We start from the raw sequence: 263,641 nt of genomic DNA, 5'->3' as shown, positions 1-263,641 counted from the left end.
ATCTAAACTCTTCTTCTTCTTGGGTGCTGTGTGGTTTCCAGGCTGTATGGCCGTGTTCTAGCAGCATTCTCTCCTGACGTTTCACCTGCATCTGTGGCTGGCATCTTCAGAGGATCTTCTTCTTCTTCTAAACTGAGGACCTCAGATTCTCCCTTTAAATCCATGCCGAAAGGGGTGGATTTAAAAGGAGAATCTGGGGAAATTTGGGGGGGTGCCTGCCGTCAGGGGTGCAATTGTTAAGCTAGAAGCACCAAACTTTCAGAGTATCTTTAGGAGACTCTCCTAATGATACCATCCAGTTTTGGTGAAGTTTGGTTCAGGGGGTCCAAAGTTATGGACCCTCAAAGGTGTGGCCCCATCTCCTATTAACTCCCATTGGAAACAATGGGGGATGGGAGAACCCCCTATGGGAGTCCATAGCTTTGGACTCCCTGGACCACACTTCACAAAACCTGGGTGGTATCAATAAGAGACTCTCCTGATAGTACATCCCAGGTTTGGTGAAGTTTGGTTCAGGATGTCCAAAGTTATGGACCCTCAAAGATGTAGCCTTCATCTTCTATTTGCTCCCATTGAAAACAATGGAGGATGGGGCACTCCCTTTGGGAGTCCATAGCTTTGGACCCCCTGGACCAAACTTCACAAAACTTCGGTGGTATCAATAAGAGACTCTCCTAATAATACATCCCAGGTTTGGTGAAGTTTGGTTCAGGGGGTCCAAAGTTATGGACCCTCAAATGTGTAGCTCCCATCTTCTATTAGCTCCCATTGGAAACAATGGAGGATTGGGGCACCCCCTTTGGGAGTCCATAACTTTGGACCCCCTGAACCAAACCTCACCAAACCCAGGTAGTATCATCAGGAGAGTCCCCCAAACAATCCCTGAAAGTTTGGTGCTGCTATCCCAAATAATGTGCCCTCTGCAGGCCAAAAACCAAAAAAACACTAAAATGTTTTTAAAACCCACAAACGGGTGGGCGGAGCTTCGGACATGAATGGGGGGGTTCAAACCCGAGTACCCACCCTTACCTACGTCCATGATCCATCCCCATATTACGCCTTTGCTCCTATGACCTACAGTAACCATTAAACAATCTGTGGCCAATTTACCATGATCAGATGCATGTGAATGTACAATTTACCATCAGATGGATGTGTCATCTTTGCCAGCATGCACTCCCTACCTGCCCACCTTGAGCGGCAACTAAGATGCTGAGGAATAGTCAATGGATGAGGAATGTTGACTTCCGGTCCCACTTATGGTATATGTAGCTGGCTGCAACCAGATGAACCACTGATCTGATCCAGAATAGCTACACTAATATACTTTTTAATGCATTGCTTTACTCAATCCTTCCACACTGAGTAAAAAGCCAAATAAATGTGAGCTCTCTTATATTTAAGAAGTTGTTGTGTCTTTTTAACTACTTGGGAAATGTATGCCAATAAAGAGCTCTTCAGATCCTACCAGCACTGGAAGAAAAATGTTGTTACTTTTTTCACCCAGGACTATCGCTACTTGCCACAACTGGTGCACAAAAACTGTGATAGAGCAGCTGGGCTAGCCACTCCTTTACTACCTGCTGAGTCATTTCTCTGTGTTTTCTTACATGAGTGTACTTTGCCAAGAAAGGAGTTGAGAGCTACTGAACCTGCAAATTATACAGTTGCAAGTGTGTTTCCAGTTACAAGCACAGCAAGTACCAAGAAATTTCCAGATGCTTCTTTGTTCTATTATCTCTATAAAGGATGGAGGGAAAAGGCAGGGTATTCACCAGTCATTCAGAGTGTTCCAGTTTACATAAGAATATTATAGATAAAATATGGCAGTTGTCTTCAGTGAACTACTTACAATATAAACTGATTTGGTTAATATTAATATAATGCTGAATGATTTCTATGGTGGACTTCCTATATATTTTGTCATTGTAATACATGTCACTGTCAGCAGGTACAATCCCAAATCTGTTTTCTAGGTGATGTTTACATTAACTTTTGCATTTTCCATGACTTGCAATTTGAAAATTGATCTATCCAAACTAGAATGCATGTACAATTTAAAAGTTTATTTTCCAAACACTATACCCAGGTGTTGTTTTCACATGCTGCATTGCCAATGCAAAGTTTTTGGATACTGCTTTAAAATTATGTATATCTTACTACAGTGAGAATGTGTGTGTGAGAGAGAGAATGTTTCCAATCTGAAAAACATTGCCCATGTGTCAGTTCTGAGCTGATGACTTTAATTCCTCCTGGCCAGAAGTGAGACCAGTGTGACATCAAAAGAAAAACAACTTCAGATAAAAATTCATGGCAGAAAATTTAGCTGCAAAATCCTCTTGTTAGTATCAGTGGCTGAATTGTGGAACATGCCACGTATCAAATATTATTTCTGCACATGCTGGAGGTAGAAGTGCCACTTTCTCTGATAGCGCTCCTGTGCCTTGAAGGAACACATGGCAAGCAGAAGCGTCAACTTCCCCCATTGTTGCACACGTCGGAAAGCCTCACTTGTTGAATGGTTTGTAGCTACATTACTGTAGCGTTTGGTTACATCTCGGTACTTATCTGCTGCTCCTGCTATCAGTTGTAGTGGTGGGTGTGCCCTGCAAAGAAACAGAGTTAACTTTATAACTTCAGATGCATGCACTCACTAATATGTAAGCAATGGCTATCTCACTGACCAAGATCAGGTCATAAACCGTGAAGTCAGCAACTTGTTTACATACAAACAGTTAACCCTTTTATGACCGAGTTGTAACACACTTGCAAAATCCCAACACTAGCACACTGGTTGGAGCCCTGATTGACTTATTCTGGCCTTTCAGCTCAAGTGACGGTCCTGGGGGCTGTGTTCCGAGGAGCCACGAGAGGGCGGCAGCTTGCTTAGTTTCGCCTTTCCTGGTTGTTACCAAGCAGGCGCTTCTAGAGGAGGTTGGGCCTCCCCGTGGGCCCCGGTGTGTAGCATGTGGAGGCCCGGCATTGCCTGCGTTTTCTCCGCTGCCTCCCGCATTGCAAACCGCAGGCTAGGCCAGGGTCCTGGGTGGCGGAAGGAGGCAGCGCGGCCCCGGAGAGGAACAGCCGCCGCTTCTTCCTTCCTTTACAGTCGATCGGTGAGTGCTCAAGTTTTGCATGATTTCTGGGATAGAGAGGAAGGAGATCCCCCGCTTCCCAGGAACGCGCCTTTGCAAAAGCAACATCCCCCGCCCCCGCCGGAAAGGCAACTGCAGGTTGTCGTTAGATGACGCCAGTGAGGAGGGGGTGCCCGTTTGCAAAGGTTTGTGTTTCTGATGTCGGGGAGGCGCCGCAGAATTCGCGACAGCAGTTTCCCTTGCGCGCTTATATCACCGCTTTATGGTTATGTGACTGGCAGGCTGACAGGATTTTAAAAGGCAAAGTAGTTAGTTCCGTATGGTGGTGGAGGAAGTTGTGCGATATTGTGGGACGAAGAGTGCCTGGAAGTCCTGGTTTCCTCACCTGCTGCTATACAGTATCTGAGATGGGGAACGAGAGAGCAGGGAAACATTCTCCAAACATTTTACGCCCTGCAAGGGAGGCCACCTGGAGTTGGCACAATGACGTTTCGTGCACAGTGATTGCTGAGGGAAGGATCATACAGAAATAATAATCATTCTAGAAATGTTTTTGGGAAAGCTGGGGTTCTGCTGACTCCCTGGCAGCACAACCACAGCTTTCCAAAAAATATTTCTGGAATGACACTTATTTCTGTAGTTAAGCAAAATTCAATCAAATACATGTTGATCAAAATTCTGCATTTGATACCTGTGTTAAGTATGTAAAATATTCTGCTCCTAGGTTGCCATCATGAAGGTGGCATGAAGGAAGCTCTGAAACTTCCCTTGTCTAGCACTGAAGACCTGGACAAAATGGGGGTGGGGGGGGTGGGAGGATGAATATACTGGCTATGTAGAAGTTTTACAATCCATTCCACTCCCGGCAACAGACACCTTGCAAGTTAGGTAGAGCTGGGAGAGTTCTGAGAGAACTGTGACTAGCCCATGGTCACCCAGCAAGCTTCATATGGAGGACTGGGAAAACAAATCTCATTCGCCAAATTAGAGTCTGTCATTCAGGCTTCATATGGAGGAAAGTAGATCTGGTTCTCCATTGCTCTTAACCACTACACCTGAAATACATCAGGCAACAGAAATACATCAGGCAAAAATACTTCCCATTATTATGGCTGTTTTATAATTTACTGTCACACAGATATCTCTATGGGCATCGCTCTACATTTCAGCTTATGATGTGAATGTAATGCATTGGGTGAAAATTGTCCAGTAAGCTTCACAGTTGAGTGTGTATTTGAACCCAGGTTACTTTACCATATCTCCATGTGGATGACTGGGCAAAGTCAGTGCAACGATCTATATAAGTAGAAAGTTTCTGCTTCAAGGAATAAACTGTTATGTACTTGTTATGTACAATGCTGCAATGAGCTCCTGGCACTCAAGGAACGTGTGCGTTCTCTTGAAGCCAAGGTGGCAGACCTGGAGAAGCTGAAAGAGGCAGAGGGGGTGACAGAAGAGGCTTTCAGGGACCTAACAGCCGGGTCCCACTCCCAAGGTGACATCTCTTCAGATGTCATGGAGAATGAAGGTCTTGGGGACGGAGGATGCCAGTCTGAGGTGGGGGAAGATGCTCCCTTAGATGGGATCCCTTCCTTAACTGGTGATCAGCTATCCTCTCGCACTGAGGATACCCCTCGGGGAGGTGGGGGGCTCCTTGTAGTGGGTGATTCGATCATTAGAAATGTAGAGAGTTGGGTTTGTGAGAGGCGTGATGACCGCATGGTGACTTGCCTGCCTGGTGCGAAGGTTGCGGATGTCACGCTTCGTCTAGATAGGGTTTTAGACAGTGCTGGGGTGGAGTCAGCAGTTGTGGTCCACATTGGCACCAACGACATTGGGAAATGTAGCCGGGAGGTTCTGGAAGCTAAATTTAGGCTGCTAGGGAAAAGGTTGAAGTCCAGGACCTCCAAGGTAGCATTCTCAGAAATGCTACCCGTTCCACTTGAAGAGGGGCCGAGGAAGCTAGGCAAGCGGAGATACAGGGTCTCAATGTCGTGGATGAGAAGGTGGTGTAAGGCAGCAGAGGGTTTCAGATTTGTCAGGAACAGGGAACCTTTTGGGACAAGGCAGGCCTGTACAAAGCGGGACAGGCTTCATCTTAACCAAAGAGAAACCAGGCTGCTGGCGCTCAACATTAAAAAGGTGGCAGAACAGCTTTTAATCTGATCACTGGGGGAAAGCCGACAGGAGCTGAGGTGACTTCGGTTCGGAATACAGTATCTATGGGGATGCAGACAGAGAGGGAGGTTTTTCTAAATCAACCACATACAAGCGAGGAACATAGCAATGTGCATGTGACAAGGGATAGTGTCTACAAAAGACTTGAGGGTAAAGCACATAAATCCCAGGTTAAGGACAGAGACAGGGTACACAGGTGTCTCTCTGCTAATAGTAGAAGCATTCGACCTAAAATGGGGGAGCTAGAGTACAGAGTTTTGAAGGAGGACTTTGATATAGTGGGCATTACAGAGACATGGTGGAATGAGGAGAACCAGTGGGATGCTGTTATACCAGGCTACAGGCTCTATAGGAAGGATAGGACAGGGCGTATTGGGGGTGGAGTTGCCCTTTACATCAAAGAGAGCATAGTATCACATAAAATAGACAATGCAAGGGTAGCTGGTTCCCCTACAGAATTACTGTGGATATCAATACCAGGTGTGAAGGACAGTTTAATATTAGGAATATATTATCGTCCCCCTGACCAAAGTGCACAAGAGGATTCTGAGATGGAAAAAGAAATTAGAGAGGCCAACAAAAAAAACAAAATGTAGTGGTAATGGGTGATTTAACTATCCCCATATAAACTGGAAAAATACATGTTCAGGTCATAGTAAGGAGAGAGCATTCCTGGATATGCTAAATGACTGTGGCTTAGAGCAGATGGTTGTGGAACCAACCAGGGGAGAGGTGATCCTAGATCTAATTCTATGTGGGACCCAGGACCTGGTGCAGGAAGTCAGTGTTGTTGAGCCAATAGGGAACAGCGACCACAATGCTGTCAGATTCAGTATCTCAGCATGCGAACAAGTGGCAACTACTAGTGTAGTTACATTCACCTTCAGAAAGGGAAATTTCTCAAAGATGAGGGGGATAGTGCGCAGGAAGCTGAAAGGGAAAATCAAGAGAGTCAAAACTGTCCAGGATGCTTGGAGGTTATTTAAAAACACAGTAATAAAAGCTCAGCTGGAATGTGTTCCACAGGTTAGAAAAGGCAGCACCCAGTCCAAAAGAAAGCCACCATGGTTAACAAGAGAGGTTGAGGAAATTATCAGAAAAAAGAAAATGTCTTTTAGAAAATGGAAGTCCAGTTTGGCTGATGAAGAATATGAGAGGGAACACAAATGGTGGCAAAAGAGAAGCAAGTTAGCTGTAAGGGAGGCAAAAAAGGATTATGAGGAACGCATGGCTGCAACATCAAGACCAGCAACAAACAGTTCTTCAAGTACATCAAAAGCAGGAAGCCAGCAAGGGAAGCGGTAGGCCCGTTAGATGACACGGCAACCAAGGCTGTGCTAAAAGATGGCAGGGCCATTGCAGAGAAGCTGAATGAACTCTTTGCATCTGTCTTCACCCAAGAGGAGGTGAGGAACATTCCTGCACCTGAACCAAGCTTCTTAGGAGGCAAATCCAAGGAACTAGCAAAGATAGTGGTAGACAAGGAAGAAGTTCTGGCAGCCATTGATAAACTAAATGTTACCAAATCCCCTGGCCCAGATTGCACTCACCCAAGAGTTCTTAAAGAGCTCAAGCATGAAATTGCTGATCTTCTCACTTTAATATGCAACTTATCCCTGAAATCAGGCTCCATCCCTGAAGACTGGAAGATGGCCAATGTCACACCAATCTTTAAGAAAGGATCTAGGGACTCCAGGAAATTACAGAGCCAGTCAGTTTGACATCTGTTCCTGGTAAATTAGTAGAATCTATCATTAAAGATAAAATTATAAAACATGTAGAAAAGCAAGACCTGCTGAGAAAAGAGTCAGCATGGCTTTTGCAGAGAGCAAATCCTGTCTTACAAACTTACTAGAGTTCTTTGAGGGTGTAAACAGGCATGTGGACAAGGGTGAACCGGTGGACATTGATTTCCAAAAGGCTTTTGACAAAGTTCCTCACCAGAGACTGTTGAGAAAACTCAGCAATGAAGGAATAAGAGGGGAAGTCCTCCTATGGATTAAAAACTGGTTGAGAAACAGGAAACAAAGAGTGGGTGTAAATGGGAAGTTCTCACAATGGAGAGAGATGTCGGGAGTGGTGTCCCCCAAGGATCCGTTTTGGGACCAGTGCTCTTTAACCTATTCATAAATGACCTGGAAGTAGGGGTGGGTAGCGTGGTGGCCAAGTTTGCAGATGATACCAAATTATGTAGGGTGGTGAGAACCACAAAGGATTGCGAAGAGCTCCAAGCGGACCTTGATCAATTAGGTGAGTGGGCTCAGAAATGGCAAATGCAGTTCAATGTAGCAAAATGTAAAGTGATGCACATAGGGGCAAAAAATCCAAACTTCACATACACGCTACAGGGGTCAGTGCTATCAGTCACAGACCAGGAAAGGGATTTAGGCGTCTTAGTTGATAGTTCCATGGGAATGTCAACTCAATGCATGGCAGCTGTAAAAAAGGCAAACTCTATGCTGGGGATCATTAGAAAAAGAATTGATAATAAAACTGCAAAGATTGTCATGCCCTTATATAAAGCAGTGGTGCGACCGCACTTGGAGTACTGTGTCCAGTTCTGGTCGCCGCATTTCAAAAAGGATATTGAGGAGATAGAAAAAGTGCAGAGAAGGGCAACAAGGATGATTGAGGGACTGGAGCACCTTCCCTATGAGGAGAGGCTGCAGCGTTTGGGACTCTTTAGTTTGGAGAGGAGGCAGCTGAGGGGGGATATGATTGAAGTCTACAAAATTATGCATGGGGTAGAAAATGTTGACAGAGAGAAATTTTTCTCTCTTTCTCACAATACTAGAACCAGGGGGCATTCATTGAAAATGCTGGGGGGAAGAATTAGGACTAATAAAAGGAAACACTTCTTCACGCAACGTGTGATTGGTGTTTGGAATATGCTGCCACAGGAGGTGGTGATGGCCACTAACCTGGATAGCTTTAAAAGGGGCTTGGACAGATTTATGGAGGAGAAGTCGATTTATGGCTACCAATCTTGATCCTCCTTGATCTGAGATTGCAAATGCCTTAACAGACCAGGTGATTGGGAGCAACAGCCGCAGAAGGCCATTGCGTTCACATCCTGCATGTGAGCTCCCAAAGGCACCTGGTGGGCCACTGCGAGTAGCAGAGAGCTGGACTAGATGGACTTTGGTCTGATCCAGCTGGCTTGTTCTTATGTTCTTATGTTCTTACTTCAGCAGTTCAGTAATGCAGCTTTTTTTACATTAATGTGAGACACAAGTTTGGAAACAGTTTTAAGGAAAAGGAGAGATTTTTTTAAAAAAATTGTTTGTACTGTATTTTGTTTAGGCATTTTAAAGTAATAATAATAGTGGGCAGAGGGCTTACTGCTTTCCTCTAGAACAAAGTCATATTTCTGAATCTTGTGAGGGCTTAGATATTTATTTATTCAGTATAGCTAGTTACACCCTGCTCGTTTGACCAATAGTAGCCCAGCAAGACTTATAGCATTCGTCCCCTCTTCTTTTTATTCTCAGTCATTAACAACCCTGTGAGACATATTAGGCTGTGTAGTACTGGCCCAAGGTCACCACCCAACAAGTTTCTAGGGCAAGTGTCTATGGGAATTCAAACCTAGGTATTTCAGATCAGAGTCTGGCACTCTTAACCACCAAACTGCACTGGCTCTCTTGATAGCCCTTTAATCTGATCTTCTACTGAATATGACCTTTCTACAAAGCCGTATGTTGTGTGACCACTACATGTATTGTGGCATAACCTTGCACAAGCTAGAACCTATTTCAGTGATGGCGAACCTTTTTGAGACTGAGTGCCCAAATTGCAACCCAAAACCCACAATTATCACAAAGTGCCAACACGGCAATTTAATCTGAATACTGAGGTTTTAGTTTAGAAACGTATTACTCGGGAATAAGCTTGGTGAAGCAACCATGCAACGCTTCAAATGGGTGAATCACAACCCTAGGAGGGTTTACTCAGAAGCAAGCCCCATTGCCAGCAATCGAACTTACTCCCAGGTAAACGATTGCGCCCAGGCCACATGACGCCCCTCCACATGGCAGACTCTGCACGCGTGCCCACAGAAAGGGCTCTGCCCCTCCACATGACACCCCTCCACATGACGGACTCTGCATGCCCCTCCACATGACAGACTCTGCAAGCATGCTCACAGAAAGGGCTCCGAGTGCCACCTCTGGCACCCGCGCCATAGGTTCGCCACTGCTGGCCTATTTCATCAGCTCATTTATTTACCTGTTTATAGGATTCTCACCATCATTCTGTAGACCATGTTGTGATGGTCAAAACAAAGATTGTTCAGCTGGTATGCTTAAGAAGTGTAGAGACATTCATTGACAAGAGGTAAGTTGTATATAAAATTGTCATTAATATTTCTGGTCACTGGGGATTTCTAAAAACATGAATGTTTGCAGGAGGCAGTCTGAGGCAGCCAGCCATTGCAGAATGTTAGAAGTGGCCTGAGTAGGGCTGTGTTTATAAGCAGATGGAAAGGACGTAGCTGTGTGGAAGTAATGTGTTTAATTGCTACCAGCCTTGTGGCACCTGCTCTGAAACATCTGCTCCGTCTTGACCTTGGCTTGAATCTCTAGATTTATGCTTTCAGATTACCTTGAGATTATGCGATTGGGGACTTTTTGTGCTTGACCTTTGGAACTGGACTTTGACAATTGAAATTGGACTGTGTGTTTGTGTGTACTGGAGATACGTGACAATTCCTTGGCTCCATCATCAACCCAAAGAGAGACTGCAGTCAATAAATCAGAAGGAAACTGACAACCCCATTCCTAAAGGGAGGGGGTAGATGGGCTGCAGTTGGGCGTAGCGTAGCCCTTGGGAAAAAGATGACATAGAAATCCTGTTAATGGCTTTTATTTTAAGTACTTATAAAAACCATGACATTATAGAAAAAGAATTTCACCCACAGTGCAGGATGCGTCTTCTATGACATGTTCAAGTATTATTTAAAAACAGAGGTTTATCCCAAAGTATATTATCCATATGCAAATAAAATCTACATAAATAATATAATCTATTAATAACCAGATCTTACAAGATTATTTTAAAATGTTATAAGCAGATAACCAGCCTAGCAAAGATCTGAATGGAAGTTGCTTTGTTGAATGGGCTGGGATGCACAGCTGAATTCACTACCTGAGCGGAATGGCTTATACACTGAAACATAAAAAATATTTCCCACGTTTCATTATAACTAACATCTTCAGTTCACGCTGGGCTATCTATACCTAGAAAGCTATCCTAAGCAATTCTACTCAGAATCCTACTCAAGTCTACTTAAATGGGGTTTACTCCCAAGAAAGTGTCCTTAAGATTGCATTGACTGTTTTGCACTGGTCTTATAGCTTTCCTATAGGAGAATCTCTGACTGGATCTTAATTAATTGTATGTGTATTACACTTACAGCTCATTAGATGAAACTACCTATGAAAAACTTGCTGAAGAAACACTGGAGTCATTAGTAGATTTCTTTGAGGATTTGGCAGACAAGCATTTAATCCCTGAAGATTATGATGTCTCCTTTGGGGTAAATTTTGCTTCGTTTTTATAGATGGTCTGACAGATATTTATCTTTTCTTTGATCAGAGTGAAATTGGGGTCAGAAGATTCACCCCTAACAGTGAGCATAATTCCTTCTTGTTGTTGTTATGCCTCAAGATTGTTTAGTATTAGAAAGCCTGCCCCCTTCACAGATTAAACAGTTCTTTGGTATTCAATTAATTAAGACCTGAGAAAGTTCTTTACAAAGGAACATTGTTAGAGGCCAAGCTGCATACTGTCTGAAGAAGAATCCTGGTGAATGGTAGAATTTGGGGTTGGAGAATTCATTCCTGGTAGCGCATGTCCCCTGCCTCTGATTCCTTCCCCCCACTTCAAATTAGGCTGGAGGCTCAAGAAACTTCCCTTCTGCCTAACTGGGCAAAGTGAAGGTTTATGCCTTATGTTTTTCTCTTCTGTTGCTGGGGGGAAAGTGAAAGGGAGACCAGTGCCTTTCTGCATATTTGGGGGTCCCCATGGATGTGCAGAAAGATCCCTGTTGTCTGTATGTGGCCTGGTTTTGCTACTTTCATTATTCCGCACACTTCAATATGAGTAATAGCAATAACTTCTTCTAGGGTCCTGTAGGATCTCAGTGGATAGAATAGACTAATCCCTTCCCTCATCATTTGTTAAAGCAATTGAAAGCTACTGATCTTAAAACTATGCTTACTCTACCTTGTATCTATAAATTGGTAGCATTCGACATCTACTATATACATAAACCAGGTGAGATGGTTGTAAGAAATTCCTGTTGATCAGAGAAGAACTGTTTTTTTCCCATTAATGTTTTGAAATTTCATATAGGAAGGAAGGGTGGGCATGGCCCTGCTTTCAGCCTTCATTCCTTAAGCCCTTAAGCCCATCATGAATAACATACAATTTGAGTACACTGCTCCAAGCAAACAATTAGTTAGGGCAAGGCCACAAGGTGGCAAAATCACAAAAGAGCAGAGACAGCCAAGAAAGTATTATTTGATTTCCTTCTCTCTGATGAGCTTCATTTTTTTGTACTGGAAATGAAATCTCCATTAATAATACAGTCAGTAGAAACTGTTCATATCTATGCAGCCCTAAATAGCATTATGTTGTACTGAAAATATGGGTGCGCGACAACTCTGCAGTCGCAGGGCAGGGGGGCGCACCCAGGCCTGGACAACGCACTGGAAGGTCGGAGGGAAGGTAAGGCGTTCGGGAAGGGGGTGATGGTGCCTTCCAGCCGCTGCCATTCGTACGGCAGTGGTTGGAAGCCACTGTTTCCCAAATACCTTGCCCAGGGAGTGAGGTTTGGAAACAGCGGCTTTGCGCCGCTGGGGGGTTGCGAGGCCGCCACTGCTGTGATGCGGACCCCCCCCCCCCGGACACTGTTTTTAGCGTCTCTGGGTCGCTGTATTCTGCCCATGTGGAAACAGCCATAGTCTGCACAATTCGAGGTCATTAAACTATACCTTTGGATCAGTGTTGTGGAGAGAGGGCTCATGTAGTCCAGTGAATAATGGGAATTAGCTTTCATATAATTGGGTTGAGTCTGAGTAGTGTGGGGTTCTTGGAAGCCTTGCTCTGAATTATCTGTTCTATTCCAAAGCGAATAAGTATAGTAATTGACTGTTGAACTCTTCATGGTATAAAAGAATTAGACAACCCTCACAGATGATTCCTAAGTTATAAGTGGAAACAAATAACATAATTTAAGTTAATTTTCAGAGAATCCACTGTAGGAACATGTTGCCTTTCAGATACGCACATTACTTAATTGCTGATTAACTCTTGCTGAGTGACTCTTCAGTGTCTTTTTCTAATTTTTGTAGTCCAGTGTTTGCATTGTTTATGACATGGCATGTCTTACACTGTTTTTAATTGCATTGATTTCTGGTTCTGTAATACCATTTTCTATCATATATTACACTGTGTTTATTGCCCTGTTTTAAAATGATGTCAATTTCCTTTAGTCTCAGTGAGAAAAGGAGAACATAAAGTTACAGAGGGTATATACAAATAATCAGAATTCAGTATGAAAACAAAAGGTTAATGTGTTTTTACTTTACAATAGTCAATCAGTGGCACATATATGAAAGAAAATGTCCTAATTGTACTACAATCCTACTATTGAAACTTCATTTTTGCAGCAAATATAATTTAATATACTGGACACTAGCAGACTTGACTTCAAAGGAACTTTTGTACTTGATAAAGCATATAGTTTATTTCACTGGAAACCCTAGACATGTAAATTCATTACTACAGATTAAATTATTGAAATTATGTTTCAAGTCAGAAATGTTGTTTTCTTATTTTTTCTTCTTCTTATTTTTAGACTGGAGTTCTAACTGTTCAATTAGGTGGGAACATGGGAACTTATGTGATCAACAAACAGACCCCAAACAAACAGATATGGCTGTCCTCACCAACCAGGTAAGCATAGATTTCTTAGCAAATATAATATGAAAATTCAGACTTGAGCTGAGCTGCATTCTAGCTTAATTTTACGTTTTTCATTTATCTGAACACCTTGGGAAGCTTAGAGTGGCTTTCAGATAGTCTCCTACCCACTCAACATTTGCTTTAACTGTGTAACAACATCATACATTGAATTAAGATAGTAAACTCTTTTAATCCTTTGTTTTTCTCCATGTGCTCCTCTAAACTACCAGTATGACTTCCCTGTTATCTCATAAGATATTATTCCTAGAAAAGCACTGACCTTGTGGAAAATAGAAGTATTTTAATCTCTAATCTCTGCAGAGGCCAATTTGCTGGTGATCCCTGGCCCCTCCATGATGCGGCTAGCCTCTACCCGGGCCAGAGCCTTTACAGCTCTGGCCCCCGCCTGGTGGAACGCTCTCCCTCCAGCTGTGTGGGCCCTGCGGGATCTCAACGAGTTCCGCAGGGCCTGCAAGACTGAGCTGTTCCGTCAGGCCTTTGGGGAGGCTGGCCGCTGATGCCCCCCAGTTAACATCTGTGGCTCCTGCCGTCCCTCCCCTCTTTTAGGGGATTGGTTAGTAGGTCGCCTCTTACCGTATTATTTATTGTATTTGATATTAATACACTGCTTTTAATGGGGTTTTAATGATTCAAAGACTATAGAGCCATTTACTATGATTTATTTAATGATCTGAGATTTATTGATTTTGTTTTGTGCTCTATTTGTATATTCATGTTCACCGCCCTGAGCCCTTCGGGGGAGAGCGGGATATAAATGTAATAAACAAACAAACAAACAAACAAATAAATAATGTTACAGGAATTGACACCCCAGTGGTGAGAATATTTTAGTCACAAAATTCCAAGACAAGCATAAAGACTAGTCCTGCAGTTGTTTTCTCTGCCAGCAGGGGGAGCATTGCAACCATAGTATGGCTACATGCTCGTCTTTCTAATACTATAGAAGAAACAATGCACAGAAATTCCATGTGTAGTAGATATAAACTTCCTTCCATCAAGCTGTTTGCTTTCCATAAGTCATATTTCTGCTATTATGTGGAAAAGTAGGATATCAGGAGATTCATGCTCTTATCTCCACATGTCCTCTCCCCAAAGCAGAAATGCAAAATTCAATCCATTTCATACATTACTGGAGAAGCGCTCACTTATTTTCTCTTCCTTGTCAATGATGTACAAAGGGCACAATCTTAACAAGGCCAGGTGGAAGTCCTGTTTGTGTTCATGAGAATTAAGAAACTCTTACACCCTTGACGTCTGACCTCAGAATCAAGATTTCTCCAAGTTTCCTGACCTCAATATTGTCAATGCCTGCCCTAATCATATTTCAGAATTTTTGTGGTAGTACATCCAAGCACCATCACTTTTATAACTTTTCAGCTTATACATTTTGTCATCCTAGTTTCAATTGTAAGCTTATTCTGTTCTTGTTTATTATTCACAGTGGTCCCAAGCGTTATGACTGGACTGGGGAAAACTGGGTATATTCTCATGATGGAGTGTCCCTTCATGAACTATTGGCAAAGGAACTTACAGCTGCATTAAAGATTAAACTGGACTTATCAACTTTAGCATATGCTGGAAGAAAACATACTTGATGACTCAGACTTTCACCCACAAGATCTTCCTTCTCTTCCTCCCTTTTCCCTCAATTTTTTGGTGTGTTCATTTGAGCTGAAATTCTAAAAATTATTGTGCAACAACAGAAAATAATATTTTTTCTTAGATTGATATGTTTGGCTATTTATTCATCCCTTTTATCTTGGTCATTACAGATTGACATTGGAAGTTGCTATCATATTATGGTATCCTTTTGATAGCACAGTTAGAGAGTTTTTCTCCAACAAAATCCACTATTCTCCCAATTATGATGGGCTGCAAAAGTGTTACCAAGACTACGACTGCATCAAGGAGGTCAAAATGTTTCGTAGCTCAGTTGCCCATTAAAAAGTATGCCCTCCAGAAGGTATACTCTGCTGTAGTATGTTGTTTGCATTAGGTTTGTCATGTGAGTCAGGCCAATAGACTGAATGCCACCTGGTGGCTGTAGCAGCAGCCATAAGAGTGAAAGCATTTCATATTATTGATAAGCCCAGACAGTAAGCCTGCTATATCACATTCCCAAAGGTGTGGGGCAGTACTACATGCAACATAACATCTATGGATTGTATCTCACCTACCCTATTGTGCACTACAATAGGCAACATTTTTTCCAGTCATTTGGGGTCCTCACCTTTTGAATGCATTTGGCTGAAAGCTGCACAGATCTGTTTGAATAAGAAGTTGACATGCTGAAACACGGTGTTCAGAACTGAAATGAGCCCTTGTTGTTCTGTTGTAAAACTAAGATGAATCTCTATACACTGAACTGCTTGAAAGAATCATAGGATTAGCAACCAGTTAATAATTAAAATGTTACTTTCTCAGTTGCAGATAAATTTTTAAAATGTTGAAAGAGCTCTGGATAGCAAACAGTAATTGTTGGGAAACTCATTTTAAAAATGTTACCTAACACACAGATTCTGTGTTGTTAAAGAATGAAACTAAACCGAGAACTCACTGAAATGGTTATGGTTGACATGCCCAGTAACCTTTCTGTAGAGATTTGTGCCCTTGACAACATCTGGCTTTTCCTAATTAGTCTCTTAGCCTTGGGGTTCTTCTGTATCAATCTCTTTTCTGAGGCTGTCCCAAACTATGGCAGTAATGGCTTATTTTCCTATCTATCTATGAAGCCTATATGACCTCAGAAATTCTGATGGGGCAACTCCAGTTCTCTTTCTTTGTAATCAAAATGCTAAAATACCTAGGGCTATAACAACAGCAGGACATAGCAGCTAAGTCAAATGCTCAAAAAAGAATTTTACCCTGTATTTGTATCAGCTGGATTCATTGCAGATTTCTCTTTCATGAAGAAATTTAAATATATTGCTATTTTAAAAACACAGTTAAAAGTGTCCACTGTCAAACTCTTCCCTTCCATAACTTACTTTCTCCCCTTGTCTTAAACAAGGAGAAAGGAATGGACAGACGAATGTTCAAAAAGGGAGAATGGAAGATGAAAAAGGGGGGGAAGGAAACCAAAAATAAAAATAGACTGGGAGAGTTGAGTGAAGGTGAACCATAAGCCAGTGGAGCCTGTTGGGCCTGTCCCGCCCCCTCCCAGGCTTTGGCAGCCCTGGGTGGGTCTGGTGCCTGTGGCCAGTTCCTGCACAGCCAAGCTGGGTGTGGAGGCAATGCCAGGCTCCAGCAAGCCCCCCCCCCCCCCCAGCTGGCTCCTGCATGGTTAGGTGGGGTGTGGAGGCACCATCCAAGAAACATTTACTGGAAATAATCTGGGGTCTCCTGCCCCCAGATTTTGAACCGGGTTAATCGGGTTGTTTGGTCGTAGTGAGGGAGAGTGGCCACTCATGGCCCCCCCCCAAAACTCAGGTTTTACCCCGAGCTCCATTTCCCTAGATACGCCTCTGTCTATAGCTTAGTAGAACAGTGTTTTGCTAACACATGGAATGATATGTAAGACTTGGTCATAGCAAGTTTTGTTTATAATTTTTCACCAACTCATGAGGAACTTGAATGGGGAACGATGTAAGAAGGATGAACATATCAGCACTCCACTAAGATTGGTCCATCTAGCTCACTGCTGGTGTCTTTGACTTAACATCTTCCTGTTCTATATTATCTGCAATATATTCTAGCAAGATGGAAGCCACTGATCTCCTGCAGAGTGAATGTTCCACCACTGAATAATGGGCCTTTCCCCTTCTATCACATTCCAATCCCTTCTAAACTGGGGGGGGGGGGTGTTTGAATTACTAAACCAACACTGTAGAACTCCCAGTGGTGGAGGAAAAGAAAAAGGTAGCAAGGTAAGGAGTAATAACACAACTAACATCAAAAGATTAAGGAGTTCCTATAGATTTGGGCTGCAGTGCAAAATGCCCAAGTCAGTCATTCTGGATCAAGTCTTTCCTGTGTGGAACAAAATCATTAACGCTGGTTCTGTCCACTTTAATAAGGTAACATTTTAATTAAATATCTGTTTTGAATTGATCTTTTCAACTGCTGTTTACATTCCAGTGGCTGGTAGATCATTTAAAACGTTTCTTCTTTGGCAAAACATTGAATCTGATCTTTGCAAGAACTGTAACAGCAGATGACCCTGCTTGTTTGACATTCAAACCTCTCTTCCTACGGGGCAAAGTTCTCTGGGTGAGAGTCTCTTCCCACCCACCCCCACTGCTGTTGTAAAACACACTATTCATCAGTAACTAGCTGTGAATTATGAACAGACACACATGTGGGAACTTGGAAGGACTTGCAGGAGGCATCTCATTTCCAGTGTTTCCTCTTTCCATTAGTTGCTCTCCTTTTCTCTGACTTCATTCTCTCCTGGAGTTGCCTGGAGATCTTCAGAAATCACTACAGAACTTAAGGCTCATTCCGCACACGCAGAATAATGCAGTTTCAAGCTGCTTTCAGGGCTCTTTGAAGCTGTGCGGAATGGCAAAAACAGTTGTGAAAGCAGCTTGAAAGTGCATTATTTTGCGTGTGCGGAATGAGCCTAAGAGATCAATTCCCCTTAGGGTTGCTAACTTCAGATTATGAAGTTCCTGGAGATTTGGGGGGTGAAGCTTTGGAAGAGTAGGGTTTGGGGAGCAAAACAGGCTCTGCAGGATATGCCATAGATTTCACTCACTTCAGCCAGCCAATTCTAGATCTCCATGTGATTCCCAAGAATGCTCAACACAACAGATTCTACACCAAAAACTTCCATCCCCAGGTGGAGGACACGGGTGCTCTTTCTACTCCCTGGCTACAGGGACTGCTATACACCTTTCCTCCAACCCCGGTAATCCTAAAGCTTTTGAGAAGAATAAGTCTGATGAAAGCAGTAGTAATTTTAGTGGCACCATATTGGTCTCACTTGCCTTGGTTCTCATCCATTCAGGTGATAGCTCAGCCTCTCATGCTACCTATAGATCTGGACATGCTGCAACAGGGACCAGTGTTCCATCCCTATCCACAAAGGCTCAACTTGACCACATGGCTGTTGAATAGCAGAAGTTACTGAAGCTGAAATACTCTTCAGACATCATGGATACCATTCTACCATACCACCGACCTTCCACCACCCATGTATACTACACAACGTGGAAAGCCTTCCTTTGATGGTGCCAGTGGAAGAAGGTTAATCTGCTAAAACCAGGCATTCTATCTATCCTGGATTTTCGACATGATTGCCAAACCTTGGGATTAAAAGGGAAACCCCAAAATGTCAAATAGCAGCCCTAGCCACAGTTCTGCCCACTTTTAAACAGGATAACATATCAAAACATCCACACATCTACAGGTTCCTCAAGGGGGTGATGCAACGCAACCCACCTCAAGTGCATAGGTTCCCTACGTGGAGCTTATACATAGTCCTGACAGCACTTACTAAGGCCTCTTTCAAACCAATACAGTAAATCTCTATGAAATGGCTTTGCATGAAAACCCTATTCCTGGTGACTGTGACATTGATCCGAAGAGTTGGAGATTGGAGTGCTATTTGTAAAATCTGGACTGTGTATCTTTCAGAAAGATAAGGTCATTCTCAGAAAAGACCCCAGGTTTAAACACAAAGTGGCCTTGAGATTCCACATGTTACAGGAATTCTACCTGCCATTCTTCTGCCTGAATCCATCACACAATAAGGAAAATATATGGCATACACTCAATGTACGTCAGGTACTCAAACCCTTCATTGACAGAGCAAGAGACTTAAAGAAGTCTGACAACCTATTTATTTCAATTAGTCCTCCCAGTTCAGGGAAATCCATGTTTAGGGCAGCCATTCACTCTACCCTAAAGGCATATATCACCGAGGCATATAAGATCCAAAGACTAACCATCCCAGCAGGAATCACCACACGCTCCATCAGTAGCACAGCCACAAATGCCAATTAACCAAAAATGTATCCTTAGATAAAATATGCAGGGCTGCCATATGGTCCACTAGATCTACCTTTCTAAGACATTACAAATTCAACACATACAGTTCTGCAGCACATTCTTGAACAATAAATGATGACCCACCCTGTATTCACTGCTCTGGGAGGTCCCACTCAAAATGTCTTTCTGGCAGAGGGAGAACATTCCATTGGATACTCACATCTTGATCCCTCCCAAAGTCACAATCACATTGTTCTCTCATTGTTTGCAAGGGTTACCTATTCTCCTTATTATCTCTTTTGCTTCTTATCTGGTTTGTCATACATTGCTTTTTTTTACAAGTTTAAGTTCTAGTTGTATATAGAGTTGATTAGTAGAATTGCTACAGGAAGTACTCAAACTAGAGAAGGCAACTCCCACTAGAGGAAACAGGAAGTAGAAGAAAAAGTTTCCTGCCTCCCTGTTCCGAGGGGTAGGCATCACCCAGTCAAGATGTCCTCCTGATCTCAAAGGAAGATGAAGTGCTGTCAAAACATGTTTAATAAAATGACAATAAAATGTCTCCTGTCATTATCACTTCCATTTTGTATGAACTGAGTTTATTTGCTTTGTCTAGACTCTTATCCAATGTACCAGTTCATGCACATTACTCTACCTGGAGAAGATATAAAATAAGTTCACTGTAATTTGCATACTGATGGCATTGCACCCTGTAAGTGTGGATCATCTCTCCTAAAACTTTAATGTAGATGTTTTAAGTGTTGATAATAAAGGGATCCCAATGAAAGCCTAAGGATAATCCCCATAGGATAGGACAACAGTCTCATACAATCACCTTCTGGATTCTTCTCTCCAGAAAAAGGAGCAGAACAACTTCAAAGCTGACATACCAAGTCCTCATCCTTTGAATTGTTCCAGAAGAATATAGAGATGGATAGTATTTAAAATCTCTTAAACATCTAGGAGAACCTAGATAACAAGCTGTTTCTGTCACAAAATATAGCCTACAACCAGACAAAAGGCGCCTGATAATGGCAGTCCTTTTCCTGAACAGCATCCATCCACTGGGTGTTAACCATGATTGTAGTTTCTAGTTGTAGCAAGTAGGTCAGAAGGATTCATATATCTCTTATCACTTAGACTTTGCAATTTGACTAGAAATAGCAACCAGAAATAATTTGGGAGGGAGGGAAGACAGTACCCATGCTATAAATCTGTGTAATAATCATGAAATATAACACCCTATTCTCAGGAAGGAAAATTTGTTCAAGATGATTAGCATGCATTTATGTTAAAAGTATCCTTTGCATTTATTGTTGTATGAAACTGAGCAAAGACAATAAGGGAAAGTCCTTCACTAGAGAATGAAATCATATCAGAACAGGTAGGCAGAGGAAAGGAATCATAAAGCACAACGATTAAATGATTTCACCCAGCTCACCATAAAGTACGTAGCAAAGGAAAACATTTATTTTTTGCTACCTTGATGCCTGTTCCCCAAACAGTTTTTCATGAACAACAGAAACCTGAACAAAATGATAAAAAGAAACATCAAAGGCTGTCATTTTAGCACAGTTAGGTACTCAGTGAGGGAGGTGAACTAAGACCTGGGTCAGTCTTTTCACTTTGCCCACCTTTGCATTTCAACCTTTTCAGATTTCAAAGGCAAACCTGCTAGTGTCACAGTGGAAAGAGCAACATTTGGTATGGCAACAGCAGATGCCCCAGTTCACTCCATTGAGGGCAGCCGGTTTAGAACAAATCAGTTCCTCTTTTCATCCTCTATAGTGGCTGGTTAGCATAAACCACTGGTGAAATACATGTCCTTTAATCAGCGTCTAAGGGCCCTATGTTCCTCTCAAGGTTGCCAAGCTCAGATTCTGACAAGGTCAGAGCTCCTCAAGGTGTGGGCCTGATGACCTTATGTCTCCTAGGCTTCTTGACCCACATACAGTTTCCTTTCTCTAGTTGTGTTATCTTGCAACCATGGCTTTAACAACTTTTAGCCATCCTGTGAGAATTTGCCTAAGCCTTACCTGGTCATTTCCTTATTTGAAGTCCAAGCCTCCATTGCATCTTGTTTCTCCTGGCCTTTGAATATGCCCTTGTTTCTGTCTGTTCTCTCACTTCCTTTAACTGGCTCTTATCACATTCCTTGCCTGTTCTTTCTCTTAGCCTTCTATACACTACTGACTTTAGGTCCAGTGAGTTTTTTCACATTCACATCTTCTTCCATTAGTGGTTTGTTTGATCAGCTTTGAGATTTTTCCGTCATCTTAGTGCTACACACCTATCTATTTTGTTTCAAAATACTTTGACTGCTGTGGACCACTCTGTTTCTCACCCCCTCTTTGCCCTAGCATCAGTAAATATTGTTCATTGAGTTTTCTAGCATGCTGTCTCTAAATAGTCTGTTAGAAGGAAGGGGGATTAGCAATTTACCTTTCTCTTAATTTACAAAGGTGGAATGCCACAACCACGTTTCCCTAGTACAGTGATGGCGAACCTTTTTGAGACCGAGTGCCCAAACTGCAACCCAAAACCCACTTATTTATCGCAAAGTGCCAACATGGCAATTTAACCTGAATACTGAGGTTTTAGTATAGAGAAAATGGTTGGCTCCAAGGCTCGCGTTACTCGGGAGTAAGCTTGGTGGTAGTCGGTGGCTTTGCTTTGAAGCAACTGTGCAACACTTCAAACGAGTGAATCATGACCCTAGGAGGGTTTACTGAGAAGCAAACCCCATTGCCATCAACCAAGCTTACTCACAGGTAAAGGATCACGCTTTCTTCCCATTAAAATTAGTAGGATTTAACAGCGCTTAACAGAGTTGCCTACACTGTTTCCCCAAAACTAGGTCTCAGGTTTAATTCTAATAATCTCCCTGAAATAATTACACTATTATCACATGACAAACTCTGTGCATGTGTGCCCACAGAGAGGGCTCTGAGTGCCACCTCTGGAACCCATGCCATAGGTTCACCATCACTGCCCTAGTAGATAGAATGTTTGTGACTGTTCCATGCTTTCACAACACTTGCCAATTAGGCAAGAGGCTTTTGCCATTTCACAAGAAATAAAGCTGCCTGTTCCTTTAGCATATTGTAACACAGGCTGCTTTGAATTCATCTCATCCCTGAAAGCTTAGGCTAAAGCTAAATTGTGATATTATGTGCTTCATACAATATTAACTAGCAATAACAGGGAGCAAAATAATTTACTGTTATCACAAAACCTAGATCCATATAAGAAACTTAAAGGTGGTGATTTTAATTTGCCTCACAGTGTGCAAAGAAGCTGATGTATGAACATGTGCTTCTTCCAAAGATTTCCTGAAAATTAATATGATCAGGAGTGATTAAAGCAGTGGCATTCTAGCTATGTTTAAAAATCCATGTGTTTCATTGTCATTATACTGAATAATGAAAGAACAAGGGCGGGGATGGGGTGGGGATGGACACCATTGTTTAAAGGATTTGCAGGACATTTCCAGTTGCAAATGCGCTCTGACCTACCTGACTCTGGATAATCATTGGATAGGCTAAATTAGCAGAAAAAGGACTCCTGTCCTCAAGGGGAGATAATGGCATCTTCACTTGGATTTACAAGGTATCTCCTATAAATCACTTATATGTGAAATGACAAATGAAGTGATCTGAATGACAAATGGTTTTTTACAGTCTGTTGTGACAGACTGCAAGGCATATGATTTTAAAAGTGCATTTCTGTCTAAAACAACTTACTGTTTACCAGTGGCGTAGCTACCATAGGGAAGGGTGGGGACAAATGACCAGGGCGGGCCCCTGTTCAGTCCCTCCCGCTTCCCTCCTCAGCCAGCCTTGGCCCCACCAGGCTCTACTTTCAGCCAGTGGAGGCTCCGCTGGCTGAAGGTGCGGCTTAGTGGGGTCGCTGCAGGGTGCCCTTCAGCCTGGCCCGGTGGAGGACACAGCTGAGCACCAAGGCTGCAGCCGGGCACCCCTCGGCCCCACCAGGGGCAGCGGGTGCGGGGGGCAGGGGGCGCGGGGGGCTGTGCGGGAAGGTGCCATTTTGCCCTGCTACACCTATGCTATTTACAGTCAGAGTGAGGTAGAAGGGCCTAGGAACAGGGGAGCCACCTGATTGGCTCTGGTCTCCTGCAGTCAGATTGGCCAAGTAGCTACCTGATGTAGAAGGAAAAGGAGGTTAACTCCTTTTCAGAAGAATCTATGCTGCTTTTTGGTCTTGAGCGTTCCTGCTGCTAAGTGCGGTCTGCCTTAACTCTGTGTGAAAAACGAAACATCGCTAAGGGAAGTAGTCAATGAAAGTGTGGGACTGTTACTGATATCAGCCTGAGTGCTGGGTGAAAGCAAATATACTCAGACAAAGTATACTAATGGAAGGGTTCATTGGAAAGTCAAGCTGTAGAGCCATAATAATCCAGGATAGGAATATTTGCTAGTGAGAGAAGGATTCCTATATATCAGTGATGGCGAACCTATGGCATGGGTGCTAGAGGTGCCACTCAGAGCCCTCTCTGTGGGCACGCACAAACAGAGTTCGTCATGTGGGGGGGAATTGCCCCCCACACACAAACATTTAGGCTGGCCTGGGTTGCTGGACTTGATGTGCGTGCACCTCAGTGAGCAGGGAGGACTCAGTTGGCAGGCCTGGTGCCTGTGCTCCAGGTGGCTGCTGCCCAGGGGTGGGGAGGGCAGAGGCGGCAAAGATGCTAGAGAGGCACAGAGTGGCGCATGTGGGACTTGCTGGAGGCTACAGCTGGCTGGCCCCTGCTTGAGGGGGGTAAACAGGTTAAATTGCCACATTGGCATTTTACGATAAATAAGTGGGTTTGGGGATGCAATTTGGGAAATCGCCCCCCCCCCCCCATCTAGGCTAGCCTGGGCCGCTGGGCTCGATTATTAGCATTAAACCTAAGACCTAGTTTTGGGGAAGAAGTGTAGGTAACCCTGTTAAGAGCTGTTAAACCCCACTGATTTTCATGTGAATAACTAAAGTGCGATCCTTTACCTGGGAGTAAGCTTGGTTGCTGGCAATGGGGCTTGCTTCTGAGTAAACCCTGCTAGGGTCATGATTCACCCATTCGAAGAGTTGCACAGTTGCTTCAAAGCAAAGCCACTGACTACCACCAAGCTTACTCCTGAGTAACACATGCCTCAGAACCAACCATTTTTTCCCTAAACTAAAACCTCAGGTTAAATTGTGGTGTTGCCACTTTGTGATAAATAAGTGGATTTTGGGTTGCAATTTGGGCACTCAGTCTCGAAAAGGTTTGCTATATACCAATGGATCTGGGGTCCTGGGATTTACTTTGGTTTATGTTTTATTTTGAGGATTTTTTGAACTCTGTGGGCTGTGTGAGGGTACTGTGTGTATGTACCAAGACAGTGTTAGGAGCCTGTAGGGAAAAAGAAAGCAAAAGTCATTACCATCTGTAAAGTTAAAAGAACTGTACAAGCCTCCTGGCTTATATGCCTCATCAAAATCCATCTCCAAGTTATTATTTCTCCCTTTATTTTATTTTAGAGCGCCTTAATTTATTTATTTATTTATTTATTTTATGAGGCTTTTATACCGCCCCATCCCCGAAGGGCTCTGGGCGGTGTACAGCAGGTAAAAGCAACAACACAGAATTAAAACGTTAAAAGCAGCGAACAATATTTAACAAAGAAATAGGAATACAAGTGGCGTCCAGCAGCTTAATTTTAAAATTCCCTCCCCACCCCCACCCCACCCCACCCCCCAGAGGGAGGCATAGTGGTCTCATTGGTTGGCAAACGACCCAGATGTCAGGGTCGGACGAGGGCCAGGAGGGCCAGGAGGGACCCACAGGATATTAATGAAGACTGTGCTTGAAAAATAATAAAGTCAATGGGCATCCTTCACCTTCTGGGCTGAGGGGGAAGTGCTTTCAACCAACGCTAGCATTTTCTGAAACACCTCAGTCCCTTTGGGAAAAGACAGAAAAAAACCTGACAGGATAAGTCAGTGAGTGAGTTTCCTGCCTGAAAAAGATAAGAAGGTGTGTGTGTGAGAGTGTGCCTGGGTGGAACTCTTGTAGAATCTAGGAGACCCAAATTTGAATCTCTATTCTGCCACAGAAACTTGCTGAGTGACTTTGGGCTAGTCACTCTCTCTCAGCCTAATTTACCTCATAGGTTGTTGTTGTGCAGATAACATGAAGGAGGGAAGAATGATATAAGCTCATTTTCCCCATTGCAGAAAAAGTGAGGCATAGATACAGAAAGCATAACTAATAGCATTTGATTAGACTCTATTAGATATAACAGCTCAAAGTTCTATTCTCCTAATTTAAAGCATTTGAGGACCAGTAACTCGGTTCAATTCACAACCATCTGGCCTGTCTTTGCAGCACACTTGTGAACTGCTTATATTCCTCATACGGCTTGAATATGTGTCCGGCAAACCTGCAATACTGCTAGCAACAGGAATCATCATGCAGCATGAAGCAGATCTCTTAACATTCCTTGGCCCACAGGCTGGACACAGGTATTTGAAAAAGCAGCTCAGCCCAAATCCACAAAGTCAACATGAGCTATTTCACATTCAGTAACTGGGCGAGCTATTCTTTTTGTATTTACATCTTAAGTACATTTAATTTTAAACTCCATTTGATAGTGAGTATCTGTTCACACATATGTATTAAAAAAGAAAAAGAAAAAAGAAAGCTCTTCCGCGCTTGCCTAAAACAAGGAGTTTCAACTCATAACAGTGACTCGTTGAGAAGCTTAACAATAGACACTGAGCTGTGACGAAGCCCTGAGTATTGCGCCTGCCTTCCCTCCTCGTACCTATTGTACCCAAGCTTTGAACCGGTATTTCCTGTTGCAGTCGCCAATCAGTCAGGAAGGAGGATAAACGGAGAAAAGGGCGGAAAAGTTCCTGGTTGCTGGTGCATAACACTGGAAGCTCCGCCTCGGACGATGGCCGTGAGCAATGGCCAGGCTGTGTTTGAACATGATTCAACGCGACGACGATTCGAAATCTTTGCGGGGGGGGAGGGCGACGACACACACACACCCCCCCTGATAAATTATTAAATTGGCGCCCAGTGCTTCAACTCCCTCCTATCCAACAGATCGGATAGCATGCCCCCTCCCTTCAGAAGCAGCCCTTTCCCAGGTTCCTCGATGCATATGTTGTGAACATCCTCTGGAAAAAGAAAGTCTCGCCGCTGCTGTCAATATGCACGCTCGGAGGTGGTTCTGCAAGCAGGTGCCCCCAGGGCTCCGATGGTTTTCCTGCGTCTATGGCCTTTGCTTTCTGTTGAGGCCCCACAAGGGGTGCAAGTGACTACGCTCACCTGCTTGCTGCAACTTGAGAGCATTGCCCTGAATAGAAAACATCTCCAACTTTTTTTCCCCTTCAGAAACAGGAAATAGTCTGACTCAGGAAAAAAAAAGTACTCAACAGCAATAACACACCCTTCCCAAGATATCCCAGGCTACTTCCTTATCTGGCAGCCAGGAGACCGGGCAGAGGTAGGAAAGGAAAAGAGGCGAGGCCACTACCAAAAAGCCCTCCAGGTCGGCTCTGTAGGAGCGCTGCACGTCTGGAGTTTCGCCCTCCAGCCGTCAGGCGAGTTTCCAGTCCGGATTGTTTTCCACTCCAGGTAAGTATACCTCTTGGGAGTGTGGGTGTGTGCTCGTTCTGAGTTGCTGTCCTTTCACAAAGGTTTTGTCACGCATGACACCTTTATATAAAAGGAGGAATAGGGCGCATGTGAGGAGAGGTTTGTGTGAGATTCAGCTCTCCATTCGAGTATTCTGGTAATCTGCTCTCCACTCGCCCACTCCAAGGGAAAGGTCTTGCTTTGAAAAGTTATGCTTTACAAATTCGGAAGTGTGTGAGGGGTTTTGTTTGTTTTTTACAATATAAATCTCTGTTTGAAAGAAAAGTCCGATTTGTCACCCAACTCTGGGAGGTAGAGGAGGGTGTGGGAAACAAATCGGATATGTTTGGGGAAATCATCCTCTAGATCTAAATATCTGCTCCTGTAACTCCATAATGGGTCTGCCTAGAGTTCATTTAAGGAGGGAGTGTAAATCTAGATTCAGGTAGTGAGGCTTACACCCAACTGTGGTTTACTGCCTCCACCCCTTCTTTAATTTGTATTAGCCATTGTTTGACCTTTTCTTTCCTGTTGGAAGCATATTTGAGTGTGTTGGCTGGTGCTGGTGGTGTCAAAGGAGGCAGTCTTTCTTTCCTCCTGTGATGCTTGTTACTTGAGTAGGGAGACATGAGTGTGATTGGGTTTCTTTAGTAGGATTAAGGGCATGTATGTTTCTGTTTTATTTGGACACCAACCATGCTTTAGGCATTCAATAAGAAGAGAAACTACTATAGGTTCCACTTCTAAAATGTGGAATTCAGCCACATTTTAAAATATTTTTGCCCGTGGTTATAAAACATTCAAAGTGGCTTAAAAATACTCTCTGTTCAAAGATACCCTAACATAAAATAGTGTTCTGTCATACTCAAAATAAAGATATTGATGGGATGAATTTTCATTTTGTAAAATGATGGAGTATTACAAAGCTGTAACTTGAAGGGGAAGCTTTACAGAATATAATTGAAATGTCCATGGTTTTGTACCAATAGATGTTGCTGTGCACTTTGAGTTCCATAAAGGTTTAGTATTAAGACAAAAACAAACAAAAACACTTGTTCTAGGTAGACAATGCCATTTTGCTTCTGTGTGAGTAGGTTGAGTGCTGTCTTGTCACTTCTGAATTATAGTGACCCTGTAGATTAATGTTTTCCAAGACATCCTATCACTAACAACCATGTCCTTATGGAGTCAATCCATCTAATGTTGGATCTTCCTCTTTTCTTGCTGCCTTCAATTTTTCCTAGTATTATTATCTTTTCCAGTGAGTCTTGTCTTCTCACAATGTGATCCTAGTACAGTGATGGCAAACCTTTTCGAGACGGAGTGCCCAAATTGCAACCCAAAACCCACTTATTTATTGCAAAGTGCCAATATGGCAATGTACCCTGAATACTGAGGTTTTAGTTTAGAAAAACGATTGGCTCCAAGGTGCGCATTACTCAGGAGTAAGCTTGGTGGTAGTCGGTGGCTTTGCTTTGAAGTAACCGTGCAACTCTTCCAATGGGTGAATCATGACCCTAGGAGGGTTTACTCAGAAGCAAGCCCCATTGCCAGCAACCGAGCTTACTTCCAGGTAAAGGATCGCGCTTTAGTTCTTCCCATGAAAATCAGTAGGGTTTAACAGCGCTTTACAGGGTTACCTACACTGTTTCCCCAAAACTAGGTCTTAGGTTTAAAGCTAATAATCGAGACCAGCGGCCCAGGCCAGCCTAGATGGGGGTGGGGGGACTCTGTTTGCGCGTGCCCACAGATAGGGCTCTGAGTGCCACCTCTGGCACCCGTGCCATAGGTTCACCAACACTGTCCTAGTATAATAGCCTCAGTTTACCTAATTTAGCTTCTAGGGAGCAAGTTCAGGGTTCATTTGATCTAGAATCCACTGGTTTGTCAATTTGGTGGCTCACAATACTTGTGAAACTCTCCTCCAACACTATATTTCAGATTTCTTCTTATCAGCTTTCTTCACTGTCCAACTTTTGCACTAATACATAGTAGTAATGAGAATACTATGACATGCATTACCTTGAACTTGGTCACCACAACACATGCTTGCACTTAAGAATCTTTTCTCGCTTTTTCATGGCTGCCTTATCCCAATCTCCACCTCTTTCTGATTTCTGGGTTGCAGTCTCCCTTTTGGTTGTTGATGGAATCAACATTAAAGCTGTGTAATTCTCCAAGGTCATTACTTTAGTTTTCTTGATGTTTAACTGTAGTTCTGCTTTACTACTTTCTGCTTAAAACTCCATCGTTAAATGGAGTCTTTCAAGCCTTCACTCTTTTCTGCCAGAAATGCAGTGTCATTTGTATCTACAGTATGGTTATATGTACTCAAACAGAATCCAGAAAATAAGAATATGGTTGCTACAACTGACATCCTCCCAGAAGACTTGCTAGTTGTGCATAAGTGTATATATTATGTAGATATGTTTGGGAAAAGGAAATTTCACATTGAAATAACTCGTAATCAGTAAGGTTTCTGCTAGCAAAGTGATTAAATTAATGGGCTTTAGAAGGAGTAACTGCACAAGGTTGAATTTTCAGTTGTGTGTGTGGGAGGGGGCCGGCACCTGGACATGGCCCACCCACCCTTGCGGAGGGAGGGGGAGGGGTGCTATGGAAGGGGAGGGAAGGAGGGTAGAGTGTGAGGGGTGGCATGCAAGGGAGGGGAGGGGGCCTGGCATCTGGACATGGGGCTTCTTGTAAAGTAGGAAAGAGAAAATGAATTTTGAAACAGATGCTAAAAAACAAAATCCATCCAATTCCTATTGGTAATAGAATTAAATCTTGGATTGTTACAGGTCTGTACATTTGGTTTTAAAATAATGTAAACATCTATGTATTATTTGCTAATGATCTAGTTTTCTGGTGCTACAAAGCAGCAACAAAGAGGGCAGCCAATGTGGAAAACCAGTAATGGGAGAGACTGATGAGATTCAAAACAGCAGCTACAGTGTATATTCAAGCACTATGGCTAAGCTCCTATTTAAGGTCTTTTCCCCCTTCTTTCCTTTCGCTGACTCTTTCATCTTGTTCTTTTCTAACAGGAAGCTTCTAGATTAGTTAAGGCACAGTAGATGTAGTGACTCTTGACATGCCTATCCTACATGTTGGGTAATGGTGCACAGTCTGTGCTTTTTAATCCCCAGATCTGTGCTGGATTTTGCTGAACTTTTGGCTTTTTAAAGGACAGCCTGAATAAATAAAGTGGGACAAAAGTATTCTGATGAAAGCCTTCCTTTCTACAATCTAAAGGGAAATTAAAGAAAAATTGTACCAAAATAAAGAACTGAGTTATATACTTCATAAAACTGCATTGTTCAACTCATTTTACCATGGATCAAATAAAACCATACAAAACAGCTAGACAAGCACTGCTACTGCTACATGCTGCTGCAGACCATCTATTTTAAGTTCGTTTTTCTAATTTTAATCCTTGCAGGTTCCCTTCCATAATCTTACACGATACCATCTGATAGATCAAGGACAGCAGAAATAAATTGGAGGTGCAATTAATAATTTGCACTTGTCTTACTTTTAATTAGATGTACATTTGAATAAGCATCTTCATTTCATTTCTAGCCTAACTAATTACATATGTGACCAGAGCTGGACAAGGGTAACTGTGTATGGATTGGTACAGGTATTATTCCACACTGTAACTCCTGAGTAGTCATTGAAATGGTCTTCTATGTTTAGCAATATGAAGAAGAAGAGTTTGGATTTATATCCCACCTTTCTCTCCTGTAAGGAGACTCAAAGTGGTTTACAAGCTCCTTTCCCTTTTTTGTGAGGCAGGTGGAGCTGAGAGAGTTCCAAAGAACTGTGACTTGCCCAAGGTCACCCAGCAGGAATGTAGGGGTGCGGAAACACATCTGGCTCATCAGATAAGCCTCTGCTACTCAGGTTGAGGAGTGGGGAATCAAACCTGGTTCTCCAGATTATAATCCACCTGCTCTTAATCACTACACCATGCTAACAATTTACCCATTCAGGGTGTCCCACTTCAGTGTCGTGGTAGACAATTTATTCCATTTTTATGCAGTGGACTGTTAAGCTGGATTTCAAAGGTATATTTTATGTATATCATGCTTTTACCTGGGCCTTCCAGTGGTTTTCCATCCTGACTGATACACATGCGTAGTATTTATTTATTTACAGTATTTATAATCTGCCTTTCTCACTGAGACTCAAGGCAAATTATTCAGTGTCAGTCAGTACAATCAACAGGATTGGAGAAAAAATAAGATATAATAGGTCGAGGACTGCAGAAATCTTAAACTGAGTAAAAGTCTGAAACTGAGGCCCCTTCCGCACATGCAAAATAATGCGTTTTCAAACCACTTTCACAACTGTTTGCAAGTGGATTTCGCCATTCCACACAGCTTCAAAGAGCATTGAAAGCAGTTTGAAAGTGCATTATTCTGCATGTGCGGAATGAGCCTGAGATAAAGCATAAGTATTGACAGCTTAAATGATGAAGAAATTATGTAGGAGGATAATAAATACAGCAACAGATACGTGTACTGTACGTAGTAATATAGTCCACATCCCTTTCCCTGAATCAAACGTCTTTATGTAGTGGTTGTGAAAAGTAGTGTCGAGTCACAACTGACTTAATGGTAGTCCTATAGGATTTTCAAGCTAAGTGGCATTCAGGGATAGTTTGCCTGCCTCTATGTAACAAACCTGGATTTGCTTGCTGGTCTTCATATTATATTCTATCATAGTATAGCCCTATTACCGGTATAAAACTATGCTCCTGAATAATTCTGTTTCACATAGTTTGTGGAATGCCTCAAGAATGGTAGTCTTCCTGACATCAGCAGGCAGGCTGTTCCACAAGGTGAAGGCCTCAACCGACAATGAATGTGTATGGGAAGTTGCTGATCTTGCCCATTTGCAGGGTGGTATCTGCAGAAGACACTGTTCAGATGAATGAACCTGTCAGGATGGAACATAGGAGGGGAGACAGTCTGTAGATATGAGTGTCCAAAGGCCATAAAGGGCTTTGTATGTGACGATAGGCACTACCTTGATTTGAACTTGGTAACTGATAGACAGCCAATGGAGACACTGAAGAATGGGATAATATGCATGTTCTTTCTACATTCAGATAGTAATCAAGCTGAGGTATTCTGCACCAATTGAGTATCCAAGTTGACTTTGAAGGGAGACCTATGTAGAATGTATTGCTGTAGCCTAGACTTGATGTGACTATGGTGTGAATCCAGGTGGCCAGATCAGCTGTGTCAAGGTGGGGCATCACCTTCTGGTCTAAACAGATTAGAATAAAATGTTTTCTGCAGCTTCTTCTCAAGTAGTAATGTTGGATACCTTAGTGCTGCACTTTCTTGAACATAACCATGACCCTAGTGACGTCATCTTCTGGGGTATTAAAAAAGTGGTGCATTACCATTTACAAGATGTTACTCAGAAAGGAAACATAATAGATCCTCAGAGTTTAGCTCCGCAAGAGTTAAATGAGAGCTTAGATTTTTATGTTTCTATCTGCTCTGAAAATAAATCTTGTTGCACACTGGCCATCATGTTTCATTATCTTATTATGGGAACATGTAAAGAGATGCTAATTTACAGGTTTGTTAATCTCCTTAATTTTGAGTATGTTAAGAGACTTTTTGTATCATGTTTTGTATAATTTTGTATAATTATTGTATAATTTAGATACTTTTTGTATATTAAACTGTACATTTTTTGCTGTCAAATTACATCTGACTTATAGAGACATTCAGAGGGGTTTGCCATTTCCTTTTTCCACATCACAGCCCTGGGATTCCTTGGAGGTCTCTTATCCAAATACCTGCAAGGGTCGACCCTACGTAGCTTCTGAGATCTGATGGGACCAGGCTAGTCTGGGCTATCCAGGTCAGGGCTTTGTACATCTAGTGACTCTTGAAATATGTATAAACAGTTTTGTTCCAGGTCCAGGATGTGATGTAAGCTTTTAAAGACTGTGGGAAGTGTATTGGAGTAGGAAAAATTGCTTCAAATTATTCTGTCCTGTTAGCACTCTTCTGCTTTCACAGCTAAGACTATGCTAGAAAACGAGGAATCTGACTGTTAAGCAACCCCCACCCCTCCAATTCGCCCTTACAGCACAAGAAGGTACAAATAGTCCTTCCCTGCAGAATGTCATAACCCCTCTGATGGAGGAGTCTTCGAGGTTGGTGGCTGAAGAGGGCCAGAGGGACCATGGAGGGATCCGCACTGCAGAGGCCTCCACTGGGAATAAACTACCAGTGGCCACTCTGCCAGAACCTGCATGACAAATCTTGTCACCAGACTCCAAGCCTAGGCCATGCAGGACTTGATCCTTGCCTGTAGCTCCCTAGGATCCTCTCTCACTCTGCAGGAATGGTAGAGGAAAATGACCCAGGCTGAGGAAGCACAAAGGAGGTAAAGTGCCATACTAGCAGCACACAACCCCACTGTAGAACTGGAGCAGTGCACTGGCACTTCCTTGCAGGATCCTGGTCAGAGCACAGTGCAGCCTCAGGAGCTCCAACGCCTGTTGCAGTGCAGCTGTATCCAATTACCTGTCAGCCTTCTTAGGCTGAGGACTGGGAAGAAAGCCTTGTTGAATCAAGCAACTACAGACCTTTTTGGTTCCTGCACTCCAGACCCTGGCAAGTACTCAGTCATCTACAGAGTTGAACTCTGACTCTCAAGGAGACCAGCAGACTAGGAAGCCAGACCACAGAATGCCACTGAAGTTTGTGGTTAAGGGAACAGCTTTCTGTGTACCAGCCCTGGATCTTATCATTTGATGCTACAGGGCAGTTTCACTGATTGACTGCTGAAATTCAGTGCTATGTTGCCCCAACAATATTGGTTCATTTAGTCTGGTAGTCTTGATCAACTGTGCTGTATGGGGTATTTCTTATTTGTCCTCTTCCTCCTCATGATTCCTTACAAGCCAGTGTGACAAACCCCCAGAGGGGAGGTGGTTCCAAGTGAGCGACAGCATGGAAATGGTTAATTCTTGCCTGGTCCTGATTGGCTGGGGGAAATTGCCTGGGGGTAGAAAAAGGAACAGCAAGAGTCCTGAAGGATTTTGTTTTCTGGAAGGGAGACTCCTAGAAAGGAGTGTGAGCCTGAAAACCTGAAAGGGCTACCAAAGAAGTAAAAATTAGGGTGACCCTAGGCGTGTGTCATTGGGGCTTATTTACTCTCCATAAAGGGGAGGTATCCTAGATATGGCTGCAGGGAAGTTCCTGGGGGAGACTGGTCAGTTTTGAAGTGGAATACCAGCTTCCTGAGGGGATAGCTGGGACCCTTGTTGGTGTAAGCCAGTGGATACGGGTATTCTAGGCAGGGACCCAACCAACTCACCTTTGGGCTTAGGACCATATGAGAGCCTAAATACTAGCTTGACAATGAATGACAATACATACTGGTACTTCTGTTTTTCGTTATATTTTTTATGAGTTCCTCAATCCTACTAAGGGAAGTTTAGCTTTACCGTTTGTTTAAATAAAATATTTTGTTGTTGTGCTGTATGGCGATTCGGGCTCTGGTGCTGATTATTCCAGAGGTACTCAGAGGAAAATGGAGAATAATTCCTGAGGAGATAGCTCCTCCATTTTGGGGCTTATGAAAGGGGAATTACCGTTCCCCCCTTTTCGGCATACTTCAGCCCACACCACTTAGTTTTTGTTTCCTATTTTTTGAGTCATAACTGTAAGAGTAGCCCACTGTGGTATATGAAGGAATCTTGGGTTGGCTGGAAAAAAATGTAAAAGATGACCCAAAGAAAGATGATTCCTGGAGTGGCTGAAAAGATTTGCTTTCATCTAAGAAAATAAGTGGTAGAACTTCAGTTTGGATTGTATCAGTTCATAGCTTGTGCAGCTTCAATGAAAACCATTATAATTGGAGATGAGAAAGGACCTGTCATAAAAATATCTGTGATATGTTTGAGAAAATTTAGATTGGAGAACTCTCTGTGATGGCAGCTGTATTGTTTGAAACAACATTAGAGATTCTTAAACAACTTCAGATCGTGCTTTTCTAAAAAGAGAAAATGATACAACATAGATTCTCCCCTTCCCATCTATTCTTTAATATTGTTAAAGTCAAATATTGGGGACTGTAGTATGTAGGTCCTACATGGGGTAGATAAAAATCAATGACTTTTTTTTGAAAAATTGAAAAAAGGATTTTTATTTAAATCAGATTTTTTCCTTTAAAAACATTTTAGTAAAAATCTGATTTAAATAAAAAATCTTTCTACAGATAGTTTAAATTAGTTTTCTGTTTAAAATATATTACAGTCCAAAGATTATTCATCATGAAATTATTAAAATATATTACAGTCCAAAGATTATTCATCATTTAGTCTTACTGACAAGGGTCTTAAGTCAAATCTACCCTTTTAGATTTGACATGATGGGTTCAGGCATAAGCCTTGGACTTGAATGTGGCCTCAGTATTGATATTGCCACCTTAAGGGCCAACATGATTTCTGGGGTATAAGCCTTAAAGAGTCAAAACTCTCTTCATCAGTTATCTGGTGAATGTAGGTTTGATGCCCAAAAACTTATATCCTGGAAATTTTGTTGGTCTTTAAAGTGCCATTGGACTTAAATTTTTCTCTTCTGCAGCAGACCAACATGGCTACTCTCCTGAAGCTAAATATCTGTGACTTCTTAAAAAAAGAAAAGTAGACCTTGTCCTTTGGTTGTGATGGATAGATTGTATGAACAGGGCTTATTCCATGAAGTTACACATGCATAATTCTCAGTTCACATCAAACATTAAGTGCAGAAGAAAAAGTGTAAATCCAAAGTTTACCCAAACATATATAGAATCTGTATATTAGTTCCCGGTATAAACTGACTTGTTTTTAAAATAAATATTTCTTTCTTTCCCCTGTATCTTTATTCAACACAAGTTGTTTTCCTTTCCCCATTTCATGTCTCACTGTCAGTATAGCCCCCACCAAGTAAAAGATGGGAAAGGGTTGTGACTCAGTGGCAGGGCAGTTGCTTAGTATGCAGAAGGTCAAAGGTTCAATCCCTGGCATTTTCAGGTAAAAGATTCTGGAAAGCAGCTGCTGGTCAATGTAGACTGTTACAGACTGTGAAAGACCAATGGTCTGACTTTACTTAAGGCAACATGTAGTCAAAAGTTTTTTGTTAGGAATGTCCTGTTTCCTTAACAACCCAAAGTGGTGTACTCTCTACCTAGGAAGATGAAAGCATTGCCTAGGTTGATCTTGTCACAAGCATTGCCTATGTCACAAGATCTTGTAGTTTGCACTTCTGTTGTCATATTGCTTGTTTTTGTTTGGAATGCTGTCTCCTTTAGTTATGTGAATCGGTGACTGTTATAACACATTGTTTTTAACTAGTAAGTATTCAACACTGACTCTGTGCTATTGAAATTAGATTTAAGTGCTCTTTGCAGTTGCAACTGAAAGAAGCTTCCAGTGAAACTAGCCACACCCCAGTGCACACAATGAGAAAACAATGAAGCAGTTCTTTGCTTGTGAGCATGAAATGTGGATGCCAAATAATACATGTACCAGTTGGCTGTTACCCCTCCTCATTCAAACATCTTCTTCAGCAGCACTTTCTGTCTAACAGCCAACAGCTTTGACTTGGTACTCTAGTGCAATTTTTTATAAGTTGGTTCTCAAAATCTCTGGGAACTTTTGGGCTGCTTTAGCTAGGGAGGTTTGTTATGTAGCAGTTGAAAGGCTTTCTATAAATGAAGCAGTTGGGAAAGAGGACACTAGTCTTTATCTCTTGTTTGGGGAAATAAATCCCTCTTAACCTAGGTGACACCTTGCCTTCCTTTGTGCAGAAAAGGGAATGTATGCTATACTTTTTTCTTCTTCACAGAGACACAACTTCCTACTGAAATATTTTTATGCAGTCTGTCCAACTACTAACTCTGCTTAATGTGGAGACAGATGGTATAGTGTTGTCAGAGCAGAGAACATGGGTGTTCCTGTGGTGTGCTGAGGGTCACAAGCCAATAAAACTAATGTCTCACAATTAAACAATATTTGGACCTTCACTGTAGGCACTTGGAGCCACAAGTCCCTATTGTATTTAGGGTTGCCAACCTCCAGTTGAGAGCTGGAGTTTTCCTGGAATAAAAAACAATATCCAGACAACAGAGATCCGTTTCCTGGAGAACACGGCTGCTTTGGAGGGTAGACTCTATGGCAGTGGTGGCAAACCTTTGGCATTCCAGATGTTATGGACTACAATTCCCATCAGCCCCTGCCAGCATGGCCAATTGGGAATTGTAGTCCATAACATCTGGAATGCCAAAGGTTCGCCACCACGGCTCTATGGCATTGTATCCTGCTGAGGTCTTCCCTCTTCCCAAACCCTGGCCTCTCCAGGGTCCATCCCCAAATCTCCTGGAATTTTTAAAGCCAGAGTGGCAGGCCTTTATTCTTCCAAGTTCTGCACTAGCGGAGCATGTTGGCATAGCTCGCCTTAATCCCCTGGCTGTTAGAAGATCAGGCCTTTTAGGATACCAGTCTTTCTTTCAAGACAGATACCCAAAAAGCAAGGTCTGAGGATTTTTCTTAAGCCTGATCAACTGAGGAATAGACAGCTTTTGTGCTGGACTTTGCCCCTTGGATCTATCAGAAACTGCAGTGCTCTGTCACTAAATCTGTAGAAGTAACAGGATTTTAAAAAATATTCTTGGAGTTGGCTATCCTCAGCCTTGCATGAAGAACTGAATTAATATGTTGGCAGTCCTAGGAAGATACAAATACCCTGAGAAGTTTGGAATAGTGTCCTGCTGTGACTGTGCTCATTAGCTAGAGCTGCATTTGCTGAAAGTATATGTTTCTGGAGGTTTAAGAGAGCATTGCGGCACATAGTTCAGCTTGCAAAAATCCCATCAAAATCAGTGTGATTTAAACATTAGCTGTGTCCTGGATTGTTCCCTAGAATTAGAGTTACATAACTATTTGTGAGAAATAGCCTAAGGTTTCTTTTTTTGGTAATCTAGCCCAAAGTAGGATTACATGCCAGCCATCCATAGATGTGGGTGAAACATTAGGAACAAAAACTATGGTCACATAGCCCAGAAAACTCACAACAGCCAGTTGATTCAGGCCTTTGACAGTACATAACATGGTATGTTGGAAAGAAATGGATCAGCACAATGGTGGGATTCAGCAGGCTCACACCACTTCGGCAGAACCAGTTGTTAACATGGTGCTTGTAAACAACCAGTTGTTAAATTATTTTAATCCCACCACTGGAACCGGTTGTTAAATTGTTTTAATCCCACCTCTGGATCAGTGGTATGTACTATGCCTGAATTGACCATGTTAACACTTGTCAGTTGCCAGGCAGGGAGAAATGGGAGTCAGATTTCCCAGTTGAGGCATTTTCCAGCTTCAGACCATGTTCCCCTGAACTCTAGGATAGGGCAGAGTCAGACAACTGTGCCTGTATGGTTGGAAACAAAAATCTCCAGACAAATGATTGGTCTAATGAAGTCAAACTTTTATATTTGCAAACAGAAAGTTGGGGGAAGCATACACACACTGAAAATTTATGTACATATGCCCCCAGAGTAAAACGGTATGAAAGTATCGTTTTTATTAGTCCTACGTTGTGCAATATGTTTTTTTAAAAAAAGCATGTGCTAGCTAAAAGGATTTCACAAAACCAGAATGATAATTTTATTCTCCCCTCCCACATTTAAAAATCTGGTAAAGCTGGTCAAGACAGACCAAAGCAAAATAAAAATGCCTTCACAGAATTGTTTTTAAGTGATTTTGATTTACCTCCAGTCTTACTCATCAGGTAGAGCTCTGCCTTACTTCAGTTAAAAATTTCTACCTATCTACATACTAAAATGCACAGATCAATTTTTATCTGTCCAGTTTATGAGATATTTCTGTTGTTTATCACTAAAGGGAAATCTGTCTGCGGTCTGTATAACAAACCACAATCTCTTTTTGTGTCAGGGTATAGTGTGCAATAAAGAGAGAGCAAGAAGACCAAGCAGCACTGGTCCTAGGGGCACCTGTAGGACAAGGAGTAAATTTAGTAAGATAAATGGGATTACTTGCTAGTTCATGGGATTATATTGAAGTAAGCCATCGTTGATCAAATGCTGACTGGTTCAGGTGTTTTCACAGGCAGAGGACTGAAAAATTAAACGGCAATTTCAAATCTCATTTTTAAGAATAAAGATCAAATTATTCTCTGATTTGAAAGAGGCTTTCTTCGAATTTAAATACACAGCGAAACCTTCACAGACTACGTGAGCATTCACATCCATTGTAGTTCTAATGGTTTAAGTTTCACAATTTGAAATGCTGTCTCTTATTTTCCTTTGTGTAAGCACTTAGTGATTTATAGGGTTGCCAACTTCCATTGCTGCTCCTGGAGATCTCCTGGAATTACAACTGATCTCCAGACCATAGAGATCAGTTCCCCTAGGGGGGAAAGTGGCTGCTTTGGAGGGAGGGTTCTGTGGCATTATAATGGGCCAAAGTCCCCTCCCTTCCCCAGCCCCTGCTGTCCCAAGACTCCACTCCCAAATCTCCAGTAATATCCCAAGTTGGCAACTGATACATTAGAACCTTTTTGTTGTAAGAAAAATACGCTAACCATTCCCTTAAATACAATTATATAATGTAATGGCTGCATGTGGTCCAGGCACATGTAGTCTAAAATCTGCTAGCCCAGGGGTCTGCAACCTTTGGCTCTCCAGTTGTTCATGGACTACAATTCCCATCAGCCCCTGCCAGCATGGCCAATTGTAGTCCATGAACATCCGGAGAGCCACAGGTTGCAGACCCCTGGGCTAGCCCTCTGCACTGGAATTTTTGCTGAACAAGGGATTGCATACAAGCAGTGGCCATTTGTTTCATACAAAAGAATGGTTAGATCATGAATGGTGCTTCATTGTGTACTTACAACTTTGTTTTTTAATTACTCTGCCCTTCAGCTGTAAAACTGAAGCAGTATCAAAATTAAAACAATTTTAACAAACAATAACAAAAACATACTCTTCAACCAGCGGTGCTGGTTTGGGAAAAGTGGCAGACAGTGCTTGTTCTTTCTTTGTAAATTTATATTTCCTCAGGGCATCAGGCAACATTTCTTTTGCATTCTCTTTAAAAACCACCTGAAAGCTGTCTGAACAGAGCAGTCAGAGAAACCTTTGATGGAAACAGACCATTTTATTTTCCTTTTGTTGGCAGATGGTAGTATAGATTTTGTTGTGCACTGCTTGTAGGTGGTAATCTTGCTCCCAAGCCTGAGGCTCAACATTAAGTAAATGGATTCACCGGACTGACAACCATGAAGCATGTGGTAATTCTGTCCTCTGAAGGAATAAGAAAGAGACCAGTCATTCACTGTTGCTGAGCACTTTTTTTTTGAGGGGAGGGCAATTAGGCGAAGATGAAGATCATGTGCCTTTAATACTACTCTTACCTCTTAACTTCATAAAATATTTTATGTAAGTATTTAATGCTGTTTGAGGTCCAAGGAGGCACAAGAGAAGACAGAGACAAGAACACCATTCTTATTTTGGGAGAAAATTGAATATAGGCTATTATTATTATTTATTATTATTTATTTAATTTGTATACCGCCCGATCCCCGAAGGGCTAGGGAGCAGAGGTACAGCATTGGGATCAATCCTGGTTCCTAGCATTGGGTGACCCATCTGCTGCCTGCCAGCTGGGGGGGAAAAGTGGAATTGCAAGTAACTGGGAACCAAGTGGGCATTAGCATGGGTATTGACTCAGATGGTCCTGCCCTTTGTAAACCGGGGACCAGGGGTAGGGCCCGGCCTTGCGCAGCCAAGCCAGGAGCCGCCTTACTGGCTTCCTGGGGCTTGCCGTTTCCTGCCCTGTCACAGAGGCTGAGGAAACGGCAAGCCCCAAAAGGCCGTTACTCCCTAGAGACCCAGCAAGATAGCCTTGCTGGAGGCCTACCGTGACTGCCTTGCACCCCAGAAGGCAGTGCGGCAGCCTTCCAAAAATGGGACAATTTAAATAACCTGCGGGACGCGGGACAAATTGTTTGAAGGCGGGACTGTCCCGCCAAAAGCGGGACGTCTGGTCAGCCTGCATTAGCACCCTCATAGTCACCTTGTCATCTTGGAGGTAGAGGCCAGCTGGCTGCCCCCGTCTCGGCCTTTGACTTAGTGATCCACCACACTTGTGAGGCAACATATGGGAGCCCCCAATAATGGCACACTGGCACAGTCTTCCCCCAAAAGGATCCATCCCAATGCCTACCCCCCAAGCTGTGACAGAAAGCAAAGAAACTCAAAGAATATAGCACAAACATATAGTCAAAAAGATAGAAAATAGGGAGGGCGGGTGGATAAGCTGTTAATTATTCAAGGAAAGTGAGGCTAGAGTTGTACGTAGGCCCACCTTGAATAGCCCTACAGCTTCTGGTGTGCTCGCTTCCAGCCTGACATGGCCAGGGAATGCCAGTCCATTCTGCCCTGATGAGCCTAAGGGCAGCATGTGACAGCAGCCAGCCATGCCCTCTTCCCCTGCCTCACTGCCTCCTGTACTGCAAACTGCAGCACTGGGTGAGTCAGGGCCACACATGTGTGCGTGTTGATGTGGTTTGCAGTTTTGAAAAGGTTGTCAGACTCTAGGTAGGAACTAGAGATCTCCCAGAATTACAAACCATCTCCACAGTTCCCCTGAAGAAAATAACTGTTTTTAAAGTTAGACTTTACTAGCAGGCCTGGCCACGTGTTGCTGTGGCAATTGTCCTTCTCATCACAGTCTGCAACCCACACAGATGTCCATGCAGGTCCAATGATCCCCAGCATAGCCTTTGGGGGTGGTCAAATGGAATCCCTCTTTCCCTTTTCAATGCACAGCATTATATGGTGCTGTCTTGTTTTTTTAGTATAAGGTAACCCTTTCCATTCCACAGTGGAACTGTCCAGAGTGCGAATCCCACTGTCCATGAGGCTGGTTGACACGCACAGTCCTGGCTCGGGTAAGGCAGAACTGGGGCAAGCAGGCTGTCCCAGTCAGGCAGCAGAGGCGGGGTGGTGAGGCGCTCAGATCGAGGCCAGCTTCCTGGGTTCTTAAAGGGCCATGTGCAAAAGAAGCGGAGCTGGTGGTTCGCCCCCACCATGCAGATTTTCTTCTTAGAAGAAAAAGAAGAAACTCCAGCTGCAGCTTTTAGGTAAAGAGAGAGCTGTGGGCAAAATAAGTGGGTGAGGAAGTGGGGTAGAAGTGGTGTGGTTGGATGTGGAGGGGAGAGGCCGAAAGTGAGACCAGTGTGTGGAGGATGAGCTGGATGTGTATGAGAGCATATGCTGTTTATTGTGGTATTTAATGCCAGTGGGTGAGGCACAGAGAGAGTTAAAAGAGTTACCTTCGTGTGAGGGGGGGGGAACCCCACCTGACGTCTCACATGGCAAAGTGTGTATGTGTTTCACTTCCACTTGTATTACCTAACAGTATTACCTATTTACTGTTTTCACTGCTCATCTCTGGCCATCTGCACGAACATTCTAAGGGCATACCAACCCCTCAGGCCACAGACAGACATCCTGCACAAACATTCTAAGGGTGACAGGCTTTAAAAAAATTTTTTTTTATTTATTGCTCCTCTTTCGGGGATAGCAATGGCAAAAATCCTGCCTCTTCCTTGTGACAAGTGCAGAGGCCAATCACAGATGTTCAGGGTGGTTTTGCAGGCATTTGATGAAATCAGAGACAGGTTTGCCTTCATAGCAAATCTGGTAGACAGCAGTGAAGAGTGAAAACTTCTCCACCAGATTCTTGTTCTTGAGGATGTGTTGAAGCTCTGCTGATGTCTGAGGGCCCTGCAGCTTCTGCCCATTGAGCATCTCCTTCTCCAACTGCTCAATAGACTTGCCAGTCTTGGCAAAAGCCTCTGCTACTTTGTGATTCTGGCCCCCGTAGCAAGTCGTGATGAGGTCAGCAACCCCACAGCTCTCTAGGAAGGTGGCAGAAGTAACAGGGCCCTTGGGGTGTCAGTTAAACACAGCCAGCTTCATGGCCTGGTGCCCCAGGAAAAAGACGTTTTAGCTGGCTCAGGTATGGACTTTTGGCGATTTGAAGGTCCGATTACCTGCCCGCAACAGGGAAGAACGTCATGTGAAAATTTGGGGGCTTCTGAGGGAGACCATCAGGAACAAACACACGTTTAGATTTTTATATATATAGATAGCAGTAAACCCCACTCAGGACTCTGCTGTCCTCAGGCTCTACCCACATATTTCCAGGAATTTCCCAATCCAGAGTTGGCAGCCTAGTTTGATGGTGCTATGAATAAAGTGACAGAATGTATTATCGAAGGCTTTCATGGCTGGATTCAACTGGTTGTGGTGGGTTTTCCGGGCTGTAGCCGTGGTCTGGTGGTTCTTGTTCCTAACATTTTGCCTGCATCTGTGCTTGGCATCTTCATAGGTATATCACAGAAGGAAATCTGTTACACTCTGGCCCTTTCCGCACCGCAACGGTGCAGGGGTGCGTTGGCGTAAAAGACACCGACACCGCCCCCCCCCGGGACCATTCGCACGGACGGTCCCGGGAGGGCGGCAGGCAGCGGCGCAGCCTTCGCACAGGCTGCGCCATCACTGAAAGCCTACCTCGTCCCCAGCTTGTCGCAGAGGCCAGGGGACACGCCCCCACAGGCTGGAGCAACGGCTCTAGAGTCGCAGGCCAGGGGGGCGTGTCCCCTGGCCTCTGCGATGAGCCGGAAGCCAGGCGACGAGGTAAGCTTTTAGGGATGGTGCGGGGGACATGGCTCTTTCCAGCTGCTGCCGTTCACACGGCAGCGTTTGGAAGCCACTGTTTCCAGAAAACCTTGCTCGGGGAGCGAGGTTGGGAAACAGCGGCTTTGCGCCATTGGGGGGGAGCGAGCGCCCCATGCAAACAGCTCCCTAGGAACGGCGTTTTTGCCATCCCTAGGGTGCTGTTTTTGGCCCGTGTGGAAAGGGCCACTGTGTCCAGTGAGAAGGGAAAAACCCCACTCGCAATACAATACTATCAACCACATCTTTGCATAGCAAGTTCCACACAAATACTGATTGGTCCCCACCCTGGGACATGGACAATATATACCCCACTAAACATTCCCTTCTCACTGGACACAGTGTGTAACAGACTTCCTTCTGTGATACACCTCTGAAGATGCCAGCCACAGATGCAGGCGAAACATTAGGAACAAGATCCACCAGACCACAGCCACACAGCCCAGAAAACCCACCAAAACAAAGTGACAGAAGTTAAACAGAATCTCAAGACATCACAACTAGTAGGACATGCCTTTTCAGATGTCTGCTGAAATATGTCAACTAAGGCAGGAGGGAATGAATGTTGACCACTGTACCTTCATCCTAACTTCAGCTATCTTTCAATTCCCAATTAACTCCACACCTTCATATTTAAACTACAATTTTCTACAAATAGTAAGGGCACTTAATAATAAGCATAATATTTTTGAGAGCACACCTTTCAAAACAAGTTTTATAAATTAGGAGGGGAAGAACCTTCAGGAATGCATGTGGTATGGATGCTGCTATGTGAGTCCCACAAGCTAGGCAAAAAGTCAGCTTTGCAGAAAAAGGATAGTTGAATGTTGTTAGCCTTCATTACTTTTAGTGGCCACCCAGCACATACCTGTGCTAGTAATTTATGGAGCACTGGCTGGGAAGTGGGTAATGGAAGGGAGAGAACCAAATCCCTCCCCCTCCCCCACATTTTATTAACACTTTCCTTTTAGGCCAACTGAAGGTAAATTTTTGCTACATCCAGCTTTGCAAGTATTTAGAAACCCGCTCTAAATGAATGGAGTTATTTTTAAAAATTCTGTCCAGATTTCCCCCCAGCATCTGCTAACGTTGCATTTTTGCTTTCGTTTAAATAAAAGTCCTATATGCCCCTTCCCTCCTTGATCAGTCCTTTTGGATGACATTAGTTTTGCATGAAAGAGTAGGGAGGCAGAGTGCTTTGTATCCAGCAGTACTTAATGCCCTATAAAGTTGAGTGAACAAAATCTTCAACAGCCGTTGACTCAATCTGAGAGACGCGTCACCTGCTACTCCATTAGTGCTTGGAAGATTATAAGCCTTGGAGATTTAGCTGAGGATTAGTAAATTGGAGAGTGTACATTATCGGGCCAGGCTTAGACCCATGATTGTCTCTTGATTCATTTTCATTAGTGCTTTATTCAAAGATTGCTGGAATTATGTAACAATGACGTTTCTGTGGGATCTGTCAGGAATTTTTTTTTTGCTCTTCTCCAAAAGTTATTTTTATAACTCTAGCTTGCAATGTGCGCAACCCATTCTGAAAAAACAGCACTGTGGCTCATTCAGATTTCTGGAGCAAGATGATCTCGGATGCTGCCTCCGAACGCAGGTTGTCATTTTGTTCAGCAGTGTATTGAAAGAGGCAGGATGAAGTACAAGAAATATATAACCATCCTTGAGGCTGCAATTGGGATCACTCCCCTTAATAAGAGGGAACTATTGCCTGTGGTCCGACATGCAAACCTTTGGCAACATCCAGGGTAAGTTACATGTTGGATAAATGAATAATTGCAGAAGACAAATATTTACTCAGTAAGAATGCATGTTACTGTGCAAGCAGCTATCTGCAAGTGTAAAAAATGTACATTTAGGAAATTGCAGAGACAGAATCTAATTTTCTTAGTGAAATGTGCATGTTGTTCTTGGCTGGCATATGGGTTGCCTGGATAATTTGACACTAGTGTCAGTAATAGTGTAAGCCTCGATATAAACTGTTGATGCAAAAACTTAGCAGATAAGTCCTGGCAGACTTAAAGCAGTGACAAATCAAATGGGAATTTTGTGGATTAATCCTTTATTACATTTCCTGCCTCCCCATATTTCAAATGTAATTTTAATTGTTAATTTAAAAATAGAACATTTTGATGCTAGGAAGTAAGAGAAATTGCATACATTTAGGTTTCCCCTTAGTCTCCTTAATATTGTTTATGTTTATTGAAGGCATTTGTATTCACCCTTTTCTACTCTGGCATTTCCAGGGTAGATATTGAATTTGAAGACCATTTAAAATTAAAATGATCTTGTTCTTACCGAACAAGATCAAACTCCAGAATGTTGGGAGTCTTTCAACCAAAAATGTGTTTTGTACTCTGGTATGATACTTGCAAGGCTATTAGTGATAGGATGTTTTGGAGGACATTGGATCGCTAGGAGTCAGAAACGACTTGATGGCACTTAACACACATCTGTGATATTGCATGTGAAAGATATACACATGTGTTTCTCAGTAGTTGTCTATAATGCAGTAAACTAGAATTCCACTCCTTTCCCAGTTGCCACTTGCATGCATCTTAAAAAGATAGGAGCTGAAAAATAGTCAGGTTGACTTCACATCTAATATACAGTCATGCATTTTGTGGTCAGTGATTTGAAAGTCATTGCACCATGGCAATGAACTAGGAGTCTGCCAGATGCCTGCATAATTGGGCAGTGCATGTGTGTTTGTGGGTGGGAGAGGGAGAGATCCATCAGACAGAGTATTAATTTTGCACTTGAAGAACGTGTTTTATAGCTCGTAGTTTCATTTTGATATTGTTGCTGTGGCCAGGCCACCTGGGCTGACTGAACTGCTAACTTCCTCTTTTTTTCTTTTTTCAAGAGTATCATTTTTCTGGGTTCTTTATACACCTAGACAGGAACTGAGAATGAAATACATGCTTTTAGTTTATTTCAATTTTTACCCTGCCCTACCCCACCCTAAGTCCAGGCTTAGGACAGCTTACCATACAACCCCTAATATACAGATATAGTTAATATGATACAGCAAAATGATTAAAATACTCAGCCTAAGTAATAAACAGTTAAATTTATATATATACACAATTTTGGCATCCTACCAATTCTCTGCTTTACTTTCCAACAGGGTATCCTCCAAAAGATCCAGCTATGTCAATACAGTTCTTCACCCCTAAAAGAAAGGGGAAGGGTACAGAAAGGGGGAAGGAGAAAAAAAGGTGAAGGGAAAGGAAAAGAAATAGGAAGAAGAAAGGAATGGGAAAGGAGATAGGGGAGGGGGAGGGAAAGGGTGGCCAGGCAGTTGAGAAAATCATTCTGCCTCAACCATAAACCTGGTAGAACATCTCTGCCTAGCAGGCGCTGTGGAATTGTACCACATCCATTAGGGCCCTGATCTGAAGTCACTTTTGTCACTTATGCTGCCCTTTGTTTTAGTACAACCAATCTTCAGCAGTTGAATCCATTCATTAAACAATTTTAATTCAGGTGCTTAATCAAGACAAGAACTTGACAAAATATGTCCAACATAAGTCATGCTGATATCTGGAATCTGGAGGGGTTCTGTGAATGCGCAAAAAGCACTTGTATGTATATACACAATGGCAGTGACTTATTTTTGCTTTTGGGAAGCAGCCTGTCTTGCATCACGAGAAACTGCTTTGGACAGACACAGACTTTTTGGAGGAGGCATGGTGGGTAACTGCTGTAAGGGGAATGCAAGGGACCTAGCCATTGTTAATGTATTATGCTCTGTACAATTTTAAAAGTCTCTTACACAGCTTATATTTACAATGTCACAATATGGTCCTGTTTTGTTCCATAGTTGAGATGTCAGCTGCAGGCATACTGCAAATGCTCTTGCAATATGTGACTAGGAAACATCCTCTTGGAAATTGCTTTGCTAAACAGATTGCAGAATAAGATTTGGAGGAGCCGTGACTAAGAGAATAGCTGTGAAAAAGTCTGTGTGTAACAAATCTGAATGAGTTTATATGGCAAAACACACCTGTTCTGCACTGGATTCATGTGAACAGATGTCTGACTTGCCACTCAATAAATGAGGTCCCTTTTTATGGCTGAGAGTGTCAGAGTTGAAGCAGAGAGGTTGGTATCCTTTATGATGTACACTGTGAGTTTCTGAATATTTCTCAGACAAAGAATGTCTACACCCATCATGGTGTTTTTTGTTTATATACCTGTGGCATTTTTATTCACACCCAGGATGCAATATGAGAAACATCATAAGTAACCATCCTGCCATCCTCTGTGAGAATGTGTGTGACGGCTGCTGCATTTCTCTAAAGACTGCTTTTGGCTGCATGTTCTCTTTGCCACCTACAGACCCATTTGGTGTACAAAGTGTTTGATTATAGATTTGTTTACCACAAGCATCCAGCACATGGCTTGGGTTTATGATCTCATTTTATTCACAGCAATTTTGTTTACACAAACAGTGACTACAGAGAATTTGCGGGGCACAGGATGGAGAAATTGTGTGTCCTCCAGGTTAGCCTTCAGTGGCTTTCCATCATAGTGCTTGGGGGCAGGTCATTCTCTTTCATGCCATACAGCCTCTGTACCTTTAACAGCTGCGTGACAAATTCCAGGAACTTGATCAGGATTCTAATAGGTGCAGCTTTCCCACAGTAGAGAGATGCCAGGGTGACAAAATTGGGTTGAATTCTGACTGGCATGCACATATTACAGAAACACAGAGCTTCTACTATTGGGCAGGGTCAGCACAAGCCATTTGATCCAACACTGGCTCCAGAGGCAGCTTAGGCCATTATCCAGCCCTGCACTGGGATGGGGGAAGTGAACAACGACAGTCCCAGTTCTACTCCTTTATTGTCCCCTCCTTTTCAAACAGAATCTGAATGGAATGCAGACAGAGCAGGAAGGTTCAGGTTAACCAGCGCTGATCAGGCTGCATGATACATAGTCTCATTGGTACCGGATGTTTGGGGTGGAGTATGAGTGCAGTGTGTTGAGTCACACTTTATGAAAATGTAGCTCCACAGGGCTAGTAGACAGTAGTTAATTTTGCAAATATATGATATAGAGATTGTCTTGACAAAATAATATTGAACAGCCTTACTTCTAATTTAATTTCCCGTCGTCTATGGTTATCTAGTGATTGAGAACCAAGATGGATCAATAGCAGGGATGTATGAATGTAAGGTTTGCGTGCAGGGATGGCAGATGACATTTCCATGGAAGTAAGGTTTAGCCCAGGGCTGCTAGGGTGCAGCAGGGTAAATCAGATCCCTTAAGTATGGCCGAGCCTGTCATTTCAGCGTACTGTATTACAAATGAGTTCATCAGGAGGTGAATTCACCATAATGGTGAGGGTTGCCAACTCTGGGTTGGGAAATTCCTGGAGATTTGGGGGACGAGCCTGAGGAAGGCAGGGTTTGGGGAGGGGAAGAACCTCAGTAAGGCACAATGCTGTAGAGTTTACGCTCCAAAACTGCCATGTTCATCAGGGGAGTCTGGAGGTCAGTTGTAATTCTGAGTGATCTCCAAACCTCAGTGGAGGTTGGCAGTCCTATTTGCGGTGCTATGTGCAGTGGATGGGTGAAAGAAAACACTGACACTCCGGAGGCAAGGGGAAGCATCGCTAGGAGAGTTGGAGTCAGTGAATTGAATTAAATGGCATCTGTCCAGAGGAAGTGCTAAGTAATCGTGGTGATTGAACTGTCTGGGACTGGAGTCCCCAACCTATTTGAGCCCACAAGCACATTTGGAATTCTGACATGGCCGGGTTGGTGTGGCTGCTGCCAAAGCAACATTTTAGAAATATTTCACAGCCAGTCAGAAGCCTTGCTAGGCAAAAGCCCTACCTGCTATATCCAGAAAAGGTGTCAGTGGGTGCTATGGTGCCCATGGACACTGCACTGGGGACCCCTGAGCCAGAGGTTTGGCATTACCTTGTAGGTAATTTAAAATGACCTGTTATTTAGTTAGATTTAAAAAGTCCCAGCCAAATCTAATGTCCATGGCTATTTTTCAGGGCTATTGGTGGAATAAATGTTGATTTCCAGAATGTTTTTAGGCCAAACTTTGGTGCATCAGCATCTAAAGGAGTAGTATTTTCTCTGAAAATGTACAAGATGCCTTTCTTTCACCATTAACTATTGTTTGGGACAGTTACTCTTGATATTCTGCCCTTTGCTTATTTCCAAGTAAAATGTATACATTTCTCTCTTATGAGATAGCATGTAGATTCAGCCAGTACAAGCACTTATTTGACCCTTTGTCATTCCCTGTACTTTGGTCCGAAGAGATCCACTACTATCACCCACCCCCAACTTGGCACCTTTGGCAGCACCTAGCCTTCATACATGCTTGTTTTTGCCACAAAGGGGGGGAAAAGGAATTCAGTGCTTTACAGGTGTCTGTTGCCATGGCAACACTGTACCTGTAGCTCTAAAATGTGCTCTTCTCATGAGCTGTATCAAACCAACTGCGGCAATGACAGACACAGACTTTCCACATTCCGCCCTCTGAAAAGATTATCCCTCCTGTCATAAGACCAAATGTAGGTACAATTTTGAAGGTTTCTCCATTCACATTTGGTACAATGGGCAACTGCCTGCTCACATACATTCTCTGTGGTGGTTCCTACCTTATAGATCGGCCTGACTGAGAAGATCAGGAATGCTCCCATAGTAGTCTCATTCTGCAAAATGTGCAAATCAAAAATGTTCAGGAGGGCATTGTTGCAATGAAATTGATCTGTAGTGGGACAGAAGGGTTCAGAAGGATGTCTTCATATGGGAGTGGTTATTGCATAGCATTGTACTTTTGTAATCCCATATTCAGCATTACTTGTGCTATGCTGGCCTGGCCGGTTTGCTGTGCACATGGTTATTCAACTTGGTATTCCTAATCGTAGTGCATTGTTCACTGTATAGCGCTGCTTACCTGACCTTCAGTCCATTTCAAGAAATGCACATGAAAACACCCTTATCTTCCATCTCTTCTGTAATATTGTGCAATACCAGATTGGTGGAGAAAAAAAATGTACTCCTGTCTGGGTTGTTATTGAAGGAAAATATTTATTTGGCTTGTTGTCTGAGGCGTGGCTGGGTGAAAATGACCCGGTGTGTCTTTCCGCTAATTCTGCCTGAATGTACAACCCTTCCCCTTCCCCAACCTCAAAGTGAAGGGTTGTGGTGACTGTAATTCTTTGTGAGTCTTTCCCCTTTCACAGACTCCTGATGCAAACTATTACTGACATTGATTGTGTGTTCCTTTTACTGGTTTCCAGGGATAAAGTTGGCCTGCTATTTATTATTGGCCGTGTGGTTCCCTGAAGGATAGCCACCTGGAGTTGGCAAAAGTACTGTCAGGTTTAATGCTAGAGACACCTTCTTTGATTGTCATGGGGGACCTCAGCATCCATACAGAGGGCCAGCCCAGGATTTTGTAGCCTCATTGGCTACTTTGGGCTACTCACAAGTTGTGACAGGCTCAATACATAAAAAAGGTCATACCTTGGACTTAGTATGTTGCACTGAGCCTTAGATTTTGGAGGTGGAGATTCAGTAGTGGGACAGATCACTGTCTGGTATGACTGGTATCTGGTATCAGACTATGGTCTGATCACTGTCTGGTAAAACTGAATGTGGCTCCAAACCTCCACAGAGGAAGGGGGTTAATTAAAATGACCCATCCCCAGAGATGCCTGGATCCTACTGGGTCTCCATCTGAATATGGACAAAGGCCATGCCTCTTTGCTGCTTCTCAAGGACGTAGGTAAGGGGGGGTCTCAGGTTCAACCCCCCCTAAATTGCATGTCCGAAGCTCCGCCCCGTTTTTGGTTTTTTTTGTATTTTAAAGTGTTTTTGGTTTTGGACTGCAGGGGGCGCATTTTTAGGCTAGCAGCACCAAAATTTCACGCTATCATCAGGTGACACTTCTGATGATACCAGCCAAGTTTGGTGAAGTTTGGTTCAGGGGGTCCAAAGTTATGGACCTCCAAAGGGGGTGCCCCCATCCCCCATTGTTTCCAATGGGAGCTAATAGTAGATGGGGCTACCCATTTGAGGGTCCATATCTTTGGACCCCCTCAGCCAAACTTCACCAAACCTGGGTGGTATCATGAGGAGGGTCTCCTAAAGATACCCTGAAAGAGTGGTGCTGCTAGCTTAACAATTGCACCCCTGACAGTAGGCACCCCCCAAATTTTCCCAGATTCTCCTTTTGAATCCCACCCCTTCGGCATGGATTTAAAAGGAGAATCTGAAGTCCCCAGATTAAACCTTGAAAGTGATGCCATTTCAGGGTGGGGGTTTGCGCTGAGGTTTGCGCCCCCCCTCATGGTTGGATGCTGTGATGCTGAAATCCACCCCAAAACAGCATCACTTTCAATGTTTTAACTGGGGACCCCAGATTCTCCCTTTAAGATGGATTTAAAAGGAGAATCTGGCCTCCCTAATTTAAACACCATTGAAAATGATGCTGTTTGGGGGTGGATTTCAGCATCACAGCATCCGCCCATGAGGGGGGGCGCAAACCTCAGGTTTTGCACCAGGCTGCATTTTCCCTAGCTACCCCTCTGCCTGGAGGGGAGGGAGAAGGGACTGCCGGCTACCAGCTGGGAGCCCAGCCAGTGGGGGGGGGGCGGGGCGGGCAGGGCAGGGGAGTCTGCCATCTCTGGCCTTGGAGAGCTGCTTTTATAAGCACTGAGGCCAGGGGCGGGGCTTGGGGAGGTGTGGTCACACTCCCAGGGGAGGGTGGGGGTGGGGCCTTGCCCCCGAAAATCCCCCATAAAAAATCTATACCTATATCACTGCTGCTTCTTCTGGGTTTATCAGTAGCCTTTGATACAGTGGACCTTGCTATCTTGACCCCTTCCAGTCCGGCTTCCGTGCTGGGCATGGGACGGAGACTGTTCTTGTCGCCGTCACAGATACACTCCGTATTCAGCTTGACCAAGGCGGATCGGCGCTGTTGGTGTTGCTAGATCTCACCGCAGCGTTTGATGTGGTCGACCACGACCTTTTGGCCCACCGCCTGGCCGCCTCCGGAGTGCGGGGTACTGTCCTTCAGTGGATAACCTCGTTTCTCCGGGGCCGGAATCAGCAAGTGAGGTGCGGGGACCAGGCCTCCCGGGAAGTGCCCGCTTCAATCTGGGCGTGTACCCCAGGGGGGGCATTATTGTCCCCGCTGTTATTTAACATCTACATGTGACCCCTTGCTCAGCTGGTACGGAGTTTTGGGCTGATTTGCCATCAGTACGCTGATGACACACAGCTCATTCTGTTGATGGAGGGGGGAGCAGCCTGCAGCTCTCCTGCGCTCTACAGCACTGCTTGGAGGCGGTTGCTGGTTGGTTGGCGACAGAGCAGCGGAGGTTAAAATCTCGAATCCATCGAAGACGGAGATCCTTCTGGCTTGGCCACGATGGGAGGGCCTTTCCAGCCGCCAGTGTGGGAGGGGGGGCTCACATTGGCGCCGACCACCCTCCGCTTCGCAGCCTGGGGGGTCTCACCCTGGATTTGTCTCTCTCAATGGAGGACCCAGGTGGCCTCCATACAACCCGGCTGCCTTTTTTCCACCTTCGCCAGGAGCCCGGCGACTGGCCCCCTTCCGCTCCAGAACGGATCTAGCTCTCTGTGATCCCGTATGCGGAACGGTCATCTCCAGACTCAGACTGGCATTGTAACTTCGCTTCTATCGCCGTGGGGCCTTCCCTTGCGTTTGATCCCCGCGACAAAACTGGTCCATCATGCAGCAGCATCGCCTGCCTTTACAGGCAGCGCCTTTCGAACATATCCAGCCTGTGCTGCGGCAGCTGCATTGGCTCCCAGTAGAGTTCCGGATCATCTTTCAAGGTGTTGAGTGTTGACCTTTAAAGGCCATTCGCGGCCTGGGACCATCGTGATTTTCGGAGACCGCGATCACCCCCCCCATACGTCAGCCTACGCTGCCTCTCCGATCGACCGCAGAGGCCAATTTACTGGTGGTCCCCTGGCCCCTCGGGCGATGCGTGACTGGCCTCCAGCAGCCTCCCGCAGGGCCAGGACGCTTTACGGCCTTGGCCCCGGCCTGGTGGAACGCCTCTTCCATATCCAGCTGTCCGGGCCCTGCGGGCCCTTGGAAAGTTCCGCGAGGGCCTGTAAGATCGGAGCTGTTCCGCCCGGGCCTTTGGAGGGAACCAGTCCGCCAATATGAGTGCGCCCCTTCCTTGGCCCTTAACATCTGGGCCACCAAACATCTAATGAGACTCGCCATGCCTCCCTCTACTGTGGGGAGGGAGGGATTTTATATTATTGGAACGCTGGACGCCACCTATATCTTGATTTTAGTTTTAAATTTCAATCTGGAGTTTTATATTTTGTAAATGCATTGAGAAGTTTATTGCTGCTTTTAAATGCTTATTTACTTATATTGTGTTTTAACTGTTGTACACCGCCCAGAGCCCTTTGGGGATGGGGCGGTATAAAAATCAAATAAAATAAAAAAATAAATAAATTATTGAGACATCTGGAAGCAGAAGTAGGTATCAAGGCTTGTGCGATGGATTGCTTTAGTTCCATACAGACTAGTCTCAAAGTATTGCCATTGGAGATCATTTATCAGCACAGTAGGGATTGTCCTGTTGGTTCTACAGGATGTCTTCTTCCCCATGCTATTTAATCTCTATACAAAGGAGAAATAATTCATAGATTTGAAACTGGATGCCATCAAAATGCTGATGACACCCAGCTCTATATTTCTCTATTTAAATCTTCTTATGATGTGGTTGAGTTATTGAGTCACTGCCTGTTTGTGATGGTTAAATGGCACAAAACTGTATCCTGACAAGATGGAGGTTGGCAAGACTGGCGTTGAATGACACTGTACTTCGTATGTATGTTGACTTAGAGAAGAACCTAGGAATTACCCTAAACCCCGCATTATCCCCAGAGATTAAAGTTATTGCAGCTGCAAAAAATACTTTCTTCTAACTCCATTTAGCCCAGAACATGGTCCCCTACTGGACTGGTGGATCTGGCTACCTGAAACCATGACATGGTAATATGAAGACTGGACTACTGTAATGCATTCTATGTAGGTCTGTCCTTGAAGTCAACTTAGAGACTCCAGTTGGTACATAAGGTGGCAACTTGGCTATTATTGTGAGCTGGGTACAACTTGTATATTGTACCTGCTCTGCAGTCACTCCACTGGCTGCCCATCAATTACTGGGCTCAGTTAAAAGCACTGATTGTCACATATCAAACCTTTCATAGCTTTGGGCCCTTCACAGAAAAGACTGCCTCTCTGCCTATTCATGGCAGCTTCATTCAACTGAGCAGGGCCTTCTGCAGGTTCTGCCCTGCAAATGGGTGAGATCAACAACTGCCTGTACATGTTCATTCTCTGTTACATTCCCCACCTTGTGAAATTGCCTCCTGAGATGGGAGGCCACCACACTTCTGACATTCTGCAAACCGTGTAATGCAGAATTTTTCAGGATGTCATTTTTGTAAAGATAATATGACTGTTTTGTGATGCAGTGGTTCAAGCTGACTTAATAAAGGGAATGGGGCTGTAAGCATATATTATCTGTTTGCTGTATATATTTTTCTCTCATGACATTGCTATCTAGCCATGCGATCCCACCTTTTGCTAATGATAACATATCATGTCTGATATTTATGTTTTGTTTTCAGATTTCTATAATCCTAACTCCTTGACTAGCAGAATAATTTCTTGCATATTCCAGTTATCATTTACAAGTAACTAAACAGTCTCTAATTTCTGTCTTCTGGCTTGATTGAAAAATAAGTTAGTAGTGCTGGACATAACTTTTGATTTCTCTCCTGCTTTTTGTTATTTAGGGAACAGGCAACTATACCACCATCTCCTTGTGAGTGGGACTGGGAAGACAGCTGTACTTCAAGAACCAGGCGCATCTCAGGAAATAGATTGAGAGTACTGAAACGACGCTTTCATCACCAGGTACTTAAGTACCCATAGAATTAGTTTTGGTGACTGATCACAACCCTTTAAATGTTGTGATAAGCTTTCTACAATTATTAGTACAATTTACAGGAAAAAAACATAGCTCACAACTGTATGAATTTCAGAATCCAAAATAGTACATAAAATCATAGCATCAGAACATACTAGAAAGTAGATGGCAAGCCATAATATCACTTAATGCTTTTTAAAAATATTATCATGAGCAGGTTAACCCTTCAGAGGCCTTACAAAACAGAATGGTCACTTGCTAAAAGACTGAAGTGTGTTCTCTTGAAAACACATTTCAGAGAGTTAAGGGCATTACCAAAATAGACTGTATTCAACAGGATCCGCTGTTCTAGTTGGAATTCAAAGCAGTGCTCCCTGATCCTTAGATGGACAGGCTATAGAAGCTTATAAGGCTGCAGCATAGTCTTGTTGCTATGTAGCAGGTTTGCAAATTGGGAGTGCTTGCCCCTGGTTGTCTGCCCTGTTGCCACTACCATGTTAATATGCAATAGCTATGATTCCTTCTTGTAGGCACCAAGGTTAAGAGAACCCATGCCATAATGCAGCCCTGAAGTGACTTGTGCTTCTTAAAATATTAAAGTGTTAGTAACCCTTCAGGCTAGAAGATAAAACTATATATGCAACTATATGACTTGATTTACTACTGGGCTGCATGCCTAGTGGTACTGTTACATACTCAGAGGCCTACTTATCTTAAGTGGTGAGTAATAACTGGTTCTGCATGTTAATAGATTAATCCAGCTATATTCACTGCGGGAAATATGATGACCTTGTCTGGACTCTTCTAAGTAGATTTTCAGCACTGTTCTCTGGAAAGAGTGTAATTGAGGTGAGAACTGGAGGCAAAAGTTGAGAAATAGAGAGAGATGGATATAAGACACAGCAGTATTGGGAAAAGGAAACTCATGCATTGTACTTATGTAAACCTAAGTATGGAAAGTGTGAGTCTTAAACTGTTCTTAATTTGGAACACACATTGTCAGGGAGATGCTACCAAAAGAAAAAGTTTCTGGTTTACTGATGCTTTCTCTTGCTAAGTGGCCACTGCATTTTAAGTCTTTTTTCTCACATATCCTGGTTGCTAAAAATATGGGTTTGACAGTACTGAGACCTTTTGTGTCATGGTCTTAATACAGAAGGTGAGTGCTGCCAAATATTCCAGGGGAGAAGGGATAGGTTGCTCTTGGGAAACTACTTACAACACTATTCTTCTAGTGACTGTAAAGCATGGTTCAGTCCTCTGCTGAAGAACAGTTAATGTGAAATAGAATCTTCCCCACCTCAAGTTTCTTCTTTATTTACAGCAATTTTGCTCATATTCTGGCTCTTTTTAAAATTGCTTTGGCATTATCTGAGATCAAGACTTTGCTTTTCTCAAAAGTATCCATTTGTGACCTTTAAAAAGCAGGTAGCTGTGGAAGAAACTGGGATATCTTGAGAGCTGTCTGAACTGCAAGTGACAGGGTGGTAAAAGGGGTTTATAAAACTCAAAAAAACTTACTTTCACATAAATATAATTCAGTGAAGGGCCATGACAAAGAAATGTCATGTAGGACCTTTTTATCCTTCAAAAAACCCTTCCCAAAGTAGCTCAAGAAATTTCCAAAATTTAAAGAAATTTAATGAATTTGAGGAAATGAAACAAAAACATTCCCTTCCTGAGAAGGTTCTGATTTACTGGGTAGACTGATGCAAGGTCCAGGCCAGGAGCCATAATCTATAAGCATAATCCATGAGTCCTCTGGGGCCTTTCATTGTGTCTTGGGCTTGGGTACCTGCCTGGAGAGGGAAAGAACCACATTCAGCTCTGATGATAATCAAGTGCTGCTAGCTAGACTACAAGGGTCCTCCCTGCTTCATTCCCTGCCGGCATTGAGCAATATAAGAAATAACTTAGCAAAAAAATAATTTGAATTTTGTTAGTACATTATCCTTGGCTTACACCATGATCTGTTTGTTAATGCCATACTGGTTCAGTGCAAACTGTAGTTTGCAAATTGGGAGCCAACACTGGGATATATATTTTCTGCTTCCATCTTTCACTCTGTGGAACAAATTGTCTCTTCCTTCCACTTGCTGGCCTTAACCAGAGTTTAGCATCTCTGCACTGATGCAAATTAGCTTTTGTCAGTGCTGATTAATATAATATGAGAAACCTGAAATAAATGTCTGAAATGTTCTTTGCATTATATGACTCTTATGAAAAGAATGTCTTCTGGCCACTTTGGAAGAATAACTTTGCAGCATGCATTTTAAGACTCTGCACACGCATTCCTGAATATTTCACCACAATAACCTGCAGGTAAAAGTGGCCAGCAAGAGACTTTTAAAAATATTTCCTGATGGGTGTTCTTTTTGTAGTCAGCGGTTATGCATGGAAGCATAAGGGAAATCATCACTATTGATTTTATGCAGTACAAAATAACTAGAATAACTAGAAGGCTGCCTTCTCACTAGACACAGTGTGAAACAGACTTTTCTCTGTGATACACCTCTGAAGATGCCAGCCACAGATGCAGGCGAAACGTTAGGAACAAGATCTACCAGACCACAGCCACACAGCCCGGAAAACCCACCACAACCAACTATTTTGTACTGAATTTCTCTTTGTTTATAAAACATAAGTCCTTTAATATGTAAGTTTCGCTGTGCCTATGAGTTGAACTTCTTAAAAGGGGTGGAAGGATGTCCATAAATGAAGAGATGGCAGTTGGTATGGTGACCGTATGATCTGGAGAAAATGCTTCCCCACACATATCAGTTCAGTTAAACAGCTTGTTTAAAAGCCATGGTTGAAATCTGTATGGATCTGTAGTTAAGTCCGCTTCCTATTTATTTGTCAAAGTGCTTTTGAATGCTATCTTAAATGTTACACTCTCCTAAACATAACTTTGAATGATGTAATTCTACTTAGGTTGGCAACATGTATCCTTTCAAATGAATTTCATGAACTTCAAAAAATGATACAACATCCATATGTTGAATAACTTGGTACATTCAATATGTATACTTAGATTAAATGAAATATTTGGGCACTCAAAAAAATGGAGCAGCAGCAGCACGTATAACTTTGACTTTAAACAAGATGTGTCATAAGATCATTATGCTGAAATGTGTACTATTGCCTTTTTGGAAATTGATAGAATAATTTGTTTTTAAAGCTGGCAAATTCTTATAATAAAGAATTTGCTGGCTTGGAATAATTATTATGCTGATTTCAAGTACAAATTTTAGACTAGACTACTGGGCCCAGCCACGCGTTGCTATGGCAATTGTCCTTCTCATCACAGTCCGCAACCCACACAGATGTCCATGCAGGTCCAATGATCCCCAGCATAGCCTTTTGGGGTGTTCAAATGGAATCCCTCTTTCCCTTTTCAATGCACATCGTTATATGGTGCTGTCTTGTTTTTTTAGTATAAGGTAACCCTTCCCATTCCACAACGGAACTGTCCAGAGTGTGAATCCCGCTGTCCATGAGGCTGGTTGACACACACAGTCCTGGTTTGGGTAAGGCAGAACTGGGGCAAGCAGGCTGTCCCAGTCAGGCAGCAGAGGCGGGGTGGTGAGGCGCTCAGATCGAGGCCAGCTCCCTGGGTTCGTAAAGGGCCATGTGCAAAAGAAGCGGAGCAGGTAGTGTAGGTTCGCCCCCACCCTGCAGATTTTCTTAGAAGAAAAAGGCAAACTCCAACTCGCTTTTAGTAAAAGAGAGCTGTGGCGAATATGGGTGAGGAAGTGGGTAAGTGGTGGTTGGATGTGAGGGAGGGCAGAGTGAGGTGTGTGAGGATGAGCTGGATGTGTGTTGTGTGGTAGCAGTGGGTGAGGCACAGAGAGTGAAAGTTACCTGCGTGTGAGGGGGGGAACCCCACCTGACGTCTCACACGGCAAAGTGTGTATGTGTTTCACTTCCACTCGTATTACCTACCAGTATTACCTATTTACTGTTTTCACTGCTCATCTCTGCCCATCTGCGTGAACATTCTAAGCCCTCAGGCCACAGACAGGCTGCACGAACATTCTAAGGGTGACAGTTAAACAGAGGCAGCTTCATGGCCTGGTGCGCCAGGAAAAAGACGTTTTACCTGGCTCAGGTATGGACTTTCAGCGGTTTGAAGGTCCGAGTACCTGCCAGCAACAGGGAGGGACGTCATGTGAAAATTTGGGGGCGATCCGTCCAGCAGCTTCTGAGGGAGACCTTCAGGGACAAACACACTCTTAGATTTTTATATATATAGATTAGTGGCACAAAGGTCTGCCCTGAAGTCTGTCTGGGAAACTGAGGGTTGTAGAATGTTGCTGCTTGGCTCTTTATTGGTTCTCCTATATCAGCTGTTTGGAGGTGAAACAGATGTACTGAATGCCAAAAGATCTCTGCATCTACTTGTTAGGTTGTTGGTATTGATTGACTGCATTGGAGGCTAAAAAAAGGCTGCCTTTGAGATGTCACTATGAAAACTAGAAGTGTTGCTTTCAGTGCACACACTTAGGAATGGGATCATAATGGATGAAAAAAACTGTCTAAAAGATGCATTGTGAACTCTGACCTAGTGGGATTTGGGAGCATCTATGTAAAAGATTATGCATCCATCTGGAATAATCATATTCTAAATTTGAATCAGCTTGTCACTCTACTGGAGAGATCTACCTAGCTCACAGCCTGCCTTTTTACATCCCAGCCATGACTTGATCTTGACCTTAGGTCTCTCTCCTACTAGCTTTCCTTTCAGATATACATAATTTGACTGGAAAAGAGAGCAGAGGGCTCATGGCATGGCATGCAACATGGACCTCTCTATATCCTCCATCCTGTGGAGTGGGAGAAATCAGAGCTACCTTTTCCCCAGAAGTCCAATAGCACTGCATGAGATAACTGAAAGTGACAGCAGCAACTGGACATAAGAGCTTGAATTTGTTAGGGTGTGTTGGGTGGCCCCCTTGCCCAAGATGGATCCAACCAGTGTTCTGCTCCACCACCGCTCCCGATCAGCACAGCCTCTGTCAGCCAGGTGTGGGATTGGCAATGGCTTCTGCTCTTTAGAGGAAACAGTACCATGACGGACTGCAGAAGAATGTGTATTTTAAAGGTGCAGGTCTGTCAGGATCCATTATTGTTTATATCCAGAGTGAGGCATTAAGGCTTAGGAACAGGGAAGTTGCCTGATTGGCTGAGGCAACCCCGCACTCTGATTGGGTGAAGTATTATGTTGTCATGAGAAGGGAGGAGGATATCTCCATGTGGAACACAATTGAGAGGCTTTTGGAGCTTGAAGTTCCTGAAGTAAAGAGCTAAGTGCCTTTGCTGTGTTAAACACGTAATAACTCTGAGGAAAGTAGTGGCAGTCAATGTGTGATTCTGGATTGCCCTACTGTGTGACAGCCCTGTGTGCTGTGGTTGGAAGAAAATATACACAAAAGAAAATGTACCAAGCCTAATAGAGCCCAGTGTGGTTATCCATTAGCCAGAGTACCATCTGATGTATAAGGAACTGTACCATCTAAGAAACATCTGACATTAACATCTAAGCTATCTGAAACTGACCCATCCTATTAAAGCCTATGCCTGCTTATTCTTTGTATATTATTTGATATAATGTATGAAAAGTCAAAAAGTGAATTTTTGATATGGAAAGTGTGCTGAGGTTGAAAGTTCTTTTTTGGATGGTAAAGAAATATTAAGCTTTGGATCAATTGAGCATTCTAATTCCAGCTTGGAAGTAGAGGAAGAAATGCTTGTCAAACAAGACGTGGCGTCCCTGTTTGGATGTTATGATGTAAGTCAGGCATAAGGTATACTGGTGTTGCCACATGGTTTCTCTTCTTATGTGGAGTGACCTGGCAAGAGCAGACCAGCACAGTGGTAACTTCCCAGTGTGTTCCTTGCTTGGGCTTAGAGTACGTTGTAAAAAGTGCAGTCTTTTTCTTTTAAAATTTTGTGTGGGCATATCCTTATGTAGCAAACCAGATTTCATTTGGAGCATAAGACAAGAATGTTCACGTGTGGAAGAAAGCTAATGTACTTCCATACCTTATAGAGTGACGAAGCCTCACTCTATATTTAATATTAGCACATATGCTCATAATTGACACTCAGTAATCAATTTTCTTTCCAAGAAGAAATTCCACACTGTTGTTTTGGAAGGAAAGATATGGGATGGCTCCTAAAAATGCTACTTTATTACTTTCACAGACTACATGTCCTTCAGAAGTTCCAGACTTGTAGGAATATAGAACTATCTGTCTAGTACATTTTGTCTCTTTCCTTTCTTCTAGGAGTTCAATGTGAAACACACAGTTCTTTCTTCCCATTCTGTCTTCATAACTGCGCTGAGATGACAGATAAAGCTATACAAGGCCAACTTACACTATAGAGCCGTGGTGGCAAACCTTTGGCACTCCAGATGTTATGGACTACAATTCCCATCAGCCCCTGTCAGCATGGCCAATTGGCAGGGGCTGATGGGAATTGCAGTCCATAACATCTGGAGTGCCAAATGTTTGCCACCACTGCTATAGAGTATGTAAGCTGGGTCCAGGGCACACGTCCTTCATAGTAATTGTGAGTTTTCCTCAATTCCTGCAAACAGTGCCCTATTCTGATCATGGCTGTAGTGTATGTATAAAAGGGGAGTTAGCCTGTTCCATCTGCACCGTTTTCCTGACATCCTGTATACCGGGGGCTGTGCTATTTGGCTTGTTGGGCAAACTCACATATCTACTTTTGGTTAAACTTCAGGTCAGGAAAATAGCACAGGGGGGAAGGTGATGTCCTTTCTCTGCATCCACTATGGTTCTGATCCAAATTGGGCACTGAATACGTAGGAACTGAGAATTCTGTCTGACACATGGTAGCAACCTCAGATCCAACCTCTTTGGTTTATAACATGTCGATTTGACTGAGTGAGAATGATTGGCCAAGAGCACCAAGCAAGTTTTATAGTAAAGGGCAGATTTCAACATGGACTGTTTTTCTCCTCAAAGGAACTTGAGAATTTCCAAAATAACCAGTTTAAATTTAAAACCCCCATCCTCATTGATGGGCAATGAGTGGTGGGCCCCAATTTATGAGCTTGTGCCTGTAGTCACACCCAGGAATAAGTACCTGCAGACAAGGGAAAAACTAACCTAAATAATACTCTACTGCTGCTTGAAGTCTCTTCCCATCTTCCTTCCCTGGTATATAGCTCAAGTTCATGAAAAATGTGTGTAGTTTCTTTACAGTTTTCAATTTTGAAATTTAGGACAAATGCCCTGTCACCTTTTTGTCCCAAGGTTGGTTTTATCAAATTTCTATAGATTGCTGAAGCAGCAGCTTGTGCTTCTGCAACCCTGGAAACCAGTTGCTAGGCTACTGAGGACTTTCTGCCCTTATTTGGTATAATGATAGGTCCAAATGTGGAATACTAGAATCTATCCTTACCAAAAAAAATTGATGGGGGAAGGAAGAAGGGGGACACCAATACAAGTGTGTTAGCAAATTTAAATTCTCTACTTCATACTTTTTAATTAAAAAAAATGCTTATCAATCATCCCAGTATCCTGATACATGTGCCACAATGCTAGAAGCAAAGTAAATTTCTTTATAACTAGACAGAATATTATCCGCATGATTTCCCTTTCAACTCTGTAAATAAAAACTTTCTAAAATTAACACTTAAATAAGAGGTCTGGAATATTTTTTGTATGGTTTGACTCCTTCTCTCTGACCCCTCTAGTTCCAATGGGAGAAAATTTCCTATAGCAATCATCTGTGACCCATTTTGGGCAGCTCTTCAGAAACTCCTGCTGCCAGTCTACATGCATAGGACATCATGCCTCTTTTATCTCTTATTTTCACACACTGAAAAAAGCAGCATGTCTTCAAGATGAGGTCATGCAGCAGTGGAGAGCATTGCTCTTTAGCACAGGTAGATTCAGAGATCACACAAGCACCCAAAGCCTGGACTCTGGCAAACACAGCCTGGTCCAGTGGCATAATGCCTGGGGGGTGGAGGGTGGGGGGCGTGATGCACCAAGCACGTGCGAGTGTGGGGGTGTTCCAGAAGAGGCAGGGGTGTGGCAGGGGCACAAGGTTTCTACTCGCTCCGGCCTTGGCCTAGTCCTACCAATAGGTTCTCCCGCGTGCAACATACCCTTTTAGCCCAGGCTCATTCTTTGCTATTTGTTAGATGTTAATGCTGGCTCCTCCTTGTCCTGTCACACGCTCACAGCTCAGTGGGTTCCATGCTGCCACCTGTAAGTTAACAGTAAATCTATAGTCTAATATTGAAGCATAGTTTGAATGGGCAATATTCCATGCCCACTCTTTGTAGTAACTTTTGTAGATTTTTTTTCATAGCTGTACAAAGTAGTGAAGCACATACAGATGACATATGGTTGTATCAGTGCTAAGGATGCAGGTAAGTCCTTCTGTGAGCTGGAGTTGGGATTTTAACTGCTGCTCCTAAGAGTTGCTGTGCCCACACACAATTGTGGAATCTGGCTCCTAAATATGTAATTAGTAGACTGACGTTGAAACATGATAGTAGTTTTGAAGGCTGGCAGTATTATATTTAAAAAAAGCATTACAACTAATCCTCAAGCTTCATGTTTATAGTTCAGACCCTTGAAAACTGAGGGACTTGAAGGTAGTAGTTTGGAGGAAAGTATGTAATGACTTCTGTACAGCAATTTAGTATTAATAGGAAAAATGACTGAATAGAATAGTTATGGGAGAAAAGAGCATTTCTGGATTTAAGACAAAATTAATACATTTTGAAGGGTATCCTAATCAAGGCTGAATTCTACTGTGATGCCTCAACTATGGCCTGGCAGTTCTGAAAGGGTCTGAATTGGATTACTTGTGCCTTTCAACTGGTATTCTTTGACTTCAACTGAAGTCAAGTGTAAAGTATGAATAATGAGAATGAGATAACTTAGTTGGCACCAGCTAGGTAGTCCAGACTAGGCCTTCTCATAGGTCTAGAGAGGGCTAGCACATTTCTAGCTTTTAAGGCCCCAACTCATAATAAAATTGAGGACACATGATGTGTCTAAACAAGTTGTGGAACTAATTAAACATAAAATATTAACGTGACTACACCTGAGGTCTCCTTTCATCTGGAAGCCAAATGGCCCTGCCCCGCACCTCTAATTGGCCCTAGTCCAGTGGTATCCTTCAAATGGGTTTACTATTTATTTGTTTAGAATATTTATAGGCTGCCTCTTCAGAATTCCCTTTGAGGTAACTTAAAATTAATATAATAGTATACAACAAGCTCTGGTCATAATCATAAAAAACGATCCTTAAAACAGACCTTAGAGAAGCAGGCCATTTTAAAAAGCCAAGAAAAAAAAAGCTTTATTAAATAAAAGCCTGGATAAAACATGTTTTGACTTAGCACCTAAAAGGCAGGTAGGTACCAATCAAGCCTCAAAGGAGATAGTGTTCGAGAATGAAATTGCTACCAAAGGCAGTGCCTTTGCCTTTGTTATCATCTGCCTCATCTCAGAAGGTGAGTGTACATAGAGCAGAACTTCAGAGACAGTTCTTAACTGTTGAGTTAAATAGTATGGAAAGAGATGGTCCTTCAGGTTTCTTGGCCCCAGGACCTTTAGGGTCTTAGGAACCAGCTGTAAGAACCAGATGTAAGAACTAGCTTTGAATTGTGACTTGAAGCAGATGGGTAACCAGGACATATCTTTTAGCACAGGAATGCTATGATCCCTATAACCAACCCCCGATATTAGCCTGGCCACTGTATTTTGGACCATTTTCAAAGAAAGCCCCACACATAGTGCATTATAGTAATTTAATGTAGATGTGATGAGAGCATGGATCACCTTAGCTAGATCATGTTTTTTTGAGGGACAGTCATGGCCATGGAGGATACCTGAGCTTCCAAACATAGGTCAGTACTATCCCCAAGTTACAAACTTGCTTCTTTAGGGGGAGAGCCCCCCCCCCCCCCCCGGCAGACAGGCTCTCCAGTCCCTTATAGCTTTTCTATTGACCTTCAGCGCCATAATCTTGTCTGGACTGAACTTCAGTTTATTGGCTCTCATCTACGGCATTATCTTCTCTAGGCGCCTCCAGGACTTCCACAGACCCACCTGAAAACTGTTAAGCAGAAATAGAGCTGGGTCAAACATATATTGGTGACACATCAATCCAAATCCCCTACCAACCTCTTCCAGTGGTTTTACTTTTACTAGACATCTACTGTTCCGTGGCATTTGTGCCTCTTCCTCTCAGGAACTTTAACTAAATCTGCCAATTTGGATTGACAGCATGTTTCTTCCTCAAGGGGTTTGACCTGTTTACTCAGGAAAGAATATTCAAGACTTTGCTAAGGCCTGCAAGGGGATGTTCTAAACTTGGCACAAAATCTGCACTCTATACCCCTGCCTTCCTAGATTTTCCACAAAGATTGACCATCTTTCCTAGAAATTTAAGAAACAAAAACAGCGCTATTTCTCTCTTTAAAGAGGGCTGTCCAGAGGATTCTTGACGGCTGACTTATTGCTTGACTTTACAGCAAGGGAGGGTTTTCAAGGAAAGTGGGAGGCAGAGAGCAGTGGTTTGCTGTTACCTTCCACTTAAAATATAAGCAGTATTTGCTTGTCTACATGGTATTATCACCCATATATGTAAAATGCCATTACTTGCAGCAGTCTGTTTGCTTGGTGTCCCCTGCCCTCTAAATTCTAACTAGGTCTGACCTTGTTTAGCTTCCAAAATCTGAGGTGTGTTATAAATTGCCTATTCCTCCCTTTCCAGTTCTTCTGGGAAGATAATTCTTCTCCCACTAGAGCTTGGCAGGTGACTATGGTAAGAATGCTTGACAGTCAGACAAGTGACACTTCCAGAATAACTTTTATTTTCTTATTGATAGCAAACTTATTGCTGAGGGCCATTCAGAACTGCTTCCTCATTTACCTCTCCCAACGCACATACACCTTTAAAATGTTTTGAAATGAATAAATCGGATGGAAAAACTACGTTTGTTAGCATGTGTATTCCTTAATGAGTTCCTTTGCCTCTGGCCCAATTATTCTTCCTGCTCTGAAATTCCAGGCAGTATTTTTGTTGAGGATTAGACAGACGGGATGCGCGTTGCGCTGCATGCTTAGTTTCTTTACTAAACTGCCTTCGCTTCTTCTCTGGTTCTCCCTGTGTGCAAAGGAGGCGATAGCGTTGCTCGAACTGAGGCAGTGAGTGGCTAATGCAATTCCTCCCGCGCATCATGTGAGGCGTAAAGCGAACAATTAACGCCCTGCTGGCTGCCTCTTCTCAACTTCCAAGAAGGGAAGAAGCAATGTTGCAATGGGAGCTGCGCAGGGTTCCACTGGGAACGAACCAAATGGAGCTGAAGGGGGGAGGGAACAGGTCTGTACTATAAGCCTTCTTCCTTTTCGCTCTTTTCCACTTCCCTACTTTCCTGCATTGATTTAATTCTAGCTCCGTTTTCATCCGGTTCTCCGGGCAGCGAAGCTGTTGAAATGCATGCGCAGGAGGTGTTTATGGTAACTTAAACCCTCCCCAACCCTTTGCATCAAATGGTAGCGTCGCATTGGAATGTTCCCCAGAGTAGGTAGTTGCGCTTGGTTAAGGAAAGGGCTGGGTATGGTGGCTGTGGGGGAAGCAAGCTGAAACAAGGGATGTAAGACTCGGGAAGAGGAGGGAAAAGGTCAATTTCGAGGAACTTAAAACTAGTTAGGAAGTTTGTTCCCAAGTTTAAGGCTGTAATGAGCCCTTTTAGATTAGTGAGTACCAAGTGTGTGTAAGAAGCGGGACGGGGGTGGGGTTACTTTTTGGAGTTTCCTGAAACTCTTCTTTCCCAGAGATGCCGGTGAGAGGAGGCGATCGCTTGCTGCATTCTGGCCCATTGATTTCCTCTTGGGTTGTGGTAAGTAATGTATTTTTAAAAGCACCCTCTTTCTTGGGATCCCTTTGTCTCTTCTCACTCGTACACTTGTTCACAGTAGTCGTAAACTAAGATCTGGGGGGACCCCCCCCCCCCCAGGGAGAAAATGGATGGTAACTTAAGTACTTGGATGGCCATCTCTGGCCATTTTATGGAGTTGTCACAGTTGTATCTAGCCTTTAAGGTGGCACACACATGAGGCTATCACCTTTCTCACTGTTCCCGCTCATAATCAGGTAAATTAGGCTGACAGATAGTGACCTAGTGATCTCTTCTAAAGCAGGTGCTTGGATTCAGTTCTTTTCTGTCTCTGACATTCTTTCCAATGACCAAATTATACTGAAATGTTTAAATGTTATGTATTTGCAGGTGCTTGATGTGTGTAATGAATGCCAGGGTGGTTAGGATGTTGGGCTAAAATCTGGGAGACCTGTGTTTGAATCCTGCTTTGCCAGGGAAGCTTTCCGGGTGAATTTGGGCCAGTCCCTTTCCCTCAGTCTGACCTACTTAACAGAATTGTGAGGATGACATGGAAGAGAGTGATGGAAGCCACTGGGAAGGAAGGTGGGGTGTACAAAAAATATAAATAGTAATGTGTATATTAGCACTGCGTTGTTTTTAAATAGTGTGAAGCCATTCAAAGTCTGATTGAATTGGGATGGCATGGGGTCTTTATTGTACAGGCACAGGTTTGTTTGACTTTCTTTTCCATGTATATTACGTGTCAGACTTTCATGCATGACAGAGAATCTCCTGAATACTGAATGGAGGATTGTTCTTTAGGCACTATAATTTTTTCAGTTCATAGAGGGCTTTATAATTCTGCCCATTCGTAATATAAACAGTTTGGGTAAGTGGCAATTATTCTGATTGCACAGAACTGGAAAGTCTAGATGGAGAGCTAGTGACATTTATAAAGTCATCTCACAAGTCTCATTATTCAAAGCCAGTTTTATTGGCCTTCGTTAACATCTTGGAGATCACTTGGCAAGGAGTCACTTTCAGTTGACGAGGAAAGTGTTCTAAGCACCTGTTGAACCATCTTTATGGAAAGGGATCTCTGACTATAATATGCCAATGGTCTGCTTATTGCAATATGTTCTTCCTTTTGTCCCTGAACACATAAACCACACACATACATATATATACAAATCTGTACAGTTGAAGTCAGCTTTTCATATGGTAGCTTTTGAGAAAGTCCAGAAATACGTCTGTTGTCTCCTAAGTAATAGCAGAGAGGCTATATATATATCTATATGTGTAATTGTTGTTCATTTTTAATTCAATGCTGGCTGTTTTTTTTTTGTATTAACCTTTTTGTATTAACTTTCCCCCAGTAAGAAAGTTGACTGTCACAGCTTGTGAAAAATTGGAAACAGATATTTGAACTTTCCATGTGACTGTCTTGGTTGCAACACAGGTCATCTGACTCTGATGTTTTTCTAGGCATTACAAAGAAAGCTGTGAAAAACTCATTATTTTGTGACCATTTGTAAGCAGCCTTAGTCCTGTGCTGAAATTATGCATTCTTTTTTGTGTGTTTTTCCTTTTTTGATGCTGACATCATAGCAATTATTTGGCTTGTTGAGCATTCAAGATTATTTTTTTGTTGAATAGAATGGTTAGACTCTGTCAAGAGATATACTACAAGTGTGGGGTTCTCCAAGAATAACCTTTATGGGTGGTAACTTCTGTAGACTGCTGGCTGTATAGCTGCTACTACCTTGTGCTTCTGTGCTGTGGAAATAGTGGACCAAATAGTGGACCAAATTATTTGAGAACTAATTTAAGTAGCTGGTGTAATCCATACCTCAATTTGAAACTTGTTTCTGATTCCACCTTTACTAAGAACTCTAATTTTTCCAGGGTTAATCTAATCCAGTAGCCAAAAATATTAATCATTGCAGATGGACTCTTCTCTGGCTCTCTCTCAATTTGGTATTTGTTCTAAAAGTTCAAAGTCTTGCTAAGTACTTTCTGTACACTGACTAGTGCCATACATCTTGCCGAGACCAAAACCTTTTAGCAGTTCCTTAGTGTATGCATCTTGTTGGTAGTTCAGATGCACATTCTAGTAATGGCTGCTTCCTTATCTCTTCTATGATCATTTGAGTGGCAAGCAAATAGTGAGAACTGTTAAAGTTTGAGACCTTGTATGCTGTCCAAAGGTACCGTATATACTCGTGTATAAGTCGACCCGCATATAAGTCGAGGCACCTAATTTTACCACAAAAAACTGGGAAAACTTGTTGACTCATGTATAAGTCGAGGGTGGGAAATGCAGCAGCTACTGGTACATTTCAAAAATAAAAATAGATACCAATAAAATTACATTAATTGAGGCATCAGCAGGTTAAATGTTTTTGAATACTTATTTCAAAAAAAACCCACAGTAAACTAGCTCTGTAAGTGGAAAAGAGGGTCAACAAAAACAATATGGTCTCAACAATAACTTTAAAAGTACAAAAACCTTAGCTCAACCAGCAACCAAGCTAAAACACAAGAGTTAAAATCCTTCAAAACTGGATTTTTGGTCAGGAGAGGAATGTTTATGTTAGCAGTACCAACATTTTGGATTATCTTTAGGAGACCCTCTTGATGATACCACCCAGGTTTGGTGAAGTTTGGTTCAGGGGGTCCAAAGTTATGGACCCTCAAAATGTAGCCCCATCTATGATTAGCTCCCATTGGAAACAATGGGGAATGGGGCACCCACTTTGTGGATCCATAACTTTGGACCCCCTGAACCAAACTTCACCAAACTTGGGTGGTATCAGAAGAGTCTCTTGAAAAATCCCTGAAATTTTGGTGCTGCTAGCCTAAAAAACTGCACCCCCTGGTGGCCAACAAAGTAAAAACCCTAAAATATTTTTAAAAATACATCTGACTCGCGTATAAGTCGAAGGGGGCTTTTTGAGCACAAAAATGTGCTGAAAAATTCGACTTATATGCGAGTATATACGGTAAACTATTTCTGAGATGGACTTGTTAGTCTTTCTACATTTGAATCCCAATAGAAGGTTTACGCACAGTTTCTCAGCATTTTCTAGTAAAGATGAATGAATTTTTGTTTGTAGCTTTCTTACAAAGGCAGAATATTGGGCACTGCTTCTCTGACCTGGCCCATTGGAGAGCTAAGCGTAATCCATTTGGATTTACGTGTGCATTTTGGAAGATGAAACCATTGTGAACTGTGCTGCTCTTCTTTGGATGGACTCTCTGTCCCCAAGAATGAACTAGACCCAGGGCAGAACATCATCTAGTTATCACCGACTTTTATTTTTGAGGGGATGGGTTATACAAACAGATGCTTTACTCAGGACAAGCTGGCCCTCAGACTTCCCCCTTCCGCATTACTGTAAGGTACCTGAGTCATAGTATTGGCGCCCCAAACCATAAATCTTGGTGCTGGCAGCATTATTTGCCATGTACAAGTGACACTCGAAACGTATGAAGCATATCTGTGACACAGTGCATCTATGTGCATATTCAGCACTGTGATGATTTATGCTTATTTATTAAAATATTTTACTCCACCTTTTCTCATAGCTCATTTTTATTATGTATAGGAGGATACTTCAAAGAACTGGTGTACTGGTTTGCAGGGTCTGTTCCCAGGTTTGTGATGTCTCTAACTTTTTTAACACTGAAAAGATGTTCAAATTGCTAAGTCAGTTTCATTGGTATGGAGTCTGTAGAGGTGGTATTACTGCATTCTTGAGTTTAATAAAGGATTGGCAAATATTCTTGTGGAGCAATATCTCCTTCCACCCTTTTTTCCTTTCTTTGTTCAGTCCAATTTGGATTTTGGGATTCTTTCCCAAGTTACCCATATTAAACAGCTATTTCTTGTGCCAGCAGCCCCTCTGGTTCCAAGCAACAGTAGCAGCTCCCCCAGTGCGAATTGCTGAACTGAACTCTTTGGAAAGAGTGACAAGAGTCTGAAAGATGTTTAGTGTAATAATAACGTGCTATATCTGAAGAGTGGTTGATGAGATATTAATTTGACAGCAGAAGTTAATGCTTAGTTACCCTTTTTCTTTTCTTTGCTTTCCAAAACTCTATCTGTGTTTTGTGCTCTAAGGACCAAAACATTTTTGCTAACACTTGAGGTCTTGGCTTTCACTCTGTTGAAAGGGACATGTTTGCTGTTTGTTTTCTGTCTCTTTATCTCTTTGTGGGGAATGGAAAATGTTCTGTGTGGTTTTTGGTCACTCCTTACATGGTACGATATTACTTGAAAGTGAATGGACAACTTAAACTATAATCAGGATTTCAAATACTGCTCCTATGACTGATAAGAAATTGTACATTAATGATGTCATGTATGGTGAGGTCTTGTAAAATAAAATCAGAAAAGGTTTGATCATATCAAAGATTGTGTGACCTAAGGATTGTAGCAAGAAAAAGAGTAATAGATGCACTCTGGAGAAAGCATTAGAAACATAATATAGAGGTGAATAATTCAGATAGTGTATTTTTATTCATAGTGCAGGTTTCCACGAAATAGCTTGGTAAAAATGGTAAAGCATCTTCCTAACAATAAATAATGGCTTTTAAGAACCCTACAGTGTTAGCAGTTAACCAGTGATACCCTGGGGATCTGATCCGTGCCAGTTACTGCTCAGGAAAGGAAGTTGTGTCATTCACTTTACAACAGGCAGCTTACACCGAATGTATTGGAGTGCATTGCCAAAGGGTTAACAATTCCTGCAGGAACAGGTTTTTCAGAAGTTGTGGGAAAAAGTAGGACAAAGTCTGATTCATCTGGACAGTTTGCTTTCCCTGCACTGTTATCAGAATAAGGCCAAGGAAAATAAGTATTTCTGAAGAAAGAAAACAGACAGGGCCTAGAGGAGATAAATAGCTGCTTTGTTTACTGACTAATGAAATCTAGCAGTTACAAGTAAAAGGCTTTTGCAAATGTATCAAGCAAATTACGCCTATGTCAATGGGCATCTCTCACTGTCTTCTGTGGGGATCTCACATTCTCATGCCCAGACCTAACAATTGCAGTGCTAACAGTTTACAATGGATTGCAGAACAAAGAGGTCAGTGTCTGCAAAATCTTCAAAACTAGGCATAGAGGGTTTCTTGGGGGCAATCGTCCCAATACACCTACCCAATTAACTGTTTCAGTATTGTTTCAAACATAATTTTAATTGGTCATCTTAGAGTTCATGTATAGGCTTATACTGTTTGCATTCTTCTTTAACATAAGTTCAGGTTAAAGATTTCTATTAACACTATAGTTAGTTTCCCCCCCCCCCCCATACTGTTCTTAAAGTCTCGAAGCATATTTCTTTTAAAGAATTCCTTTAGCAATGTGAATTTTGATGGTTTGGGACATTTTGTGTGTGAATATTGAAAAACACTTCTCAAACAAATCGAAGTGTTGCTAGTTTTTTTTTTACTAACTCTAAGAGGTGGCGGGGGGGGGGGGGATCCCGTTCTAATTGGTTTCTTATTACCCCAAGAAAATATTCATGACTGTAATGTAATATTTGGAGCAGCATGAACAATTCTTCTGTTAATAGAGCTAGTACACAGAAGAATAGAAATGTGAATGTGTGGGAGAATTAATATGGATTGCATTGAGACTCCACTTAAAAGCTCATAATTGTCCCATTGTCTTGAGCTTTGTTGCATTATGACTGGATGATTAAGTATATATGTTGCCCTGATTGGATTATATCCCAGTAATGAGTTGTCCTAAAAGAGGGTTGGCTGTCAAAATGTATTGATCGTACTAGAGAAAAAAGGAGACGTAGCCTTTTGATGAGACTGGTTCCTGTACAGCTGGATTGAAGAATATATTTGGCAACCCAGAACATATAGAGCCGTGGTGGCGAACCTTTGGCACTCCATATGTTATGGACTACAATTCCCATCAGCCCCTGCCAGCATGGCCAATTGGCCATGCTGGCAGGAGCTGATGGGAATTGTAGTCCATGACATCTGGAGTGCCAAAGGTTCACCACCACTGATATAGAGAGAGCTAAGAACATTGAACCCCCCATGGAGGTTCTTTCTGTTCTGTGGAGGGGAAGGCATCTTAACATAAGCAGTTTCCACTAATCAGTCAAGGAGGCAGGCCCTAATTTCAGACTTCCTGTCTCCAGTGATGGGAGTTGCCCTGTGTGTAGTCACTTTGTCTAAATCTCAGAGAAAATTATGAAATTATGAACATGCTGGGTGGATGCTGCTCAACTCTGATCAAAACCTATAATGGATAAGAAGACGGGAAGATAATTAACAGCATCGTGGAATCTCTCTATATAGCCAGGCCTCCCTTCTTTGGAGCCGAAGAAACTTTCTCAGGATAAAGCTGACATTCCCTTCTCATTCTGAGGGGAATTGCATTTTAGAACGGAATGTCCAGTAACAATTACTATCATTTTCTGTGGGACTGGCCAGCCTATTTTGTCTGAACAAGTAATGTGTAGAAACAGCCTATCAGCTGCAATTAGCCAGTGCCAGGTACCTAATTCACTGGTGTATGAAGGCTGGCATGGCATAAAGAATAGAGTGTTGGATTGTGATCCTAGCACACCTGGGTTTGAATCCCCAGTTCTTCCATGGAAGCTTAGTGGGTGATGTTGAATGAGTCATAAACTCACAATCTGGTGTACTTTGCACAGTTGATGTGAAAAGGGGAGGGCTGCTTTGTTATAAGAAAGCTTAGAAAGAAAGTTCTGATGTTCTTGTAGGCTGCTTTGAGTTCCAGCTGGGGAGAAAAGTGGGATAGAAAAAAATAAATGCTCATGCATGCAACTGGCGATTATACTGGTCTCCTCAACAGAAGTGTTCATGATGAAAAAGCTGCAAGATTTGATGCTGTGCAGTTTGATGGGGAGGGAAGGTGGTGTGGTATAACCCTATCTCATCGGATCTGGAACGCAAAAATTGAGCAAAGTAAATTAAGCAAATTAAGTGAAAATCCTTCTGAAGACTGCCATCAGCCGCTCCTCCATTAGTGTGACAGATAATGCAAGGAAAGTGAGAGACTAAATTCTAAAATTCTGCCTGTTGAAGTCACAGCTGAAAGGAAGAAAACTTAAAGAAAACAAAGTTCTTGGAGGGACCCTGAGACAGAATTGAGTGGGAGAAGAGAGTATTCTAGGCGGTCATGAGTAGGGAAATGGATGAGTCTACCATGATGACAAAAGGAAGACCACCTGCCTTGAGAATGATCTGATAACTGGACCAGGTGGCATGGCCCTAGTTAGTAGTAATTGCCTGTAAAGGTAATATTCCAGTAGCCATAGACTGAGGAATTGATGGGTGGAATACCTTTTAAGGTAGAAAAAATGGCACAGAGCCTTTGAGATAAACTAACTCCTCCATTTGGGAGTGATAGTTCATTGTGGACTGTTTGAGAAGTTCCTGGAAAGGGGGGGGGCGTTGTTTGTTTGAAACAGTTGGGAAAAACAGTTCAGATGCAGGAACCTGTTCTTCTCTGACAGCTAGAAGATACTAAATAGCAATTGGAGTACATTGGTGTCTTTTAGGAAACGAGGGTAAGGCCAGTCCTCTGGCATATAGCATGAAGGACCAGTGAGACAGAATGTGTAACTGAACCGGGTAGGTCCTTTGTCTATACAGGATTATCTCAGAAAAGGGGGGAAGGGGAGGAACTGGACTTGACATTAGGTAAATGCAGCAAAGGCTTGTGGCCTAGCACAGGCATTGCAGTAATTTTGATACAGAGGTTACAGCCTGGTCCTGTTCTATCTTGTATGTTGCCTAGACTAGTAGTAGTGTCAGTTCTAATTTTGTTGGGGTGTGCTATGGGAAGAAAGGAAGAGGTGAGGCTGTAGGAGCAAAGCTCCATCAAGTATATGTAGCTTCCTTACACCCAAGTCACACCACCGGTTGATCCATTCCAGTTCAATGTTGTCCTTGCTGATCAGTGGGCTGAAATGAAGCAATTACCTGAAAACTAGTACCTTATGGTGTACATTACTTTGGTTTATGGCATACTAGGCCTGTTTACTTAAACTCTTACGTGTTCTGTAAAACACTCTTAGGTTTAATTGTAAGATGCTAATACATCTAATATTTGCTCATAGATAGTCTTGCTTTAACTTCAAAAATAGATTCACATGTTCCATAATCCACCCTACATAGCGTAGCCTGTATTTGGTTTTCACAGGTACCTTGCTTGGTTTTTTTTACTATGAAGAACATAATATTGATGCTGCCAATTGTGAAATATAATGTGTTGCAAACTGGTGCCTGTACAACTTCAGAGTATAGCTGTAAAATGACATTTCTGAATTCTCACTTGTATAAGGCTGTCAGGGTGGGGGGATTGTACATAGGGGGAGCAATAAAACAGAGGCTTCTATTTTCAGTCTTCCACCTAAGTCTGTCACTTGACTGTGTGTGTGTTTACTAGGCCCAAGGAGGCTCGTTTGTTTAAAGTTATCTTAGTTTATACGGCAAGAGATGTTGGAGAGAAAAGGGAAAACTGAAGACTTCAGAGCAGATAATGTAGCAGTGTCTTAGATCTCTCTTGCTATGTAGGGATATGGATTTAATTACCACTGTTTCCAGAGTTGCAGATGCTGTACTTAGGAAACCGTAGCATTGTATAAGATCCATATGTTTTAAAATAGCAAGCTGTTCATATGGTCAAGCTTCTAGATTATGAATGTATGATTTCAGATAAGGAAAAGAAATTGAGATTCTGGTACATTTTCTAGAATTCCCAGATGCTAGGAGATTTGGTGAGATTTTGTGAGTGTTGCCTTGGGAGTGTGGAGTTTGGGGAGCATTTGATGTCACTTTTGGATGCTGGAAGTGTCTGCCCAAGTTTCCATTGTCTTTACCATAGAAAACTGGAGAAAATTCCTTGCATGACACTATGTTGAAGCCATTTTTTCTTCTGTTCCTACATTATTTGGGGATCTGCACTCAGAACAGGTAAATGGAAGGCCTATTACCTCTTGACTAGTCGCTCTTAGGACTTGTAGTGAATCTGCTTCTCTCTGTCATTCTTCCTCAGTAAGGAAGGGAGGACTATTTTTAATTACCAGGTAAATGGAAGGCCTATACATTTAAATTAGTGTCTCTTAGTGAATCTGCTTCTCTTATCCCCCTTTTTTTCCTCCCCAGTAAGAAAGGGGAGACTATCTCTAATTACCAAAGTATAACTCAAATAAAACAAATACAAAGTTGCATTCTCCATTGAGCCCTATTTATTAAAATCAGGGTGGATTTGATTTAAATCACAATTGATTTAAATCACAATTTAGAAATACTATGCTATTAGAATGCTATTAGAAATACATAGATTTGGAAAACTGGAAAACTTCACAATTTGGAAAACTGGAGAACCAAGCTTGACTACCAACCCCTTTTATAGCAGATATCCCACCCACCAGTACAAACACGCATGCAGCTGTTATACTGCATCCTGGCTCCTGCAAAGACTTCTCATCCATCCCAGCTCACCCCAGAGCTGTTAGCCTGCTGCTGCGTCTTCTTCCTTGCAAACTGGCACACGGCTTCCTCCTGTGACACCCTTGGGGCTGTTGTGACAAGGGGCAAGAGGGCTGGCAGGGGCTCCCTTAGCTTGGTGTCAGGAGGCTGGAGAATCTTGGAGTTGGGGCCTGGTTGTGGCTCCCAGCCTGCTTGCTTTTTCAGAGCCTCTGGACCTGGTCCTGCAGAGACTACTGAAGGTTCTACCTGAACCTCTGGGCCAGGTACTGCAGGAAGCTCAGGCGCAGAGCTTGCAGGCATTACCTGGGACTGTGGGGCCAAAGTTGTGCTCTCTTCCCCATCTGAGTCATCCTCTGAAGGGTCCCCAGACATGTTGGATTGAGGTCCCCTCTGAGGGGTCCCCAGACATGCACCACACAACAACTTGCTCGTGGTCCCTGTCCCAAAAGAGATCCAGCTGACTTTAACCAAGGCCAGCGCATTTTTGGCCCTGACCCCAGACTGGTGGAACACTCTGTCAGATGAGGCCCAGGTCCCTGTGTGTCAAGGGAGTTGTATCTATGTGATTGAGATGCATTCCTACTTCAATGTAACTGCTTAAAGCTACAAATCAATGCTGCTAAAATATATACGTAACCAGTCTGCTATATGTTACCACTGCCATCTGGGACATTCTTTTCTTGATCTTTACTTTATGGTTTCACACACTTTGTAGATAACTAGGCTTCCCTGACACCCTGGTCTCATGAGAGACAGAGCTATATCCATTATCTTGTGGGGCAGGAAGCCAGGTAGCTTTCTCTCACTATCTGTTGCTGACTTTGGGGCACTTCAGCTCTAGGGACTGGTTTTCACAAATTTTTGGGAAAATGGAGGAGGGACTTGCAATGGGATACAAAGGATGGCAAAAGCCAGGTTTGTCAGACCTGGCATTTCCAGGCCTTAGTGCTCTGATGCCTTATTAATAAATGCCACTGATCAACAACTTGGAATTTGTTTATTGGCTTATGGTTCTAGACCTAACACTGTGGGACCTGGTGCAATTCTGCAGGGCCTGTAAGATGGAGCTGTTCCACCAGGCAGCGACTGTGTCCATCAAATGGCCTCTTCTTTCTTCTATGTTTCCCCCATTTGTTTTGTACTTCCAGAGATAGGATTTTAATGCCAAGTGTTCATCACCATCAGGTTTTAAAAGTTATTTTACTGAAATTGATTTTATTTTATTATATTTCTATTGTCTTTATGTATTTTTGGAAGCCACCCTGAGCCCACAAGGGAAAGGGCAGCCTATAAATATGATAAATAAATACGTTGTTTTGGGTTCCCACTTTGAAGAAGGTTGGGGAATAAATGTAAGTAAATTAATGTACCTGAAGGGGGGGGAGGTTGTCATCATTTGTACGTTCATTGGTGGGTGGGAAAGAGACCGAAGCAGGAAAAGGTACAGATCTGGGTGTTGCCAGGAGGAGGGAAAGAGGAAATTGTTTTGGGGAGAGAAGTACAAGGAAAATTGAGGTGCCTCCTTACATCCTTGCAGGTTCCCACCATGCAACTGGTCTGGTTTTCCCATGAACAGGTGTAGGGAAAGGGGGAAAATGAAGATGGGGGAGATACAGGTAGGTTGGCTGGTGGGTGGGAAGGAGATAGAAGCAAGAAAAGGGGAGTGGGTAGGGGAGCTTTTAGGGAACGAAAAGAGGGAATAGTGGAAGAGGGTAAATGAAATGCCCCTGTAAGTCCTGGCAGGTCCCCCACATTGTATATGTTTGTGTATATGTATACATGTAGGTAGGTACGTAGATAGAATGCACTATTTCTAGACTATACACATATGCAATGAATAGTATAGAACAGGGGTAGGGAACCTGCGGCTCTCCAGATGTTCAGGAACTACAATTCCCATCAGCCCCTACCAGCATGGCCAATTGGCCATGCTGACAGAGGATGATGGGAATTGTAGTTCCTGAACATCTGGAGAGCCGCAGGTTCCCTACCCCTGGTATAGAAGATATACATCTTTGCTGTGTAATGACATGGCGAAGTCATGATTGTAAGGGACTGGGATACCGTAGTTCTCCTAACTAATTGAATTTAAGCTAATTCAAACAAAGGAGTCGAAAAAGAACCTTCTGAGTATTGTCCTCAAGTAGTACTACATGTTTGATGTTGCTTCTGCTCCCTTCAGGCCCCAGGTCTTTACTGGGTGAGCCCTTTGTTTTCCTGAGCCCTCTTCAGCAAATCCGCTCGCACTCTGGTCTCTCTGGCCTGCTCGTCATGTTCTACCAGAGTTTAAGTGGGACCAAGAGAGGGAAATTCTAATTGACTTTAGTGAGAAAGAATCTTTCCTTGTGAGGCCTTCAGTGCTTAATCAGTTTGTCTTCTTTTGGACTGCCAATCAACTCCTTGGCAGCTGCTGTATTTAAGTCAGTGCCTTGTCTTATTTTAAGCCATGCTATGGATCTTCTTTATTGCAGCATGCATGTCTGGTGTTCTGTTTGCAATATTCAGTGCTGCTGAGAACAGTTGTCATCTGTACCAACGTGGTAATCATGGCTACAACATTTGTAATGTTACTGTGAAAAATAAAGATGACGGATAACTTCTTTTCATTAAGCCTGACACAAAGAATTATCTTAAAAAGGGGAAACAGATTGCTGTTTCTGAGATGCCTTGTTGATATTTTTGAAGCTGCTGTTTTATTTTAGTAACCCCAGCTCTACAGTGAATCACATCGATAAGCATGCGTTACGAGTAGTGGCTGGTACTTTTGCTCATGTGGAGAGCATGGTTTTAATTTTGCTTACCAGACACCTGTAGGGCAGGTTTGTCAAAGAACACAAGATTAGATCTTATACTGCTTCCCTATTTCTTATACACAATTCTTTTCCCTTCTTCTGTTGCTAGGTAGATACTACATGGAAAAGCAGCTGTTAACTTAGTGTGTATTGAATGTCATGAATTCATCTTCAAGATGTTGGAAGCATGGACTTTCAAATATGCTTGTAATAAATCCAAGAAAAAGTATATTTAGTGTGTATCAAAATAATACACATACAAAATGGTTGATCTTTATACAGAATGTGAATGATGTGTTACTTTGTCAATGCTGTTTATTTTTCATTTGAGGCCCATGAAATAATGTGTGACAACAAATAAATGCAAGTAAATTTTCTAGGGAGATGGGTTGCAGTCTTTGAAGAGGAAGAAGAGGAGTAGAAGGAGGAGTATTTGGGTTTATATCCCCCCTTTCTCTCCTGCAAGGAGACTCGAAGGCCGTTTCCTCACGGCCAGGATAAATACGCCGCCAAAGAGTTGGCTGGCGTGGCAAGTTCTTCCGCTCTGCAGATGAAGCGAGCGAGGCGTGAGCTCGGCAGGAGGCAGGCGGCTCCGCGTGGAGCCTCTTCCCCGTCCCGCCCACTCACGGAATGTCCCTGCGTTAAAGCCGCCTGCTGGCGTCGCAGCCCCGCCCACGCTGCCCTCCGACCCCTGGAAGGTCGGAGGACGAGTTAATGAGCGAGGGCTGCGACGCCCAGCAGGCGAATGCGGCGAGGACAGCGTGAGTGGGGCGGAGAAGGGAGACAGCGCATCTTCCCGGCTGACCCGGTTAAGCACCCAGCGCCATATCGCCGGGAAGACTCTTCCTCCCCAACAACAACCCACTTAGCAGCCAAGGGTTTGTTGTTTAGCGGCGATCTGGCGCCCGCCCTGGGGGGAGGTGGAAGCGCGAGATCAGTCGGCCGCTGCTGCGTTACAGCAGCGGCACCTGGCGGCGACCTGGGGGCGGTGTTTTTACCACCCCCAGGCCGTCGTTAATGGGCCGTGCGGAAACGGCCAAAGGGACTTACAAACTCTTTTCTCTTCCCCCCTCACAACAAACACCCTGTGAGGTAGGTGGGGCTGAGAGAACTCAGAAGAACTGTGACTAGCCCAAGGTCACCCAGCTGGCATGTGTTGGAGTGTACAGGCTAATCTGAATTCCCCTGATAAGCCTCCACAGCTCAGGTGGCAGAGCGGTGAATCAAACCCGGTTCCTCCAGATTAGAGTATACCTTCTCTTAACAACTACACCACAATCCAGTAGGAAGCTCTTCTATACAAGCCCCATGAGCAGGGGACTGTACCAAAAAACAGCAATAATATTGTAGTACCCAATCACTTCACTTTGTTATCATTGTAAAGATATAATATGAGAACTATGAGGAGTCTTGTCCTGTCTTGCCTTTAGGCTGACATTATGCAACTGAACTATTCCATGACTAGCTTTCCTCAAACATATGAAAATCCTCAAAGGATCTGAAAAGCCAAGTCCTAAAGGCTCAATTCTTTGGTCTGAAGCTGCTTAGACTGAAAAATATAGAGAGGTTCACCACTTTTTGGCTTCTAGAAATTTGTTTGCTGGGGTCCTTTGTATTAGGAATATAGCTAATCTAGTATAAATGATATACATGGAGAATAGCAATCAAAATGATCTTGGATTCCTGTTTGGTGCTAATGCCCCTCTCCTGGATGTGTGTGTGCTTTTTGATACACATATAATATGTGTGGGAACTCATTAACCACACCCAACTTATCCCCAGTTTTCTTATTCTTGTGCAAGAGTTCTAACAATTGCATAATGCCACCCTCTAGTGGAAAACCAGTTTATAGCTCCGCTCCTACCAAAAGAGGGAATGAATCTGTGAATGAATGAAGCTGTGGCAAACCAATTTAATTTTCAGTATCTGTTGACATTGCTCCTGCTTTGGGTCAGTGCAGGTTTGACCTACTGCAAATGATTCAGCACCAAATTACAAAATTATCTCTCTTGTGTTCTAAATTAACAATTCGCTTCCTTGGCCAATCTGTAAGCTGTTTCTATTGAGAAGGCAGTCATTCCCAAAACAAGTTAGTAATAAATCTGAAATGAGCCTTGCCCTTTTAATGTAAAAACACTACTGTGAATGTGTAAGGTTTCTACATTTGACCCAGTAGATTAATAAGTAGATATTGGAAGACAGATATCATTGGGGAAAACCAGCAAAAACCAGTGTGATGGCAAACCAATTTAATTTACAGTATCTGTTGACATCGCTTCTGCTTTGCAGTAAGTGCAGGTTTGACCTACTGCAAATGATTCAGCACCAAATTACAAACCAAAAGCCAGCAAAACCCAATATAATGATCAAGTGTTCTGTATTAGATTAGTGGTGGGAAAACTTGGATTCCACCCCCTATTCAGCATAACTTTGGGCCAGTCATCGCCATTCAGCCTAACCTTTGTCACATGGTCAATGTGAAGCCCAAATGGATGAAAAGAAAAAGGTACTTTTGGATGGAATAAACATGTACTAAAATAATAGGCTTGCTGCCATGAGCTCCTTGATGAAGGGAGGGATTAAATGAGACCGCCAGGAAAAACTGCAGGAACCTGAGTTGGTCTGTTAAGGAAAAAAGCAATAGCAGGGTAATACTTTTGCAAAGATCAGTTTCTTTCTGATTGTTTAGTTGGTCTTAATAAATATTAGTCTATTGGCACTTTTGGAAGTCATATCTGATATCTCCTTGTTTCATGTGATTGGAGGTGATGGAGTTCAGAAGCCCACCACCTCCTAGTCTGCTAACTTCAGTACTCTTGTTGAGTTGTATTGGAGAGTGCTTAAATGTAATATAAATAAAGCAATAGTGTTCTGCGACATCTACCCTGAGATTGTCATTATACAAGATCTGTTACCTGAATTTCAGTTTCCAATCTTGTAGGTTCCCTCTGTGCTCATTGCTTAGATTTGTTTGGCTGCATCTCCAAGCCTTGCAGCACTTCTGTCCTTGAATATGCATGTTCTCAAGTGTTGAACGCCTGTTTGAACATTACAGGTGATGCTACAAAGGTCAGTTTTATGTTGCCTTGTATTTTTGTTTCTTAAGAGCATAAAATTGTCAGGCGCTGTGCAAAAATGTAGTTAGGTCCATGCGATCCACCCTATATTAGCTGTTGCACCTGGCAGTCTGTTGAATGTTATCCCTGTTACTGAGGTCCTTTCTAGTAGTACTGTTTCTGTCCAGTTTTACACTCAGTTTTCATTTCTTTGTGTAGATGGGTCCTTCCATTGTCTCTTAGAGAACCATTCAGAAACCAATCTTACTTTCTATCTTTATGGTGGTCCTGTCTTTCATAGAATCATAGAGTCGGAAGAGACCACAAGAGCCATCAAGTCCAACTTCCTGCTTCGCAGGAACACACAATCAAAGCGCTCCTGACATATGATCATCCAGCCTCTGTTTAAAACCTCCAAAGAAGACTCCACCACTCTCCAAGGCAGTGAATTGCACTGTTGAACAACCCTGACAGTCAGAAAGTTCTTCCAAATGTTTAGATGCAATTTCTTTTCCTGCACCTTGAATCCATAACTCCATGTCCTAGTCTCTGAGGCAGCAGAAAACAAGCTTGCCCCCTCCCTCTTTGACATGACATCCCTTCAAATATTAAAAGTGGAACACTGTAATTTTATGTTTTAATGATGCTATATATTTATATTGATTATTTATTGTCATTATTGTTTATGTAACATTATTTTGTTGTTCACCGCCCAGAGCCCTCAGGGGATGGGGCAGTATATAAATATGATAATAAATAAATAAATAAATAAATAAATAAATAAATAAATAAATAAATAAATAAATAAATCATCATAGCTATCATTTCCCCACTTAACCTTCGCTTCTTCAGACAAAACATGGTATTGATGTCAGGCTGACTGGGTGGTAGTTGTTTGGGTCCTCTAGCTAGCTTTGATCAGTCTAGCTTTGAGCAAGGAAAGGATGGTGTGAGTATAAACTGTGTGCTTATAATACAAGCTTTGTAAACAAAATAAGTAACAAAGCTTTGCATGAATATTATCAAATCTCATGACATAGTCTGACTTCATAGTTTAGGAACATAGAATGCTAGTTGAAAGAGGGGACAAGGCTCATTTTGAACGCAGGGTTTATTCTTGAGTGTCCCTGTGTTGGGAACCCCTCAGCTTTCCCTGAAAAGCACTTGCGTAAGCACCAGGTGAAATAAGTAATTGTGATCAATTGTGAGCATTAGTCAAGGGAGGTTAGGAGAGATGAAATTGGGCTGCTATGCAAGAACTCAGTAGGAAGGGAATAGTGAGTTCAGCATGCTATTGTGTTGTTCAGAGATGTACCATGTGATGCTACAGTTCATACGTACTAGGGCACAATGTCTGTTCTCCCTTCTCCCCTAGAAGACTTTGGCGGGCTATTCTGTCAAATGCCAACCAAAGGACAATGGGGAATTTAGTGTGCCAGCACATTCTGCTTGGGCATACCACTCTCAGATCTTGCTCCAAGTTTGTTTTGGAAAAGATCCAGTAAAAACATGTAAAAATGAATAAAAATAGATCTTGGAGCTGCTTTTACCATAAGTACCTATTTTCCATTGTTGTCTTCTCCTTCCATGGAATGCAAAGACTGTAGGTTTGTACTTTGCACAATGATAAATATCAAATGTTCTTTAACTCAGTATTTTAAAGCCCTGCATTTGCTTATTTCTGTTCGCTTTGAGAAAGTAGTGTCTAAGAAGCAGGTGTCTTCTCATTTGTGAGTTTTCTTGAAAAAAATACTACTGTGTGAAGTGATAGCAGGATTTGCCGAGTATGTAGGCCACTATTGTATTAGACTTACATAACAATGTTCGAGTGGTAGAAACTGATGAAAAGACTGGGGCATTCAGAGTCCCTTAACAGATTATTTTGCTACAATGAAGACAGCTCAAGCCTTTCAGCGGATGTGGTTGCATGCAGTGAAAAAGTTGAGGATTTTAAAATGGCACGTGAGTTTTTTCAAAAAATTAATTCTATTAGATCTCTCCCTCCTTTCCTCCTCCCCGGGGGCTGTGTTTAAAACTGGAGGTTCTGATTCTTGTTCAGTTATGTGAATGTACAATCATTTATTGTAGTCTAAAATAGCTCGAAGTCAGGCTGTTTGTGGGGAAAGTGTGGTCCAAATACCAGCAATAACAGATTCTGAAATTGCTACTATAATTAGAATTAATTGATAGAAGGATCTGTGAAAAATTCTGTTTGGAAATATTGCGCTTAAAATGTTTTATTTTTACTTTGCTTCATTTATAGCCCACTTTTCTCACTCCAGGCAGATTGCGGAACATTAAAAAATGCAGTCCCCAAACATCTAGTAGATAATGCCATAGGACTAGGATTGCAGAAAGGAAAATCGTGTCCCCATACCACCATAGCCACCCATTTGCACAATAGGATTTTCAAATTAACAAAAACTAATTCTTCAAGTTGCATTTTGAAGGCTAGCAAATGTAGCACAGATAAAATACTGACAGAGTGAAAAGTTGGTTACAATAGTAGAAGACAATGGAGTAAAATAGACATTTAATATAGGGTTGGTAAAATTGCTGAACAAGTTATTAGCAATCTTTCCACAACTTATTTAAATTTTGTAGCAACGTGGTAACAATTCCTGTTACAAATGGATATATATTTTTCATACAATGAGACATTAACAGCTTCTCAACAATCAGTGGTATTTAGCTAATCCATTACTTAAAGCAGTTACAGTAACAATGCATATAAAAGCCTTTGTTTTACTGCTTTCTAATATAATTGGAATGGTGTGCCACGATGGAGGAGGAGTTTTCCTCCCTATTACAATCAGAGGTCTTCAGACCCTGATTTACAACATCTGTGGTATTACCCTGCCCCCCACATTCATTCTGGTCCTTTCCATTAATCTGTCAGCATTGGTTAGTATCTCTGCAGCAGTAAACAGCTGTAAATTTTATAACGTTAAAGAGATTATGAGTTAGAGATTTAGGACAGCCCAGATGGCTTTTGTGCCTGGTGAACTCCCAAGGTGAACTTTCAGTATTTTGTCTGTGCTACATTTGCTAGCCTCCAAAATGCAATTTGAAGAATTAGTTCCCTGTAATTTGAAAATCCTACTGTGCAAATGCCATATAAATAGAAAACTCATCTGCTATCTTAATAATTTGGCTTATTTCATTCTGTGAAACTCTTTTCTGCTTTCTGTGTCAGCATAACAATGTGCCCTTTTTTTCATTTGGGGAAAAATGAAGCACTATCTTCCATGAAACATAATTAAAACGTTGATTTTTCAGACTTAGCAAGGAGTGTCATGTTAGGAATACGTTCATTGTTCTTGGCATTTTTGTTTCCTGTACAGTAAAATAAGTACAGATACTCAAGCTTATTGCTCTTCCCCATTCCCTACCCCAAAGAATCCACAATGACTAAACCTCACCCTATTGAGAATACCATGGCAACTGTCCCCCATGCCTGGTGGGCCCTTCCCCTTCCCTCTGAGCCATGCCGCACAGCAACCAGACAAGCGCGGCAGCTGCGTAGGAATTCCCCAAAAGAATAGACTCCCAACTTCTTGAGAAAGAATGGAGGGGAAGGAAACACCTGTTAAGGTTGCCGGCTGTCAGAAGTGCAGCAAAGGTTGAAGGCATCAAGTTGGCCAGCTGGAGAGGGTACATGTGGCATACACACTCTTCTGGAAGCTATGGTGTTTGAGGATAAGATGCCTGCCCTCTTTTGATGCCAGTTAATTGTGCAAAGGTGTTAGATAAAAAGCTTTTACTATATGTATAGAATTTAGAACTGAGTAAAATAGTTCAGTAGTAGTTAGAATGATTTTGCCGGCCATATGGTTCAACCAACAGCTTGTTGTTTTCAGTACAGGATACCAACATTTTAGTAGTAATGTTACAGTTGTCACCAACTCTTTTGGCTCCATCTGGAGATGGTTTAAAAATATTCAAATGTCTGGATAATTGTTTGCCAAACTGCTGAAATGGATCATAGCCAGACAGTTCCTGGTAAGGTTGAATGGCAGTAATCTATATGGAGCCATTTCAATTTGACGTCAGGCTTGATCTGGGGACTGAAAAGTCTTGGTTGCCCTGGTGCATGATCAGTGTCTGGAGGTGGGAGAGAGAGAGAGAAAGGAGAGTGATCCTGTAGCTTCTCCTGAACCTATCACTGTTTTCCTTTGTATTTGACCATAGTATCCATTTGGACTACCTTTCCATATACAGGTATCACTTTGCAGTGATCCTGTTTCTTTCTACTGTTGTTTCTCCAAATGGGGTTTTGGTTGAGATTTGAGTGTCCTGCTTCTTCATGTCTGCATGAAGTCTCTTGGGAAGTTCATCAAGGAGGTCAGGGTCATCTATCATGATGTTACAGAGCTCCTTTTTCTTCAGACTCAGTGATATTCTGGAACATACATTTGGGATCTGTGCTGGATTAGATAAAAGTATGTGTAACATCAGTCAAAAATAATAGAAAGAGTTGAGTGTGAGTATAAATTACCCCTAAGTTTTGGTCTGGGTCTTCACATCTCTGATATGAGTGTACTTTCTCAGAGGGCTCTGCAAGATGTTGTCCTCAGCTTGCCAGTTTATGATAGCTTTAATCTGCGGTACTAGGTATTAAACATTGTTCTTATTTCCTTTGTCAGGAAGGGTGGCGTACAAATTGAATGAACAAACAAATAAATTACTTGCTGCTACTCAGGTCTGGTTCCTACTTTTGCAGCTTGTGTTATAGTCACAATTCTTTAAGGAGATGACTGAACTTATATTGTGCTGGTTTCCTTTAGGGCTGTATTGATCAGACAATATAGTTTGCTGTTAAATTTAATGTAGTTTTAACATTTTTATTCCTTGCTCATTGATATTAAAACAGGGCCATAGGACTCCTGAAAAAATCTCCCAGCTGTTTGATACAGATTTTGAAATGGTCCTTTTTAAATTTTGTTTTGATTTGATGAGATCTTCCTCGTGTTGTGATGTTCTATTGATGATCGGTATATATATTTTAAATTGTATAACAGGCTCCAGGCATGGAAAAGCTGATATGGGAGCAATACACAGTGACCTTACAAAAGGTAAGGAGCTATTCCTTGTTCCAGTTTTCAAAGAGACTTGTGAGACTTTGTGTGTTTTTATGTATTATTTGATGTTTTGTAGACAACATGCCATACTGAGCCCATTCATATGTTTGTTGACTTGCCATTGCAAAAAATATTTGAAAGCCTATTTAAAAAGTTTAAGTGTTCTGCATTCCCAGGAACATCGCCAAGCATGATTTTGGAGCCTGCAGTGGGGAATCTGCAAAAGTCACTCCACCTCCTCCTCTGCTGGCAGAAATATTCTTCTGCTGTTAGAAAACAAGCCTTCAATTCAACCTGCTTAATACATCCTATTCCAGGCACAAGCTCAACACAATATAGATCTCTCTCTCACTCTATCTAGTTTTCCTTCATATTTATATATAGACAACTATCAATTCACAGCCAACTTATCATCCCGTAGGCTTTTTAAGGCAAGAAAACTAATGGCCCCATCCTGGGGTGGGGCGGGGGGGGGATCCGCTAGTGGAAGCGGCACATGGCCAAACTGGCAGATTCGCCCTCCCTGAGGCACTTGCCCTGGCTGAGGGGCAAAACCACAGGCGGGTGGCTGCCACCGTGGTGGGATGTGGCACAGGATACTGTGACAGTGTCCCTGTGCCCCCACTGTCAGTGAAGCAGGGGCATGGCTGGGGGGAGGAGTGGACTTTAGTTGCTCCCTCCCAGTCGTTCACTGCCTTATGCTGGTGGCAGCTAGTTTAGACTTGAACCACAAAAAGTTGACATAAATCTATAGAACCCTTCAGTGATGTGGAGTCTTTTTCTCTGTATAGGCCTCCCCACACCACTAGGAAGCCTCTCTGGGAGTGGTAAGGTGGCACTGTCTGGCCTCTTGGATGGGGCTGTAAGAGAGGTGCCATTCCATGCCTCTGCACAGCCACCTTAGTATTCCTTGGTGGTCTTCCATCCAAATACCAAATGACCAGGGCCAAGCCTGCAAAGTCTAATGAAATCAGACTAGCCTGGGCTATCCAGTATATTTACATAAAAATTATTCACTGGTAATGTAAGTACAGCTTTCACCCAAGGTTTCTGTGTATGTGTGAAGATGCAGATTTCGTCATCACTCCCCCTCCCCAATCACCAAATAGAGGTGTAAGAGAAAAGGTAATAAGTGGTCAGGACTACTGAGCTGAGTCCTGGTAAAAGGTAATTGTACAGATTTCTTCCTCGTGTAGAGGTGGAGACTAAGATCCAGTTCATCCTGACCTGGATAGCCTAGGCTAACCCAGTCTTATCAGATTTTGGAAGCTAATCAGGGTAATCTCTGGTTAGTATTTGGATGGGAGACCACCAAGGAAGTCCAGGGTCACGACACAGAGGCAGGCAATGGTAGAACACCTCTGAATATCTCTTGCCTTGAAAACCCTACAGGGTTGACATATGTCTGCCGCAACTTTACGGCACTTTCCACCACTAAGAACCAATTCACCCTTAAGTTTTTAAACATAGGTTTTAGAAGTATTCACAACTTTCACATGTGAATATGGATTTAAATGCCTGAGTCTATTTATGTTGCAGTTCTCCTTTTATCAGGGATCATTTTTATGAGGCAGCTATTCTAGTTTCAGTGCCATATTTAATCCACATTACTATTTCTTCCCTGGTAGTTTCAAATAGGCATTTCTTTGTTGTCCTGGTATGCATATGTCTTTTGAAAAACAAGTTTCTTTTTAGTGATGGGCCCTGACACCATTGGGAAGAGTCATCTTACACATCTTGAACAATTGAAGATTGTTCCTTAAGATGTCTAAATATTGAGGTTATCTCGGTAGTTGGCAATTTTACATTCTGTTTTAGTGGTTAACTAAGAAGTTTTGTGTTTTTTCTGGAATTTTATTTTAAGGACCCAAAACGAGGATTTGGGATTGCAGTTTCTGGTGGCAGAGATAACCCTCATTTTGAAAATGGTGAAACCTCCATAGTCGTTTCAGATGTCCTTGCAGGCGGTCCAGCTGATGGGTTACTTCAGTAAGTATGGTTGCTTACCTCAGTAACGCCTGCCTCTCTTTGCCCTGATTTTTGTATCCAGAGGGCAAGTACTTCTAAATGTTGCCTTTCATGGGAGCACAGACGTAACCCAAGAAATGCAGCTATTTGATCCATCTCTGTCTGACAATCTTGTACAATTTAGCTGTCCTGTTACTTTGGCTCCTTGTCTAATTGCGAAAGTATTGACCTGGGGCTGAATTTCTTACTCAGCAATGGAGGGCATCTGAATGGGAATGTGTTGTGTTTTGTATTCCTGTATCTGAAGGGAAAAGGTACAGGACAATCCTAGGAAGACATGATATAACTGCTTTTAGGTGGCAGAGCTCACTTCATATAACTAGTCACTACAAGCCCCATGTATTGTTATACAGGTCACAGTCATGATAGTTAAACTGGTTTCCTAATGCTGGTTCATCCGTTGACAGTGACATCCCTTGTTGGAGTAACTCTCAGCTTGTCTCTTAGGGTTAGTCAGCAGGAGCTTCTGTTCTGTTTTGTTGTTTGTCCTTGGTTGTAATTGTTCATATGTCAGGACTATTAAATTATCCAAATGGAGTGAAACCTATTAATTATTGCACATTAGATAAGTGCTTTTTCATTAGTTTATCTCTGTCTTTAGACCTATGGCAAACATAATGCATATTATCAAGTTCTGGAAAGGCGTGGTGACAAACAAAAGTAAAATAGGGCTGTATCTGTGGCTTTTGGGCTGGTGAGGTATACCCTCTGTTACAAAACTTGTTTTTGCTCAAATCATTAAGTTGTTATTTTTCATATTTACCAGAGTTTAATGGGGAAGGTTCTCTGGTTATCTCCAGTTTTTGCATGAGATATTCCTTTTATTTTTATTTTTGTATGAATGCTTTAAAAATTGCTACTTCTTGATCTAGTCTTGTGTTGGGTGCAACACCTGTAAGTCAAGCCAAGAGGCAATATGAGATATAAATATTTTCAATATAAATATTATTTATTATTAATACGGTCAGTTGACCAGCAGTTAGTAGATACACCAAATGGAGTCAATTAAAAGAATGCACATCAACACAACAAATTTCATATTTAAAAATCAAATATCCACTGAACCATCAGTTGATCTACCAAAGCTAGAGCAAAATTATATAAATTACTGGACCTGGTTCAGGCCCAGCCTATGCTGTGGTGCCCACCATGGCTGAGGGTTTAGTAAGCTGTGAGGATGGGGACAACCCTCCATTTTCTCAAAACAGCTGGCATAGAAGAGGCCAGGTAATGCTTGAACAGTCTTGGTCCTGCACAGAGTAATTTCTTCACTCCCTGTTCCCGACTGCCTGGGTTCCCTTATTTCTCTGTGTACCCATGAGACTGCCTGCTGCTTCTTCCCTCTTCGTTATCCCAACTCCTTATCTCAGCCATTTTTAAATTGACATCCAACAACTGCCTACCACCTGGGAGCTGGAGGAGGCACCTGAATTTATATTTTTTCCTCTGTCTCCTGCAACCCAGGGGAAAGCCTTCTTCACCCAATAGCCAGCCCCAGCCTAGGCAGAGACCTTCCAGCCAATCTCATTCAATGAGTTTGCTGGAATCCACTGTGCCTTCTACCCTCACTCTCCCATATCCAGGCGTGCTCCAGTGCCACTGCCCGGATTGCTGTAAAGTATAAAAGTTCTGTCTTCCCCTTACTGTCTATCACTTGTGCACAGTGCCCAACAGGCAGTCCGCTGCTGGAAACACATTCAGTGCCCCTCCACCACACCGCTGTTGCCCAAATAAAGAAGGCGGATAGATAGGAATATGTGAAGTATGCACAGACCTTTCATTCTTCTTAATGGCCTAGCTTCACGTGTAGAAAGAGTTTGAGTGTGTGTGTGTGAGTTGGCCAGATCTCTCTAAAGCCCCGTAGGGATCCTTGTCTGATTAGGCACTGTGTTCATGATGGAATTGTATCAAGACAAACACTAATCTGCAGCACACTTCTGTTTCCAGAGAAAATGACAGAGTGGTTATGGTTAATGGAACACCAATGGAAAATGTGCCCCACTCCTTTGCTGTGCAGCAGTTACGGAAAAGTGGGAAAGTGGCTGTCATTGTAAGTTAATTATTACTTGTATTTGAGGGAGACTGGGGAGGCGACAACATTCATAACCTTATGCTGAAGCTTTTTTTAGAGACGGGAATTTCTAAGGGTATTCATGGAGTATCTGGATCCAGTACATGCTATTCAAAACTGAAGATGGTGGTTGATCTGACTTTTAATTTTTACTAATTTAATCATGAGGCTTTCTTCTGTTATAATAATGACATATTTCAACCCAAAATGTAAATATATGAGAGAATGGAAAGGCCACCTCCCTCCTAACAAAAATAACAGTTGGGAAGGGCTTCATTGACGGATAGGGCATGTGGTTTGCATGCAGGTTCCAGCCTGACATTTCCAGCATGGTATAGTGGTGAGACTATTAGATTAGGATATGGGAGATCCAGGTTTGACTCCCCACTTCGTGGTGGAAGCTTGCTGGATGATCTTGGGTCAGTTATTCACTTTCACCCTAATCTACCTCACAGCATAGTTGTGAGAGTTAAATGGATGTAAGCCTCTTTAGAACCACATTTGGGAAGAAAAGTGTGGAATAGTGAATTAAAATAATCTCAGGGAACACAACTGAAGGTTCTGTGAGACTTTGCATCCTAAATATTTCTTTATAACCCCAACTTTGTCCAGTAAAATCGCTAATTTTACCTGCTTTCTTACGTATTGTCCATAAGGATCAACACAAGAACTGCTAGTGTCTGTTACTGCTAAATGAAGGGATTTCTATTCTTAAGCAAAACACACTTGCTTGGATATTATTTTAGAGCAGGAAGGAGAAGCTATGCAGCCAGATGCCACAGACAGAGGCCCTGCAAAAGTCACCCAGAGAAGGGCTTCTTTCTGAAAGAGCCAACATGTTTGCGTAGCTTTTTCTAATGTGTCAGTAATATTCATTTTAGGGAAGTATACTCTGTACGGCCTTTAGAAGGTTTTTTCTTTCTGTGGTTTAAGGCAATGAAAAATTCAAGTCACATAGCCCTTAAAATGCTTTAAAGGAGTCTGATTTATGAAAAGAAGTTCAATCCTAGAAGAACAAGCAGCCTCCAGAGTAACTTAATGGTTTTACTGGAAATGAAAAGGGGTGGGGAGATCTTTCTCCAATCTGATTTAGATGTGATAGTGCTATCCAAAAGGCATATGAGACTGGTGCCAGGTTACCAGGTGCTTACTACATTTACAGATGCGCCCATATATTTGCAACATTAGTGTGTCTCAGGTTCTGTTTATGTGGCCAGATGCACACCTGCTTGAGTAGATACTATGCAATGTTGCATCTAAATTGAATTTCACCAATAAGGTGATGGATTTTTTTAAGCTGAATATAGAAGGATTATTTTTTAAATGCAAAACTGTTCTTCAATCCTGTAAACAGGTAGTGAAAAGACCTTGTAAAGTGCAGCTCCCAGCTGTTAGAAGCCCTTCTCTTGACTATGACCACAGAGCCTTTGAGGTCATGGATGACCATGCAGAATTTGATGGCAGAAGCACTCGGAGTGGCTATACTGAAAGGAGCTTGCATAGTGGACATGGAGGCCGCAGCCAGAGCTGGGGGAATAGTCTTGATAAAGGCTACAGAATTGACCAAGCTAGGGGGCGCAGTCACAGCCGAGAGCGGAGCTATAGCCGGGACCGGAGTCGTGGCCGGAGCATGGACAGAGAGCGAAGCTTGGATCGTGAATACCAAAGACCTCGAAGCAGGGGCAGGAGTGTTGACAGGGATGACATGTACGAGCGAGGCTATGGTGACAACAGGAGTCCACCAAGAGATTATAGCTGGAGACGTCGTCCTGATCCTCAGTACAAGAAGGAAGCAAAGAGTGGTAGCAGAGATCGGCTTGATTCCCGCAGCCCCTCACTTGAATTGCAACATCAGTATGATTATGATGGGCAGCAGGATCCAAGTGGGCCAGTTAATGTTCTCCTCACAAAAAGTAGATCAAATGAAGGTAAGTGTAATGGACGGAGCCAAGTTGTAGAATTTAGCCCACTTCTGTTAGTCATGGGGAAGAGGGTCAAATTAATTTTAAGTAATTAATCAGATGATGTTATTTAAATTATGCAGGACACCAAAGGCATATCCACGCTGCCAATACATTTTGAAGCCTATTTTTATATCCAGAAAGGCTAAAAATGAGTTCACGTAAAAAAATTTATATCTGAATGGATGTTTGAGTCTTGATCAGTTCTGTAGCTTTCTTAAATAGTTCACAGGTAGCCATGTTGGTTACAGGATCATTTGTTTGTTTGTTTTTCTGGCTTATAGGCCACCCTTTCGCATCAAATAGGCTCAGGGCAGCTTTTAACAGTTTAACCACATACTAAAACAACAGTTCCCATATAAAATCCTGGTGCCTTAATTAGTACGTTAACTCAGCTAGAGCTGGGGATGAATTAACAAGAAAATACAGAATTATTACTGGGGGTGTGTATCAAAAAAACATTGGGGGTATGTTTCCTACAGGTATTTTCAATTTTTCACAATACCAGTGTAGTATTTGGATCTAGGTTTATTTTAGGAATCCAAAATTATTTTGCTCCTTATATCCTATGAGGAATTTATCTGGAAAGGGGCTTATTTTTAAGATAGAGGCACCAAAATTGCAGCAGAGCTGCTGGTGCCTATCCACAGATGTTTGAAGAAGATTGGGTTGGAAGGCATGTCCACCATCCTCCATTGTTTCTGGGGGGGGGGGGGGGGGGCGCAGCCTTTTTTTTTGCTCCAGAGCAAAAGCAAAGAGGCATGCCTCTAGCAACCACTAGTCAATGCCTGCCATGCCAAGAAGCAACACAAGCCCAATAGCACCAGAACAGAACCCAGGTATTCCAGCAAAACCACAAGCCATTGTGGCAACCCCAACATGGCTGCTGGTTGTCTTGGTGTGTTAAATGTTGTGTGCACCTGTAGTAAAGTGTCAGTAGGTCAGAAGGACTAAGGCAGGGATCTGCAACCTGCGGCTCTCCAGATGTCCATGGACTACAAATCCCATCAGCCCCTGCCAGCATGGTTGCAGACCCCTGGACTAAGGGATCCAAGCAAGAAAAAGATGTCACTGATGGGTCTCTTCAATAAAATATTTGGAAGTCTCCGACATGTAATCTGTCAGACACTACAAAATTTTCTCCCCTTCTCTCTCTGCTTACAGAATATGGTCTCCGGCTTGGGAGTCAGATTTTCATCAAAGAAATGACCAGTACAGGTCTGGCAACAAAAGATGGCAATTTGCATGAAGGGGACATCATTCTAAAAGTATGTAGTATGGACCCTATGTCCTGTATAAGGGTTGTAAAATATCATAACATTGCACATTTCCTCTTTGCAAACGTTGAATGGAGAGTCAGTGCTTAATTGGTTTGTTGGGGGTATTTCTTCACCAATCCAGATCAATGGTACAGTGACAGAGAATATGTCTTTATCTGATGCAAGGAAACTCATTGAGAAATCAAGAGGAAAACTCCAGTTGGTTGTCATGCGGGACAGAAAACAAACCCTGATCAATATTCCCTCAATGCATGACAGTGAATCAGAAATGGAAGGTGAGAAATTGAAATTGTAACCTTTTATGTATTTTTATAGTTGCTGTTTTATTCGTTTTTGTGTGTTTTTATCATTTTTCTCTCTCTGAGATGCAGAGCATCTTCAGAGTCCAGGTTATTCCCACCCATTCCTCAGGGAGGCAGGACGAAAACTTCCGCTTATTTGCCCTCTGTTGGTCCTCGGAGCTCAGTGTAGTTCGTCATGTGTGTTGGAGGTGGAAAATCACCCCCCCACACACACACATATCTAGGCTGGCCTGGGCACGATCCTATACCTGGGAGTAAGCTTGGATGCTGGCAATGGGGCTTGCTTCTGAGTAAACCCTCCTAGGGTTGTGATTCACCCATTCAAAGCACTGCATGGTTGCTTCGCCAAGCTTACTCCAGAGTAATGCGTGCCTCAGAGGCAACTGTTTTTTCTAAACTAAAACCTCAGTATTCAGGTTAAATTGCCACATTGGCACTTTGTGATAAATAAGTGGGTTTTGGGTTGCAATTTGGGCACTCAGTCTCAAAAAGGTTCGCCATCACTGACCTAGACTGTGTCTGTTACGTCTCAATCATCAATGAGCTGCAAGGTAAAAACAAAGTTTGTTTACACAAACAATTTCCACAGTAATATATGAGGCTGAGCATGGAGGAACTGACCATACGCTCACAAACGTAATGCTCTCAGTTGATTCACCTCCTCAACTATGAAAACCTAAATATCTCATTACATAACAGTGTCCTCATAGTCTGATGGTGAGAAAGAGGAGGGGGAATTCTCAGAAGAGGAGGAAGATCTGATTGATCCTCTTGCGTATTTAGTGGAGAGGATTTCCAGTCACTCCTCTATAAGGCCATTATGGCTCTAGATCTGTCAGAGGAGCCTGATAACAACCAGTGAGCAAAAGGAAATAAGTCCAAACCCAAGGACTCAAAGCATTTTCCCCCAGGGCAACCAGCTCAGACAAAGTGTCACCCTTTATTGAGTATTTTGCAGAACCATTAGGGCGGAATGGGACAAACCAAGTCCAGCAGACAAACTCCTGCATTTGCAAAGAAGCTCTATTGCGTTGAGCAGCAGGCAATGGAACTGTGTTGAAGTCTTCTGTAACAGACCCCCCAGTGGCTGCATTACAGTCCTCTGATCTAACTGTGGATGGAGGAGGCATCATTAACAATCCACTAGACAAAAAGGCCAATTTTGCCTCAGCCCTAGCCATAGGGCAGTAGCAGTATCAGCCATAACATTGAGGGCCTCTATTGTTTGGGCAAAGAAACCTACACAGTTAATCTCCCCAGGACACGGGCCGCTTCAGGAAGGAGTGAATTGTATCTTAAAGACCATGTCCTTCCTGGCAGATGCTTCTGTTGATATTGTATCATTCGCAGCTCACTTCATAGCAGCCTTAATAGTCTCCAGAAAAGCCCTGTAGTTCAGGTCCTGGTAGGCTGACTTGCAGTCCAAGTCAATCCTGCTAGCTTACCCAGTCAGAGGTGAAAAGCTGTTTGGAGAAGACCTAGATAACATTTTGGTGGAAACTAAGAATAAAACCAAAGTGGTGCCAAAATGCCAGAAAAGGGACAACAGGAAAACTTCCTACCAGTCCTTCTCTTATTCCTTCCCAGGGCTAACACAGGTCAGTGAAGGACTTGGGCCCCCTCTAGGGACCCTTTCAGAGAGGACCTGATTCAACAGGCCCAGCCAATTCCAGTCCCCCTCTCAGTTTTTCTCTCTGCTGCTTAGCTGAGAACTCTTCCTGGTCCGTCTTCTGTTTCCAGGACATATTAAAACTTGGTAACTTGCAGGCAAAAAGGGAGGAGAGTAGTTTAGGATACTTTTCTCATAAATAGCTCTCATTTTTTAAAAAACAAACCAAGTTTGATATCTCTAAGCCAGAGTAATACTAGATAAGTTGTAGGGTGCAGTTTAGTTCTTTGGGGGAGCTTTTTGATTTTCTCTGTGGAAAATCTGGGGAATCCCTGCTCTTGAGTAAAAATGATTCATCTGAAGTTTTGTTTATACTTTTGCAGGCTGAGTAGGATAAGGGCTAAACTATCTAAAATTAGTTCTGGTGGGTTTTCTGGGCTATGTGGCCGTGGATCTTGTTCTTAACGTTTGGCCACACAGCCCGGAAAACCCACCAGAACCAGTTGAATCTCGCCGTGAAAGCCTTCGACAATACATATCTAAAATTAGCTTTTCTGATGGGAATTTCTGCTAGTTTCAGCTTGATTTAATTTCAGTATGTAGTTTTTTGCTTCTTAAATGTTGGTTGTGATAAATAAATGTTAAAATTGTAGTCATTTGACTTACCCAGATTTTACACTGTGCTCTTTCAACAGATATTTCAGAAATTGAGTCCAACCGGTCTTGCTCTCCTCAGGAAGATAGAAGACTGCATCATTCAGATGTAGACTCTCATTCTTCCAATGAAAAACTAAAGGAGAAACTAAGGTAGGGTGTAGAGGCATTTTCAAGTAGTCATTTTTGTTAATCAGTTTTCAGCTTTTCATTAACTACATTAGTTTTTGTTTTCAGTGCAAAAGAAGACCCAACCAATAGGCTGTCCAAAATGGGAGCAATGCCTACACCTTTTAAGTCAACTAGTGATCTCACTCCAACTTTAACCCCAGATGCAAACCATGAACCAAAGTATGATGATGAACCACCAGGTCAGTGGCAGGTTTTCGTTTTTGAGGTCCTTTGATTGCAGTAGAGTAGGTGAAACAGCCCTGTTTGAGTTAATATGTAATTATGAAACCAGTATTTGTTCAGTGGTTAATGGGATAAGTTTCAGTAAGTAAATTTCACAATCATTTCTTCACATTGTCATTTCAATTCTCAACTTTGGGGTAAAACTTTATACCCTAAGCTACTTCCATAATTTAGAGACAAAGCTGTATGTCTTCTCTCTGCAGCAACTGCATGCCAAATTATTGCTGCAGCTGCCTTTTAACAAAAGAAGTAGTCAAGATTACTTTTTTCATTAGGGAACTCAGTATAAATTTTCATAATTCAGAACTGAAAATGAACCCAGCATAAGAGATGGGTTCAAATGTATAAAGAGTTGAGAACAAGAAGTATTACATCAAATACATATGAATGTTAGCCCTCCCCTGACAGTGCCCAGGGTCTCTTTGTTGCATTAGAATTAATGATGGCAAGATGTATTTGTATGAGAGAGATTTAATTCCTTGTACTTGAATAGGTCGATTGGCTTTTTAAGTGTTGTTTGTGATATACAGATACATCAAAGGAAGGGAAAATCCAAGCTAAAGGGGATTACATAGTGAGGAAATGTTGGACAGTCCTGATTTATTATTACTTTAATATTCATAGCACATTCTTTTCTTGTCATTTAGGAACAGGTAAGTGATAACTGCATTTTAAGCGAAAATCCTAAACATACTTCCTAGTCAGTTCCATTGAGATTATCAGGAAATTCTTCCAAGTAACCTTGCTCTAGGGCAGAAGTCAATAGTTCAGTCTAAATTGTTCTGTTAGCAAGGATGGCTTCTTTAATATTTGTTTTTATTCTCTTGTGTTGTTTTTGCATTATGTAAAAATTTGTTCTTAATTTATACAGTTGTTCAACCAAAAGCAGCCCCAAGAACATTTCTTCAGCCCAGTCCTGAAGATCTGGCAATATTTGGGTATGAATTTTTAACTGCTTTCACTGATTACTCTTCCACAGCTGTAAACCATAGTAAGCATCTGAGTGTTTATATTAAATGAGTCAGAATATCTTATTTGGAATTAAAGTCGCTTAAGAAACAATCTGAGGTGAGTATACATAGGCTTTAGGGTATCATGCTTGTTGGCCAATAGTAGTTAAGAAATTACATTGTCCCATTTCTTGTGTACTTTTAAATGCATCTCCTTCTAATCTGAAGACTAGTCTGATTAGCATTACTTCTGCATCACTATTGATTCTAACCCCAAGTTTGCTCAAACTGCAGCTCACAAGTGAACTGCCAACCATAGTTGCAGATCTCAGTATGATACTAACACTAATCTTAGCTCCAGAACAGGATGTGCCAGATCGCCTAAAATTCATAAAAGAAAAGGCAGGCTACATCATCATCAGGTGACTGCTAATTTTCTTCAAAAGAGTGTTCCTGTTTAGAGTTGTGAAGTGGAGTTTGTGAGCTAATTCACAGTTTCAGGTTCTACCACAGGAGGCTAGCATGAAATGGACTGCTTTTAAAAGGAGCTGGCATCCATTTCCATGCAGCTGCAGAAATAGCCCATTTTCCACTGATTTCTGTACCTGGATGCACGATATGATGTTTATATGTGATATGATATGTGAAACGATATGATATGTGAAATGATATGACGTTTATATGTGAGCTGGCCCTTTGGGATATAGAAACTACTTGCCATGAGTAAATGTCATGGAATGTCTTGTAACTATCTTACACGTTACACGTTACTAGTTGGTTTCTCCATGATTATCAGTTGTAGAGCTGACTGACACACAGCTGCCCTCCCAGGGTGACTGTGCCATTTTCCATACATGGAATCACATTAAAAAGTTTTTTCATAAAACTACAATTCATAATTGCAATTTAAAATTCATTGTTACAATTCGTCCATTTACAATTTGTGAAACTCGCTTACATCTGGGAGTCACTATGTTGAAAGTGTTTCTGTGCATAAATCACTACTGTCCTTTATTAATGTGATGTAGAAATGATTTTATGACATTCCTTATTGCCTCTTTTTAGCCCTGGTACAAAGATGGTGAAGTTCAAGAAAGGAGACAGTGTGGGTATCCGACTGGCTGGTGGAAATGATGTTGGAATATTTGTTGCTGGAATTCAGGAAGGAACCTCAGCAGAACAGGAAGGCCTACAAGAAGGAGATCAGATTCTTAAGGTAAATGAGCAGTACTCAGTTTCTGTGAGTACAAAAGTGTTTTTAGTAAATTTAAAAGTATAATTTAAAAGAAAAATTGCTTTATTTTAATATTTATGATATAGAAGTAATTGTCAGAACCTGCATTAGGAAATGTAATTGGAGTGGATCCAAGGTTTCTCTCAGCAGCACTTTATTATTGCCTTCCATTAGGACAGTAATATGTTTATCAATGTTTTTTCAGTGGTTAACTTTCCTGATTTTCTTCAGAAAAACCTGTAATGTTGTGTATTTAGGAAGGCTTTTTATGGCTGAGGCTGAATTTTGCTAGCTGTTGGTGTTTATATCTGGCTAGTAATAATTCATCCTTGGCATTTGTTCTGCTTGCATGATACCATGGATTTATATCTTTTAAAAATGTGTCTTATGATATATTTTGCTGCAAGCCACATTAGGATCCTTCCATGGGAGGAAAAGTGGTGTGTGTGTGTGGTGAGGACATTTTACTAAACAAATCAATAACTTCAATGAACAGAAAGTGTTAATGGTAGCCCCCCACCCCCACCCCTTTCTACTTCCCCCAGAGCTTCTTCGAAAAACTCACTTCTGAAGTATGGAAACTCTTTAGAACTGTATTCTATGTAGCATACAGGGCTGCAGTATGAAGGGGAGAAGCAGCCAAAATCTTTCTTACTATTCGAGCTCTTTTTGGGGTGGGTGGGTGAGTAATCACTTCTGCAGACATGATCCATTCATAAAAGCCTTGAATAAAACCTGCTTTTAGAGCTTTGAGTAAGACTCCTCATATGGATCAAATGCTAATTATTAACTAGGATAATCTTAAGAATTCAGTGGAATTATAAAACCAAGAGTGGTCTTGCTATATTATGTAGCTATAGTTCATTGTGGTTGAATAGTCCTATTTCCAAATCAGGAAATGGTCTACTTGGCCCCTGTCAGAATCCCCAAAAAATGAAACAAACTCATGTATAGAACTGCAGTTTATTCAGAGATTTGGATCTTCCCTGGACAAAGCCAGAACTGATTTTGCCTGCGCAAAACCCAATAATTAAAATGGCTTGCACCCCCCATCCTGGGAAAGCGTGCCTAAAAGTAACTGTAAGAAAGATAACAGCGAAGATGCTCAGCCACTGACCTTGGTCAGCACCTGGAATGTAAAATCACACACAGGAAACAGTTGAAAGGCAGACAGTAGTGCATTAACCCATTCCACCACCACCCATCATACAGAAAGCAGCATAAGCAAATCCCCAAAACTAACAGGCCTCCTGACAGCCCAATAAATTTCCCTGAGACAGAGAGCATCTTTAATTATTACAAGATACCAGAAGTGCTAGAAAAGATAACTTGTTATTCTCTCTGCCCTGCTTTTTTGTAACATCCAAAACTGAGTCTGAATTCATGTAGAAAGATTTTGGATTGCTGTAAACAAGGCAGTTGCACAAAAGCATGTTCCTGTATTTTCCCCACACATCACTCTTTATCCTTAGTTCGTTACATAGAGTTTATAAGTTCTCCTTATATTTTCTCCCTCCCTCTGTTGCTTGAACCCCATAACAAGTATCAGATCTTCCTTTGTAATCTCATTTTTTAAAATCTTCCTGCGTAATCTCATTTTTTCCATTCAGGAGCATTCCCTTCATTGGTCACTGATGCTAGATTTCTGCTGCTCCCTTTCTACTGATCATGGCTTTGCTTGTTAGTGTTGGCCTGGAATAGCTAGTTTTAAAGGACTTTCACTAGAGCTTTTTTATAAGGCATTTTCAACCTGCTCCTAAGCATTTTTCCCTGTTGTGATATCCTCCTCCAGGTTAGCTGGCCATATTTTGGAGTTTTCATAAATTCTGGGTGAGTTCTAAGCCATTGCTGTATATGCTCTTCAGAGTTGAGGTTAGCCTCCTGCAAAGTAGCATAGCTTTGTTCTGGAACAAATGGTAACATGTCATCATTGATGCTTGGATGCAAGACCTTGCTTTTAAAAAAAGTGGTAGCTAAACTTTGCATTTCCCATCCTTCAGTAATATGTAAAGTGCTATCTTAACATCTGCGTTCGGCATAAAAGCTATATAAAATGGGTGTCCTGTACCTTTTCTTTTTGACACCTGTATTAAGAGGAATTCTCTTTCTCAAAACTTCTCTCTGGTTATTTTATATTAGGTAAACAGTCAAGATTTCAGAGGTATTGTTCGAGAGGATGCTGTTTTGTACTTGTTGGAAATTCCCAAAGGAGATACAGTGACCATTCTGGCTCAAAGCAAATATGATGGTAAGTACTTGCCACGCAACAAACTGAGCAAGCACACTCCAGTAAAAATAATTGCATGTGTCCCCTGCATTCAGAAAGAACTCAAGTTGACTTTCAAACTATTAGACTACAAGAAGAGATTGAAGTAGGTTGCTGGCTCACTTATTTATCTGCATACAGCCATTTTTAGTGATTCCTTCCTCACCACCCTGCTGTTCTCAGTAGCTGGCTTTCATGAAAGATGAAGGTTTAGGAACAAAGTTGTGTTTATTTCTAAAATGAAAACTGGTGGGTGCATTTCATTAGGTTTGGTTATATATAATTTATGCAGTTATTCCTGACATCCCGTGCCACTGCTTCCTTACTCCTTTCTTTTCAGCAGCCTTGGAGGTGACTGGGAGATTTGTGTGACCTATTAATTTAGACAGCATGAACTAGATGTGGTCTCTTTCCCTCCTTTCCAGTTTATAGAGACATAATGGCCTGTGGCAGAGGGGATTCTTTCTTCATAAGGACTCATTTTGAATGTGAGAAGGAAACTCCACAGAGTTTAGCATTCACCAGAGGGGAAGTCTTCAGAGTAGTTGATACTCTGTATGATGGAAAACTGGGTCACTGGCTGGCTGTGAGAATTGAGAGTGAATTGGAAAAAGGCCTGATTCCAAATAAAAGCAGGTATGTCAATCTCTTCTAAATTTAAAATGCCTTGAATTGCTCTCCCTATCCAGTTTCCAGCTTTCTGTCAGACTCTTAGTATGATCAAGAAAAGAACCCAGTATGAGAGCATGCAGAAAGAAGTCTTGGTTTTTGTTAGCTGGGATTGAGAAAGAGTTTGCACCTACCTGCGGTAACACTGAGTTGAATCTTTTGGGTGCTATATGAATGAGTGGTTTTATATTCCTGTAGGAACAAGTAAATGCCTATCTTTGGTGTTCTTTTAGAATAAGAACAAAGCCTATCTTTCACCAATGATAGTGTGTGGCTTGGCCTTCTCCCGTAGTAATCCCATGAGACAAGTCTAATAAAGTATCTGTTCATTATACCCCCACCATTCAAGATTCTTTCAATCCTTAACACAAATTGGTATTTTACTAGTCACTTTTAAAGTACTTTGTAACAAGGAAAACATTTTCAGTCTTTAGTCTCAACCATATTTAAGATGTTTGATTTGATCCAAATACATCTGTGATTGCCTAGTTTAGAAAAGGATGAAAGAAGTTTGAGGGGTTTTCTAGATCTGGGGCTTATCTATGCTGGGTTTATCCACATTTGTTATTGCTTCTGAAGCCCCCAGGATCTCAGGATATATTAGGAGGACGAAGCGATGATAAGAGTTGGATGGGAGGGTTGGTCCTTTTCCAGGATTGTAGATTAGATGCTCTGATGCAATATGTGTGTTTTTCTGTGCTGTTTTGATTTTTGCAAATGGATAAAATGCTGTCTCTCTCAGAGCTGAGCAGATGGCCAGTGTTCAAAATGCACAGAGAGATGGCTCTAGCGATAGGGCTGACTTCTGGCGAATGCGTGGTCAACGGTCTGGAATGAAAAAGAATCTGAAGAAGAGCCGTGAAGATCTGACAGCAATAGCATCTGTTAGCACTAGATTTCCAGCCTATGAACGAGTTATGCTCCGGGAAGGTCAGTGAATGGCAGCGTATAAGAACTGTTAACTGATTTCTTCATTTGTAAAATACATTTGCTGCTTTTTTGGGGGAAGGCAACTTGTTTAAGCCTAGCCAATTAGCTCTGGCCCAAGGCTGACAGCAAGTGGTAAAATGGGTCCTCAGTTAAAGCCATATTTTGACCACTTAGAAATGTTAATCTATTCAGAAGCCTAAAAAGCACCAGTGAAAATTCATATGACGTACACACTCCGCAAAAGACCTGATCTGCTAAATGGTGTGAAGAATACGGAGTAGTATTTACATGTGTGTGTTTCTACAGTTGATAAGAGGAGCCCAGAAAGTCATCTTATGTGGTTGAAAAATTGTGTACAATGTGGGCTTGGTATGTGTGAAACTGCCCTCAAATTGACCCAATGCCATAGCTAATATAGATGTAAGTTAACAAAAGATGTCCTACTTTGTCTTCAAATGACTTAATGACAACTAGGCATGCCCAGGAAATGGGGAATGATAACAGCAGCTAATTGCTATCTTATTTTTAAGTCACCAACCTTTTAAAATCCTTGTAAGAACTAAATTATGATAATACTCAATTTAGGAGAGTGTGAATTTGCCTGCATTGGAAAGGAAACAACATGAGCTGGCAGTCTTGCTTTAACATTTATATGTAGTTATACAGACCAACTTTAGCCCGGGTATGATTTTAGAGTCCCTGCATTGATGATTGACGGTCAAATGATTCAGCAGTTTTGCAGAAACTAAGAAAGTGCTATGTTGGATCAGTGTTTGGGGGAGAAGAGCACCTGGGAACCCTACAGACACTGCTCAAATGGAAAAAAGTGTAGGGTACAAAAAAGAAAAGCAGAACATCCGTAAAAAAGATTAGCAAAGTCCACCATTCCTTTTTTAAGCATAGGAGTTTTCTTTAAGGAATATGACTGATACCTTCTCCCCCTCCTTCCCCTGCTAAGATTTAGGAGTTGCTTCACAGTTAGAATGCAATCAGACACAGGAGGTGAAATACTGGAATGTAAGCATAATAATTTTGTAGTGTTTTAAAACAAATTGGAGAAGTGTTGCTTAATTTGGAGTTATGTATTTGATTTAGCAGTTCTTATTTTGAATGTTATTGACTAGAGCTACCGGCCAAGTCCCATTGGGAACTTGTGAAAAGTTTTTTTTCCTCTTTGAGGCCAAAATGTGTACACCTAAGTTATATATATTTCAGATATATTAACTCTTAAATACAGAACCTAATAACTGTGCAGACTTGTTATGTGTAATTTCTTCTTGCAGCTGGTTTTAAGAGACCTGTGGTACTATTCGGTCCCATTGCAGACGTAGCAATGGAGAAGTTGTGCAGTGACTTGCCTGGGCACTATCAAGCAGCCAGTAAGTCCATTCATTGCTCTTTTCTTAACAGAATATGTTAGTGTTTGGTGGTCCATTTTAAAAAGCCCTTAGACAAATGTCAAAATGTATTATTCTTGCAGAAACAGAACCTAAAGATGCAGGCTCAGAGAAGTCCACTGGTGTAGTGCGTTTGAACACTGTGCGGCAAATTATCGAGCTGGTAAGTATCTTCTGCCCTGTTTGCTTTCCATCGTAATCAAAGCAAAGAAGTAGATATTGACAGTGCTAGTAAGGGCTCTCTCCTCCATTCCTCTGTGAATATTGTCTTTCTTTTAACAGGACAAACATGCTTTGTTGGATGTGACTCCTAAAGCTGTGGATTTGTTAAACTACACCCAGTGGTTCCCCATTGTCGTTTTCTTCAACCCAGACAGCAGACAAGGTGTAAAAAACATGAGGCAAAGACTAATTCCCACTTCCAACAAAAGCTCACGGAAACTTTATGACCAGGCAAATAAACTAAAGAAGACTTGTTCATATCTTTTTACTGGTAGGTGTGAATAGATGACATGCCTTATTTTCTGTGACATCTCTTAGCTATAGACGAACTTATATAGAGGAGCCTTTGAAGAAATTTTGATATCACTTTGCTGAACAATATTGACATAATCTCTTTGTTGCCCTACTGAAGCCAGTTGGAGTAGGGTATGGATAGTCCTCTGAATCTTTTAAACCATAAACATGACTTGGGTTAATCCCTTTGTCTCCTGAAAGACCATTCCATCAAATTTAGTTTAATTGGGCTTCACCTGTAACATTCAAATACCAAACAAAACAACCCCAACAACAAAGGTAAAATAACTAAATAGTTACTGTGAGGAAAAATAACTTAAACCACTGTGAGGAAAAACTGTTCCATCTTTCTAGCAGGTAATGTAATATACAGTCAAGATTTTCAAACATCTTGAAAGAATGCTGTAAAGATTCGGTCTCAATGTAGGAAGGACAAATGTGGTTAGAGGGTTTTTTTGCTATCCATATCTGACCTATGATGATTCCATGAGGTTTTCAAGGCAAAGGACTTCCACCTGGTACTCCATGGAGGTCTCCCACCCAAATACTGACCAGAGCCAAGCCTGCTTAGCTTCTAAGATCTGATATCAAGCTAGCCTGGCCTATCAAGTCAAGGTGTTTTTAAACCACTGGAAGGTAATTTAGACCACCAAATATATGTTCTAAATATAAATCTAGTTACAGAATAAGCTGTTTATAGAACACTACATAATCCCTTGTATTTCCTTGAAAGCCTTGTTCAGCCATTCTGAATGCAAGGTTACACTACCAGATGCACAACACTATTCTGAACTATATAAGCACAGCCCATCAGGTTGTACACTTTAGAAATCCTTATTGTAACACAAGGTTTCCAGATTTAAAGCATTTAGTATAAAATTTCTAGCTTAGTGCTGGTTTCAGGATGTTTAAGTGGAATCCAATCATTGGAAATTATACTTCTAATTTAATTCTAAATAGGTATCTTATCCTGTGATGGCTGGTACAACTATGTATGATCTGTGCGAGGACCCTAACCTGGTGAAGGAAGTGATCTAACTTCTTTGACCTTCACAACCCATTATCCAATCAAAAAAGCCTTTTAAAATTATGCAGTAAATCTCTGACTATAGAAAACTGTTATTTTGTACAAGTCCCCAATTTTATGTTTTTTGTAAATCTTGGCAGCAATCATCAATCTGAGTTCAGCCAATGACAGCTGGTATGGCAGCCTTAAAGATACTATTCAGCAACAACAGGGTGAAGCAGTTTGGGTTTCAGAAGGAAAGGTATGTTGTCTACCACTTTGTTTTGTGTTTACCAAGATATATGTACTATCAAAAAGTCAACATGCGCACCCAGATGTCTTGTAAGAAGGTGTATTTCAAAAATAATCGGAGATATGTTATGTGAATAGAAAGTTTCCTCACCCTTAGAACACAGATGCTCCTTAGTGATGGTCAAGAAGCAACACAGATAACTGGTTGAAAAATTTGGTTGAAATATTCTATATATATGTATATGTTTTTCTTGGTAATGAAATTGAGGGCTATAACTGCTTTTGATGGGTTTAAAAAGGTAAAGTTTCCCCTTCAGTCGTGTTCGATCCTGGAGTACCACTACGAGCAGTGATTTTATAGCAAGCCTCTTTGTGGGGTAGTCTGCCATTGCTTTCCCCGGCTATTCTTTACCTCCTAGCTGTGAATTAGGTACTCATTTACTGACCAAGAAATGGATGGATGACTGAGTTGATCATGAGCCAGCTGCCAGGATATCTGACCCACAGGGGGCTCGAACTCCTGACTGTGTGAGTGGCAGTGCAAGCACTTAACCACTATGCTACACGGCTCCTATTTGATGGGTTTACTGTTACTTAAACTGGAACTATGTTTGCACAGCCTGCTTTCTATAACATTTGCTTATTGCTTTTACTTGTTGTGTTGCCTAATTACGTCTTTGACACAACTCTTTATGCAGCTGGAAGGAATGGATGATGACATTGAAGATCGTATGTCATACTTAACAGCTATGGGTGCTGACTATTTGAGTTGTGATAGTAGACTAATCAGTGACATGGAAGACACAGATGGCGAAGGTGGAGCATATACTGACAATGAGCTTGATGAACCATGCAATGAACCAAGAGTCTCGTCCATTAGTCGGTCTTCTGAACCTGTGCAGCACGAGGAGGTAAGAGATGCACTGTATAGTTCCTTTCTGCAAAACATATTGTTAAACATTGACATAAATATATCAGTTGAAATGGTATCTGGGAGGAAAACTCTAAAGTAGTGCTACTGTGCATCACAGTACACTTATATACCAACTAATATCTGGAAAATTATGATTTAATATGGTGGTATTGCTTTGAAGAGCAGAAGATTCCACTTCAGATTTTTTTAAAGAAAATGATGCTTGTAGGTAAAAGTTGTATAAGTCAAATGCTGCAGCTTTTGACTGCAGGGAGAGCCAATTGTGGCATCTACTTGTGCTCTTTTGGATTATTGTTTTAGAACTGTGTGTGCTGTAGGTTTACAGCTATGAACAGTTCTTTAAAAAGTTGTTTCAGAGGCATGACAGGCAAGTAAACCTGATCCTTACATAGGGTTCTGTCTGTAATTCACTGTCTCAATTGCAGTAAATAAAGTAATTTTGAACAGAAGCTGCAAAATTGTAAGTTATGTCTCAAACAAGTTCTCTGTGTGTCTGTGTGTGTGTTTAATGGGCTACTATTTGTTGCAGAGTTTAAGGAAACCCAGTCCTGAACCAAGAGCTCAAATGAGAAAAGCTGGTAGCAGGGAAATTTTAAGAGATCCCAGCCCTCCTCCACCATTCAAGCCTGAACCGCCTAAGGTAATTTTGAGAGAAAATACATAAAAGAACTCTGTCTTTACCTAATTTCTTTCAGTGTTCACTGTGTGATCTCAGCTCTAAAGTTTCCTCCTACAATAGGAAAAAATTCAGTTGTGCTTTATCCATTTGTTTTTCCTTTGCACAAAATATCATTGATCAGTCAAATTCTAATTTACTGATGTTGCCAGTTTCTTTGGCAAGTCTAAATTTTGCATTATTAACAGTGTTCTGCACATTACCTCCCATTGTATTCTAGGAATCATAGATTTTATCAAGTGTGTAACCAGTTTCCGATTGGTGATTTCAGTATCAACACTTCTACTTGTATATAAACCCACAAAACTTCATTTGCTTTGACATTCACAGGGTAAACTGCAAAACAAAGAAGATCCACATGATACTGTTAAGAATTATGAAGCCAGAACAAACAGCCCGAATGCTGCAAGCAGTGAACATCTGGGAACATCTGCTCAAGGACCTCCTCCCCCTATAGCCCTTAAACCTACCTTTGGGCGTCCCATATTGAAACTCTCTCAGCCTGTGGCTTCACCAACTGAACTGGAAGAGAGAACAGAGGCTGATGAAGAGCAACAAGAGAACACGCCGAAGTCTGTTCTGGGGAAAGTTAAAATATTTGAGAAAATGGACCATAAGGCGAGGCTTCAAAGAATGCAGGAGCTGCAGGAAGCACAGAATGCCAGGGTATGAAGAGAATGCTTTAACTTCATCTAGATAGAATAAGAAAATTTGTTTCCATAATTAAAATTGAACAAAATTTAGTTAAAACAACTCTTGGGTTACACAGGAAGATTCAAAATATTCCTTTCTTGTACTATTTCCCCACCTGCCAAGAAAAGGTCCAACTTTGAAGGATGCTTCATTGCTAACATATTTTACATCACATAATAGCTTTGTTCTTTGCTGCTTTATATAATTCTTTAAAATTGTGACTTTCTGTAAAGTACAGAAACAGAGCATGTAACAAATTGCTACCCAATGCAGTAAATAGCTTTGTTACACAACTATTTATAAATTAAGGAGAAACCTGATTTTTTTTTTATAGTGTATTGTCTTTTCCCAGGTGGAAATAGCTCAGAGACACCCAGACATTTATGCTGTGCCCATCAAAACACAGAAGCCAGAGCAGACTGCAAGGTGACAAGCAATTATTTTATACGTGTTCTTGTCTGGTTTTTAAGGTTTTATGCTTATACGAATCTTCAGATTGTTTATAAAATTAAGGGTTAGTATCTCTTGTGTTTCCCAGAAAGCAGTTAATAGAATATACATGCCATCAAAAATAAGTTGATACTAATCTATGGTAGCTGGTTTTACAACCTAGGTTTCTCTATTTTTTCCTGTATACATTTTATGCAGAAGGCTAGCTTATCATTACTATACTCTTGAAAAAAAGAATTCAGCCCTCAGCCCTCACCTGTCTAGGTTAGCCTGATTTCATCCAGTCTCAGAAGCTAATCAGGGGCAATCCTGGCTGGTACTTGGATGGGAGACCACCAAGGAATTCTTGGTGGTATGCAATGGCACATCACTTCTGAGTGTCTTTTGCCTTGAAAACCCTAGCTGGTCTCCATTGTCATGGCACAGTGAAAATAACAAGAGTTTTTAAAAATTGTAACACTTTATTAGCATTTGGTAGATAAGGAAGCATAATGGATTCCAGCAAGCTGCAGCATTTAAAACCTAGGACATAATTTTAATAAACATATTGTGTGGCAGCACCATTGGACAAAAGGTAGTATGAATCAGAAGAGGAGGAAAGTTACTGGTGGTTCAACTTAAGTTTGCATGAAAATATAAAGGAAGGTTATTTCTATATGTGAATACAAATAAATTTGAGAACAATTCCAGTGGTTAGTAGGATTGGAAGTGTTTTGAATGCTTGAGAATGGGTGAAGGCTGATTTGAAAAGTTACTGCTGCCATCTTGCAAACTCTACCCCCAAAAGATCTTCCCTGTGTTAGTGGTTTGAACAGAAGTAGCAATGGCTGGAAACATTTTGCCATTTGTGCCAGAGGTGTCCATGTGGCAGCAGCTTATCTCAGCAGATTTTGAAAGGCTGTTAAATGGGAGTAGATTGTCAAAGGCGATACTAAATTTCAGGTTTTATTGTTAATGTGGTGGTTCCATCACACTGTATTTGTAATACAACAAAATTTTGAAAAAAATAGTCTTGCATAAGCACAATACCACGGAGGGTGGGGGTGGGGGGGGAGTTGCAGGAGTGTGTGACATTTGGATTTTTTTTCCCAGGCAGCAAAATGTGTTCAGCTCTCTCTGCTCAAGTAAATATGGTACTGATATGTAGATGCTGAATGTACGTGGAGGGGAGGGAGTTAAACTTACACAGAAGATCATTTTATTATCCTTATAGAGTTGCCCTTCTTAATAGCATTTACATAGATGTAGTAAACGTCTGAACCAGCCTTGAAAGCTGCCAGAAAAATACTTTTTACTATTGAAAGACCTGCTTGAAATATCTTTTTTTTCCTGAGCACTGTGACTAAACTAACTTGGTTTATTTTGTTGTATTAGTTCCAGGCCTCCAGAGCCTCAGAAACCACCTGCTAGATCTTACCTAGACAAACAGGGAAGTTATGGCAGCGATGCAGAGGAGGAGGACTATCGAAGGCAGCTGTCAGACCAATCTAAACGTGGATTCTATGGACAACAAACTAGATACAGGGATACAGAATTATAGGCTTATGGGCAGTGGCCATTGCTTTGTGAGACCGTTGTCCAGCCAAAATGGATCTCTGGATGGTTTCAAAATGTGTGTTCTCTGGGTTACTAGCAAACACTGGAATATGAAAACTGAAGTTCATGTAAATACTGGAGAAAAGGAATCACTGTTGCCTGAATGCTGTTGCCTACTTTACAAAAGGACCAAAAAAAAATCTATTTTAAGAGTTTGTATTACTATCTGGTATCTTACGTTTTTAACATTCTCTCTTCTGTGTTAAAACTGCCTTTTTAACTATTGTGATACAATGGAAACTTGATAAAATACCAAGCTTTAGTACAAGAAAAACAAAATAAGTGCCTTTTTAACAAAGTGTCTTCAGTTGTTCTGTGACATCTGATGCTTGTGCAAAGCCATAATGTTTCTGTTGCCTAACTTTTTTATATTTCATGGCTACAGTTTTTCCCCTGGATGTTATTTTTCTACATTAAATAGATCTGTATACCATTTTTCATAAATAATGACTTTAAATATGGAATGGTTACTATGTAGACTGGCCTCTGCAAGGCTGGGAAGCACCAAGATAAATTATGTAGAAATATGATTTGTGTCTTAAATCTCTAAATGTCATGAAATAATAAAGGGATAGATTCTACAAAATGCTGGCATTCTACATTTTATTTTACAAAGTATATAAATTAATTTTGCTTTGATTATTAACAAGTTCTGTTCTTTCTAGATTAGCCATTTCAACAGAATGGAAATAATTATGACTTTAAATCTACATTTCTACTTGTAGTCACTTAGTAGCAATGCTTCCGCCTCCCTTTTTTCCTTGCAACTCATAAGCTCTCCAAAAGAATTGACTTGGAAGAGCTGTCAAAAATGTCAAGATATTTAATATATGCCTGTTGTGTTTCAGACCACACTAATTTAGATGCAGTCTAGATGCCAGGGAGATCAAGCAGGCATAACACGTATCTGTCTTGGAAAGGATGTTGAAAGAAGTATCTGGAGGAAGAGATGTTGTTGGCACATCCGTGCCTCGCTTCTTACACTATAATGGCCCGAAGTATGACTTCATGAACTTTGCAGTTTTGTGGGTGTGCTTAAGGGCAGGACCTGTAAGATAACACTTGTTGAGGAGAAAGACTTAGGAAGGCTTTTGACAAACACGGGTCAGTGTCGTTAATCTACCAGGATAGGCAATCTAAAATCCATTAAAGGCTCCAGACTATGTACCAGTAGTTCAAGTTCAGAGCCACTGAATAGAGTGGAAACCTATATTGACTGGTTCTTTAAAAAAAAGTAAAACAAACTGTGAGATGGCTGTACAAATAGGCATTGTATGTCGTTATTACCTGACGAAGAACGTATCTCCTTATTCAAATGTCCTGGGGTTTTTGTAGAGGTTCTTAATAACTTTCTGCTGCTGTGTTAAATGACAAAGACTGAACAAACAAACTAAATTCTGACAACAGGTAACTCAGGTTAAGAAGGCAAAGATCTTGGACACAGAGGTTCCATTTTTGATGGGATGTAGCTGATCCTGGAAGACTCAGTTGTAGGGGGTCAAACTGGATCTATTACTGCTGGGAAAGCATGTTAAAGAAGTTGTAAAAAAAGCACTGTCAAGTCAGTCTAATCCAGATCGCGGTCCTTACTTTGACACAGCCATGTCAACTTGGAGACCCCAGCTGCTGCAGCTCCATTATCAGAAACTAAGCAGTATATTACTCCCATTCTGTAACCACTCCATTAGCCACCCATCAGTTCTGGGAGTCAGTTTCAGATATTGCTTTATCACATACAAGTCCTTCATGGTCTTCTCCATCATATCTCCAGGATCACCTTTCCCTTTATTCTCCTCCAAAACAGCTGTTCTCTTCTGAGAAGGGCCTTCTGCAGGTGCCCCCCCATCAAAATCAATAACTGCAGTAAGCCATTTTACTGAATGGCTTACCTGATGAGATCAAGAAGACTCTCATTCTCCTGGAATTCTGCCAACTATGCAACACTGATTTATTTAGTAGGGGTTTTTTTTACACAAGGACTATATAATTTGTACTGCCTGCTCTAAATATCATCCTACTGTGTAAGCTATACATTGTTTATGTTAATACTTATGCTTCATTTCAGCACTGTTTCAGTTTTCTGCAATCCACATCTGGGTTAAAACAAGCTATGACTCCCCAAATCTTCCAGTAGAAAAGCCTGGAAGGGTGACTGTAATATGGAAAGGACATATCCACCTGCTTCCTCTGTCCTTTCGGGAGTTATTCTAAAACTTCAAGCTCACTTCCTCATAATAACAGTGGCCTACCTGCCAGTCTGAATGGCAAGAAGCCAAAAGCAAGAGAAATTATAGAAGCCTGTAAAGCAAAGTGAATGTAATCAGTTATTAGACAAGGCTTATCAGTGGCAACAGGATGAGTTACATAAACAGAGCTGGTTGACTGCATTTAGAATGTGTTGAGTGTTCTTAGCAGCAGCATACATACAAAAAAATTGAAGAAAACACTGGATTAGTGTTAGAACTGACCAGGAAGTGTAGTTTGGTGAAACAATTAGCATTAGGAAGAGGAAGAAAGCAAGTAACATTCAGCATAGTTCTATTCCTTTATTTGATAAGGCTTATGTTTAAAAAGGTAGCTGTAGAATTGCTGCCTTAAAGCCACTGAACACAACACGGTTTACACAGCACAGGCATTTTCACAGGATCTGCTTGAGCACCCAACATACAAGCGCTGTTAATGTAACAAAGTGTTGATGGATGATGCCACCGCGCAGAAACTTCACTGTAAAAGTCTGAAGTAAAAGTGAAGCGTGCAGTGTGCGCACATTGGGAAAGATTTGGCTTTAGTGCCAAGGGGTTGAGTAGAGAAGAAAGATAGGTTTAGCAAAGACCAGGTGTAGCTTGCAAGGATTTGCATTGTAGCTGTGAGAAATGGGTGGGTGTTTGCAACAGGAGGCAGAAAGCTGGCAGGGGAAAAAGGGGATCTGAGGCAGTGAGCATGAACGGAGAGCAGATAAGTGCGGTGGGTGAGGGGAGAGGGAAAGAAATGGGTTTGAGGGATTCGAGAGACTGGGAATGGAGGGTAGAGGCGAAGGAACTGGCAAGAGCGGGAAGGCAAGAATGAATGTGGAAAAGAGGAGGGACAGATGAAGTAGCGGGCAGCGAAGTTGTTGCGGGGAGCTTTCCAGGGGGGAGGCCTGAGCTGAGACAAGGGAGGCCTGCCCAACATGGTCAAGGCGGGAAAGTGCGGAGCCTGTGCCAGGGAGGAAAGAGGGTGGAGGCGGAGCAGCAACAGCGGCCGTCCCGGAGTTCAGCGTGGGGACTGAGGCAAAGAAGCGGGCTTGGCATGACGCCTTAATAGGAGGAGGCACGAAAAGGTTCCCTCCTCTTTCCTCCCTCCTCCCCGTAGTTGGCAAGATTGGATCTCGCTTGCTCTTCTGCTGGCCGCCCTCACCCCATGTCTCTGCCGGTGGTGCTGCCGGGCTCCTGCTGCCCTATGGCTGGGCTGTCGGCGGTGGCCGAGACCGCCGCCCAGGCCCCGTCGTTGCCGCCTCCGCCTCCTCTCCGGCCCCGCGGGTCCCGCTCCGGCTTGCAGCAGCCGCGGCCTCGCCCAGCTACTCTCTCCCTGGGGGCCTCCCGCCGGGCCGGGCCGCCGGCCACTGCGGGGCCGGGGCTGCTGCTGGCCAGACCGCTGCTGTCCCTGGGGCTGCTGCAGCTGATGTTGGGCTGCTGCATGGTGGCCCTGAGCTTTGGGGCGCTGTCTCTCAGCGGCTCCCCGGAGGTGAAGCACGCCTGCCCCTTCTGGGCTGGTTCCTCGGTAAGTGGCCCCAAGAGAGGCTGAGCCCCCCTCGCGCCTTCTCTCCTGCTTCGTCTCTGCTGTCTCCTTTTAGCACGTGGGGATACTCGCTGGATCATCTTCCCGCGGATTCGTGTTAGTTAGCCATCCTCTCTAGGTGGTCAATAATCGCCCGTCCACCGCTGTTTACCTTTGACATGGTGCTCCTTCCTTCACAAGGTGCCTTGTAGCCTTTGCCTTCCCAGCAGCGTGGTGAGGGGATGCAGACTTCTCATTTTGTTTCTGACAGAGACATGGAGGCAAGGATGCCCGTGTTGGAAGCTGAATCCTTAGAGTACCTCAAGGGAAGTTAAGAACAGAGTAGAAGTGAGAAAAAAAGATCATCCCACTTGGCCAGCTCAGTGATGTTGCTCTTTTGAATGTTCATTATGATTTATGGCTGTTTCATTGTGACAAGTTAATCACTATAGAAGTAGAAAAGCAACAAAAAGTAAAGATCAGATCACACTTGTCCTGAATGTGATTCTCCCAAAATTAAAGTTTGGTACTTCTGGTTCACGTGATAGTGGTTGATCTTCCTATCCCTTATTATCCTTCTGTGGGCTTGATATGGGAGAGTGAGCACAGCTATCTGTTTGGTTCCATGATTTTTCTGGATTTCTATTGATTCAGCTGTATTAAACCAACAAGGACAATCGGGCACATGGTTGTGCATAGTATTTCGTTATAGCTGGTGTTGTGATCTTTTTCATTCTATAAATTTGCTTCATTTGTATTTAAATGGTTCATTTTGCTATAGGCTTCCAGCTGCCATATAATCTTTGGCAAATCACACACATCTGGAGCTCTTTGTATTCCTGCATGGCAGGCCGTTGGTCTCTGTGGCCTTTTTGGTCCCTTCTGACTCTGATTGTATGTTTCCAAACACAAAACACAAGAATCTCATTGATTGCAGTGGAACTTGCTTTAGAGTGCTAGGCTTCTGCTTATGTCCCTTATAACTCTTATACACTGTGTTTTAGTGTTTCATATGTTATCTCTGAAAACTGTAGCAGTTCACTTAACATTCTTTCTAATGGAAAAGTGAGTCTCCAGAATTGCAGAAAATTAGGTGGAAATTATTGTGGCTAAACATTACTATAAAAATAGTGATATTTTCAGTTTTATGCCAGCTATTGTGGATGGCTTGGTTAAGTATTGGAGAATGTGCGCTTTTCCAAAGAGTATTATCAGTGTACTACATTTTCTTCATTATTATTAGGCTGCTAGTGTAGAAACCTGGGGACCAAAAATGGATTGAAGTCGTCTTCTAAGTACATTGACAGAAGCAAGTACTGTTGATTTCAACTAAGCTTAACTTCAGGCTATATTCCCTTTGGATCACTTAAGAATTGCAAGCTGTTAGCTATAGAATAATGGGACTTCATAGATTTCCAAAGACAAATCTTTGCCCCAAGAAATTGATTTTCTAGGGAAGGTTTTCTTCTAGGAAGGTATTCTTCAGTGAATCTTTTATTCACAAAACTAAAGAATAAGTTACTTTCCCTCACACTGAAAATATTTAATATGAAGTTTATTTGTATTAGATGCATATGCTTATTCTTTTGAGTATAGTTAATCTCTCTAATCGGATAGACAATACTAGTAAAAACTATAAATTATCATGTCAAAAAAGAAATAAGTGGGGATGATATAGGGCAGCACTTTGAAAAATGCTTTTATTTTTGTGGCCTTCTAGTGAATATATCTGTTTATGGCAATATTAATAAAGATAAGGAAGGAAGAATCTGGCTTCAGAACTTTGTATATTCAGCATGGTTTTGTAATCTGAAATAGAGTGATTAGCTACTCTGCATTTCAGTTCCTATGAAATAGAAGTTAAATGTTTTCTTCAACAAGTGTCTTAAAGATGTTCATTAATGATGGCATTGGAGCTTTCTGTGTATAAAATCCCTTATTTTATATACTCTTTCATTCTTATTCAAAATGTATGATTTCATGACTTTCCCATATATTTAAATCATACATTTTGAATATATATACACAAAGCTGAATGCTTTTAGTTAGCCCTTTGAGAAGGCTGGAGGTATATATATATATGAGAGCATTCAAATTCATCATGAACTACAATTATGAAAGCTCTCCTGCCTCCTCCCCACCCAACAGGTTGCCCAGGCAGACGAAGCAGTGGCCCCTTGGCACCCACTGCTTCATGCCTTGGCAGAAGCTCTTGTGCCTCCCTCCCTACCCCAACAGGGTGCCCAAGCAACCCTCCCACCTCCCCCACTCCCACCCCAACCCCAACAAGGCTCTCAGGCCTGTGGAGCCGTGGCACCTTGCTGCCTGCTGCGTCGTGGGGCAGGAGAAGCCCTCCACACCCAGCACAACATGGTGACCAGATTATTGAATATACACAGTCCTGGTAAGATCATAAATAGTAATATCAGTCATCTGTTGGAAGGGGGGGTTAAAGGAGCATTCCTTCTCTTCTTTCTCAACAAATGACTGATGCAGTTACTGAAGATGTGCCTATGGCAATGTGTATGCTGCAGTTCACTGCCATCAATGGATACAGTTAATGCCTGATGAAGAGAAAGACAGGGGATAAATGAAGTAAATAAATTAAATGAAGAACAAAATAAATAATTGAAAATATTTTGGTTGTATTAGCAAAACAAGAGTCAGCATCACTCTGGAGAGTATTTTTAACAATTTTACATTAGTGTATTCCCCCTGTATTTGAATGGAAGATCTCACAGGAATAATGGTTATGGCATGGGTAGGCTATGGCAAACCACCTCTGAACATCTGTTGTATAGGGAACTATGCCACAGGTTGCCATAAGTTAGATGAGACTTGATGGGGAAAAAAATCCCTCTAAAGATGAAGGGGCCACTTCCTTCCCTTTTCTCTGATTTTCCTCTCTTTCCTTTGATTTTGCTCTTAAAATTTGCTCCTGTTTTTTCTTTTTTGAGGGAAACTACAACTGGCTGCTCGTATATGTGTGTGCAAACATGTGCACACACACACACAATAAGTCGTCTTGATCTTGATGGATTCCACCTCCAACCCACAGATGAAAATTAGAGCTGGGTGCTGGGGTCCAGCAATATAGTTGCAAGGACCTTGTAGAGGACACCATCACGTTCATGAGTAGCTGCTGTTTTTCATCTCCCTTTCCAAAGCAAATTTCCTATGCACTCTGGCAGGAGCAGGCTGTTTTACTAGCCAGCATACCCAAATTCCTCCTCCCATGTAAATCAACATTTACCCTCTCACAGAATACTAAACCTTGTGGTGCCTTGTTCTTTGGGCCTCCTCGCCTCCAGGGGTGGCTGGTGCAATTAGTCAGGAGTTTGCACATACACACTAGCAGATTGCACCTTTGTTCTGTGTTTCAGCAGAGGATGGAAATGAGACCCCTTTCTTGGCTGAGAGAGAGTTGCTGAATGACAAGCACCTGTTCAGTCTTTTCCTTTCAGTCTCAACTGTGTGCCAGAAAAGAGCCTGCAGGCCCAAGGTCTGAGTTCCCCACCCATTCCACAATGACCTGACCTCCGGGGTAGTCTGCAGGAAGTTGCTTGAGAGCTGACTGGCTGACAGCCAGTTCTGAGCCCAGTTGCCTGCAATCATCCTTTCTTTCTATCTTTCCATGCAGGCACAAATGGCACCCTTTCCCCCACCCCCTGCCCAGTCTATAGCTGAGAGCCTGTCCTCTATGCACTCGATTCCCCTGCTGGTGGTCTTCTCCTCCTTCAGTAGTTCTCCTGCTTTTGAAGAGGCATTCATTGGGTCATGCCTGAAGCATCTATTTGTTTTTGAAGTGACTGGAAATAACTCATTGGTCTCCTTTTATACAGCTCCACAATCATATATATATCTAGCAAATAAATGGCAGGTAATGAGCTCGTAGGACTCTGTTCTTCATAATTGTTTGCTATATTGTTTCAGGTGATTTTATCTGGGATTGTAGGATTAACAACATGGAAGAGGCCAATGATACTTTTGGTATGTGATGGTTTAATGTGATTATTGTTAATAAAATAATAATGGAAAGTATTGCAACATACATTTTCTTGATAAAATAATAGCACAGTTTAAACTGATTTGCTTGGTCTTTTTAGAAATACCCATGTTATAAATCCACATGAAGAGATACACTATATTTTCATGCTACTATTTAATGTTACAAATAATGAAATTTATGACTGCATGTAGAAAGGATAGTGTATGATGTTAATCCCGAGTGGGTAGCTCTGTTAATCTGCAGCTGCAAAATAAAACAGTCTGGTTATACTTTAGAGATTAATAGAATTTATTCCAGCATAAGCTGTCAGGAGCCTTAGTTCACTTCATCAGATACATTGGTTAATGATCTTTTGCACACATTTGGTCTCTTTGGATCAAGTGGATATTACCTTCGGGCAGTGGCGTAGCGCCAAGGGGACGGGGGGGACGGGATGCACTGGGCACGTGCTGGTGCAGGGGCAGGGGGCATGGCAGGTCTCAGGGCGCATGTGTCCCCCTGGCGCAGTTTCCCCTCACCTTCCTTCGGGTCAGATTCTCAATTGTGCATGTGTTTTCCCCTCTTCAGAAGTCACCTCACTGCATATCAGAGAAGCCCCACATATTCCTAGATTGGGCAAAGCACGTTTTTTTCCCCTGAGCAGATTGGTATGTGTTTTGCTTCCTTTGGCTTTTCTGCTCCTTCCCACCTCCCCCCCACCTCCCACAGGAGCAGTCCTATCCACTCCTTTTTTGTTTTGTTTAGTTTTTTAATTTAAAGACTTTTGATCTATCATAGGAGTGATGGATTGAAGATACAACCTTTTAAAAAAATCATATTCAGGCAGCAAACAACCACCTGAACTGAGAAGCGTTCACCTTGGGGGCAGGCAAAATGGCAGCTATGCTGAGAGGAAGCAGCGGGGCACCTTCTCATGTGTAAATGAGGAAGTGCAAGGAGAACTGTAAATGCACAAAGGGCAGTATGCTTATATTAAAGGTGCAAACAACAGAAAATCAGGGATGGGGAACTTTACAACCAGTGGCCATATTAAAACAAGATCCAGTCAAATGAGTAATTATTTAACTCAGAGTTGATGAGGAATATTCCTAATAGTGATACATCCTAATACAAACTACTGGATATTATACCTGAGAGAATGAGGATAACAGATCCATTACACTCCATTTATCATATGGACTGCAATGAGATTTTGTACTGTGTGCTCTCTAGGAAACTGATAGACTACCTGGCCATGATCTTGTAGTACAAATAGAAGAGGAACAAGAAAAACTTACCTGAATTTGAGTCATCTTTAACCAGCTCACCTGCAGAGAAGTAGAAGTTCACGAAATGGGCAAATGGGTTACACAGTGGTGTTTGGATAAGAAGTTTGGATAAGAAGTGCTGGGATTTTGGGGACTGAAGCTTAATGTCTTCAGCATTTTAAGCTTAAAAGTACCATTTATGAAGGGACTCTAGATATCCCACAAATACAACTCACTGTCTGAATAGTGTTTAAAATGAAATTAAAGTTAATTAAGGGCGGGGGGATTCTAACTCCACATGTCTAACTGCTAAAATAGATTAATATTCCATTACCAATCATGTAAAAGGGGGCATCTTTTTATTAGTCTTAGAGATCATGTTCTGTTCATAATAATAAATGTTTGTTGATGCATTACTGTTAAGTATGTTCTCAGTTGCTAACTAGGGATGAGGAGAAGTTCAGACCAAGACTGACATAAAGGGCAGGGGGAATTAGAAGCGGTGTGAGAGAAAATATCATAAAATATTGAACTATCATGAAAAAAATTCTGAGAGATTAAGGAAATATCATGAAAGAAAAAAAGCAAAAGCAAGGAAGAAATAATGTGTGTATTTTATGTAATAATGAAAGATATAAATCCCTATTACATTCTCTTTCAGTTTTTAACCATGAGTACCCATCTTGATCATCATGTTTTATAAAGTAGTTTTCTTTAAAATGAGAATATTTATTTTAATGCTTATTAGTTAATCTGAAAAGCAGAGCTTTAAATGATCGATGAACAATAGGATAAAGTGTGTCAAGTTGTCCCCAGTTAGTCCGTGCAAACAGAACACATGCAGAGTTCATGCTGTATTCATTATTATCAGTATTTCGTATTTATTGCTGCTCTGCATTAATTTATTATTCCTAGTTCAACAAGATTTGCCTTCTTTTGCCTATAGATATGCCCTTCCCCGAGGCAATTCAGCAATCGAACTTTTGTCATATGACCTGGATGTAGATAATTGCACAGAATAGTGGGGGAATAATAACCTATTTCTGCTGTAAATACTCTACATTAGTAGAGAAGTTAGCATCCTGTGCTAAAATGACATCTATTTCAAAACAGCAATGAAACATGAAATAAAAAGAGAGCTGCAGAAATAGAAATAGGCAGATTATGAAATGGAAATATGCGCACCAGAATATGTGTTCTATTCATTCCTCTCCTTAAATTTCTGATGCCGAACTTCCTATATAGACTGGAGGTTTAATTTCAAAAAGATGGAACCTTGCCATATGTCTTGCTCCTATATAGCAACAAATTGAGACCACTTTTGATTTTTTTACATCTTTCATCATTTCTATTCTTCAATTCAGGAGAACACACTTCTAGACTGGGCAAAGTTAATGTCAGTGTTGAACCCTGATTGATAGCTGGTGAGGAGTGCACACCATTTGGGTGTCAATAACTGGTACCCATCACTGCTCCTAGCTATTTGCCCTTGCCCTTCAGCATTTTTTTACCAGTGATGCAAGGGAACAGCAGCTGTCACCATTTTCTTGCTCACCTTCCCGCTGGATTTTTGTGGAGAGTGGCTCAGTTTGAACTTAGTCCTCATTGCTAGAAGATTAGGTGAGTGCAGGGGCGAAGCAAGGGGGAACTCTGCCTGGGGCGTGTGTGAGTCCTGTGCCCCTGCTGTGGTGCCATCTGCCCCAGCCCCAGAATGCCATGCCCCCTGGATGCCCTGGCCACGCCCCCACCACGCACTATGCCTTTGGGTGAGTGAGCTGTGGCTGGTTTTCCTTGTCCTTTTTGCCACTATCACCACTCATTTCTTGGGAAGGTAAGGAGAGAGGAGGAGAAGCAGTTTGCTTTCTTTTATAATTACTTTGTGTGGGTAATGGTGGGACATGAGATCAAACCCCATCACTGCCTAGTCTAAGGGAGTGCTTCTCACAGTCTTTGCCTCCCCCCCAATTTTCTTGGGAGAACACAGGTAAGATAACAACCATGGTCGTTTCCCCACTTTAAAAAATAACGTTGAGCCAAACCACGCTCCTATGAATCGGTGCTTTTGAGCGCGAGGTCTGACTCCCCACCGCAGCTTGTCCCTGTAGTCAACCATGCTGCAGCCGCGAGCTTCATGACATGCAGCATTCCCCACGACCACGTGTTCCGTGGTCATCAGCAGGGCGCTTCTCTGTCCCGATTGGCTGGAGCGCCGGTTTGTGGGCAGAACTTGGTAAAAAACAACAACCTGAAATGGTCAACGAAACGTCGACACGCACAGTAGTCATCGCAAATTGAACCAATGCCTTTTTTCCTTTTTTTTTGAAAAAAATGGTTTCTGATTGGTTGTCGTGCTGCAGCGCGAAAATTTGTGGAAGTTCCCGCTTTCCTTTCTCCTCCATTTCATGAGATGAATGTTCTGAGATGAATGAGATGAATGTTCGAAATGACGCACGCTGAGGAGGACGGAGAGCGGCAGAGCGGGGTTGCTGCGTTGCTGCCGCTCAGATAGTGGGGAATGCAACAGGCCCCCGATTTATTTGCTGCAACTACCACGCAACAAAAGGAGACTCTAAGAAAAACACATAAATATATTATAACAATCCTAAAAACCTCAGAAAATCTTATTCATAGTCTTCCAGTCATATCCTATGGAGTTGGCAACTAACACCAGATCTTCAACAGGCAGACTAAAGTTGCCAGAGGAGGTGTGGATCACTGCAACAGTTCTCAGAGTCCCAATGGCTTAGCTTCAAAGCACAAAAAATTAATTCAAGAGGTGGAGATTCTCAAGTCACTATGAATCCAGCTAAGCGGAGATTCTTGTTGCCAGAATGCTCACAGTAGTCATCAAACATGTTTTCGGAAATAATTCCTTCTTCAGTATTACTCGATTAAAAAGTTCCCACAATAACCAACTTGTCAATAATGTTACAGTAGTAATATCTTAAATTAGACATTGCCATTTTCAGAGGGGCTATCGCAAAATGAAATAACTGAGCACAACATATAAAAAGAGAAGAAAATGAAGGTAATTAATTGAGTTCAATGAACAAGGTGGCATGTTTTCATAGAATGCTTGCATTGTCTGACATTTTGTTTTTAATTTTGTTTCAGGTTAATTTATTTGTTTTGCTTTCTGTTATCTGTGTTCTCTTGAATCTGGCGGGATTTATCCTTGGATGTCAAGGTGCTCAATTTGTATCCAGTGTACCTAGATGCACTCTGGTGAGGAGATTTTACCCTGCTAGCTCTGAAATATCATAGGTGACAGTACTTGTCATACACAATTTGGCAAACTGTAAATCTCCCTGAAATGTAAAGACATAAATCAGAACTACAAAGCAACATCCTGTCTCCCATATTGATTAATAATCCTCTATTCTCTCTTCTTTTAAACCTCATATTTCCTATAACTCTGGTTTACTTGTTTAATTCTGATCCCCCAACTTAATTTAGGGTGAACTAATGCATGGGACCATCACTAAAACTATCATGTCAGTGTTGTTTTCTCCCACTCTTTCCTTGTAACATACAGCACAAGTTACTTTTTGTGTAATGTCATAATCTCCCCCAACCCTGTCACCAATTCCATATCATTCCCACAGCTTAGGGCTGCCACTCTCCATGTGGTAGCTGGAGATCTCCTGGGATTACAGCTGATTTCCAGGCAACAGAGATCAGTTCACCTGAAGAATATGGCTGCTTTGAAAACCGGATAGTACTATACCCCGTTGAAGTCCCTCCCGTCCCCAATCCCCACCCTCCTCAGGCTCCACCCCCAAAATCTCTAGGTTTTTCCAGCCTACAGATGGGAATCATACTACTGGGTGAAATAGCCATCGTCATTATGTAGTGACAAGGGCCAGGTGATGATGTATGTTGCAAGAGTCACAAGGATGATGTTTTGATGGTTTTTACAGCCCTGCCAGCAATACGTGCAACTGGTTTTCTCATGTTCATCTAAGTGGTTGCTCTTGCCCTTCTCTTTTCTCTCCTCTGTTGCTTGCCTCTTCCACCCCTTCCTTACATTATCTCCCTACTTAGGACATTTATATTACAAACTCCTTGGGGCAGGTACCTACTGATACCATTGGTCATGAAATTCTGTGTCAAGTGCTATTGCATGATGGTGTTGCGACTAAAACACAGTAATTAGAAAACCAGTTGGTTTTTAGCAAAGTAAAAACAACACTGATAGAAGCAACCATGTACATTTCAAGTACATTTTAAAAATGCACGCATACTTACAAACTTTCTCTATAAGAGACTTGAGCAGACCTTCAACCCCATAGTAATGAATATAAATGTAGTACATAGTAGGCATATGGTCCACATGTTTAAGACAAATGTTGTAGCTCACCTGCAAAAGGAATCTTTTTCCTTATGTGCATGAACCATATAGACTCTTATGTAATTGCATTCACGGAAATAATTTTGGCAATAACAGGAATTTTTAAAGCTTAACTTTTTTGCTAAACTTGGGCATATTGCGTAGCTGTAAAATGGCACACTTTAGAGGTGTGTTGTGCAATGTCTCAACTTTTAAATTGCCAATTTGAAATTCTCATTATGTTCTTCAATACTAAAGGCTGATGTGGGTGAAAGTAAGTTTTGTTTCTGCTGTGAAGAATTTCTGCCAATAAAATGCACAGAGAAAGAAAATGCATTGAAGCTGTATCCCGTCCAGTCATGCAGTGCTGTTCACCTTCTCCTCAAGGTAAGCTAATAATGGTCATTGCACTGCACTAAATAAAATGCAGTGTCAAAATTTGGTGTGGTTTGGTATAATGACTTGCTGTACAGTAATGTCAGCTGCTTTCAGATGTACTTCTTGCTACTCTCCTTTTTCGTATGTTTGTTTAGGCCTAGAGGATAGAGAAGGAAAAGAACAGGCTGGATATCAACTCTTAGCCTATACAATGATGAAAAGATTTCCTACATTTTGGTCAAAGCAGATGACAGCTTCCTAATCTGTCCTTATTTTCAGCTATCTTGAGCTTCTCTGAATTTGACTCCATATGCAGATCACACCCATGTTTGGAAATAGATGGTCAATGTAATATGAGAACCAGAATGCATGAATCCGTCTCTGAAATAAGGGCCATGAACTCTGGAGCAGCTTGTGGGGCCTTGGGCCTTCTTTCAGAAATAGACATGGGCAATCTGACATGGGTTATGACTCAGAACTGGGCTTGTGTCATAAAACAGGAACACGAGAAGCAATCCTAATATAGTGTACTAACAGATCTTTGGAAATAATTGTAACCTTAACAATCATTTTAACAGGAAAGAAACCTTTTGTTGTTGCTGCTGCTGTTTGCTTGCATTTCAGTAGCAATTAAAAACATGCACATTGACTAAGTTCTCGATAATGGAGAAAAAAGGTGGTTGAAATGTTTACAAATAAAAATACACAAAAACATTACACAAAAGGTGTCAAGATTATAGAGCATGTAAGCAATCTTTTTTTGCTGCAGTCAAGTCACATATAATTTATGGCGACCCCTGTTGGAGTTTTCAAGGCAAGAGCCCACTCAGAGGTGGCTTGCCATTGCTTTCCTCCACATCACAATCCTGGTCTTCATTGGAGATCTCTCTCTGAATACTTGCCGGGATTGACCTTGCTTAGCTTCTGAAATCTGATGAGATCGGACTAACTGGGCTGTCCTACAGGGCAAATATAATGACTAAACAGTAACTTGTCTAACATAATCTTGCATTTGGAGGCAGATCGCAGAAACAAGAACATCACCCATTGTGATTACTGGTGTTCAGTATTTTAAACAGCATAATACAAAATTGTTAAAAATGTGGGTGCAAGATGCTGATTAACCACTTCTGTTCTTGGAAGTCAAAGGGATCAACATTTTATGTAGATGCTTATGTGCTTCCTATAATATGTCCAAAACTCAAAACTTGTGTTCGTTAGGGACGGGCTGTGGCTAAGTGATACAGCATCTGCTTTGCACGCAGGTGTCATCGCCAGGTAAAAGAATCTGGAGTGATCTGACAATCATCTGTCTGAGACTCCAGAGAAGCCTTGCCAGTCAGAGTAGATAGTACTGAACCTGACAGATCAATAATCTGACTCTCTATAACAGTGATGGTGAACCTTTTTGAGACCGCGTGCTCAAATTGCAACCCAAAACCCACTTATTTATCGCAAAGTGCCAACGAGGCAATTTAACCTGAATACTGAGGTTTTAGTTTAGAAAAATCGGTTTAGTTTAGAAAAATCGCACACATTCAGCGTGCGTTACTCGGGAGTAAGCTTGGTGGTAGTCGGTGGCTTTGCAACTCTTCCAGTAGGTGAATTACGACCCTAGGAGGGTTTACTCAGAAACAAGCCCCATTGGCAGCAACTGAGCTTACTCCCAGGTAAAGGATCGTGCTTTAGTTCTTCGCATGAAAATCAGTGGGGTTTAACAGCGCTTAACAGGGTTACCTACACTGCTTCCCCAAAACTAGGTCTTAATGCTAATAATCAAGCCCAGCAGCCCAGGCCAGCCTAGATGTGTGTGTGTGGGGGGGCTCTGTTTGCGCGTGCCCACAGAGAGGGTTCTGAATGCCACCTCTGGCACCCGTGCCATAGGTTCGCCACCACTGCTCTATAAGGCATCTTCACCTGTTGTTATAAATATTTTGCATACATTTATTATTTACTCTGTTTGCACTACAGAAAGTTCTATTTGCTCTCTGTGCTCTGAATGCCTTGACCACAACCGTGTGTTTAGTAGCAGCTGCCCTTCGTTACCTGCAGATATTTGCAAGGAGAAGAACCAGCTCAGTAAGTGAGTGCAAGGCACAGTTTAGTTTTTAAACTGTGTAGGTGCAGAAGAAGTCCATGAATTCTGCTTATAATTCAAGACTTCAAAAATGAAAAAAAAACCCTCTAAATTTATTTTGATAGGAAGAATCCCAGGTTTATGTGGAGGAGGTTGAAGAACAAAGCCACATTGCTGATCCTGAGGGGTTTTTGCCACCTGTACCACCTCCATCATATTTTGCTACATTTTATTCATGTACTCCTAGAATGAATCACAGGTAAATTATTGCAAATTTTTATTTTGTTTTTTTTTGTTCGTTACTCAGATGTTTTTATTTTAAACAAAGGTAAAGGATCGGATGGCTTTTGGTTTACATTTTATCCATCCTCTGTATAACACATGTCTTATATTGTGATCCTTAAAAATCTGATGTACCCCAATTTCATGTTTCTCAATGAGATGTTGAGATGTTGTAGAGTCAATGAGATGTTGTAAGGCAATAGTCAAATGTTGATCTGCCTACCCTAAAGCCTGCCTGCTCCACTGCTATTATAATAAAGTTGGTCCTTTTTATTAGCACAGAAGGTGTCAGCTCTCCTTACTCTAGGTCTGCATACAAATAACCATGTGATGGAAATGTCATTTGGGCAACATGTACCTCTGTTAAAATGAAAATCGATATCATTATTAGAATGCATACAAATAGCATAAAGCTTCCTAAAATTTTGTAATTCCAGGGGCCAAATGTGATCACAATGAGATGTATTATTTTGCTTAGGCATTCAGTTCTTAGCTTGTTTGCTTTACTGCTTTTATACGTGCTGAGCATTTCAGCTGCTGGCTGCAATCTTGTTGTCTTAACAGAAGTGAAAATACCAATTAAGTAATTCTCGTTAAGATAACAGTATTAAAGGTTAAGGCTTGCACAACAGCTTCCATAGGAATGAGAAACAAAATAAGCATTTTACTAGCTTTGAAGATGAGGGTAGAATTGCTGATAAATAGAATTTAATATCTTCTCTTTGATGAATTACATCCTTTAGGTAGTTTTGTTTAACATTTTGTTCAGGCTGGAAGTTCTCTGCACTGATAGCTCTAGATATATTAACATTATTTTAGGTTCTTTTTTATTTGTTCTAATAACTTCATAGTAACTGATAATCCTGCAAATGCTTATCAGGGAACATTACTGTTTTGGTACAGTTATTCCTAAGCTGCAGGTATTATTTTCTTCTCAGGAAAGTCTGCAAAACTGCCTTAAGTAATTGTGTTGTTTGAAGGAACATGGTATAAATACAGTTCAGCATTTAATCAAAGTTGACGGTTCCCTTGTATTTTGGAATTCAAATAATTGAACCCTAGGCTTCTGAGAGCTTTAGGGTTTGTTACTACTTGGATAGAAAACCATGAAGAAGACAGTGGCTGCTAGGTAGAGGAAGGCATTGACAAATTATCTCCTCCTCTCCTGCCTTAAAAACTCTATGCAGAGTTTTCATAAGTGGGGTATGATTTGATAGCACTTAATTATTATAGTATATAAAATATTTATTTCAGTTAAATGAAACATATTGACACATAGGTCATTTCTGCATGGTCAAAATACCCTGGGTTGAGCAAGAAAAATATCCCTGTGAAGCCAAGAATTCCATACAGTTCCCTGTCCTAAAGCTGGTTTGCCCTGTGATATTTCCCTCGGCTCATTCCGCACATGCAGAATAATGCACTTTCAAACTGCTTTCAGTGCTCTTTGAAGCTGTGCAGAATGGCAAAATCCACTTGCAAACAGTTGTGAAAGTGGTTTGAAAATGCATTATTTTGCGTGTGCGGAAGGGGCCCTCGTCTCAGGGTATTCAAAAACTGCCAAATTGGAGGTTCCTTTTTAAAAAAAACTGGGGTGAGCCTACTACAACCTGCTACCATGCAAAAACCAATCTGGAGCAGGAATGGTTTATTTTTCTCACCCAGCTGCCAGATCTCCCACCTGACAGAGTTTTCCCCTGAGAATTTGGTGCAGTTTCTGCTCTATCTCCTTCTGATCTTTTCTCTATCTCCTGAAAAATAGGGTAACAAACTACTTTTTACTTAGGCTGTTTCCGCAAGGGCAAAAAACAGCGCCCTAGGGATGGTAAAAACATTGTCCCTGGAGCGCTGTTCGCACAGCTCAAGCGTGCTCGCCCCCTCAAGCGGTGCGAAAATGCTGCTTTCAAAACTCACTCAACGAGCGAGTTTTTTAAAAAGCAGCATCTTCCACCCGCTGCTGTGTGAACATGTTCCCCATGCCACTTTCCCCCCTTTTACCTCATCCCAGCTGCTGTCCCTGTAGAGAAGCCAGGGGACAAAACGCCTGGCCTCTGTCTCTACAGGCGTCACCATGGCTACGGGGGGGGGGGGTTGTCCCCTGCCCTCTCTACAGCGATGGCAGTTCAGAGGAGGTAAGGGGGGGGGGAAGCAGCATGCCCTGTGCGAAGGCAGCCCCGCAGGTCGCTGGGGCACCAGGGCCATTTGCACAATGAAGTGCGAATGGCCCCAGGGGGTGCACTGACTGCAATTATGTCAGTGCACCCACACTTGCTTGCCTGTGTGGAAACAGCCTTAGTCTGTGGGTAAATATGTCACAGTGGTTTGAGGGAGAGGTTGTACTCAACCACTCTACCAGAAACAAATACATGATTTTTTAACTGTGCCTTTTCCAAGCTCTTTAAAAGAATAACCATTCACTTGCACCAAAGTTTCATCACATGCTTCAGTCTCAACAAAATATCTCTCATGATGAGAGAGAGCAAGCTTTGGTATTAGATCCTTTACTAGCAATCCCACATGCTCTGCCTTGACCAGACTCTCTTTTGTCCTTAAGTGTGGGGCATTTTCCCCTCCCTCTTTCTTGCCTTTCAGTCAAGCTGGTGTGAGAGCTTTCTCTATGATTAACAGAGTCCTCCCTCCCCCCTTTCTGCTTCTCTTAGCCTCTTTTCTTTGTCTACAGTTTTTGGAAATAGGTCCAGCTTTTCCACAATAAAAACATTTCAAGTCTTCTTCACTTGTTGTGTTATCCAGTCTTAACACAGACAAGCCTCTGGTCATATCAGATTCTGAAATAGCTCAATGCATAGTTTACATCAAGATTATCACATGCTTTGAAAACTGATGCTTTATTTTCAAAACATGAAGGTAAACTTCCAAATATTGCTGCTAGCAATTCTCCAGACTTTTCCCAGATTCCCATATTTTAAAAGCGAATTCAGTCATGTGCTGTAAACATTCCTCTAAGTTTGCATTTTTGTGCTATAGATCTTTCTTTGTGCTATAGGCATCTTTGTGCTATAGATCTTTTTTCTGAGAATTCATAAACGAGTACTGATTTCATGGAATATTTCTGCTCCAAAGCCTCCTAAAGGGCGTGTCCTGATTTACAGCTTAACAAGAGCCTCTCTTTCTCCAACGGTAGAGGCAAGAATGTACTTTGCCTTAGAGTCATCCATTTTAAACTTACCCGTATATACTCGTGTATAAGTCGACCCGCATAGAAGTCGAGGCAACTAATTTTACCACAAAAAACTGGGAAAACTTATTGACTTGCGTATAAGTCGAGGGTGGGAAATGCAACAGCTACTGGTAAATTTCAAAAATAAAAATAGATACCAATAAAATTACATTAATTGAGGCATCAGTAGGTTAAATGTTTTTGAATATTTATTTCAAAGAAAAACAGTAAACTAGCTCTGTAAGTGGAAAAGAGGGTCAACAAGAACAATATGGTATCAACAATAACTTTAAAAGTACAAAAACTTTAGCTTTTTTGTAAGGAAGGGTTTTAAACATTGAATCTTGCAATAAAAACTGGAATGAACATGCCTGTTTACTGTGATTCAATAATTACCCTGCTTTTTAAAAGAATACTTCATTATTTTTAGTGTACATATTCTCAAGATTGCACATGGCAGGTGTCATTTTAGAAGGAACATTCACACAATCTGTCAGGGGAGGAATGTTTATGTTAGCAGTACCAACATTTCAGAGTATCTTTAGGAGACCCCCCTGATGATACCACCCAGGTTTGGTGAAATTTGGTTCAGGGGGTCCAAAGTTATGGACCCTCAAAAGGGTAGCCCCATCTACTATTAGCTTCCATTGGAAACAATGGGGGATGGGAGCACCCACTTTGGGGATCCATAACTTTGGACCCCCTGAACCAAACTTCACCAAACTTGGCTGGTATCATCAGGAGTGTATCATCAGGATATCCTAAAATTTTGGTGCCGCTAGCCTAAAAACTGTACCCCCTGGTGGTCGACAAATTAAAAACCCTAAAATATTTTTTAAAATACACCTGACTTGTGTATAAGACAAGGGGGGCTTTTTCAGCACAAAAATGTGCTGAAAAACTCAAACACGATTATATACAGTAAGCGCTCCTTTCTTATCAGCTGGGGGATCCTGTGATAGAACATATTCGATTTGTTGCATGGTCAGTGCAAGTTTAATGAAACTGCCAAATTAGAAAATTATGCTGGTCTAACTTGTGGAGAGGAGGTAAGCTAGGGCATGCCATTGGAAGTGGGTCACTGAGGGTTACAGCCATTGCTTGTGTTTCCATCTCCCATTTGCAAACATTATTGCAGTCCCTCTGATCCTTTAAATATCTCCATTTTGTCATGCGGCCAAGTAACTTTTTGTTACAGCCACCAGCTCAGAGAGGGGGACTTGAAGTAATCCAAGCAAGTTAATTCTAGCAGGTGGGAGGGGGGGAAAAAATCAGCATCTCCATTTTGGCCTGCTGGCCGGCCGGAGCACATGTCAGCACAAAGGCTAGTTCAGGCTTTTGTAGGCTCTGGCTGGCCTCCCCCGGTTGATGCCGCGCCTGCCCTTAAGGGGCATGGCGGGGAGGCCCCCATCCGCTCCTACTAGGGCGGATGCCAGGGGCTTCCTGCTGCCCTTCCCGGGCAGTAACTGTGGCCACGATGATTCCCAGCCGCTCTTTTAGCTTAAATGTAGCAACTCACTGCTCAGAAGGATCTCTTATTAACAGAGTTTAGCAGATACCAATAAAGACCCAGTCCAGATACTAGTGAGTTGCTTTGTATAAATTAGCTAACGGGGGTAGGATAATAGGGAGATAAAACAATAAATGCTATACTGTACTGTTACATAGTTACAGTTGTTTCAGCATAGGACAAGAACTGATTGATTGAGTTACATTTATAACTTCAGTTATACATGCTCACAGATTTAAGCAATGGCATAGAATAATAGAATTATAGAGTTGGAAGAGACCCCAAGGACTATCAAGTCCAACCCCCTGCAATGTAGGAACACAATCAAAGCACTTCTGACAGATGGCCATCCAGCCTCTGTTTAAAAACCTCCAAAGGAGGAGACTCCACCACACTCCAAGGTAGTGCATTCCACTGTCGAACAGCCCTTACTGTCTGATGTTTAGGTGGAATCTTTTTTTCTTCCCAAACTAAACATACCACTCCGCCTAAGTCCTCGTAGGGCATGAGTTCCAGACCTTTTACCATTTTGGTTGCCATACTCTGGACCCTTTCTAGCTTGTCAATATCCTTCTTGAACTGCGATACCCAGAACTGTACACAATATTCCAGGTGAGGTCTAATCAATGCAGAATAGAGAGATACAATTACATCCCTTGACCCTGAAGGCAATTTTTGAGGGTGGCATCTTCTTTGTTACCCTATGTACAATTGATGTGGAATAAATGCTTACTTGAGGTGGTATAGATGCTTACTTTTAAAACACTGATCCCAGAACAAGTAAAAAACAAACTACTAGCCTACTATATTGAGCTGCATAGCTTGATTACTCTGCAGCTACCTTTATTTGTGTGTGTTTATTTTACTTTTGTCCTTCCACCTGAGACAATAAATTACTGGAGAATATCTGATCAAAGGTATTAGGCAGAGGCAGCAGCAGATATGGTCTCACAAAGAGAAAGTGGAAATTGCTTGTTCTAATTGATTTTCTAGCGTGAAAGTCTAATCAAGTGTTGTCTGCCCATGCCCTCACACCTGTATTCCATGAGCCCTTGCTACAGGAACTCACATCTTGAAAACAGAAATTAAGGAGTGAAGAACAAAACCAAATGAATATTCATTGAAAGACTGAACAGGAAATGTTATCTCTTATTCTTTTCCCTAGCCTTATATTTAACATTATTTATCAATCGGTACATTCCAGTAACTAATGTTGAGAGAAATTTGTGGTTTTTTACCAGCTTTCTTGCTTTGTACCCTCAGATGTAATGTAAAAGGTGTGAATCTATGATTTTTATGAGGTGTTTGCTTCCAGGTTCCCACAGGCTGGATATTGTAATCCCCTAAATATCTACTTGCAAATCCACGAAGTAAGCTTGAAAGATATTAAATATCCATTTACCTTAGTGTTTGTTATGTTCAATGGTAATAAGGGCGGAGAATGTTAAATGATAATAAGGGCAGAGAATGCTGGGACTATTGCTTGCAATCAAAACTGATATTTAGGAGACACAGTAGATCCATAACAGTTTACAGATTCACTGAAGAAAGCTTAGAATATGTTCACAGATAACCAGTACTTCAGAGAGGAATTTGATGAATATTTCATTGCTTCTGCATTGGATTTCGCCCTTGTGCATTCTAGTATTAGCTATGTGACAAGAGAGACTGCTTTAGGTACTTGCAACCTAAGCATAAACAAACAAATTGAAAATTGTGATATAACATTAGTGGCACAAAGCTAAATGGGAAAGAGTCCCTTCAGACATTAGACTTCTGTGTGAGTGTTGCCAGATGTTTTTGCTGTATACAGTTTTTCCCTTACTGTGCTGTTATTATATAGCCGTGGTGGCGAACCTTTGGCACTCCAGATGTTATGGACTACAATTCCCATCAGTCCCCTGCTTATGTAGTCCATAACATCTGGAGTGCCAAGGGTTCGCCACCACTGTTATATAGCCTCGTGGACCCAATTTTCAGCATTCGCTTGGCTATGACCCTCTTGTTTTTTAGTTGCATGCAGTATTAAAATACTTGTCACATTTAGAACTGCCCATTCTCTGGTAATTTTAAAGCCATAATAAAAGGGATTTTAAAAAATCTATTTCTACAAATCACTCTTCATTAGCATCACTCAATTCTTTGCAAGTACCTTCTACAGAAAATTTAAGTGATCCTCATGACTGATACAAGCTTTTTTCCCTAGGATGTTGGGTTCAGATGTCATTCCACTGCCACATATTTATGGAGCCAGAATTAAAGGAGTCGAGGTTTTCTGCCCGCTCGATCCCCCGCCTCCTTATGAAGCTGTGGTGACCCAGATCAGTCATGAGCAGGTACTACCTACCGGATTCCCAGCATTTAACGTATTGTCACAGCGGACCTGGATAAGTTGTCACATACTTCAAGCAATCACATTTGCATTCCTAGTATATATTTCTTCCTGAAAATGAGACCAGTATATCATGGGAATGAACAAATTCACTTAATTCAGACTATGCATATCTTGAGCGTGCATGTTCTTTAAATTAGAGCCCCTAAATTTGACATTTGAGTTTAGTAAATCATCCGGAGCAGCAGTGGCGTAGTGGTTAAGAGCAAGTGCATTCTAATCTGGAAGAACTGGGCTTGATTCCCCGTTCTGCTGCTTGAGCTGTGGAGGCTTATGTGGGGAATTCAGATTAGCCTGTGCACTCCCACACATGCCATCTGGGTCACCTTGGGCTAGTCACAGTTCTTCTGAGCTCTCTCAGCCCCACCCACCTCACAGGGTGTTTGTTGTGAGGGGGGAAGGGCAAGGAGATTGTAAGCCCCTTTGAGTCTCCTGCAAGAGAGAAAGGGGGGTATAAATCCAAACTCTTCATCATCATAAGACCTCTTGTTTTTGCTGGCCACTTGAAGTTTTTTTAAATAATGAAGAGAATATTTTGGTGCTCTCAGTACACTTTTAGAAAATGTTAAACGTTTCTGTAAGAATGAGGTAGTCTTCCATTTTTCCATACTAAAGCAATAAAGGGGTTATCATAGAATTTGGGCTTTTTTAACTTGCTGCAGTTAAGACCATCTACCTTCAGGGCCTAAGAATGATGTGCTTGCTGCCTCTTGAAATGTCTTGAGCTTGGGGTGTAGTGCTTGGTTTACGGTTGTTATTTTTGACACTCAAAAGCTGCTCAAGTGTATTACCTGTTAATTGGAGAACTGATTATTGTTCTTATGGATGGATTGTATTCAACTGAAAATGTCTTAATAACCTTGTATTCATATTTGTTTGAACACTGTTAATTTTGTGTTTAGGAAGGCACATTTCAAATTACAGAAACAGTTAGTGGTCCATCAAGACAAAATGATATACAAGTGCCACAAGGTAAGATTTAACAGTTTTAAAAATTTGGAAAAGAACTTAAGAACATAAGAACATAAGAACTAGCCTGCTGGATCAGACCAGAGTCCATCTAGTCCAGCATTCTGCTACTCGCAGTGGCCCACCAGGTGCCTTTGGGAGCTCACATGCAGGATGTGAAAGCAATGGCCTTCTGCTGCTGCTGCTGCTCCTGAGCACCTGGTCTGCTAAGGCATTTGCAATCTCAGATCAAGGAGGATCAAGATTGGTAGCCATAGATTGACTTCTCCTCCATAAATCTGTCCAAGCCCTTTTTAAAGCTATCCAGGTTAGTGGCCATCACCACCTCCTGTGGCAGCATATTCCAAACACCAATCACACATTACGTGAAGAAGTGTTTCCTTTTATTAGTCCTAATTCTTCCCCCCAGCATTTTCAATGAATGCTCCTGGTACTAGTATTGTGAGAAAGAGAGAAAAATTTCTTTCTGTCAACATTTTCTACCCCATGCATAATTTTATAGACTTCAATCATATCCCCCCTCAGACGTCTCCTCTCCAAACTAAAGAGTCCCAAACGCTGCAGCATCTCCTCATAAGGAAGGTGCTCCAGTCCCTCAATCATCCTCGTTGCCCTTCTCTGCACTTTTTCTATCTCTTCGATATCCTTTTTTGAGATTTGGCGACCAGAGACTGAACACAGTACTCCAAGTGCGGTCGCACTGCAGTATTTATATAAGGGCATGACAATCCTTGCAGTTTTATTATCAACTCCTTTCCTAATTATCCCCAGCATAGAGTTTGCCTTTTTCACAGCTGCCATGCATTGAGTTGACATTCCCATGGAACTATCAACTAAGACGCCCAAATCCCTTTCCTGGTCTGTGACTGATAGCACTGACCCCTGTAGCATGTATGTGAAGTTTGGATTTTTTGCCCCTATGTGCATCACTTTACATTTAGCTACATTGAACTGCATTTGCCATTTCTTAGCCCACTCACCTAATTTATCAAGGTCCGCTTGGAGCTCTTCGCAATCCTTTGTGGTTCTTACCACCCTACATAATTTGGTATCATCTGCAAACTTGACCACCACACTACCCACCCCTACTTCCAGGTCATTTATGAATAAGTTAAAGAGCACTGGTCCCAAAACGGATCCTTGGGGGACACCACTCCCTACATCTCTCCATTGTGAGAACTTCCCATTTATACCCACCCTTTGTTTCCTGTTCCTCAACCAGTTTTTAATCCATAGGAGGACTTCCCCTCTTATTCCTTCATTGCTGAGTTTTCTCAACAGTCTCAACAGTCTCTGGTGAGGAACTTTGTCAAAAGCCTTTTGGAAATCCAAGTAGACAATGTCCACTGGTTCCCCCTTATCCACATGTCTGTTTACACCCTCAAAGAACTCTAGTAAGTTTGTAAGACAGGAGTTGCCTCTACAAAAGCCATGCTGACTCTTCCTCAGCAGGTCTTGCTTTTCTACATGTTTTATAATTTTATCTTTAATGATAGATTCTACTAATTTACCAGGAACAGATGTCAAACTGACTGGCCTGTAATTTCCCGGGTCCCCCCTAGACCCTTTCTTAAATATTGGTGTGACATTGGCCATCTTCCAGTCTTCAGGGATGGAGCCTGATTTCAGGGATAAGTTGCATATTAATGTGAGGACATCAGCAGTTTCATGCTTGAGCTCTTTAAGAACTCTTGGGTGAATGCAATCTGGGCCAGGGGATTTGGTAGCATTTAGTTTATCAATGGCTGCCAGAACTTCTTCCTTGTCTACCACTAACTTCGCTAGTTCCTTGGATTCACCTCCTAAGAAGCTTGGTTCAGGTGCAGGAATTTTCCTCACCTCCTCTTGGGTGAAGACAGATGCAAAGAATTCATTCAGCTTCTCTGCAATCTCCCTGTCATCTTTTAGCACACCCTTTGTTCCTTTGTCATCTAACGGGCCTACCGCTTCCCTAGCTGGCTTCCTACTTTTGATGTACTTGAAGAACTGTTTGTTGCTAGTCTTGATGTTCGCAGCCATGCGTTCCTCATAATCCTTTTTTGCCTCCCTTACAGCTAACTTGCTTCTCTTTTGCCACCATTTGTGTTCTCTCTGGTATTCTTCATCATTCTTCCAAAACTTACCTGATTTTGGAAGTTTTGGGGTTGTGGTAATAATGAACTGGAAGGGAGCATTTTCCTCCACCTTAGTTTAAAGTGTACTTATCCACAATAGTGCTTTCTAGCAACGCTATGCTGGTTTGGTTGTATGTTGTACTATGGTTTAAACAATGGAGCATCCATTTTTCCTTAATACGTTTGTTCTGTCTCTGAAATTTGATTTCACTGGAATTTTTGCCTGAAGTTTGGAAACATGTCCGTACAATTTAGACTGATGAAGTGGTTAGAGGATCAGGCTGTAATAGGGGAGACTTGGTTGAAATTCCCACTCATCTATGAAGCTTCCTGATTTTGAAATAGATCTTTATAGAACTATAATGCAACATTAACCCCCCCCCCCCCCAAAAAAAAAAATATATTAGCATGCTTACAGCTATCTTGCCCTGACTTGGATGTCCCAGGCTAGCCCAATCTTGTCAAATCATGGATAGCAAGCAGAATGGGAAACCACCAAAGAAAGCCCAGGGCTGTTATGCAGAGGCAGGCAAAACACCTGTTTGTCTCTTGCCTTTAAAACCCTATGGGTCAGCTGCAACTTGGTGGTACTTTCTACCACCATAGCTGTCTTACAGCTTACCTTCCCTATTCCTTGGTGCAGAGAAACTGCTGTGTGGATTCTGTGCTACCACTGTGAATACCTTTGCATTCACAGCAACAGCAAGACCTACATTAAACATTGTTGCCAACTGGAAGCAGCCCTAATTACCTTTTATAAAAGCACATTCAAGCAACAAAAGCAAAAAAAATTCATTACTTCTAAAAGTGACAGTGAATGCAGTGACAATGTTAATTGATGTTAAATTAGGCACATTTCAATCCAGTGGACTTTAATTAGAGAAATGTATGCATGTTTTCTACTTCAGTTGAAATGAATGGGACTTTAGAGAGCGTAACTCCAGCTGGGTTGAGCATTAGTGTTTCTACAATGTTTTTAATGTGCAAAATGATTTGCATCTTGTTAGCTACCCAGTAAGGGGTGATAATTAATACTCATTCTTTTTACAAATGGGGAATTGAATATATGTCTTCATTACGTTTATAGAGTGACTGGGATTTTAATTGTGACCCCTGTGAAACACTATCAATTGTATTATACTGATTCTCCCTCTGAGCCATGGGACATCTTGGGTGATTCTCACTGTTCTATCGGGGAGCCAGGATTTAAATTTCTTGCTTCCTATTGCTAGGTGGATCACCCCTTCTTCCCCAGTTCTTTCCTGCCTCCAGGGAGTGCAGTACAGCCCAGTTGCTTGAGCTTAGCCTTAACTTGCTTTTTCTTATCTAATTACTTATTTCTTCTTCACTTCTAATTCTTGAACATATCTATATCTCTCAGTCTACTTTTTCTTTCATTCTGTTCTTTTTTGAGAAGACATCTCAGAGGCTGGGAGAGAGAGAGAAGTGGGAGCTTTTGGTTTTGTCACCGCATGCCTTTTTAACAGAAAATGGCGGCAAACCCCACTGTGGGAACTAATCCCTCCAATAATGGCTTCCTCTCTGAGGAAGACATTGGAAGGCTCTGCTAGTGCTTGCTGCAAGGACCACATCAGGAACTGTGTGGATAGACATGACACCTGATAGGGCTGCCTCGACCCAAGACTCTGCCAACCAAGGTCAGCAGCCACTGTCATTGCCCTCAGTGAAAAACTGCACAAAAAAATTGTGCATCGAAGATGTGGTGGACAGCTGTTCCCATTCTGCTTTCTCCTCAGAAATGGAGATTGCCACGACCAGAGGCTCAACAGAGTTTCAAGGAGCATCGACATGGTCTTCTGTAGACCCTCCAGAGAAGGCTTCCAACAAGAGCAGCTGGATAAAGTACAAAGCGTTGGATCTATTGATCTTAATTCGGACTTGGTTTCTTTGATCAGAGGGCCCTGAGGGAGGAAGTTCTAGGATTTGTAAAGCATCAACTGGGAGCAACAGACTTTTCCTCCTTGTCCCAGGTGCATAGCTCAGGGTCCTCTAGACACCTTATGCCAGGAGCATTGGGCAGAGAAGGGCAGAGGCGTAGCAAGGGGGAAAAGCGCCCTGTGTACTGGTGCACCTTCTGCCCCGTCCCGCCCCGGAACGCCCCCAGAACACCCACACCACACCCCCACAGGGGCACCCCCCCGGAGTGCCGCGCCCTCCCGGCCCCCTTGGAGCTATGCCTCTGGAGAAGGGCATTCTGCATCTCCCCCCTTCCTCTCAAAACAACTTGTAATAGAATTAGGCTTAGTCCAGAGAGGGATGTTTCTGATTTGTCTAATAGTGATATTGAGTCTAGAGAGAAAGGGGAATTTCTGTCAGAAAATGAAGTAGAAGAAATCCAAGTTCCTAAGCCTTGCTTGCGTTTCTTTAAATTAGAGGATTATCCCTATCTACTGACAGAATCCTTGGCAGCCTTGGATCTTAAAAATCCTCCAGGAGGAGGACCAGCCAAAATCAAATGCCAGATCAATACATACTGGAAATAGGGAGTTTTTTCCACGCTTACACACAAGTGAAAAAGTGTTCCTTTTCCTAAAATCTTTTGAAGAGCAACTTCACAAGGAGTATTAAAAGCTTACTACAAGAAAGCAGTTCCCTGGTTTTATTAGGAAGCTTTATGCATTGCCTAGCTACTCTGATGAGCTGCTTCATGTTCCCCTATAAACACATCCATGTGAGCAGGGGCGTAACGAGGCAAACTGTAGCCCTGGGCAAAACCTGAGTTGTATGCCTGTGACCACCCACCCACGACCAAACAATGATTTTTTTGTTGCACCAGGTCATTTCTAAATCATCACATTATAGAATATGCCCCAACTCACAAATCTGAGCACAGCAATGGGCCATGCCACACAGCAGAAATAAAAAAATGCTTTAAAAAATTTTTTTTACTGTGAAAAGTGCTTTAGAAAATAACTTTAGAAAATACAACAACAATAACTTAGTCTTTGGAAATAAGTTCTGTGAGACAGAGGGTACCAGTCTGAGGTGGTGGAAGAAGCTCCCTTAGATGGGACCCCTTCATAGCTGGTAGTCAGATGAACAGTGCTGGGCCGAGGAGTCAGCAGTTGTGGTCCACATTGGCATCAATGACATTGGGAAATGCAGCGAGGTTCTGGAAGCTAAATTTAGGCTGCTAGGAAACAGGTTAAAATCAGGACCCCAAAGATTGGCATTGTTCTCAATCACCTGTTCCGCAGCGCAGAGGCGAGCTAGGCAATGAGATACAAGGGTCTCAATGTGTGGATGAGAAGGTGGTGTAAGGCAAGAGGGTTTCAGATTTGTCAGGAACTGGGGAACCTTTTGGGACAAGGCAGTGTACAAGCGGGGCGAGGGCTTCATCTTAACCAAGAGGAACCAGGCTGCTGGCTCAACGATTAAAAAGGTGGCAGAACAGCTTTTAAGCTGATCCCTGGGGAAAGCGACAGGAGCAGAGGTGACGGTTCAGAATACAGTATCTATGGGGATGCAGACAGAGAGAGGTTTTCTAAATCAACCACATACAAGCAAGGTGCATAGCAATGTGATAAGTGATGAGTGTCTACCAAAGGCTAGAGGGGAAAAAACACATAAAATCCCAGGTTAGGGACAGAGAACCAAGAATATACAAGTGTCTCTATGCTAATGGTAAGAAGCCTTAGGCCACCTAAAGTGGGAGCTGGGTACAGAGTTTTGAAGGGAGGGACATTGATATAGTGGGCATCACGGGAACATGGTGGAATGAGGAGAACCAGTGGGATACTGTTATCCCAGGTTACAGGTTCTACAAGGAAGGATAGGACAGAGGTATTGGGGTGGGGGGTGGCCCTCTACATCCAAAAGCATGAGTGTCACATAAAATAGACAATGCAGGGGGGAGCTGGTGATTCCTCTACAGAAAGCACTGTGGATATCAATATCAGGGGTGCTTGAAGCATAGTTTAACATTAAAGGGATATATTATGGTCCCTGACCAAAGTGCACAAGAGGATTCTGAAAAGGATGGAAAAAAAAAAAATCCAGAGGCCAATAGAAGCAAAAATGTAGTGGTAATGGGAAGTGATTTTAGCTATCCCCATATAAGCGGGAAAAATGCATCCTCAGGTCATGGTAAGGAGAGAACATTCCTTGATATGCTAAATGACTGTGACTTAAGAGCAGATGGTTGTGGAACCAACCAGGGGAGAGGTGATCCACTAGATCCCTAATTAGATGTGGTACCCAGGACCTGGTCTGGGGAAGTCAGTGTTGTTGAGCCGATAGGGAACAGCGACCACAATGCTGTCAGATTCCAGTATCTCTGCATGTGAACAAGTGACAACTAATGTAGTTACATTGCCTTCAGAGGGGAAATTTCTCTCAAAGATGGAGGGGATAGTGCTTGGGAAGCTGAAAGGGAAAATCAAAGAGAGTCAAAACTGTCCAAGATGCTTGGAGGTTATTTAAAAACACAGTCTCAAAAGCTCAGCTGGAATGTGTTCCACTTGAGGTTTGAAAGAACTTGGCGCCCAGTCAAAAAAAGCCACCATGGTTAACAAAGGGGAGGTTGAGGAAATTATTAGGGGAAAAAGATGTCTTTTTAGAAAATGGAAGTCCAACTTAACTGATGAAGAATACCAGAGAGAGGGAGCACAAAATGGTGGCTTAAAGAGAAGCACAAAGTTGGCTGTAATAGGGGAGACAAAAAAAATTATGAGGGAGCATGGCTGCGAACATCAAGACCAGTAACAAACAGTTCTTCAAAAGTACATCAAAAAAGCAGGAAGCCAGCTAGGGAAGCGGTGAGCCCGTTAGATGACAAAGGAATAAAAGGTGTGCTAAAAGATGACAGGAGATTGCAGAGAAGCTGAACAAATTGCTTTGCATCTGTCTTCACACAAGAAAGAGGTGAGGAAAATTCCTGCACCTGAACCAGAAAAACTTCTTAGGAGGTGAGATCCGAGGAACTAGCGAAGATAGTGGTAGACTAAGGGAAGAAGTTCTGGCAGCCATTGATAAACTAAGTATACCAAATCCCTGGCCCAAGATTGCATTCATCCAAGAGAGTTCTTAAAGAGCTCAAGCATGGGGAATTGCTGATCTTCTCCTTTTAATAATGCAACTTATCACAAATCAGCCTCCATCCCTGAAGACGGGAAGGTGGCCAATGTCCACACCAATCTTTAAGAAAGAAGGGTCTACTTAGGGGGGACCCGGAAATTACAGGCCACAGTCAGTTTTGACATCTGTTCCTGGTAAATTAGTAGAATCTATCATTACAGATGAAATTATTAAACATGTAGAAAATCAAGACCTGCTGAGGAAGAGTCAGCATGGCTTTTACGAGAGCAGAATCCTGTGTCTTACAAACTTACTAGAGTTCTTTGAGGGTGTAAACAGGCATGTGTGGATAAGGGGGGAACCAGTGGACATTGTCTACTTGGATTTCCAAAAGGCTTTTGACAAAAGTTCCTCACCAGAGACTGTTGAAAACTCAGCAATGAAGAGGAATAAGAGGGAAGTCCACTCCTATGGATTAAAAACTGGTTGAGGAACAGGAAACAAAAGGGTGAGTATAAATGGGAAGATTCTCACAATGAAAGAGGAATATAGGAGTGAGTGTCCTCCAAGGATCCGTTATGGGACCAGTGCTCTTTAACTTATTCATAAATGACGTGGAACTAGGGTTAGGTGGAGTGTGGTCCAAGGTTGTAGATTATACCAAATTATGTAGGGTGGGTAGTACCTCAAAGGATTGCGAGGAGCTCCAAAGCGGACCTTGATAGAATTAGGTGAGAGTGGGCCACAAGGAAATGGCAAATGCAGTTCAATGTAGCAAAATGCAAAGTGATGCACATAGGGGCAAAATCCAAACTTCACATACATGGGGTCCAGTGCTATCAGTCACAGACCAGGAAAGGGATTTTGGGCGTCTTAGTTGATAGTTCCATGGGAATGTCAACTCAATGCATAACAGCTTTGAAAAGGCAAACTCTATGCTGGGGATCATTAGGAAAGGAGTTGATAATAAAACTACAAGGATTGTCATGCCCTTATATATAAAGCCGTGGAATGCGACAGCGCTTGGAGTACTGTGTTCAGTTCTGAGTGCATACATCTCAAAAGGATATCGAAGAAGACAGAAAAAAAAGCGCAGAAGAACCTTGAGGATGATTGAGGGACTGCAGCACCTTCCTTATGAGGAAAGGGGCTGCCAGCCGTTTGGAGACTCTTTAGTTTTGGAGAGGAGGCGTCTGAGGGGGATATGTCGAAGTCTACAAAATTGTATATGGGGTAGAAAATGTTGACAGAGAATTTTTCTCTCTTTCTCACAATACTAGAACCAGGGGCATACATTGAAAATGCGGGGAAAAGAATTAGAGACTAATAAAAGGAAACACTTCTTCATGCAGCGATGTGATTGGTGTTTGGAATATGCTGCCACAGGGAGGTGGTGATGGCCACTAACCTGGATAGCTTTAAAAAGGGCTTGGACAGATTTATGGAGGAGGATCGATTTATGGCTACCAATCTTGATCCTCCTTGATCTCAGATTGCAAATGCCTTAGCAGACCAGGTGCTCAGGAGCAGCAGCCGCCAGAGGGAGCCATTGCTTTCACCTCCTGCATGAGAGCTCCCAAAGGCACCTGGTGGGCCACTCGCGGTAGCAGAGTGCTGGACTACATGGCCTCTGGTCTGATACAGCAGGCTGGTTCTTATGTTCTTAAGTAAGGAGAGAAACCAAAAGCTGTTTACAATTGTTCAATAATACCAACAAACAAACAATGGTGTGTGATGTGAAGCAGTGACAAACAGGCATAAGCGCTACCACACACAGGCTCAGGCACAGATACATCAAAAGGATATTAATGACAAAGTCATTGGGGCTCATTCACTACCAACAATTATAGGCTCATTCACTTCCAGATCTACCAGACCCGCTGGCCACACAGCCTGGGAAAACCTACCACAACCAGTTTCTCTGTGATACACCTCTGCAGATGCCAGCCACAGATGCAGAGGCGAAACGTTAGGAACAAGATCTACCAGACCACGGCCACACAGCCCAGAAACCCCACAACAACCAGTTTCTCTGGGATACACCTCCTGAAGATGCCAGCCACAGATGCTGGTGAAAGCGTTAGGAACAAAGATCTACCAGACCAAGGCCGCACAGTCTGGAAAACCCACCACAATGACCAGAAGTAGGGAATGTTTAAGGTGAGGCCATCGCAATGAATACCACTGCAAGGACAACAATTAAAGAGTGAATGACCCATTACATTAACAGAAATCCCGAGGTGCAAAGTCCCCAAATGAACTGTTATTTTCCTCACCAACAGAAACCACTGAAAGAGCTCTAAGGGTCTCAGGAGTAGGAGGAAATCCTTCAGCCCCCTCCCACCATCCTCCAGACTCCCCAAACACCATCCAGTCAAAAGATGCTGGACTCCAACCTGCCCAGAACTCATGCCTGGCAGCTCTGCACCCACCCTAAGGGCTGCAAGGCTCTGAACAAAAGCAAAGCTGCCAGCATCCCCCACCACCCCTGCCATTGGCAAAGGCTCTGGCAGCCAAGTCCCACCAATCAGAGGTGTAGGCCTCTCCTTCTGTAATGAGTAGACCAATGGAAAATGAATAGCAACATAAAGAGTTTTTAGAGATGTCAGGAGGCTCTTTATTAATTTTACTTATTTATTTTAATGAACAACAACCTCCCTTTCCATTTTGCAGAACTCAAGGGGTCTTACAGTGTAAATAAAATGGATATTTTTTTAAAAATTTGTTTTGAGGTACAAAGAGTAAAGCAATTCCAATGATTGTGTACAGAGGTTGTAGAGCCAGTTAGGAGATTGAATGGAGACCCAGAATCCCAAGGATGATAGATCACAAAAAATCCAGAGGGTTGATGTGTCATTAATCCTTTCTGACTCAAAGACAGAGTCTATCCCTGATAAACAAAGCAGAAAAAGGAAGGGAGAATCTTTTCCAAAGAGGGCTAATGCTGCAATTTTTCAGGAAACTTGCAGGAGCTGAAATATTACGCAGGTCACTGGGAGGAATGCCTGCCCTGTGTTTATAACCACTGAGTTCGAAGACCTGCTGCTCCCTCCTTTTTTTCATCCCATAGCAAATGCAAAGCCGTTTTGCAGACAGAAGAGGGAAAAGAGAGTTTGCTTTGCATCAGAGGGAGAGAACAGCAAACTTTTAGCTGAGGAAAGGTCCCTGGCTGCCTCTGACCCCCCTGAGTCTTGAAGCTAGTTACCTTGTCTCTTCCTTTTTTTTAATCGCTTCTCTCCAGACTCCAGACGGAGTCTCTCCTCCTGCTGCGTTTTTTTTGACCCACGTGTTTGCCTGCAGCTGGCCTCGCCTCCTGGCTCCAGAAGTCTCTGTGTGTGTGTGAAGGGAGGGGCGGAGAGAGCTGAAAGTCGACTGCTTGAGGAGTCGACTGCTGGCTGAAAGCCGCCCACCTCCTCCGCTTTTGTTTACCTTCCAACTTCCTTCACAGCCTGAACTCTGAAGGTGCTGCTGGCCTGCAAGTCTGTTTGCCCTGGCAGGGCAGGGGATGCGAAGCGGCCGGTGAGAGAAGGGGAGGCCGAGGCCTGGCCCTTAGCAACCCCTTCTCGGCACTAAAAAAAATGAGTAACCACCTCTCGGGAGCCGGCTGCATCCCACCTCTGCACGTGACTACATCCCTCGCATGCCCCCCACGTGACTAAACGGTCTCATGCCCTGGGCAGCCGCCCATCCTGCCCAATGGACGTTACGCTAGTGCATGTGAGCTGCAATTCAGTCTTCAGGTTTGCTGTCTGTAGATGGGGAAGGATACATCAAAGACAGTCTGGATAGGAAAGCTGGTCAGCTACCTCAGAGGATACAAGCGGCCATGGTGATGCTGTTAAAGCAATGGCATCTATTGTTTCAAAAGCCACAATTGTGTATACAAGGAAAATGCTGAAACTCACTCCAGAATCCAATAGAAGAATGGTGAAAGGACCTAATGGGATCTTAAAAGCTACATCCTTCTTGACTGATGCCACATTGGTTGCCCTGATGTTTTCAGCCGGAGCCCTATCTTCGGCAGCTGTGACTAGAAGGTTGCATTGGTTCAGAGCCTGTCCGGCCAATGTTAAGTCTAAATGAACAGTCACTTCATATCCATTCCAGGGCTACAGACTTTTTGGGGAAGCCTTGAACAAGATTTTGGTGGAACAAAAAGATGAGACAAGGCAGTGGCATAGCTCAAAAGAGATGGGGGGGGGGTGCGACACCACAGGCGCGCGGTGTGTGTGGGGGTGCAGGGCACAGTTTCCCCTTGCTCCACCCCTGGACAAAAGCCATGCCTAGGACCCTCAAACATCCCAACAGGAGGACAGGGAACAACTACTCCTTTCCTTCCCACCATGTTCTACAGAAGTATAGGAATGACTACCAGAAATCGTCCTGGAACCAATTCAGACAGAAAGAAGGGTTACTACAACTGTATTTTTCAACCCAGGGGAGATTAGAGCGATCAGGATACCAGGAACTTTAAAGCGTGATGACAGTGCTAGTGAGGGAAAGACTGTCTCTATGCCAGGAGCAATGGATCCAATCAAAATCGGACTCCTGGATGTTTGATATCATCTCCAAGGGACACTTTATAGTTTCTCTCCATTCCACCAGATCGCAAGGTAATATCTTCTCTCTCCAACAATCCCCACAAAAGATCAAGAACGCTTAAAGCAGTCAAACACGTGATACAGATTAATGCAATAGACAAGATCAACAAAAAGGGATCTATTCAATCTTTTTCACCGTTCCAAAAAGGAATGAGGATTGGAGGGCGATCTTAGGCCTAAAATTCCTAAATGAGTTTGTCAAGCTAATACATTTTTGAATGGAGACCCTCAGTTCCATTGCTGAGTCATTGCAACCTGTGTAATTTTTAATGTCAGTGGACTTTATAGAGCCCTATCTATACATAGCCATTTTCCAAGGCTACCGTTGTTTCCTATGGTTTTGTGTAGGAAAAGAACGGGAACAATCCCGGGAACGGGAACAAGGCAAAATTCCACAACAAGAATATATAACTTTGCATGGAAGGCTTTTGTTCGTTGGAGCAACAGGAAAGGAATTGATCCCCTACATCCGAAAGTAGGGAACATATTACAGTTCTTACAAGATGGTATCAAGATAGGACTACGATTGCCCATATTGTCAGCCAAGGAGCTTTGGATTCCCAGATAAGACTTTTTTACTCATCAGTAGAAATGTTTTTGCCCACCACATGTCACTCTTTTAAAAATTATTATCTGTAGGCAATGCTGCAAATATTAGCAACTGGCCTTTATTAGTTCAGACTGTTACATATAAGCAAGTAATTGTATTTTAGCTGCATTTCTAGAAAATATAAACAAATATGGATTTCATAAGGAAATGGGACAAGACTATGATAAACGCTTTAAAATACTACTTGTTTTGCAAGCACAATTTAGAGTTGTGTTTGGGAGCATTTTAAAGAGGAAGAATTAAAAAACAGCTTAGAAGAAAATATTTGGCTTAAAAATAGCAGTGGACATCTGATTGAATTATTAAATTACCTCCTAAGATGTGTCTTTGTATTCATTATATACAAGTTTATGGTTTTCCTTTCTCTGTCTCTTTCGGATTTTTGAACAGATGAAAATGTCAGTTCTAGAGAGACCACCGTACATCCAAATTTGAGTTCAGCATCTGTAGAGACCTCCAAAAGACCCCTCAAGCCTCTTAGAAAACGATCAAAAAGTGACCCTTTGCTGCATGGCTTTCCATCCAGAAGTGAGTGCATTTTCCAGAAAGTTTGATCAAGTTCTTTTTTGCATGGGACCACAAAATAAAGCAGGCACGTTTTCTCGAAAGAGTGCTCTGGTAGAATTTGATGCCTTGGAAGGGAGAGTTACCCAATGTAAAAAAAGATGTGTGTGTGTACTTAACTAATGTGAAATAGTCACAGTTGTCTCGGATGTTCTTGCAACAGCCTGAGAAGTATCTCTTCATTCTCTAGGGTTGCCAACATCCAGGTGGGACCTGGAGTGCTTCCAAATTAACATCTGATCTCCAGACTGCAGATATCAACTCCCCTGGAGAAAATGGCAGCTAGGGGGCATTCAGTATATTATCACATCTTTGCTGAGCTCCCTTCCCAGCCTTTACCACCCCAGGCCCTGCCCTCAAATTTTCAGGAATTTCCCAACCTGAAGTTGACAACTCCATCTTAGGGTTGCCAGCTCACAGCCCGCAACCCACTGGAATAGTTAGCAGGGGTGGCGAATGTGGTGTGATGTTATGACGTTATAATGATGCTTCTCTTATAACATCATAACATCACATCATTTCATAACATCATATAACTGAAGCAACAATAATCATAACGTTACATCATGATGATATAAAGTCATGATGATGTTATGATGTTTTAACGTTATAATATCATGACGTTATATGAACGGTGGAAGTGGCAGCAGATATGTAGTTGCCGCTACTGAACCATCTGCTATAAAAGGGGTCCCTTTTGCACCGCCTGTTTCGCACATCTGTAGCACTTCATGGATTTCATAAGCAACACACTATAATTGGTTATACAAAGCGTAAAGGTAAAAAAACAATATATACAGTATTATCTTAATTTTAAATGTTAAAAAGTATTTGCGGCTCCAAGTGTTTTCTTTTCTGTGGAAAACGGGTCCAAATGGCTCTTTGGGTGTTAAAGGTTGCCAAACCCTGCTCTAGGATTTGCAAAAGCCTACAATTTTCACTGGAAGTGGTGTCAGAATATTGGTACACCCTCCCCTCCTTGGTTCTGCCACTATTTTTCCTATCGGCTCTTCAGTTGATGGTAAGAAAAGGATCTTAGTATCTGACCCAAATTTTGCAATTGTAAATAGTGTTGCACCCTTCTAAATTCGTTGAAGGGTGGTGGTGGATATTTTTCAGCATAGTTTTGGAGGGTGTTCTTTTCTTAAAGCCACAGGCAAAGTTTCAATTATTTTGGGGAGTTTCAGTCCTTTAGTATATTTGTTTGTTTAGGTTTTGCATTTTTTCTGCAACCCTGTGACTTTCCTCAGGCCTTAGCTAATTAGGATTTGAATTCAAGTATTTTGACCCAAATTTTAACTCTTGGAAAACTATGACACACAGGAAGGGAAAATATTTTAGATTCATAAGTATGGACTAACTCTGAGGTTTCTTTCGTGCAGTTAACCTGGTAATCTGGCAAAGGCTGTTGCACTGAGACAGAATGCAGAGTGAGCACAAAAGACAACATATAGTAACCATGCCATTAGGGATTACTGCCTTTTAGCCTGTACACGCCAACACATGCCAGCCGGGTGACCTTGGGCTAGTCACAGCTCTACGGAGCTCTCTTAGCCCCACCTACCTCATAGGGTGTTTGTTGTGAGGAAGTAAGGGAAAGGAGTTTATAAGCCCCTTTGAGTCTCCTACAGAAGAGAAAGGGGGGATATAAATCCAACTCTTCTTCTTTTAAATGTTTTTAAAAAACATTGGAATTACCTTAAAATAAGACAACAAGAGGCTCATCAGGTCTATTGTTGTTGCCTTTCAAAAACAGCTGTTCTTGCAATAGTAACAGAGATCCTGTGTCTTTGTGTGTGTATGCTGCTTCCTCCCCACTCTCTTTGAAATTTGCTCCTGTAACAGGAGGAAGTTGTTTCATTTTAGTCTGACCAGAAAATGTTTTACTTAAATTCCTCTTATTGATGGTGGAGCTCTCATATCACAGTGCTGATCCAGTAATAGCAATGTTTTTCTCTCCATCTGTGGTCCTTCTGTGGTGTTACTTTTGCGAATCATTACTGAATTGTTTAATTCAGAAATTGTTCATATTTCATGGTAGCAACAATGCTCTTCTTCTGGCGTTTGTTTCTTTTAATGGTACACTATCTATGGTGCTGATATTTTCCCTTTTAAATTACCCAAACACATGAAGTGGAATTTCTGTTTTGTTTATAGATCCAGTGCTAAGCTGTGAAGCTGCCACACAAACAGAATTAAAACCAGACCTGGCTACTGTTGTTTTGCGAAAGAGTCTGAGAGCAAAGATTTTGCGCTCGAGGCCGCGATCTTTGATAGACTACAAATCTTACATAGACACTAAACTGCTTGTGGCAAAGTTCCTTGAGCAGCCTTCCTGCAACATAACCCCTGATATACATGAAGTAGTAGAAGGCATAAGGTCGGTTTTAAAGTCAGATGAAGAGCACATGGAGGAAGCCATCACCAGTGCCAACTTCCTTGAACAGGTAGTTTATCGGAACTTCTAAATGTTTCCTGAGTTTATCTGACATATTTGGCTAACAGGATATGGGTCCAGTTGACAGCTGCACCTGGAACAGAAATGTCACCTTTTGAATGGACCACAGGTCTGTCAGCTTTGTTTGCGGAAAGGCAAAACAGCTGTTCGCTCATGATAAGTTGAGGTCTTTACATTGTGGAGGCAAGCTTGTACATTAAGGAAAGCGTGTAAAATTACAAATATTCCATTTTCTGATCAAGCTCAGAATTGGCAGCAAGTGGCAGGATGTAGTGGGGATGCTACTTGTACTTCTGAATGTATAGGAGAGCAAAATCCAGACCTTATTTTGCTATAACAAAGTGATATGGTGAGCAGGACAAACGTCTACTAAGTACTTGAAGAAGTTGTGGTGACACTAGGGAAGAACATAGAGATGGTATTTGCATGCAGAAGACGGGACAGATTTGTTGTGGGAGAATCCCTTCATGGGACAGTGTGCACATTATGGAGGAAGGGAAGTTATAATGGAGGTTATAATGGGAACTGGATCATCCCCCAACTCTTCATAACTCTGGGGAGGGGGGGGGAAGCATTTATTTATTTTATTTTACAAAATATTATTCAAAATGTATTTTACAAAATGTATACTCTGCCTTTCTGCCTAGCTAGTCATCAGGGTGGCTAACGAAACAGGCATAATAAAATGGTATCTTAAAATTCATTTAAGCCAACTAAACTAAATCATTTAAGTCAAAACTGGTAAAATACTCTCCTAGCTACAGGTGCTTATCTGGGTCCAAGGGTAAAGCAACCCCATCTAGAACAAGTGACACCTTAAATCCCAAGCTTCCTGCTCACCATCTTGGGATTACGATTTATTTTATCAGCCTGCATTCACGCTGAAATTGTCTCACCAGTTAAGGATTTCTACAGCTTCCCTGGAATCAGTCAGAAACATGAAACAATGCTGAGTGACAATCCTTCCCAAATTTCCTGATGATCTTACTCAGTGGTTTCACGTAGATGTTACAGGGGACAAGATGGAACCTTGCTGGACCCCACAGGCCAAAGGGGGAGCAGCAGCTTTGAAGCATCACCTTCTGAAACCTACTCCCCAAGCAAGATCAGATCCACAACAACACAATGCTTCCCAATCCCAGCTTGTAAAGGTGGTCCTTAAGGATACCATGATTGATGGTATCGAAAGCTATTGAAAAATTCAGCAGAATCAACTAAGTAGGGCTTCCTCTGTCCATCTCCCAGTGCAGCTTATACAGAAGGAAGACCAACAGCCTCATCCAAAGGGGAAGGTGGGGTGGTTGAAAGGGCCAGAGGGAGCAGCATGGCCTTTTGCTGGCGCGTTTGCCCTCCCCAGGGCACTTACCCCAGCAGAGGGGCAGAGAACAAAACCTGGAAGTTCAGGCTGCTGTGGGGCTGCACTGACATCCTGCTCGAATGCCAGCATGGGGGACCAGAGCATTCCCAGGGGTGGAGTCCATTTAGCCCTATGGGGCTTTTTGGCGGTGGAAGGTCCTGGACTTTTCCCTGCTCCTTGCGCTGCCAGACAGTCCTTTTGGAGGTGGTGGGACTGCCCTGCATCGGCACTGTGACCCACTGCCTCCGGGACTGGATGGGGCTCCAGGTCTGTTTTAAGTCCCATAAATGGGAATAAAACCAGATTGCAAAAGATCTAAAAAGTTATGTCCTCTGCATAAGCACTTTTGCTGTGACAAAGAGGTGAAGTACAGATTTCTCAGGTTTTTTTTAAACCAGCCAGTTAATCCTATGCATCAAAAATATCCTTTTTAAAGTGAGATGTAGTTATTTGGTCTTGATTATTGATTTCAGGGATAAATCTTTGATATCCACTTATTGAAGAATTGTGAGAATGCACATTTTTGTAGACTTGTTACTAGAACCAGAAAAATAGTATAAAACATTTGTTCCAGAGGTAACGATTGGTTGAACTTTAATTAGAACATATTTTTATTGTATTCCTTGGTATTCATAGGTTTTATTATCTATTTAATTTTAATGCTATGTTGTGCATATTATGAAACACCCAAATCCTCTGCTGAGAAGAGGATATGGATTGTAAATAAATAAAACTAATGTTTGGTATGATATATGTTCAATTCCCAGATGCACATATGATTTGAACATTTTGTTTTAGTGTAATATATGATCCCGATTAGATTTTATAGGCTGCAATTTAAATAATCTTAAACCCTCCCCAACTTTCTGTGTATTTAAGAATAGAGGCTACAGAAGATAGAGAACTCTGAAAAAATGACAGTAGCACTCTTCTTTCTTTGTGAAGGTAATGACACCTGCTTATCCCTCTACATCAAGAGCACATACTTTCCCTTTTAGAAGGTGCCCAGGACTCCTGCACTTGGAGAGCTGCGGGGATGTAAGTACTTTCACTGCAGCGGAATTTCAGCTGAGAGAGCGGAAAACTCCAAGGACAGAGCATGAACGGCCTCATAGTCTCATCGGAGTTGTACGGGAAACAGTGCTCTGAGCTCGTATATCCTTCCTGTTCAATGAAAGGAACAGACCAAGAATGTATTTTGTGAACATGCCAGCTGATTGGAGAGCAATGTGTGCTTTCTACTTAGTGCTGCTTTTGGAAATAGTACTTGAAACTGCCAGAGGAACTCCATAAAAACCACTGTTTGGCTTTTAAAGCAGTTGTCTTGAAACTGTGATATTCAAGTGCAATTTGTATATTTGAAATGTATTTCTTATTTTGGAATGTGGTGAAGACTCAAGGTTGAGAGCACATTAATCTTCCTGGATGCAGTTAATTCTTTCTACTTAATGTTTACTAGACAGCAAGTGCTTTATGCCTGTATTGTCTGTGCTTTATCTTTCAGCAAATACCTACAATTCAATCTTCTATCTTGGCATCTTTGAGGAAATACAGGTTACAGTTAGCTTCTATTTCTAACCTAATACCATGAAAATGTTGATCCCCAAAAAACAGAGCAGCCTTTCTTCTCTCAGTGAAGACTACACTTTAGTCCATTGTGAAAACTAGCATTGCACATACAATACAGTATATCATCACAAGTGCCAATGCAAGAGTGATGAAAGCTTAACGTAACAAGTTCATTGTGTTCTTTAGCCATGAGACAAACCTGTCCCTCCTTCTGGCTCAGCAGCTGAAATGACAGACACCTATGACGTACTAAATGTTGGTTTAGCTAGGGCTTCCTGCATTCTCACCAGTGCATTAGATGGGACGTTTTGATAGATAAGGGCTGCACAAGCATTTATTCATTTGTAAAATAAAATTTTGAGTACAAACTGCTATTGGAATTGAGAGGGGTCTTAGTGATATCATGAGAGGCAAACAACCACTCCTATAAACAGCTGCTTCAAATCTGTCCCGCCCCCCCCCAGTGCTGAAACTTGAAAATGAAATGTAGATTTTGTCTGAATGTAAAGGGCATACTTTCAGACTAGTCATGTGGCCCTAAAAATTTCCACCTGTCACTCTGAAGAAGTTAATGGCCGATACGGAAATGCTGTGCTCTTGGACTGAGTTGTGGAAAAATAACTCAACATTGATGCTTAGAGTGCCTTCTTATGTGTGTGAGCATCATTCTCATGCTAATGATTTTATGGGACTGTGTTAAGTGGGTGCATATTTGTTTGCAGACAATAACAAAGGCATTTTCAAGTATGAAAATGTGCACCAAGTATTCATAGCCCTCTAAAACTAGCAGGGTAAATAGCAAATGTCTAGGTGTTTCCTAGTGTTTTTTAAGCACTTCTTGCATTGTGGCAGCAGTTTGGTCCCATTTGTTAGCCAGTTGCTGCCTTTACTCAATGTTACAAATTTGTAATTGAATACATTATTTTTGAACTATAGTGTGCGTCATTATTCTGATGAATATTTCTTCTGTTCCTGAAGATGAAGATGTTTCTTCTCAGACAAAAGTTCCCCATGTGAAGTGATTTCCCCGTAGAGGAGCGAGGAGTTTGCCAGGAAGCAGCAAGCTTTTGTGCTTCCACAATGTATTAACTGACCCAGGAGACCCATATTTCCCTTTCCCATTACATATGTACAAAAATGCAAAACCAAAATCAGTGATTCTCAAGCTTGTATGCATTGTCAATGGTGGCAGTCGCTGGACCAGCACCCCTATGCTTTTATTTCAATAGTCTTAACTGCAGTTTCTTTCCATAACTCTTTTGTCACATTCTCAGAACTTCTGCTTTAGCCTTCTTAAACAAAAACCTTCTTAAACAAAAATAAACCAAAACCATTAAACAAAAATAGGCAAAAGGTTGGTTTAGGTATGGATTTGATCCTAATCCTGCACAAATCCTGTTTCAGACAAGAACTTGAATATTCTAAGTAGTGTTGGGTAGTGTCAGTTTCCCCGTTCAGACAATAACTCACTTGATGGGTTCAAGGATTTTATTGAAGACATGAGAGAGACAGGAAAGGAGAGTTCTGGTGAAAAGGCGCCAAAGAAGTTGATAATATGTGCAGCGAATCCCCACCCCCTCGTGTGAACCAAGACAGTTAGAAAAAGTGCAGCCAGAAGGCCGCCACGGAGCTCCAAGGCCAGGGAAACAGATAAAGCAGCACCTGCAAACGCGAAAGCAATCCCCAACAATCCCCACTCCCAGCAATGGCATCCTGACATTTAGTACATTAGGAAGTGGTTATGTGTACTGAAGCAGACTACAGCTGTGCTGGACATCACCATGCCTACCTACACTTATCAACCAAATTAAAGTGTTTGGTCTTGTTTCCACCACTCTTATACTCATGTCTTAGTCCTACCATTTGGTTCCTAGACCTTTATAACCATGTCAAGAGACTATACTGCAGGATCTATGTTGCAGAAAGCACCACCCATCTGCATGCAAGAAAAATTTAGTCAATACTTCTCCATGGTCAGTCCACACAATCCTGGAAGTGCCCTCAGTGCCTCAGAAGCAGCAGTGGTGTAGTGGTTAAGAGCAGGTGCATTCTAATCTGGAGGAACCGGGTTTGATTCCCCGCTCTGCCGCTTGAAATGTGGAGGCTTATCTGGGGAATTCAGATTAGCCTATGCACTCCCACACACGCCAGCTGGGTGACCTTGGGCTAGTCACAGCTCTGCGAAGTTCTCTCAGCCCCACCCACCTAACAGGGTGTTTGTGGGGAGGGGGGAAGGGCAAGAAGATTGTAAGCCCCTTTGAGTCTCCTACAGGAGAGAAGGGGGGATATAAATCCAAACTCTTCATTGTGTTGCAGATGTCCCACTAGTTTTGTGTAGTGGATAAGAGCAGTGGACTCTAATCTGGAGAACAGGGTTTGATTCCTCACTCCTCCATATGAGTAGCAGACTTTTTCCTGATGAACCAGATTTGTTACCCCACTCCTACACATGAAGCCTATTGAGTGACCTTGGGCTAGTCACAGTTCTTTGGAACTCTCTTAGCCCCTCCTACCTCACAAGGGGTCTGTTGTGGTAAGAGGAAGGAAAAAAGGAGTTTGTAAGCCCTTTGAGTCGGCTTACAGGAGAGAAATGGGGAGTATAAATCCAAACTCTTCTGGTGTTAATTTCAGAAGTTTGGGGATGCTTCAAGTGAGGGTCATCTGACTTCTCCCTGCTCTTACTTGCAATAACTTGTGGCTGGAAGTACTATGTTGACCAATATCAAGATTCTCTGTTCTGAAGTTGAGGACCACATCCATGAGAGACATGTTGCCATCAATTTCCACACCATGTTCATCCCCAATACCATTCTCCACTATGCTATAAAAGTGTAACCTGTGACTATTCCTGGGATTACTTTGGCTTAGCCTGTTTGCCTTTCTCCAGGCATCATCTCCCATCACACCCAGCAGTCAGAAACCCCTTTCCTTTTGAGGTCCTTCTGCTGTAATCTCATGGCATTCAGATATTAATCCTCCGCTGTCTTAACCAACCATTGCAGCTAACAGTCTCAACACAGAACCATGTTTTTCATAACTGCTGCTGCTGCTGCTTCAGCCATCCCTCTGACACTACAATATTCATCTAATTTGCTCTCTTGGCACCATTGCAGGCTATCTCAATTTCATTGATTGGTTATTGTGCAAGAATCACAATGTCTGCATCATCATCATTCCAAATTGCTGCCATGAAGTCTAGGTTATATATATTCTGTATTCTCCAGGTGAAAAAAGCGGACTCATCTGACAACCTCTCTAGCAGATTTGGATGCCCAAATCCCAGACTATGTGACCAGGAATCAGGTTCCCCAAATTAGCTTCTCAGACTATACTCTGAACAATTAATCCAGATGGCTGTCTCTTTGAGAGTAGCCATTAAGCAACCACCCAACCACTTGTTATGGAGTCATGTTTTCCAGCCAATTTATTCTATTATTGCCAACTTTGTGGGAATACACAAGTGCAGTCAGTGATCCCTGTGGGAACCCAGTTGCTGGGTAGTGGGAGACACAGGCAGGGCCTTTAATCAGCAATAAGGACGAGACGCTGGGAGTGCTGTCTCTCTCAGCACGTAATTCCAAAATTGTCTAGGTGGTAGCTGAATTCCAAAGAAGTGTGAGGTAACTCCCTCAATAATCAGGCAAGCTAGAACAGGGTGTCACTGGTCAGAAGATGATTGCTGGTGCCTCGATGCCTAAGTGGGTAAAATGATGTGCAGACTTAGTGAGGTGTTCTGCTACAATTTTTTTTGAAGACTCTGAAAATTTCCCTCCATTTCTTATGAAGATTGGCAGGAAACTTTTTAAATCAAAAATATTAGCATTTGGTGAGGGTGCTGCTCTGACACATCTCAATATAAAGGATCATCTTTCCCTCCATTCACCGCCCCCCCCCCCCTTGAGGAATAATGATAACACTTGGATCTCTGCAACAAGAGACCAGAAGGCTGTGCCACAACTGTAACCAAGCAAGATAAACACAATTTCTATCTTTCCCCCTTTCTTGTCCAGGTAAGCTTTCCTTCAACTGGGAAGAAGGAAACAGGTGTTATATGTGTTTTTGCCTTTGGGGTGTTTGGTTGGCCACTGTGGAAACATGATATACCTCAGGAGTATTTGGTATGACCCAACAGGTTCTTCTGCCTTATATTCAGGGAGTGATTTTCAGCACTCAAAAAAAAAAAAAGATTGAGCAATAAGAAACTGCATTTGATTTTTGTATGCATTTCCAATGTATGCATAACTGTGAAAGACCAGCGCAAAGGTAAAAAAAAATGCACCTATAAATTCTCTGCATATATAACAAGAATTGGTGGAGGGGTTGATGTGAGCCAGTGCTATTTTTTTTATTATGACCATGTGGGGCAGGGTTTGGCAATGTCATAGGGCAGGTAAAGAAGAATGGCTCCTGACTTTGGAGCTGGCCCCTAAATCCCAAACAAATATGCCAAGGGTGTTAAGCGGCTACTGGTAAAAGTCCTAAATATATATAATAGGGAGAAGTAACATGTTTTGCATGGGACGTAGTTACGATTCAGAACTGCTTTGTCCAACTTTATCTTCCATGAGTGCCGGGAGAGTATGGAAATAATACATAATTGATCAGTGGTTCAAACAACAGTAAAGTCTTCCTATACCAATGTTAACAGAGTCTTGGCTGTTATCTAATGCCTTTTTTTGGTATGTTTGTTTATTGTTGCAAATGTTACAGATATTAGCACTCTGTTAAATAAAGGAATGTAGCACACATGAATACATCACAACAAAACAGAGGCCAAGAAAAATAATCAAACCATATCCCCCTTAAGCTTCAATACAGAAAAGGGGCCAAAGACCTGCGACAGAAGTCTGAAAAGTTACATTCAGTAGAGGTGTATCAAGATCCCAGGCTCACATTTTTGTGTGTATATATATATAATATGTATATATAATATGTATATATTTATATAGAGCTCATCAAGTTTAGTGTTTACAAAGAACAATATTATTACAAATACAATACTATACTTCTTCCAACAGTTTTCAATAATTTCTATTCATCCTCTTTATAGAACAATAGTACCGTTTCCTATCCATTAGTACTGTGCTCCCTCTATGTATATATACACACACACGCTTGCCATCTTCAGACACAGGATTTTAAAAAAATTCCCCAAAGTACAACGAACTTCCCACCGTATCACAAAAGCCTGAACTTGGGAAACTTCAAAATATATTGCAAGTTATAATGTGATCCAGACACACAAGGATAAATCAAGAGACAATTTCAACTTTATTGTAAACATGGAAGAGTTGTTAGGATACGCAGTTATCATCCTTGCTGGAGTTTGCAAACTGAAGTGCATATAAAATAAACTTCTGATTCCACAGAGAATGTAATCTGCATCACTGTTCAACCAATGGTGTCGCCTCTAACCTTCCAATTCATATTATTCAAATCCTGCACATTGAAGACTTTAATTGGTTATTAAAAATGTAGCTAAAAGGTTCTACCCTTAAATTGTACAGAAAATCATTTGGATGAACTGAGCTATTTATACAACAATTTCTCTGACTGCAACAGCAGCTTCCATAATTAGGAAGAGATTCACATCCTTGTATAGTTTAGTTTAAGAACACTCATGTACGCAAGAGGAGGCTCTGGTACTGGGAACAAGCCTCTTATATCCCAATTAGTGTTAAAGCCTATTGCAATAACACAGACCAGAAGCTGCTTGAGAAATGAATGATTTTCTCTGATATTTCTACTAATTTGAAAACTGATCATAGTAATTCCAGTTACAAAGATGTCAATGTTTAGATCTTTCTTTAACTTTTATATTGGCTCTGTTCCCATTTGTGCTGATACAACACTCTCCAAAATCTATGAAAATAACTGTCTTAGGTGAGCCAGAAGCAAGAACAAATTTATTCTGGGAATTAACACTGCTGAGCAATAGCTGGGCCCTCTTAGCTTTTTATTCCAATTTCTGGAACATGGGTGAAATTTCTGGAACATCTGCTTTAAATGTAGGGAAATGAGGGAAGACTTGTCTTAGGCTTTTTCCACACAGGCGGAATACAGTGTCCCAGGGACACTAAAAACAGTGTCCCTGGGGAGGGGTTTGCACGGCTGCCGCTGCCGCATCGCAGCAGCGGTGGCCTCACAACCCCCAAGCGGCGTGAAGCCGCTGTTTCTGAACCGTGCTCCCTGAGCGGGGTATTTCAGAAACAGTGGCTTCCGACTGCTGCTGTGCGAATGCCCCACCTACCTCACAGGATGTTTGTTGTGAGAGGGAGGATATAAATCCAACTCTTCTTCTTCTAAAGGTGAGCCAGGGAGGGAGGAAATAATGTATGGTATCTAAAATAAATTATATGTAGTATATATCATGCTTCCATTGGTTTTTGTATATTCATGTACAGTTACTTATGAAAATTGTTCATGTGGGCTTTCGGAAAGCTCAGAACTCTTCATCCAGGCCTATCTATCTAAATACAAAATAATATCAGCAACCTGGAAAATTAATACTACTGTATTTTTAAAAATCATTCCATGGTTTGAAATCCTTTAACAAAAAACATAATAATTTGGGTGTTTTCACACTGAACATATAAAATTCCTACTATGAATCTTTCAACACCTCCCCTACTCAAATGAGGTCTATTTCCCTCTCTCTTGTACAGCAGCCTCTATTTTTCAGCAGTGAAAATTCAACCTATGTTATGTTAAATTTAATGTGTATACCGCCCTCCCCCAAGGATGTTCACTATCCAAGTAAAAAAGGAAACATAACATTTGCGTGGACTACACATTCATATTTTTTCAGATTTGTTGTAAGACCTTAAAAGGGGAAATTCATAAATCTTTTACTAATTGTTCCATACTAAAGTAAATTGTCAAATATTATGAATTACATTTATTATTTTATTTTATTTTCCTTTCCAAGATGGAAATCAATTTAAAAGAAAAGAAAATTAATTATATTTCTCTTATTTGGTACTCCCAACAGTTAGACTGAATCCAAATTCACATTGCCTTTATTTCCAGTATTTGGAGTTCTCATTGGTTTAAGTTGCTGCCAGTTTAAACAACAGCCTGATAATATGTAAATCAGACACACCTACGCCTAAAGATTTTAGAATGACTAAGGTAGCCCGAAGTACATCGGATCAGGCAGCCAGCGTTTGCCCTGACAGCTGTGCATTCCTATTCTGTGTTCTGTCTTTCCTATACATCTATTATATAGGTAACAGAACATTATCATTTACAACTTTGATGGAGGAAATAATGCCCAAATTCCTATATTACGTGGCCCCTTCCAGCAATATAAGGGGGGTAGAGTACAGAGGTAGTAACTCCCTGCTTCCTCAGCCTATTTATTTCACCCATTAAGTGGCTGAACCTCAGCCGTATGCCATCACTTAACTATGCAACAGGTACATGCAAATATCCCAACCCCTTTAATGGATGCACCACTGCTTTCCTGAATAGTGTTCTGGGGTGTCATCTTACAAAATATGTATCTCCAATTTTTCTTCCCCCTCATGTATAAGAAACAGTGGCTAAATTCTAGAAAGGCAACCATGTTAGTATGCCATAGCAAAACTATCAAAGAGCCTTGAGGAACCTGGTGGCATAGGTTTTTGTGGCTCCATCCCACAAAGGTATCTGTCCTGAAAAACATATTCATGGTCAAGGTGCCAGAGTAACTACTTTTTATTCTTTCTGCAACAAATAACGAAGTCTACTAGCCTTGATTTTAAATATCATCACTAAAACATTTCGGAACACTCTTTCATTGCACAAGCATCTCTAGTAAATGCTCATACTCTTTTAGATCCCATGTTTGAGATTAACTTCATACACACACACACACACACATATATATTTATATATACATATATATTTATATGTGTGTGTGTATATATATATATATGTATATATATTACAAAATAAATTAAATATATAGCCTTCAACTATTCCAATGATGCTATGGTCCAAAATTAAAGAGAACTTGCCTTTAAAATATTAAATACAAACTTCTGGACCAAAGATATGTTAAAAGTATACTGGCTCAGAATAACAATTTAGAACTGTATAGACTTGAGAAAATGTTACAACCAATCAACCTGCATCCACACACATATACTACACATTCACAAAATGAAAAAGAATATGAAATTAAGGTCTGAACACAGTCTTACCCCTGCCCCCACTAATTCAGTTGGGTATTTAGAACTGCATCACTCAGCTTTAGAAAGAAAGTAGGGATTAGAAAAGCCATTTGGAAAAAACATCCTGCACCTAAAAATAAAGTACTTTGAAGAACCGGAGGAGAAAGGCTTTTACGTCGCAAGTAGCAAAATCTTCCACCAACAATGCAGATAGGATAAACACTACCCTTAAGGCAATATTTGCCAGATACACAGTTAAAAAATGGACTTTGCCCATCTTTCCTTCCTCAAATATAACTCCATTTTTCTTAGAACAAGTATCATCATTGGGTTCTTTTCCCTTAATATATGCAGCACAGCATCTTTTCAAAATTAAGAAAACCACATCCAAGAGGATGTGCCATGTAGTTTGACCTATCTGGTAGACAGTGCTTTCTTACATGTCATGTACTTTTGTTGTCTGTCTTAACAGTCACAGAAGCACAACATGGTAATATAGCCTGAACAACTGCAGGTGTGCGTAAGTCAGAAAGAGAGAATCTTGGTTATTTTTCTTTGCTGTGAAGAATTACATAAAACTGTAGCAGTAAAAAGGTGCAACGAAAAAATGTTTTGTACACAGCAGAATGATAAAAGGTAGGGAGAGGGGGAGAGAGAGAGAATGTTTGTTGCTGCAGACACCAAATTGCAGCACAACAAAACACAACCACTAATGAGGAAAAGATCCTCCCTCCATGCATACTGGGAAGGTGAGCTTTAAATGTAAACTGGTTGTTCCTGTGCAGTCAAGAGTCTGTACATGGCAGCTGGCATAGTCTTCATGTGAATCTGAAAAAAACAAAAGGACAATTGAGTTAGTGTGCCTCCAATGCATTTCCCAAATAATAAAAATGGAGTTCTACATTTTATGTTTTGAGGATGAGAAGATACTCAGGAAGCAGCAAATGTGTCTTCTAAGTGAAAAGTTTGCAATCCATCCACACTTTCTGGGGAATGAACTTCATAGCTCAGTGGGATTTACGCCCTACAAAATAGGCAATCAGGCACTGATACTCAATAAGAGGCAGCATAGTGTAATGTAAACCAAAATTCACCCCAAAATATATGTTCTTTTTTCTCCTTCACTCTCTTCCTGGCTATATATCTTCCTACCTTTATTCTTTCTATTCCTTTAAAAAAAGCTTAAACACAACAAAGGGCTCTTAGATTCATCTATAAGTTCACTGTATATTGTGATACACCAGCTGAAGGCCTCTACTGTAGTTAACAGAATATTAGGCTTGGGTGAGAGAGAGAGGAAGTTCAAATCCCAGTCAAACAAGATAACCCACTGGGTCCAATGATTCCCGTCCTTTTTTTTTGCTGTCCTGGTTTTCTACTTGCAAGACATTTTTAAATACTGGTAAACACTTTGTAATGTGATCCTCTACTTGCAGCCATTAGTGGTGAAGTCCACTCTGGCACTTCATTCAGCCCTGAATTATCTGGTAAGTCGGATGTGAGTTTAAAATGCAATGTACTATGTACTATGCTTAAAGAGTCCTATGCTCTTTGGAGGATTGGCAGGGTACCGATGGAGCTACGAGAGCTATAAATTCACACTTCGTAGTAGAGCCAGTCTTTTATCAGTCTTTTCATTTGGCTGATGGAAACAATGCAACAACAATGCAATTTGACCTGGGGTGTTCATACTGCTGCGGTGGTTAAGAAGGCCCAGCAGAGGTTGTATTATTTGAGACTCTTGAGAAAACAACAATTGCATGAAAAACTGCTGGTGACCTTCTACCACTGTGCTATAGAGAGTGTCCTGACATACTGCATCTGTGCATGGTTTGCCAGTTGCCCAGTGGCAGATAGGAAGGCACTCCATAGGGTGATTACTACTGCCCAGAGAATTATTGGATGCCCTCTCCCCTCTTTAGAAGAACTTTATAACTCCCGCTGCTTAAAAAAAGTTCGGTATATCCTGAAGGACCAGTCTCACCCTGCTTTTTCTTTTTTTGAACTATTACCATCTGGCAGAAGATACAGGATCATGAAGACCAGGACAACTAGACTCAGATACAGCTTTTATCCTAGAGCTGTGGCTATGATTAACTCCATGGTGATGTGTTGACGTGGTGGTGGCTGCGTAGAGATGGTTGTGTAGGGATGGCTTTCAGTTGGGGGTGTGCGGATTGCAGCCCCCCAATGCCTAGTGCGGATTGCAGAGATGTTCGTTGGGTGATGTTTTGTATTTTTGTACTTTCGCTGTTTTGTATTTTCGTTGTGTGGACACAAGGCACAATGTGTGTACACAGTGACATTAAAGTTATTCTATTCTAACAAAGCCAGGACACAAGTGAAACTTAGAGTTGCCACCTCCTACCTCACCAACAGCATTTGAGAGAATGTGGACAATCTTCTCGTGAGGTGTTGCTACAACACTTTGCCCATTTATTTCAATAATTCGGTGGCCCACTCGTACTCCTCCTCGCTCTGCAATTCCTCCTCGCATAAGGCTACAGATCTGGAAAAGCAAAACATTAAACAATGACCAGTGGTGTATCTACAGAAAATGGAGCCTGGGGCAAGAACTGATTTTGCACCACCACCACCACCACCACCACCCCCCCCCACAAGCATCCATAGAGGCAGCAGTGATTCTGGAAGGTTCCTTTTGCTCCCAGGGCAATCTGGACATGCTCAGAGAAATTACATTACATTAGGGTTGACAACCTCCAGGTGGAGCCCACATTATAAAGATCTGTTACCCTGGAGAAAATGACTGCTTTGGAGGGTGAACTCTATGACAATGTTTTCCACTTCAGCTTCCCAAACACACAAACACATCACTTAATAGGAAGTAGCCCTTGTTAACCCGCGCGACGACCGATGTGGTATGGAATTCTTTTTCATTTGTGTCATCATATTGTATGGGTTAGTGGACACTCTTAGTCTGGTTTTTCGGTTGAGACCTGACTGACTTGGGAGACTCCAGCATAGCTCTCAATGTCATCGAAGCATGCAAGCCCTTTCCCCACGACAAGGGGGTGCCCATGAGGGGGTTGTTTATTATCATCATCATCATCATCATCATCATCATCATCATCATCATCATCATCATCATCGTTGTTGTTGTTGTTGTTGTTGTTGTTGTTGTAGTTTACTGTCACAGCTGCCAGCTCTCTAGCTGGTGGTGGACCTTTCATTACAATTTGAGCCTCACCCAGAGGCTTAGAATGTTGTAATGTATTGGCGTAGTATTTGTGTGAATCCCAGCAGGGACTTTTTCTGAATCTCACAGATGTTGATTTTGTCAATTTGAAGGTGCATCATCATCATCATCATCATCATCATCATCATCATCATCATCATCATCATCATCATCATCATCATCATCATCATCATCATCATCACCACCACCACCACCACCACCACCACCACCAAAACAGTTATACACAACAAACAAGATCACTATGCTGGATTTTGTATTAAATCACATGTCGGACACTTCCCAAGCATCTAGGACTGTGTGATGTATCGACGAATAATGCATGCAGAACCAAGTAGGGTGGCCTTTTGCAGCTGACATATGGTGATCTTGTCAGCGCTGATTGTTGGTTTTTTTTTAATAATAATTTTTAATTTTATTAGGTAAATCATAAATAAACATTACATTGCGTTTCATTCAACAATTTGTCTCTGCCTTTACTTACATTTTATGGAAAAAAGTAAATAATAAATATAAAACTCCACCATCACCTTGAGGAAAAAAATGGAAAAAATTTTTGATAAAGGAGAAAAAAAAGAAAAGAAAAATAGATGACAAGAAAAAGAAGAAAAAGAGAAGAAGGAAAGAAAAGAAGAAAAAAGAAAAAGGGGACTTTCGATTAAGGACCTTATACTTATTAATCACAGTCTCAATAATATTTTACTATTCAATTTATATATCCTTAATTAATTAATATTTAACATTGAAGGTAAACCAACATTTTTTTTGTTTCAGTTTCTGATTGAAGAAAATCATTAAATGGTTTCCAAGTCTTCAAAATGGTTTCTATGTTCTTCTTTCTTATTATGCCTGAAAGTTTGTCCATTGATGCAAATTCAGTTAAAAGTGAAGTCCAATCTTGCATCTGGGGTGGGATTGTCTTCTTCCAGTTTTGCGCGATCAAAATCCTAGCTGCCGTAATCATATATAACAACAGGATTTTACAGTTTTTTTGGAATTTATCATCTATCATATTTAACAAAAATAATTCTGGACTGAAGCCTATGTCTGTTCCTAATATTAGCTTAATATTTTGGTATATTTCCAACCAAATTTTTTTAATTATTTTACAATTCCACCAAATGTGAATCATGGACCCCTTTTCTTTATTACACCTCCAGCATAAAGGTGAGACCCCTTTGTACATTAGGGCTAGTTTACTTGGACAAAGGTACCACCTGAACAGCATTTTGTAATACTTTTCTTTCAGTCTAGTGCAACAAGTAAATTTTAAGTCCTTCCAGGTTCTTTCCCATTGATTGTTTTTAAGTGCCGTCCAAGGTCTTTAGGCACTGCACCCAGTGTGCCGATTCACCACTGGGACCACTTTTACTGGTTTGTGCCAGAGTCTTTGTAGTTCAATCCTTTATTATTATTATTATTATTATTATTATTATTATTATTATTATTATTATTATTATTATTATTATTAATAATAATAATAATAATAATACAAAAACAGTAATACACAGCAAACAAGATCACTATGTTGGATTTTGTATTAAATCACACGTCGGACACTTCCCAAGCGTCTAGGACTGTGTGATGTATCAACTAATAATGTGTGCAGTAGGATGGCCTTCTGCAGCTGACATATGGTGATTTTGTCAGCGCCGATTGTTTTTAAGTGCCGTCCAAGGTCTTTAGGCACTGCACCCAGTGTGCTGATCACCACTGGGACTACCTTTGCTGGTTTGTGCCAGAGTCTTTGTAGTTCAATCCTTAAATTCTTGTATCGTGTAAGTTTTTCCAGTTGCTTCTCATCAATTTTACTGTCACCTGATACTGCAACATCGATTATCCACACTTTCTTTTTTTCCACAATCATGAGGTCAGGAGTATTGTGTTCCAAAACTTTGTCAGTCTGAATTCGGAAGTTCCAGAGTAGTTTTATGTGTTCATTTTCAGTGACCTTTTCAGGTTTGTGATTCCACCAGTTCTTTGTCACTGGCAGATGGTAGTTGTGGCACAAGTTCCAGTGAATCATCTGAGCAACAGTATTATGCCTCAGTGAATCATCTGAGCAACAGTATTAGTCCGTCTGTGCAATCTTCTTACAGCAGCTAAGTATGTGATCTATTGTTTCGTCTGCTTCCTTGCAGAGTCTGCACTTGGGATCTATAGTCGACTTTTCAATTCTGGCTTTGATGGTGTTTGTTCGAATTGCTTGTTCTTGGGCTGCAAGAATCAAGCTCTCAGTCCCCTTTTTCAAAGTTCCATTTGTGAGCCACAACCAGGTTCTTTCCTTGTCAATTTTGCCCTCAATTTTTTCCAGGAATTTATTCTTATTATTTATTAGATTTAGTACTTTGGCCTCCCTGGCCAAAGCTGGGCTCAGGGTGGCTAACACATATGTCTAAAAATATCAATAAATTAACAATTAAAACAGTCCCACAATATAAAATAGGTGATTTGAACAGTCTTGCCCTTATCTCATTCCCAGAACTCTCACCATAATTTCACAAGATCTCATAAGTAATATTTCACCTGCATCTATGACATGTCACGGTGAGATGTGTTTCTCTGTGTGCCACAGGGAGAAACACATCTTACTGTGACATGCCACTGAATATGCCAGCCATACATGGGAAATGTTAGGACGAAAAACTACCAAATCATGGCCACACAGCTCAGAAAACCCGCACCAGCCAGCTGACTCCTGCCATGAATACAATAACTTGATTAGGATGCTACTTACAATGCCATTCTGTACACTGAAGCCCAGCTGATATCTGAGGTCTGGTCTTCGGATGAGGACAGTAGTTACTGGAGGACATCTCACTATATTCAGCTTAACCCTGGCCTGGTTTTTCAAACCCTTAAAAAGAATACAGCAGAGATAATGTTAAAACTGTCAAAACATTAAGGACATTAATATGAATGTAAATTGCCCATCTTCTTGATATGTATTTGTCAGAGTTGGTAGTATCCGTCTTAATTTGTTCAGGCCTCACTACTGCAAATTAAAAACATGCTGTGTAACAATTCACAGTGATACAACATGACCTGAGCATAACAACAAACCGTATGAAAATTAAACCCATGCTAAGGAACCACATTAGTCCTTTGACCCATGTGGTTCCCCTAGATAAGAAATCGAAGTGGTAAGAAAGTCAGCTGTAGGCAAATGGCTCTTATACCATTTGGTCAGCGTAACAATGTTAACAGTAAACAAAAGTCTGACTTGGGATTTAAGGTGTCAACAATTCCTGGTGGAACTGCACCACAAGCTCACAGTTTGGGGGCATTCTTTAACCCAGGCCTACCTACTGGATAAGCAGGTAGCAGCTATGGCCAAGAGTACCTTTTATAGGAGTGCCAACCTTGAGGTGGTGGTTGGAGATCTGCCACTATTACATCTGCTCTCCAGGCGACCCAGATCAATTTACCTGGAGAAAATGGCCACTTTGGAAGGTGGACCCTATGAAATTATACCTCACTGAGGTCTTTCCCCTCCCCAAACTCCATCCTCCTTGGGCTCTACTGTCAAAATATCCAGGTATTTCCCAATCCAAAGCTGACAACCCTAGCCTTTTACCAGCTTTACCAGGTTAGACAGCTGCTGCCATTCCTGGGCAGAAAGGATTTGGCCACTGTGGTCCATGCCCTGGTTAACATTAGTCTACTGCAATGTGCTCTATGTGTTCAGAAACTTCAACCAGTTCAGAGTTGCCTGCATGTGGACTTGAGAAACACACACAGTAAATAAAAACACAAGCCTAAGATGAGAAAAGGCCATTCAGCAGCCATCTGGTGTACACAGAAGCACAAGGACCTAAGACATTTTCATTCCATTTTATAGCTCTCACTTTGGGGTGACTGGGCTTTATTTATAACCCAAAATGTATCACCCAATCCAGACTCAAACATCATCTGTGCACCATATGGCTGTCTGTTAGCCTTCTAAATCAAAAAAATGAAGGTGCTAAGTATACATGCATTTACTCCAAAAAATCTGAAAATACCAATTGTGTCCACACTTCTCTCTTCATATCATACACCCCATTACTAGCATGCGTCATCTCTCTATAAAAAGCCACCTGTAATATTTTTAGAAGCTATATGCTTTTAAAGGTGAGATTATGGCTTGTCTTTAAATAATTCAGATAGAATACCATAAATCAAAAACCAAAGCAATAAATTCACTGTCTATTCTCATTTCACAATAAAAATGCACCTCTTCTGTTAATAGTCACAGTACTTAACAATTTCTATATCTAAGTGAATACAATCTCTTGCTTGCCAACTTGACTATTTTACTTCCATATTAACCTCAGAAGTAAACACTCAAAGCGTCAAATGAATCTGCATTTTTGCTGACAATTGCTAGGTCATTTTCTGTTAAGAAATGTGCCCAGAGGTACCCATGACAACAGCCAGATGTTGCAGTAAAAAGCAGGACATCATACAGCAAGGTCTCTATAGCAACAAGATAGCAGCAGTGAATATCCAGAAGAATTAAAAACAGAGGCAAGTCAGTAGGAGATTCTTAGTTCCAAACTGGATTTATCCATGGAGAGGAGGGGAAGGTAGAGAACCAAAGACAGAAGTCATCCATGAAATACTGATGTTGCCAATCTGCTTAATCAGTATTTATGGATTTATAAATAGAAGTGGTGGGAATATGATGAGCAGGATCATGAAATGGCAACAGACCCAGTGGCTAATAACCCAGAGAAACCACGAATAAAGACTATAAGTCATCCCTAAGTACTAACTGTAAACTGCAGGAGGCACTGGTTTGTTTGGTGGAGTGAGAGAACACACACACATACACAAAGCACTATGCTTGGCAAAAGACAGTCTATCCTGATTCAATGTTCAAGTATCATCCGCCTTTCTGTCTGCTGAAGAGCAGACAACTTGATTGATAGGCAGGAATCTGTTTTAAACTGAATGAAATTTCTGTACCTTTATGATACTCTGGCATGTCGAGAGTGGTAGGCCAACTAAGCTAGTCCCATTGATTGACATGATTTGGTCCCCTATGTTCAATTTCCCAGATTTCTCAGCTGGTCCTCCATGCATCATGTTGGCAATAATAACTGTAGGCAAGATGGATCCCCATCCGGACTCGACAATGACTACACCCAGAATTTCGCCCTTCTGTTTCTCAATGAAAACCTGAATCAGAAGAAAAGGTATTGAGAACATCGACTAAAGGTGATTCTCCTTCAAGAAATGCAGAGAACATGCAAAACTGCCCTTAAAAACAATCTTCTTTCTCCTATCTCTGAAACAAGATGAAGAAAGATTTATTTCAATAAGAAAAATGTATGAACTTATAGTGTATGAAACAGTGAAGCATAATAAAGCAACGGAAGCACCAAGATTATTACTATGAATTGAAATATCTCCAAATTAGATTTTATTTCTACTTCCTGCAGATTAAACATTTTATCTGTAAAGCTTTGAACATATGGAATTTCTTCACAAGCCTCTTGAAACCCTGTTATGTCCACAAACATGAAATTGTTGGCTGCATTAACTATTTATTCTTCTGTCATGTTAAACTGATGTACAGCATGCCAAACGTTTTAAAAGCTGTTTCTTAAGACAGCGCATAGCATATGGCAATGAGTCCAAGTGCTGATAAATTTAGCACTGGCTTTTTCATTATTATTTTTTAAGCAAGAGAAATGCAAAAAGAATGGCTGTTGATATTCCTGGAGGATGGACAGTGTTCTTTCCTGTATGGTTGAAAGTCATTCACAAGAAACTCTTAATGGCTGTGTAATTGTTACTGCGTAATTGCTGTTATTAGCTTGCCCTGGGGGATTATTAGCCTAACAGTATCGTGTCTAAAATGAAAGCGTACGTCCTTGCAGTTCTCAGACTTGGAGAAGTGGATCAGGTCATCGTTGTACATGTCTTGGGTGTTGAGCAGGTCACTGTATTCCTTCTGGCTTAGGTCTTCGGGGTTTATTCCATTTGCTCTTAAAAATTCCTGATAGGCCACACTGAATGCCTGACCTATGGACTGTGCAATTAGCTGTGCCTATATAGGTGCCAAAATAAGGAAAGAAAAGAAAGAAACCACATTAAAATAAGATATATCAAATTAGTTTATAATGTCAAGTGAAAGCTGGGAGAGTTTAAAATAGAGATGTTCCAACTGGCCTCCACCTTAGGGGTAGAAGTATGACCTTGTCTTGGTTGTCAAATTCTGCTTTGATTAATTGACCTGAGAATAACAACAACAAATTCTACTTACGTCCTCAGATTCAAAAACATGGCAAATCATTTTATACTGTCTTTTTCCATCCTGGGATGGGTGAGATGCTTCCACATTATCTTGGGAATTAGATCTTGGCATTCTCCTGCGAGCCATCAATACAACTATATTCCCAATATCTGCAATATAGGAAATGGTCCTGAGAGGATGATCCATCATAGTTTCCTAGAGAGACAAATTCCTGTATTAGAGTATTTTAGCACTGACATACAACAAACATTTAGTATATACAACTATTTAGATTCCATTAATGGAAGAGAATCTTATCACTTTTTTAGGAAAGTAATGATAATGAAGAATGACAATTAGAAATCAATAGGAAATAATAGGGTATTAAGATTGACCCACCTAGTCAAGTGCCACAAGCCAAATGGAGGACACAGGGAATCTCTCCCATGCTCTCCTACCAGTGAACCACATGCTAGATAAGAGCGCTGAATGACCAAGTCCTGCCCCTAGCCCTCCTTGCTTAATTCCATCTCTGGAAATTGCGCTGGATGTGGACAGGAAGGTATGCAGAGGCATGTCTTCTTGACCACAATCTCCCCAAACCCACGTTGAGTATGACCTTGGAGAAAAATCATATGAAATCAGGCTTGGGAAAACCTGAAGCGAAGCAGCGGGAAATTTGCAGGGTGAAAAACCACAACATGGCATAATTGAGAAGACCAATTTGAAACCACTGCTGTTTGGGAGGAGGGGGAGACACAGAGCAAGAGCTCAACTGGAAGTCAGGATCTCTGGGTTTCTTCACATCATGCATAAGCTAATCAGATTACCTTATTTGGGGCCAGGAAAAAGCATAGCCAAGATAACTTGTACTATATAGCCAAGCTGCTAGTACAGCTAAGTCAACTTGTCCATACTTCTAACTATATTGACTTTGGATAGTACCTTTTCCAATATATAAAACAGCATAGTTTAATCGTAAGTATCAAAATTCACTTTGAAAGTGCAGCATTTTACTTTCCCTTTGTAAACCAACATTTTGGGTATTTGTTCACAACAGAGTTGTGTACTGCTCTCTCAGTTTAAAAATTCCCAAGACAGCTTACTGTAGTGAAAATACTAAAAAGGAACATGTACAGTAATAAAACTGTGAATCATATAAAATTCTTAATGAGAACATTGTCAAAAATCAAAGTAATAAACTCTTCCCTGGTAAAAAACACACAGAGAGTAGTGAGAGGGGGGAGGGGGGAGGGGGAGAGAGAGAGAGAGAGAGAGAGAAAATAAAATTTTTAAAAGGCACGGTCTAAGTTCTATACAACTAACACATAAATCCCATTGATTATACAAAGCCAGCATCAGAAAAAAAGGATTAGAACTGGAAAAAAACAACAATAGGAACAATAAGAACATCTTTGCTTGGTGCCTGAAGCTGCACAGATGGGTTTCTAAAGGCAAATGCAATAACAGAATCAGCCCTGTCTGTAAGGAGTATGAATCTCGCCTCTGAAGGTCAATGAAATTGGGAGCAAAGCTTCTGAAGAAGATCTTAACTTGTATGTAGGTTCAAAAGGCAACAGGCAATCCTTTAGCTACCCTAGCCCAGGATGTTTATGTCTTTTAAAGGTAAGCTTTCAGCTGGGCTTAGAAGCAAATCAGTAGCCAGATAATATAGTTCTTTAAGAATAGGTAAGGATTCCTGTAACCTGTCCCACACTAATGATCAGGCTAGTGGCATTTTAAGTTTCCAAACAGTATTCAAACAGTACGCAAATTACATTGCAATAATTTAACGTGGATGTGATCAGAGATAGTATAACCACAGACGGGGCTGGTCTTCAAGGAACTTACTAAAATTAGTTAAAGTTGTTCCATGTCACAGGTGAAATCCATCTGTAGGCACAAATCCAGAAGCTCTTTTCACCCTCAAGATACAACCCTGTCTAGAATGGGTTGGAGTTCATATACCTTAGGCTTAGCCATATTAAGAAGAAGAAGAGTTTGGATTTATATCCCCCCTTTCTCTCCTGTAGGAGAATCAAAGGGGCTGACAATCTCCTTGCCCTTCCCCGCTCACAACAAACACCCTGTGAGGTGGGTGGGGCTGAGAGCGCTCCGGAGAGCTGTGACTAGCCCAAGGTCACATAGCTGGTTTGTGTGGGAGTGCACAGGCTAATCTGAATTCCCCAGATACGCCTCCACAGCTCAGGCAGCAAAGTGAGGAATCAAACCTGGTTCCTCCAGATTAGAATGCACCTGCTCTTAACCACTACGCCACTGCTGCTCCCTCAGTTTTACTTCATTCATACCCCACCTTCCTCCACAACAGGGACCCCAAGAGGCTTACATCATTCTCCTCTCTTCCACTTTATCCTTATAACAACTATGTGAAGTAGATTTGGCCAAGAGTGTGAGTTTAGGTCACCTGGGTCACCCCTACTGAGCTTCCATGGAGACAGAATATTGGGATTCAAACCTGGATCTCCCAAGTATATAACTATTACACCCCACTGCCTCCCTTATTTAGACAGGGCTTGAGTTGTTCTGGGGAAAATGAGCTAAGTTGGTGTACAAGTGTTGGTGTTAGCAGCTTTTTCCCCTCAAGTATTCAAAGTATTCAAGAAAACGAAAACATTTTTATCTCTATATTCCATTAATATACCAAAGAATATAATTTTATCTACCTAACTTTAAAATGATGCATTTTATAATGTTCAAACAAGTTGAGGTTTGATAAGAAATTACTGCAAATATTTTGATTTCCCCCAATATTGGAGCACTCCAAATCTTCAGATGATTTCACTTAGCGGATTCATATAAGTATTTAAAAGTACAGGGGCAAGAACTCTGTGGGGCAGGGGCGTATCTGCCATAGGGACATGGGGAGTCAAATGTCCCTGGGTGCCCCCATTTGGTCATGTAGGGGACGCAAAATATTCAAGCTTGTTTGTGGTTTTTTAGTATTTTAGTGTTTCTTTTTTTTTTCTCAGTTTTTTTTGGCCTGCTGCAGGCTTGCGCAGCTTTAGGCTAAGGTAGCACCCTCAAATTCTCTTGGTGGGAGATTTTTTTTAGGGGAGACTCTCCAGGGTTTTTTTGGGTGGAGGCTTTTTTTGGTTCAGGGTCCGGTCCAAAGTCCAAGAAGTTGCTCCTGGAGATCCCCCAAAGGGGATGCCCCCATTGTTTCCAATGGGAGCTAATGGGAGAAGGGGGCTGCACCTTTGAGGGTCCCTAATGTTGGACCCCCTGAACCAAACTTCACCAAACCTGGATGGAGAGTCCAGGAGATCATCAGGAGGGTCTCCTAAAGATACCCTGAAAGTTTGGTGCTGCTAGCTTAACAATTGCACCCCTGACAAGCAGCCCCCCCCCAACTTCTCCTTTTAAATCCACCCCCTTCAGCATGGATTTAAAGGGAGAATCTGAGGTCCCCAGTTTAAACATGGAAAGTGATACTGTTTCAGGGTGAGGGGGGAATCCACTCATAGCAAAGACTGCCTCACTCATAGTAAACACTGTCCATCAGATGATTATTTCAGTTCTAAAACTGGCTCTAAAGCCAAACTGAAATGCATCTGAAAGCCTGGAGTTCCACAACCACTATCCACTCAAATATCTTGTCCAAGAACATATCTGCATTTGATCTAAAATTAATAACACCTCCTCAGCCCAGATATGTCTTCTTGAACAGGGGCATGATAACCTCTTGCTTTAAGATGGCCAGTTTTCTAGAGAAACATTCAGTATTCCTTGCACTCAGCTGGGCACCTTCCCTCCAGGTGCACGTGGGAGAGCTGAGCGCAATGGTAAGAGGGCAGCACCTTCCAAGCTACCTTTAAAGAGTCAAGTTGAACCACTAAAAGATTTCTAAGCAACTTCAACTGCATTGTCCGTACTACAATAACATTTACAAGAGATCTTCTAAAGCAGAATATGCCCACATCAGAATGAATACAAGTAATTTAATCCACATGTAATTTTGTTACAAGTAATTTAATTTAATTCATCAGATGAAGTAATTCCTTTTTCTAGAAAAGCTGAGCTGGAAATCTTACAGCTCCATCCAGAATAGGCGGGTGGCCGGAGACAGCGATGCTCCTGTGCTACCCTGCCCTCTTCAAAGGGCTTTCCCACAGCAGCACGGAAAGCCCCAAAACAAACAAAAGAACAGCTGGCAAAAATTCCCCAGAGGGGATAACAAATATGCCACCAAAAAGTGGTGCATTTCAGAGGGTGGCTCCACTGACACGTGGGGCTAGATAGGCAATTAATGCCAACTAAGAACCACCCGTTGGCCCACGCCAGAACAACCCCAGTCACACCAGTGCAGCTTTCTGAGCTGGCGGGCCTAGGGAAGGATGGCGGCTTCTGGATTGGATGCTTTGGAGTCATGCAGCATCTGTTCACTTGCGCAAGTCACCCCGCTGCTGGTGCATTTGCCCGTTGCGCTGGTGGGAGGGGTACCTGCGCCAGTGCAAGGCTCACCAGTTCCTCCCCGGTTAGGGCTGCTCAACAAAAACAAAACAGTAGCAGCATTTAAAAAGAACCCACAGTAGTCATAAACAGAGTCTAGAGCAGACTTTGATAACCACTATGTAGAACTTGTGCATTCATTCTGAGCTTTCTGCAAACTCCATCATATGTCCCAACTCCTCAAAAATCAAACAGGTTCTACAAGATGGCAGAAGGATACTGAGTAGTAATCACATCAACCATGATGATTATTGCCCTATTTCAGAGATGAGCCAGGGCTTCAATCAGAGAAGCAGTGCTATTTGAAGAAAATACCCCAACGTTTTTCAGGAATCCATCATATTTGTCAGAAGATGACCATCCCAACTAGTTTCCTACTCCTATAGACATTCCAAGTTTCCAACAATCTACCAGGGCAATCCTATTATATCCTTCTACAGTCACTTCTGGTTTTCAGCTTGTAAATTCTGGTTGTTCCATCATTAAAGGTGACCTGCCTGGCATTGACAAGGGCAAATGTTTTTCTGTAGATGTTTCCACTTTATGGAACAGCCTCCCTGAGGAGGTGAGCCATCCTTGGAGATTTTTGAGTGCTACAAGGCTTTTTATTCATTGCAGAAAACCAAAGTGAACATATGACTTGCTATAGGCATAGGCATGAAGTTATCCTGGGACAGTCCCAGGATATCTCAGTGAGTTGTAAACCTTTATAATAGTGGGTGGCTGCAAAATTGTAGCCCCCTAAGGAAAAAAAAAGACTCAGTGTTGGTTGGTCTCCTTTTGCAAAACGTTTTGGAAGAAATGGATTATTGTCAAACTCCAGCATCTCACCAATGATCTAAAATCTGTGATCCAGATACAAATGGAAAAAAGCTACTGAGAGATGTTTCAGTGAAACAACATTGCTGAATGTTAGTGTTGACTGTACCTGTGTATCTGCATTCAGCACTTTTATTCTCTGTGTTGAAATGAAGAGGTCGACTTCTGTCATGGGTTGAGATTCACCTTCAGGGGCCTGCAATTAAAGCCAATCTTAATTAGCAATAAAAAAATTGAGAACCTTTAAAACAGAGTGTGTTAGATAACTGATCAAATAAGCATCAAGGGATAGTCACCGGTAGAGCAATGCAAACATGTTGTATTAGACTGCAGAAGCTAAAGGTAAGCACAAAGGTATGGAAGGTATATATAGGTATGAAATGTGAGTTAGAGCGCAATACTGTGCACAAATTGTTAATTGTCTCACCCACCAGCACTCATTCTATAAACATTTATCTCTCTGGTATAAAAGGGAAGCTAGGGAAAAGTATGCTCGCCTGCTCTCTCCGCTTCTCTTTTGTTGTGGTCCTAAAATACAGAATCATCCAGCACAACAGTGTTCATCTATAATGGGAACCTTCTTGACCCTGCTATTTATCGACTGGGTGTGTTTAGCAGGATTCAGGGAATGCCCAGGTATAGAAGAACCTAGGGTAGGGGACTGATTGTACAGTAAACTCACTCCTGGGGACAGAGGGAGAGGGCAAAGATGTGTCTGCTGTTCATTCCCTTTTCATATTAGGGTGGAGAATGTTTACATAACCCATTGTGTTTTTCATACAAATTACTCGGCTTACATTTTATTTCATTTTAACAGGAGTTCTTTGAAGGCAAAACAAACTAATCATAAAATCCACATAAAATGGGTTTAAAATCTGTCAAAACCAATTCTGCCACAAGAAGGGAATAAAGAACTAAGGACTCTTTGGAGAAACAATAGAAGTATTACAGTATTAACCCACTCAGAGATTTAACAAACATAATTTTGTACATTAAAAATCTATCATTTTTAAAAAAGCATATAAAACTCCATTAAAATCCCAGATTGAGGTGTTTTAGTAATCTTAGTGTGTAATTTTGTGAATATAAGCAAGGTTTTTTTGCATCCAGCAATTTGACACATCCAGAAATCAAATGAAGCACCCTTTTAATATGAGGTAATTAAAAATGGGTATTTAAAGCGCTAAATTTAATTAGAAACTTTATCCATCAGCTCTGCATTTGGAAAGTATTTTGAGAACAGTCTATTTGTTTAAATCCATTCATTACCCCAACTAATATTCTAATATGAAATGGCTAATGATGAGCAACAAAGAAGAGCAAACCAGGCAGCTGGTTGATTGTGCAGCATCCGTGTATATGATGTCTCAAACAAATTGGAAGAAAAAACTTGCTGGATACAGAAAATTTAAAAAATTAAAAAGTCAAAAGTCAGAAAGGAAAAAAAATAAATGAAAAACAAAACAAAAAACAAGGCATAACATCAAGCTGATGAGGTTGTACTGCACCTTCTTCCTGCTTTTGGCTAATTTCTGGGCCATCTGCTTAGCATGGAATAAACAGAGATAGGAGAATGGTTAGAAAGGAACTTGCAGAGACTTCAAGTCAAGTAGGGATCTGGAACATCAGGACTGTGACTATCCCCTAGTTAACCTTCAGTTCTGCTTTTTATTTTAAAGGTCACACAATAGAATAGTTTTTTATACAGTAAGTAGAGAGAGAGAGTAAGAGAGAAAGAAATGGATAAGGGAAACATTTTCAGTATAAAAAGATTCTGCTAAAAGGTCACTACACTGAAGACAACAGAAATATGAAATCAACAAAAACAAGAAAAGCATCCTAGCCCTAATACACTGTCACACCCAAACCTAGACATTGACGTAAGCCCTGTAAAAAACCCTGACTGAATCATGTTCTAGCTGGGTGATATGTCGTATAATCTTTCTCCCACTTCCAAGCAGAATGTTTATCCAACTATCAGGTACCGTATATACTCGTGTATAAGTTGACGTGCATATAAGTCGAGGCACCTAATTTTACCACAAAAAACTGGGAAAACGTATTGACTCATGTATAAGTCTCGGGTGGGAAATGCAGCAGCTACTGGTATATTTCAAAAATAAAAATAGATACCAATAAAATTACATTAATTGAGGCATCAGTAGGTTAAATGTTTTTGAATATTTATTTCAAAGAAAAACAGTAAACTAGCTCTGTAAGTAGAAAAGAGGATCAACAAGAACAATATGGTGTCAACAATAACTTTAAAAGTACAAAAACCTTAGCTCAATCAGCAACCAAGCTAAAACACAAGAGTTAAAATCCTTCAAAACTGGATTCCTCCTCATCATCTGTATGTCCAAATGTAACCCAACTCAGATTTTAAGAGGGATATTATCAGAAATGGAAAAGAAGTTCAAGTCTTTGCCAGTGTGATCCCACCTTGTGACCCTTAACATTCACCAGACTTACAACAAAAGAAACTTTAAATCTGTTTTCTGTTTCATAAACAATAGTGTGCAGTTTAACAATGAAATATGGCAAACCAATTCAGAAACAATAATCAACATATAATAGTTCTGGCCTGCTATGCAAAACAGACTAGCAGGGTCTACAATTCTCTCTAGCTGTATACAGACTCCAGGCCTCTTAACTCTGTGAAGTTGACTGGCTCCAACTACAGGCATCACTCATTATAACATTTTATTATGGAAACCAAAATACAAACGAACAGTCAATCAATATAAACACAATATCCCCTTCTCAACAATTAATACAAACATTCTCATACCTGAAATACAGGCCTCTTCAACAGTTCTGAGAAAATGGAGCCTTTTCTTCCTTATATGGAAAATCTGAGCTCTTTAGCTCCCCTTAATGGCACATACAGCAAATACCATATGTGCTTGAGTATAAGACCCAAATATAAGTCGAGGGAGACTTTTTCAGCATAAAACTATGTGCTGAAAAAGTCGACTTATACACAAGTATATATGGTAGCAGCTATTAAGCCCACAGAAATAGTAATAACTTGCAGTACTCATGTTTTGTGTCCAGCCACTTGTGACCAGCAGCAGCGATACATATACTGCTAGGCTTTAGTTAAAACCAGAACACAGTACTGAAAATGTCATCCAAGGGACTATTTACTATAATGAGGAACTTGATGCTACACAACATCTATCACCGAGAACACTTGTTGTTGGAATCTTTAGGTTAAACTGCCTATGACATCGGAATAGCATTATTCTTAATTGTAAAAGGCATCTCAAATACAAATACTATACTTATTACATTTTCTAGCCATATATATTTTAAAGCCTTACAGTTGTCAAAAATATTTTCAGAGCTTAAAGGAAAAGGGTTAAAATAAGGAAGCATGGGCCAATCATAGATAAATGAGGTGAATCACTTTAGTTAGGACTGACATTTCCCATTCCCTGTGTGTCATATAGGTGTGTGTCAAGTTGCTTCCAACTCCAAAATGTCCTATCATTAACAGTCTTGCTTACATCTTGCAAACTGAGGGCTTCCTTTATACAGTGAATCCATCTCATGCTGTGTCTTCCTCTTTTCCTACAGCTTTCAACTTTTCCTACCATTATTGTCTTTTCCAGTGACTCTTGTCTTCTCATAAATCCAAACTGCACATACACGCTACAAGGGTCAGTGCTATCAGTCACAGACCAGGAAAGGGATTTGGGCACCTTAGTTGATAGTTCCATGGGAATGTCAACTCAATGCATGGCAGCTGTGAAAAAGGCAAACTCTATGCTGGGGATAATTAAGAAAGGAGTTGATAATAAAACTGCAAGGATTGTCATGCCCTTATATAAAGCCGTGGTGCGACCACACTTGGAGTACTGTGTTCAGTTCTGGTAGCCACATCTCAAAAAGGATATCGAAGAGATAGAAAAAGTGCAGAGAAGGGCAACAAGGATGACTGAAGGATTGGAGCACCTTCCTTATGAGGAGAGGCTGCAAGCGTTTGGGGACTACTTTCATTTGGAAGCTGGCTGAGGGGATATGATTGGGAGATCTCTATAAAATTATGCATGGGGTAGAAAAAATGTTGACAGAGAAATTTTTCTCTCTTTCTCACAATACTAGAACCAGGGGCATTCATTGTGAAAATACTGGGGGAAGAATTAGGACTAATAAAAGGAAACACTTCTTCCACGCAATGTTAGTGATTGAGGGTGTTTGGAATATGCTGCCACAGGAGGTGGTGATGGCCACTAACCTGGATAACTTTAAAAAGGGCTTGGACAGATTTAGGGAGGAGAAGTCGATCTATGGCTACCAATCTTGATCCTCCTTGATCTCAGATTGCAAATGCCTTAGCAGACCAGGTGCTCAGGAGCAGCAGCAGCAGAAGGCCATTGCTTTCACATCCTGCATGTGAGCTCCCAAAGGCACCTGGTGGGCCACTGCAAGTAGCAGAATGCTGGACTAGATGGACTCTGATCTGATCCAGCAGGCTAGTTCTTATATTCTTATGTTCTTATAATATGACCAAAGTATGGAAGTCTCATTTTAGTTCTGTTTTCTTAATTTGTTTTGGTTATTTTCTGCCTCATTTTAGTCATTTTAGGACCAGTTCAGGCTTGATTTGATCTGGAACTCACTTGTTTGTCTTTTTGGTGATCCATAGTGTCTGTAACTCTCTCTTCCAACACCACACTTCAAAGAATCTACTTTCTTCCTGTCAGTTTTCTTTATTGTCCAACTTTCACACCCATATATATTAATAGGGAATACTATGACATGAATTAACTTGATCTTGAATGTCAGTAACACATCCTTACACTTAAGAATCTTTTCTAGCCCCTTCAAGGCCGCCCTTCCCAGTATCATCTTCATCTGATTTCTTGGTTGCAGTCTCCCTTTTGGTTGATGATGGAGCCAAGAAATAAAATAAAAAGTCTTGAACAATTTCAGTTTCCTCACTGTCCACCTTGAAGTTGCATAATTCTCCACTAGTCAATACGTCTTGAAATTCAGCTGTAATCCTGTTTTGGCATTTTCTCCTTTAACTTTGAGCAGTAGTCATTTCATGTATTCACTATTTTCAGCCAGCAAAATAGCATTATTAGCATATCTCAAACTGCTAATGTTACTCCCTGCAATTTTTACTCAATCTTTATTTAAATCTAATCCAGATTTCCTTATGATATGTTCTGCAGATAGACTGAAGAGACAGGAAGATAAAACACAGCCTCATCTCTCACCTTGGCCACTTGGAAATCACTCTGTTTTTCCATATTCTATTGTAACAGTAGCCTCTTGTTCTAAGCCAGTGATGGCAAACCTTTTTGAGACCGAGAGCCCCAACTGAAACCCCAAACCCACTTATTTATCGCAAAGTGCCAACACAGCAATTTAACCTGAATACTTGGTCTTAGGTTTAATGCTAATAATCGAGCCCAGCGGCCCAAGCCAGCCTAGATGTGGGGGAGGGGGGGCACTCTGTTTGTGCATGCCCACAGAGAGTGCTCTGAGTGCCACCTCTGGCTCCCGTGCTGCCACTGTTCTAAGTAAAGTTGCACATCAAAACAATCAGATGCTGTGGCACACTCACTCCCTTTAAAAAGCCATAGCTTTTCATGATCCACACAGTCAAAAGCTTTGCTGTAATCTAAGAAACAGAATATGTTTTTCTTCTGAAATTCTCTCATATGCTCTAGTAACCAACATACATTTGCAATATGATTTCTAGTGCTTCTTCCTTTTCTGAATCCAGTGTGAACATTATGTATTTCTCATTCCATATATGGTAACACTTTTTCTTATACATTTTTGAGCACCATTTCACTTTTATGAGTAATTAATGTGATGGTATGATAGTTGTTGCCATTTTTGACATCTTTTTTGGGAACTGGAATGTAAATTGACCATTTTTAGGCCACTGTTTTATTTTTCATATTTGTTGCCATATTCTTGTCAATACTTTGATGGATTACATTTCTGTGGCTTGGAATAACCCTATTGATATTTAATTTACTCCTGGTGATTTGTTTCTCCCAATGGTTCTCAGTGTGGCTTTCACTTTACTTTCTCAAACTGTAGGTTTTTCTTCTTCTTCAACCCCCCCCCCCTTCTAGGAAGGAATCTGTCATTCTTTCATCTCTTCTATACAGTTCTTCAGTGCACTGTTCCCATCTTTTCTTTATTTTGAACTGTTTAGTTAATATATTTCCATGCTGATTTTCAACATGCCTCCCTTTGACTTCTTGCATTTTATGGAACAGATCTTTTGTTCTTCCTTTTTTGTTGTTCTCTTTTGTTTCTTTACACTGGTTATTATACTAGTTATCTTTGTTTCTAAATGCAAGTTGCTGGGATGCTGTATTTAGACTTTTGCTTCTGTTTTTGTATATTAGATTTTAGAACCGGCCACCCCCGAAGATGGTGTTGATTAGTGTTGGTTGTATCTCTATAGGGGCTGGTTAGTGTTTTGGCCAATTGGGTTAGTATTCTGTCCACTAATTATACAAACAAGTATCATTAAAAGTAAGATATATAATCAAAATGCTAAAGGCATTTACAATTCTATTCCATACGTAACAGACTCCCGAAACCACTACAACGAAGGTCAAAACTAAACTGTACATGAACACTTTATTCCTAAATCTAAATTTACATACATGGTTTGAAAGATGCTCTTATGTAAACTGTATATTAACAACTGTCTATTCCACATATGTATAAACACATTATTTGATGCACATGTGAAAATAGACTTTTTCTAAAACATGCGTACCTACATGCAATTTCTAAAGTGAACGACAACACAGTGAGATATGAACATCTTAGTTAAAACAATGGTTACAATATTATAGCTTAGTGTTTGACTGTATCCTTCCAGGATCCTTAGCCTACTTGCTCGAAGAACTGCTTACTTGGTTTTAATATTGATTCCCCACTGCCATTGTATATTTCCCCCTAATACAACTGTCTGATAGCAATAGTCTTGGCTACCCTTATGTATGGACTTTCTAACATATAAATACATTCCAGGGTTACGTCCTAAAGAGCTTGCTCTGGTGGACACAGAGACTTGTAAAACATAGGAATAGCTTCATCCCCCTGTCCCCAGGACAATTTCTTTTGCTGCTTCTGAAATTCCTCCCCCAGACTTACATTTGTGGCAATGGAAGAAAAAAAAGTGAGAGAAGCAGGGCCTTGCTAAGCATAGGCAAAAGTATACATTATAGACGCCTAAAGAGCTGTGGCTGAAAAGAGGTTTTTCTCACCACACTCTCCCTTTAACTTGCCCTATAATCATGTTGGAATGCCAGACATGACAATTTATAATCATTCTGCCAGCAGGGAGGGAAGAAAATGTGATGACATCATAACACAAGACAACAAAGGTACTCATTACAAGTTCATAGGGGAGAATGTGAGATTTATTTAATCTAATAAGTAGTTTTGTGTGAAACTCTCCACACAGCCCTTTTGACCGGGTTGGAACTGGCAGTCGCTAACATATAGAGATTATAAATTGATCTGTGAAGAACAACCTGATCCACAAACAAGCTGAACCTGGAATATTCATTCTTGATTTTATTGCATTCACATCTAGTCTCAATAGATTTCAATAAAAATTTAGGATGCTTGAAAGTGTGGTAGAATAACTAGCAGTTGTTCTGCCATGGCTAGGAAGCATCTTAGTCTGGCACCTGAGGCAGAAGCCATTTATCATGCAAGAGGTACTCAGACGGCTCTGTGAGAAAGTGGCCCTCAGCATGTCCTCCTGTGAACTATCAACAGCTTCTCAATGGTACTTCTGTGCTGCATATGAAGGTAAGTACCATTGTCAGGTTCTGGCAGAATAGAACAGTATTGCCTCTTTCACCAGCACAAGGACTCAGACCCAAAGCCAAACATCATCATCACAAACCACTAGATGGTTAAGCTGTGGATGACAGCATAAATTACTAGACATGATGCTGAACTCCTGAAGTATTCTAAGCTCCAGAAGCTTGACAGGATACATATTTCCCAAGGCTACAGCATGTTCTAAGTAACAAAACATACATGTCCATAATTTATAAGATTTTTAAAAGATCTCACATTGTAATCAAATATAAAGCAGAAAACAAACTAAATGCAATTTAAAAAATCTTGACTCTTATATCACTTTTAAAATATGGGAATAAAGAATCAATCCAACAACCTGCTAGTATGCCTTTAACAGATTGCCATTACCCACACTGAAATGATTGTGTGTGTATCCAATATTTTTTAAATTCAATATTAAAACTGCAAAGGGACTGATCCAGATTTCTATTACATCCTTCCTGCTCTTCTTGGCCTGTCCTCATGTGCACCGAAGTATATAGGCACAGAGCTGAAAGCATTAATTTCCATGCACAGATGATAGAATGGACCATCTTTTTAGGGTTTAGAAGTACAAAAACATTAATTATTTCACAGACTGACGTATTACAAGCAACAGATAACAAATACCACTATTGTATAATCTGACCCACAAAATGTAAAAACAGCATATTTACAATCTAGTAAATCTTTTTGGCCCTATCACAAAAAGTACTATCTTTTAGAAGAGATGTTAAACACACATAAATCATGGCTGCAGCTTGAAAGCATTACTAAAGTCAGACAGCAAGTCCGACCCCCTCACCTTGATTCGGCTAACAGCTTCTTGAGCTTGCATCATTCTCACATTCTTGGACGGAGTTTTGTCCGAAAGGAGCTGAGTGGAGCCAAGGTAATTGGCAGCAAATATAATCCCATCAATCAAGTCTTCAGGATCACAAGGCCCAGGAACTAGAACAGCAAAACACTGAATTATTGAGGTAAGTTACACTCCTAATAGGAAAGAGACAGGACATTCCCCAGTACTGAAGACAGCGCACGAAGGCTGCAAATTCAGCTTTAGATTGTGAGATTGTGCCTGTAGTTCATTGTGACAGAAAAAGATTCAACACAATCAGAACAGACAAACCAAGGGCCAGCCCTTCTATAGCAACGGCTGTACTTGGTAATATAACCTGACTCTTACATTTGCTTATTCTGAGCAAAGCAAAGTTCACCCTGAAGCAAAATAATCTGAATGTTTTTTCCTTCTTCCTTTTCACAGAAAGGCACAAAGTACTTACACATGCTCTCACCCTGCCGAATTGCTGCCTGCCACTCTTTGATCTGTTATGTAACATCAGATGTCTAAAACAAGAAAATGCTAAGTGGTATAGAGCTTTGTGCCCCAAAGAAATTATGGAAATGGAATAAATTTCCATATATTAACTTACTCTGCCCAATATAACCTGCTTCCCGGATTAAGGTTTTTCTGAATAACTGGTTGGTGAAAAGGAGCACAAAGGAGGAAAGAATGACAGGTCGTGGAGATTAGGTTTAGAAAGCCTGTGGGTAGAGGGGTTATTCTAACGTCCACCTCAGCACAAAGTACCCATGAGAAACATTCTAACTAAATTGACAGATCGCTGCAAAATGCTGGTTTTTAAGCATCTGTTGCCTACAATTGTCTGAATCTGGGCTGAATTTGTCCCAAGGTGGGGATGCCTACATTCACATTTGCTTCTGGATGAAACAGCAGGAAGACACTACAGCCTGGGCTACTTCTGCAGCCTCTAACCACTGTTCGAATTGAGAGGTCTCACTGAGATCCTGAGCAAGGATATTCACATGTTTCTGCAAGTGAACTTCTCAGTTATGTTCCAGACACTGGATTTGGAAATCTGTGGATAAGTACTAAGAGATGGAAATGATTTAACCCCCTACCACAAAGTGAAAAATCACTACAATAAATTATCTACTCTACAAGGTGATTAATCACTTTCTAAGAAATTGTCCTTACCCTTAAATCACCGTAGCTGCATTACCTACTTGGCTATGACATATCCATAAAACTAGCTGCTAGTTTATTTATTTTTTATTCTGCTTATTACATAACTCAAATCATTGTTGCTATGAATATAATAAAATGTACATCATCACATTCATATAAATGTCTTCATTGTGTCAGGAAACTAAAAAGGAGATGTTCAGAGAAAAGTGCTGGAGTGTAAAAATTAAACAATGGAACATGTTTTGTTTCATACAGGAAAAATTAATGTGATATATACAAAGTATTAAAACTTAACTTCATTTAAAAATAAAACCACCCAAGAAGTTAGTATTAAACAATATCTGTAACTAAATTAGAACCAAACCATCAATGCAGAAGTAGGATCCATTAATCACTACAGCCTGCATGCATACCACTACACCAAGTTAGCTCCACTCAAGTCCATTCCTGTGCACTCTCACTTTTAAGCGAGATGAATTAAACTTATTTCCTTTTAATAAGAAGAACTGGGTGTTGCCAAGTCACAATAAACTCATGGTGATTCAAGTGCCGTAGGGTTTTCACGGCAAAAGATGACCAAAGGTGGTTTTGGCATGGCCTTTATCTGCATAGCAACCCAAATCTTCATTGGTAGGTCTCCCACCCAAGTAGTAACCATGGCCAACTCTCTGTGACTTTCAAGGTCTGCCAAGATTGGGACAGTTAGGGCTACTCAGGCTGATCGATTCCCCACTAAGTGCTCACAAGATTGCATTCAGAGCAAGTGTAGAATACTAGCACCAAATACTAGTACCAAATCTAGACTATCTATGAAGCTTACAGGGTGCCTTTGAGGCAGTCATTATCTGTCAGCCTGGCCAACCTACAGAAGCTTGAGAGGATTAATGGGGAGAGGGGACCATATATGCTGTCCTGACTTTCTTAAAGGAAAGGACAGATAAAATGTAACAAACAAAATTTAAAGTTGGCTTAAAAGCCTGTGGATTCTAGTCCATGCTGGCTGTATTTTATATATTCAGGCAGGAGTTCTCTTAAGAAACTGTATGATTAAGGAAGCAGAAAGACAATCTATGTATTTGGAAGTAACTAGCCAATCTTGAACCAATTATTAATTGTCTGATTTAAGGCCGGTTTTCATACAAGCAGAATTTATTTTATAGTCAGAAGCATGCAACCATATTATTATTTGTTACCATTGGTTTCAGTGCTGCTAAATTCGCCACTTGGCATGCACAAACAAACCTGCTTGAAAGCGTTTTCAGGTTCCAGTGCAGCTTTGACCTAGTGCATCAATACAAGTACATTAGCTAATCTGAAATACTGGCACTGTATAGATACTCCGAGCATATACACTTATCTTTTGGCTACTACTTTTTAAAAAATACAACACAAAGTACAAGTATTGTCCTATGCCTGGAGTAAAAGACCAGGAGTACCTCAAAGCTAGAAAGTGAAATAGTCAAAATGATAACATTGGCAGAGGAGATGCTGGAAGATCACCAGCACATTTGTTTTTTATAAACTGCAGTTGCAGCAGGATGAGGGGATCCTTTGGATATAGATTAAGGCACAGGAGAAGAGGGATTTCACTTCTGTGCCATTGTCCCAACATAAAGCTGCCCCTCAGAACCACAATCTGGGAGAAAACATAGATGTTTTCTGTACGTTTTCTCCAGTGGTGCAAACAGAAGCTCTGGAGGGCTCCTTGAAGTTGGGATGACAGCATAGAGGGAAACAGGTCTGAACTGGGAACTCCCCACATGCTGTTGATCAGAAGGGGAGGACACCAAAACTCCACTGTAGTAGATCTTCCAGAATCTTATTTGATTTGATCCTTAAATTCAGGTCTTACTTTACATGTGTACTACTACCATTTCATTGGCTAATCCTTTATTCAGTTAACCTCCCCACAGCTTTTATTAGACCATTTTAGTAGCTGAAACAGCCAGCTCTGCCTGCTCCCCCACCTACCCATTGTGCAGCACTACCAGTGGGGAATACATGTCTTTCACAAAGGAAAATCCTGCCTCACTAAATATTTGAAGTCCTGTGTTAAACAGGGGTTTGGAATAAAGATGAACTGATAAACACTTTTTGGAAGTCCAAGTGTATACTGACAATGTCCCCCACCTAAAGCTCTTGGGAAAATTTAGCAATCACTGCATATAGGAACAAGCCCACTTATGGGCTTAGCAGCTGGCTAGCCAAAAATTAATGTAGCGCAGAAATAAACAATTCCTACAGTGGAGAGAGATGTGTAAATGGGGTCCCCAAGAACTCTGCATTAGTATCAGTTGAACACACAAACACACAAAGCTGCCTTATAACAGAGTCAAATCACTAGGGCCGTTTCCGCACGGCCATCAAGGCGCCTCCACGCCGGCAAGAATTCTGCCGGCGTGGAGGCGGAGGCCGTTCGCATGCAAGCATGCGGACGGCCTCTGGAGAGGCCAGCAGACGGCAGGCGGCTCCGCATGGAGCTGTTTCTTCCCCTCCCGTTCACTCCACCGTGTGTCGACCGGCCTGCTGGCCAGTCAAAGCCTGGCCACACGCTGCCCCTCCGACCTCCAGGGGTGCGGAGGACAGCGTCGAAGCTTCGACGCGCCAGCAGGTCAATTCAACGGGGACACGATGAGAATGGGACAAGGAGAAAACAGCGTATTCCTCGGGCGGTGCTGTTCCGGGCATCGCGTATCCGCCGAACACGTGCAAGCTGTCTGGGGAAAAACAACCCTTTAAAGGGTTGTTTTTCAGGGCGGCCTGACGCCGCCCTGGGGGAGGGGGAGCGACGCCAGGTCGGTGCTGCTGCTTAGCAGCAGCGCCGCCTGTGCGAATGGCTCCCTGGGGACGGCATTTATCCCGTCCCCAGGGCGCCATTTAAGGGCCGTGCGGAAACGGCCTCGGTTATCCAGATCAGTACTGTCTACTTTGAGGGGCAGTCCTGCTCCAGAAGACTTTCTCATCACCTACCCTGTTTCCCCGAATATAAGACATCCCCGGAAAATAAGACGTAGTAGAGGTTTTGCTGAAGTGCAAAATATAAGGCATCCCCCAAAAGTAAGACGTAGCAAAGTTTTTGTTTGGAAGCATGCCTGACGAACAGAATACAGAAATATAAGACACCCCCTGAAAATAAGACATAGCGCATCTTTGGGAGCAAAAATTAATATAAGACACTGTCTTATATTCGGGGAAACACGGTACATCCTTGTCCTTTTAGATGGAGATGCCAAGGATTGAATCTGGAACCTTCTGGAAACAAAGCAGATTCTCTAACAATGAACCACAGACCCTTCTGACTTCTGTTTTCTGATTAAGTTCCATTTAATTTTATAATAAAGGGGGTAAACAATAAAAAAAAATCAAATTCGTTGATGACACATCAAATTATTTAGGATACTGAATACAAAATATGATTGTGAGGCATGCCCAGAGGGTCTCTCCAAACAGGGTGAGTGGACAACAGCATGACAAATGATGTTTAATTCAAGCAAGTATAAGTGCTGTTTATTGCAGCAAAAAAACCTAAATTCACATATATTCTGATGGTGCCCGAACTTGTAGTGGCTGACCAGAAAAGAGATCCTGGTGTTGTGGTAGAAAACTTGATGAAAACATCAATCCAGTTTTAAAGATTATTAGAAAAGGGATTGAAAATAAAGCAGTCAGAACTGTAATTAGAGGTGTGCAGCAATTTTGTTTTGGTCTTTTTCGGGTTTGGCTTAAAACCCTCCCGAATTTTTTTTAAAACCTGAAAAATAGCTGAACCAACATATCAGCGTTAGGTTTCAGAATTTTTTTCTGGTTATAAAAAGCTGAAAAATGCAGCTGCCTACAGCAATCAGGAGACCCAACTCCTGCTTTGATGGCTTATATGCAGCCTGCATGCAAGCCTGCAGAGCTGCCTGGGTGGGTGGGGGAGTTGGATTGCCTGATCCCTACAGGTAGCTCTGGCATTCGTGTAAGCCAACAGAGCTGCCTGAAGGATCAAGGTCATTTGACCCATCCAGGTAGCTCTGAAAGTCAGTGGTTTTTAAAGCTTTTGGGGGGGGGGGTTTCACATGGATTTACAGAATGCCCACACCTAATTGTAATGTTTTTGTATAGTTCTGTCATATGGCTCTATTTGGTAATATGATATACAATTTTTGTCATGTTGTCCCAAGAATAATATTGACTTGTAGAGGAAAACATGCAAAAGATACAACCAAAATGATTAAGGGGTTGAAATCCCCTTCCTTAGAAATAAAGGAAAAAATGGGGCTTTTCATAGTTTAGAAAAAAAAAGTTATCTGTGGGAAAACAATATGACAGAGGTTTATAAAATTATGCATTGACTGGAAAAAGTAGAATGAAGCACTGGAACTCAGGGTTACCACACCCCGCATGAAGCATTGAACTAATAGTACCAACAGTAGACTGAACATACACCATTAGAGAATGGAAATATAAACAAGAAGCCACTGTAAACAGGAAGCAGTTTTCCTTGAGTTCAGAATAGCTTTAATACTGCAAACAGTTCTCCAAAATGTCACTTAGAAAACACCTGCTGAATAAGTATATTATATGAAATAAACAATGATAAATCTAATAGTTCTATAACTACATCAACGTTTACAATTATTCTGCTTATTATTGGTTTGAGAACTCACCTTCAACATATGTTGGGAATGAAGCCAAGCTTTTTCTTGACTGTAATTAAGATAAACAGGATATCAAACCAAGCAAAGCATGCTGAAAAATACTTTCATGCAAACCCTGCAAACTTATTCATTATACAATGACAGTGGGTACCCAGTCTTTGAAGACACACTATTAAATAGTTATAAATCTTTTAGAAGCAACTGTTAATTATTGAGGAGTGCAGTAGCATTAGCAACAATAACACATTTCTATACTGGCTTCAATATGACAGCAGTTTTCATGAGAAGATAATACCCACACACATCATGTTTTAAACAAAAATAGTGAGAAGCAGCTAAAGGATTTATAATAACTCAACCAATATATAAAAGTTCCCAGGTTGTCACATACAGCCTCATTTCTATAAAACGGTCTTTGAGCACTCCTTCTTTGTGCTCAAAAATTTGGAGACACTTTTCAGAGTCTAATGATTATTCTATTTTTTTACTGGACTAACAGTCAAATCCCGAGGGGGGGCGGTGACAGAGGGATCCTGGCAGTGACGTGAGCCCACACCAGTGTGTTTGTCTGCCTGTCCCCCATGTAGACTTATGCCGCTGGAGTGTGGCATAAGCCTGTTTGGTCTATGGAACTATTCAGGCAGCAGGAGGGTTTTTGAATTGCCCTCCTTCATGCACTGCCCAAATCTCCTTTGGAGGTGGTGCAGCTTCACCTTCGCCATGCCATTCCTGGCCACAGCAGAGCTCCCCTGCCCAGTTTGGATTAAGATGCAAATGTCCCTAATTCATCACAAAAATTATCATGGACAGATAGCTATCAGGTAAATAACTTTATCCAGTCCTAAAAACTGGTCAATCTAATTTAGCAATTGTCTCTTCAAGGATTGGCAACATACTACTTTTCCAGAATATGGGGCACCCTCACTGACAGAGACAGCAAAGATACTGGAAGGAGGCGCTGCACAGCTCTGTGGTACTCAAACCCAGGAGAGACTGCTGCTCCGAAGCTATGCCAATGAAGGACAACACACCAGTGCAGCGGGGGAGGGCCAAGAGTGTTCCTGACTGAAGTCAGCTCCCATTAGGCTTCCATCCCAGGAACACCTTCCTCCCCCTCCCCGCCACAGACTTATGCCACCAAAAAGCCTGTTTAGTCTTTTCAGGAGGCAGGAAGGTTTTTAAATTTCCTTCCTTCCTGCATCGTCCAAAAACTCTTTGGAGGTGGTGCAGATCCATCTTTGCTGCACCATCCCCAACCATTGCAGAGCTCTCCCCCTTGACTGGATTGGGATGTAAATGGTCATGAGTCATCACAACATTTGTTAGGGACAGACAGCTATCAGGTAGGTAATTTTATTAAGTCCTAAAAATTGGTGAATTTAATTTAGTGACTGACTCTTCAAGGATTGGCTTTTCCTATAGAGATGGCTTTCATGGTGACAGTTTATCAGGATGTTCTCAATATTACAGCACTAATTGGTATTAAATTTTCTTGCCCTAAGATCAGAGCAGATCAGTAGCTTACTCCTCAGAGTGCAGAAGTAAAACATTAAATTTGGTGGAGTAAGCTACTGTTTGAAAAGGTAGGTATATGTAGGATTTATGTAAATATCTATACTGAAATCTCATTTCAAGGCTACCAATGAACAAGTTATGTCTATGCTAACAGAATTTTTTTAGTTTAAAAATCTTGGTGACATAATTAAGATTCATTTTACATTTACAAGCTGAGCCATAAGAGTACCATAGGAACAGTTAAGAGAGAAAGCAACTGATCAATGCCTTGAGAGAAAAATGCCAAAAGAGTTACTACCTCATAACTGAAGAACCCCTAAAGACAGTATATTTTCAGAAAACTGTTGGTGTAAAATTGTGGCATTTATTCTCTGTGACCATCTGATCTATTACAATGGCTCTATTGTTGATGCTCCTACCCTGATATCCTTTTAAATAATTCATCCAATTGCCATCAACAGATTAAAAACATTTATCTTCTGTATTCAAGCAGGCAAAGATAATAAAGCAGCAGAACAACAAACAGCACTTCTGAGAAAAGAGATAATTTTTTGAGAAATTTTTCTTCTGAGAAAAGAGAAAATTTCTTTAATGAGATAGTCTTCAATTAACAGACATGCTTTACTATGATTATAGCGATTACTATTACTATAACCATTACTACTGTAACCTTCTGCCCTCCTTCATAGAGAGTTCTTTTTAAACATGTCTGTTATATTCTGAAACAAAGATTTACGTCGCAAATACATTCCTGCAATCTCCTGACTGATACAGATCCTTTTTAGGTAGAACAAAATATCTGGGGCAAAAAAATTTCTTGCCCAAGCCAATCACTTTGGTTTTATGGATACTATCAAAAGAAGGGCTGGACAGAGAACACCAAGTACAGTTACAGCTCTGTTCTCTGGCACTGGTTAACTGACAAACGGGAGTGAGTCCGCTCCATGGGAACTGCCTAACAAAAATGGTGTTACTATCCTCCTCCTACTTTGCACCATGCTGTCAGTCAGATTGTGGCAGATGGAGATTTAATCAGGCTGGGTACTGTGGATCAACCTGCCACAGAACTGATCGGTTGAACGGGGTCAGAACATGCATGGATGGCTATGGATGGCTATGGATGGCATGCATGCATGGCTATGGATGCTGTCCATTCACACTGCTGCAGATCAGGTGGCACGCATGGGTGAGAGTCCATTGGCACCCTGTTGCCTGTACCTCCTTTCAGGCTAGAGGAAACAGATAGTGGGGACTTGTCAAAGCTACAGTAGTTAACTGGCATTTTTGGTTAAGCAGCAATCCCAGTTCCTCAATTACAATGACTAACAAAGTTTTTACTGTATTTGGAAGCTTAACAAAGAATAAAATAAATACAAACCTTCTTGCACACTTATTTTCACTTGTGCTCATAACTGCCAGTAAAAGCTCTGGACAAAAGTAATTTGAAAGGCCCAGTTTTCCTGTTTAACAGTTGATAATCAAAGGGAGACTCAAAGACCATTTAAAAATGTATTGACATGTTACTGATTCTATAAATGCTGTGATCACTGAAACCCAGCTTTTTGTTGATTGTTATTAATACAAATGTCCATATTACTGAGTGGAACCGTACCTTAGTCTCTTGGTCAGAGGAGCCACAGGAAGATGAAACTCCATTACACTGTTTAAGAATTCCCTAAACTAACTTCTTATAGAGAGAGGCAACCTCAAGTTTTTATCACTGTAGCTGTATCCAAGACGGAGGCTGGGAGTGTGGTAATGGTTTAATGGTTCTGGCTTCAAGCAACTACTACAGTGGTGGCGAACGTTTGGCACTCCAGATGTTATGGACTACAATTCCCACCAGCCCCTGCCAATTGGCCATACTGGCAAAGGCTGATGGGAATTGTAGTCCATAACATCTGGAGTGCCAAAGGTACGCCACCACGGAACTAGAACATCCTTCTTTCTCATCTCTAACCCAAGGTGGGCCACAAAGAATAAATCACACATTGCTCCTATCTTTAAGAAACAGTCGAATCAACTCCCCTATTACTAGTAAGTAAAGACTACTATAAAGAATGCTATTTTAAGTAAAATAACAACCAAGACTTCTAACAATGTTTTGTAGTTGTCCTACACTTGACTCCATATTGTGGAAAGACATTTCAGAAGTGGAACATGAAAAGGTACGGAAGGTATTTTAAATGTAACTTGATCAATAGCTTTCAACATGCCAATTATAGGTTGATTTAAATTGTGTAATTGATTCCAGCAGTGTTTATGTTCAAGGTCATAGCTTTGATCTGTTAAACTTAAATGTAACAATATTAAGACTATGTTTCTAAATGATTCCTTATCTGCAAATAGGTTCCATTTAAACTAATGGAATTTACTTGTGAGTAAATATTCCAGGCTGTACTTACGATCTAAAGCACAGAACACAACTGAGACCTAAATATGAGAAATTTCTCCAATTAAACCACTGACTTAAAACAATGTACTTTACCTCCTTATTAGTAGGTGTTTCTGCCATACCACAGACATCCTGATGATGTTGCATACCTGATGATTCGGCACCTTGAGGAGAAGATGAATCAGGAGATGGAGACTAGAAGAAAATACAAAAGAATTAAATCCTAAATCAACAAGAGAGGCAGTTTTTTTGTTTTTTTAAAAGACTAAGAATTAAGCTGGGAATAGGGTTTTAAGGAAAACTGAAAACACAGAATTTAACATAGAGGTAAAATTTTATCGTTAAATTTGAAATATGCAAAAGCAAGTCTATTTTTCTTTCCAAGTAAATCCGTTTAGGATGATGTAAGTAGAATTAAATCAGACAGGGGTGGGCATGGGGGGAATTCACAAACATTTGTAGGAGATGTCTCATTTTCTCTCCTCCACTATTTCTACTTTCCTTTCCCTGGCAGCTCCCATAGCTTCCCCCTTTCCTGCTTCCATCTCTCCTTCCCACCCACCAGCCAATCTACCTATCTCCCTCCTTTCAGCTTTACCTCCTCCTCCTCAACAGCTGCCTCTACTATGGCCCAGTTGCATAGTGCCAGGTCCAGGGTTTAGTCTGGCTGCAAGGGAGTGTGTGGAACACTTCACTCTGTCCTATATCCACCTCCCCACACTATTTCCTTTCCCCCCTTCTTCTGACAATCCCCTATCATCACCTTTTCCAGCAACCTTCTCACTCACCAACCATCATACCTTTTAACTAGACCCTATCTTCGGTTATATTTATTATTTATGTCATTTGTAGCATTTCTCCCCAATAAAACCCTAGAGCAATTACACCATTCTCCTCAAAAAGAGAATTTTATCCTCAGAAAACTCCTGTGAGACAAATTAGGTTTAAAATGTGTAACTGGCACAAGGTCAGTTAATGAGCTTCCACAGCAAAGGGGTGATTCAAACCTGGGTCTCCCAGATCCTGATCTAAAACTCTAACCATTATGAAGTGACTGCTGGGGAAACCACACAGGTCACAAGGAAACAAACAGCCCAGAGGCTGTTGGTAAGCCTGACCCTGATGAGTCCTCCCTCAAAGGCTAAAATAGCCCTACTAATTACTAATTTGCATATTTAGCAAAGGCTCATGGGTATGGTGTTGAAATGATCACCATAACTTGAAAACATAGTCCAAGGCACTGAACTTGGAGATCAGGAACGTGGCCCCATCCACCCGCTTTTAGCAGGCCCAGTCCTGCTTTGGACTATCTTTTCAAGTTATTGTTGAAATGCTCACCATAACGTGAAAATATAGTTCACGGCAAAGACTGGTCCTGCTAAAAGTGATGAGGCCATGTCCTGGATCTCTGGGCAGGTGAGGGGGTGGGGCTGAGGGAGGCCCAACTCTGACTGCTTTGCATGTGGATGGGGCTGGGGCGTTCTGCCTTCTGGGCTCCCTGGGGAGGGGAGGGACTCTTGCGGGCACCAGGAGGCTTGAAAATATAATCCAATGCACTAGCCTGCTCTGGCAAAGCTGTCTCTCAGCCCTGTGCCTCCATCAGGGAGGCTGACTCTCTGGTCAGGTGGGGGGGGGCAATTTAGCACCCCCCCATGTAACCAGATAGCTTGTGCCTGAAGACAAGGGGTTACCTCATGTCTCCAGGCAGATACGCCACTGTAGGGGTTCTTAAACTGTGATTCATGAACCCCATGGGATCCATGGACAGGTTTCAGGGGGTCTGTGAACTTGAGTGGAAAAAATACATCTTTATTTTCACTAATCTCTAACTGAAATGTACTATATTTGTATTTCAATGTAATTGGTTTCATCTGTAGTCCGCTGTATTTTATTTTACACATTTAAAAACATTGTTCTGAGAAGGGGTTTCATGGGCTTCACCAGAACACCAAAGGGTCCATGGCACAAAAAAAGTTATGAATCCCTGTAGCAAGATCATGGTTAATATAATGAATTATAAGATTTAATCCTCTATCTATCTTCTTTCTATTCTTTCTTCTAGCTGACAACCTTGCTGATTTACTTATATTTATTGAAGCCCACACTGTTAACATACAAGTTACAGAAATTACAAACCAGCTTTGCCGCTAGCGCTAAACTGGTCTGACCTCTGTAAAATGTCTCCATTGGAGACCTCTGGAGATTGTATGCAAGTTGCTCTGGAGCCCTTCCAAAGGAAGACCCATGACAGGGTACTAAACCCCTTCCAGAAAGGGAAGTGAAAAAGCCCCTTTAATGTGTTCTGGGAACATGCAGATGCTTTTCCACCTCAACTAGACTAAGGACACAGTTGCAGATAGGTTCCTAACACTGTGCAGTGCAAATACCTCCCCATACAGAAAATAAGCACTAAAAGGAAAGAGATTCCCATTAGGTATCTGCTGCCTGAAGCAATGCTGACCATGCTTCAACTGGCCTTGTTCCTTTCAATGATTTTTACTTTTTCCATGTTAAAAATGTTAATTATGCTAGACCTTGGGATAATGCACCACCACCCTGTAGAAAAATGTCTGAAGAAGTAATGCTGCTAGTGATTATATACATCCCCTATTCTCTATAGTAAAGAGGTTTTGAAGGATTTTCAATCATTTCAGCATGAGGGATGGGGACACACACAATAAATGCATGTATCTAAATGTGGACAACAAAATCTCTCCCAACTCTTTTCGTAGGCTGTGGAAAACAATGTACTGCCATTTCAGGGTTTCAATGTTTTAAAATATTTTATCTGCTCAATTGCATAGATGCAAGTAGAGAAGGATATATTCTATTTAAGAACTGCATGGCAATTTCCCAGCTATTTTTGTGTGTTTCTACTGCATGATCTTTTGTAAAATCTTTTGCAAAATCATTAGCAATCAGACAGCAATACCTAATATTAACATTAACTGTGACTTCCAACATACACTGTTCTATTTAAAAATTTTATTTATCACTAACAAAAAATGCAGTTTTTACTGTTAATTGCAGCATAAGCTGATGCAGAGTTAACTAAAACCTCAGAACTGAGAACTCTGTTAAATATTTGTCCCAAATTTCCAGTAAAATGATGGATGTTAGTATTGTATACCTACAGAGACAAATGCAATCATATCTGATACAAGGCAAGCTTATTAAAACCATGATTATGCTGCTGATAAAACATTCTACAAATAAGATATTCTATAAATTCCCACTTAAACTTGCCAAATTTCACCTACCATTTTCCTGAAATATTCAGCCTGATACATCCAAAAATTTTCCATTTTAATTTTGCTGATGATCTGTTTCAGCTACCAAAGATGCCTCCCAGCTAGCAAGTGTCTCTAATGTTTTTCCAGTGGTATTATATGTCTGTGATTTGCAAATGAAACCTGTAACATGAGATGCTGCTTGTGTCCAACCTATTTAAATTAACTTTATTACTGTCCTACAAAAACATGCGAAAGGTGGTTATTCAATCATAGGCTACCAGCTGCTTCATCTATTTCTTTTCAAAATTTGCTGTTGACGTGAAGGTACACATTTGAAACAGATTTACTATAAAATGTAAAGTATATCATATATCCAGTTTTTTTTAAAAAAAGCAGAATTTAATCACTACTTTTGCATGAGCAGATTACCATAGATTTTCCCAATGGTCAAACCTCATGGTTTGGAAATGTTTTCTGTGAAATCATTCCACAGACCTCCTTTCCCCTCAACATTTCTCCCCTTGTCACTTCAGTTGCATTTATTTCACATGCTATTATTCGTAATGGCGGAGGGATGTCATCAGTGATGCAAAAGGATGGGGTTTGGGAGGGGAAAGATCTCAACAAGGTATAACACCATACAGTCCACCCTCCAAAGCAACAATTTTCTCCAGGAAAACTTATCTCTGATGTCTGGAGTTCAGTTGTTATTCTGGGAGAACTCCAGGCCCCATCTGGAAGTTCAGTTGAAATTCTGAAAGATCTCCAGGTCCCACCTGGACGTCCTTCATAGAACTATGAAGTGTCACTAAAATCCACAAACTAGTTTCATCCATGAAGAACTGCAAGCAATTCTATCCAAACGTCCTTCTTGCCACCACAATGGAGGCCACTGCTTGCAAGAAAAATTCCACAGAATTGAAACTGGCATTAGCCATTAAAATGGAAACTTTAATCTAGTGAGGTAGCCAGTGTGCACTGTTGATAAAGTGGAAGTTTCTCTCAGGAGTTTGCAAAACCACATGATGGAGCCAGCGTGGTGTAGTGGTTAAGAGCAGGTGGGTTCTGATCTGGAGAACTGGGTTTGATTCCTCACTCCTCCACCTGAGTGGCAGAAGCTTATCTGGTGAACTAGATGCGTTTCTGCACTCCTACATCCCTGCTGGGTGACCTTGGGCTAGTCACAGTTCTTCAGAACTCTCTCAGCCCCACCTACTTCACAGGGTGTTTGTTGTGAGGGGGGAAGGGAAAGGAGTTTGTAAGCCCCTTTGGGTCTCCTTACAGGAGAGAAAGGGGGGATATAAATCCAACTCTTCTTCTTCTTCCACTTATGCACAATCTGAGTTTCTCAATGTCTGTATGGCTGTTTCATTATATTGCACCTTTCCTTTTGGAAAGCCTGCAGCATCTTCCAGCAATCAGCCCAGTTTTCAACATGTTACTTTAATAATGCTACAATATTGGACCTCCTATTCAAAAAGACGATTTTTGTAACTTTGTTCTATTACAAAATTGTGTTATACTCTATGCCTAATTATATAGTCTATGTATTATTATATTCTATGAATTTCCCTATGGCATACAACTATTTACGTATGTGCAACGTCAAAGAAGGAAAATAACGTGTTTCGTCTAAACATATTGCAAGGTTTCTATGTTATAGACCCTAGACACTCTTTAAAAGATACAATCAGATGTACACTCATTTGAAACCAAAGCCTAGTGAACACAGTGGAACTTGCTTCTTTGTAAACACATTTAGGATTATGTGAACTTTTAGAAATAATTCCCACTGAAATTAATAACATTTACTGTCAGATAAAAGTATTTAAAAACATGCTATGCATTGCTTTCCTCTTATCACATATTCTGTACCCATTAAATATACATTTTGGAGTTGAAGTATCCACACACAACAATTTAATGATCCAACGTCCTTCCTCCTAGAGGTACATTTAGCTAGCGAGAGTTATAACTTATTCAAGTTTTTAAATTTTTCAAAATTAGTTGGTTTACTGCATAATTTTTAGAGGTTAATACTATCAATAGGAAGCCCAATGGAACTCCCAGTTGCATTTTAAAGAGCAGTTCTGAAACTTTTGCTTAGCAAACAGTAAATATATGATCATAACCATACAGCTGGTAACATTTGCTTAGGTTCTTGAAACACCTGAAACTTGTTTAATTATTCAACACAACCTTCTTGATTCCCTTTATTAATAATAGATTGATCCTGCTGTGGAAAAACTGATGCTCTGCAAAACTTCTTTAGCATCAAACTAAGAACTGAAAAAATTGTTAATTTGTAGACTCAACCTCTTTGTCTCAGGAACAGACCGAGTGTCTTCCATGGCAGCAGTGGGATTCTCCGTGGTTAATACAGGCCCCACATATCCATCGGGCCACACACTGAATTTGACCTTTTGGGTGGGAGTGGATGTAGATCTGATCTCTACAGATAGGGTGTTGTGGTCTGATCACATAACACCTCTCTCTGCATAGGAGACAGGCTAATTTATGTCCACCCACCCACCAGGGCAAATAGATCCAGTTGGTTTCCAGAATGCTCTGCAGGGGAGGAATATTATGTGAAATGTCAAACTTTGCAGAAAAAAACATTTGATGGGAAGAATATATAAGATCCTGCTTTAACATGAAACAGAAACGGAACAGATAAAGGTCAGCATGGTGAAATGGATGCAAAATTTCAAAGAGATGACTTTTCAACAATGGGAAACATTATGGTCCAAACTATTAAGCTTACTGCATGCCAAATGTTTAAAAAGAATTGGTATAAATTGCTTTATAGATGATATATAACTCCTGAAGTTATTAAGAAGATGAATAAACATAGCGATGGTCTTTGTTGGAAATGTCAAGAAGTTTGATCTTCCTTTCATATGTGGTGGACTTGTAAAAAAATCAAGTAGTATTGGATAAAAGTACATAGGAAAATGCAAAAAATACTTAAATTAAAATTGCTATTAAAATGCAAAATTAGTCATTTTGCCTGAAAACCTTCTAAAGAAGTTTAATGAACTATGTTGGCACTTATTAAAAGCTGCAAGGGTAATAGTTGCATCCTGTTGGAAAACTGAAAGAGACCTTAACACAGAACTCTGGAAAGATAAAGTTAGAGAATATGCTACAATGGCTATATTAACAAATCTTGTAAACAGATAGTCAAATCAAGAGTTTGATGAGAAACAGTAACTGTATTTCTTATCCAAAGTTGAATTGATTATGTAACAACAATAGTAAGAATATTCATTTGTTATTGGCTAAGATGTAAGTAACTACTTACTAGATACTCATTGCTGTTTATGAATGAAATGTTAGAAGGTAAATGAATTTTAAAACTATGTAATGTTCTCTATGAATGACATTAGTGTTATAATATCAAGGTCCAAACCTTGGCTCTGGATCCATTCCAGTCTGACTTCCAGCCTGGTCATAAAAAGGAGATCATGCCCTCATGGATGAGCTCCAACTCTAGTTAGATTGAGACAGGTCAGCGTTGCTGTTACTATTAGATCTAACAGCAGCTTTTGACATGATCAATTACAACTTTTTGACCCACCATCTTGCTGGCACTGGGATTCAGAGTATGGTCTTGAAATAGCTATACTCATTTCTCCAGGGCTGAGGACATTGGGTGCCAAGCATGGATGAGATGTCTCAGTGGTTCCCCCTTTCTTGTGGAGTTCCACAGGGATCAATTCTCTCCCCAATTTTAACATCTATATGTGACCCCAGGTGCAACCAGTTTGGAGCTTTGGGCTGTGTTGCCATCAATATGCTTATGACACCCAGCTCTCTATCTGCTGATGGAGGGACAGTCATCTACCACCCATGATATTTTGGCCAGGTATCTGGAGGCTGTGGTAGAATGGCTCAAAAAGACCAGCTGAAGCTAAATCCATCAAAGACAAAGGTACTACGGCAGGGATGAGGCAAACTGGTGGGGAATTTCCAGCTGCCAAAGTTAGAGTGGCAATAGCATCTGCTTCCTCCACGAAAAGCCTGGGTTTGTTCCTACATGTCTCTCTTTTGATGGAGACCCAGGTTGCACATATGACCAAAGTGGCCTTTTTCCATCTACACCAGGATAGGCATCTGTCTCTTTCAGACCTAGCTACAATAATATACACAAATGTTACTTCCAAACTGGACTCTTTAATCAGGATGTTACCCAATCAGACTGAGACACAGAGTCCAGACAAAGATTCAAAGTCCCAAAGCAGGTGTTCTGGTTGTACAAGACCCAATCTGGCTCAAAAGTATAAAGAATCAAAAAGTGTCCAAATTAAAAGATGCAAAATCTAGAATTAATGATCTTCCTTGATGCCAAATTGTCTGCAGTTGGCCTCAGTCTAGTTGACCAACCAAATGTGTTGCTAGTCAGGTCACCTGACCAATGTGACTACATTGCAGCTACACAAAGGCTTTGTGCTAATGAGATGAAATGTGGAGATGACTCCTCCCAGTCCTCTGGTCTTGAAACTTCTAGGCCCCAGTGACCTGCACTTGTGTTTAACTCCTATCTCTTCTCTCTCTCTCTAAAACTGCAAGGTCACTAAGGTCCCAGAGAGAGGCTTTCTATGATTTTGCTAGACCTAAAGCCTGAACCAAAGTTTCTCAAAGACCAAGAAACTGCTAGGTAAAGCCAATTTATTAACATACACCAACAACACTCTATCTAGACTGTCTGAAGTTAGCATGTAAGGCAAGAGCCATCAAACTGTCCTCCACACCGCTGAGTAAATAATGTTAAGTGTAGAAAACAGCCACAAGATTAGTCCCACAGGATGAGACGAAAATGACCTATAGTAAGAACTATTATTGAGGTAAATAAATAATAGGAGACAAAAACTAACTTAAATGCTAGGCAACCATCAAGGTGGCAGCTCACATTTTCTTTAAGACTGGGACTTTTTAAACCCACCCCCACACCCCAATTAAAAAAATTTCTGAGAACCATGGGTTTTTTTCAATCTGTATATTATTCCTAGGAAGACATCTGATGCCCAATGGCACGCAGTGAATGTATATTCTCTACATAAAGCATTACCCTTATTTTTTTTAATGAGTTAATCCTTGAAAATTCTCAGTTAGTGGGTGTCACGAGATCAAGATTGGGGGGGGGGGGTCCAATCTAGCATCTCTTACTGGGTTCTTCTCCAACCAGACACTCCAGACTGCCGAGTTTCAAAGGCTTTATTTCAAACGAAAATAATAAAAAGATCCTTTCACATAGATTTCTTAGCATAGCATGTTCCTTCTGATTCCTTTGTCTTTATCTCGGGAGCCCATGGCCCAGATATGGTTCTCTGGCCAAGTTCCGAGGTGGAATCTCTCCAAGCCTTTGTCCTCACTTTCCAGGAAAACTACCCTCCCTGCCATGAGGCAACCTAGGCTTTGATGTTTTGACCATTTGCTTACTGGTAAATTTGCATAGGCTTTCCGATTCTCCATCTAGGAGATCAAAGCTATCTATCATACTGGTGTGAGTTTGCCTGTTGGAGTTACAGGATACAACTTCATTACACGCCTCCTTTAAAGATGAAATCTGTAGGCTCTATGTCTACATATTTCAGCTATCATACATATAAAGATAGTACATGTGGAGCAATATCAAACTTTTCTTTCTAATACATAGTCCAGCTAACATAGCTCATTACATGCATAACACTGTTAATATAGCAATACAGCAATACAGAATAAAGTAAATCATGTTAACACAGAACATACTTTCAGACTAATAAGCAAAGCAATATTGAGCATTTAGCAAAAGTACTCATGCACCTTTCAACCGTAGTCGAAAACTTTCTTCTCTGGAGAAATCACGATAGGATCTCTCCCTTTGGAAGTTCTCTTCCTGGTTACTCCCTGGTGTAACATCTGTGGCATGTCCCCAGCCACACTTTGCTTCATTGTGTAAGACATTACTTCAATAGGCAGATGCCCGCCTGTGTCAATGTGATGTGGAATCATGTCAGTGTTGCACAGCTTACTGCCTAGTTTACTGGAAAACACCGCCTTGAAATCTGAGCAAGTCTCATTTAACTGAGGCTGCTGCTTCTTCTGCATATCAGACCAAACTGTTTCATCCTCAAAGTCTGTATCCAAAGAGACTTTCTCTCCCTCCCCCTTTGCTTGTAAAGGAATGTTGCTGCTTTTGACAGTTATGGGATCTGCCACGTCTATATAGACTGTTTTGACTGGTTGTGTGATCACAGGTAATGAATGTAAAGGTATTCTTGTGGTGTCTTGTGGGAAACCCACCCGTTCACATACATCACATGTCCTGCAGAACTCCTGCGTGTCTTTGTGAATGCCTGGCCAATAAAACTTCCTCTGTATCTTAGCCAGGGTCTTTTTTATTCCTAACTGCCCAGATAGTGGAATTTCATGGGCAGTTCTCAGGACTTGCTGTCTGAATTTCTCTGGTATCACCAGTTGTTTGGTGAGTTCAATTAGACCAACAGATATTTTTAAAGAACTCTCTGTAGAGGAAACCTCCATCCCCAAAAAATCTTACCGAGTTACTACTGGTCAACTCTGCAGGGCAGGCAGAAACCTTTTCCCGACAACCATTCAGGGTAGGACAGGTACCTTGTTCCCTCTTAAATTCATTTGAGGTTTGTAAAGAGAAGTCATTAAGAACAATAGCTCCCCCTTCCTCAGAGGCCTACCTGCATTTCAAAATCTCCTGCTGTGAGAGGCTTTTTGCTAACATTTTCTGGCTCCTTTTGTACGTTACTGCTAGCCAGAGAAGTTAACCCTTCCGTTTCCTTCTGTTCGCACACTTTCTCATTTTCCACGTCCTCTTCAAAATCAACATTTTCTTGTTTTTGTACCATAGACCTAGCAGAAACCTGATTTACATGAGCATTTTTAAACATCAAGTCCGCCCCTATTATGAACTCATAATCACTTATTTCATGCATTAACACAAATATATTACCTTCAAAGTTCTTGTATTTTACATGTACTTCCACTAAATTCAGAAACTTTTCTTGAGACTCTCAAGGCAAAATTTTCAGCTGTCCACATTTCTTATGAGGCACTTTCTCCAGCCAATCCACTCTTATAGATGAGACGTCTGCGCCGGAATCTCTTGTCGCATGAAGATGGAGATACTCTCCGATCATGATGGGTTGCCTTCTCAGTTGTTCCACCCAAAGTTTCTCTTCATCTGGGATTATGTCCCTCATGTTGACATCTTTTGTTGATGTATTACCGCTGTGGAGTTGATCCTTGGTGCTCTCTCAGTTCATTTTCCTGCTTCTTCCAAAGCTGCCGTCCGCTGGGGAAATCATGCCCTCCTGAATAGGACCACATTCCAGCTGCTGGCTTGACTCCTTCTTGACTGGGACAGAATTTTTTAAGGTGGTCTGAGGCTCCTCATACAAAGCAGCTTCATCTCTTGGGAGTAGATTTAACTGTAGGGCCGTCCCCCTTAAAACTGGAATCCTTTCTGTGAGATGCAGTCACCGGACCTGTGAACTGTTTCTCTGCTCGGGGCTGGAAACAGCTTGAAACAATGGGGATGGGGGCACTCCCTAAACCAAACCTCACCAAACTTGGATGATATCAGGAGAGTCTCCTGAAAAATCCCTGAAATTTCGTGCTGCTAGCCTAAAAACAGCGCCCCCTTCGGGGGGGGGGGGAACGGAAAAAACTAAAAATACAAAAAAATCCCACAAACGAACCTGCATTTTTGGCGCCCCCCACAAGGCGGTGCCCTGGGCAACTGCCCACTTTGCCCAATGGGAGGAACACCTCTGCTTACATCAGTTCTGGCTTCGTATTTTGGGAACTGTTTTCTTTCCTACGATTCTTCATTTCTTTTCTGGTGTTGCGTCATTAGCAAGTTTAAAGTTGCTTGTTGATTCTTCATGAAGCTTTTCAGGAGTTCTGTCCAGGCGTCCTGGCTGGCTGGAAACGTGCCCTGGATGCCCTGCTCAAACCTTGAGTCCTGATCCTTGCATCACTTTCCTCTGCAGGATCCTGGATCATCCACTCCCACATCACTCATGCCGTCCTGGTATTCCGTCCCGGAATCTGAATCAGTCTCAGATCCGATGGTTACCAGCGTGTAATCCTGAACTGAGCAGTTCAAACGAGACTCGTGCAGGGTGACCTCCACTTCTGTGCCTTCACGACTGTCTCCCTTACAGCAATCACCTGTGATCTTTTCCATCGTGGACTGGGCTGCTGCAAGACCAAGCCGTGCTTAAACTGGAGTGCTGGAAGCCGTTAAACCACTGTCCACCATGTCATGAGATCAAGATTAGGCGGGTCCAATCTAGCATCTCTTACCGGGTTCTTCTCCAACCAGACACTTGAGACTGCCGAGTTTCAAAGGCTTTATTTCAAACGAAAATAATAAAATATCATGCTGGTGTGAGTTTGCCTGTTGGAGTTACAGGATACAACTTCATCACAGTGGGTTTTTAAATAATCATTGGAGTTAAGCACTTTAATGAGTTTGGGCTATCATGCTTGTTTTCCACACTGGCTCAGATTCGTCTGTAGAGTTAATACAAAGATCACGAAGTAATTCTGTGCTGCCTAGTAACAAGAGACTTGTAAGATTCACCTAGTGTTAGATAAATACTAGGAATAATTGTTGGAGTATTTTCAATGGAAATAACATATTTATTACTTCTTGCTGTGAGAGATAGTGGCTTTGGATATCCACCCCACCCCCATATATTTTCATTTTTGTAACATCCAAGGACGATCTCTTGTAAACTCAAAAGCTTGCATATTGTTTTGTGGATTTCATTTTTGTATCAACATGGCTATAAATTCAATTTGTACCTAACCTGACTTTTTACAATATATTATGAAAACTATCTTTTGGACTAAACAGTGGACTAAACATGTCGACAAAACTTTTAAAAATAAAAGCTAGATTCTAATAAAAACTGGTAACTACACAAAAAACGCCTTGGAAATCAGATATCTCAGATGTTTTGGTTAGATCTTTTGGAAAACATACTAAAGACTAAGAATGTCCCCTAATGGAGCAAATTCAGTTGTCAAGAGTTTCAAAAACTGGGGTGAAAGTGAACAGGCTAGACTCTCAACCACAGATGAAATTCAAATTCATTTCTGATTTAATGGGTCCATGAAGGAGACAAGAATTGCTAGTGCTATGGACTACCAGTTGAGTGATATTTCTGTTTCATTTTAAAATAGAATTTTTGCAGCTCTATTTGTGGGAAATGTTCAAGTTGCTCCTGCATAGGGAGTTTGAGCATGTTACCTTTGAGTAGTAACAAGAAGAACAGTAAGGAAAGGGCACTTATGCCCCTGCAGCTCAGTCTTCTCAAGTAATATTTCCAATATGAAATAAAACGTCTTGTTTTCCTCTCTAAAATATCTATTAACAGAAGAGTGATAATATCTTCATTAGACTATATCTTCATTGGAAACATTAATAATTGAATCATTTTGTTTGGGCAATTACCAAGCAATTGGAGGAAGGGAGATCAAAAGAAAATTGCACTAAATTCAATGCATGGTAAACTATAGAATGAAAACTATAAAAACAAAAATTGAAAGACTAATAAAAGGAATGAAAGAATCGCATTCTCAGCTCTTTTACTAACCATGCATATGTCAGTACTGTACTCAGAGGTGGGTTAGCCATTTAACTTACAGCAAAATTTTCCAGTGAACCACTGTCCCAGGACCATTGATGCCTAGGAGCCAACATAACCAAGCTCTAACAACTCTGACAGTCTTAGGGACTACGCAGCTCATACCCTTCATCAGCAATGGTAATTAGTGGAACTACTAACTGTTGGTGGAACAGTTTTCAGGAGGAAGTAATGGATGGCCTAATACCTACTATTTGAACTACTGAGCATAGTGAACCCTGCATCCAGCTCATAGCACCACAAGGCCGTTCAGTTTAGCTACCATGGCCATTTTCACTTCCCATTCTGTTCCTCAATTATAATGTTAAAAGAGTTTTAATTTTTGCTGCCTAACATTAAGCATTACCTGTCTAATTACATGAGCTCTGACTTATGAAAGCTTACGTTAGAGTAAATTTTGTTATCCCTTAAAATACCATCACACTCCTGTTTAATTTAATCTTCAATGCAGAATATGATGAAGAAAACAAGCAGAAAACAGAACCAATGACGCTGGTGTTTTTGAAATGGATATTAAAATAGATCTAAACAATTCTGGAGGTGGAAAACGTCCATTCTTAATCTGATCTTGTTATCTAATGAAGGATGATCTGAATGAGACAAAAAAACCAGGGCTCTGTTATTCTGGGTATGTTTGCCTGCAGTGAATTGTCACAGGGTTGGATCCTTATAAAAGACATGAGGTTAAAGAACAGATATAGAACCATAGTCTGTTAAAGGACTGGGGAAGGCAAAGAGTAGAACTACAACAGCCAGATCTGTAATAAGTTACTGCATATACAATGTCAGACAAAAGGTTCACCAACAGAAGCCTCTCCACAACTCACTCCTCATATCTAATACTGGACTGGACCTAAGAACTTACATCACAAAAAATGTGCTTGGGGTCACTGAACTCTGCAAAACAAGATAAGAGCCCTGAGGATAGCAATCCTACTACAGGTTGAAGCACAAAAAACAGATTACCCCACTGAGAAACAACCTAATGTATTTTCTGACACTACAAATTACCCTAATTCATAAAAAAAAAAAATAACCTCAAGATTGGTAAGTAACTGGAGTCATTCAAAACACCTAAATCAAATAAGAATACAATTGTTTTATCCCACCCATCCTCAGTTTTATCCTTAGAACAACAATTCCATGAGATGAGGCCAGGCTCAGAAACAACTACCCTCTGCCCCAGGGCGCCATTAACCTGGTCACATGGGGGGCCCGCAAAATCAGCTCCCATGTGACCAGGAAGAAGACGGCAAGGCTGCCTTGTCTTCCGCTGCCCTTGACCCTGCCCATGTCGTCATCGACATGGACAGGGTTGAGGGTGCCCCCCTGCTGCCCCCCTTCCTCCTGGCTCCCAGGGAGCTGGCAGTCAGCAGCCCCTTCTGCCCTCCCCTCTGGGGAGGCAGAAAAGACTGCCATCTATTGGACTCTGGAACTTGCTTTTATATCACTGAGGCTGGGGCGGGGCTTAGGGGTGATGTGGGGGCATGGCCATACCCTCCCAAAGCCACGCTCCCAGCCTCAGTGCTATAAAACCAAGTACTGGAGGCCGCTAGATGGCAGTCTTTTCTGCCTGCCCAGAGGGGAGGGGAGAAAGGACTGCTGGCTGCTGGCTCCCTGGGAGCTGGAAACAAAGGGGGCCCCCCAGAGAGCCTGGGGGGAGGCCTTGGGGAGGCGTGGCCATGCCCCCAGGGTGATGTGGGGAGTGACCATGCTCCCTAAGCCCCATCCTCGATAGACATCTGTCTCTTCTGCCTCCCTGGAGGGAAGGGCAGAAGGGACTGCGGGCTCCCTGGGAGTTGGAAGCAAAAGGACGTAGCGGTAGGGGGGTGGAGCCCCGCCCCCCAGGCGGGGTGTGTGTGTGTGTGCGCGTGGAGACAATTTGTCTCTGGGCATCATTTCCCCTCGGTATGCCTCTGACCTGAGGTTTTTTCACAGGCCATCAAATCACAGTTTGATACTGTACTGTAACAGAGTCTGTACTGATATTCAGCAACCCATTAATTTGTCAGAAGCAAATTAAAATGTTGAGATTAGTATGGGAGATTATATACCCTAAGTTAGCCATATACAAATCAGTTTTTTTTTATATTTTGTGCTCTTTGGTTACCAATATATTACAGCAACAATTATGAGGTAACCTCTGTGTGTGTGTGTGGGGGGGGGGGAGATAATAATTTTTATTTTCAGATACATTTAATCAATGAAGTAGCAATTAACTCACATATCACTTTATGCAGGAAGATTGTTTACAGTGATGTAACCTTTTGCTTTGAAAGCAGTTAAAAACACCACCGCATATCAAAATGTCAAAGTAAAGGTTACAGGATTAAATTTGTTTTTCCACAAAAACTAATTAAAAATATAATTGAACAGCGTGCCATACTTACATCTCCCTCTAGTGGCTTTTGATCCTCTCCATCCCTAGTTGGACTGATGTCTTGTCTCATCACCCAAATAGGTTCCTTGGGTTCATCAGGGGTATAAGGAGAACGAATGGTCCTGGTTTTCACTTCTTCAATAGCCTCTTTAATGTCTTTGATAGCCAGCGATATGGCATCCCTTTTTTCCTTGCTATACCGTTGCACTGATTCTCCTACATTAACCGAAGACTTAGAGCTAACTGGAAGTTGACTGTTGCTTTCATGATGCACATTAGTAGGAGAATTACTAGTATCCACATTCTGTTCCGCTTCTGGCATGTCTTCAGCAGCTTTGTTTAGACTCTGAGAACTCATGCTCTGTTTGACTTCAGCCACAATTTGGTCGATATCTTCCTCTTGTTCATAACTGTCCATTCTTGGATAAGGAGCAAACTCTGCCTCCTTCTCTGGACTGTCAGACTCCCCATCAGATCTTTCATCATAATGATGGAGGCGGGCTCCCAAAGCTTCTTTTCGATAGTTGTCAGCCTCCTCTCTCTCTTGTTCATAGAGTCTGAGACCTTCCCTGACATCAAGGTCAGGAGTATCTCCTATCTCCTCATAGACATGCTCTTGCAGCCCATAGTCAGCATAGGGTTCTGCATACTGCTCATCGTCTCCTCGATGGAAGAGCCGATGGGTATATACGTAGCCTGAATATGCAGCATTCATTGCTTCCTCATGCTCAATGGAATGAAAGTGCAAGTGATTGGGAAGAGTTCGATTATGAATAGTTTCAGCGTGTTCTGCTTCAGCATTTTCTGTGTATTCTTCTGCCTCAGGTCTGTATTGTATTGCATAGGCACTTTCATCCTCATTCTCTAGGACTCTGTCTCCTTCACAGCCATCTTCTGTTGCAGCTATGACATCTCCCTCAGCAGTATCAGTGTGATTATGAAAACCACTTTCAGTACTAGCAGACCGTGCTAATGTGCCCTCTTCTTCCTGCCTAGAATGTCCTTCACGGCTGCCATTGACATATCTTGGGTAATGAATAGCATACTGTTGCTGTTCCTCTTCTACCTCAGAGTGTTCCAGGTCTGCCTCCACAGACTCATTCACTTCCCTAGTTGACAGTTCGCCATTTACCTCTCCTTCACGTGGTCCCTCAAAATGGTTCATGGCAGGTTCTGGATGGTGCCCCACTTATTCTACTGACATTGTGTGTTGAAGCTGTAAAGAAACAAAAAAAACCCTTATTACATAGTTTAAAAAAGAGATTTTAAAACCTTGAAGATAACAACAAATACTAAATCCAGTATCGGGAAGTAGTTCTACTTCACAGGAAACCAACAAAACCTTTTGTTTGCTATCAAATAGATAATTTTCACACATTATAACTAGCTTGCAGTGGGTCATCTGATGAAGAGAGAGCTCAAGTGAAGTTTTACAGGCAGAAAACACTGACCAGAATGAAGGGAACCATATGATTACTAATACTAGCTGATGTCACAGTTGAACAGACAGACTGAGAGGACTGACACTCAGGGACATCTTGCAAGGAATGCATGCAAACAAAACAACATTAAAGGAGAGAGTAAAACAATGCAAGAAACAAGGAGAGGGCATACTGGAAGATACAACTAATGGGAAAGCAGGGCAAGAAAAATCCTGTTGGGCTAAAAGTCTGAAGGCTGCCTTCCACCACTAGGGCCAGTGGTGGGGCCTCAGCAAATGGCTCACAACTGCCATCACCAGTCAGTGCTCTGCCCATGGGGAGGATGTGGAAGTGTCATTCTGGCTTTTCAGTCTGTCCCCGTGGGAAAAACAAACAATTTAGAATTAAAGAAAAACTGCTTAAACATAAATATAAGAGTGACCTGGTAGAAAAGATGTGGTAGAATGTGGGGTGGAGGGTAAAGAAGGCTACAATAAAGACCCGGCAAGAAACTGCTCTGAAGTGAGTGAATTCAAGTCTACCATCTGTTCCTTGGCATGCAGAAGCTCAATCACCAGCATCTCCAGGTAAGGATGAGGTAGTACATAAAAGTCCTCAGTTTGATACCTTGGGGAACCATTGTAAGAACCATTGCAAGAACATACCTTGGGGAACCATTGTAAGAACATAAGAACATAAGAACAAGCCAGCTGGATCAGACCAAAGTCCATCTAGTCCATCTAGTCCAGGGGTAGGGAACCTGCGGCTCTCCAGATGTTCAGGAACTACAATTCCCATCAGCCTCTGTCAGCCATGGTACACCACATTGTGCCATGCTGGACAGAGCTGAAATGGGAATTGTAGTTCCTGAACATCTGGAGAGCCGCAGGTTCCCTACCCCTGATCTAGTCCATCTCTCTGCTACTCGCAATGGCCCTCCAGGTGCCTTTGGGAGCTCACATGTAGGATGTGAACGCAATGGCCTTCTGCGGCAGTTGCTCCCGATCACCTGCTGGGTCTGTTAAAGGCATTTGCAATCTCAGATCAAAGAGGATCCAAGGAATTGGTAGCCATAAATGCGACTTCTCCTCCATAAATCTGTCCAAGCCCCTTTTAAAGCTATCCAGGTTAGTGGCCATCACCACCTCCTGTGGCAGCATATTCCAAACACCAATCACACGTTGCGTGAAGAAGTGTTTCCTTTTATTAGTCCTAATTCTTATTAGTCCTAATTCTTCCCCCCAGCATTGTCTATCTGAGGAGATAATACTGAACTTGATTGACCATTGGCCTGATTCAGAACTAGGCAGTTTCATGTATTCATGTAACTCAATTGGGGCGGGGGGGGGGGGTTCAAAATTAAACTCACCATTTCAAGAAAAACAGAGCCCCCAAATTGCATAGGCTGTTATTTCGATGAAAAATTCTTCTTTAAAATGTCTTCTTATGATTAAGGAAAGTTGGACAGAATTGTTTGTCATAAGTGTTCTCTCTCTCTTTTGCTTTGGAGTCAAGAAACAAACTTAGAAATATCAGGCAGCCCTGGAAAGAGGAACATCAAAATAAATTACGAACTGCTTTTAGTAAATCTCTCTCTCTCTCTCTCTCTCTCTCTCTCTTCTCTCTCTCTCTCTCTCTCTCTCTCACACACACACACACACACACACACACACACACACACACACACACACACACACACACCTCTCTTCCCACTGTAACCCATTTTGTTTCTGCCTTGAATAACTGAAGGCTTTGAAATGCAGTGTTATAAATAAGGAAAGCGGCTCTGAAATAGGAACAGTAATCAAGCCATTCATTCAGGGGTAAAATATAAATTGTAGTCTGTGGTTTATTTCAATTTAGAGAAAAGGAAAAAATGTGCCTGTCAAACAGCATTGCTGTAAATGGATGTGTCACACCAATAAATATTTAACATGCTTCTAATATTGATGTGGAGCCAGAAATCTGTGACTCTGCCAATGAAAGGTATGAATTATACTTAATCACTCCTATTAAACCCTTTGGGGTCAGTGCTGGAAAGAGAGCTTTGTTAGTATGGACCACTGGGGTGCTGGTATACACTAGTTGCTGTACTAAAAAAAGATAGCTGCGCTCATCTCTCTAAGCAGTGGCTGAGATCATATACATGTGCAAACATTCTAAAGCTAAGCTTCTCAAGAGATGGGCAACTGTGACATCATTGCTAGCCTTTGAGTGTTCCCTAAGCATGTGAACAAGTGTCATGATGGTGCCGTTGGGGAGGAATTCGCTTTCGCTTTTGCAGGTGCTGTTTTATCACTTCTGACTGTGGCCTTGGAGTTCTGTGGCTGAGAGGAGACTCCAGGCCGAACAATGTGAACCGTTTGCTTCTCATGTGGGGGTGGGGATCTTGCACTCATATTATCAAGAGTTTTTCAAGCGGTTTTCGCCAGAACTCTCTTTTTATGTTCCTGACATGTCTTCAGTGGAAACCTTGAACCAATCAAGTGATTTATTGTCTGAATGGGGAATCTAACAACAAGCCGCTAGGATTAGAATAAGGAAAAATGTTCCTCATAACATATATATCAGCCACTGAGGAGATGGTTGACCCTGTGCCAAGTAGACAAAGGTGATCAATACTGAAATGAGATATCGGGCAAACTAGTCAGAATCAGACTGAGGACGCATTGGCAACAAGACTCAGGACTGAGGAGATGAGCGTGATTGATGTCGAGAGTAGATCTCTGGTGGATGAACTGGGATATCATACTGTGGATACTCATTTGGCTACCAAAGCCGAATCAGAAGTCGGTCTTGTTGACTGAAGAGACCAAAAGCATACAAGCCCTCTTCACAGATTTCTCCATGGAAGTATCTCCACAAAGAGAGACTTTGACCACAATGGGGCCTAGAGCTGACTAGGTAATCTCCCAAACTACTGGACCGATTGCTTTGACATTTTCACACAACGTCGCATTCACGTGCGGCCAGGTTTCCATACTGTTTCCACACCTCCTGTTGTGTACATGTCACAACTGTGCCAGTTATTGAGTACATGCCACACCTGTGACAGTTGGAACCACAGTTCTGTTCCGCAACAGCGCCATCTGCTGGATGTCAAAGCAACACCCTCTGATACAAGGGAAACAACCATGCCTTCCTTAAAAACCGCTGCCATCTGGAGTGAAAAAGATGGGGCCCGCCATCTGGACTTGGCCCACCCACCCTAGCGGAGGAAGAGGAAGGTGAGGGAGGGTCTGGGGGTTTGCTGGACCAAACGCTCTGAAATTTGAACACCACGTAGCTCATGCCTCCCAGCGTGTTTTCAGCTAGGTAATTCGCCTGCAAGGGAAGGGAGTGAAAGCAGGGCCCACCACCTGGACATGGCCCACCCACCCTAGCAGAGGAAGGGGAACGTTCGGGAGGGACGGGGCTTGGTGCCATGCAAGGGAACGGGAGAGAGGGAGGGGAGTGAGGGGCCCTTTGCCCCTCCGCTCCCTTGCAAGCATTGTGCAATGACACATGTTCGAACTGTTCGCTTCTCCTTTTCTTTCTTTTCCACTTCACCAGACTCAGCCACAGCAACGCATGGCCGGGCCCGCTAGTTATATATATAGATTGTGACATTTCACTGCCTTGAGGACAGTTTAATGCTCCATCCTGCACCACAGAAGTGTAAGGTGACACACAGCTTTGCAAATAAAGATACACTACATCTCAGAAAAATGCAGCTCTCTCCCATTAATTACACTCACAGCAGCAGCTGTGCTTTAATGATCTGGCACATACCAGAAAGTGCTTCCCTAAGCACTCCTGGCTCAGCACTCAGATGGTGATAGATTGTTTTCCCTCCAGAAGAAATGAAAGGAACAGGTTGATTTCTCATGCTACGGTATTGGCTCCTGACTGAAGGCCACATGATTCTATTCACCAATGACACTTTATTTTAAATCAGTATGTTAAATTAAGCCCTCTCTTCTAACTCCTAGGCATGCAGACTACCATCCACTTCATTAACCGCAAAACACCAATTTATTCAACAAGGCCTGTGTATGCAGGGTTTCCTCCAGCTGACTGAATTTCGACTTCCTAACATCAGCTGATGTTTCAACATCTGATAATTTATAAAGCCAAAGAGTGGGTTCATAGGTGATAAGGCAACAGTTTTTTTATAAAACACATTTGTTGAATGTATTGCAAAAGTATCTGTATAGGACAGAGCATCCAAGTTTGGAAGAAATTCCAATTGATATTATATACTATAAATGCTTATTAGTAAAAATAATTAAACCAAGGTGTTACACTGTTCTCTAACTGCAAAGGAAAATTTCAACTACCTTTCTCATGAGAACTATAGATACATGCAGTGAAAAATGAATAAACCCCAGTTTTTCAAGGTTTCCAGTTTCAATCACATTGGCATGCTTATCTTGGGGCTATTCTCTGCACACCAGGGCTCTCCTCCCATTTTTCCATTTATACACAAAAAGGCAGCACACAGCCTGCATCTGGTTTGCTGCGGTTGTTACGTCTCAGCCTTCCCCCAGTTCTCTTGCTCCCGCCTATCAATGAGGCTTCCAGAAACCGGAAACAGAGCTCAAAGTTGATACTAGAGGAGATATTCTCTTTCCCTCTCTTCAAAAAGCTGTGATTCTGAAGGACTGGCCTCTGCCTAGACTGCAGCCCCAACTGGGAGACTTTCCCTTGGCTGATTGGTTGTGGCATTGGGGTGGGGGTGGAATTGACAACGTGGCATGGAAACGGGGAGGGCACAGTCATGTTGATTGAGCACCTTTCAAGTGCTCAAATTTGGGTACCAAAGGTGGTGGTGGTAACATTTTGAAAAGCAAGAGGGTTTCCCACCAGCAAGAGCGCTCCCCCAATCCCAGGCATTATCATCCACAGCACTGAGGAGATGGCTCTTTCCCTTTTGAATCCCCATTCAAAAGGTGTAGATTGCAAGAGTTACTGCTGAAGTATTTGGGGTGGGGAGTGTTTTGGTTTTGTCATTAAACAAGAAGACTTCTCCTGGGAGACAGGCACGTGTGGCGGATCCCACTCTAGGATTACATATTCCCAGGGATCCATAGCAGGGTTCCATCCCCAGAAATGCAAAAGCCAACTCTCAGATCAATGTATCGATAGAAGCATTCAGAGAAGCAGGAAGGAATTGGCAACAGAGGAGGGCGAGGGAGGGGAAGCATGCAAAGCAGCGCAAGGGAGTGGGAGGGTGAGACTAGATGGGTTGACTGTGGGCAGAGAGAAAAAGGTCTGAGGCAAAGCTGCACCCACATATCCCTGCTCTGGTTGCAAAGGGAATTAAAAGTCATGCTAATAGCAGTCTTGCTTGCCAGGAGAATAGAAAGTGAAAGTAGGGCTTGAGAAAATACGTCTGTACAAGACAGTGGTTCTCGACCTGGGGGTCGTGACCCTTTTGGGGGTTGAACAACCCTTTCACAGGGGTCGCCTAAGACTCTCTGCATCAGTGTTCTCCATCTGTAAAATGGATAAATGTTAGGGTTGGGGGTCACCACAAAATGAGGAACTGTATCAAGGGATCGCAGCGTAAGGAAGGTTGAGAACCACTGGTACAAGAAATCTTGCTGCAATGGACATTTGCCCCCATTGCACAGCAGATGCCTTGTGCGAATTGGGCATTGTGAACCGTTTCCTTTTCTTTACAAGAGCATTTTGTTCTGCTGTTCCATAAAAACTGGCTTCACAAAAAGTTTCAATATTATGCTCATATTATGCTTACGTAGAATTTGTCACCTGTCCCTTAGGTCGCTGTTCCTTCGGCAGGACAGCAAACTTTAAATGTAATTTTGGTTCAAAACCATTTATTCAAATTCATGCCTTTAGTTTCATGTGCTGGTCGGCAGCAGAAGAGCTAGAGCTCAATTTAAGTCCAGTAGCACCTTAGCGACCAACAAGATTTTGGGCGTATAACAAGCTTTGGAGAGACAAAACCTTTTTGGTCCCCAAGGTGTTACTGGACTCCAAACTAGTTCATTCATGCTGTGTAAATATCGTCACAATGGAAATCAAGTTGTAATTATAGTTTTCAGACATGAGTAAAATAATTTTAATCATAGATAACATCAACAATGATGGAAATATATTCACTTTAAAGCTTAAAAAGTATTAAAGTTTAGCTGACATTTGATAAAGACAGGAATTATTATTATGACTAAGTGACATATTTACATATTTTCTATGTCTTAGTGTATTATAATAATTTTATGTATTATAATTGTATTGTTTTATACTGCCATGAGACTGACACATGGTGATGGGGGGACTGGGATAAAATCAAATAAATAAATAAACAAACAAACAAACAAATGAACATTGTGGCAGTGGCTTCATGGGAGTCTGTATTCTGGAGACTCATTCTGTCAAGTGCACATTTAGTTGTAAATTAAAATCATAGCAATTAAAGCCACAGAGGTGAAAGGTACAATAGTTTTTATTATTCCAGTTGCTTTTTATAGGTAATAAAGCCATACATTGCTAAAAGACATAATAATATAGATTCACACAACTTTACAAGGAAGTCTACAATAGTGACTAGCATGTGCACATTTTATTAGGCCACATGCATCTTCATTAGCTATTTGAGGATTGAAGAGGGGAAAAAAGATCCACACTGAAAAGTTTTTCTGACTTGCTACTTAAAGGGAAAAAAATTTGGAACAAACTTCAACTCAGAATAATCCAGACTTTAAGAAATGTTTCATCACTTATTTACAGCTCCTAACTTTGTTGTAATTTATGCTTCAGTGGCTAGTGTATAGCTTTTCTCAGTGCTCTGAATGTTTATGAAAAAGGAGGAAAAGTTTGCCAGCTGCCTGCAAAATGAAGACAGATAAAGGCAGTTAAGGGTTTCTTAGGTAGCTCTTATATACTTAAAAGGAATTTCGTTAAAAAGAACTTTGCTCTGAAATGCTGAACAGCTATTTTCAGAGTTAAATATAATCTCACTCCCTGACATTTTGTAGTTGACTCTCTCATGGGAGCCATTTTGTGGTTGACTCTACCTCCAGTAGAAGCCATTTTGTGGCTGGCTGTGCCTCCAATGGAAGCCATTTTGTGGTTGAATCTTCTACTTTCTGCCAGAATTTCAGATGTGCCTATAGGCTGAAAAAGGTTGAAGACCCCTGGACCAAAGCCTGTCCTTCACACCCCTACTATTTTTCTGGTTTGTTTCAATCAGAATTTACTGTTAAGCCGAAATCAAGTAAATCATGTTTAGTACTAACTGGAATTGCATGCAGACTGTGGAACTCACTTGAAACTATTTTTTCCCCAAGCTATGGTTTTGTAGGCAATTCCTCATTAATATTAACAACATTTTAACAGATACTGATATAACAGAACATTATGGCTAGAAAAAGCTAATAAAGGGAGGAGGAAATGTGCACACGAAAGAAAAGGGGAGAAACAGCAGAGCATGCAAGGTGACGCAAACTCCCAATATGCAAAATTTGGATACTACCGTAGGTAGTTTAACTGCGCAGGTAGCTTAACTGCACAATCAGAACTAATCCTGATTGAATTAAAAAAATGAAAGGAGATCCTGCATTTTAAAACATACCAAAGCAATTTTTTCAAGCAATCTTAACTCCACTCAGATAATTAAAAAGGTAAAAGAAAGCAAGAATCTGGTCAAGGCAGGAAGTTGGGAACATTCATTAGTACATGATATAGGCACTCTGATTAAAATGCCACTACTTTTGAGGGAGTTATTTATCATAACAGAACACACAAAAAAGGGAACAAAATTTTGGGTTTTTTATATTTCACGATGAAGAAATGTTTTAAAAGACAATGTTGGTAATATACTGCCTGCAGAAAAATGGAATGAAACTGTTTGCATACCTTAGAGTATCCCATGTATTGATGGAAAGCACTATAACCTCTTATAAAATCACCGGAAGATCTTTTTAAAATTATAACATGTAAGTATTAAAACTACATTTATTTTAAAAAGGGTATTAAAAAATTAATGATGCTAACATTTTAAGAATTAGTTTGAAAACTCAGTTCATATCTAAGAATATATTACTTGTAGCTAAAGAAAGATGCCCCATCCAGAAAAGTAGTGTTTGTATGTTTAAGAATTTAGCAAGGGTTTAGGGATCAACACATTCTTCTCTTTCCACTGTTCCCACCAGACAAAAAATGGAGCATCTCTTTGTTGTTAGGTACAAAGGATCTGACTTAAGTTTTAATAATGTGGTCAAAAGGAAGGTGTTAAAGACCTATAGCTTCTTTCTCTCATTGTAGTGCTAGCTGCCAATATATCTAAGAGGCCTTAACCTGCTTCAATCACAAACATTATTAACACAAATAATTTAATTCCTTGGAAAGAAAGAGAATGAAACTTGGTATTTTTAAATTCTCTAGGTTACAAATAATATTAATCTACTAATGTTATTACTCATGACAAAAACCTTGTTTGTACCTTACATCATTTTTTTGTTCATGACTACTGTGCTAGCTGCCATAATGCTATGTGAGTTGTGGTAGCTCTGGATATTATATGGAAACAAAAAAGGGATAAGGGATTTGCTTGTTTGCTTTTTGTATTTTCAACATGTGTCTGAAGGGGAATTAATGCACATGGATCCCATTGCAGAGGCATTCACCCTACATTTACTATCCTGGAATTGTGAACAGAAGATGTATATCAATAATGCTTCTGAGAAACATCTGAGCAACCTCCAAGCAAACTATGAGCATGTTGCATCTGGTATTACATTTTTCTTTTACTAGGATGCCTAATTTAGGTATGAATCGTGAATTTGTTCTAGGGCCCTGTCAAACTCATGGCTGCTTCAAAAGTTACCTGACTTCTAAACCACAGATTGCTATCATGTTTTGACTTTATAGTAAGCCTTCTTATTTCATGGATCCAACTAGTAGCTTTGTAACACATAAAGAAACTGCTTGTAGAATTATACTTTAGCAGGCCACCTGGGTGGAAACTCATGTGTAAAGCATTCTAAAAGATGTTTAACTACTTTTAAAAAATTCTAATTCCAAGCACCTCAGAAAAAATACGGAAAGGGTTGGCAAACATGGAGGAAGAGAAATGAATAGAGAAAATGGAAATGATACGGAAACAGGAAAATAGCCTGAATATTATATTTAAAAGAATAAGAGATCTGTATAAACTAAAAATTAAGGAGTCTCTCAGTAGTAAAAAGTAACTAAGCAAATTTACAAAGTAAGAAGATCTTATCATAACACTAAAGAATCTGTAACATCCTGGAACAGGACTAAGGACTAAAAACAGCATCTCTCAGAGTCCAAAATACATCTTCAGCTAGATAGATGAACTTAGTTAATAAATACAGATGTCAAATACAAATGTTTAAAGGTTAGAAGACAGGGAAAATCTAATGAGATAATTAAAATGTGTTTTTCTATATTTTAATGAACTCTGAAATGATAGTGAAATATATGAAAAGTATATAAAACATGTATTCTATTTTAATCATTATAAGAATGCCTATAATCCTTTTAACTGTTTTTAGTGAATAAGATGTATGTGAAATCATTTAATCCTGGAAGAGGTTACTTTGGACCAAGGACGTAGGTAAGGGGGGTTCCCGGGTTCAACCCCCATTACATGTCCAACCCCCCCATTACATACCCCCACCCCCCTTTGCCCCCCCTTCGGCTGGGCTCCCAGCTGGCAGCCCCTTCTGCCCTCCCCTCTGGAGAGAAGAGACTGCAGTCTCTGGCCTCGGAGAGCTACTTTTATAAGCACTGAGGCCGGGGGGGCTCAGGGGGTGGGGCCACACCCCCACCCACCCCTGTGGGCATGGCATTACCTCCCCGCACCCTGGCCTCAGTGCTTATAAAAGCAGTTCTCTGCAGCCAGGGAGGGCACTCTCTTGTCTCCCAGAGGGGAGGCTCCCGGAGGGGAGGTTGAAAGGACTGCTGGCTGCTGGCTCAGCCGGTGGGGGTGGTGGGGTTTGAGCCAGGCAGTGCCAGGTGGGGTGGAGTTGGAGCCGGACCCGCCATCTCCAGGCGGGGCCGGCAGAGTCCTGTCTCCAGACGGGGACTGGTGAGGGGCAGAGCTGAGGGGGGCAGACCTTGGTGAGGTGTGGCCATGCCCTCAGGGACGGATGGGGATGTGGCCCTGCCCCTGAGCCCTCCCCCCAAAAAAAATTATATCTACATCACTGCTTTGGACCATAGCCCTCTTCAGGAATGTTGGAAACTGGTTAATTTGATTGAAAGGTTGAATATAGTTTTATTTCCTGGCCTATGGAAGGGGCAAACAAACTAGAATAGCGAAATTTGTCTTTGCGTTAAACTGTTGGACTAGCAAAATTAGATTTTATGGTGGAGGGTATGTACATAAGAAAATCATGACGTATGCATTTTGAAAGTATAAAAACCGAGTTCTGTATCCGGTAAATTGTGGTTCTAGCTTAGAGCACCCTGTACAGAGACTAAATTTGACCAGTAAAAATACTCTCTTTGAAACCTAAGTTTTTGGAAATTTTCTTTCTGTCTTTTAAACATGATTGATCTGGGACAGGAAGGAGTCCTGGCTCAACAATGGTTTGGACCATGGAAAATGAACAGTAACAATGAAGGAAGGATAAGAAGCTGAAAATTTCTGACCCCTAATGTCCCTAGCTGGTTCTCCCTCATAACTTTAATTGCCCACATATCTTCACCATAGTCTTAGGAGCTACAAGCTTAGATTTTAGATTTTAAAAAATTAGGACACAACTCCATGACAACTCTCAAATCCCACACGTTCATAGCAAATCTACAATATACCAGAATGCATAAGACTGTGAGTGAGCCATACTGTCATTCTTCTGACAAAGCTACGTTAATTAGCATCAATTAAGAAGCATTACCAAATTCATCAGCTACCAGTCCATTTTTCTGCCATCTTTTCTTTACCAGAACTACATCAGCAAGGGAATGGAAGAGAATTAAAAGGACTGATTTAGAGGATGCAACAGGTATTGTTTCAAGTAAAGGGGGAGTCAGAGGGTTCTCCACACAACCATCTAATAAAGTGGCCTATCACTTCACACTGCTTCTTTAAATCTCTAGTCCTGTATATTGCTTTGGTAAGCAAAACTAGTTGCTGACCAAAGCAAAATACACCAGAAGCAGTACCTCTAATTTCAGTTCCATATACTTTCTCCTTAATTGCATGTTAATCACTTTTCATCAATAAAGTAATTTGAAGGGACTGGACTGTGTGATTTAAATCAGAAGCGAGCAAATGAATTACTCACCTAGCCAGTCAACCTGCCGAATGTTAGATAAGGAGAATAAGAACTGTCCTCAGTACTCAGAAGCCAAAAATACATGATAAATGAATGGCACCACTACAAATTTACCTCAGGGACAAATCACTAGTTCAAATTGCATTCAGAAAATAAATAAAAACAAACCACTGGTTCTGATCTTCTCAAAGGTTCTCAAAATAAAACGCAGCTTCTCTCAAATTTGTATTTAAAAACTGTAAATGACCACAAACAGACTATTTTGAACTGTGAAAAAGTATTGTTGAAGGCTTTCACAGTCAGATTCAACTGGTTGTTGTGGGCTTTCCGGTCTGTGTAGTTGTGGTCTGGTAAATGTATTAATTTTCACAAATATCCTAAGATTTTAATATTTTGTGTGTGCTATAGAATTAAGGTTGGAGAAAGATGTAAGCTTGCAGTGTAAACTCCAAGCAGCAACACTTTTCTAGGAATATGGACTTCAGTGGACTTAGAAGGATGCAACTCTGCATGGAGATGGAATTTAGGGAGCTAAAATACGATACAGCTCCTGAGTACTTCTGCAGTATATAAATCAATCCCATTTTATTTAACATAGATTACTACCAGGAAATTGTCTTTAAGACTGAATCCTTAATCATGGGGATTCCACATCCACAACTGAAACTCAGTGCCAACATATTTACACCTTTTTTGTTCTGTGCAGTGCAGGAGGGGGCTATGTTGGGATCTGGCCCTGAATGCTTCTGGGATATACCGGCACATAAAGAGTATTTTGTTCAGATGTTATAGTTTCGATAGGAATACAAGGCATCAATCAGAAGGCTGGCTCAGAACATTCCAAAGAGGGAGCATGTCTTAATGGCAGCTGATTTGATTTCCCTTGCAACTGTAAGAATCTGGGCTTGAAAATCTTACATTCATCTCTTGAGGCAGCCCATTTATATAATTCAACTACTGAGTAGCTTTCAGTTTGGCTGAATTAGCTGATCAGAGGCAGCTGCATGCATACACAGTCTGCTTGCTTTCCAAATCTAATTAAGCCACAATGAAGAATAGCATTTTCTGAACCTATATTTCCCAACATGAAAGAAGAACAGATTTCTCAATATGCCAGGGTATTCACTGTACCACACAAATATAGTAGTTTCTGCAGCCTTCAAACATAGATTGATTATACCCCAAGGGAAGGCAGGGAATCAGCATACCCCCTTCACTGGAGAGACTATTATTAGGCTGGCCAAAATGATCCAGAAATAAAAATATTAGCTTTGCAAAGGTGAATGAAGCGCTTTAATGACTTGAAATGCTCCTTTAGACCAAAGTGGTTTCTCAACTCTTCCCATTACGCAGCCATACCCCTTGATAAGAAGTTCCTCATTACAAGTTGTAGGTGACTCTCTAACCTAACATGATTTATCCACTCACAGATGGAGAACACTGATGCAGAGAGTCTTAGGTGACCCCTGTGAATTCGTGTGACCCCCACAGGTTGAGAACCGCTGTCCTAGACCCTTATTTCTCCACCCTCTGAAGAAAAAGTATGGGAAAGGAACAACTCATCAGGGAAAATGTAGAAAGGAATCATGAAGACAGGGTCAATGAGGTGGTTCCTTATCTAAATATTATCCAGATGGGAACTCTGTTTGGAGAAAGACTATGTCACTGGCACAACTCATGTGATGGAAAGAAGCACCACATTGTTGTGGTGACATGCGAATTGTCCCATGCAGATCTCTGCACACACCAGACACTACAATTTCGATCTTCTCCAAATTTAGGCAAGTGACTAGGATATTAATTTTAAAATATGAGTTTGTAGGTTTTGTGCTTTTTTGCTAGACTAAAGACATTGTAGAGTTTACAACTTTCTTCTATGGCTCTGCATTTTAGATATGTTTAAACAGTTACAACCTCTTATCGTTACCAACACTCATCCTCTAATCTAGTACCTGCAAACAGATCAAAGTAAGAACAAGGTAGTAGGCATGGATGTACCTGGGGGTGGGGGGGGGAAACAAGAGAGTCTTGGGACCTTGGTGCCACTCATTTGGGTCATGGGAAGGAGGGTGCCCCATGCAAGCCACCTAGCCTGCCCACTTACTTATGCCCCAGCCAGCTCACCCCCTTCCTCCCTTTCATGCAAGCCCCTAGACCTGCTTGCTTGCTGCCTGGCCAACCCACAGTCTCATCTGCCCCTCCCTTCCCTGCAAGGCACCCAGCTTGCTCTCTTACACCCAACCAGCCTGCCCCCTCCCTCCCTCACAAACCACTTGGCCCACCAGACCACCCCCTTCATCCCTCCCTCACAAACCACCCAGTCCACTCACTTGCTGCCCAGTGAGCCCACTCACTTGCTGCCCAGCCAGTCTTCTCCCTCCATCGCAAGCCACCAGGCCCACCCCATCCTTTCCTTCCTCCCCTGCAAGTCATCTGGCCCACTTGCTTGCTGCCCAGCCAATCCTCTCCCCTAGCCGCCCAGCCCCCTCCCATTCTTCCCCACAAGCCACCCCTCCCCCTCCTTTGCTACCTGGCCAGTCTGCCTCCTCCCTCAGGGTTAATATGCAGTGGTAAAGGATGGCAAACTACCTGTTTGTCTCTAGCCTTGAAAACCCTACAAGACTGCCATAAATTAGCTGTAACTTAATGGCAGTTTCTACCACCAATCTGCCTTGAGTTTCAATGAGGAAGGCGGGCTATAAGAAAATATAAATAGTTGAATGCTACATAGGCAGCAACCCAAAACAATAGGCTGGGAGAAATATGTTTTATCTTTGCAGAAAACATTTCCTTTTCTTAAAGGTAAAATATGCTGAAATCAAGGATATAGGTAATGGGGGGGGGGTGTTTCCCCAGGTTTAAACCCTCCCATTACATGTTTCCAATGGAAGCTAATAGGAGATGGGGCCTACACCTTTGAGGATCCATAGCTTTCGACCCCCTGAACCAAATTTCACCAAACCTGGGTGGTATTAGCAGGAAAGCCTCCTAAAGATACCCTGAAAGTGTGGTGCTGCTAACTTTACAATTGACCCCTGACAGCAGGCACCCCCCAAATTTCCCCAGATTCTCCTTTTAAATCCACCCCCTTTGGCACGGATTTAAAGGGAGAATGTGAAGTCCCCAGTTTAAACATTGAAAGTGATGCTGTTTCAGGTGGGGGAGAATCCACCCCCAAACAGCATCACTTTCAATGTTGTTTTAACTGGGGACCCCAGATTCTCCCTTTAAGGTGGATTTAAAAGGCGAATCTAGGCTCCCTAGTTTAAACACCATTGAAAATGATGCTGTTTGGGGGTGGATTCCAGCATCACAGTGGCAGCCCATGGAGGGCCCCCCCAGAAAACTCAGATTTTGCACCGGGCTCCATTTTCCCTAGTTATGCCTCTGCCTGGAGGGGAGGGCAAAAGGTACTGCCAACTGTGAGCCCAGCCATGGGAGGGGCGGGGTGAGCGGGGCAGGGGAGTCTGCCTTCCCTGTCCTCGAAGAGCTGCTTTTATAAGCACTGAGGCCAGGGGCGGGCTTGGGGAGGCGTGGCCGTGCCCCCAGGGGCAAGTAGGCTCATGGCCACTTCCCCCGAACCCACCCCATAAAAATCTATACCTACATCCCTGGCTGAAATTAGTTATAAACAGATTTGCAGCTTTTCACTAATTACTTATAATGGATTTCTAGAATCTTCAGAAACTCTCAACCACTGCAACTTCTGTTGTGTTTGTGCTGACAGTTACAAGAAACAACATCCATTTACTTAAAATGTAAGTCTGAATTGTTACTGTGTTTATTGTTTTTAAACTGTGATGGCTATGTTTAGACATACACACAACTTCCAGCTTCATAACTACTTTCTAAATACCTGACATGTAGAAGAATTCAAAGAACTCTTTTCCTTTTAGATTCTCACAGGGATTTTTTTCTTTTTTATTAGTGTATATGAAAAAAGCACCTTCTTAATATGGTCCTATTAAATTTATGTAAGAGGGTTCTGAAAGCCTGGACAATCAGTAATTTCAGGTACTTTACATTCTGTTTCTTGCCCTCCAAAAGATAATCCTTACTTTTATGGCTGTACATTTAAATACTGTGCTGAAAACATAAATCTGTATTCTTCAGAACTCTGTACCATCTATTTCATAATTTAGTTTTGCCCAAGGACAAATTCAGAAACCTCTTTCCAGTTGTGTCTGCCTCTCAGCATTTTCCTCCTATAAAATTCATAAAAAGTGTCCACGTTTTCAGCTAAAATAAGTGATTATGACTTGGTCTCTGAAAAGGGTGAAAATTCACAAGGGATTCATGTGTGAGCTCTCAAAGGAAACTCTGTTAGAAACAGGAGATAAATTAAACTAAGGAATATTTTCAAAAAGGACAATCTATTCCAAGTAAGGTTTGCCTGGTCTCAGTTTTGGCCCACAGGCTCAATCACCCGCTCATTCTCAGGGCAACAAACTGATACTCACATTGGTGGCTTCCTATGAAACTTCTATGCATTCTTTGGTTGGGGGAAATCCTGCATATGCAGATGGGAGGAAACAACCTGGCACTAACAGTTCAACTACTAGCACATACATCTGTATCTATGTTGTTTTGTGTATGAGGCCAGTAGTCCATTTCTTCAAAGCCACATAATTGTGACTGCACACTTTCATAGATGCCATACAGCAAAACCAGTACTGGCACACAGAAGACCGAACTTTAATACCACCAAGTTCTGTCCGGTGAGCCTTAAAGTTTGGGGCATGTGGCAGACCTGGCAATCCAACTCTGATTCAGATTGTAAACATGATATCATGCTTTTTAAAATTAGTCTTGGCTATGATTCATTCACATTCCGTAGCGTTGCCAACCTCCAGTTGGTAGCTGGAGATCTCCTGGACTACAGTTGATTGCCAGGTCACAGAGATCAGTTCATCTGGAGGCAAGGGCCACTTTGGAAGCATTATATCCCAGACTCCACCATGCTCAAGCTCCATGCCTAAAATATCCAGTCGTTCCCCAACCCAGAGTTGGCAACACTACTAATGCACAGTAGGTGTGTTGGGCTGCTTTGGACTACTCCCCCTATAGAAACTTTACTGACAGGTGGCTTTCTTGCTGGTTCATTTCAGTTTAGCATCTGTAAGAGTAAAACTGAACCCTCCCCCCCCCTCCCTCCATGCAGTCATTCACACATGATCTAATGCTGGATACCCCCTCTTCCATCTACAGGGTACATATGAATGGTGGCATTTCATGGCTAGTCGGCCCATACAGGGGCTTGGAAACTGGTTTCAAGTAAAATGGAAAAGAGGAGAAACAAATACAGAGATTTAAGAGAACTAAAAGAAAGTGAGATGTGAAAGACAGTACAAGAAAAATGAAGTACCGGTAGGTATTTGTCTGGGATATACTGGAGAATATACAGAATAACCTTATTGTAGGCTATCAGCATTCTTAAAATGTTGAAAGTAACCCCAAAGTTATATCACACTAAGTGTATCAAGCTGCATAGTTGGTGCCATTGCATTTCATCTGGTTTGTTATTTGCAAATATCTCAAATAAATGCTCTTTTATTAGTAAGCTTTTTTAAAAAAATGGCCACTTGTTTGGTAACTTGCACTCCCTCTGCTGGCTGCAATCTACAGCACAAACATCACTTTCAAGACTTCTGGGTGGAAACATGTCTTGCCACCATGTACAAAAATAATAAAAGAATGGAATTGGGATAAATGCAGGGCTATTCTAAGAATAGCTGATGACAAAGAAATGCAGAACAGAATACAGAGGGTTATTGTTTAAAATAATGGTAAAGGCAGGTTTCTAAGCTGCAATAAGCGTTGGAGGATGGAAAGGAGTAAGAGCTTGTATGGACTATACAGAAGTGGCTGGAATATGTATGGGAACAAATAAATTAGAAATATTTGAAATAATGTCAAGAAACCAGATATATTGCAAGAGATAAACAGGCCGGACGTGATGAGCTTGTTTGGACCCCGAGGAATTCGCAGACTGGTTGACTGAAGTTGGAATTACAGAAGATAAATGGAAAAGAAGAGTTGAAAGAATGAACCTGCTGCTGCACGTTTGAAGAAGAGAAGAAAAAATATGGGGAGAGGGAGGGAAAAAAGGGGGGAAAATGATATCAAGGATGTAATAAAAGGCTGAAAAAAACATATAAACATATAGATCCAAAATATCAATTAAAAATCCTTTTTAAAAAAGACTTCTGGGTGGACCATGGACTACTCATCAGATTTATCTCTCTGCAACAATAATTCTAATCAGGTTTGTTGTGTGGAGGCACAGCGGTCCAGCATTAGAACGAAGACGAGAGCTAGCGGAGATATGCTTATCTGGTGGGAGATCGCCAGCAGCGGGAGACCGGAGGTCCGTGTTCCTAGCGAGTCTCCCGTCTGCCGGTTCCTGGCACCTTTTATTGTTACTCTATCGGGGGCGTGTAGAAGGGAGGACTGGGGGGAGTTCCGGGAGAACGGGAGGCGGGAGGTCGGGAGATCATCATATGATGTATGATCTCATCTGGCTACGTGCGGAGAGGAGCATACGCGTCTGAGCCTAATCCTCACCTGGGGGCAAGACCATTGTCCCTGCGCCCGGTGACTGAGCCAGACAGTTCATGACCCGTGACTCATGGGGGGATGAGGAGTGGGGGTGCGATGCGACCGGCAAGGCCGCAGGTCCGTTGGCGTCCCAACGTTCTACTACGGTGCTGCTGGGTCGGCAGTGCACTACTACAAGGTTCACAGTCCAGATACAACAAACTACCAAATACCATCCAATGTAAAGTATTAATACTAATGGTTTTAGATAAAGTGGGTGGGAAATTTGAACCATAACAAGCCATAAGGTGAAAAAATTCAGAACAAACCCCCAAGTTGCTCAGGAATCCTATTAGCTTGTTCTTTCACATTTCCCTCACTGCATTTCATGAAGCATATCCAGATAAACATCTTTAATTTCTTACATGTTTGCTCTGCTACATAGCCTAAACAGTGATCAAGAGAGAGACTATTCGCTTGAGATTGGCTTGCAATCTGTATCCTTTTTATCAGGACAGAAAAAAGACGAAGACAAACTGCTTCCCATGACATAAACATGAAATAGTTAGAACCACAAGTGTATAAAAAGCAAATATCAAATGTAACAAGAAGAGCTTCTTAAATATTACACAGGATAGGATACCTCAAGCAAATAGAGACGTGGCAAACAGAGAATAGGTATGGGCTACAGCAAAATGACCGCAGAACAAATAATGCTTGATAAGCTACAGAACCAAGTAGAGACTTTCTGTTTAGTCTTTTTTTTTCTAGAAAAAATGTTTCCTAGGAACCATCACATGATGGCAACAGGCAGATACTAGACCCAGAGGGAAAATGTTTATGGACCATATATATTATCTTTGCTTCACAGACTCATGCCAAGCAGATTTAAATTCAGCCCAGGGAGCTAATTCCAGTGCCAGATTTGTTGCAACTGTGGGAAGTTTTAAAAAATCATGGAAAAGTAAGATTCAAAATATAATATATTCATATATTCCAGAGAGAACAACTCTCCAGTTGGTCCTAGTGGCTCCAGTAATACTGGTTTTTTGGAAAACACTGAACAGGAAAAAATTTCCAATGCCCTAAACAGGGCATGACTTATACTTTTAAAGTACCTAATGAATTTTATGTCTCACTAGCAACAAGTACTAGAACTGAAATATTTCATAAGGAAAAAATCCCAATATTTAAAATGGTATATTTAAACAGAACCCAAAGCTTTAGGTGGAAATTGTTTCACTGAACTAATACTTGTAAATATTTAAAGGAGAATATTAACCTGTACTTCCTTATATTGCTTCATTTAACAAAAGGTCTGCAGACAATAGATGCATTAATTTTAGCACAGCTACATAACTGTGCATGGTATGTGTGGTTGTATGTGGTTATACTCTTTCAACAGAATTTATCTTTCTTCCATAGAGGTCATTGAAACAACTCAGTTTCACTGTCACTCTCCATTGTATCACCTACATTATTTGTTGGCTCCATATAACATTGGTGATTACAATATCTCTTCTGCCATGAGAAAAGGGGCATAAAAATTTATCTTTGGCCCATTATGCATGCTCTGCTTATTCTAAGGCTGCCTGCTTCACAATGGGGACTCCCTGTGTTTCTCTGGAAATCCCTGCTGGTTGCTTCAGTCCAAGGCACCATTCCCCCAACTTCTGGGTCATTTAAGTTAGCTACGGTGATTGCCATACCCTTTTTCGCACCCTTTAAAAATTTTTAAACAGTTTCAATGTTCCATCACAGTAGTGATGCTGGTATGAATTTTTTTAAAAAAGATGCACCATCAGTTCCCCAGAAGTGCCTGCAGAGGAGTAGCCGGAACTGCTCCAGTGTAGGCAGGAAAAGACAGGAAATGTGAAGCTAGCCAGACAGATACTGGGGCTATAATGCTTTCTCTGTGCAGACAAGGAAAATCTTGCATTCTCCCTGTTCTTCAGAACTGTCGGGATTCTGGGATCTGTGGTTCAGTGAGTTTGGAAGGGGGGAGAATGGGTGCACAACCAAAATTCTGCCTCAAAGGGAATGTATACTCACCATGGGGGAGACCAAAAGAGCTTAACAGGCTTTTGGTTTTGACCTGTACAGTCAATTAGGTCACTTTCTAGCTATTGTATATATTTGTGGCTCTCACCCCAGGTTTAAATCCATAGAACATACAGATACTTCTGCACACAATGCCTAGGGATCATCACATTAATTAAAATCTGAAACTGCCAAATTCACCAAATATTGTCATAGAAATGTCAACTATTAATTATTATTAGTTTTATGAAACAATGAAGATTGGAAAGTTTTGTGCACATAAATAAATAAAAAGCCTATCTCTGAAGAGTCCAGCCCCAAAGCTACTGTGGTATGGATCATTTTGGCCAGATTGGCAGAGCCCAAACAGGGGACCAACTTCTGTCCCATATGAAAATTTTAAAAGGCACTTCTGGAATCCACATTAACCTGCACTCTAGTAGGAATGCAAGATGCCAATATATCCAAAACACTACTGAGAAAAAAGTTATCCTTGGACATCTTTCATAAGACATAGAATAATGTGCAGCTGCTGAGTATACATCAGACTAGTAAATAAAAAGCTCAGAAAACATTCTAAGCATCCCTCAATTTTAGCCATTTAATAGCAAAAATGCCACAGGCTAAAAAGACATTTCAATTTGAGGAAATGCAGCAACACACAATAGTTAATAGCTTAAGTGCTCCCTCTAGCACTTAAGAGCTCCTCTGCACACAATGAGCAAAGAGATGCATACTTTCCTGATTATTTCTGAAGTTGTGTTTCATTCAAGATAAATATGTCTTATAATATTTATGTAAAAATGAAAGCCAATAAGGAACAGAAATAGGTTTTAATTTTGTAAAAACCTGACATACAGGATTAAGGCATAAAAATCTGGAGAGGTACTGCTGGTAAGTGGAATTAAAAACATAAACAGAACCCAAAGACAATCAGCAATGACTGAATGGTCTGAATCCAAAAATTCTGCAACATGAATAGAAGGTACTTCTGCTTGCATAGTCTCTTCCTCCTCCCCCTCCCCAGCATAGTCTATTCCCTAAAACTCACAGCTGGAGACCAGCTTTTAGGGGATCACTAGGGTATGAAAATAGAAGAGAGACTGGCAATGTGCCATTCATTCATACAGCAGGATGTTTGAATCCAAGACAATGATACTATAAAAATATACCAAAGTTCATGAAATCATGAAACAAGTCTAAGATGCAGGTTTTCAACACTTTCAATTTTTTTGACACCCCCACACCCACCCCACCCCAATACAGGAACATTTCTTCTCACCCTAATGCATTCATTAATAAATTACCCATTCACCTCTAGAGTATCAGGCCAATCTGAAAATTTGGATTAGACTTTTTTTCAAAAAGTGCAGAAGAACTAACTTTGTCAACCAGTTTGTAGCAGAAATTTGAGTCTCTTATTCAAACTGTTCTGGGAAGCACTTATCAATCAAGGCACAGATGTCTGCAGCTTTATATCTATTATACCCCCTTTTTTCTTTATATCTATATTTGCATGATTGGGATCAAGAGACAATTTCTGTCCAGTAATCTGTTAAATCTCTTTAGTCATTGCTCAGAAACCAGTTTATTGATCCTCAAGTGAAACCATCTCCTCCAGTCCTAGATTTCCGGAAAATGACCGGCTTATATTATCTTTAAAAGATAAATATATCTCTCATGGAAATGGTCAAAAGCTTTCCTGAAACTTTTAAAAATGCAAATAGATTGTTGTAGCTAAAGCAACTGTGGGTACATTATGAAGACTGCTAAGAAACATATCTCTGGCCAAATGCTACCCTCCATACTGCATTTCAAACACCTCTTAACAAGTCTTAACACAGCCATAGAGGGATCCAAAATTACTGAAGCAAACTTAATTGCCATTCCTACTTTACTGCTAGAAGCAATAATAGAGGGATCTACTCAGTGGTGGGATTCAAATAATTTAACAACTGGTTGTTTACAAGCACCATTTTAACAACCGGTTCTGCTGAAGTGGTGTGAACCTGCTGAATCCCATAACTGGATCTACTACAATATTGCCAGGTCCAGAGTTATATGATTACCTGGACTTAATTGATTACCAAAACCTAAGATTTCCATTTTATTTAAAATAGTGGTGGAAAGGAAATAGTTTGTGCTATTGCTGCTATTTCACACTTATATAGCACTAACTCTAGGGATGCAGATAAACATGTTCTAGATGCAGGTCTAAAAGTTTTATAACTAGCAGCAACACTAACATTGCTTATAGCAATTTTATTTCTGCCTCATCTATCTTAAACAATGAATTCACGGTCAGGTAATTGTACAGGTGATGCAAAGGATGGCTTTGCTTAGACAGCTCTTGAACACCTTAAATATATAAAATATATTTCTTTATCTCTTTGACAGTTTATCCATGGCCAAAATAGAGACAGGTGCCTCAGACCACAATTTCTGAAGTACAAAGTAACAGAGGAAAGGGCAAATGCATAAGGAGCATTCTGACAGACTTCCTCTCAAGGTTAAGAGGAGAGGAACTTGGTGATAGAAAAATGTCAAACTTGAAAAAAATATAACCTTTGGGAATATGTTTTAAATCAAGTACAGACATGGCCTAAATTATTACAGTGAAAAAAAGACTTACAAATCTGCAGAGCAAACATCTATGGGGAGGATCTGGCATTCCAAGCACTTCTGAACTGAGCAATCATGTATGCACAAAGAAACACTCCTTATGCAGCCCACTCAGCAAAAGAGAGCCAGCCAAGTACTTGGATTGAATGCATATTTTCATTGGGTGCACAGTTTGCATTCATGTTTAAAAACAGATGAGAGAAATTACATTCCATATAGAAGCATCTTCTGCACTTCTCAGTCTGACTAAAGTCTACAGATTCTACAGACTTAACCTAAAACATACAAAGCTTTCAGATGTGCCCACAGTGGGAAACCAAATAGATTACACTTGAGAAACAATACTTCCCACTCAAGGAACAGGGGACCAAGGAGAGCATCTACACTATATAATTGTCTGAAAATGCAAAACCAAAGAAACATTTTTTAGCCTGTTATAAATCACCAAAGAAGATTAATGGCATTTCCAATATAATTCCTTGTCCAACAAAATGGGCAGAAGATAGGTTTGGGTTACTCTCAATGAAGGAACTGATGGTTTGTTCCCCATCTAGTTACCGCTGCTGCTCGGGTAACATTAAGTGATTTCAGCTCAGGCAACGTAGTGAGGTGCAGGAAGCCGGTGTTCCTCAAAAGCAAAGTATTTTATTCCAAGCGCTAGAACAGTGATGGCGAACCTTTTCAAGACCGAGTGCCCAAGTTGCAACTCCAAACCCACTTATTTATCGCAAAGTTCCAACACAGCAATTTAACCTGAATACTGAGGTTTTAGTTTAGAAAAAATGGTTAGCTCCGAGGCGTGCGTTACTCAGGAGTAAGCTTGGTGGTAGTTGGTGGTTTTGCTTTGAAGCAACCGTGCAACTCTTCCAACAGGTGAATCACAACCCTAGGAGGGTTTACTCAGAAGCAAACCCCATTGCCAGCAACCGAGCTTACTCCCAGGTAAAGGATCACGCTTTCGTTCTTCGCATGAAAATCAGTGGGGTTTAACAGTGCTTTACAGGGTTACCTACTGCTTCCCCAAAACTAGGTCTTAGGTTAATGCTAATAATCGAGCCCAGCAGCCCAGGCCAGCCTAGATGTGTGGGCGGGGGGGGGGGGCTCTGTTTGCACGTGCCCACAGAGAAGGCTCTGAGTGCCACCTCTAGCACCCGTGCCATAGGTTCGCCACCACTGCACTAGAACTTTTATACACACACATCAAAAGGGGCAAGGGGGCAGGTAAGGGGGCAGGTCCCTTACCGTACAACAATAAAGAAACATCAACACATAAAAGAAAAGGTACAATTACAACTTTGTGAATGGAACCATGAGATCTTGCTGTCAGGCGTCTTCCCGCGAGACTTTACGATAGTGCTGAAATGGAGAGCGGAGAGAGTCCATTCATAAAACTGGGTGAGCCTGTTTAACGCACCCAGGAATCTGGTTATCAGATGGGCTGCTTCCTTGAGTTATGACCTGAGGCTCCCGCGCCTCAGTCCTGAAACAAAAGAAAGTTCAAATGGTCCAATGGTGATCTTGGCACGTTCTTCAACGGCTGGGATATCTGGGGTGCTGTCATCAATTTGTAAATCCAAAGGGGTCTTTGTTTCCGCTAAAGAGATCTACCGGGTGTTGGCCCAAACTGAATTCCAAGGCTAGCTTCCTTTGCTCTTAATATCAGCTGCTACTAGCTAGTGCTTTTATCCATAGATACAGATATTCAAAATAACATTTCTAAACTTCAACATTAGAGGAAACCTTAAAGAACCTCCAATACAGTACAAGCACATATACATATAAGCAAGAGTATCCTAAATTAACAGTAACCCAAACCTTAAATACTGGAAAACCTAGCTAGAGCATAATCCTAAACATTGGGCAAATAATAAATCCAACACTGAGGGGGCTTACATTAAATCTTAGAAGGGATAAAACAAGAGGGAAACCATGTGAAATATCAGCACATACACATTCTTTCCAAGCCTTGTGGAGGCTTTTGGACAACACTGGTCTCTTTGCTCTGATCCTTAGCCAGTGTAGTTCAGCGAAGGGCTCAGGAAAATATTTTTCCTATTTCCCTGTCAGTAACAATCTTATAGTTCTTAGTCCTGCAAGTGCATCCTGAGACACTATTATTAAGAAAATTGTCAGCTGTGGAGAAGGTACACCCATAACAACATCCGATTCTATCATAAACATGCCTATAACAACATCCAAGTCTATTATAAATATACCCAAGTACTTGGAATGGCAGGATTATCAAGTCTATTACAAAGTGAAAACACCAAGGAATGTAACCTTGGCAACTTTTCATTAATGCCAAGAACACCTTGTACAAATATTCTTGACCCTGAACTTCATCATCCATCTTATATACTACAAAAAGACAGCTGATAAGCATGACATTCATGTTAATTTCAGTGATCTTGTCATCACTAGAAAACCTTGTTGTGATATGTTTGTCCATCTGAGGAGACTCATGGCTGGGTTAGAACTGAGCCAATTGCAGTTTGTGAGGTCATCGCTACTATAGAACCCACATATATACACATTCCTCTGCAAAAATTACAATCTTCCCTGGGTGATGTACAGTGCACAAGTATTAAACTTCTCTTTGTCACTAAAGCACATCAACCATAAGGAGGCAGTCATAGCACATCCAAATGAATTTAGGGAACTAATAAATTTGAGATCCAAGCAAGAATGACCTTTATGAAACTTAGCAAATACAGTGTGAGCAATCAGACCACAAGCCATATTCCAGAAACATCAATCCAGATTTTTTTAAAAAAATTATCTGACAACACCCAAATCAAAAGTGTCAGTCAAATACATGTCAAGTGGTTATGTCACTTCTCCTCCAAAAAAAGGCTGACAGACACAAAAATTATAAAATTTACAGACAGCATCTCAATGCAAAAGATCTCTGAGTAGTACACTTTCAATGGATATTTTCACTCTCTTGGCCAGCAATAGAATGGTTAAAATTTTAGCCTCCAATCCAGAACCTTTAATAGGCATATAATCAAAAAAATGTCAAACATTTCCATATACATTAAAAATCACTCATTGTTACAATGTAAAACACACCTTAAAAATATAGCAACTGCTTCCGAAATTTCTACATTGGAACTGTTCAAGAGCTTAAACATTTTTCTTTTATCGGAGAATAGTGTGAATCCTGTTGGTAACAGTGCCCACAAGTCAGCTCCAAAGTTGTTATACTTTGAACAATACAACAAAATATGAGAAATTGAGTCCGATGTATAGGGACAGTACCGGCAGCGACGTTTGTTTTATGGAATATGGAATCCACCCATTTTAGCATGTGAGTAAAACATGCAAATCAAGCTTGCTTGTGTTCCTTTCTCAAGCTGTTGCTCTGGAGACTGTGTGTGTAGATTTTTACCTTTTAATAAATTCTTTACTATTTTAAATGCTGGTATACTGTGTTCAACTGAAAGATGATAATTTGGTCAGTTGAGATGCAACGGTTGAAAATTGTATGCTTTCGCATTAGAATATAGTTTTGAACGAATATGAAAATATGTGCTACATTTCTCAAAATCATTATTTTGTGCATTATTGAACATGGTACTTTGATACAAGTGCACTTATGCCAAAATGTATTTTTACTTTCAAATTTTCAAACAGAGGGGGAACAGGGCTAAGCAGACACTAGGACCCACGTGGAGCATTCTACAACTAAGAAGGTCCAGCATGCTTTTTTCTGTGGCAGAGGAATATTCAATCCTACTATCATCAGTTGCTGAAGCCCCAGCCCTGCCTGGGCTTTACTTGGAAGTGACGCTGCTGGCTTTCCTCCTTTGCTGCACAAGATCCTAGAGTGGGACCCGAAGCAGGTTGCACAAACATGCTCATATTTGCACCTCCGCCACTGGCACTTACCTTGATTAAATTCCCAGCACACAAAAGGTCGTCCCTTTTAACAGGAAATCAGCACCTGCCAGGATCATCACCATCACTGACCCCTGTAACATGTATGTGAAGTTTCAACTTTTTGCCCCTATGTGCATCACTTTACATTTTGCTACATTGAACTGCATTTGCCATTTCTTGGCCCACTCACCTAATTTGTGTTCCTCATAATCCTTTTTTTTTTGCTTCCCTTACAGCTTGCTTACAACTCCCTTACAACTTGCTTCTCTTTTGCCACCATTTGTGCTCCTTCTCGTATTCTTCACCAATCGAGCTGGACTTCCATTTCCTAAAAGACATCTTTTTTCTAATAGTTTCCTCAACCTCCCTTGTTAACCATGGTGGCTTTCTTTTGGACTTTTCTAACCTGGGAACACATTCCAGCTGAGCTTTTATTGCTGTGTTTTTAAATAACCTCCAGGCATCTTTGACAGTTTTGACTCTCTTCATTTTCCCTTTCAGCTTCCTGCACACTATCCCCCTCATCTTTGAGAAATTTCCCCTTCTGAAGGCGAATGTAACTACATTAATAGTTGTCACTTGCTCGAATGCAGAGATACTGAATCTGACAGCATAGTGGTCATTGTTCCTTATTGGCTCAACAACACTGACTTCCCGTACCTGGTCCTGGGTCCCACATAGAATTAGATCTAGGATCACTTCTCCTCTGGTTGGTTCCACAACCATCTGCTCTAAGCCACAGTCATTTAGCATATCCTGGAATGCTTCCTCCTCACTATGACCTGAACATGCAGTTTTCCAGTTTGTGTGGGGATAGTTGAAATCACCCATTACTACGTTTTTGCTTTTGTTGGCCTCTCTAATTTCTTTTTCCATCTCAGAATCCTCCTGTGTGCTTTGGTCAGGGGGACGATAATATATTCCTAATATTAGACAATCCTTCACCCCTGGTATTGATATCCACAGGGCTTGTGTAGGGAAATCAGCTCCCCTTGCATTGTCTATTTTATGTGACACTATGCTCTCTTTGGCATAAAGGGCAACATCACCACCGATACGCCCTGTCCTATCCTTCCTTTAAAAGCCTGTAACCTGAGATAACAGCATCCCACTGGTTCTCATCATTCCACCATGTCTCTGTGATGCCCACTATATCAATGTCCTCCTTCAAAACCCTGTACTCCAGCTCCCGCATTTTAGGTCGAAGGCTTCTACTATTAGCATAGAGACACCAGTATATTCTGTCTTTGTCCATAACCTGGGATTTATGTGCTTTGCCCTCTAGTCCTTTGTAGACGCTATCACCTATCACATGCACTGTTCCTGAAGCTTTCATCATAGCTGATGGCAGCTGCATACCCCACTTTGCTGTGGGCATGCAACACATGACACATGTGAGCAGCAAGGTGCCACAACTTCTTAGGGTAGGCTGCGCTACTAAGGCTAGGTACTCCCCACAGCCCTTTAACAAGTTGTCAAAGGTGCGCTCGGCATCCTTGTTTCTGGGGACCTTAGCTGCCCCCTTGGATCTGTGACCTGTGACCCCAGCCTCCCTGTCAGGCCTCAATAGGGCAAAGACATCCATATAATATTTATTTATTTATTTAACTTGCTATACCGCCCACCCCCTGATGCCCGCTTTTACAGCTTATGAGGGCGGTATGAGCCAGGCCTCCCCCGACTGCTCTCCATGACCACTGGGTGTGACCTTACTACTTGGCCTCTCCCCCCTGGCAGCCAGGCTCCTGTGCCTGGCCAGTCAATGAGGCACACACATCCTCCCCCAGCCTCCAACAAGAACCGCTACCATGGGCTGTATCTTCATCTAAGGAAGACTCACCCATCAATGAGCTGCTGGACAATCGGCAATGGGACCAGTGCCTCCAACAGAAGTGTCTGCATCTGGTGTGCCACCTTTAATTCCTATTGGGGGAGTCAGAGCAGGCTGTGTTGGCCAACATATGTGGCCCAACCTCTCTGGGGGGGGGGGGCGCTGTCCCACAATGCCAACCCTGCCCTGCTCTTCTGGCAGTGGTGAACCACATTGGGCACTGCTTCCCAGTTGCTGGCCCTGCAGCATCCCTTCCCTGTGGAGGCCAGTGCCAAACTTCCCCATACATTGCAACAGCTAAAGTAGGTTCTCAAAATACCCTGGAAGAAGACATTATTAGCAATGCCTGGCAGGGGATCCCATGCCAAGGTGCCACTCACATAGGGGCTGAGAAGCCAGGTCCCACATCCTGGGAACCCATAGTCACCAAGGTGGAAGTCGAGGTAGTGGGGGCTTCCTCTGTTAAAAGGGGAACCCAGGGCCTTTGTCTGGTGGAGACCACCTGCCCCAAAGGTGGACTATGCCTACCCCTTACCAAGACAAATTTCTCATTGCCAAGTTGCCCTGGGTGGGGAGACCAATGGCCAGCTCATTCTGGGTGTGACTTCTGGTCTCCTCCCCACAAGAAGTGGTGTTGCCAAGGCCAGGTGCAGCTGTGCCACATGGCAATGTAAGGAAAGGCCCCCCAGCAACCAAGCTGATTACCACCAAGCCTTCCAGCACCCAAAGGCAAAGAGGGCATTATGGTAGGGGCTGTGCAGTTGCCTGGAGTAACCCCTGCCTGCCCTGCCCTTTGGACTTCTCCCCATTCCTGCTGCTCACCTTGCTGTTCCCATGAGGCCGCACACCTAGGCGCTGCAATTTGCTGGGGCAGGCCTCTTCCCTCCACTGGCCACCCATGAGCTAGTACCCTGCTGGGCAGCCTCCATTGGGACAGAACTTCCCCCCCCCCCCCGGGCACCTGGAAAGCAGAGCCTTGATAGTTGGTCTCCCTAGACCTCGGCAGCTTGCCGGTCACTGAGGACCCTGAGCACCCTGCTGTGGCTTCGCCACCCCCCTCTTTCTATCACCCACTCATTTTGGAGGCATCCTGCCCTCTACCTCCTCCTCACCCAATACTGTGGTGGGCAGCCAATGCAGGCCTGCTCTTGCTGCTCCTCAGGTGCTGCCACCATCAGCCAACACCAGCGGCCAGGAAAGACTCCACTGCTGGTTTAAAAAGAGAACTGCCGAAAGAAAGCCCTGGGAGCAGATCACCTGTTCTATGCTGCCTGTCTCCCAGTGGGCTTCTCTGGTGCCCTCTGAATGTGCCTGATGCTGTGGAGCACCCATGTGGCTGCCACCAACCAACAGGAAGACCAAAGACAAGCTGGAAGGGAAGAGCAAGAGCTGAGGCAAGCTGGAGCCAAGAGAGGCAGCAGTCCACCCCCCGCCCCCGCACTGCACAATTCCGCACCAGCCAGGACCCCAACGGCCTCGCCCTCAGGGAGTCAAGGGGCCAGCACAGAGAAGGGGCCCTCTGCTTTCTTCTCTCCCAGGGGCAACTATGTCCCTGGCTTGAGTCTTTACACTGCTCAAATATTTGTGCAGTATAAATATCTATGCTATCATTTTCTACAATTAAAAAAAACACATGACACCAGCGTCTCCAAATTTAACCTTAGTTTCTCACAGTTTTTCAGACGGCTTTGATGTTCTCTCAAGTTCAGCTTCTTTTATAATTACATGTATTTTCAAGAACTTTCTCACTGAAGGGCAGCTGCATTAAACAACAGCTGAAGATATATCACCTGTAGTAAAGAACACTTAAAAGCTGTCTTTACCAACACCTTACAAGTTATAAAGCTCACTTTTGTTAAATGTCGAGATAGGTAGTAACAGTGGTAGTTACATTCTCTCTGTACATAAGTCATTGTCAGTCAGTTTGTCATTCATGATGGTTATCTAGAAAGTTGGCTAGAAACAGAAACAGTTCTTGCTGTTACAGATAGCAAGACTCCCCCTGCCCCCAACGTAAGTTGAAAAATACTGTACATCAGCTGTGGTTACAAAACAGACTTCCAAATGCAAATTGCTAAAAGCTACATCAATTTAACCTACTCTCAGAATTCATGTTAGGAAAAAGAAGAAAATTACCTCTCTCCTCTTGGAAATCTCTCCTCATAATTCATCCCATCTACGACAGCCAAGCCTCAAGGAAGCTGAAATATACACACCTGCATCAGCTCATATTTTCAGCATTTTTCTTTGTGGTTAATGTGCAGGCACACAAATGAGCTCTGCTCCTACACAGGGGCAACTTTCAGGAACTCCTAGAGCTCATCTCCTTAAATTGCATGAAGTCCCAACTCAAGAAACAGAGCAAAAGCCAATACCCTGACCACAGGATGTAGAATGTACTGGAGTTACATTCCTGCAAAAGCAGGTGGATTTTAAAGAGAACACTTTTTCTTCTTTGAAATGTTAAAGCAGCAGAAAGCCTGCCTTTGGACAGGACAATAAAGTGCAAGACACAACCATTAGGCAAACAGAGGCTGTACATGCCTGTACTTTACATGTTATGAGACATGTGATCTTGTCTCCTCTGCGTGAGCCCTTAAACCATGTCTTGAATGATCATGCAGAGGTTCAGGAAGGACTAAGCTGTCAAAGGACCAGGAGTGTGGGGATGCATGCCTGTCTTGTAAATCCTGGGTTCTTTTTTCAGATACTCAAAAACCACTGAGTTTTTCAAACATTTTATTGAATAACAGAAAATAAGAAAAAGTTCTAATACATAGATTTCTCAGGTACAGCACAGTTCCAAGCTTTGTTGCAGACCTGGGATCAGGAGTTGCTTTCTCCTGCCCGGCCTGGATCAGAATTTTCTTTGTTCTCTCCCTTTGGTTCCCAGCTAAACTTTGTTTCCTCCCCACCCCCGCCCCGTAGATCAACTCTCTGATCTACAACTGTTTGGCCACTTGCTTCCTTTGTGCAATTTATTCAAAGCAACTAAGCTTCCTACACCCAGAGATCAAAGATCCTTGTCAGGCTAGTGTGAATCTGCCTGACACTGTAGCCGGAACAACATCTTCACATAAGCATAGCAGGTTTCCAGTATTCTTCCCCCATATTAAAAACAACGGCATCCAAGTAGAAGACTTGAAAAAACCTACTTGAAGCCAGCTAGTTATCCTGTCAGAAAGAGGGAGAACGTTTAGCCAAGAACTGTAACTGGCAGATATGTGAACTTCATATGACAGTTGACTGGCATACTCTCTCATTTTCAATAAGGAGGGTATGAGGATAGCTCAAACTGATACACTTTTGGAGACCTACCAATAAAACAATTTTCTCAGATTTTGACTTTCTTAAAATCACCACTACACTATTCACAGCACAAAGCTCACATTTATTTCCAACTTTAACATAAGCAAAACATTCAAAGATTTCTTTGGTCATCTTAAGAAAGATGAATGCATTGCTAGGATCTACCACCAGAGCTTCATAAGACACCATAGATGAAACACAGAGCCCTATTATCTTCCAAATGATTAAAGAAAAAATAACCAATAAACCAAGGTAAATCAAAGTAAATTCTGATACAATGCCACTTGCTTATCAATAAAACTATAACTTGCTTATCAACTTCCATACTACATAGAACAAATTAACAAATACTTTTTAATTTCCCCTTCATCCATACCAAACGAAGATTGGCAGTGATGTGGGTTTTTCAGAAAGACTGAATGTGAACTTTTTCTTGAAAGTTTCCCCATGTCCGGCCTAAATGCTCAGTTTTGGATGGGGTTGAACTACCCCTCAAGGAGTCGGTTCATAAGTTAGAATGTCCCTGGACCTGGGCATCTGTTGGATAAATAGGTGGCAGCAGAGCCCAGGAGTGCCTTTCACAAGCTGGCTAGTTGGGGAGCCAGTTGCAGCCCTTCCTGGATGGAAAAGATCTTCCACTGTGGTGCATGACCTAACAACATACAAATTAGATTACTGCATGGGCTCTAAATGGAGCTGCTCTTGAAGACTGTCTGGAAATTGCATTTGTTACTGACTACTTCAGCCAGAGTGTTGACTGGAGTGGGCTGTAGCACCACTAGTCCACCCTAAACTGGTTTCCAATTTGCTTCTGGGCTCAATTCCAGATGCTGGCAGTGTTCTTTAAAGCCCTGTCTGACCTGGGCCAAACATACCTTAAAGACCACCTTCTCCCACATGAACCTACCCATTCACTCTAGTCATCTTTAAAGGCCCTGCTTTGATTGCTCCCACCATCTGAGGTTAGATGGGTGACAATCAGTGGTAGGATTCAAATAATTTAACAACCGGTTCCAAAAGGACTCAGTGGTGGGATTACACCAGTTCTCTGAACTAGACAAAAAATTAGCTACCAGTTCTACCGAATAGATGCGAATAGGCTGAATCCCACCACTGGTGACAATCTGAGAAAAAGCTTTCTTAGTCATACCAAAACTCCTTTCCTGGGATTATTCAAGTGTTTCCCTCTACCACTGCAGTGACCCTCAGGATTGTAAGACTGACTATTGTTGTTGCTTGCTGCTGTTGGTAACTCTACTAAATATTTCAGCTCCTTGTACAGCTATGCAAGAAATACATGGGAGCATTTTAGAGAAATGAATGGCCTGACCTGAGTGGCACAGATCAGCCTGATCTTATCAGATCTCAGAAGCAGGATCAGCCCTGGTTAATGCTTGGATAGGAGACTACAAGGGTTGTAATCACAGAAAGGCAAACCACCTGCTTGTCCCTTGCCTTGAAAACCTTACTGGATTGCCATAAGTCAGACGTAACCTGATGATACTTTACATGCACACATTTTAGATAAAAAGATGAGAAGCACAGAAACATATCATGAGGCAGGCAGTGGGCAAGCAAGAGCTCAAGCAGAACAATGTTGGATCAACACTATGAATCAACTAGAAAGAAAACATAGCAAAAACCCCATGGCAAGAAGAGGATGAAGCTCCATCACCATCCCCTTTTTCCTTCAACACATAATACAATAATTAACAAAATATCTGCAAAGTGAGGCCTTTGCAAATTAATATACAAAGTTTAAAAAATTAGAAGTGGACCCTCAAAGTGTGGCTAACAACCCTAGATGTCATGTAGAAACAATTGAGGTGATTATACTTTAGTCACATTATGAGAAGACATGAGTTGCTAGAAAAGTGAATGATAGAAAAAGTGGGAGGAAACGGGAAAAGTTGAAAATCCAAGATGAAATGGACTAACTCAATCAAGGAAGCCATGGCCCTGAACAGGGCTGTTCATGACAGGATGTTTTTAGAAATCATTAATTCATATGGTAGCCATGAGTCAGAAGCAGCATTTATACACACAGGATGGGTGGGTGGGGGTGGGGGTGGGGGTGGGGGGAATCAGCTGACTGAGCAGATTGGAAAGAGGACAGAATAGCAAGTGATTAGTGAGGTTAGGGGAGAGAAAATAAATAAGAAAGGAAGCAGAAAATGGATACTTATATGGAGGGGAATAGATGACTGGGCAAGTGGTTATGGGATTTCTTCTCCCTAACAAGTTGTTACATATAGTTATGGTTTCACTATTTTTAGCCTTTCTAAAAAGAAGGGGTTTAAGGAAGAGTTATTTTTATTTACTTTATTGTAGTCTTTATGTAATAAAGATCAATGCTAAAAAATCCAATCATTACAAAATTCAATCCAAATCTTACAATGAATCCAATCCTTTACATGCATGGCATGAGCCAAAATAATCTAAACAAATAGAGGCCTTGGTTAAGCAATGTTTTTAATTCCCTGCAGCTCATTACCAGGAACATTTGTGATTAGTAGATACTGATTTCAGACCTCCACACTACTTTCAGAGAGCCCAGGCAAATTAAAATCAGCAAACATGAGGGCAAACAACTAATACTTACTGTTTACTCTTAGCTCATTGAGAGAGGCATCTGTATCAATGTCTAATAACATCTATATCAATGTCTAATACAGAAAAGCGCCAAGAAAGTTCAAGTACGTCTTGCTGCCTGCTTATTTACAAAAGAAGAGAGATACAAGAATGCCATCTAGCAGAAAACACTCATGGGGAAATAATTTGAGCTACTTTGCCAAATGTAGACTGAAAATAACATTGGTACTTTGTAATATTCTTCAGATAATATCTTTTTAATTTAGAAAGAGACCAGTAACCTGTTTCTGACCTACCCACCAACATCGCTTAATAAGAATACAAACTTTCAAGTAAACCAAACACAGAAACTTCAGGGTTGCAGAGAAATACATAACCAAAATCCATGCGCTCCCCCTATTTGCAGATGTTTTGGTCTGTAAACAACAATGTCAATAAGCATGCAGAAAAGCTTTCTGGAACTATTATTTTACTATATATCATAAATTACAAGTAAGCAGCACCTATACATGGAGGATGCTGAAGGGCAGAGTTCATTAATTTATCCCTAAGATTCTTAGCCATCCACACTATTACAAGAAATGGAAGGCCTCTCATGCCTCTCAAGTAACCACCATGCCCCTCTCAATGAGCTATATGACATGCAGGCAGGCCTCCCATTTCCATAACTGCCAATCATTCTGAATACTCCTGTGTATGAGCAAAGGGAAGAAGGAAAGAACAAGAATCTGTTGTGCCTAGGGTTACCATCCTCCTGGTGGGGCTTGGAGATCTGCCAAAACTGCAACTGTTTTCCAGATGACAGAGATAAATTCCTCTAGAAAAAATGGCTACATTGGAAGGTGGATTCTCTGGCATCACATTCCTGATGAATTCCCTTCCTTCTCCAAACTGTGTCTTCCCTTGGCTCCATCCCCAAATCTCATGGAATTTCCCAACCCAGTGTTGGCAACTAGTTATGCCCTGCGAAGATTCCTCTGCAAACTGGTGTTGTACCTACAACACACTGGAGTGAGTGCAATGAGTTTTTTCTTAAGTCATCAATACTTTTATTTGTAGAAGTAGTTTTCTACTTTTAACAGTTTTCTGTCCTTATCACTCTGATAAATGCTAGCAGCTCAGTAATAAAAATAGAAGTGTTTTTAAGCAGGGAGAAAAGCTAAACTGATGAATTAACTGTTAATACATGAGGTGATAGTCTGAATATTCTGCATGTAATCAACTTCAATGCTGTTTTTGTATTTTTGAACTGCATATGCAAATGAGCACAGAAAAGACTTGAAGCACAATATATTATGCAGGAAAATACGGGCAATTTTCACAGAAAGCTTCATTAAGAAAAAAATGTCACTAAGATGAATATTCAAACCTCAGGACTAGAATTCTGCACAGCTGCTGCAGAAGCATGTAGGAAGCAGAGCTTCCAGAATAATGCCAGTGGAATAGCTGTTATCCGAGTTCTGCAGTTTGTTCAGTTCTCAAATAATCTAGGTTTGTGACTTCACTTACTATTCAAAATAGATTAAACTTACTCTGAAATATGTGCACATACCCATCCTTGCTTCTGAAAAGTTCTGAGCATCTAGTCTGCAATTAAAAAAGATTGTTATTGAGGACCCTTAACATTTAAAGAGATAGGGTTGGGGGAAAAAACTCAGTAATTCATATTTAAAAACTGTGAGTGCATCCTTTGCCTGGCACCCCTGCAGGGTAGGCCACCTTGACCACACAGAAGCTGCCTTTAGGATCAATGAAGACACAACTCTGGCTTCTAATACATGATTTGTTTCTGGTCAGGCAGTTAACATCACTCTCGTTATATCAAGCCACATGTCACAACCTTCTCAACCTTTTCCTGCCTGCACACCAACCAACCAGGCATTCTCCCCCTGCCTCCCTTTAGTCCCCCTCAGGAGGTTTCCTTCCCTCTGGAAGTTCCCTACTCCAGCCTACCAGTGAGCGGTGGGCTGTTTGTTGAGCTCTGCTGGTTTGGGATTGGTCCTTCAGCTTTCTTGGCCCGCCAACTTGATTGCAGTCTGTGCCAGCTTTGCCCCATTCTCTGAGACTGCTGAAGACTTGATTGCCGATTGCTGCACAGCTTAGATTGAGTATGCCAAATAATATACTTTCTTTTTATTAATTTTAATTTCCACAATCTGATGTCATTGTTCAAAAGCACAATCTCAGTGGCTTTTCATAAGTTTTTGTAGTGCTTCTACCACTAGCCTATGAATTAGTTTTAGAAACACTAATACAATCCATGTTAGTGTGGCATCTCTTAGAGTGCCTAAAGAAAGCAATTAGAGAAACTATAAACAGAAATAAATGACATATCAGAAGAAATAGGATCATTAACTGAGTGATGTCAAAGGATCTCCTGTCTTCTGAAAGTGATAAAGATCTAGTAAGAACTGTTCTCATATAGAATCATTGAGTTGGAAGAGACTACAAGGGCCATCAAGTCCAATCTCCTACCATGCAGGAACACACAATCAAAGCACTCCTGACATATGTTCATCCAGCCTCTGTTTAAAAACTTCCAAAAGAGACTGCACCACTCTCTAAGGCAGTGAATTCCACTGCCGAACAGTCCTGACAGTCAGAAAGTTCTTCCTAATGTTTAGGTGGAATCTCTTTTCCTGCACCTTGAATCCATTACTCCGTGTCCTAGTCTCTGAGGCAGCAGAAGACATTGACAAAATAATAAGGCTCAATACAAGATCTCAAGAAGGAGGAAAATAGAGATGGAGATGTTTTAGCATTTTTCTCCAGGAAGTAGACGCAAGATGAAGTGTTAAAGAAAAACTCCAAAAATAAAATGACAGTAGAGAAGATAGAAATTACAATTCTGAAGGAAATTTTGGGACAGATCTTAAATAAAAAGAAAAATTACCACTTTCTAATCAATTTCTTAAGAGCAAGAAACATCACCTATAAGTGGGAAGAGGTGGAAGAAGTACGATTTAGTTACAATTCTAAATATTATAGACTGACCACTGTTCAACAAGCTCAGGTATTTTTTTAGAAGACTGATAAGGACTTGGACTTAAATAACAAGTAAGTAGTCTGTGAGACTCCTCCTTCTTTTCCTCTTCTCTTCTAATTTATTTTTAGGTATTGGTCCCTTTAAATAAGTTATACATAATGGTTGGAAACATAATATCATGAAATGTAAACGAGATGAACTCTGCAGAAAAGAGGCGGAAAATATTTTATTATCTAAGTCGGAATATGTTTGACATTATTTGTATGCAAGAAACCCACATAAGAATACAAGATACAAAATTAATCCAAAATGATAAAATAGGTATATGTTTCATCTCAGCAGGGGGAAAAAAGAAAAGGGGAGTTGCTTTTTATGTTAAGAGTCACTTTAACCTGAAACTAGTCTTTAATGATAAGGAAGGGAGGTATTTAGGGGTTTAAATATGCTGGGAGAATTAGAAAGTCCTATTGGTAGGGGTTTACAGACCTCACGAAAATAAGAGTACTTTTTACGAGAATCTTTGGAAAATTCTGAAGGAAATGGATTATAATAGTCTATGTTTGATTATATGAATGAGGTGATATGAATATGAATGGGGTGGCCTCAACTTTGATTGATAAAGTTATAATAGAGAAAAAGAAGAAAATAGGAGGGAAATTACCAAAGGTGTTTTTTAATTTACGTGATTATTTAAAACTATGGGATATATGGAGAACTCACAATGGTAATGATAGAGATTTTACTTTCTTTTCAAATCAATACAAAACATATTCAAGGTTGGATATGATATGGGGCACAAATGATCTTTGTTTGAGGACAGAAAAAATTGTAATCGAATTGAAAAAAATTCTGACCACAAACTAATTATTTGGGAATGGAAAAACATATTGAAAAACAGCCTGTGGAAGGTAAATTATTATCTATTAAGAAAAGAAAAAATTGTGGAAAAAGTAGGGGAGAACTAAAGAGTTTCCTGGAATTAAATAAGAATGGAGAAGTGAACTTGAATACAGTTTGTGATACGAGTAAAGAATTTATTAGTGGAATATTCTTAAAAGAAAATGCACGTTGGAAAAAAGGAAGAAGGAAGAGTAGGGGAGTATTAAGAACAACATACGGACAGTAATTAATATGATAGATTACTTACACAAAAATATAAACCAATAAGCCCTTATGATCTTCTTTGATATAGAGAAGGATTCTGATAGCCTAAATTGGGAATACGTAAAAAAATCTCTGGAAAAAATTGACTGTGGAAAAAACTTTCAATCATGAATAAAAGCAATATATAGTCAACAAACAGCGAGACTTAAGATCAATGGGGAAATCTCAAGTACATTAAATGAAAATATAATAAACAATGAACAATGTCATTGGTTTGAATACAGACAATTATGGGGGAAATTAAGTTAGATAAGAATAGAGGATTTGAATTAGAAGCAGCAGAAATTTGGAAAATATTAAAAGAAAGGGGAAAGGGGGCTGTAAGTAAAATATATAAGTACATGTTACAGAAAGAAATGGAAATTAATATTTGTACGATCAAATAGGCACAGGATATTAACAAAACAATTCAACCAGATCTATGGGAAAAGGCTTGGAGGGACTTAAAGTTTACCTGCTGTATTAGGTTGAAAGAAAAATTTTACAAGATGATGCACAGGTGGTATTTATCACCAAGCAAACTAGTCCTGATGTATAAGGGGGTATCCCCACAATGCTGGAGATGTAAAAAAGAAAAAGGATCTATATATCATATGTGGTGGACTTGTGAAGTAATTAGAGATTTTTGGCTGAGAATGTACAACTCTATTTTAAAAATTTAGGTATTAACATAATTTTCCAACCAGAACTGTTTTTGTTGAATATAATTGATAGCATAATGAAAAAAACAGAGTAAAATTTTGCTTTTATACATGATTATGGCAGCCAGATTACTGATTGCGAAAAACTGGAAAAAGATGAATGCCCCATCGATAGAAGATTGGATTTTACTGCTCATTGATTTTGCTTCTCGTGATAAACTATCGAATATCTTAAAACAGAAGAATGAGAAAATTACCAAAAATATTTGGCAACCATTTAATGTGTACCTTCAAACTAACACTGAATGTAAAAATATGTTAACTTACCTTCAATGTTAGTAATTTTCTAAACAATTTAAATAAGACATAACGTTTGGATATTGAGTCAAAGATTCATTTAACTGGAAGTCATTTCTTTTTAATGTTTTGTTTTCTTTGTGTGTTTGTTTATGATTTATTTATAGATTCGATTCAGAATATTAAGAGTTGAGTTTATATGAGGTATGTATTTATGAATCAATTGTATTGTTAACCTATATTGGATATGTACCATTTAAATGGAAATAAAATGCATTTTAAAAAAACAAGCTTGCTCCCTTTTCGACATGACATCCCTTTAAATATTTAAACATAGCTATCATATTCATCCTCCCCTTTGCTTCTCCAGACTGAACATCCCCAGCTCCTTAACTCTGTCTTCATAGGGCATGGATTCCAGACCTTTTACCATTTTGGTTGCCCTCCTCTGGACACATTGCAGCTTGTCAATATCCTTCTTAAAATGTGGTGCCCAGAACTGAACACCGTACTCTAGGTGAGGTCTGACCAATGCAGGGTAGAGTGGTAGAGTGGTACAATTACTTCCCTCGATTTACACACTCTACTCTTATTGATGCATCACGGAATTGCACTGGCTTTCTTGGCTGCCACATCACACTGCTGACTCATGTTCAGTTTGTGGTCTACTAAGACTCCCAAATCCCTTTCACATGTACTGTTGTCAAGCCAGATGTCACCCATCCTATATCTGTGCATTTCATTTTTTCTGCCCAAATGTAGAATCTCACATTTATCTCTGTTGAAATTCATTTTGTTAGTTTTGGCCCAGCTCACTAATCTGTCCAGATCATTTTGAATCCTGCCCCTGTCCTCCAGTGTATTAGCTACCCCTCCTAATTTGGTATCATCTGCAAATTTGATTAACATGCCCTCTATTGCATTATCCAAGTCATTGATAAAAATATTGAATAGCACTAGGCCCAGGACAGAACCCTGTGGCACTCCACTACTCACTGGAGTAGATTATAATTACAGTGTATCTCAACAATCATCTATTGCCACATGTATTACTTAGGAAACTTGGATATGATGCCTATTTCAATTTTTTAAAAGGAATTTAGAAATCTGACAGTTACTACACCTTTCTGACCTTTTCATAAGATCGAATTGCTACATTCCCACTTCTCTACTCTGTAATGTTTTATTTTTGTGTTCCCCTTCTTGTGTGGCCATTTTATAGAAAATGGAAATTAGAAAGCACAAAAGAAAACACCCATAAACCTAATCTTTCTTCCCAATGGAGACCCAGTGCAGTTTACACTGTTCTTCTCCATTTTAGCCTCACAATACCTCTGCGAAGTATGCTAGGCTGAGAGCATATGACCGGCCCAAGGTCACCCAGCAAGCTTCCATGGCAGGCAGGATCTAAATCTGAGTCTCTCAGACTCCGGTTGACCTCCATCTTCTATATAAAATGGGATTCAAGAGACATAGCTAAAGTGAGCCACAGAAGGCACACAAAGTACCATTTCCAAGAACTGGCAGGCCACAACTCTTTCCTAAGTGTATATTTCAGAGCCATATTCATTGCAGCAATCTTGACATTATTTTACAGAATCATGGATCAGCGTGGCCAAATCATCTGAGTCTATGTAACAAACGAGTTTGTGAATCAGGTGCAGATGATAGGCCACCATGCCTTCCAAGCAGCAAGGCAGGATCCAAGCTCTTAACCAGCTCTGAAAAAGCCAACGTCACTTCATGTAGGAAAAGGAAAGTCAGTCCCTAGAATATCAGCCTTCTCAGTATTACCGCTGTCTTGTTGGATTCAGCTTCAGAATTGCATGATTTTCCGTCTCATTGTTATCATGACTGTTTCTCATTGTTACCGTGAACCTTCTAGTTCATGATATCACTGGCAAAAATGCTAGAAGGGATCAATCACATTCAATTTCTGTCCTTCATTGAATGACATTTTACTGTCCTTAAAATAGGAGCAACTTTTTTTTCTCCACCTGAATAAGTTTTGAGGACACACGTGAAGATAAATGTAATTCTGAATAATGCAGGGGGGTTTAGAAAGATTTTTTAGCTACATATAGCTTATGTTGTCCCCATAATAATCAGATGCTGTTTTTCAAAGGCAGAAATAGTAATATACAGTGGAAAACTATTTAAATCTTGCTTAGAATTAAAAAGAGGGAATCTTATAATGGAATGCACCAAACATTGATGAAACTATTATAAACATTGGATTCTTAGCTGGGTAACATAAATCATTTCCATGTGTAGCTGCTGTTTGTGGGATTACCACTTAGAACTGATCTAACTTTTACATTCATTGTTTCAACTTTTTAATATATACTGAAAATAATATGGGATCTGAGGATCAGCAGCAAGATAAAGCAACATCACTCTTATATTCAAGATGACCCAGCTGTGAAAGAGCATGTATAAAAGACTCAAAGGAAAGCCAAATACTTGTACGCATACTCTTTTAGTTAACATGTATCCTCATATGTGCTCCTACATAAGGAAGTATTATAAATGAGCATTTTGTCCTACAAAATCTGCACGGTGTTCATAAATCTTTATGATTTGGAAACTTTCAAAGAGTTAGCACGGCCAATGCTCATCCAAAGTACCTTGGCACTGCTTGTTCAGTCGCCACTTGGAGACAAACAATAACTTCTGAAGTAGCTGAAGCAGAAGTATCTTATGAGTGCCAGTGTGGTGTTGTGGTTAAGAGCAGGTGGATTCTAATCTGGAGAACCAGGTTTTATTCCCCACTCCTCCACCTGAGTAGCGGAGGCTTATCTGGTCAACCAGATGTGTTTCTGCACTCCTACGTTCCTGCTGGGTAACCTTGGGCTAGTTACAGTTCTTCGGAACTCTCTCAGCCCCACCTACCTCACAAGGTGTCTGTTGTGGGGAGAGGAAGGGAAAGGAGCTTGTAAGCCTCCTTGAGTCTCCTTGCAGGAGAGAAAGGTGGGGTATAAATGCAAACTCTTCTTCTCCAGCACAAAGGTCCCCAGACATCAAGTTCTGCCAGTTATGGTGATAAGAGATGGAACATGATCTACATATACTTCTTGGGCATGAACATATACAGAAAGTTATTAACATGGACATTTTTGCCATAGGCTGATGGAAACCTGACATACATTTGCAAACATTGTCTGCAGGTTCACAAACCCAAGTACTTTCAATTGATGTCTCCAACATCTTTATTAAATTATACTTTCAAATGTTTCTGTATTTGCAAGTATATTCCTTCTCTCATGTTCACACACAGCAACATCTGTAATCTCCCTGCATAATTCTGCAAGAGACATACATTTTTTTCTCATGCCAACAGTCAGAACATATTGATGTGGATACAAATCCTTTCTTCCCTAGCTGATCCACTTATACCCTTCCTGTCCAACTACCAGAGGACCATCAGACCTGACTCTGAATTGGAACACCCTTAGTAGTAAATTCATCAACTTTACTGAAAATCTAATTAAAAACTGGACTCTCCCTGAAAATCTAATTAAAAACTCATCTAAGCCATTTGCCACTATATCGTTCTCTTCTAAGAACAGAATTCCACTTTGCCCAGGAAGATTACCACACTTAGAATTGCCAGAAGGTCAAAGTTTCCTATATTAGTCTGTCCAAACTAGGCCCCTCTTCCAGTGTTCTCTGAACTGCCTTTAGTTTGGTTGCACTGTGCCCAACATCATATCTCTCTGCATCCAACACAGGCATTGAATCCTGCTTCCTTGGACCAGAGGCGTAGCTAGGGAAAATGGAGCCAGGGACAAAATCTGAGTTTTGCGCCCCCAACATATGGGTAGCCTTCCTCCCCCACCACGACCAAACAACATTTTTTGCACCAGGTCATCTCAAAGTCATCATCATACAATACTTTCAATGTTTTTTTTAATCTAGGGAGCCAGGATTTTCCCTTTAAATCCACTCAAAAGGGGGTGGATTTAAAGAGAGAACCTGGGGAAAATTTGAGGGTGCCTGTCAGGGGAGCAATGTTTAAGCTAATAGTACCAAAATTTTCGGCTATCTTCAGGAGACTCTCCTGATGAAACCTCCCAGGTGTAGTGAAGTTTGGTTCAGGGGGTCCAAAGTTATGGACCCTCAAAAGGATAGCCCCATCTACTGTTAGCTCCCATTGGAAACAATAGAGGCACCCCTTTTGGGGGTCCATAACTTTGGACCCCCTGAACCAACCTTCACCAAACCTAGGTGGTATCAGCAGGAGACTATCCTTATGGTATCACCTAGGTTTAGTGAAGTTTGATTCAGGGGTCCAAAGTTATGGACCCTCAAAATGGTAGCCCCATCTACTATTAGCTCCCATTTGAAACAATGAAGGATAGGGTCACCCCGTTTGGGGGTCCATAGCTTTGGACCCCGTGAACTAAACTTCACCAAACTTGGCTGGTATCATCAGGAGAGGCACCTGATGATAGCCTGAAATTTTGCTGCTGCTAGCCTAAAAACTGTGCCACCTGCAGGCCAAAAATGGAAAAAACTAAAAAATACAAAAAGCCACAAACGAACCGGCAATTTTTGCGCCCCCCACAAGGGGGCCCCCAGGACATTTGTCCCCGGATGTCCCTATTGTAGCTACGCCTCTGCCTTGGACCTTCTTCTTCTGGATCAGGTAAATATCCCCCTCCCTGAAATGACCTCTGCTATTCCAAACCTACCCTATCTTTAACTCTACCTAAATCTTAGGCTTCTTGTGACTCTGTGTGTATATTTTTGCCAAACTGCATGCATACTTTTTATTATTTTTACTCTTTAATCAAATCATTAAAACTTCAGTCAAATTCTGTTTCCTGCAGGTTTCTAAGGGAACAACCCCTGTTGATGGTAAAGATCCCAGTAGACTAGCCTCTTGCATTGCGAGGTCTGTCCCTACTAATTCCCCAACCTAAATGGGACAGACCCCCTCACACACTAATTTGGGGTCAACAACTAAAGTAGGAGGCTTGGAATAACTAAACAATTAAAGTACAAGGCTTGGAATAAATAATTAAATGTGGTGCTGAAGATCATGAAGGGGACAGAATTCATGGACAATTAAGGATCACTGCAATGTGTGAACGCACAGCAACATTATGATTTTCAAGAAAGTGCTGTTTGGCAAAGCACAGAAATACATGAATACCAACCATGTATTATCAGAAAGCAGTGAATCAGCCAGCATCATGATTGCCAAGGGATATAAAAGGAGTAACTACTGCTCTGGGCATTATTAGAGTGCCAAGCAAAAACTGCTCAAACTGTTGCTTCCCAAGGAGTGGCATGAAAGGAGTTCAAATTAAATTTTCTTATGAGAAACAAAAAAAAAGACCTGAATTTTGGGCCATGATCTTCCTCAGGGAGTGAGCTGGGAAATCATTCATAATGACCTGCTTATAAAGGCACAAATCAATCCTGCTGAACAGCATCAGTATAAAGCAGCACACATTGATAATGCATTTGATATTTAAGTGCACAAACCAAATTTCCACATAATTACATTTACATATAATCAGGAGGATACTCTTAAAAGTATGGTTTAGAATATAGAAGTGTCAAAAATTATTTTGTTGAAGATGTCCTCTTTAAAATACAATCGATTGTCAAATTGTCAACATTCTTTTGCATTAATCTTACTATATTATGCATTATTGGTTTACTTGAGTGTAACTACTTTTCAGTTTGATTTATGGTATGATAAATAATTATAGTGTTCAACAGTGTGTGCATGTGCATCTCACTCTCTCTGCAGATCTGGACATTCAGCTACTCTATCGAGTCCATGAACTCAGAGGAATCTAGACCTTCTGGGAAAACCTCTCCTGGACACAGGATTCCCTCAGCAATTTCTTACAGAAATTTAATCTATAACTTTATTACTAAAAAGGATCTTTAAATGAACACAATTCAATGGATTCAAACTCAGTGATAAATATTGGGTTTTGCTCTGCTAAAATTTTCACAGCCAGAGAGATGTTTCTTATAGGATGCAATTCTGTACAAGCAGTAGAGTTCAAATTGGGCAATGAAAAACACATCGTTTGTCTTCAATCAGTACTAATTTAGGGCTTAATGCTGGTAAAATTCATATTCTGTTACTTTTAGAAGCAACTTCATAAAGCTTTTGGCCATCATTTACTTAATATTTATTTATTCTTCCAACTTCTATCCTGCCCTTTCCCAATCTAGTGAGGCTCAGCGTGGCTCCCAACAAATTCCAGCAACAATTAAAACCACATCACTTACAACTTAAAATACTCAATACAAATGGTTCTCTGAAATCGTATAACAATGGGTAACCAGTCAAAGAGGAGAAGAATACAGAAAAGGGGGAATAACAGGATTCCCTCAATAAAGGAAAGGATAAGGAATAACAAGTAGGCAAAATATACGTAAATAAGTAAAAGGGGAGGGAGGACAGCTAAGATGGAAACTGTCACTGTCCTCAACCATAGGCCTGGCGGAACATCTCAATCTTTCAGGCCCTGCAGAATTGCATCTAGTTCTGCAGCGCTTAGGTCTCACTTCAAAGAGAGTTTCACCAGACCAGAACAAGAGCCAAGAAGGGCATGCTCAGGACAGTTGGATGTTTTTTGGGCTAGGGACCACCAATAAGTTGTTACTAGCTGAGCATAGTGCTGTTTGGAGGGTGACTCGGGAGAGGCAGCACCACAGGCATGAGGGCCCAAGACCATTTAGGGCTTTAAAGGTCAATAGCAAAACCCTGAACCTGATAAGGTACTTAACCTGATGGGGCTACCCTTTCTGGACTAGTTGAAGTTTCCAGAGTAACCTCAAGGGTATCCCTGCATAGGGACAGTTAAAGTAGTCTAATCCAGAGGGGATTATTGCATGGATCAAGACAAGATAGAAAGGGCCTCAGTTGCCTCACCTGGTTAAGATAGAAAAAATGTACAGGGAAGATACAGGACTACATCTTTTCCCTCTACAGTTTGGGCATGGAGGCTGATTTTGAGCAAAAAAATGCTAGAGGGGAAAGATGCTCACAATCTATTCTTCCTGCAAAGTCTTGTTTTGGCTTCTTTTTTTTAGGAGGAAGGAACACTATATACCTGGAGGCTTCCCCCTATCTATATGATTTGGACATTCAGTCACTTAGGAGGGCTTTCACACTTGCCAGATGTGATGTCCTTCCATCAGAAATGCTAGAGGGCAGATATAAGAAAATTTCATACATCGACAGGCTGTGTCCATGTGAAATGGGGGAAATAGAGACCCTGATACATATCTTCTTACGATGCCCCATTCATAAAGAATCTATATAGATAGATAGATATTTGGTCTGGAAATGTACATTGTGAATCTTATATTTTATATTTGATACCGTTTGGTCTATGACCGTAATAAATATATTGATTGATAGATATATACCTGGGGGTGACATTAAGGATCTCCAAAATTTTCTTTTGTTGTAGCCAAGTGTGGAATATGGAAGATAGAGGGATAAGAAGCACATACATCTATAATGTTAAGTTTCAACAGCACACCATTACAAAAATCCAAAAGCTGACATTATGTCACTATACATAACAACAACATTGTGTGGAACTTTGACAATAAGGAAGCCCCAGGACACCATTGTCAACATTCATTATAATAGGTATGCCTGCTTTCAGTCAAACTTTGAAAATAAACACCTTCTCTTGAAGGTCAGGCAAACAGGCAACATCTTGTTTTATTTCTTTTAAAATATATCAAAAAATCAGATGGCCAAATGACACAGCCCAAGAAAGATAAAAAGCTGAATTAAATCTGCAAAGATTGTTCTGTCAGGGACTACTTCAACTCTCCAAAGAATTGCACTTGCCTGTTAACTATGACAGCTAAGGAACTGATGTTTAAATCCTTGAGATAGGTAGGTCAGTAGCATAATAGTGGTCTTCCACAACAGTGCAGGTGGTAAAATTCTGGGAATATCTTAGCCTCTACCACTCTGCGCCACTGAAGAAGAACAGTAGACAACAGGAAGCAGAAAATTTGCTGCTCAGGGGACACAGCTGTAGTACAGTGCTAGAATACAGCTACTGAGCAGCATAGGAAACCTGGACCTAGCAAGTGACATCATCACTTTTCACTCACTCCATGTTGTACTAGTCACTGTGTAGCTGTGTGCCTACATGGTGTTGTGGTCATGACTGTAGAAGCTCCACTGCCACTTCCTGTCATCCACCAGCAAGGGCACTGCACTGCTTTCCTCCTTTGCCTGCCACCCCATTGAGCTACCTCTAATGGATTTTATTGTTTTCACTGATGATTTCAGAATTATCATTTATAAATCATTATTTCAACTCAAGCTGTGGAGCAGCATACAAGTTGAAAAAAATAAGCATGCCATTGTATACAATTGTTTCTTTAGGATGACTTGAAAATAAAGAGTAAAGACAGTAAACAAGCTGGTGCCCAACAAACAGTCCAAGAACAGCTGAACCTAAGTAGATGCAAATGTCATCAGTAATCAAATGGATGAGTTCTGTACAAGGAGAGCATAAGTATAATAAATATTTTTGAGAAAACAAATATATTTTAACATTTAATAAAAACAGGCAAATTATAAATATGTGAATTAGTCAAATGTATAACCCATCATTAAATGCATGTATCTGGTTTCAGTGAATCCTATTTCAAGGATATGAGCTTAGGATTTTCATCTCAGTAACATTCATTTTTAATATGTCTACTTTTCACAAGATACACTGTCTTCCTTAGAATCCACTTTCCCAGCAATCTAGTAGTCTCTATCCAACAGGTCAAACTATTAATATACTCCATCTTTTTTTTTTAGCTTCCTAAAATGCTAGGCTTTACATCTGGTAGAAGACAAAACAGTCAAAATGCATTACTGCTATTTTCAATCAAGCCAAATGCATTAGTGCACAAGAACATAGCTGCAAGCCAGAGTAGTTACAAAATAGGTTCAATAATTCTGTAAATTACAGAATTCAAAGGTACCACAACTACAGTTACTTAAAAAATCAGTTCAGATTACTGTAACCTACATTCAGTCATTTTGTACAGCAAATACAACATAATTCTTTCAACTTTATTCTTTATCACAATTTATACTCTCTTCACAATCTTCAAGCGAACAAGGGTAGCCTCAGAGAGTTAGAAAGCGAGAGTAGTTAGGGCAATCCATTCTTTGAACAGCTCCCTGCTAGGATACCTGAGACTTTTAAACTGAGCAACAAAAATACAGAATAAACTTTTCTCATCACTTCATCCCTATACCAAGAATAGCTTCTCCGGCCAAATTTCTGTTTGTTGTTCGGCTTAAGGCACAAGGAGGGCCCAACTATTTTTTAAAAAAAGTTTATCTGCTAACAATTTACATTTGAAATGGATTAGCAGAAATGCTCCTGATATATACGAAAGAGAAGAAGAAGAAATGTGGTACAGGTATTTGTGGAAAATGGAAAAATGTAATATGCCTGTGCTGCTTTCATTTTCAGGATGATGTTAACTCATATCTGTGCTTTAAAACATGCTGAAAGAAGGCGTTTTAATAGTGATTAATAGCTCGAGGGATATTGCTCTTCTAAAACAACATACAAAAGCCTACTATGGAAATAAAGGGCAATCAAATATTTAAGGTTACTCTCAGTCAGAACAAGTGTATTCCTTGGATCCAAGTGTACTTTCTTCCTCATGAAGTCCAATCCAACTCCTGATTTGCTTCAAAATAAGCCCCACTGTGTTCACTGGTAAATGTGTACAAGACTGGAGATTCTTCCACACACACTCCAACCCTACTCATAATCTATTCCACAGTAAGCCCCACTCAGTTCCCAGGTAAATCCATCATGACTGGAACCTCAATATGTTTAGGAAAGGTTATGTGAATCCAACCCTGTCCTAAAAGGAACAAAACAGTGCCATCAGATGTATACCTGATATCTGAAGATTCTGAAATGACTTTCAGGTTTAAGTCAAAGGTGAAATCTTCTATATTTTTAGTTACTGTCAAAAACTCAAGCAAAGCTGCACATCATAAATGAACTCACACTTACACATCTGTATTTCACAGCCTCTAATGACAATGACAGTATGTTATATATGTGCATTAGAAGAAATGACAGGCATAGCCTGCGCACATAGGAAAAGGCTTCTCATTTTGACAGCAGTGCAGTAAACATAAGGCAGTGACTCAGATACTGTCCAGATGATTGTCAGCTGGATCTCTGAAAAATGTAATCAAAGGGATGTCTAAATATGGCTGGTTGTGCACATCCATACCTTTAGGCACACCTCTAGGATGGAAATAAGCTGCATACCTCAAGGTTAAAAATGACCGCCACATGGTCTGATGCCCAACCCTGAATTTGATTGTGCCTAATTAGCAAGAGGGGGTGGAAGCCTTTCCTTAATGCTTTGTAACGTCTACTTTTTTTAGATGAGGTGCTCTATAAATATTCTTAGAAATCTTAAATGTCACTCTTTAAAGCTAACTCAATGCATCCTTCCTAATGAACCACCCGTGATGGGATGGGAATCAATCTCAGTTACAGGCAAAATACTTAAGTGAAACAATGCTTCAATCATAACGACCTCTACAATTAACAGGTGACAATATAGGCCACCCGGATGAAGTTTAAGTTAAATACTGAGGAACAAAGCAGGACGCCTCAGTCCTCCAGAACTGGTATGTGTCAATAGCGGCAGGTCCCCTCTCCCCGGCTTTAGCAAGCAGAATGCCACACAAACCCGAGGCTGTAGTAGCACGCAAGGGGCGCTCTTTCGGTCCAGGGATGCTGTCAGGAAGGGGACCAGCAGCGCCCCCTTCAGGACGTGATTTGTCTTCGCCCCCACCCCCGCCCCATTTACCATGTGTATGCCCTGTTGCAATTTGCCGCTCCCCACTTCTGTGCTCTGAAATCTATGCCGAATCCCGCGTTATGAGTTCCAGCAGCAGCAACCCTGACCGCTCTCATTGGTTTCATAGCAATAATCTACACCCGCAGGTCATTAACTCCCTCCGCCTCAGTCTCTGCGTGTAGCAAGACCTTAGAGAACCAGTCGTGTGTCTGTGCCTTGCCTTGCATCGCAGTACTAAGACCCATCCATCTGCCTCTCCCCCAGTTTTTAGTATTCCCCCACCTCCTGGCAAAAATACCTCTTCAGTGATGCAGTCATCATATGCTTCTGCCACAGCACATTAAATTGTGAGTCCAGGGACTTCCACAACATTTTACCCTCCTAGTCGCAGCATCCAATTGGATGGGGTGAAAGCTTGTGGATGCATTGAATTGAAGGAAGAATTGTATGAAGACCCCACTCTCTATCGATCCCACAGGTTGGACTATACGGGCACACACACTGGCGCGCATGCACCCGGCTGCAACACACACATGCATCTAACCCAGGCCCTTGCGCCGAGCAAGCCCCCCATATCTCCGGCAAACCTCTGCACTATCCATCATCCCCGTCAATTACCACCAGCCTTCCTCCGTGACACCCTCACTCCTCCCTTGATTCAGCGAACCACCAGCTCGCCCCCCCCCCCCCCCCCCCCCCCCGGCGCCAGCGGGAGAGAGGAGCCGCCTCGGGATTACCTTTTTTTGCTCGGGGTTTGTGCGCCAACTCCACTCACTGCGCACAGCTGCAGCAGGTCTGACACGGATGCGGATGGCAGCAGCTGCGCGCTGGTGGGCAGGAAACCTGAGCAGACGCTTTCACTTCAGCCGCTAGCCCGGCCTCCCGCTCCACCATCTTCCTCCTCCTCCTCCTCCGCTTACTCCACCCGGGCTCTGCTCCGCAGCCACCCGCGGTAGCGCCTCATCCTGCTCCCGCCTCTTACTCCTCCCTCAACCCGCCTCCGAGGCTCTCCGCGTGACTTCGGTGTGGGCGGCCCGGCCGCTGTTCTAGCTGTCTTTCTTCAGCTGCGCACCGGTGGAGAGTAAACGACAGGGCCTGGGTGGGTTTTGTGGTGGCCACCGGTTAACTAAGTGCTGTCCTGAAGCCGCAAAGACTAGCTGCTGCTGCAGGCGTCCGCCTCTCTCTGCTTATTACGGGCCTCTGCGCTATAGTCTCCTAAGCAAGGCCGGCGAATATTGTCGCTAGGTTAGAAGGGAAAGGCTTGCTGCGGACATGAATGTCATAGGAAAGGAACAAATGCATCTGAAAGCAGCAGCAGCCGCCACCTCCACGGGCCACCTGGCCTTTCCAAATATTCAGAAAGCGTGCCCGCATAGCTTGAAAGGGGAACGTCTCTACCTTCAGGTTAGGTTTAGCCCACCCGCCTTTTCTCCACCTTTAGGTCCCAGCCTGACA

At 41.5% G+C, this 263,641-nt stretch overlaps 4 protein-coding genes across 15 annotated transcripts; 3 read left to right on the top strand and 1 right to left on the bottom strand.

Annotated features, from left to right (window-relative positions):
* The first annotated feature begins 2,880 nt into the window (after positions 1-2,880).
* FXN (frataxin) lies at positions 2,881-14,987 on the top strand. Of its 2 annotated transcripts, none has more exons than XM_048504749.1 (5): positions 2,881-3,113; positions 9,508-9,605; positions 10,686-10,806; positions 13,132-13,229; positions 14,701-14,987. In XM_048504749.1, the coding sequence occupies exons 1-5, from the start codon at positions 2,967-2,969 to the stop codon at positions 14,852-14,854; spliced, it is 618 nt and encodes a 205-aa protein (XP_048360706.1). In that variant the 5' UTR covers positions 2,881-2,966; the 3' UTR covers positions 14,855-14,987. The 2 variants fall into 2 exon arrangements, with proteins under 2 accessions (XP_048360706.1, XP_048360707.1); XM_048504750.1 differs by lacking the exon at positions 2,881-3,113 and adding an exon at positions 3,155-3,277.
* Positions 14,988-26,617: 11,630 nt separating this feature from the next.
* TJP2 (tight junction protein 2) lies at positions 26,618-112,358 on the top strand. 3 transcript variants are annotated; one of them, XM_048503153.1, is made up of 24 exons: positions 26,618-26,820; positions 55,452-55,572; positions 87,825-87,878; positions 89,749-89,873; positions 91,860-91,962; positions 93,338-93,911; positions 95,109-95,212; positions 95,346-95,499; positions 97,831-97,942; positions 98,027-98,160; positions 99,075-99,141; positions 100,219-100,369; positions 102,527-102,635; positions 103,079-103,289; positions 104,065-104,252; positions 105,536-105,631; positions 105,733-105,812; positions 105,932-106,142; positions 107,333-107,433; positions 108,122-108,334; positions 108,887-108,997; positions 109,364-109,699; positions 110,079-110,152; positions 111,551-112,358. In XM_048503153.1, the coding sequence occupies exons 3-24, from the start codon at positions 87,834-87,836 to the stop codon at positions 111,714-111,716; spliced, it is 3,465 nt and encodes a 1,154-aa protein (XP_048359110.1). In that variant the 5' UTR covers positions 26,618-26,820; positions 55,452-55,572; positions 87,825-87,833; the 3' UTR covers positions 111,717-112,358. The 3 variants fall into 3 exon arrangements, with proteins under 3 accessions (XP_048359110.1, XP_048359108.1, XP_048359109.1); XM_048503151.1 differs by lacking the exon at positions 26,618-26,820 and adding an exon at positions 45,190-45,362; XM_048503152.1 differs by lacking the exons at positions 26,618-26,820; positions 55,452-55,572 and adding an exon at positions 67,167-67,490.
* Positions 112,359-114,790: 2,432 nt separating this feature from the next.
* On the top strand, positions 114,791-155,145 carry ENTREP1 (endosomal transmembrane epsin interactor 1). Of its 2 annotated transcripts, XM_048503163.1 has the most exons (11): positions 114,791-115,531; positions 119,462-119,518; positions 123,899-124,009; positions 125,373-125,501; positions 127,464-127,571; positions 127,695-127,828; positions 134,746-134,875; positions 135,834-135,903; positions 148,653-148,790; positions 150,984-151,273; positions 153,587-155,145. In XM_048503163.1, exons 1-11 carry the CDS (start codon positions 115,172-115,174, stop codon positions 153,788-153,790), a joined length of 1,731 nt encoding a protein of 576 aa, XP_048359120.1. In that variant the 5' UTR covers positions 114,791-115,171; the 3' UTR covers positions 153,791-155,145. The 2 variants fall into 2 exon arrangements, with proteins under 2 accessions (XP_048359120.1, XP_048359121.1); XM_048503164.1 differs by lacking the exon at positions 127,464-127,571 and having other exon boundaries at positions 114,795-115,531.
* A 3,722-nt stretch (positions 155,146-158,867) lies between these two features.
* Positions 158,868-263,146, bottom strand: APBA1 (amyloid beta precursor protein binding family A member 1). 8 transcript variants are annotated; one of them, XM_048503156.1, is made up of 17 exons: positions 262,924-263,146; positions 247,786-247,840; positions 242,489-242,553; positions 238,531-238,613; positions 213,558-213,730; positions 210,778-211,983; positions 195,574-195,675; positions 191,580-191,619; positions 185,743-185,888; positions 178,601-178,633; positions 177,202-177,288; positions 171,834-172,019; positions 171,438-171,617; positions 170,531-170,743; positions 168,318-168,437; positions 164,735-164,875; positions 158,868-163,194 (listed from the first exon to the last, which is right to left on the bottom strand). In XM_048503156.1, exons 6-17 carry the CDS (start codon positions 211,930-211,932, stop codon positions 163,123-163,125), a joined length of 2,475 nt encoding a protein of 824 aa, XP_048359113.1. In that variant the 5' UTR covers positions 211,933-211,983; positions 213,558-213,730; positions 238,531-238,613; positions 242,489-242,553; positions 247,786-247,840; positions 262,924-263,146; the 3' UTR covers positions 158,868-163,122. The 8 variants fall into 8 exon arrangements, with proteins under 8 accessions (XP_048359113.1, XP_048359117.1, XP_048359112.1 ...); XM_048503160.1 differs by lacking the exon at positions 238,531-238,613; XM_048503155.1 differs by lacking the exon at positions 247,786-247,840.
* Positions 263,147-263,641: the final 495 nt, after the last annotated feature.

This window comes from Sphaerodactylus townsendi, linkage group LG07, assembly GCF_021028975.2.
Source record: "Sphaerodactylus townsendi isolate TG3544 linkage group LG07, MPM_Stown_v2.3, whole genome shotgun sequence".
Taxonomy (NCBI): Eukaryota; Metazoa; Chordata; class Lepidosauria; order Squamata; family Sphaerodactylidae; genus Sphaerodactylus; species Sphaerodactylus townsendi.
The sequence above is the reverse complement of the archived record's forward strand: the minus strand, read 5'-3'. Positions and strand labels throughout refer to the sequence as shown.

Excerpts from the sequence above, each read along its gene's own strand:
- FXN (XM_048504749.1), top strand. The coding sequence starts at position 2,967 with ATGTGGAGGCCCGGCATTGCCTGCGTTTTCTCCGCTGCCTCCCGCATT. Across the intron at positions 10,807-13,131 it reads ATTATGATGTCTCCTTTGGG|ACTGGAGTTCTAACTGTTCA; the intron begins GTAAATTTTGCT and ends TCTTATTTTTAG. Across the intron at positions 13,230-14,700 it reads TGGCTGTCCTCACCAACCAG|TGGTCCCAAGCGTTATGACT; the intron begins GTAAGCATAGAT and ends TATTATTCACAG.
- TJP2 (XM_048503151.1), top strand. The coding sequence starts at position 45,193 with ATGCTGCCTCCGAACGCAGGTTGTCATTTTGTTCAGCAGTGTATTGAA. Across the intron at positions 87,879-89,748 it reads ACACAGTGACCTTACAAAAG|GACCCAAAACGAGGATTTGG; the intron begins GTAAGGAGCTAT and ends TTTTATTTTAAG. Across the intron at positions 99,142-100,218 it reads GAAGATCTGGCAATATTTGG|CCCTGGTACAAAGATGGTGA; the intron begins GTATGAATTTTT and ends GCCTCTTTTTAG.
- ENTREP1 (XM_048503163.1), top strand. The coding sequence starts at position 115,172 with ATGTCTCTGCCGGTGGTGCTGCCGGGCTCCTGCTGCCCTATGGCTGGG. Across the intron at positions 124,010-125,372 it reads GTGTACCTAGATGCACTCTG|GCTGATGTGGGTGAAAGTAA; the intron begins GTGAGGAGATTT and ends TCAATACTAAAG. Across the intron at positions 127,829-134,745 it reads ACTCCTAGAATGAATCACAG|GATGTTGGGTTCAGATGTCA; the intron begins GTAAATTATTGC and ends TTTTTTCCCTAG.
- APBA1 (XM_048503156.1), bottom strand. The coding sequence starts at position 211,932 with ATGAACCATTTTGAGGGACCACGTGAAGGAGAGGTAAATGGCGAACTG. Across the intron at positions 195,676-210,777 it reads AAAAGCCACTAGAGGGAGAT|TCTCCATCTCCTGATTCATC; the intron begins GTAAGTATGGCA and ends ATTTTCTTCTAG. Across the intron at positions 191,620-195,573 it reads AAACACCTACTAATAAGGAG|TCAAGAAAAAGCTTGGCTTC; the intron begins GTAAAGTACATT and ends TCTTAATTACAG.